The 257,498-nt window shown below is 52.5% G+C and overlaps 15 protein-coding genes and 1 long non-coding RNA gene across 47 annotated transcripts; 9 read left to right on the top strand and 7 right to left on the bottom strand.

Moving 5' to 3' along the window:
• Window positions 1-24,502: 24,502 nt before the first annotated feature.
• Window positions 24,503-26,634, bottom strand: FGF21 (fibroblast growth factor 21). Its single transcript, XM_054463091.1, has 3 exons — window positions 26,235-26,634; window positions 25,694-25,797; window positions 24,503-24,897 (listed from the first exon to the last, which is right to left on the bottom strand). Exons 1-3 carry the CDS (start codon window positions 26,467-26,469, stop codon window positions 24,607-24,609), a joined length of 630 nt encoding a protein of 209 aa, XP_054319066.1. The 5' UTR covers window positions 26,470-26,634; the 3' UTR covers window positions 24,503-24,606.
• A 2,559-nt stretch (window positions 26,635-29,193) lies between these two features.
• Window positions 29,194-34,815, top strand: FUT1 (fucosyltransferase 1 (H blood group)). 2 transcript variants are annotated; one of them, XM_054463068.2, is made up of 3 exons: window positions 29,194-29,522; window positions 29,729-29,959; window positions 31,569-34,815. In XM_054463068.2, exon 3 carries the CDS (start codon window positions 31,571-31,573, stop codon window positions 32,669-32,671), a length of 1,101 nt encoding a protein of 366 aa, XP_054319043.1. In that variant the 5' UTR covers window positions 29,194-29,522; window positions 29,729-29,959; window positions 31,569-31,570; the 3' UTR covers window positions 32,672-34,815. The 2 variants fall into 2 exon arrangements, with proteins under 2 accessions (XP_054319043.1, XP_054319042.1); XM_054463067.2 differs by having other exon boundaries at window positions 29,729-30,361.
• A 1,045-nt stretch (window positions 34,816-35,860) lies between these two features.
• Window positions 35,861-42,081, top strand: IZUMO1 (izumo sperm-oocyte fusion 1). Of its 14 annotated transcripts, none has more exons than XM_054463082.2 (10): window positions 35,892-35,940; window positions 36,887-37,194; window positions 37,531-37,605; window positions 38,281-38,367; window positions 38,625-38,645; window positions 39,330-39,410; window positions 40,551-40,651; window positions 40,918-41,071; window positions 41,381-41,558; window positions 41,831-42,000. In XM_054463082.2, the coding sequence occupies exons 2-10, from the start codon at window positions 36,960-36,962 to the stop codon at window positions 41,949-41,951; spliced, it is 1,053 nt and encodes a 350-aa protein (XP_054319057.2). In that variant the 5' UTR covers window positions 35,892-35,940; window positions 36,887-36,959; the 3' UTR covers window positions 41,952-42,000. The 14 variants fall into 14 exon arrangements, with proteins under 14 accessions (XP_054319054.1, XP_054319053.1, XP_063513363.1 ...); XM_054463081.2 differs by having other exon boundaries at window positions 35,903-36,092; XM_054463083.2 differs by lacking the exon at window positions 35,892-35,940 and adding an exon at window positions 36,336-36,385.
• A 125-nt stretch (window positions 42,082-42,206) lies between these two features.
• RASIP1 (Ras interacting protein 1) lies at window positions 42,207-62,449 on the top strand. Of its 2 annotated transcripts, XM_054463065.2 has the most exons (12): window positions 42,208-42,338; window positions 42,573-42,713; window positions 43,216-43,901; window positions 47,319-47,674; window positions 53,589-54,242; window positions 55,737-55,774; window positions 56,009-56,160; window positions 56,279-56,382; window positions 58,206-58,449; window positions 58,657-58,829; window positions 61,158-61,305; window positions 62,170-62,449. In XM_054463065.2, exons 2-12 carry the CDS (start codon window positions 42,577-42,579, stop codon window positions 62,367-62,369), a joined length of 2,892 nt encoding a protein of 963 aa, XP_054319040.1. In that variant the 5' UTR covers window positions 42,208-42,338; window positions 42,573-42,576; the 3' UTR covers window positions 62,370-62,449. The 2 variants fall into 2 exon arrangements, with proteins under 2 accessions (XP_054319041.1, XP_054319040.1); XM_054463066.2 differs by lacking the exons at window positions 55,737-55,774; window positions 56,009-56,160; window positions 56,279-56,382 and having other exon boundaries at window positions 42,207-42,338.
• On the bottom strand, window positions 47,684-58,467 carry LOC134738789 (uncharacterized). Its single transcript, XR_010124840.1, has 3 exons — window positions 58,319-58,467; window positions 54,805-54,966; window positions 47,684-47,874 (listed from the first exon to the last, which is right to left on the bottom strand). It is a non-coding gene; the product is annotated as an uncharacterized LOC134738789 (long non-coding RNA).
• Window positions 62,450-64,117: 1,668 nt separating the features above from the next.
• On the top strand, window positions 64,118-73,290 carry MAMSTR (MEF2 activating motif and SAP domain containing transcriptional regulator). Of its 3 annotated transcripts, XM_054463090.2 has the most exons (9): window positions 64,118-64,196; window positions 66,446-66,484; window positions 67,426-67,568; window positions 67,747-67,931; window positions 68,280-68,382; window positions 68,625-68,819; window positions 69,141-69,326; window positions 69,416-69,470; window positions 69,636-73,290. In XM_054463090.2, exons 1-9 carry the CDS (start codon window positions 64,139-64,141, stop codon window positions 69,917-69,919), a joined length of 1,248 nt encoding a protein of 415 aa, XP_054319065.1. In that variant the 5' UTR covers window positions 64,118-64,138; the 3' UTR covers window positions 69,920-73,290. The 3 variants fall into 3 exon arrangements, with proteins under 3 accessions (XP_054319065.1, XP_063513357.1, XP_063513358.1); XM_063657287.1 differs by lacking the exon at window positions 64,118-64,196 and having other exon boundaries at window positions 66,433-66,484; window positions 67,396-67,568; XM_063657288.1 differs by lacking the exons at window positions 64,118-64,196; window positions 66,446-66,484; window positions 68,625-68,819 and having other exon boundaries at window positions 67,170-67,568.
• Window positions 73,291-77,466: 4,176 nt separating this feature from the next.
• On the bottom strand, window positions 77,467-86,689 carry LOC129019790 (galactoside alpha-(1,2)-fucosyltransferase 2). Of its 3 annotated transcripts, none has more exons than XM_054463089.2 (2): window positions 86,515-86,689; window positions 77,467-79,586 (listed from the first exon to the last, which is right to left on the bottom strand). In XM_054463089.2, the coding sequence occupies exon 2, from the start codon at window positions 79,582-79,584 to the stop codon at window positions 78,553-78,555; it is 1,032 nt and encodes a 343-aa protein (XP_054319064.1). In that variant the 5' UTR covers window positions 79,585-79,586; window positions 86,515-86,689; the 3' UTR covers window positions 77,467-78,552. The 3 variants fall into 3 exon arrangements, 2 of the variants coding, with proteins under 2 accessions (XP_054319064.1, XP_054319062.1); XM_054463087.2 differs by having other exon boundaries at window positions 86,525-86,689; XR_010124839.1 differs by lacking the exon at window positions 77,467-79,586 and adding an exon at window positions 86,055-86,226 and having other exon boundaries at window positions 86,525-86,689.
• A 12,202-nt stretch (window positions 86,690-98,891) lies between these two features.
• Window positions 98,892-121,554, bottom strand: LOC129019787 (galactoside 2-alpha-L-fucosyltransferase SEC1). Of its 7 annotated transcripts, XM_054463070.1 has the most exons (6): window positions 120,957-121,554; window positions 120,042-120,282; window positions 118,367-118,437; window positions 113,731-113,870; window positions 108,062-108,173; window positions 98,892-101,418 (listed from the first exon to the last, which is right to left on the bottom strand). In XM_054463070.1, the coding sequence occupies exons 3-6, from the start codon at window positions 118,416-118,418 to the stop codon at window positions 100,394-100,396; spliced, it is 1,329 nt and encodes a 442-aa protein (XP_054319045.1). In that variant the 5' UTR covers window positions 118,419-118,437; window positions 120,042-120,282; window positions 120,957-121,554; the 3' UTR covers window positions 98,892-100,393. The 7 variants fall into 7 exon arrangements, with proteins under 7 accessions (XP_054319045.1, XP_054319046.1, XP_054319047.1 ...); XM_054463071.1 differs by lacking the exon at window positions 120,957-121,554 and having other exon boundaries at window positions 119,543-120,064; XM_054463072.1 differs by lacking the exons at window positions 120,042-120,282; window positions 120,957-121,554 and adding an exon at window positions 119,563-119,621.
• On the top strand, window positions 107,772-120,064 carry NTN5 (netrin 5). Its single transcript, XM_054463069.2, has 8 exons — window positions 107,772-107,871; window positions 108,287-108,397; window positions 110,315-110,965; window positions 116,438-116,626; window positions 117,318-117,467; window positions 117,818-117,871; window positions 118,089-118,169; window positions 119,609-120,064. The coding sequence occupies exons 3-8, from the start codon at window positions 110,335-110,337 to the stop codon at window positions 119,971-119,973; spliced, it is 1,470 nt and encodes a 489-aa protein (XP_054319044.1). The 5' UTR covers window positions 107,772-107,871; window positions 108,287-108,397; window positions 110,315-110,334; the 3' UTR covers window positions 119,974-120,064.
• A 13,172-nt stretch (window positions 121,555-134,726) lies between the features above and the next one.
• Window positions 134,727-143,116, top strand: CA11 (carbonic anhydrase 11). The gene is made up of 9 exons (XM_054463034.2): window positions 134,727-135,565; window positions 135,654-135,728; window positions 136,564-136,706; window positions 140,857-141,042; window positions 141,254-141,349; window positions 141,516-141,588; window positions 141,679-141,833; window positions 142,085-142,250; window positions 142,988-143,116. Exons 1-9 carry the CDS (start codon window positions 135,499-135,501, stop codon window positions 143,011-143,013), a joined length of 987 nt encoding a protein of 328 aa, XP_054319009.1. The 5' UTR covers window positions 134,727-135,498; the 3' UTR covers window positions 143,014-143,116.
• Window positions 143,117-143,412: 296 nt separating this feature from the next.
• On the top strand, window positions 143,413-150,870 carry DBP (D-box binding PAR bZIP transcription factor). 2 transcript variants are annotated; one of them, XM_054463036.2, is made up of 4 exons: window positions 143,413-144,273; window positions 145,140-145,550; window positions 147,496-147,707; window positions 149,430-150,367. In XM_054463036.2, exons 1-4 carry the CDS (start codon window positions 144,135-144,137, stop codon window positions 149,490-149,492), a joined length of 825 nt encoding a protein of 274 aa, XP_054319011.1. In that variant the 5' UTR covers window positions 143,413-144,134; the 3' UTR covers window positions 149,493-150,367. The 2 variants fall into 2 exon arrangements, with proteins under 2 accessions (XP_054319011.1, XP_054319010.1); XM_054463035.2 differs by lacking the exon at window positions 149,430-150,367 and adding an exon at window positions 150,378-150,870 and having other exon boundaries at window positions 143,447-144,273.
• A 154-nt stretch (window positions 150,871-151,024) lies between these two features.
• On the bottom strand, window positions 151,025-161,778 carry SPHK2 (sphingosine kinase 2). Of its 5 annotated transcripts, XM_054463031.2 has the most exons (7): window positions 161,518-161,778; window positions 160,508-160,659; window positions 155,061-155,532; window positions 153,592-153,741; window positions 153,364-153,458; window positions 153,156-153,271; window positions 151,025-152,749 (listed from the first exon to the last, which is right to left on the bottom strand). In XM_054463031.2, the coding sequence occupies exons 2-7, from the start codon at window positions 160,544-160,546 to the stop codon at window positions 151,657-151,659; spliced, it is 1,965 nt and encodes a 654-aa protein (XP_054319006.1). In that variant the 5' UTR covers window positions 160,547-160,659; window positions 161,518-161,778; the 3' UTR covers window positions 151,025-151,656. The 5 variants fall into 5 exon arrangements, with proteins under 5 accessions (XP_054319006.1, XP_063513327.1, XP_054319007.1 ...); XM_063657257.1 differs by lacking the exons at window positions 160,508-160,659; window positions 161,518-161,778 and adding an exon at window positions 156,989-157,268; XM_054463032.2 differs by lacking the exons at window positions 160,508-160,659; window positions 161,518-161,778 and adding an exon at window positions 156,348-156,977.
• Window positions 161,779-161,805: 27 nt separating this feature from the next.
• On the top strand, window positions 161,806-165,734 carry RPL18 (ribosomal protein L18). Its single transcript, XM_054463038.2, has 7 exons — window positions 161,806-161,938; window positions 163,203-163,289; window positions 163,657-163,764; window positions 164,257-164,355; window positions 164,861-164,984; window positions 165,117-165,186; window positions 165,617-165,734. Exons 1-7 carry the CDS (start codon window positions 161,936-161,938, stop codon window positions 165,690-165,692), a joined length of 567 nt encoding a protein of 188 aa, XP_054319013.1. The 5' UTR covers window positions 161,806-161,935; the 3' UTR covers window positions 165,693-165,734.
• A 759-nt stretch (window positions 165,735-166,493) lies between these two features.
• FAM83E (family with sequence similarity 83 member E) lies at window positions 166,494-181,862 on the top strand. The gene is made up of 5 exons (XM_054465646.1): window positions 166,494-168,214; window positions 170,279-170,446; window positions 171,128-171,252; window positions 177,705-178,122; window positions 180,458-181,862. Exons 1-5 carry the CDS (start codon window positions 167,741-167,743, stop codon window positions 180,716-180,718), a joined length of 1,446 nt encoding a protein of 481 aa, XP_054321621.1. The 5' UTR covers window positions 166,494-167,740; the 3' UTR covers window positions 180,719-181,862.
• Window positions 173,736-174,957, bottom strand: SPACA4 (sperm acrosome associated 4). Its single transcript, XM_054465647.2, has one exon. It carries the CDS (start codon window positions 174,478-174,480, stop codon window positions 174,097-174,099), a length of 384 nt encoding a protein of 127 aa, XP_054321622.1. The 5' UTR covers window positions 174,481-174,957; the 3' UTR covers window positions 173,736-174,096.
• Window positions 181,863-182,770: 908 nt separating the features above from the next.
• On the bottom strand, window positions 182,771-233,128 carry SULT2B1 (sulfotransferase family 2B member 1). 2 transcript variants are annotated; one of them, XM_063657289.1, is made up of 8 exons: window positions 215,083-215,263; window positions 209,200-209,332; window positions 206,948-207,090; window positions 194,925-195,133; window positions 190,642-190,768; window positions 189,243-189,337; window positions 185,264-185,444; window positions 182,771-183,061 (listed from the first exon to the last, which is right to left on the bottom strand). In XM_063657289.1, exons 1-8 carry the CDS (start codon window positions 215,129-215,131, stop codon window positions 182,787-182,789), a joined length of 1,212 nt encoding a protein of 403 aa, XP_063513359.1. In that variant the 5' UTR covers window positions 215,132-215,263; the 3' UTR covers window positions 182,771-182,786. The 2 variants fall into 2 exon arrangements, with proteins under 2 accessions (XP_063513359.1, XP_054320371.1); XM_054464396.2 differs by lacking the exons at window positions 209,200-209,332; window positions 215,083-215,263 and adding an exon at window positions 232,953-233,128.
• Window positions 233,129-257,498: the final 24,370 nt, after the last annotated feature.

The raw sequence follows: 257,498 nt of genomic DNA, 5'->3' as shown, positions 1-257,498 counted from the left end.
TCTGTGACCAGGTGTGTGGCGTTTTTCCCACGCTGAAAAATTCTCCTACCCAAGCTGGGTGTCCCACAATTCAATCCAATTCTGACATTATCTACCTGGAGACAGCATCGGATCCCACAGGTGAAAGGCTCAGTCCCACGAGCCTGCCCCTTGGGAGATGCCAATCACAAGTCTACGTGATCTCAACTGATCTTCTGACTGACTGGCTAGGAATGGGGGTTCCCCTGACTCCCTCCTTAGGCTCAGGAATTTGCTACAATGCCTCACAGAACTAAGGAAAACACATTTATCAGTTTATCATATAATAAAATAAAACCTGTCAGATAAAGAGGTGCAAAGGGCAACATCTGAATGCTTCCCGAGCACGGGAGCACAGGATGGGGTTGGGGGAGCTTCCAGGTTGGGCCTCTCCATGGAGTTGGGGTGCTTCCCCACCCGGAACTATGGGCAGAAAGCCACCCAGGTGCTGAGGGAAGAGATTGAAGGCACATACTGTTTCAATATAATAAAGAAAATACTTAGAATAAAAAAAGTTATACTAACAATAGGATATAGAGATGATTATATATGGATATTATCAATTATTAGTTTTAGTATTAATCTCTGTTTTATTATTATAACCGAGGAAGAACCAGGCGATATAGAGTCAGGAGCTGAAGGGACATGGTGAGAAGTGACCAGAAGACAAGAGTGAAAGTCCTCTCTCACACCCAGATAAGGGCTTAAGGACGCCTTGGTCTAGTGGTATCGCCAGTGCCTGGGAAGGCACCTGCTACTTAGCAGACCTCGGTCTTGCCGTAGCACCAGTGCCTGGGAAGGCACCCGTTACTTAGCAGACCTCGGTCTTGCGGTAGCGCCAGTGCCTGGGAAGGCACCCGTTACTTAGCAGACTGGGAAAGGGAGTTTCCCCTTCCTTGGGGGAGTTAGAGAACGCTTTGCTCCACCAGCCTCTTGTGGGACGCCGGACATTAGCCAGGCCTGCCCACAGTCATCCGGAGGCTTAAATGTCTCCCTGTGGTGCTGTGCTTCAGCGGTCATGATCCTTGTCCACTTTCATGTTCCACCCGTAACCTAGTTCCTCTTTTAAGTTCCTAGGAGATAGCAGTAGCAGAAATAGTGAAAATATTAAAGTCTTTGATCTCTCGGATAAGTGCATAGAAAAAACGCTGACGTATGCTGTCTTCCCTCTCTGCTTCGTCTACCAAAAAGGGAAAGGCCCCCTGTCACATGGACACGTGACTTGCTTGACCTTATCAATCATTTGAGATGACTCACACTCCTTACCCTGCCCCCTTGCCTTGTATACAATAAATAGCAGCGCGTCCAGGCATTCGAGGCCACTAATGGACTCCGCGCACTGGTGGTAGTGGCCCCCTGGGCCCAGCTGTCTTTCATACTCTCTCTTAGTCTTGTGTCTTTCTTTCTACAATCTCTCGTCTCCACACACGAAGAGAAAACCCACAAGGCCCTGTAGGGCTGGACCCTACACGGAACCTCTCTCACCCCCATACTTTAGGGATTTTATGGAGACTTCAGTGCATAAGTAGGTTAGATTAGTAATTCCAGCTCCAGTTCCCTCTTCTTCTGGAAAGATGTGGAGTGGGATGGGGCTACAGGTTCCATGCTTCTAATACTGACTGAGTCTTGCTGGTGATCAGCCCCCATCAGGAGCCCACCAAGAGTCACCTCATTAGGAAAAAAGGTGGTCTCAGCTGGGTGTGGTGGCTCACGCCTGTAATCCCAGCACTTTGGGAGTCCAAGGGGGTGGATCACCTGAAGTCAGGAGTTCCGGACCAACCTTGCCAACATGGTGAAACCCCCATCTCTACTAAAAATACAAAAATTAGCCAGGCATGGTGGCAGGCGCCTGTAGTCCCAGCTACTTGGGAGGCTGAGGCAGGAGACTTGCTTGAACCCAGGAGGCAGAGGTTGCAGTGTGTGGAGATTGCACCACTGCACTCCAGCCTGGCGATAGAGCCAGACGCTGTCTCAAACGAAAAAAAAAAAAAAAAAGAAAGGAAGAAGAAAATAAAAAGAAAAAAGAAAAAATGATGCTCCCATTACTTAGGAAATTCCAAGGGATTTAGGAGCCCTTTGTCGGGAACTGGGGTCAAAGATCAAATATTAGAACAAAAGATGCTGCTGGCATCCCTAACATTTGGGAAATTATAAGAGGTTTCAGAGCTCTGTCCCAGAAACGGGGGACAGAGACCAAATATATATTTGTTATCGTGTGACAGTGTCCCTGGGGGGATTATATCTCCCAGCACTCCTTGCAAGTCACTGGGGTTATGTGAGTGGTTCTGGCCAATGAGAAGGGCCCTATCTCACTTCCAGCCACACCCATTAGGGAACTTCTAATGTACCCCCTCTCTCTTCTCCACCTGCCAGTTGGATGCAGATAGCAGTGTAGTAGTCATCTATTGCTGTCTAACAAATTACCCCTGAGTTAATTCCTCACAGCTTAAATAACAAATATTTATTGTATCACATAGTTTTTTTTTTTTTTCCTTCTCTCTCTCTTTTTTTTTTTTTTTTTTTTTTTTAGTAGCTGGGATTACAGGCACCTACCACCACACCTGCCTAATTTTTTTTTTTTTTTGAGACAGAGTCTTGCTCTGTCACCAGGCTGGAGTGCAGTGGCATGATCTCTGCTCACTGCAAGCTCCGCCTCCTGGGTTCACACCATTTTCCTGCCTCAGCCTCCCGAGTAGCTGGGACCACACGCACCCACCGCCACGCCCGGCTAATTTTTTGTATTTTTAGTAGAGATGGGGTTTCACCGTGTTAGCCAGGATGGTCTCAATCTCCTGACCTCATGATCTACCTGCCTCGGCCTCCCAATTTTTGTATTTTTAGTAGAGATGGCCCTGAACTCCTGACCTCAAGTGATCTGCCTGCCTCGGTCTCCCAAAGTTCTGGGATTACAGGTGTCAGCCATGGCGCCTGGCCTTCTCACATAGTTTCTGGAGGGTCAGGAATCCAAAGCAGCTTGGCTGGGTGTTCCTGGTTCAGGTTTCAGTCAAGCTTGTCAGCCAGGGCTGCAGTCATGTGAAGGCTCGACAGAGGCTGGAGAACCCTCTTTTTTTTCTCTCTCTCTCTCTCCAGACAGAGTCGCAGAGTCTCACTCTGTTGCCCAGGCTGGAGTGCAGTGGCGCAGTCTCCACTCACTGAAACCTTTGCCTCCCAGGTTCAAGTGATTCTTCTGCCTCAGCCTCCCGAGTAGCTGGGATTACAGGCACATGCCACCACACCCAGCTAATTTTTTGTATTTTTAAGTAGAGACGGGATTTCACCATGTTGGCCAGGCTGGTTCTTGAACACCTGGCTTCAAGTTATCCACTTGCTTTGGCCTCCCAAAATGCTGGGATTACAGGTGTGAGCCACTGAGCCTGGCCTATAGAATCCTCTTCTGAGCTCACTCACAGGGCTCTTGGCTGGAGGCCTTAGTTCCTTGATGGCTGTTGATGTCTGCATGGGCTCCTTGGGCATCCTTCGTGTCTTGGCCACTAGCTTCTCCCAGAGCAAGTGATGAAAGAGAGAGTGAGAGAGAGACCACGATGGAAGCCGCAGTCTTTGTAACCTAGTCTCAGATGTCATATCCCACCATTCCTTTTTTTTTTTTTTCTTGAGACAGGGTCCCCCTCTGTCATCAAGGCTGGAGTGCAGTGGTGCAATCATGGCTCACTGTAGCCTCAACTTCCTAGGCTCAAGTGATACTCCTGCCTCAGCCTGCCAAGTAGCTGGGACCATGGACACACGCCACCACACCCAGCCAATTAAAAATTTTTTTTTTTTATTTTTTGAGACGGAGTTTTGCTCTTATTGCCCAAGCTGGAGTGCAATGGTGCGATCTCAACTCACCACAACCTCCGCCTCCCGGGTTTAAGCGATTCTCCTGCCTCAGCCTCCAAAGTAGCTGGGATTACAGGCATGTAATCCCAGTTACTTGGGATTACATCCCACTATGCCCGGCTAATTTTGTATTTTTTTTAGCAGAGATAGAGTTTCTCTTTGTTGGTCAGGCTGGTCTCGAACTCCCGACCTCAGGTGATCCGCCCACCTCTGCCTCCCAAAGTGCTGGGATTACAGGCATAAGCCACTGTGCCTGGCCTAATTTTTAAATTTTTTGTAGAGATGGGGGCCTCAGGCTGGTCTTGACCTCTTGGGCTCAAGTGATCCTCCTGCCTCAGCCTCCTAAAGTTCTGGGATTACAGGTGTGAGCCACTGCGCCTGGCCCATCCCACCACTTCTACCCTGTGATATCCATCACAAAGGCCAACTCTACTGCAATGTGGGAAAGGAATGCGCATGGCATAGATACCAAGAGGTGGGGATCATTGTGGTTCACCTGGGAGCCTGCCTCCCACATCCAGAGAGACCTTGGAAGCCACATGTGAAAATGGCAAAGCTGGCCAGGTAATCCCAGCACTTTGGGAGGCCGAGGCGGGTGGATTACCTGAGGTCAGGAGTTCAAGATCAGTCTGAGCAACACGGTGAAACCCTGTCTCTACTAAAAATACAAAATTAGCCGGGCGTGGTGACACATGCCTGTAATCCCAGCTACCCAGGAGGCTGAGGCAGGAGAATCGTTTGAAGCTGGGAGGCGGAGGATGCGGTGAGCCGAGATCGCGCCATTGCACTCCAGCCTGGGCAACAAGAGTAAATCTCCGTCTCACCAAAAAAAAAAAAGAAGAAAATGGCAGAGCTGCTATCAGCCTGAGTCCTTGACCCTCTGTCCTTCTACTAGTTAGACTTTACATGAATAGAAACAAAAATCAATTGTAGTGCCAGGTGCAGTGGCTCACACCTGTCATCCCAGTGCTTTGGGAGGCCAAGGCAAGAGGGTTGCTTGAACCCAGGAGTTCGAGACTACTGGGCAACATAGTGAGACCCCATCTCTCTGTAAAAAAAAAAAAAAAAAAAAAAAAAAATCAATTAGGCCAGGCATGGCGGCTCACGGCTGTAATCCCAGCACTCTGGGAGGCTGAGGCTGGCGAATCACGAGATCAGGAGTTCCAGACCAGCCTGGCCAACATGGAGAAACCCTGTGTCTACTAAAAATACAACAAATTAGCTGGGCGTAGTGGCAGGTGCCTGTAATCCCACCTACTCCGGAGACTGAGGCAGGAGAATCGCTTGAACCCGGGAGGCAGAGGTTGCAGTGATCGCACCACTGCACTCCAGCCTGGATGAAAGAGTGAGACTCCGTCTCAAAAAAAAAAAAAAAAAAAATTGTTCAAACCACTGATATTTTAGCATGGGTCCATCCCAGTGGTTCACATTGCTATAACTAATTCAGAGATCAATTACCAATGGGACAGCATGCAGAAGGTTGAACTGAACACGTAGCACTGTGTGACTTTACTGTGTACATATATAACTTTGATTAAAAAAGTAAATATGAAAAAGCAGGAATACAGAAAACCCATTCAATCCAAGTGAAGAAAGAAAAAAAAACCCCACTGAATAAACTCCAGATGGATCAAAGCCTTCAGTATCAAATAGGAAACCATAATGAGTGAGAAGTAAGCATTGGAAAATTATTTTATAGCATGGGTGTGACTATGACTCAAACTTCAGAGGCCAGAAAAGAAAACATTGATATGGTCAAATACATGAAATAGAAATCAGCATTCTTCCCCTTCCCTAAATTTGTGTTCCTGAACGATAAAGTTCTAAGGTTTGAGGTGGGGCAGGCAAGGCCAGCTTGGGGTGTTGGGGCACAGTGGCCCAGAAGTGGGGTGTCAGGGCCTTAGTGGGGTGAAGGAGGCATTTACTGATGTGAGCAGCTCAGCACAGTGGGGGGCACCCAAGTAGGAAACATAAGTCCCTCAGGCTAATAGGATGGGGGGCTGCAGCTGGGGGAGTCAGCCCAAGCTGGGTGCAGAGGGCGAAGGGGAGGTGGAAGGAGGGGACAGCTGTGGAGATGAGAGATGGCTAACATAGAGGAGAATTGACCGATAAGGAAATTAAGAAAATGAAGTCATATTTCTCACTGTCAGAAAAGGCAGATATAAATACGGAAAGGGAGAGAAATACAGGTACTGAATTTGTCTTTATTTATTTTTTTGAGACAGAGTTGTCCAGGCTGGAGTGAAGTGGCACAATCTTGGCTCACTGCAACCTCCACCTCCTGGATTCAAGCGATTCTCCTGCCTCAGCCACCCGAGTAGCTAGGATTAGAGGCCTCTAGCACCACGCCCGGCTAATTTTTGTATTTTTAGTGGAGATGGGGTTTCACCATGTTGGCCAGGTTGGTCTCAAACTCCTGACCTCTAGTGATCTGCCCGCCTTGGCCTCCCAAAGTGCTGGGATTACAGGTGTAAGCCACGGCACCCAGTCTAGGTGTTGGATTTCTTTTTTTTTTTTTTTGAGATGGAGTCTCACTCTGTCTGCCAGGCTGAAGTGCAGTGGCACCATCTCGGCTCACTGCAGCCTCTGCCTCCCAGGTTCAAGTGATTCTCCCACCTCAGCCTCCTGAGTAGCTGGGATTATGGGCGCCTGCCACCACACTCAGCTAATTTTTGTATTTTTAGTAGAGATGGGGTTTTGCCATGTTGGCCAGGCTGGTCTCGATCTCCTGACCTCAAGTGATCCACCCACCTCGGCCTTCCAAAGTGTTGGTATTATAGGCATCAGCCAGCACGCCTGGCCAGGTATTGGATTTGAATTGGATGTGTCATTCTCAGTATGCAGAAATAGATATGGAAATATACAAATGTATACATACCTAATATATGTGTGTATATGTATACATACCTCCTATGTAGATATATATACACATATATACATAACATGCACACAATAGATATAATAGATATATTACATGGTGGATATATAATGTACAATGTGATATCTGTAGTATATAATGTAATATATGATGTACAATGTGATATATACAATGTACTACACACATACATGTATATATTTGTTCGTTGAGACAGAGTGTCTCTCTGTTGCTCAGGCTGGAATGCAGTGGCACGATCATGCGTCACTGCAGGCTCTGCCTCATGGGCTCAAGCGATCCTCCAGCCTCAGCCTTCTGAGTAGCTGGGACCACAGGTGTGCACCACCATGCCCGGCTAATTTTTTAATTATTCGTAGAGACTGGGCCTCACTATGTTGCCTAGGCTGGTCTCGAACTCTTGGGCTCAAGCAATCCTCCTGCCTCAGCCTCCCAAAGTGCTGAGATTACAGGTGTGAGCCACTGTGCCTGGCTGCGCATATGTGCGTGGTGTGTGTGTGTGTGTATGTGTATGTATATATATATATGTAATCCGTCCACTGAGAGGATCCATTAGCAGACAAAATTCAAAAACGAAAGCAACGAGCCCTGTTAGTGTTTGGATCTTGGCTTCCCATTCTAAAAAGAAGCAGGGCTCCCTGGAGAAACGGCTGATTCTAGAGCTGGTTTAGAGAAAGAAAAAAAATGAGCTTAGAACATTTTGCTGTACCAGAAATCAGGAAAGACTCAAGCGTGACTAATGGAGGCATGTCAAAAACGCATAGTTTCCAAGCCCTTGAGAGCTGATTAAAACAAACAAACAGGCTGGGCATGGTAGGTCACATCTGCAATCCCAGCACTTTGCGAGGCTGAGGTGGGCAGATCACTTGAGGCCAGGAGTTCAAGACCAGCCTGGGGAATATGGTGAAATCCCGTCTCTACTAAAAATACAAAAATTAGCCAGGCGTGGTGGCGCATGCCTGGTAATCCCAGCTACTTGGGGGGCTGAAGTGGGAGGAAGGCTTGAGGCTGGGAGGCAGAAGTAGCAGTGAGCCGAATCGCACCATTGCACTCCAGCCTGGGTGACAGAGCAAGACCCTGTCTCAAAAACAAACAAACAAACAAAGCACATAGCCACCAGCTTGAGGGAGCTCCCATTGGGAAAATAGAGGACTAAATACAGAGTACCCCAAAAAGTAAATAAAGAGCTGGGTACGGTGGCTCACGCCTATAATCCCAGCACTTTGGGAGGCTGAGGCAGGCAGATCACGAGGTCAGGAATTTGAGACCAACCTGACGAACATGGTGAAACCTCGTCTCTACTAAAAATACAAAAAAATCAGCCAAATGTGGTGGTGCAAGCCTGTAGTCCCAGCTACTCAGGAGGCTGAGGCATGAGAATCGCTTGAACCCAGGAGGTGGAGGTTGCAGTGAGCCGAGATCGCACCACTGCACTCTAGGCTGGGTGACAGATGGAGACTCTGTCTTGAAAGAAAAAAAAAGTAAATAAAAAGAGCATCAAAATAAATAAGTTTGAACACCAAAAATAGAGAATGATATAACTGATTATAATTCACGGAATAAAATAGGAAACCATGAGTCTACACAGACATAAATAAATCCATTAATAACTGGAAGGGCCGGCATGGCATCCTGCAGTGATGGCATTCTGTTCCCAGCTACTCAGGAGGCTGAGGTGGGAGGATCACTGAGTCCAGTGAGCTCAAGGCTGCAGTGAGCTATGGTTGCACCACTGCATTCCAGCCTGGGCAATAGAGCAAGACCCTGTCTCTAAAAAATATAATTAAAAAAATAATAACTTGGGCCAGGCACGGTGGTTCACACCTGTAATCCCAGCACTTTGGGAGGCCGAGGTGGTGGGTCACTTGAGGTCAGGAGTTCGAGACCAGCCTGGGCAACATGATGAAACCCCGTCTCTACCAAAAATACAAACAATTAGCTGGGTGTCATAGCGTGTGCCTGTGGTCCTAGCTACTTGGGAGGCTGAGGTGGGAGTCGCTTGAGGCTGGGAGACTGAAGTTGTAGTGAGCCAAATTGTACCACTGCACTCCAGCCTGGGCGACAGAGCGAGACTCCAGCTCAAAAAAAAAAAAAAAAAAAAAAAAAAAAGGGCCAGGCGCGGTGGGTCACACCTGTAATCCCAGCACTTTGAGAGGCCAAGGCAGGCAGATCACGAGGTCAGGAGTTCGAGACCAGCCTGACCAACATGGTGAAACCCCGTCTTTACTAAAAATACAAAAATTAGCCGGGCATGGTGGCGGGCGCCTGTAATCCCAGCTACTCAGAAGCCTGAGGCAGGAGAATTGCTTGAACCCGGGAGGCAGAGGTTGCATGCAGTGAGCCGAGATCGCGCCATTGCACTCCAGCCTGGGCGACAGAGTGAGACTCTGTCTCAAAAAAAAGAAAAAAGAAAAAAGAAAAAAAAATCCTGAAGATTTCCTGAGGAATGTGATATTAATATAGTTTCAAAGCTCTCATTGCTTGGCGAGGATAAGTCCGGCTGATGCCACTTGCGTCATGTGACTGAAGCAAATGTCATCAGAAACTGGAGAGGTGGACGCCGCAAGTGACCTGACTTCCAGTGAGAAACACATAACATGATCTCAGTCGTTGTGCTGCCAAAGAATCCGATCACGAGGAAACATCAAATAAATCCACACGGAGGGAGAGACGACTCGATAACCGGCCTATAATGTTCCAAATGCCAAGGTCATGAACACCAGGGAAGACTGAGGAACTGTCCTTCCTGACTTTCAAAGAGACCTGCCCTCAGAAGCAGTGCATGACCCTGAACTGCATTCTTTTTATTTTTGGCGGTGGGGAGAGCAGAGCCTCGCTTTGTTGCCCAGGCTGGAGTGCAGTGGTGCAATCATGGCTCACTACAACCTCCATCTCCCGGGTTCAAGAGATTCTCCTGCCTCAGCCTCCTAAGTAGCTGGGATTACAGGTGCCCACCACCACGCCCGGCTATTTTATTATTATTATTATTATTTTGAGACAGAGTTTCACTCTTGTCGTCTGGGCTGGAGTGCAGTGGCACGATCTCGGCTCACTGCAACCTCCTCCTCCAGGGTTCAAGTGACTCTCCTGCCTCAGCCTTCCGAGTAGCTGGGGTTACAGGAATCCATTTTTGGTAATTTTTGCATTTTTAGTAGAGACAGGGTTTTGCCATGTTGGCCACACTGGTCTCGAACTCCTGGCCTCAGGTGATCCGCCCGCCTTGGCCTCCCAAAGTGTTGGGATTACAGGTATGAGCCACGGTGCCCGGCTCTGAACTGCATTCTTTTGCCATAAAAAGCATCACTGGGACATGTGGCAAACATGAAGGAGGTCTGATGATTCCAGAGGAGTCGTAGGTCAAGGCTACTTTCCTGATTTTGATGGCTGTGCTGTGGTTGTGTAGGAGAATGTCCTTGTTTGCAGAAAGTACACACTGGAGTATGTGTTAAGGTAGTGATAGGGTTTCAAGGGCACATATGACTTTCAAATGGTTCTGGAAAATAAGAATTGCTTGTACTGTACTTCCAAATTTTTAAATGTTTGTGACTGTTTCCAAGTTAAGAAAATTTATTTATTTATTTTTAGAGACAGGGTCTTGCTCTGTCACCTAGGCTGGAGTGCAATGGTGCAATCATAGCTCACTGCAGCCTCGAACTCCTGGATTCAGGCGACCCACCCACTTCAGCCTCCCAAGTAGCTGGGACTGTAGGTGTGTGCCACCATGCCCGGCAAACTTTTGTATGTTTTTTTAGAGACGGTGTTTCACCATGTTACCCAGGCTGGTCTCGAACTCCTGGGCTCAAGGAATCGATCCTCCTGCCTCGGTCTCCCAAAGTGCTCGGATCACAGGGGTGTGCCACAGCGCCTGGCCTACTCTTGAAATTTTAACATGCATCCTTAAAGTGACAAAATCTAAATATAATCATTCTGTCATATTCCAGAATAACAAAAGATTTCAAAGCATTCTAATTCTGATCACCTGTCACCTGTTTTACAGGTTTTAATTGGTCTTTTTTTGTTTTTTTTAAGTTTTATTATGAAAAAACGGCGACTATGCAAACGAAATAGACCTCTAGGGAGGGGGCTGCAGGCAGCGGGTCTCCGAATCTCCAAGAGGGCGTGGCCTCATGGAGGCTGGGACCTCTGTCTGAGGGGCCTGGAAATCTACTTCCGGAAGAGCAGAAAGTAACAGGAAGCTGAAGCCATTGCTGTCCCTGGCTCCCGGCAAGATGCAGTGTGGAACTAGGGGCTGGTGAGAAATCCCTACACCCCTCCTCCTGCCAGCCAGCGCCCTGCCAGGGCCTCCGTGCTGCTGGTGCCAGCTGCCAAGGGGGTCACAGACAGAGCTGGAGGGTCAGCTTTGTGGCAGAAACAGCGGCGAAGCTTCACCCAAACAAGTGGAGGAAAAACGGGCTCACCCTGAGTGTGTAACAAAGAGGAAATGCCCCACACGTTTCCCGGAGAAGGTCCTGGAAGAAACAGCCGTGAAATAATCTCATGTCCCAACCTATTACAATACTATAACTTAGAACAAGTTTTTCAGGCTGTATTATAAAAATAAGACACTCTGAGTCGACTGGGCGCGGTGGCTCACGCCTGAAATCCCAACATTTTGGGACGCCGAGGCGGACAGATCACCTGAGGTCAGGAGTTTGAGACCAGCCAGGCCAACATGGTGAAACCCCGTCTCTACTAAAAATACAAAAAAATTAGCTGGGCGTGGTGGCAGGTGCCTGTAATCCCAGCTACTCGGGAGCCTGAGGCGGGAGAATCATTTGAATCTAGGAGGCGGAGGTTGCAGTGAACCGAGATCTTGCCATTGCACTCCAGCCTGGGCGACAAGAGCAAAACTGCGTCTCATAAATAAATAAATAAATAAATAACCCAATTCATGTGGTTATGACAAACTCTAAGATAACACGGGCTTTGCCCTGGAATGTCGGCTTGTGAGAATTGACTTGGAAGAGGGCATTCAGGCTGTTGTAACAAAAATACCACAGACTATGTAGCTTAAGGAACAAATATGTATCTCTCATAGTTCTGGAGGGTGTGGAGTCCAACAGCAAGGCACCAGCAGATTCTGTGTGTGGTGTGGGCCAGTTTCCTGGTTCATTGCTGGCACCTTCTTGCTGTGTTTCCACTTGGTGAAAGGGTAAAGGAGCTCTCTGGGTATGGGAGGGTCGTTTTTTTTTTTTTTTTTGAGACGGAGTTTCGCTCTTGTCGCCCAGACTGGAGTGCAATGGCGTGATCTCAGCTCATTGCAACCTCCGCCTCCCAGGTTCAAGTGATTCTCCTGCCTCAGCCACTTAATTAGCTGGGATTACAGGCATGCGCCACCATACTCGGCTACTTTCGGCTAATTTTTGTATTTTTAGCAGGGACGGGGTTTCACCATGACTTCAGGTGATCTGCCCACCTCGGCCTCCCAAAGTGCTGGGATTACAGGCGTGAACCACCACACCGGCCATATTTATTTATTTTTGAGACAGGGTCTCTCTCTATCACCCAGGTTGCAGTGCAGTGGTGTGATCACAGCTCACTGTGGCCTTGACCTCCCCAGCTCAAGTGATCCTCCCACCTCAGCCTCTTAACTAGCTGGGACTACAGGTATGCTTCACCACACTTGGCTAATTTTTTTTTTTTTTTTTTTTTTTTTTTTTTTAGTAGAGATGGGCTTTTGCTATGTTGCCCAGTCTGGTTTAGAACTCCTGGGCTCAGGTGATCCTTCTACCTCGGCCTCTCAAAGTGCTGGGATTACAGGTGTAAGCCACCTTGCCCAGCCGTCTCAAAAATATTTAAAGCATTTGTAAGAATCTGATATATCAGACTTGTGAAAAGTATGACAGAGTGTATTACTGTTTTTCTCCTATTCATGGTATTTAAGGGAAACCACAATATCAGATTTGTGAAAAGTTCACTGATTAAATGTGCAATCACTGTTCAAATATTTAGGGGAAATCTACAATTGTGAAATTTGTGGCTTGTTATTTTTAGCTGTAGAAGTAGTCTGTGAATGTTTAAAGGAAAGATAATTGTTTAAAAATTCATTGATCATTAACAAAAAAACAAATTGTTGTGAATTTTCCTGTCCATGTACAAAAGCTTCTCAGTCATTGAAGGAGCTCACCACCATGTTTTCAACAAATAGGGCTGGAAAAAGTGGCCAGGAGCTGAGGGGAGGAGAATTGGGGAATTGGGGTTTAATTGCGGTAGAGAGTTTCAATTTTATAAGATGAAAAAATTCTGAAGATTGGTTGTGCAACAATGTGACTATACTTAACACAACTTAACTGTACACTTAGAAATGATTCAGGTGCCGTGGGGTTATGATACAGATTGGTTTTCGGCCAGGTGCAATGGCTTACGCTTGTAATCCAACACTTTGGGTGGCCGAGGCAGGCAGATCACTTGAGGTCAGGAGTTCGAGAGCCGCCTGGCCAACATGGTGAAACCCTGTCTCTACCAAAAATACAAAAATTAGCCAGGCATGGTAGCGCAAACCTGAAGTCCCAGCTACTTGGGAGGTGAAGTACGAGAATCTCTTGAACCCGGGAGGCGGAGGTTCCAGTGAGCCCACTGCACTCCAGCCCGGGCAACAGAGCGAGATTCTTTCTCTCAAAAAAAAAAAAAACACGCCAAAAAATTAGCCAGGTGGGGGCACCTGTAATCTGAGCTACTTAGGAGGCTGAGGCAGGAGAATTGCTTGAACCTGGGAGGCAGAGGTTGCAGAGAGCTGAGATTGTGCCACTGCACTCCAGCCTGGGCGACAGTGACCCTGTCCCCCTCCCCATCTCCGAAAAAAAAGAAAAGAAAAGAAAACAAGAACAGTAGTCAAATCTCTAGGGGCTCCAGTGAGTAGGTGAGGATAGGGTGCGGTGGAGATGCTGAAAGATGCTAAATAGCCTGGCTCCCCAGGGATCTGGGAAATGCTCACTCAGTAGAACCTCCCTCTTGGAAGGACAATGCTCCACACTGGTGAAAACTAATAGAGAAACAAAACCCAAACTGATCTTGGCAGTCGCTCAGAGTAAAGCAGAGGGAAGATTCTGATAATGGTGGGGGCAAGAACCAAGAAGATAAGAGTTTGCTCCTGAACATTGGAGAGGTGGCTGTGCTGAGTGGTTATATATTGCATACAGTACTGTGGGGAAACAGCAAAGAGTCAGCCTATTTATTTATTTATTATTTATATATTTAATTTTTTGAGACAGGGGCTCGCTCTGTCACCCAGGCTGGAGTGCAGTGGTGTGATCTTGGCCCACTGCAACCTCCGTCTCCTGGGTTCAAGCGATTCTCCTGCCTCAGCCTCCCGAGTAGCTGAGAGTACAGGTGCCCACCATCATGCCCGGATAGTTTTTTTGTTTTGTTTTGTTTTGAGACGGAGTCTTGCTCTGTTGCCCAGGTTGGAGTGCAGTGGCATGATCTCAGCTCACTGCAGCCTCTGCCTCCTGGGTTCAAGAGATTCCTGTGCCTCAGCACTTTGGGAGGCCGAGGCAGGCGGATCATGAAGTCAGGAGAACGAGACCATCCTGGCTAACACGATGAAACCCCGTCTCTACTAAAAATATAAAAACAAAATTAGCTGGGCGTGGTGGCAGACGCCTGTAATCCCAGCTACTCGAGAGGCTGAGGCAGGAGAATGGCGTGAACGCGGGAGGTGGAGCTTGCAGTGAGCTGAGATCGTTCCACTGCACTCCAGCCTGGGCAACAGAGCGACACTCCATATCAAAAAAAAATAAGAGATTCCTGTGCCTCAACCTCCCGAGTAGCTGGGATCGCAGGTGTGCACCACCACGCCCAGCTAATGTTTGTAATTTTAGTAGAGACAGGGTTTCACCTTGTTGGGCAGACTGGTCTGGAACTCCTGACCTCAGGGGATTCACTCACCTCGGCCTCCCAAAGTGCTGGGATTACAGGCGTGAGCCACTGCGACCGGCAAAACTTTTAAGATTTTTAAGGCTCAGAAAGCTATCCTGGCCCACCCTAATGCCAACTGCGCAACTTCCTCCTAAGGGTACGGCTCACTTAAATGCAAGAAAAAGAAGAGGAGTGTGAGGCCAGGCGCGGTGGCTCACGCCTGTAATCCCAGCACTGTGGGAGGCCAAGGCAGGCGGATCACCTGAGGTCGGGAGTTCGAGACCAGCCTGACCAACATGGAGAAACCCTGGCTCTACTAAAAATACAAAATTACCCAGACGTGGTGGCACATGCCTGTAATCACAGCTACTTGGGAGGCTGAGGCAGGAGAATTGCTTGAACCCGAGAGGCGGAGGTTGCAGTGAGCCGAAATCATGCCATTGCACTCCAGCCTGGGCAACAAGAGAGAAACTGTCTTAAAAAAAAAAAAAAGAAGAAGAAGAAGAGGAGTGTAGAGGTGTGCACTGGGTAAATAGTGTCCTGGAAGCTTCATGTCTACCTAGTACCTCTGAATGTGTCCTTACTTGGAAATATGGCCTTTGTAGATGAAATCGAGTTCAGGTGAGGTTATACCGGGTTGGGGTGTGTGCTAAGTCCTATATGATTGGCATCCTTATAGGAAGAGGGAAATTAAGACAAAGAGCCAAGCGTGGTAGCTCACACCTATAACCCCAGCACTTTGAGAGGCCGAGTTGGGAGGATTGCTTGAGTCCAGGAGGTTAAGACCAGCCTGGCCAACATAGTGTCTGTACCAAAGTAAAACTTAAAAAAACTAGCCAGGGCCAGGTGCAGTGGCTCACGCTTGTAATCCCAGCACTTTGGGAGGCCAAGGCAGGCAGTTCACTTGAGGTCAGGAGTTGGAGAGCAGTCTGGCCAACATGGCGAAACACTGTCTCTACTAAAAATGCAAAAATTAGCCGGGCATGGTGGCACAAACCTGAAGTCCCAGCTACTTGGGAGGCTGAAGCATGAGAATCTCTTGAACCCAGGAGGCAGAGGTTCCAGTGAGCCCACTGCACTCCAGCCCGGGCAAGAGAGCGAGATCTCTCAAAAAAAAGCAAAACAAAAACCCCCAAAAATTAACGACGGGGGGGTGGGCACCTGTAATCCCAGCTACTTAGGAGGCTGAGGCAGGAGAATTGCTTGAACCTGGGAGGCAGAGGTTGCAGTGAGCCAAAATCCTGCCACTGCACTCCAGCCTGGGCGACAGTGACCCTGTCCCCCTCCCCCCACGGAAAAGAAAAGAAAACAAAAACAGTAGTCAAATCTCTAGGGGCTCCAGTGAGTAGGTGAGGATAGGGTGCAGTGGAGAAGCTGAAAGATGCTAAATAGCCTGGCTCCCCAGGGATCTGGGAAATGCTCACTCAGTAGAACCTCCCTCTTGGAAGGACAAAGCTCCACACTGGTGAAAACTAATAGAGAAACAAAACCCAAACTGATCTTGGCAGGCGCTCAGAGAGTAAAGCAGAGGGAAGGTTCTGATAATGGTGGGGGCAAGAACCAAGGAGATAGAGTTTGCTCCTGAACATTGGAGAGGTGGCTGTGCTGAGTGGTTATATATTGAATACAGTACTGTGGGGAAACAGCAAAGAGCCAACCTATTTATTTATTGTGTGTATATGTGTATATATATGTATATATACATATATGTATATACGTATATACATATACATGCATATACATGTATATGCATATATACATGCATATATACATATACATATATACATATATATGCATATATACATATACATATATACATATATATGCATATATACATATACATATATACATATATATGCATATATACATATACATATATACATATATATGCATATATACATATACATATATACATATATATGCATATATATACATATACATATATACATATATGTATACACATAGGTACACACATATGTATATATGTATGTATATATGTATATATGTATATACATATATACACATATGTGTATATATGTGTGTATATATATATAGAGAGAGAGACGGGCTTACTCTGTCCCCCAGGCTGAAGTGCAGTGGCATGATCTTGGCTCACTGCAACCTCTGCCTCCTGGGTTCAAGTGATTCTCGTGCCTCAGCCTCCTGAGTAGGGACCTCAGGTGCCCACCACCATGCCCGGATAGTTTTTTTTCTTTTCTTTTCTTTTCTTTTTAGACAAATTGTTGCTCTGTCGCCCAGGCTGGAGTGCAGTGGTGCGATCTCGGCTCCCTACAGCCTCTGCCTCCTGGGTTCAAGAGATTCCTGTGTCTCAACCTCCCGAGTAGCTGGGACCTCAGGTGCACACCACTGTGCCCGGCTAATTTTTTTAAATTTAGTAGAGGCAGGGTTTCACCATGTTGGCCAGATTGGTCTTGAACTCCTAACCTCAGGGGATTCACCTGCCTCGGCCTCCCAAAGTGCTGGGATTACAGGCGTGAGCCATCGTGCCCGGCCAAACTTTAAATTTTTGTTTTTTAATTTTGTGAGATGGAGTTTCCCTCTTGTTGCCCAGGCTGGAGTGCAATGGCGCAATCTTGGCTCACCACAACCTCTGCCTCCCAGGTTCAAGCGATTCTACTGCCCCAGCCTCCCGAGTAGCTGGGATTACAGGCATGTACCACCACACCCAGCTACTTTTGTATTTTTAGTAGAGATGGGGTTTCTCCATGTTGGTCAGGCTGGTCTCAGCCAAACTTTAAGATTTTTAAGGCTCAGAAAGCTATCCGGGCCCACCCTAGTGCTAACTTTCTCCTAAGGGTACAGCTCACTTACATGTGAGAAAAAAAAGAGGAGTGTGAGGCCGGCGTGCGTGGTGGTTCACACCTGTAATCCCAACACTGGGAGGCCGAGGTGGGCAGATCTCTTGAGGTCGGGAGTTTGAGACCAGCCTGACCAACATGGTGAAACCCCATCTCTACTAAAAATACAAAATTAGCCGGGCTTGGTGGCGCACGCCTGTAATCCCAGCCACTCGGGAGGCTGAGGCAGGGGAATCGCTTGAACCTGGGAGGTGGAGGTTGCAGTGAACCGAAATTGTGTCATTGCACCCCAGCCTGGGCAACAAGAGTGAAACTCTATCTCCAAAAAAGAAGAAGAAGAAGAAGAGGAGTGTGACCAAATTTATGTAGAGCTGTGCACTGAGGGAAAATAGTGTCCTGGAAGCTTCATGTCTAGCTGCCTGGAACCTCTGAATATGGTCTTCCTGTGAAATAGGGTCTTTGTAGATGGAATCAAGTTAAGGTGAGCTCATACTGGGTTGGGGTGTGTGCTAAATCCTATATGACTGGCGTCCTTCTAGGAAGAGGGAAATTAAGACAGAGTCAGGTGCAGTAGCTCACACCTATAATCCCAGCACTGTGGGAGGCCGAGGTGGAAGGATGGCTTGAGCCCAGGAGTTCAAGACCAGCCTGGCCAACATAGTGAGACCCTGTCTGTACAAAAGTAAAAGTTAAACTAGTCAGGGCCAAGCACAGTGGCTCACGCTTGTAATCCCAGCACTTTGGGAGGCTGAGATAGATGGATCACCTGAGGTCAGGAGTTGAAGAACAACCTGGTCAACAAGAAAAACCCCATCACTACTAAAAATACAAAAATGAGCTGGGTGTGGTGGTGCGCGCTTGTAGTCCCAGCTACCTGGGAGGCTGAGGCAGGAGAATTGCTTGATCCTGGGAGGTAGTGGTTGCAGTGAGCCGAGAGCATGCCAGTGCACTCCAGCCTGGGAGACAGAGTGAGACTCCGTCTCAAAAAAAAAAAGAAAAAAAAATCGTAAGTGAAGGCTCTATTAGAAAGAGCACGAGAGGAAATAGACACAACAGAGGAAAACAATTTTTTTTTTTAGATGGAGTCTTCCTCTGTAGCCTACTTGTTCTGGAGTGCAATGGAGCCATAATACCTCACTGCAGCCTTGACCTCCTGGGCTCAAGTGAGCCTCCCACCTCAGCCCCACGAGTAGCTGGGATTACACCTGGCTAATTTTTCTATTTTTTGTAGTGACAGGAATCTCGCTATGTTACCCAGGCTGGTCTCAAACTCCTGGTCTCAAACAATCCTCCCCACTCAGCCTCCCAAAGTGCTGGGATTACAGGTGTAAGCCACCATGCCTGGTCTAATTTTTTATTTTTTAGAGACCAGATCTCACTGTGCCACACAGGCTGGAGTGCTGTGGCACAGCCACCATCAATCTTCCAGGCTCAGGTGATCCTCACACCTCAGGCTCCAGGGTAGTTGAATTTCTTTTTTTTTTTTTTTTTTTTAAAATAGACGGAGTCTCGCTGTGTTGCCAGGCTGGAGTGCAGTGGCATGATCTCGGCTCACTGCAACCTTTGCCTCCTGGGTTCAAGCAATTCTCCTGCCTCAGCCTCCCGAGTAGCTGGGATTACAAGCACACACGACCACACCCAGCTAAGTTTTGTATTTTTAGTAGAGACGGGGTTTCACCATGTTGACCAGGATGGTCTCCATCTCCTGACCTTGTGATCTGCCCACCTTGGCCTTACAAAGTGCTGGGATTACAGGCGTGAACCACCGTGCCTGGCCCGAAATTTTAATTTTTGTAGAGATGGTGTCTCGTTATGTTGCCCAGGCTGGTCTCAAATTCCTGGCCTTAAGTTGTCGTCCTGCCTCGGCCTCCCAAAATGCTGGGATTACAAGTGTGAGCCACTGCACCTGGCCAACCTTTACAAAGGATCTGGGATCCCGATTTCACTCAACCAAAGAGCGAACTAGAGTCACTCCCAGCCCCTATAGCCAATGCTTGAGTGTGGAATCTCTGTCAACAAATTCATCCCAATTCAACATTCAATTGCTTCCATCATGCCTCATCATTCCCCAGCGATCCCGTCCCAGACCAGCTTCTCAGTGTGGGTTCTGTCAATATCAGTGGGCAAGGTCTTGCAATTCTCGGGGTACATAAGGTAGCCCCTCACCACACACACCCTGCAGCGCATCCTGTGCAACCTGCCAGGAGCTGAGTCTGGATGCAGGTCTAGAAGCATCAAGAGCTGGTGGGCTGGACCCTGCGGAGGATCAGTGGTTCCCTGCGAGACAGCAGCCTAGGACAGGCTTTGCAGACAGGGGACCCCAGACTGTCCAGATGAGGAAAGGGGCTCCTTCTACAGGAAGTGGGTACAACAGGGTTGGGAGTTCAAGGTCCTCAGGTACAGTGAAGTGTCCCCATTTGAACACAACATTTCTCAGCTTCCCTGCCTGCCTTTCCTCTCTCTGGGTCTCTGTCCCCCTCTGTCTGTGGGTCTCTATTCCTCTCTCTTTCAGTCTCTGTCCTACTCTCTCTCTGGGTCTCTGTCTCCCTTTTCCCTGGGTCTTCCCATCCCTCTGGATCTCTGTCCTCTCTCTGGGTCTCTGTGCCCCTCTCTCTCTGGGTCTCTGTTCTCTCTCTCTGGGTCTCTGTCCCTCTCTCTCTGGGTCTCTGTCCCCCTCTCTCTCTGGGTCTCTGTCCCCCTCTCTCTGGGTCTCTGTTCTCTCTCTCTCTCTGGGTCTCTGTCCCTCTCTCTCTGGGTCTCTGTCCCCCTCTCTCTCTGGGTCTCTGTCTCCCTCTCTCTCTGGGCCTCTGTTCCCCCCTCTCTCTCTGAGTCTCTGTCCCCCTCTCTCTCTGGGTCTCTGTCCCTCTCTCTCTCTGGGTCTCTGTCCCCCTCTCTCTCTGGGTTTCTGTTCCTCTCTCTCTCTGGGTCTCTGTCCCTCTCTCTCTGGGTCTCTGTCCCTCTCTCTCTGGGTCTCTGTCCCCCTCTCTCTCTGGGTCTCTGTCCCTCTGTCTCTCTGGGTCTCTGTCCCCCTCTCTCTCTGAGTCTCTGTCCCCCTCTCTCTCTGGGTCTCTGTCCCTCTCTCTCTCTGGGTCTCTGTCCCTCTCTCTCTGAGTCTCTGTCCCCCTCTCTCTCTGGGTCTCTGTCCCCCTCTCTCTCTGGGTCTCTGTCCCCCCCTCTCTCTGGGTCTCTGTCCCCCTCTCTCTCTGGGTCTCTGTCCCTCTCTCTCTCTCTGGGTCTCTGTCTCTCTCTCTCTGGGTCTCTGTCCCCCTCTCTCTGGGTCTCTGTCCCCCTCTCTCTCTGGGTCTCTGTCTCTCTCTCTCTGGGTCTCTGTCCCCCTCCCTCTCTGGGTCTCTGTCCCCCTCTCTCTCTGGGTCTCTGTCCCCCTCTCTCTCTGGGTCTCTGTCCCCCTCTCTCTCTGAGTCTCTGTCCCCCTCTCTCTGGGTCTCTGTCTCTCTCTCTGGGTCTCTGTCTCTCTCTCTCTGGGTCTCTGTCCCCCTCTCTCTCTGGGTCTCTGTCCCCCTCTCTCTCTGGGTCTCTGTTCTCTCTCTCTGGGTCTCTGTCTCCCTATCTCTGGGTCTCTGACCCCCCCCAACAGGTCCCTGTCCCCCCTTCTCTCTGGATGTTGGTCTCTTCCCTTCCCTCTGGGTCTGTGTCTCCTGGTCTCTGGCCTGGCATGGCGGACGGGTGGGAACCGGGTCAGGATGGTGCCCAGTGCTCCCTCCTCCTTTCCACACTGGCCACCTCGCCTTTCCTTGACAGCAGTAGGTGGTCTCTTCTGACAAGGAACTTACGTCTCACCTGAGTCACCCCCAGGACCTAAACCACTGCTCGGGAGCTTTGGGAAATTTCAAATTCTATTTCCTTCCCTTGACTGAGCCAGGCTTGTGTGATCAGAGTTGAAAATTGCACTTTCTACAAATGGTGACTTTCATTTTTTCTGGGCATCGAGTCCCTCCAGTGACCCTCGGCCACCCACAGTTAGGTCCTTTTGACTGTGATATTTTTCTCACTTGAACTTTGGACTTAAAATAAGGGTCCAGGATGACAACTCCCACTGGGCTGCAGCAGCCAGGGCTGGCCCAGGCCAGCTTCCTTCCTACCAGGAAGTGGCTTGAAGAACAATATGGAAATCTCGGTTGTGTGAGGGGAGCGAGACCAGGCAACTTGCTTGCCAGGACTGGAATCTATGACACTCATTACATAAGGACCCCCATGGAAGGAGTCCCAGCTGAAGTCCAGGTCAGGAGGGGTGGCACACACGTGTAATCCCAGCTACTCGGGAGGCTGAGACAGGAGAATCACTTGAACCCAGGAGTTGGAGGTTGCAGTGAGCCAAGATCGCACCACTGCACTCCAGCCTGGGCGGCAGAGAGAGACTCTGTCTCAAAAATAAATAAACAAACAAACGAACAAACAAATAAATAAATAAAAGTAAACGCCGGGTGCAGTGTCTCACGCCTGTAATCCCAGCACTTTAGGAGGCCGAGGTGGGCAGATCACTTGAGGTCAGGAGTTTGAGACCAGCCTGACCAACATGGTGAAACCCCATCTCTACTAAAAACACAAAAACTAGCTGGGCGTAGTGGTGGTGCCTGTAATCCCAGCTACTCCAGAACTGAGAATTGCTTAAGCCCAGGAGACAGAGGTGGCAGTGAACCAAGATTGTGCCACTGCACTCCAGCCTGGGCAACGGAGCGAGACTCTGTCTCAAAAAACAAGCAGCCAGGCGTGGTGGCTCACGCCTATAACCCCAGCACTTTGGGAGGCTGAGGCGGGCGGATCACCTGAGGTGGGGAGTTCGAGACCAGCCTGACCAACATGGAGACACCCCATCTCTACTAAAAATACAAAATTATCCGGGCATGGTGGCGCATGCCCGTAATCCCTGCTACTCGGGAGGCTGAGGCAGGAGAATCACTTGAACCCGGGAGGCAGAGATTGCGGTGAGCCGAGATCATGCCATTGCACTCTAGCCTTGGCAACAAGAGTGAAACTCTGTCTCAAAACAAACAAACAAGCAATCAAACAAACAAACGGGCATGATGGCGCTTGTCTGTAGTCCCAGCTACTCGGGAGGCTGAGGCAGGAGAATCGCTTGAACCCAGGAGACGGAGGTTGCAGGGAGCCAAGATTGCGCCACTGTACTCGGGCCTGGTGACAGAGCGAGACTCCATCTCAGAAAAAATAAATAAATAAATAAATAAATAAATATTAAAAAGTTCATAAGGACCCAGATGGAAGAATTCCAGGTTTCAGCTCCTTTTCCTGAGAACCCAAACTCCCACCCTCCAGCCCCTTTTTTCTCAGACCAGGATGCCTAAGTCTGCAGTCCCCAGTTCTCCTGTGATCCAGGTGTCCGGATGTCCAGCCCACTGATTCCCCAGAACTTGGGTGTTACACTAGCACCAAACCTACTCCAGGACCCAGGAGTCCTTGTCCCAGATTTGAGGCCCAACAGATCTCATTCCTGCTGCTAAATAATGCCAGAAAACTACATCGCCCATGAGGATGTGAGTGTGCTGTGTCACCTCGTAAAAGCTCCCCTGTTATTGCAGTAGCTCTGAGAAATAGTTACACAATGCTCAGACAAGTTGAGGGATTGTAGAAAGAAGTCCTGCTCTTTCATTTTATTTTTATATTTATTTTTTATTTTTATTTTTTTTGAGACGAAATCTCGCTCTGTTGCCCAGGCTGGAGTGCAGTGGCGTGATCTCGGCTCACTGCAAGCTCCGCCTCCCGATTCACGCCATTCTGCCTCAGCCTCCGGAGTAGCTGGGACTACAGGCGCCCGCCACCACGCCCGGCTAATTTTGTTTTTGTATTTTTAGTAGAGACGGGGTTTCATCGTGTTAGCCGGGATAGTCTATCTCCTGACCTCGTGATCCACCTGCCTCAGCCTCCCAAAGTGCTGGGATTACAGGCGTGAGCCCCCGAGCCTGGCTATTTTAATTTTTTTAATTAATTTATTTTTTTTTTGAGACAGAGTCTCACTGTACTACTCAGGCTGGAGGACAGTGGCGTGATCTCGGCTCACTGCAACCTCCACCTCCCAGGTTCAAGTGATTCTCCTGCCTCAGGCCCCCGAGTAGCTGGGACTACAGACGCCCGCCACCACGTCTGGCTAGTTTTTGTATTTTTAGTGGAGACGGGGTTTCACCATGTTGGCCAGGCTAGTCTAACTCCTGACCTTAGGCGATCCACCTGCCTCAGCTTCCCAAAGTGCTGGGATTACCGGCGTAAGCCATGGTGCCTGGGCTTATTTATTTGTTTATTTATTTATTTATTTTGAGACTTTTTGAGTCTTGCTCTGTCGCACAGGCTGGAGTGCAATGGCTTGATCTCAGCTCACTGCAACCTCCGCCTCCTGGGTTCAAGTGATTCTCCTGCCTCAGCCTCCCGAGTATCTGGGATTACAGGCGTGCACCACCACACCTGGCTAATTTTTGTATTTTTGGTAGAGATGGGGTTTCACCATGTTGGCCAGGCTGGTCTCGAACTCCTGACATCAAGTGATCCGCCCGCCTCAGCATCCCAAAGTGCTGGGATTACAGGCGTGAGCCACCACTCCCGGCCAGTCTTGTCCTTTCAAAGAGCAGGGATAGTCCAGAGTCCCTGAGGACACTTTAGCAGAGTAGAAAAGTGAGGCTCGGCTGGGCATGGTGGCTCAAGCCTGTAATCCCAGCACTTTGGGAGGCCAAGGCAGGCAGGTCACGAGGTCAAGAGATGGAGACCATCCTGGCCAACATGGTGAAACCCTATCTCTACTAAAATTACAAAATTAGCTGGGTGTGGTGGCACACAACTGTAATCACAGCTACTCGGGAGGCTGAGGCAGGAGAATTGCTTGAACCTGGGAGGCAGAGGTTGGATTGAGCCAAGATCACGCCACTGCACTCCAGCCTGGGTGACAGAGCGAGACTCCATCTGAAATTAAAAAAAGAAAGAAAAGTGAGGCCCAGCGGGAAGCCAGGACCCTAGGACCACGTGAGGGGAGGTGTAAAGGAGGTTGTCCAGGGCAAGGGAGATGAAACAGATGCCATGTCTTCCCTCAAACACTCACACATGCTCATTCTCATCCTCCTCTGGAACTCTTTATTATCTCAAGTAAGAAAAATAAAAAAATAAATAAGATAAATAACCTAATAAATAAAGAGGAGATTTCATAGTAAACAGCCTCTGGCTTCAGGAAGCATAGCTGGGGCTTCGGCCCTGGGAAGGTCCCACCATGCTCAGAGGGTCCGAGGAGCCCACATCGGGGGGCTGGGGGGCCAGGATTCCGGGCGGCTCTGGGGGTGCGGGGGGCAGGCCTGGTAGTGGCAGGAAGCGAGCTGGTCCTCGGGGTGCAGGGTCCCGGTGTGGGGACTTGTTTCCCGGCAGATGCAGCGGGAGGCCATGGGCCTCGGACTGATAAACATTGTATCCGTCCTCAAGAAGCAGCTCCCGGAAGCTGCAGGCCTCAGGGTCAAAGTGGAGCTAGGGTACAAAAACAGGATCAGAGACAGGGTTCCTCTATGTTTTCCTAATGTAAGACCCAGGATCCAGGCCCCAGCCCTGCCTCCCTCAGACCCAGGGGTCCAGACCCTAGTCTCTCCTCCATCTGACCCAGGAGTCCAGGCCCCCAGCGCCTCCTTCCTTAGACCCGGGGTTCCAGGCCCCAGCCTCTCCTCCCTCAGACCCAGGGGTCCAGGCCCCAGCCCCTCCTCCCTCAGACCCAGGGGTCCAGGCCCCAGCCTCTCCTCTAGGAAACAAAACAGCAAAGGCAGGTTTTGTTTTTACCCCAGCGCTCTCCTGCAGGGACCTGCCTCCCAGTTCAGACTTCACAGAGAACATTCCAGCCCTCAGAGCCATCAATGCTCTCTAAGGCCAGGCGGGGGGTCTCCCTAGCACTCAACGTCCTGGTCACTTTACTGGCCATGGCTTCCCCGAGTGTCCCTGTGCCCAGCATGAGCCATGCACACAGGGGCCGTGTGGGCAGGAGCAGGGGTTACTGAATCACGAGACTCCCAATAACCTGAGCCTCAGGCCACTCCGGCATCCACACATCACATGATTGAGGTCAGTGGTGCCCCGGCCTGGGCCTCAGTTTCCTGATCTTGCAAACGTTGATGACAACAACTTCAACCTCCAAAGGCTGCAGCTGGGGGCGTGCAGAGCAAATAGAATCAAGTCTGGCTCTTGGTGGGGGATGAGCAAGACACGGCACCCCAGGCTGTGAGGATGACAGATAGGAGGAGCACGGTGGGTGGTGAGGAGGGTCCTGGAAACTCACCGATCCATACAGGGCCCCATCTGGCCTCTGGCACAGGAACCTGGATGTCTTGACTCCCAAGATTTGAATAACTCCCGGCTTCAAGGCTTTCAGCTGCAGGAGACCTAAGGGGAGAAAGCGACAAGGTGCTTAGAGGACCTCTCCCACCCGGCTCTGTCCCACCACCCAGCTGTGTCCCAGCCCTGGGAGTCCAAGCCCACAGCCCCCTCCTCCCTCAGACCCAGGAGGAGTCCAGGCCAAAGCCCCCTCCTCACTCAGACCCAAGAGTCCAGGCCCCCAGCCCCTCCTCCCTCGGACCCAGGGGTCCAGATCCCCAGCCCCTCCTCCCTCAGACCCAGGAGTCCAGACCCCCAGCCCCTCCTCTCTCAGACCCAGGGGTCCAGATCCCCAGCCCCTCCTCCCTCAGACCCAGGAGTCCAGATCCCCAGCCCCTCCTCCCTCAGACCCAGGAATCCAGACCCACAGCCCCTCCTCCCTCAGACCCAGGAATCCAGACCCACAGCCCCTCCTCCCTCAGACCCATGCTCTGGCCCGCACTCACTTTCGGGGCTCTGGTCAGCAGCGCCCCCCACCGTCCCATCCTCCCTGATCTCCAGGTGGGCTTCTGTCTGCTGGGCATCATCTGTGTAGAGGTACCGCTGCCGGACTTGGCCCCCGAATTGCAGGAGAGGACTGGAGTCAGGGATGGGGTGTGCCTGGCAGGCTCCCAGCAGAAGACCAGCCAGCACAGGAACCCACAGTCCTGAGTGCTCGAACCCGGTCTCGTCCGAGTCCATCAATGGCTCAGGTCCTCAGGTGATCTCCGGGGTGTGAGCTCGGAGAAGCTGAGTGGTTTAGAATTGGTGCCAGATTCCAGTTGTCCAGGTGAGCAGATTCACAGATTGCTGCTCAGATGGCCTGAGTGCCTGGGTCCTCTTTCGGCTGGATCCTCAGCTGACAGAACACCCTTGTTTTTTGGGGATAGATGCAGAAGCTCCAGAATTTATACCCAGACAGGCCCGCCCAATCACCCTCCCTGCGCCTGAACCATGATATTTGACCCACTTGGCAGGAGCTACAGAATTCCATCGTGGCAAGGGCAGCCTGAATGGATGATGTAACCTGGGGTCCTTTCAATGGGGGGCCGGACTCCTGGGTCTAGGGGACGAGGGAGGGGAGGATCGGGTTAGCTGGGACCCAGGTGAAAGGGGCTGGGGGCCCACATTCCTGAGTCTCAGAGAGAAGGATCTGGGGTCTCGAGCCCCTGAGTCGGAGGGAGGAGGGGTGCTGGGCTCCTGGAAAAACCACCTCTTGGACCATTTATGCAGATCACGCAGAAGAAGAGAAATTTCTGCGCCCCATCAGAATTTCTAAGTTTGGGGGGAGGGTGTGATCTGACACCGAGGTTCCTTGATCCTCAGCAAGGTGGCAACTGCTGTATGAAAGAAGCGACCGCAGCAGAGACACAAGTGTCCTGCCTTGGAAGCCTCTCACCTGGCTGTGGGCCAACCTCAACCTCATCTGTCCCTGCGCAGACACTCAGACCCTGGACATCCCAGCCTCCTCCTCCCTGATGCAATCCTGGTGTTTCTTTCACCAGAGAAGCCATCCCAGGCCCAGGCAGGTGCTCCTGAAATAACCTGGGGGGAGGGGTGGCTGAGAGTCCCTGACTGGAGGTGGCAGCCAAGCCAGGCCCTGGAGTGGGCACCCAGAGGGAAGACAGGTTGGCTAATTTCCTGGAGCCCCTAAGGGTGCAAGGGTAGGACTTCTATGTCTGAGGGAGGAGGGCTGGGGGTCTGGACTCCTGGGTCTGAGGAAGGAGGGGCTGAGGTCTGGATTCCTAGGTCTGAGGGAGGAGGGGCTGGGGGCCTGGACCCCTGGGTCTGAGGGAGGAGGGGCTGGGGGCCTGGACTCCTGGGTCTGAGGGAGGAGGGGCTGGGGGTCTGGACTCCTGGGTCTGAGGGAGGAGGGTCTGGGCCTGTACTTCTGGATCTGAGGGAGGAGGGGCTGGGGAACCTGGGCTCCTGGGTCTGAGGGAGGAGGGGACTTTGGTCTGGACTCCTGGGTCTGAGGGAGTAGGGGCTAGAGATCTGGACTTGTGGGTGTGAGGGAGGAGGGGCTGGAGGCCTGGACTCCTGGGTCTGAGGGAGGAGGGGCTGAAGTCTGGACTTCTGGGTCTGAGGGAAGAGGGGCTTGGGGTCTGGACTCCTGAATCTGAGGGAGGAGAGGCTGGGGGCCTGGATTCCTGGGTCTGAGGGAGGAGGGTCTGGGGGCCTGGACTGCTGGGTGTGAGCAGAAGGGTCTGGGTGCTGGGAGTCCTGAGCCTGGGGAGATGATGGTTCAACTTCTGGGAATCAAGTCAAACTCCTGAGTCCTTGACATTGATGTATCTTGAATGCAAGGGTCAGTCTGTGGGGAAGGATTACCCAGGTGCTGAGGCAAGAGACTGAAGGCACAAACTGTTTCAGTATAATAAAGAAAATAGTTAGAATAAGAATAGTTATAATACGAATTGGATATAGATGATCATCGACAGTATCAATCATTAGTGTAAACATTATTAATCATTAGCTGTTATTTTTACTCTTTGTTGTATTACTAATATAACCAGGAAACAACCAGCGGGTGTAGGGTCAGGTACTGAAGGGACATTGTGAGAAGTGACCTAGAAGGCAAGAGGTGAGCCTTCTGTCACGCCAGCATAAGGGCCGCTTGAGGGCTCCGTGGGCAAGCGGGAACGCCAGTGTCTGGGAAGGCACCCGTTACTCAGCAGTCGGCGAAAGGGAATCTCCTTTTCTTGGAGGAGTCAGGGAACACTGTGCTCCACCAGCTTCTTGTGGGAGGCTGGGTATTATCTAGGCCCGCCTGCAGTCACCCTGTGGTGCTGTGCTTCAACGCTCATGCTCCTTGTCCTCTTTCATTTTCCTCCCGTACTCCTGGTTCCTCTTTGAAGTTCGTAGTAGATAGAGGTAGAAGAAATAGTGAAAGTCTTTTCTTTTTTTTTTTGAGACGGAGTCTCGCTCTGTCGCCCAGGCTGGATGGAGTGCAGTGGCGTGATCTCGGCTCACTGCAATCTCAGCCTCCTGGGTTTACACCATTCTCCTGCCTCAGCCTCCCAAATAGCTAGGACTACAGGCGCCCACCACCACGCGCCCGGATACTTTTTTGTACTTTTAGTAGAGACAGGGTTTCACCGTGTTAGCCAGGATGGTCTCGACCTCCTGACCTTGTGATCCTCCCGCCTCAGCCTCCCAAAGTGCTGGGATTACAGGCGTGAGCCACCGCGCCCGCCTGAAATAGTGAAAGTCTTAAAGTCTTTGATCTTTCTTATAAGTGCAGAGAAGAAAACGCTGACGTATGCTGCCTTCTCTCTCTGCTTCGGCTGCCTAAAACGGAAGGGCCCCTTGTCCCATGATCAGGTGACTTGCTTGACCTTATCAGTCACTTGGACGACTCACACTCCTTACCCTGACCTCCTTGTCTTGTATACAATAAATACCAGCGTGCCCAGCCGGTCTCTGCGTCTTGGTGGTAGTTGTCCCCGGGGCCCAGCTGTTTTCTCTTTATCTCTTTGTCTTGTGTCTTTATTTCTTACAATCTCTCCTCTCTGCACAGGGGAAGAACACCCACCCGCAAAGCCCCGTAGGGCTGGACCCTACATCAGCCTGCCCTGCTCGGGGTTGGCGATGCTGGAGGTGGGCCTTGGACCAGAGAAAATGCTTTAATTAGGTGACAAGCGGGCAGAGGCCTTTGTCTCTGGCGCCGGCAGCCACGGTCCCCGCTGACGGCATGGGAAACAGACCCTGTTCCACTCCGGTCTCCAGCCTTGGAATGGTTGCCTCGGTGCAATGTAGGTCTGGAAAGTAGCAGTTTGGCACGGGACCCTAGAATTCCCCAAAAGGAGTGACTAGGGGCTGGGATTCTGGAATTTGAGTGTCGACGGTGAGGCGGGGGGTGTGGGAGATCGGAGACCCTGGTGGGCGCGGGGGCACCTGCAGGCTGGAGGCCCTCGCGCGCTCCGGCGGCAGCCTGGCAAACAGGTTCTCTATCCCCCAGGAGGACGCGGCAGAGGGCGGACGATCGCTCCACTCGCCTGGACCAGGTGCGGGGGCCCTGCCCAGCCCCTGGGGCGTGGCCAGGCTCGAAGCACCCAGGTGTCGGGGGCCGACTCTAAGCCCTGGCACCGGAAGGGAGAGGGCGGCGGATTGGACCTCCCGGCTCCAGCATTGCAACTGGGCGCTCCGTCTCCTGGTCCACGCAATGATGCCGCGGCTGCTCAGAAGCCAGGTAGGCTGCCCCGGGTGAAGCCTTCGCGCGGGTCAATGCCGGGGCGGAGGGACAGGGCGCGGTCCCCTGCATCCCCGATCTGGGGAGCGGTGGGCCCGGGGGCCATCGCCCTAGCCCCGGGCGCTGGGGCTCGGCGCCAAGTTACGGGCGGGGCTCCACCTTCCAGCCATCCGCCCGGCCCGGGAGGACGGACGCTGCGAAACTCCGGGCCGCGCCCTCTCCTTCCTCTCCTCCCCAAGCCCTCGCTGCCAGTCCGGACAGGCTGCGCGGAGGGGAGGGCTGCCGGGCCGGATAGCCGGACGCCTGGCGTTCCAGGGGCGGCCGGATGCGGCCTGCCTTTGCGCAGGGTGCGCTCCGGCCACGCAGAGCGGACTGTGGATCTGCCACCTGCAAGCAGCTCGGGTAAGTGGGGACTGCCGGTGCCTGGGACCCAGGAACAACTCCTTCAGAGCCAGGAGGTGCACCCCCAACCTCTTCCCCAGGTCTTCCTAAGGCCCTAGAAGTCTCCGCCACCTCCCCAGCCATTACTCCTCCAGGAACCAAGATGCTCCTTCCGCTCCTAACCCTCCAGCCTCTCTTGTTTTACTTGAACTATCGTTTCCCATCACCACTTCTGTGGTCGATTTTGCGCCTCACAGACAGGTACTCCTGAGAAACAGGCTGGTGGAAGAGTCCAGTATCAGCGGACCTTACAGGAGGGGAGACTCGAGATTCCTTCAGAAAAGGTGCAGGAACCTGGACCACTTTTTTTTTTTTTTTTTTTTTTTTTTTTAAAGACAGCGTCCCTCTCTGTAGCCCAAGCTGGAGTGCAGTCAGTGGGGCTATCGCGGCTCATTGTGAGCTCCGGGGATCCTCCCGCTTTAGCATCCGGTGTAGCTGAGACCACAGACATGTGCCACCATGCCAAGCTAATTTTTTTTTCTTTGGAGACGGAGTTTCACTCTTGTTGCCCAGGCTGGAGGGTAATGGCGTGATCTCGGCTTACCGCAACCCCCGCCCCCCGGGTTCAAGCGATTCTCCTGCCTCAGCCTCCCGAGTAGCTGGGATTACAGGCATGCGCCACCATGCCCGGCTAATTTTGTATTTTAAGTAGAGACAGGGTTTCTCCATGTTGGTCAGGCTGGTCTCGAACTCCCGACCTCAGGTGATCCGCCCGCCTTGGCCTCCCAAAGTGCTGGGATTACAGGTGTGAGCCACTGCGCCCGGCCCAAGCCAAGCTAATTTTAAAATTTTTTTGTAAAAGTGCTCTGTTGCCCAGGCTGATTTTGAACTCCTAGGCTCAAGGGATCCTCCCATCTCAGCCTCCCAATATGCTGGGATTACAGGTGTGAGCCACAGTGCCCAGCCAAACCATGGCTATCTTGAAAACCACTTGTCTTCCAATCCCCATGCCCTGAAATTCCAAGGCTCTCATCCCTGAAACCTAGGACTCAGGCTCTCCCTACCTCAGCCCCAGGAGTCTAAACCTTTAACTTCCTCTTTCCCGGGGACTAAGGAGTGCTGCACCCCAGGCACCTCCCTTCCCCCACATCCCTCCTCAGCCCCCCCTTCCTCAGTCTCCCCTCCTCAGCCTCTGTGCATTTGCTAATTCGCCTTTTCTCCCCTGCAGCCATGTGGCCCCCGAGCCATCGTCAGCTCTGCCTGGCCTTCCTGCTAGTCTGTGTCCTCTCTGTAATCTCCTTCTTCCTCCATATCTACCAAGACAGCTTTCCACATGGCCTAGGCCTGTCGATCCTGTGTCCAGACCGCCGCCTGGTGACACCCCCAGTGGCCATCTTCTGCCTGCCGGGTACTGCGATGGGCCCCAACGCCTCCTCTTCCTGTCCCCAGCACCCTGCCTCCCTTTCCGGCACCTGGACTGTCTACCCCAATGGCCGGTTTGGTAACCAGATGGGACAGTATGCCACGCTGCTGGCTCTGGCCCAGCTCAACGGCCGCCGGGCCTTTATTCTGCCCGCCATGCATGCAGCCCTGGCCCCGGTATTCCGCATCACCCTGCCCGTGCTGGCCCCAGAGGTGGACAGCCGCACGCCGTGGCGGGAGCTGCAGCTTCACGACTGGATGTCGGAGGAGTACGCGGACTTGAGAGATCCTTTCCTGAAGCTCTCTGGCTTCCCCTGCTCTTGGACTTTCTTCCACCATCTCCGGGAACAGATCCGCAGAGAGTTCACCCTGCACGACCACCTTCGGGAAGAGGCGCAGAGTGTGCTGGGTCAGCTCCGCCTGGGCCGCACGGGGGACCCCCCGCGCACCTTTGTCGGCGTCCACGTGCGCCGTGGGGACTACCTGCAGGTTATGCCTCAGCGCTGGAAGGGTGTGGTGGGCGACAGCGCCTACCTCCGGCAGGCCATGGACTGGTTCCGGGCACGGCACGAAGCCCCCGTTTTTGTGGTCACCAGCAATGGCATGGAGTGGTGTAAAGAAAACATCGACACCTCCCAGGGTGATGTGACGTTTGCTGGCGATGGACAGGAGGCTACACCGTGGAAAGACTTTGCCCTGCTCACACAGTGCAACCACACCATTATGACCATTGGCACCTTCGGCTTCTGGGCTGCCTACCTGGCTGGCGGAGACACTGTGTACCTGGCCAACTTCACCCTGCCAGACTCTGAGTTCCTGAAGATCTTTAAGCCGGAGGCCGCCTTCCTGCCCGAGTGGGTGGGCATTAATGCAGACTTGTCTCCACTCTGGACATTGGCTAAGCCTTGAGAGCCAGGGAGACTTTCTGAAATCGCTTGATCTTTCTAGAGCTAGCAGTACATTGCTCCAGAGGCCTGGCATCTTCTGGAGAAGCTTGTGGTGTTCCTGAAGCAAATGGGTGCCTGTATCCAGAGCAATTCCAGTTGGGAGAGTTGGAGAGAAGGGGGACCTTTCTGGAACTGTCAGAACATTCTAGAACTAGCAAAACATCTTTTCATGATGGCTGGCAGGCAGTTCTAGAAGCCACAGTGCCCACCTGCTCTTCCCAGCCCATATCTACAGTACTTCCAGATGGCTGCTCTCAGGAATGGGGAACTCTCCCTCTGGTCTATTCTGGAAGAGGGGTTACTTCTCCCCTGGGTCCTCCAAAGACTGAAGGAACATATGATTGGTCCAGAGCAAGCATTCACCAAGTCCCCTTCTGTGTTTCTGGAGTGATTCTAGAGGGAGACTTGTTCTAGAGAGGACCAGGTTTGATGCCTGTGAAGAACCCTGCAGGGCCCTTATGGACAGGATGGTGTTCTGGAAATCCAGATAACTAAGGTGAAGAATCTTTGTAGTTTTTGCTTTTGGAGACAGGGTCTCGCTCTGTTACCCAGGCTGGAGTGCAGTGGCGTGATCTTGGCTCACTGCAACTTCCGCCCCCTGAGTTCAAGCGATTCTCCTATCTCAGCCTCCTGAGTAGCTGGGACTACAGGCACACGTCATTATGCCCGGCTAATTTTTGTATTTTTAGTAGAGATGGGGTTTCACCATGTTGGCCAGGATGGTCTCAATCTCCTGACCTTGTGATCCACCTGCCTCGGCCTCCCAAAGCGCTGGGATTACTGGCGTGAGCCACTGTGCCCGGCCCGGATAATTTTTTTAAAATTATTTATTTATTTATTTATTTTTTGAGATGGAGTCTTGCTCTGTAGCACAGGCCAGAGTGCAGTGGCACGATCTCAGCTCACTGCAAGCTCCGCCTCCCGGGTTCATGCCATTCTGCCTCAGCCTCCTGAGTAGCTGGGACTACAGGCGTCCACCACCATGCCCGGCTAGTTTTTTTTGTATTTTTAGTAAAGACGGGGTTTCACCACGTTAGCCAGGATGGTCTCGATCTCCTGACCTCGTGATCCACCCACCTCGGCCTCCCACAGTGCTGGGATTACCGGCTTGAGCCACCATGCCTGGCCCAGATAATTTTTTAAAATTTTTGTGATATTGCCCAGGCTGTTCTTGAACTCCTGGGCTCAAGCAATCCTCCCACCTCGGCCTCCCAGAATGCTGGGATTATAGACGTGAGCCAGCACACCTGGCCAAGTGAAGAATCTAATGAATGTGCAACCTAATTGTAGCATCTAATGAATGTCCCACCATTGCTGGAAAAATTGAGATGGAAAACAAACCTCTAGTTGGCCAGCGTCTTGCTCTGTTCAGTCTCTGGAAAAGCTGGGGTAGTTGGTGAGCAGAGCGGGACTCTGTCCAACCAGCCCCACAGCCCCTCAAAGAATTTGTTTTGTTTGTTTTGAGCAGACAGGCTAAAATGTGAACGTGGGGTGAGGGATCACTGCCAAAATGGTGCAGCTTCTGGAGCAGAACTGTCCAGGGATCCAGAGCCACTTTTTTTTAAGCTCATAAACTGCCAAGAGTTCCATATATTGGGTTTGAGTTCAGGTTGCCTCTCACAACGAAGGAAGTTGGTCTTTGTCTGCAGGTGGGCCGCTGAGGGTCTGGGATCTGTTTTCTGGAAGTGTGCAGGTATAAACACACCCTCTGTGCTTGTGACAAGCTGGCAGGTACTGTGCTCATTGCTAACCACTGTCTGTCCCTGAACTCCCAGAACCACTACATCTGGCTTTGGGCAGGTCTGAGATAAAAGGATCTAAAAGTATGCAGACCCTGGACCCAGCCTCAGTTCCAGGCAGGAGCACGAAGCCTGGCCAAGGTGGACAGGGTTGTCGCGATCTCAGGAGCCCCTTGCTGTTGTTTGGAGGGTGAAAGAAGAAACCTTAAACATAGTCAGCTCTGATCACACCCCCTATCTACTCATCCAGACCCCATGCCTGTAGGCTTATCAGGGAGTTACAGTTACAATTGTTACAGTACTGTTCCCAACTCAGCTGCCACGGGTGAGAGAGCAGGAGGTATGAATTAAAAGTCTACAACACCAACCCGTGTCTCTGTAGCTTTTTTGGAGCCAGAGCCACCGTGTATGTGTGTGTGTGTGTGTGTGTGTGTGTGTGTGTAAGAGAGTGGAGGAAAAGGTGGGGCACTTCTGAAGACTTCTATTTTTTTTAATTAATTTTGTTTTTTCGGAGATCGAGTCTTGCTCTGTGGCCCAGGCTGGAGTGCAGTAGCGTGATCTCGGCTCACTGCAACCTCCACCTCTCGGGTACAAGTGATTCTCATGCCTCAGCCTCCCGAGTAGCTGGGACTACAGACGTGCACCACCATGCCCAGCTAATTTTTGTATTTTTAGTAGAGACGGGGTTTCACCATGTTAGCCAGGCTGGCCTCGAACTCCTGACCTCAGACAATCTGCCCGCCTCGGCCTCCCAAAGTGCTGAGATTACAAGCGTGAGCCACCGCGCCCGGCCCTGAGGATTTTTATTACTCCTGATTGGGAGTACTGTTCCTACTTAGATCTGACAGCCGCCTGTTGCTGGACTTGTGTGAGTTGTGGTCCCTGTTTTTCTGGTGCCCTGTTTCAATCACACAGGAGAGACAGACCTTCCAGGACCCAAACGTCTGAGCCCCCAGTTGCTCACTCCTGGACCCTCAGTATTGGGCCCCAGTCCTCTCCTCCCACTGGGACCTCCGCGTAGGGAGAAGAGGCGGAGGGAGCGGATTATCATTGAACTACATTTCCCGGAAAGCTATGAGGTTGGCAGCGCTAGTCAGCTGCAGAGAAAGAGGCCCCAAGGCATTTTGGGAGTCGTAGTCTTAGGGCCAAAACGTCCACTTCGTGGCTCGACAGCCGTTTCCAAGGACCGCGGTGGGGGCGGCAGCGGCCTGGAGGTCCGGATCTAGCCCAAAGCCTGGGTCCTTGGGCAAGGAGAGGGGAGGAAGCTGAAGGCCTGAGTCCGCTCCTTGACTCTGGAAGCCAGAGCAGTCAGGAGGCTTCCTCTTCGGTAGATGCTGGGAAAGTTCTAGTCCAAAAAGGCGGCAGCCTCTGTGACGTCATGGAGCGATAGGCGGGGCCTCCCTTTGTTGCAGTCCAATCAGACAGAGTTGGGTTTCTGGGTGGGGCCGAGGAATACCCCAAGGAATATCTATAAAGGAATTCGGGCTCCTACGTGAGAAGCTCGGAGAGGGTGGTTCCAGGAGTTCCTTGTGGAGAGGGGATCGTCCGTGACTCAGACCCCCGTCGAAAAGCTCTCGATTTCATGCAACCAACCTTACCCTCGTCCCCAACAAAATCCTTGGTTTTAGCCCTGGGAAAATTAGCGTAGGTGGTCATGACCCCGGCTTCCTCTTTAAAAGCCCTCAGAACCTGGACCGGGCTCGTCAATGAACCCTAGTGTTAGAAGCCACAAATCAGGAACCGAGGTCGGGGAGCGGCTGTTTAGGGTGCATCACTGTTTAGGATGCATCGGGGTTCCATTTTCTGAGCAGAAGGGTGCGCCCTGCAAATTGGGAGCCCGTTAGTTTTGGGGAAGGGTGAACAAGGGCCCCCTGGGTCTGAAGGACCGCATGGAGTCTTGCTTAAGTGTTAGTAGGGTCCTCAGGTCTAGGAATCTGGTATGTGTTTTGGTTTTGAAGGAGTTCCGAGTTCGATAATATCCTGGTTGGGTCTGTGTTAGATGATTTATTGGTTTGGGCATTGAATCTTCAGCTTGAGGTTCAACAGGTTTTGAGGGGCTGGCGGGGGAGTGCCTCAGTGTTGCACTTAAGGGTTGGAGTTCAGGATCACGTCAATCTGGGGACTTGGAAAATTTCATAGTTTGGGATTTTGGGAAGGGGCGCATGGGGTTGGGAGATTCCAGGTCCTGAGTTTGGGGACTTACGAGTGATTCCTGTTTAATAGTTTTTCTGATCTCTCAGTTGGGATTCCGTGAGAACCCTAAATTTGGGGTCTCCTGGATTGGGGCTCAGTTTCACACTTCGGAGGCATTTGATGAAGGACATAGGTTCTCTTTATTTGGAGATTTCCTGAAGATCCTCTTTTCGAGGTTTGCGGACCCCATGGATAGGCGGCCCAGTGGGATTTCTTAAGATGGATTTTGGCTTTTCTCCGTTTAGCGTTCTCCTGCTCTCGGTTTGGGGTGAGAGCACCCTTCCTAACGGTCTTCGGGAACTGTGCGCGCCGGCTGCAATGGGGCCGCATTTTACCTTCCTGTGTGCGGCGCTGGCCCGTTGCTTGCTTCCTGCCGAGGGGTGTGTTATATGTGACCCGTCTGTCGTGCTGGCGCTAAAGTCCCTGGAGAAAGATTACCTGCCTGGCCACCTGGATGCGAAGCATCACAAAGCCATGATGGACAGAGTAGAGAACGCCGTGAAGGATTTCCAGGAGCTGCCGCTTAATGAGGATGCCTATATGGGGGTCGTTGGTGAGGGCAGGGGGGACCACGGACCCCTGGGTCCTGGGAAAGGAGGGAGATAAGACCAGGGGGAGGAAGAGGCTGTCAGCAGGGTCTCCGGGATTCGGGAATGGAGAAGGCTGAGATGCAGATTCCGAGGTTCCCCGGGGCTAGTAAATACTGTTTTCCCTATCCTTAGTAGGCAATTTTATGTAATAAAACTACAACTCCCACAAGGCAACGGGCGGCTGAGTCCTTAACCAGGCTTATCCTTGCCCAATGGCCTTATGGGTATTGTAGTTTCTAAGATTAGGCGCGCCAATGAAACAGTAAGGCTGGAATCTGGGGTTATATCTCCTCTGACAGATGAGGCCACACTGCAAAAGGGGTCCTGGAGTTTGCTGAAGGATCTGAAACGCATCACAGACAGTGATGTAAAAGGTAAATGCACCAAGGGGATGGGAGTCCAGAATCTCTCAGAGAAGCCAGCATTAGGGATGCTTGGTCTCTTGGTCAGATACTAGGCTGTGGAGCCAGACTGCCTAGATTCAAATGCCTGCTCTGCCACTTCCTAGCTGTATGGCCTCGAGCAAAGGACTTTGAAGCTCCCTTGGCTCTAAAATGCTTTCTCAGTTGTTCAGTTTAAATGTGTATTGCTGGCCAGGCACGGTAGCTCAGGCCTGTAATCCTGGCACTTTGGGAGGCTGAGGCAGGCAGATTGCTTGAGCTCAGTAGTTCAAGACCAGCCTGGCCAACATGGTGAAACCTTGTCTCTACAAAAAATACACATACATATACATATTAGCTGGGCATGGTGGTGTGTGCCTGTAGTCCTAGCTACTTGGGGGGTTGAGGCGGGAGGATTGCTTGAGGCCAGGAGTTTGAGGCTGCAGTGAGCCACGATTGCACCACTGCACTCCAGCCTGGGTGGCAGGGTAAGACCCTCCCCCATCCCCCAAAATATGCATTGCTTAGCCCAGCGGCTGGCATTATGTTAGATGGTCAATTTTAGTGCCCTTTCCTGAGAAAGCCAGGAAGTAGACTGCCAGACTCTGCAGGCAGAAGTAAACTTCCAACACCTCACACATGGGATTGGGGGTTCCTGTGTCTTCCCAGGCGATCTCTTCGTGAAGGAGCTATTTTGGATGTTGCACTTGCAAAAGGAAACCTTTGCCACCTATGTTGCTCGATTCCAAAAAGAAGGTGAGAGAAGATGGGAGTCTGTGTCCCCCAGCTCCTCTTTCCACTATCCAAGAGTCCTTGTCTCCAGACCTTTACTTCTCCAAGCCCAGTTCCTCAGCTTCTCCAACTGCCTCCTCCTTCAGACCCAAGTCTTTTCTCCCTCGAACCCAAGAGCCCAAAGCCCAGCTCTTCCCCAAACCCCCTCTTCCATCGTCTTTCATTTAGAAATCTGACTCTGTCATCTCTTTCTCGCTCTCTTTTTTTCTCTTTTGACACAGCTTACTGTCCCAACAAATGTGGTGAGTCCAGATTACAGAAGTTAACCCTCATCTTACCCTCTGAATAGTCAACCTCCCCATTCGCCTTTTTGGATCCTGGTGGTTTTGTCATTCTTTGCCTTGGAGAGGTTCCTGGGTCTCCAGTATTCTTTCTCCAACGTGGATTTCTTGGGGAGCAGGTCATATTCTACTTACATTCTTTTTTTTTTTTTTTTTTTTTTGAGACAGTCTCACCCTGTCGCCCAGGCTGGAGTGCAGTGGCACGATCACGGCTCACTGCAACCTCTGCCTCCCAGGTTCAAACTATTCTCCTGCCTCAGCCCCCTGAGTAGCTGGGATTACAGGTGTCCGCCATCACACCCAGCTAATTTTTGTATTTTTAGCAGAGATGGGGTTTCACCATGTTGGTCAGGCTAGTCTTGAACTCCTGACCTTGTGATCCGCCCGCCTCGGCCTCCCAAAGTGCTGGGATTACAAGAGTAAGCCACCACAGTGGCTTTACAGTGTAAGTAAAGAGTCTACTTACACTCTTTACTGAGCCTTGTTGGAGCCCACTTCCTACTTACCTGCGTCCTGGTCCTGTCCCTTTGTCTGAACATCTAGGAATGTCATAGATGACCTGGCCCCAGCCCTTAGCCCTGACCTCTCCTTTTAGCCATGCCCCTTAGTGGGCAAGTACAAGCCTTGACGACCCTGCCCCTCCAGGTGTGATGTTGCAAACTCTGATCTGGTGCAAGAACTGCAAAAAGGAGGTTCACGCTTGTCGAAAGTCCTACGATTGCGGGGGTGAGAGAACTGGACCCAGCAGGAGGAATTGGTGCAGGTGGGGTGGGGCGAGAGAAGAGGCAGTCTAGAGAGAGCCTAGATGGGGGTGTGGGGGCAGTAGACAAGAAAAGGTAGGGTTTAGGCCAGGTACAGTGGCTCACACCTATAATCCCAGCACTTTGAGAGGCTGAGACGGGAGGATCAGGAAGCCAGGAGTTTGAGACCAGCCTGGGCAACATAGCCAGACTCCACCTCTACAAAAAAATTTAAAAATTAGCCAGGTGTGGTGTTGCGTTCCTGTAGTCCCAGCTACTTGGAAGGCTGAGGCAGGAGGATTGCTTGGACCCAGGAGTTGGAGACTGCAGTGAGCTATGATCATACCACTGCACTCCACCCCAGGCAAAAGAGTGAGACCTTGTCTAAAAAAGAAAAAAAAGAGGCCGGGCATGCTGGCTCACGCCTGTAATCCCAGCACTTTGGGAGGCCGAGGCAGGTGGATCACAAGGTCAGGAGTTCAAGACCAGCCTGGCCAAGATGGTGAAACCAGTTTTTGTACTAAAAATACAAAAAAATTAGCCAGATATGGTGGTGGGCACCTGTAATCCCAGCTACTCAGGAGGCTGAGGCAGAGAATTGCTTGAACTCGGGAGGCAAAGGCTGTAGTGAGCCAAGATCGTGCCACTGCACTCCAGCCTAGGTGACAGAGTGAGACTTCGTTTAAAAAAAAAAAAGAGAGAGAGAAAGAAAAGAAGAGAAAAGACGGGGTTACAACAAATGTAAGAGGATTAGGGGAGGGTAAAGAACCGTGAAGGAGGCCGGGCACAGTAGCTCATGCCTGTGATCCCAGCACTTTGGGATGCTGAGGCAGGCAGATCACCTGAGGTCAGGAGTTCGAGACCAGCCTGTCCAATATGGTGAAACCCTGTCTCCACTAAAAATACAAAAATTAGCCAGGCATGGTGGCAGGCGCCTGCAGTCCCAGATACTCAGGAGGCTGAGGCAAAAGAATCACTTGAACCCAGGAAGCGGAGGTTGCAGTGAGCCGAGATCGCGCCAATGCACTCCAGCCTGGGCGACAGAGCGAGACTCCATCTCAAAAACAGAAACAAAAACAAAAACAGAATCATGAAAGAGTGTCCCGTGGTCATCCCCCACCCCCAGAGCGGAATGTGGAGGTTCCTCAAATGGAAGACATGATCCTGGACTGTGAGTTAAACTGGCATCAGGCTTCCAAAGGCCTCACTGATTACAGCTTTTACAGGGTGAGGGCCTCAACTTCTGTAACCCTTGAATTCCCTAGACTACAATACTTGTGTTCTGGATCTATGGGCCTGCACCCACGATTCTCATGATCCAGGAGGGTGGTCTATTAGCTGTGGTCTCTACAGACCTCTGGGGACCCCGTGCCCTGACCAGTGACACCCTGGACACTCACCTCCCACACTGAGGCCCTGTGATCTTCTCACCCCTGTACTCCCCCAACCCCTGAATTCCTCAGGCCTCAGTGACCCCTTGAGCTTGGGTCTAGGTTTGGGGGAACAATACGGAGACCTTGGTGTCCAAGGGGAAAGAGGCCACCCTGACCAAGCCCATGGTGGGTCCAGAGGATGCAGGCAGCTATCGCTGCGAGCTGGGCTCTGTGAATTCCAGCCCAGCCACAATCATCAATTTTCACGTCACAGGTCAGTGCTGTGGGGCTGAGAGAAGTGTAGGATTCAGGGCCCAGGAAAGCTGGGGTCCGCGGCGGGGCGTGGCCTTGGCGATGGGGGCATGACTTCCTGTTGGGTGTGGTTTCGGGGCACGGGGTGTGGCTTCCTGCCGGGGGCGTGGCCTCTGGCCCCGAGGACAGGGGTTCCCTTGGGTGTGTTCAGGCTTGACACTGTTGAAGGCGTGATTATCTCTGGGATGGCCGGCTACTGGGACGGGCTTGCCTTTGCCAGGGCAGGAACTCCACGCCCTGCCAGGACTGCTCTTTACGCTTTCTCTAACAGTGTTGCCCGAAAGGATCAAGGAGGAAAAACCTTCTCCAAATATCGTAACCCCGGGGGAGGCGACCACGGAGTCGTCCATAACCCTCCAGCCTCTGAAGCCCGAGAAAATGCTGAAAAGCCGCCTTCTGGGGCTGCTGATCTGCGGCTCCCTAGCACTGATAACCGGCCTTACCTTTGCGTGAGCAACCCATTGCAGAAGGCAGGCTTGGCTTGGAGTAAGGGGCGGGGCTTCCAGGAACCCAACGCAGAAGCTGGTCTGGGGGCTACTGAGGCCTGAGAGCAGGACTTTCCTGGGGATGGACTCCGGGGGGCTTGAATAGGAGGACTTCGAAGGGCGAGGCTTAGATAATTGCTAGAATAAGGTCACAAAGGGGGAGGTTGGGAGGGGTGTCCCCCACACAATTAGTACCCAAACCGGTTCCATGATCTGCACCCCACTCCCACTCCTAGGATATTTCGTCGAAGGAAGGTGATCGATTTCATCAAGTCCTCACTGTTTGGCCTTGGCAGCGGAGCGGCCGAGCAAACCCAGGTCTCAAAAGAAAAGGCCACAGATTCGAAGCACCAATAAAGATTTATCTTATTGTCTAAGCATCTGACTCACTCCCCGGGACGGGACTGATTCTAGCCTTTGGTTCCCCGAGAGGAGAGGTCTGGGTATGGGCTCCGGCCTGAGGGAGGAAGGGCGGGAAACCGGGACTCTTGGTTCCTGGAGGGGACCAACTGACTGAGATATAATTCCAGAATCAAGGAATGGGGCAGGGCCAACCCTACCCAGATCTCCTCCCCCAGGCCTGGTCTCCTCACAGGACGCCCCCTCCCCGCTCTTCCTGCCGGGTTTCCTCTTGCCTTTTCCTGTCCCCCACCCAGTGCTGGGAGCCGTGGCAGAGGCAAGAGCAGTGGAACTGACCCAGGCCAGTGGAGCCAGGGCCTCCGGGTGTGCCGGACCCGAAGCAGGGTAAGAGCCAGGGACCCAGCAGCCCAAACCCCTCCTTCCTGGGACCCAAGACTCAGTCCCCCAGCCATCTTCCATCCCAGGACCCAGGAATCCAGGGTACCATCCCTCTCCTCCCCCTGGACTCGCAAGTCTGAGCCCCAGCCCCCTCCTCCCTCTGAGTCGGAGTCCAGATTCCCTCCACCCCATCCCCACAAGAATGCCTTAGGAATTGGGGCCTTACCCGCCTTCCCTTAGGGCCATGCTATCTGGTGAACGGAAGGAGGGCGGAAGCCCCCGCTTCGGGAAGCTTCATCTCCCCGTGGGCCTGTGGATCAATTCCCCCAGGAAGCAGCTGGCGAAGCTGGGGCGGCGCTGGCCCAGCGCAGCCTCTGTCAAGTGAGTGCCATCTCTGCAGGACTCCTGCCCCTACACACCTGCTTCCCATCTGTCCCTGTTCACGGCCCAGTCCCTGCAAAGGGTTGGCTCCGGTCCTCATCCTGAATTGGGCAAGCGAGCTGGTGGGCAGGGGGAGACGGTGGGGCACAGTGATACCAGGGCGCGGTGGGAGTAAGAGCTAGGCCAGGAGGTGGAGTGAGGCCGGATGGGCACGGGGATGGGGACAGAAGGAGCAGGGGGATTGATTCACCTTCCTTGCTCCCCTCTCTGCTCACCTCTTGGAATTTCCTTCTGTGGGACTTGCCTTTATTTATTTATTTTTTCTCTCTCTCTTTGCCTCGCGTCTCTGTCCCCACCCTCACCCCCGCCCCGTCCATCCACCCTGGGTCCCTGTCCTCTCTCTGGGTCTCTGCCCACTTCCCTCCTAATCTGCCCCCACCCCCGTCTTGGCGTGTCATCCTGGGTCTCTCTCCCGCGACTCTGTTCCCCGGCGGACTCCCAGGTCTTCTTCGTCGGACACGGGGAGCCGCAGCAGCGAGCCGCTACCTCCGCCCCCGCCGCACGTGGAGCTGCGGCGAGTGGGCGCTGTCAAGGCGGCCGGGGGAGCCTCCGGTAGCCGCGCCAAGCGCATCTCCCAGCTCTTCCGGGGCTCGGGGACCGGGACCACGGGGTCCGGCGGCGCAGGAGGCCCTGGGACCCCGGGGGGCGCGCAGCGCTGGGCCAGCGAGAAGAAGCTGCCGGAGCTGGCGGCGGGCGTGGCCCCCGAGCCCCCGCTGGCTACCCGCGCCACGGCGCCCCCGGGGGTCCTCAAGATCTTCGGCGCCGGACTGGCATCGGGCGCCAACTACAAGAGCGTGCTGGCCACGGCGCGCTCCACGGCGCGCGAGCTCGTGGCCGAGGCGCTAGAGCGCTACGGCCTGGCCGGCAGCCCCGGCGGTGGCCCCGGCGAGAGCAGCTGCGTGGACGCCTTCGCTTTGTGCGACGCGCTGGGCCGGCCCGCGGCGGCTGGCGTGGGAAGCGGCGAGTGGCGGGCGGAGCACCTGCGCGTGCTGGGCGACTCCGAACGCCCGCTGCTGGTGCAGGAGCTGTGGCGGGCGCGGCCCGGCTGGGCGCGGCGCTTCGAGTTGCGCGGCCGTGAGGAGGCGCGGCGCCTGGAGCAGGAGGCCTTCGGGGCCGCGGACAGCGAAGGTGAGCGGCGGGCGGGGCTCTGGGGCCTGGACTCGGTGCCAAAGAGGCGGGGTCCGTGGGGCGGGGCCTGGGCGGGGCTTGTGTGACTCGCGGGCTGGCTGGGGGTGGGGCCCGCGGGAGGGGACTGGACAGTGCGTGTAAGACTCTAGCAGGTGGAAGGCAGAACTAGAGCAGGGCCGGGGGCGGCCAGATGGGCGGGCCTGAGAGTTGGGTGGGGCTTGTTGATTGAACCGGAGTTTTACTGGGGCCGAGCTTGGGGCTTAGGCGGGGCGGGGGCTGGTTGCTGGTGGTAGCCTGGAGTGGCCTGAAGTGGCTCCGAATTGGGGTTAGAGCCTTCTGCAGGCATTTCAGACTGCCTTGGAGGAGGTGGGGTGTGTAGCGGGTTCTGCGGAGTAGTAGATCCTGAGGAGCGTTTGTGGAGTCCAGTGGAATGGGCAGGAGTCCGCAGGGGCCTAAAGGATTCGCCCTGTGTGGTAGGGTAGAGGACACTAGCAATTTGCTGATCTTTGAAAGTTTCTTTCTCTAACCAATCCCCACTTTCTGGTAGGGTTTCTGCGAGGTCTGTTAGGTGTACATCCTGCAGCTTAATGGCTTAAAATGTACTCTCCTTTGATGTGGTCTCTTGGGGCCAATTAGGAGAAAGAAATCAACAGTGCAACTGTTTTGATACTGAATATTGACAAGGGTCTTTTTGAATTAAAGAACTAGTCCTGGCCGGGCGTGGTGGCTCACGCCTGTAATCCTAGCACTTTGAGAGGCTGAGGCGGGAGGATCACCTGAGGTTGGGAGTTCGAGACCACCCTGGCCAACATGGTGAAACCCTGTCTCTTCTAAAAATACAAAAATTAGCCGAGCGTGGTGGCGCATGCCTGTAATCCCAGCTACTCGGGAGGCCGAGACATGAGAATAATTTGAACCCAGGAGGCAGAGGCTGCAGTGAGCCGAGATCGCGCCACTGCACTCCAGCCTGGGGGACAGAGCGAGACCTCGTCTCGAAAAAACAAAAAAACAAAAAAACCTGTCCTCCAGAAAAAGAAAAAGGAATTGGAGAGGCCTAGGAGCCGGAAGAGCAAGCACGGACGATGTTCTTGGGAGCAATGCAGAGCACATGGACTGGGCCTATGGTGGGGCGGGGCTTGTGGAAAAGCGTGGTCTGGCGCAAAAACTGTTGGGTCCCGCGAGGAGTGGTGGCATGTAGTGCGCATGGGTCTGTGGCAGGAGGCAGCTCTGCCAAGTAGGTTGAGGTGGTTATTGAGCAGGGCCTATATGGGTGGAGCATAGAAGGGGGCGACACCTGCAGAGTGAGTAAATACAGGTTCCTAGATCGGGCCTGCTGGGGCTAAGATGGGCGGAGCCTCTGAGGGAAAGGCCTTGGATAAGACGGCCTTAGGCTGGGTTGGCTGCCAAGTGGGATCACATGGGAAAGGAAGGGGCTGAAGGAAGATATCACTGTAGAGGCGAAGGAAGACCTGGAACAGAAGGTAGAGTCAATGGTCAAATAGCTGGTGCTGGACCGTGCCTGGCAGGGGTGGGGGCCTGGCGCATTGAGAGCACGGGTCTGCCCCGGGAACCTTCTAAACGCTTTTCTGTATCTGAGCCTCCCTTTGGGAGATAGAATGTTATAGCAATTCAACTGATGGGCTTTGAACTGGGGTTTGGATTCCAACCCATTCTATGCCAGTTAATCTCAGTAAAATCCTAGGTAAGGATTCGATGGGATAATATATTCAATGTATATAAATGGCCTAGCACAGGGCTTGGCACAGAGTAGGTGTTCAATAAAGAATGACGATTATAATCATTGTCTCCGCCACCCCCTCGACAAAGTATCCATTGAGCACCTGGTGTAGGCCACACATTTTCCTTTTTTTGTTGTTGTTGTCATTGTTGTTGTTGTTTGAGATGGAGTCTTGCTCTGTTGCCCAGGCTGGAGTGCAGTGGCACGATCGTGGCTCACCGCGACCTCCACCTCTCGGTTCAAGCAATTCTCCTGCCTCAGCCTCTCGAATAGCTGGGATTACAGGTGCCCACTACCACGTCTGGCTGATTTTTTGTATTTTGAGTAGAGATGGGGGTTTCACCATGTTGGTCAGGCTGGTCTCGAACTCCTGACCTCAAGTGATCCACCCACCTCAGCCTCTCAAAGTACTAGGATTACAGGCGTGAGCCACCGAGCCCGGCCTGGCCACACAGTTTTCAGGGCACTGGGGAATACAGTGGGGACGTTGACAGATGAGGTTTCCACCCTCCCATATCTCACAAGCCTAGTGGGAAACACATCAGTCCATTCATTCAGCTCATTTCCACTCGGTGCCTACTGTGTGCCAGGGTTCCAGCTGGGTCCAGAAAAAGCCCAGAGTACCCGGTGGTGCAGTCACCTGCTTCAACTTGGACTGTCAGGGAAGAGTGTTTAGGAAGAGGTGGTTTCAATCTCCTGGAGGGCAGGGTCTTCTCTGTTATCCAGTGACTTGAACAGTCCTAAGCATGTAGTAGGTAATCAATAAATACTTGTTTTGTTTTGTTTTTTGAGATGGAGTCTTGCTCTGTCACCCTGGCTGGAGTGCAGTGGCACAATCTCGGCTCACTGCAAGCTCCGCCTCCCGGGTTTACGGCATTCTCCTGCCTCAGCCTCCCGAGTAGCTGGGACTACAGGCGCCCGCCACATTTTTTGTATTTTTAGTAGTGACGGGGTTTCACCGTGTTAGCCATGATGGTCTCGATCTCCTGACCTTGTGATCCGCCCGTCTCAGCCTCCCAAAGTGCTGGGATTACACGCGTGAGCCACCGCGCCCGGCCTAAATACTTGTTAAAAGAACAAATGGGCTGGGCGCTGTGGAAATACTTGTTAAAAGAACAAATGGGCTGGGCGCTGGGGCTCATGCCTGTAATCCCAGCACTTTGGGAGGCTGAGACGGGCGGATCACAAGGTCAGGAGTTCGAGACTGACCAGTTCGAGACCAGCCTGGCCAACATGGTGAAAACCCATCTATACTAAAAATACAAAAATTAACCGGGCGTTGTGGTGCGCGCCTGTAATCCCAGCTACTTGGGAGGCTGAGGCAGGAGAATTGCTTGAACCTGGGAGGCAGAGGTTGCAGTGAGCTGAGATCGTGCCACTGCACTCCAGCCTGGGAGACAGAGTGAGACTCTGTATTGAAATAAAAAAAAAAAAAAAGAAGAACAAATGATTCAATGGAAAATAATGAACGAAATTCCTGAGCTGAAAACTGCAAGATGGGTATTAATCAGGAGAGAAAGGTGTTCCAGGTACAGGGAACAGAATATGCAAAAGCCTAAATCCTAAATGTGGGAAGCAGCCTCACCTCTCTGCAACCAGTTCTTTGTCTCATAATCTGCAACTCTGTGTCTATCCCTGTCTTTCCAGGCTCAGCCTCACTGTTCTCCATCTCTCCGCAGGCACGGGCGCCCCTTCGTGGCGGCCACAGAAGAACCGCTCCCGGGCGGCGTCGGGTGGGGCGGCGCTGGCCAGTCCTGGCCCGGGGACGGGATCAGGGGCCCCAGCTGGGTCTGGAGGCAAGGAGCGCTCAGAAAACTTGTCCTTGCGGCGCAGCGTGTCAGAGCTTAGCCTTCAGGGGCGGCGGCGGCGGCAGCAGGAGCGGAGACAGCAGGCACTTAGTATGGCCCCAGGGGCAGCCGACGCCCAAATCGGACCTGCAGACCCCGGGGACTTCGATCAGTTGACTCAGTGCCTCATCCAGGCCCCCAGCAACCGCCCCTACTTCCTGCTGCTCCAGGGCTACCAGGACGCCCAGGTAAGCGCCGCCCCAGCCCCGCACGCCCAGAGCCCTATACCCTACCTGTTGGTGGGTGAGCAACACAACTACAACTCCCAGAAGGCCCAGGGGCGCGCTAGCCTCAGGTACTCTACTGGGGCGTGGTCCCTCAAGGTTCCAGAGTAGAGATTCACAGGTGAGATTCACAGGAGAGGGAGAGTAGATGGCTAAGGAGTCCACTGGAGGAAGAAATAGGGAATAGTTCACTTTATTCAAAGTTGGAGGAAAGCACTGTCTTCATTAAGGAGATTCCATTGCAGAAAGAAGATCCCCGCCAGGCGTGCGGCTCACTCTCATAATCCCAGCACATTGGGAGGCCAAGGTGGAAGAACTGCTTGAGGCCAGAAGTTCGAGACCAGCCCGGACAACATAGTGAGATCCTGTCTCCACCAAAAATTAGGCCAGGCGCAGTGGCTCACGCCTGTAATCCCAGCACTTTGGGAGGCCTTGGTGGGTGGATCACCTGAGGTTGGGAGCTCAAGACCAGCCTGACCAACATGGAGAAACCCCATCTCTACTAAAAATACAAAATTAGCTGGGTGTGGTGGCACACGCCTGTAATCCCAGCTACTCAGGAGGCTGAGGCAGGGGAATCGTTTGAACCCGGGAGGCAGAGGTTGCGGTGAGCCGAGATCATTCCATTGCACTCCAGCCGGGGAGACAGAGCAAGACTCCGTCTCAAAAAAAAAAAAAGCCGGGTGTGGTGGTGTGCGCCTGTGGTCCCAGCTACTCGGGAGGCTGAAGCAGGAGGATCTCTTTAGCTCAGGAGGTCGAGGCTTCAGTGGGCTATGATGGCACCACTGTACCATCACCAGCCTGGGTGACACACAAAGGTCCTGTCTCCAAAATAAATTTTTTTTAACAAACTTTTTTTTTTTTTTGGTTGGTGTCTCTCTCTGTCGCCCAGGTTGGACTCCAGTGGCACGATCTCGGCTCACTGCAAGCTCTGCTTCCTGGGTTCACGCCATTCTCCTGCCTCAGCCTCCCGAGTAGCTGGGACTACAGGTACCTGCCACCATGCCTGGCTAATTTTTTTGTACTTTTAGTAGAGACGAGGTTTCACCGTTTAGCCAGGATGGTCTCGATCTCCTGACCTCGTGATCCGCCCACCTCGGCCTCCCAACGTGCTGGGATTACTGGTGTAAGCCACTGCGCCCGGCCTAAATTTTTTTTTAAATAAAAAATTTTTTAAAAGAAAGATCCCCTTGGAAATATCTATTTCTTGAATCTATTTCTTGAAAAGGAGTAACAGGGGAGTCCACCTTCTAGGGCAGGGAAGTCATTTGGTGCCTGGAATCATGTTCTGGATAAGCCTGTGTTTTCTTCGTAGGAGTGCACTGCCCCCCCCCCTCCTTTTTTTTTTTGAGACGGATTTTCACTCTGTCACCCAGCCGGACTGCAGTGGTGCGATCTTGGCTCACTACAACCTCTGCCTCTCAGGTTCAAGCAATTCTCCTGCCCTGGCCTCCTGAGTAGCTGGGATTATAGGTGCCTGCCACGATGCCCAGCTAAATTTTGCATTTTTAGTAGAGACAGGGTGTCACCATGTTGGCCAGGCTGGTCTCTGAACTCCTGACCTCAAGTGATCCACCTGCCTTGGCCTCCCAAAGTGCTGGGATTACAGGCGTGAGCCACCGCGCCCGGCCAGCACTGACCCATTTTTAGAAGGTGATGCTTTACATTGGAACAATTTGACCACTATTGATGGAGGCAGGTGGTATTGATCCTTCTATCTATTTTACATAGCTGGGTACCAATAGAACTTGATTGGTACAAAAGAGGAAGAAAGGATTGGTGGTTGAGGATCAGTAGGAAGTTACTGCATTAATAGAAATGTAACATGTTGTCTGGGCACAGTGGCTCACTCCTGTAATCCCAGCACTTTGGGAAGCCGAAGCAGGAGGATCACTTGAGACCAGAAGTTTGGGACCAGCCTGGGCAACAGTGAAATCTCGTCTCTACAAAAAAGGACAAAAAATTACCCAGATGGAGTGGCACCTATCTGTAGTCTCAGCTACTCAGGAGGCTGAGGCAGGAGGATCCCCTGAGCCCAGGGAGGTCTAGGCTGCAGTAAGCTGTGATCACACCATTGCACTCCAGCAAGGAGAGTGAGTAATGTGTTATTGGAAATATTCATTTATGTGCAGTGATCAGGTGAATTATCCTTATGGTGTGGCCAACTGATGGTTAACAATGCTACAGCCAAGCTAAACAAGTACAGCTGGGACCAATGGCAAAACCTTGTCTCTATAAAAAATGAAAAACAAAAAGAAGGTGGTGTAGCTTATTTGACAGTTCCATTTTTACGGTTACAGAAAGATCCAATTGGGTTAGGCAGCTTGACTGTGTATACGGGTGAGAAGGTAAGACTTTCTTCAGGAAAGAGCTTGTATGGAAGAATTCATTCCTCCTTGTGGGGGCAAGGAGATGGGGAGAGCTCACTGTAGTAAGAGGATTGCATATATCATAACAGCCATTCCTCTGGACAAGGCTGGAGAACACGAGGGTCTCTTTTGGGAAGGTGGTCAAATTGGAAGGACATGTTCTTCCAAGTGGCAGTTCAAAGTAAGCCTGGGCAACATAGTGAGACCTCATCTGTATAAAAAACGGAAAACAGGCCGGGCGCGGTGGCTCATGCCTGTAATCTCAGCACTTTGGGAGGCTGAGGCAGGCAGATCATGAGGTCATGAGATCGAGACCATCCTGGCTAACACAGTAAAACCCCATCTCTACTAAAAATATAAAAATTAGCTGGGCGTGGTGGCGGGCACCTGTAGTCCCAGCTACTCAAGAGGCTAAGGCAGGAGAATAACGTGAACCCAGGAGGCGGAGCTTGCAGTGAGCCAAGATTATGCTACTGCACTCCAGCCTGGGTGACAGAGCGAGACTCCGTCTTAAAAAAAAAAAAAAAACAAAAAAAAACGAAAAGCAAAAATTAGCCAGGTGTGGTGGTGTATGCCTGTAATTCTAGCTACTTGAGAGGCTGAGGTAGGAGGATCACTTGAGCCCAGGAGGTGGAGTCTGCAAGTCTGCAGTGAACCAAGATAATGCCACTGCACTCCAGTCTGATGACAGAGTGAGAGACCCTGTCTCAAAAAAAGAAAAAAGAAAAAAAAAAAGAGAAAAAAAAAGGTTTCATTTGAATTGTTCATTCCTTGCAGGCAGGAATACCAGGTGAACCCATTGTAGGAATTCATTTGGGTTTGTCGATTCATGGAGTTGCTGTGATGTGAAAGTTCATTGTAGGTGCCGAGAAGGCATCCCTTCCTGGCTTAGGGAGCAGGAGAGCGCATTGTAGAAAGGGGGCTTTTATTTTGGGTCATCCCATTCTTTCAGACAGGAATGAAGAACAGGAGATTCTACCTTCAGAAGGTGGTAAGACTGGAAAGGCCCATTTTTCTACAAGGGTAGACGAGCAAATCTTTTGGAGGTAGGAGTCTTTTTGGAAACATCCATTCATGGGGTAGGGGTAACGGTAGAATTTAGTGTAGAAGGGGGATCTATGCATATCAAGATGCCTGTTGTCTCAGACATGGTTGGCGAACGGAAGGGGGTCAGATTGAGTGGTTCTGCATTTATGGAATGGAGATAAGAGTCCATTTTTTAGGATGAGGTCTTCTGGAATGCCTGTCTTTATTTGATAAATGAAATGGAACACTCCATGGTAAGAAGAGGTTGTCCGTGAAGGCATTTATTTATACATGGCGTGACCAGAAGAGCCCACTGTATGGAGATCTTTTTGGAGATGCCCTTTTTGGGGACTGGAATATTGAGAACGTCCATTGATGGAAGGGGGATTATCTCTTTGAAGTCCTCCGTTAGGGGAGTGGGAGTAATAGGTGAGTCCACTGTACGAGTGTGTCTCTTTGGAAATGAGATCATGGTGCGGGAAATGACCAAGTTCACTGTAGAAAGGGGGTCTCCTTGAAGTGCACATTCAGGGGGAGAAGAAATTGGAGGAAACTTTTGTTCCAAGGGAACCTCTCTCTCTCTCTCTTTTTTTTTTTTTTTGAGACAGAATTTTGCTCTTGTTGCCCAGGCTGGAGTGCAATGGCACAATCTTGGCTCACCACAATCTCTACCTCCCAGGTTCAAGCAATTCTCCTGCCTCAGCCTCCCGAGTAGCTGGGATTATAGGCATGAGCCACCTCACCTGGCTAATTTTGTATTTTTAGTAGAGAGAGGGTTTCTCCATGTCGGTCAGGCTGGTCTCAAACTCCCTACCTCAGGTGATCTGCTGGCCTTGGTCTCCACTGCACCCGGCCTCTTTTTTTTTGAGTCTCACTCTGTTGCCCAGGCTGGAGTGCAGTAGCGTGATCTTGGCTCATTGCAACCTCTGCCTCCTGGGTTCAAGCGATTTTTGTGCCTCAGCCTCCCAAGTAGCTGGGACTACAGTCACGCACCACCATGCCTGGCTAATTTTTTTATTTTTAGTAGAGACAGGTTTCACCATGTCTGATCTTGAACTCTTGACCTCAGGTGATTCGCCTGCTTCGGCCTCCCAAAGTGCTGGGATTGCAGGTGTCAGCCACTATGCCTGGTCCAAGGGAATCTCTTTAAAAGTACCCATTCATTGCTTTAGGAATATTGAGAAAAACTATTATTGGAAGGGGAAATATATCTGGAAGGCTTTATCATGGTGGGGTGGGGGTGAAATAATGGACAGGTGGGACCAGGGATGGGGAAAAGGAGATTTCCTTGGAAAGGTCCATTCTTTGAGGGTGAGGGTAGTTGGACAGTTCATTTTAGAAATGGGGATCTCCTCATTAGGAGATATACCTAATGCTAAATGATGAGTTAATGGGTACAGCACACCAGCATGGCACATGTATACATATGTAACTAACATGCACATTGTGCACATGTACCCTAAAACTTAAAGTATAATAATAATAAAAAAAAGGAAAAAAAAAGAAAAGAAAATGAGTTTTAAAATAAAAAAAAAAAAAAAGAAATGGGGATCTCCTTGAAAGCATCTAATGCTTGAGGGAAAGAAATGGTAGAGCCCACGTTAAGAAATGGGTCTCCGGCCGGGTGTGGTGGCTCACGCCTGTAATCCCAGCACTTTAGGAGGCCAAGGCAGGCGGATCACAAGGTCAAGAGATCGAGACCATCCTGGCCAACATGGTGACCCTGTCCCTACTAAAAATACAAAAATTAGCTGGGCGTGGTGGTGCACGCCTGTAGTCTCAACTACTCGGGAGGCTGAGGCAGGGGAATTGCTTGAACCCGGGAGGCGGAGGTTGGAGTGAGCCGAGATCGTGCCACTGCACTCCAGCCCGGCAACAGAGCGTGACTCCATCTCAAAAAAAAAAAGGGGGGGGTCTCCTTGTACATAGCCGGTCTTCGGGATGGGTGTTATGGGACCATCCACCATACAAAGTGCCTTGGAAGAGTCCATCAGTGGCGGTGGGGGTGCTTAGAGAGTCCTTTGAGATCCCAGATCTCCTTGGAGTGTCTATTCAAAGTCGGTGGGGGGCCGGGCACGATAGTTCACGCCTATAATCCCAGCACTTTGGGAGGCCGAGGTAGGTGGATCACCTGAGATCAGTTTAAGACCAGCCTGGCCAACATGGTGAAACCCTTTCTCTACTAAAAATACAAAAATTAGCCGGGTGTGGTGGCGGGTGCCTGTAATCCCAGCTACTCAACAGACTGAGGCAGGAGAATTGCTTGAACTCAGGAGGCAGAGGTTGCAGTGAGCTGAGATCGTGCCACTGGACTCCAGCCTGGAGGAAAGAGCGAGACTCCATCTCAAAAAAAAAAAAAAAAAAAAGAAAGAAAGAAAAAAAAAGTTGGTGGGAATAGGAAAGTTGTTGTAGAAAAGAGAGAAAACAGATCTGAAGATCTGTATTGAAGTGATGTCCTTAGTGCATCCTCGTTTCCCCTCCAGGACTTTGTGGTGTATGTGATGACGCGAGAGCAGCACGTGTTTGGTCGAGGTGGGAACTCGTCGGGCCGCGGCGGGTCCCCGGCTCCCTATGTGGACACCTTCCTCAACGCCCCGGACATCCTGCCGCGTCACTGCACAGTGCGCGCGGGCCCTGAGCACCCGGCCATGGTGCGCCCGTCCCGGGGCGCCCCAGTCACGCACAATGGGTGCCTCCTGCTGCGGGAGGCTGAGCTGCACCCGGGCGACCTCCTGGGGCTGGGCGAGCACTTCCTGTTCATGTACAAGGACCCCCGCACTGGGGGCTCGGGGCCTGCGAGGCCGCCGTGGCTGCCCGCGCGCCCCGGGGCCACGCCGCCGGGCCCTGGCTGGGCCTTCTCCTGTCGCCTGTGCGGCCGCGGCCTGCAGGAGCGCGGCGAGGCACTGGCCGCCTACCTGGACGGCCGTGAGCCAGTCCTGCGCTTCCGGCCGCGCGAGGAGGAGGCGCTGCTGGGCGAGATCGTGCGCACCGCAGCCGCCGGCGCGGGAGACCTGCCGCCCCTCGGGCCCGCCACGCTGCTGGCGCTGTGCGTGCAGCATTCCGCCCGTGAGCTGGAGCTGGGCCACCTGCCACGACTGCTGGGCCGCCTGGCCCGGCTCATCAAGGAGGCCGTCTGGGTGAGCGCCCCCCAATCGCCATCCAGCCCCGCCAGCGCCCCAAGTCCCTTCTCCAGCCTCCCTTCCCCACCTTCAACCCTTTTCACAGCTGGGCTGGATGAAACTACTGTTCCCATGACGCCTCGGGAAGGATTTGGGGTTTGGGGGTTTTGTTTGTTTGTTTGTTTTTGAGACGGAGTCTTGCTCTGTTACCCAGGCTGGAGTGCAGTGGCGGTCTTGGTTCACTGCAACCTCTGCCTCCGGGGTTCAAATGATTCTTCTGCCTCAGTCTCCCGAGTAGCTGGGATTGCAGGCGCCTGCCAGCACGCCCGGCTAATTTTTTGTATGTTTAGTAAGAAGGGGTTTCACCATATTGGCCAGGCTTGTCTCGAACTCCTGACCTCGTGGTTTGCCCGCCTCGGCCTCCCAAAGCGCTGGGATTACAGGTGTGAGCCACCACACCCGGCGTTTTGGGGTTATTAAGCAAGGGGCCCCCCCGTAGAGTGCTGGGAGATGTAGATCCACTGCACTTAAAGGGAAGCCCAAAGTCACCTTAGGAGAGCTCACCTAAGCACGAACTCACCGTAGGAAGAAATCGTTATGGGAGATGGTGGGGGAGAGATCCCATTGGATGAGAAGTTCAGAGAGATCAGTGTGAGAATTCACCGCAGCCCATTGGGCTTGGAGCTTGGATAGCAGTGAGCGAGTTCATTCTTGGAGGCGAGGAAGCACAAAGCCACTGGACCTACAGATGGAAGTTCCAGAAAGAAACCATTCAGAGTGGGGGAAACGTTCCATCCTATTGAGCTAGGGCCTAACCAGAGAGGTTTAAGGAGTTTCTTGGGGGTAAAAATTGGAGAAGAGGACCTGAAGGAGCTAGACCACTCATAATCATAGGGTATGTTTTAAAAAGTAAGGAGAGACCATTCTAAAGCTTGTGGGATTAGAATTTGTCTCAAGAGCCAGGCGTGGTGGCTCATGCCTGTAATCCCAGCACTTTGGGAGGCCGAGGCGGGCAGATCACCTGAAGTCGGGAGATCGAGACCATCCTGGCTAACATGGTGAAACCCCATCTCTACTAAAAATGCAAAAAATTAGCCAGGCGTGGTGGCACATGCCTGTAATCCCAGCTACTTGGGAGGCTGAGGCAGGAGAATCACTTGAACCTGGGAGGCAGAGGTTGCAGTGAGCCAAAATTGAGCCATTGCACCCCAGCCTGGGCAACAACAGGGAAACTCCATGTCAAAAAAAAAAAAAAAAAAAGAATCCGTATGAAGAGTGAAGGCCGGTTGCAGTGGCTCATGGCTGTAATCCTAGTTCTTTGGGAGGCCAAGGTGGGAGGATCATTTGAGCTCAGGAGTCGGAGACCACCGGTGGCAACATAGTGAGACCCCGTCTCTAAGAAAAGTAGGACCAGTCTCTATGAGAGTTGTGCTTCTATAAAAACCAGGGTATTAACTCTTAAGCCCCTCAGTGGATCCCCCTCACCTTGATTCTGATCTTACTGTTCCACAGGAAAAGATTAAGGAAATTGGAGACCGTCAGCCAGAAAAGTAAGAGAAATTCTGAGCAGAGTGGTCTGGAGGGATGCAGGGGTTGGGTTTTGCGTCTAGTTCTGTGTTCACCCCATGCATGTCCCAGTGCAAGTTTCTGCTTCTCCTTGCACTCAACTTTTCCAGCTGCGCAATGGGGGTTGGTCTTGCTCTCCCACTTAGACTTAGATCTTGGGGTTTGTAAACTATGATGAGAGTTGGGAAGGGATCACAAATTCCTTCCTCTTTTTCAAGCCACCCTGAGGGGGTCCCCGAGGTGCCCCTGACTCCTGAAGCTGTGTCTGTGGAGCTGCGGCCACTCATGCTGTGGATGGCCAACACCACGGAGCTGCTTAGCTTTGTGCAGGAGAAGGTGCTGGAAATGGAGAAGGAGGCTGACCAAGAGGGTGAGCTCTGACTCAGGCTCAGGCTTGTCCAAGTCTCCCATCATGCCCTGCACCTGGGGACCTGGGCTCCTGGCTGCCGACTTCTGGTTCTCCCTCTTAACCCCAAGCCTGTCCTCAGACCCACAGCTCTGCAATGACTTGGAATTATGTGATGAGGCCATGGCCCTCCTGGATGAGGTCATCATGTGTACCTTCCAGCAGTCTGTCTACTACCTCACCAAGGTTGGCCCTTGCCTCTTACTTCCTGTTTGACATAGCATCACTTCCTGTTTCACGTAATATCACTTCCTGCTTGTGGTAGCATCACTTCTTGTTTGAACTACACTGTGTGGCTCTGATGTCACTATTTGACTCAAGATTTTCTGCTTCTCTGACATGACATCCCATCTCACCCAAGGACTTTGCTGTTCTGACACCACTTGTTTGAGCTTACATCACTTCCTGCCTTTCTGGCTTCTTTTCCTTTGTAATCATCACCTGGGCAAACGCGGCGGCTCACATCTGTAATCCCGGCACTTTGGGAGGTCAAGGCGGGTGGATCACTTGAGGTCAGGGGTTTGAGACCAGCCTGGCCAACATGGTGAAACCCCATCTCTTCTAAAAATACAAAATTAGCCAGGCATGGTGGCCTGCGCCTATAATCCCAGCTATTGGAGAGGCTGAGGCACAAGAATCACTTAAACCTGGGAGGCGGATGTTGCAGTGAACCAAGATTACTTCATGCCACTGCACTCCAGCCCGGGAGATGGAGCGAGACTCTGTCTCAAAAAAATAAAATAAAGCCGGATGCAGTGGCTCACGCCTGTAATCCCAGCACTTTGGGAGGCCAAGGTGGGCAGACTGCGAGGTCAGGAGTTTGAGACCAGACTGACCAACATGGTGAAACCCCGTCTCTACTAAAAATACAAAAATTAGCTGGGTATGGTAGCACGTGCCTGTAATCCCAGCTACTCAGGAGGCTGAGGCAGGAGAATCGCTTGAACCTGGGAAGCGGAGGTTGCAGTGAGCTGAAATCGCACCACTGCACTCCAGGGCGACAGAGACAGACTCCACCTCAAAAAAGTAAAATAAAATAAAACAAAATAAAGAAAAAAAGTAATCATCACCACTTTTGACAGGCTGACCTCACTACTTGGTAACATCACCATTAACACCTTCTGAATCTCCCACTCTCTAAGTCTACTCTTCAGTCACTGTTAAGTTTCATATATAATAGATAGACAAATGATTGATGGATAGCTAGAGATCAAATAGTGCCAGGAACTGTGATTTAAACTGAAGATCCTCTTTCATCAGGCCCCACTTCCTTCGCTTGCTGACCTCACTTCCTACAGCTCTGAATTCACTTCCCTTTCAGAACGACAGATCTTTTTCTCTGAGTGCCCTTCCTGGAAGGGCCTGCATTCTGCCCCAGTTTCCCCACCACTACTCTTGATCTTAACACTGCTTCTTGGCATTCTCAGGGTTTCTGGCTTAGGGTGGGCCTGATGCCCTATGTGCAAGAATGAGAGAGTATCTTTTGGGACAGATGACTATCAGTCTCTAAGTTCCTCTAGCAGCCTGGATTATGAAACCCTTTCCTCCTTCACTTCCTGTACATTCCTGCCAAGTGTGCGTTTATTTCTTCTGTTTCTGACCTCATTTCCTGTCCTTGGCCTGATCTCATTTTCCACTGGCAAACTGCCATCCCACTCCGACTTCCTGACTCTCCATTCTTTTTCTTTCCTTCGGGAATTCGGGATGAATAATTCTTTGACTGAAAGGGAACTCTTTGTCCAGTATCCTTTGTCCTCCTTGAGCTGTCTCTGCTGAGAACTACAGGTCCCACAATGCACAAGAGGTGATCTTAAAACACTTAAGAAACTTATATACCTTTCTACCAAGTAGGGATTTGCTCATGGAGACCCTTTGGATGTTGACTGTAGAATGGACTACAGCTCCCAGAAGACTTTGGTTGAGCTCCCCACTATCTTCATGCTCTATTACCCTGAAGCTTCCTGGGAGTTGTAGTCCAATCACTTGTTTCCACTTCTGTATTTCCTCAGACTCTGTATTCAACGCTGCCTGCTCTCCTGGATAGTAACCCTTTCACAGCTGGTGCAGAGCTGCCGGGGCCTGGCGCGGAGCTGGGGGCCATGCCTCCAGGATTGAGACCTACCCTGGGCGTGTTCCAGGCAGCCTTGGAGCTGACCAGCCAGTGCGAGCTGCACCCTGACCTCGTGTCTCAGACTTTTGGCTACTTGTTCTTCTTCTCCAACGCATCCCTTCTCAACTCGCTGATGGAACGAGGTGAAGGTTGGCTGGGAGCTGTCAGGGAGGCAAAGACAGGGGCTACTGAGACTCAGGTCATATTAGACACACCACGGGCTCAAGCCTCACCTTTGCGTACCCTGGAGAAGAAGCTCCAGATCCCAGGCTGAAGGATAGGAACAGTCTGGGAGGCAGGAGCACAGAGTCCAGCCAACCAACTGCCTCTCATACCTTTAATGCCCACAGGTCAAGGCCGGCCTTTCTATCAATGGTCCCGAGCTGTTCAAATCCGAACCAACCTGGACCTCGTCTTGGACTGGCTACAGGGAGCTGGGCTGGGCGACATTGCCACTGAGTTCTTCCGGAAACTCTCCATGGCTGTGAACCTGCTCTGTGTGCCCCGCACTTCCCTGCTCAAGGTGACTCCTGGTCAGCTGTACCTGACCCCTGACCTCTGACTCCTCAACCCCCCTCAGACACCTTCTATATTCAGCTTACCGTTGGAGCATCCCTTGAACCCCATGCCATCCCCAGCCCCAGCTCAGACACTGTGGGTAACACATTGGCAGGTAGAAGGAAGCCAGCACCAACAATGACTAAACTCGGCTGTGTCTGAATCCTGGTGGAATTTATTAAAAATAGTTTCCAGGCCAGGAGCAGTGGCTCACACCTATAATCCCAACACTTTGGGAGGCCTAAGTAGGTGGATCACTTGAGGCCAGGAGTTTGAGACCAGCCTGGCCAACATGTCGAAACCCTCTCTCTACTAAAAATACAAAAATTAGCCAGGCTTGGTGGCGCATGCCTGTAATCCCAGTTACTCTGGAGGCTGAGGGAGGAGAATCGCTGGAACCTGGGAGACAGAAGCTGCAGTGAGCCAAGATTGTACCATTGCACTCCAGCCGGGGCGACAGAGCGAGACCCTGTCTCCAGAAAAAAAAAAAAAAAAAGTTTCCAGGGTCCCTCACTCAGACATGCTGAGTCAGAAAGTGTGGTATGAGAGCAAGGAACATGACGATTAAAACATTCATTGAACATTAACTACCTGCCAGGCACACTGTTTAGCACTTCTAGTTTAATGCTGACAAAGCCCCATCGAAGTAGGTGACTGACTATTTTTCGGATGAGGAAACAGAATCAGGTAGGACAGGTCGCTTGATTTCACTTATTTTTCCTTTTTTTTTTTTTTTTTTTGAGACGGAGTCTCACTCTGTCACCCAGGCTGGAATGCAATGGCATGATCTCGGCTCACTCCAACCTCCGCCTCCCGAGTTCAAGCGATTCTCCTGCCACAGCCTCCTGAGTAGCTGGGATAACAGGCATGCGCCACCACGCCTGGCTAATTTTTGTAATTTTAGTAGAGACAGGGTTTCACCTTGTTGGGCAGACTGGTCTTAAACTCCTGACCTCAGGGGATTCGCCTGCCTTGGCCTCCCAAAGTGCTGGGATTACAGGCGTGAGCCACCATGCCCGGCCAATTTCAATCATTTTTATTTTCCTTTCTTCTTAAATATCTTAAAAAACTGTTCCCCATAGACATTTATTTATTTATATCAAATGTTTATAATGGGCTGGCCGTAGTGGCTCATGCCTGTAATGCCAGCATTTTGGGAAGCTGAGGTGGGAGGACCGCTTGACCCCAGGAGTTTGACACCAGTTGGCAACATAGGGGAGACACCATTTCTACCAAAAATTTTAAAAATTAGCCAGGTGTGGTGGCACACATCTGTGGTCCCAGCCACTCCAGAAGCAGAGGTGGAAGGACTGCTTGAGCCCAGGAGGTTGAGGCTGCAGTGAGCCATAGTCATGCCACTGCACTCCAGCATGGGTGACAAAGCAAGACCTTGTCTCAAAACAATAAGAAAGAAAGTTTACCATGCATTTAATAAGCCCCAGGCAGTGTTCCAAGTACTTTACAATTTTGCCATATTGCATCCTCATACCAACTCTATTAGATAGTTCCTGTTCTCCAAATTTATGGATGAGGAGACTAGGGGACGGTGACCTGCCGGAAGGTAATAAGTGACCCACCTGGGATTTTTGAACTCAGGCAGTCTAGGTGGGGTCTCTGATGTTAAGCACATTGATGGTTCTGACGTCAGCTACATCAGGTGAGGTGTAGACATTGTCAAACAGATATAAAGATTGGCTACCATAGAATAATGAATCCCAACTGGGCACAGTGGCTCATGCCTGTAATCCTAGCACTTTGAGAAGCTTGAGACCAGCCTGGGAAGCATAGTGAGATCCCGTCTCTACAAAAAATTAACCAGGTGTGGTGGCGTGTGCCTGTAGTCCCAGCTACTCTGGAGGCTGGGGCCAAGGATCACTTGAGCCCAGGATCACTTGAGCCCGGAGTCTGAGGCTGCAGCAAGCCACAATCGCGCCACTGCACTCCGGCCTGGGCGACAGAGTGAGACCCTGTCTCTTTAAGGACAAAAAAAAAAATCCCCAAGTACCATCGCGAGATTCAATAATATAAACGAATGGCCAATCTTATTTATTTCCACCCCACTCATTTCCTGTATCCTCAATTATCCTGAGGCAAATCACATTTTTACAAATTGCTGGGAGCACACCCTTCCCCACCATCACTTTGGTGATAAACAGACTTCACAGTGCCCGGAAGACACTGCAGAGATGCCATTATCTTCCCGCCACACCCACTCCCCTTATGGAAGCCCTTCCATTTCATTTCTCAACTGCACCATAATGATCATCAACCTCTCACCTGGTCTTCTCACCAGGCTTCATGGAGCAGCCTAAGAACCGACCACCCCACCTTGACTCCCGCCCAGCTGCACCATCTTCTCAGCCACTACCAGCTGGGCCCTGGCCGCGGGCCGCCGTCCGCATGGGACCCTCCCCCTGCAGAGCGAGAGGCTGTGGACACAGGTGAGGAGCAATGGGATATAGCACTGGGGCTGTCAGCTTCTTCTTCTTTTTTTGAGACGGAGTCTCGCCCTGTCACTCAGGCTGGAGCGCAGTGGCGCGATCTTGGCTCACTGCAACCTCTGCCTCCCGGGTTCAAGCGATTCTCCTGCCTCAGCCTCCCGAGTAGCTGGGATTACAGGCATGCGCCACCACGCCTGGCTAATTTTTTGTATCTTTAGTAGAGACGGGGGTTTCACCGTGTTGGCCAGGCTGGTCTCGAACTCCTGACCTCGTGATCCGCCCGCCTCGGCCTCCCAAAGTGCTAGGATTACAGGCGTGAACCACCGCACCTTTCTTCTTTTCTCAGGATCTTGGAGTCCAGATCCCCAGTCTCCTTCTAACCCCAGATTCTGGACCCCTGTCCCTCTCCACCAGGACATAAGTGCAGTGCAGGACCCAGCCCCTTCCCCCGTCAAGATACAGGAGTTCAAGCCCCCAGCTCCCTTTATTCTCTGGGGTTCGCATCCCTAGTCCATTCCCTCCACCAGCCACCCACCCACCACCCCTAGGAGTCCAGGTCTCGGGACTTTCACTCCCCTGAACTTGACTCCTCCACCTTTAGGAATCTGTAAGGCAAGTTCCCAGCCCTTTCTCAGGGATTTGGGAAGCCGTTTCCCAGGCAACGGTGGCCTTCCATCGTCTGAACTACAACTTCCATCATGCCCAGGGGCTCCTAGAGTAGCGTGTGAACGGACCCCGCCCCAGGAGTTGCTGGGGTTTGTAGTTTTTTTCTTCCTTTGGGTGTGACGCAGCCTCCGCTCTCCCCGATGCAACTACCTCACTCCCACTTTCAGACTCTAACCGCGCCCGCCTTCGGCCTCACAGGGGACATCTTCGAAAGCTTCTCCTCGCACCCGCCCCTCATCCTCCCCCTGGGGAGCTCGCGCCTGCGCCTCACTGGTCCAGTGGCGGACGACGCCTTGCACCGTGAACTCCGTAGGCTCCGCCGCCTCCTCTGGGATCTTGAGCAGCAGGAGCTGCCAGCCAATTATCGCCACGGGCCTCCCGTGGCCACGTCTCCTTGAGAACCAATACTAAACGAGCGCGCGAACCTTGAAATGTCACGGGCTTCTACTGACAGGAGCCCGCCTGAGCGCAGAGCTTTCTGGGAGTTGTAGTTCTTATCCCGCGTGGAATGTTGGGAGATTGAGTTTTCGGCAAGTAGCGGATGGGACGGTGGGAGCGTGGGCTTAGGATGTGAAGGCCAGGGAGCAATAAAGGTGTCTGTGGTATCGGCAGCGCCTCGATTGTTAAGACTCCGGGGCGCTAATGATGATTTTCTGCAGAACAAGGTTGCAGGGCCCTTGTCTGGGCCCCTGCCGAGTCTGAGGAGGTATTTATAGCCACGGCCTTGGCTCGCCCTTTTGCATGTAATCCAACCCAAGAGCACAGGAGCCTCCCACACCCCTCAGAACACGGCCCTAAGCTTGCTCTGCCGATTATAAGGCCCTCAGTCCTGCCAGTGGGAACCAGCGATGTCTCTCTTCGACACCCCCCCAAATCCATACTCCAGCCCCCTCCTCCCTCAGACCCAGGAATCTGAGTCCCCAGCCCCCTCTGGACCCTTCTGCCTGCCGGGCACACCGCCGAATCCCAACACCTCTGTCCCTGTTCCCAACACCCCAGAGTCCCCTGCCTCTTTTTCTTCAAACCCAGGACTCCAGGTCCCCATCCCTCTCCTTTCTTGGATCCAGGAATCTGGGCCCCCAGTTTGAACTTTTCACTCCCCTGAACTTGACTCCAGTTGCTGCGTCAGGGAAAAAGTAGGCGACAGGTGGCACCTGCCGGTAGGGCCGGGACACGACCACCTGCCGCTGCTGCTCACCCGGCGCCCCTCTCCGGGCACCTGCTTCTGTCAGTCTGCCTGCCACCGCTCCCCCCCGACCCCACAGCCCCAGGACGTGCAGGAGGACCGAGCCGGGGAACCCTGACGTCCCCCTCCTACCCCCCAGCATCCCCCCAGGCCCGCTCAGGCCCTCCCAGCGGGTGCTCCTGTCCCTTCTCAGGGTCCCCGGCGGGGCTCCCGTCACACCCCAGGAAGGTGGGCTGGAGGCGGTCCCAGGCTGGTGGGGCGGAGCCTGTGGTGTCCAGCCTCGGCCTCTAGACTCAACCCGCCCCAGAGCACAGCTTCGCCGAGCCCACCTGGTGAGAAGCCCCTGGGGTGGATGGGCGGGGGCCCACTCCTCAACGGTTCTATCCCCTCTCTGGTCCCAGTCCCTTCCCCAGAGACCCTGGTGGCTGACACCCTACTCACTCCTTTTCAGATGCAGGTCACAGGGACCCTTCTATTCCTCAGAAACCTGTCAGGGCCCCGTTCCCCTCTCCACCCAGGATCTTGGATTCTCATCTCCTTAGAGTATTGAGTTCCAGCCCTTAACCTCCTTCTCCTTCAAGATTCTAGACTCCAGGCCCCACTGCTTCCTCCCTTTCCTAGACGCAGGGGTCCCAACCCACAATCCCTTCCTCCTCAGGACCCAGGAGTCCCAGATTCCAGGTCCCTCCCCTCCCAGGATCCCAGAGTTGAGGCCCTCAGCCCCTGTCTTTCAGACCAGGGGTCTGGGTCCCCAGCTTTCTCCTCCCTCGGAGCAAGGTGTCCGGGTCTGCAGTCCCCTCCTCTACAGCCCCTGGGATCCGGAAGTTATGGCCCAAGGCTGCTCCTTTTCCCACCTCCCTCGGGCCCTTTCCCTGCTGAATTCACTCTCAGGGGCAGCCTCCTGACCTCTACTCTGAGCCAGCCCTCTATGGGGCCCCTGCCCTGCCCCCTTCCGTCCAGGTCCCCATCCTGGCCTTGGCAATGACCCTGGCGGCTTCCTCCCAGCGTTCCCAAATCATTCGCTCCAAGTTCCGATCTGGTGAGAGAGGGCTCTCTTCATGTGTGGGGGATGGGATCCTGAGAATGCTGTACTCTGGGGTGGGAAGGGAGGGGTGGTAGGTCCCATGAGGCCTGTGTTTTTTGTGCAAAAGGTCATGTTGCATAAAGGAGGCCCAAGCACAGGGGTCCAGCTGTGGTGGATCAACAAGTGTGCAAATGGCTAGTATCACGCTCAAGGGGGAGCAATGGGGATTGGAGGCCAGGGGTAGGCGTGCAGAGGGTTCAAGCACTGAAGAGAAACAAAGGCTTACACTGGCGCCCATGCAGGGGCAGAAGAGCAGAGGAGGGACTTCAGAGGACCAGTGTGGGAGTTTGGGTGAGGGGACAATGAGCTGTCAAGCTGTGAAAGTGTCAAAGGTCTTGTTTTAGGTCCCAGGGCAGGCAAAAATTCTGCAAATATAGCCGGGCATGGTGGTGCATGCCTGTAATCCCAGCTACTTGGGAGGTTGAGGCAGGAGAATAGCTTGAACCCAGGAGGAGGAGGTTGTGGTGAGCCGAGATCACGCCATTGCACTCCAGCCTGGGCAACAAGAGCCAAACTCCATCTCAAAAAAAAAAAAAAAAAAAAAGTGTGCAAGTGTTTCGAACTACAGATCAGTTCCTGAGAAGGCAAAGGGTGCTTGAGTGTGCACGTGAGCGTGCCTATGTGGTTGAATGGGTACAAAGACACCAGAAATCAAAGAGCAAGGAGTGTACAAAAAGGCGCATATGTCCAGAGAAGAGCAGAAATGTGCAGAGAGATCCTTGCTCCCAAATTGGGGGACAAACCCTGACTGTGCACATAAGATAGTTAACATTCATCCAGGTGGGGCGCTGTGGCTCTTGCCTGTAATCCCAGCACTTTGGGAGGCCAAGGCAGGTGGATTACCTGAGGTCAGGAGTTCAAGACCAGCCTGGCCAACATGGCGAAACCCTGTCTCTAATAAAAATACAAAAAAATGACGCCAGGCAAGGTGGCTGATGCCTGTAGTCCTAGTACTTTGGGAGGCTGAGGTGGGCAGATTGCCTGAGCTCAGGAGTTCGAGACCAGCCTGGACAACACGGTGAAACCCCATCTCTACTAAAATACAGAAAATTAGCCGGGCGTGGCGGCGTGCGCCTGTAGTCCCAGCTACTGGGGAGGCTGAGGCAGGAGAATTGCTTGAACCTGGGAGGTGGAGGTTGCAGTGAGCCGAGATCGCGCCACTGCACTCCAGCCTGGGTGACAGAGTGATACTCTGTCTCAAAAAAAAAAAAAAAAAAAAAAAATTAGCTGGGTGTGGTGGTGAGCACCTGTAATCCCAGCTACTTGGGAGGCTAAGGCAGGAGAATCGCTTGAACCTGGGAGGCAGAGGTTGCAGTGAGCTGAGATCGTGACATTGTCCTCAAGCCTGGGTGACAGAGCGAGACTCTGTCTCAAAAAAAAAAAAAAAAAAACGATAGTTAACATTCATCCTGGGCAACACAGCAAGACCCTCTCTCTACAAAAAATTAAAAAACGAAACAAAAAAATTTAGCTAGGTGTGGTGGTGCATACTTGTAGTTCCAGGTACTCAGGAGACTGAGGTGGGGGGATGGGTTGAGCCCAGGAGTTCAAAGCTGCAGTGAGCTATGATAGCACCCCTGCACTCCAGCCTGGGCTACAGAGCGAGACCTTGTCTCTAAAAAAATAAAACAAATTTAAAAAAAGAAAAAAACAGTGTTAACATGGATGCTGAGGCAGAGTGAGTCAAGGATGAAGAGTGTGCAAAAACATGCCAAGTGCACAAAAATGGCATGTGTGCAAAACTAGAGCCCAGAGAGATGCATACTGAAAATGTGGATATGTGGAGAGTGTTGACTGTGGGAAGGCCCCGAGATAGCACAGAAAGTAGCAGGAGTGCATGGATAAAGGGAGGCGAGGTGCAAAGGGGCCAGGCTGCCAAGATGGCGATTGCGCAGGGGGTGGGGTGGGCACACGCTTGCTCATGGAGGGGGCAGGTGGAGCCGGGGGCAGGGCTGCCTCCAGCCTACACGCTGGCTGGCTCGTAGCCCCAGAATGGCGCTGGCCCGCGACGCTGTGCTGGCAGGGAGCAGGCGGGAGGCCCGAGGAAGGGAGCCTGCTGCCCGCCCACCCGCCTGCACAGGCTGTGTAAAGGGGCTGGGCACGCATATCCCGCCAACAACTGCAGCTCCCACCCGCCTGCCAGGCCAGGCTCCTGGACACTCCCTTCCCGCCTTCCTCCTCCCACCGCCCTCCTCCCTCCACAGTCCTCCAGCTTCGGATCCACAGACGGAATCAGGAGCAGAGTAAGTGTGGGCCCCAAAAGGGAGGGGATGTTGACCCCCCCACCACCACCACTGGGATATCCTGGAATACAGCTGCCAGATAGCCCTCATTGGTTCCTGCAGCTCAGTCTCCATCCCCTGGGACAGACCAAAATCCCATCCTGTCCTTTCCCAAGGATCCAGGGGTCCAGGTCTCTGGCCACCCCACCCCTAGGAGCTCTGCTTCCTGCTTCTCCACCCTAATGAGATGCTTGAGTTTGGATCCTGCTTCTTTGGAGAAGACAGGCATCCCAGTCTCCACATTTGGTATACATGAGAAGCTCTGGATGTAGCTTTTTTTTTTTTTTTTCTTGAGATGGAGTCTTGCTCTGTCGCCAGGCTGGAGTGTCATGGCTCAGTCTAAGTTCACTGAAACCTCTACCTCCCAGGTTCAAGCGATTCTCCTGCCTCAGCCTCCTGAGTAGCTGAGATTACAGGCACGCGCCACCACGCCTGGCTAATTTTTGTATTGTTAGTAGAGACGGGGTTTCACCATGTTGGCCAGGCTGGTCTCGAACTCCTGACCTCAAGTGATCTGCCCGCCTCAGTCTCCCAAAGTGCTGGGATTACGGGCATGAGCCACCGCGACCGGCCTGGATGTAGCTTTCAGCCTCTCCCTCTCCCCAAGAACCAGGAGTGCAGGCCCCACTCCTGTCCTAGCAAAACCTCAGACATCTGTGATCCTCAGCTACCACACCCCTTTGTGATAGAAAATTCCTGCTTTACTTGAGAATGTAACAACCAGAGCCCCCCCACACCTCCGCCCTCAGATCCAGGAGTTCAGGCGCCCATCTCCCAGCACTCAAGTCTTGCTCCCTGGCCTGCCCTCTCGCACCCTGGGGCCCCGATTTCCACACAGCCTTGCTCCTCCCGGCCTGGCTTCCTGCCTGCAGGCCTCTCAGGGTCCTTCACCGTCTCTTCAGTCTCGGATCCGGACCCGTGGATCTCAGCCTCAGGCCCTCCTCTGGCCCCGGCCTTGCCCTCTGGCACGGCCCCTTTCCTCTTCAGCCCTGGGGTCCTGCTCCCCGAGCCAGAATATTGTCCTCCTTGGAGGTCCCCAAAGAAGGTGAGTCTCAACCGGAGGGAGAGGTCCCTCTGAGAGCCTAGCCTTTGTCTCCCTTGCTGCTGCTGCCATTTTTGCTCCTCTTCGGTGGTACCGAGCTGACTGCATACTTTGCATGTAGCCCTGGGGCAGGAAGGTGGGAGCCGCGCTGAAGCCTAGCACATCACACCTGCTCTTTCAGGAGTCTCCCAAGATCTCCCAACGTTGGAGGGAGTCCAAGCCCAGGGGGAACTTGACATACCACCAGTACATGCCCCCAGAGCCGAGACAGGGATCCAGGGCGGACCCCCAAGCTGAGGGGTCCGCCCTGGGTCCTCCCGGGCCATCTCTGTGGGAAGGGACAGACTCGCAGCAGCCACATCCTAGGTATGACACCCGCTTCTGTTCTCCCGGGACCCAGAAATTCAGGTCCCAGCATCCTCCTCCCTCAAACCTCGAGTCCAAGATTAGGGAATTCGGGCCCCCAACCCTCTCCCAGGGTTTAAGAGTCCAGGATCCCAGCCCCTCCCTTCGCCCTTCAGACCCGAGTCTGAACCCCTAGTTCCTCCTCCCCCATGCACAGAAATCTAGCCTCATGTTTGCGCCCTCGGAGACCCAGAATTCTGGGCCTTCACTTTTCTGCATCTTCCCCAGCCCCCCGCCTTTGAGGACCCCAGAACGCCTTTTCCCCCTCTACCTCTCTAACCTATGTTCACCCCTCACGATTATCACCAGGATGAAGCCCTCTCCCCTCAATCCCTGCCCACCGGGAGTCCCTAGCCCCTCGCCCCCTCCACACAAGTTGGAACTTCAGACCCTTAAACTGGAGGAGCTGACGGTGAGTTTGGGGTGTAACTTTCCAGGCTGGCTCTCTCCTTCGGTGGGGTCCCAGAATTCCAACCCCGCAGCCTCTGCCCTCTGGAAATCCAGGAGATCGGGTACCCAGTCCCATCCTGTTTTAGGGTCCCAGGAGTCCGGACCCCAGTGCCTCCTTTCTCGGTTTCCAAATATCCTGTCTAGCTCCTGCCTGCGCCCCGGAGCCCGCCCAGCACTGCCTCTTCCCACCCCCCGCCTCCCCAGGTCTCAGAGCTCCGGCAGCAGCTGCGCCTGCGGGGCCTCCCAGTGTCGGGGACCAAGTCTATGCTCCTGGAGCGCATGCGCGGCGGCGCGCCGCCCCGCGAGCGGCCGAAGCCGCGGCGCGAGGACAGTCCCGCGGGTGCTCCCTGGCCGCGCCTCAGGCCCAAGGCCCTGGCAGCCACCCGGCGTCAGGGCTCGGTGAGGGCGGGGCTATGCGCGTGTGGACCAATGAAGAGAAAGCAAAGTGGGCCGGGGCGGGGTGTCGAAAAAACTAGCCAATGAAGTGTGGGGGCGAGGACCAGCGGTGGGAAGCCTTGAAGGCGAGGGGGCGTGGTTCAGAGCAACAGGGGGGCGGATCTTTAGAGAAGAGGAGCCAATGAAAGAATAGGGGGCGAGGCCAAAGGGGTTGACGAGCGAGGGGTCGCGACAGGATCAAGGGGTGGAGCCACACGTTGCGAGTGGGTGGGGTTGCGCCCTGTGGGCGTGGCTTATGGGAGCTCGCCCTCTTGGCTGCTCTAGGTCAAGCCCAGCGCAGCATCTCACAGGCCACCTCTTCCACGTGCCGCGGATACCCCGGGGACTGCTCCGGCTCCAACTCCCACTCCGGCTCCTGCTGCAGCTCCAGCCCTGACCCCTTCCTCAGCGCCGGGCTCAGCGGCTCTGACTCTGGAGGAGGAGCTGCAGGAAGCGATCCGGAGGGCGCAGGTAAGAAGGTGTGGGTTGAATCCGGCTAGGGTTCTCCAGTCAGGTCCAGGTCGCAGTCCCGAGTTCACGCCAAATTTCTCCATCCGCAGTTGCTTCCTAACCGGGGCATCGATGACATCCTGGAGGATCAGGTGGAGCCTGACGGTAGGATCCAAACTGCTAGATTCAGGGGAGGTGGGGGATGAGGTTCCAGACTCCTGCGTCCAAGGGAGGAATGAGCTGGGGAGCTGGATCCTGGAAATGGGGTATGGGGGGCTGGCGCCCGGACCCCTGACTTTCCAAGCTCACGTACCATTCTTTATCCCGCAGACCCCCTGCCCCCTATTCCCCTGGACTTCCCTGGCTCCTTCGACGTGCTGTCCCCCTCCCCGGACTCTGAAGGCCTCTCATCTGTTTTCTCCTCTTCACTCCCGTCTCCCACGAACTCCTCCTCCCCTTCTCCCAGGGACCCCACGGACTCCCTGGATTGGCTGGAGGCCCTGAGCGGGGGTCCTCCTCTGGGTTCTGGTCCCCCACCCCCCAGCATCTTCTCCGCTGACTTATCTGACTCCAGCAGCAGCCGGCTGTGGGACCTGCTGGAGGATCCGTGGTGATGGATTCTGGGATTTACAGAGACAGAGAACTGGTGGGGGTGGAGAGAAGCTCCTTGGGGGAGGAGAGGGAACTACCAGCAGAGCCCCTCCTACCACAGACACAGGATCGGAGACAACCTCCAACCCCACCTGCCTCCTGAAGTGCTGCTGACATGCAACTGCCTTAACTTTGCCTACCTGGCCTCCTTATGATCCCCCTCCGGGGTGGTATGGTTGGGGGGCTTCTTTTGCTGCTGGCCACGGCAAACAAGCTGCTTGCTGCTTCCCTCAGAGACCTCATGGATGTTTTTACATGCCCCCGATCCCAGTAGATGGCTCCCTGTTGTTTGGGGAGTCTGGAAGGTGGTTATGCCTTTTGGATGCAGTAGAGGACCAAGAAAGAGTGGAGAGGGAGAATGGGGGAGCCAGACCCTGACCTCCCAGGGTTCTGGTTGGAGATGAAAAAATTAGAAGCATCAGGTCTAAGATCAGCTTCTCTTGGAAGCAGAGCCTGAGGCAAGATATAAATGCCAGTGATTTATTAAAGAAGTGTTCTGGCCGGGCGTGGTGGCTCACGCCTGCAATCCCAGCACTTTGGGAGGCTGAGGCAGGTGGATCACCTGAGGTCAGGAGTTCGAGACCAGCCTGGCCAGCATGGTGAAACCCTGTCTCTACCAAAAACACACACACACACACACAAATTAGCTGGGCATGGTGGCACATGCCTGGAATCCCAGCTACTTGGGAGGCTGAGGCAGGAGAATCGCTTGAACCCAGGAGGCGGAGGTTATGGTGAGCTAAGATCGCTCCATTGCACTCCAGCCTGGGCAACAGGAGTGAAACTCCATCTTTAAAAAAAAAAAAAAGAGGGAGAAAGAAAGAAATGTTCCCGGGAGAAACCAGTAGAAGAGTGGGGAAAACAGGACAGCAAAGGGGAAGAGGAGCAAGAGGTGACTTCAGGTGAAGTTCCAACCTCAGCCTAATCCTGCGGGGAGCTCCAGAGCACAAATTTAAGTTGTGGAGTCTTTCCCATCTTGGGACACATGGAACTGGGCCTTTGTATCTCCCTGTTTGAGCTTATTATAGCCAAACAACAAGTCACCCCCAAACCAGGCTCAGTGGCAAACGCCTGTAATCCCAGCACTTTGGGAAGCCGAGGCAGGCAGATCACTTGAGGCCAAGAATTCAAGACCAGCCTGGCCAACATGGTGAAACCCATCTCTACTAAAAATACAAAAATACTGGGCTGGGCACAGTGGCTCACGCCTGTAATCCCAGCACTTTGGGAGGCCGAGGTGGGCAGATCACAAGGTCAGGAGATCGAGACCATCCTGGCTAACATGGTGAAACCCCGTCTCTACTAAAAATACAAAAAAATTAGCTGGGCATGGTGGTGGGTGCCTGTAGTCCCAGCTACTCGGGAGGCTGAGGCAGGAGAATGGCGTGAACCCGGGAGGCGGAGCTTGCAGTGAGCTGAGATTGCGCCACCACACTCCAGCCTGAGTGACAGAGTGAGACTCCGTCTCAAAAAAAAACAAAAACAAAAACAAAAAAACTAGCCAGGTGTGGTGGTGGGAGCCTGTAATCCCAGCTACTTGAGAGGCCAAGGCAGGAGAATCGCTTGAAACAAGGAGGTGGAGGTTGCAGTGAGCTGAGATCATGCCACTTCACTCCAGCCTGGGCAACAGAGTGATACTCCATCTCAAAACAAACAAAAAACAAACAAACAACAAAAACCCACACCACCCCAAAACTTAGAGTTGTAAAACAATAACTATCCATGATTGCTCACAAATGCATGGGTTGACTGGGCTCAGCAGGGCAGTTCTTCAGTTCCATGTGATGTTGGCTAGAGCTGCAGTCATCTCAGGGCCCACCTGGGCTAGCACATACAAGATGGCACATCAGATGTGTGTGGCACCATGGTGGGGATAGCGTGAAGGCTGGGCCCAGCTGGGTTGTGCAGTGTGACACTCCATGCAGTGTCGGCACTGTCCCTCTGTGGCCTCTCCACCAGGGTAACTAGATTTCTTGCATGATAGCTCAGGGCTCCCAAGAGTGAGTATTCCAAGAGGGGGGAGCAGAAGCTACCAGTCTCTTAAAGACTAGGCTTGAAACTGGCACAATTTCTCTTCCACTGTATTTTATAATTAATGCAAGTCAGGCAAGCCCACGTTAAATATGGGAGGGCACTATACAAATCTGTGAATATCAGAGACATGCTCACCAGGGGCTACATCTGGAGACTTGCCACTATACCACCCCTAGTCAGTCATGAGCCATGGGTCACCGAGGGAGGGAGGAATGACATAAACTCCCAGGAACCTCCAGCCCAAGGGCAGTCCTGGGAAGAATGTAATAGGGTAAGTTGTTAGCAGCAAAATGTTTTAAAATGTAGGTTTTGGCTGGGCACGGTGGCTAACGCCTGTAATGCCAGCACTTTGGGAGGCCGAGGCGGGTGGATCATGATGTCAGGAGTTCGAGACTAGCCTGACCAATATGGTGAAACCCAGTCTCCAGTAAAAATGCAAAAATTAGCTGGGCATGGTGGCATGTGCCTTTAATCCCAGCTACTCAGGAGGCTGAGACAGGAGAATCACTTGCAGTGAGACGAGATCATGCCTGCACTCCAGCCTGGGCAACACAGTGGGACTCCATCTAAAAAAAACAAAAGTAGTCTCAGCACTTTGGGAGGCCGAGGCAGGCGGATCACAAGGTCAGGAGATCAAGACCACGGTAAAACCCCATTTCTACTAAAAATACAAAAAATTAGCCGGGCGCAGTGGTGGGCGCCTGTAGTCCCAGCTACTCGGGAGGCTGAGGCAGAAGAATGGCCTGATCCCGGGAGGTGGAGCTTGCATTGAGCCGAGATCATGCCACTGCACTCCAGCCTGGGTGAAAGAGCGAGACTCTGTCTCAAAGAAATAATAATAAAAATAAACAAAACAAAAAGACCAGAAGAGGCAAGGTAAGTGGGTTTGAGATTACCTAGTTTGAATTTCAGCAGGCTCTGGAGCATAGAGGCTGTCCTGAGTTTTTGGTACCTGGCTCAGGGAGCCTGTGCTCATAAAGGTGTGGATGGGGTATGGGCTCTGGATTGGCTGATTTATATAGGAAAGGTGAGTAGTTAACTATCTCTAGCATTTGGCTATCCCTGGGAGGGTCAGTCCCTCCAGAGTCATCGAGGCCCCCACTTGTCAAAGCAGCAGAAGTTCAGAAAAGACAAAGGCATGATTAATACGCCAAGCACACAAGCTGGGGGCTGGGTGCACAGACCTAGTAAGAGGAATCTGAAGGCACGTGGGTGGGCCGCCAGCAATGTCCACTGCAGATGGAAAAGAACAGTAGACCAGGCTGGGCGCAGTGACTCACGCCTGTAATCTCAGCATTTTGGGAGGCTGAGGTGGGCAGATCACCTAAGGTTGGGAGTTCGAGACCAGCCTGACCAACACGGAGAAACCCCGTCTCTACTAAAAATACAAAATTAGCCGGGTATGGTGGTGCATACCTGTAATCCCAGCTACTTGGGAGGCTGAGGCAGGAGAATCGCTTGAATCCGGGAGGCGGAGGTTGTGGTTAGCTGAGATCACGCCGCTGCACTCCAGCCTCGGCCTCCCAAAGTGCTGGGATTACAGGCGTGCGCCACCGTGCCCAGCCATTTTTGCATTTTTTATAGAGACAGGGTTTCACTATGTTGCTCAGGCTGGTCTTGAACTCCTGACCCCAAGTGCTCCTCCCACCTCAGCCTCCCAAAGTGCAGGGATTACAGGCGTGAGCCACCACACCTGGCCCGGAGACTTTTCTGACTGTATCACTCTCTATATCAATGTGTCCCCATCTCTGCCTGACTCAGGTCACTCTGTCCCGGTTGTGTCTTCATATCTCTTCTCTGTTCTCTGTCTGATTTGCCCTCTGGCTGTTCTCTCCTCCCTATCTCTGTCTCCAACTCCCTCCTGCCCTTTATCTCTGATGCATCCGTCATCCCTTTCAGTCTCCGCACTCATCTTTCTGTGTCTCAGGCACTCGTCTTTCAGCTTCTGCCAGGCCCCTCACCTGCCTCCATTGCACCTTCCCCATCTCGCCTGCGTCCAGAGTGGGCACTGTTGAGCTGAGGGTGCACTTGGTCCCTGCGCTGCCCCAAGGAGTCAGGGCCAGGAAGCCGGCTTGGTGGGGTGCCTGTCTGAACCTTAAGCCTAACTGAAAGGCTTGCATCCTGCACTGCCAAGCACCCAACACCCAACTCTTCTCCAAAGACTTCATCCCTCCCTCCTGCCTCAGGAAAACCAGGGCTGGACCAAGGGGGATCAGATGGGGAACCCCAAGCAGCACCTTCCTGCTCTCCTCCGATCTCAACAGAAGGTGGATATTTACATCATGAGGCCTGAAAAAGACCACCAACATCAAAATACTAAAAATTACTAATTTATCTTATAAACATACTCCCTCCCCAAAAGGATATAGTCATATTCATTGTGTAGACTGGAAAAAATATTTCTCCTCCTCCTTCCTCTCTTTTTCCTTCCTTCCTTCCTTTTTTTTTAGACGGAGTTCATTCTTGTTGCACAGGCTGGAGTGCAGTGGCATGATCTTGGCTCACCGCAACCTCTGCCTCCCGGGTTCAAGCCATTCTCCTGCCTCAGCCTCCCAAGTAGCTGGGATTACAGGCATGCGCCACTACACCTGGCTAATTTTGTATTTTTAGTAGAGACAGGGTTTCTCCATGTTGGTCAGGCTGGTCTTGAACTCCCAACCTTAGGTGATCCACACTGGTCTTGACCTCCCACAGTGCTAGGATTACAGGCGTGAGTCACCGCACCTGGCCTCCTTCCCCTCCCCTCCCTTCCCCTTCCTCTTTCTTTCTTTCTTTCCTTCCTTCCTTCCTTTCTTTTTTCTTTCTCTCTTTTCTCTCTCTCTCTCTGTCTCGAGTTTCGCTCTTTTGCCCAGGCTGGAGTACAGTGGCGATACCTCAGCTCATTGCAACCTTCACCTCCTGGGTTTAAGTGATTCTACTGACTCAGCCTCCCAAGTAGCTGGGATTACAGGTGCATGCCACCACGCCTGGCTAATTTTTGTATTTTTAGTACAGACAGAGTTTCACCATGTTGGCCAGGCTGGTCTCGAACTCCTGACCTGAAGTGATCCATCCACCTCGGCCTCCCAAAGTGCTGGGATTACAGGTGTGAGCCATAGCACCTGCTTGCCTCAGGATCTAATTGTATCTTTTCAATTATCTTTTTTTTTTTAGACGGAGTCTCGCAATATTGGCAGGCTGGAGTGCAGTGGCACAATCTCGGCTCACTGCAACCTCCACCTCCCAGATTCAAGCAGTTCTCCTGCCTCAGCCTCCCGAGTAGCTGGGACTACAGGTGCCCACCACACCCGGCTAATTTTTGTATTTTTAGTAGAGACGGAGTTTCACCATGTTGGCCAGGATGGTCTTGATCTCTTGACCTTGTGATCCCCCTGCCTCGGCCTCCCAAAGTGCTGGGATTACAGGCGTGAGCCACCACGCCTGGCCTGTATCTTTTCGATTTTTAAAAATTTTGTTAGTGATGGTGTCTTGCTATGTTGCGACTTTGGAGTGCAGAGGCTATGCACAGGTGTGATTGTGGCTAACTGAAGCCCCAAACTCCTGGGCTCAATTGATCCTCCCACTTCAGCCTTCCGAGTAGCTGGTCCTACAGTTGTATTCCACGATACCCAGTTAGTTTTTTATTTTTTGTAAAGACAGGATCTCCCTATGTTGCCCAAGCTGGTCTTGAACTCTTGATCTCAAGTGACCCTCCCATCTTGGCCTCTCAAAGTGTTGGGATTACAGGCGTGAGCCACTGTACCTGGCCTGTACCAATTATATTTTGAAGTGACTTGTAAATGCCGTCTTGAGAGCAGGGATCGTATCTCCTAGACTGCTTTCTGATACATGATAGGTTCACAGTACGTATTTGTGGGTAGTCTGGAGAAAATACTGTAATATTGAGATCTCAAAATCATTGTAAAAGTTGCCTTGTTCTTTTCTTTTTTTTTTTTTTTTGACCAAGTTTTGCTCTTGTTGCCCAGGCTGCAGTGCAATGGCGTGATCTCAGCTCACTGCAACCTCCATCTCCCAGGTTCAAGTGATTCTTCTGCCTCAGCCTCCCTAGTAGCTGGGATTACAGGCATGCACCACCACGCCTAGCTAATTTTGTATTTTTAGTAGAGACAGGGTTTCACTATGTTGGCCAGGCTGGTCTCGAACTCCTAACCTCAAGTGATCCATCTGCCTCAGCCTCCCAAAGTGCTGGGATTACAGGTGTGAGCCACTGCACCCAGCCAAAGCTGCCTTTTTGATCCAGACTTGTAACAGGATTCCATCTACTCCTAAGATTTTTTTTTTTTCGAGATGGAGTCTCACTCTGTTGTCCAGGCTACAGTGCAATGGTGTGATCTTGGCTCACTGCAACCTCTGCCTCCCTGGTTCAAACGATTCTCCTGCTTAAGCCTTCCAAGTAGCTGGGACTACAGTTGTGCGCCACCACCCCTGGCTAATGTTTTGTATGTTTAGTAGAGACAGGGTTTCACTATGTTGCCCAGGCTAGTCTCGAACTCCTGACCTCAGGTGATCCGCCCACCTTACCCTCCCAAAGTGCTGGGATTACAGCCACATGCCTGGCCTAACATGTATTTTGGAGTTCATGTGATACTCATGTAATAAGCTCTCAGAGAACCTTTTCTCCCATCCCCAAAGTCATAATTGTGTTTATTCATTTATTTGTTTATAAGAGTCAGGGTATCACTACGTTGTCCAGGCCGCAGTGCAGTGGCTATTCGCAAGTCCAATCACGGTGCACTATAGTCCCTAACTCCCGGCATCAAGCAATCCTCCTACCTCAGCCTCCCTGGTAGCTGGGAATACCCCACTCTATGACTGTGTTCACACTGGTGATTAAAATAGATTATTCCTTTGATGACTGTGTAATGGTTACAAATGTATCCTCTAAGAGGGAAGGCTGCTGTGGGGTGTTTCACTGCCTGACATGTAACAGATGTGCTGCAAACATTTACTGAAAGAATGAATGGAACGCCCTGAAGTTCACTGAGCCAGGCTGGTCTCTGAGTTCTCAGCAATGATCATCCCAGGCCCTAGAAAGCCAGGATTGAAGAGGCAGGACCTATGAACTTGGATGCACGCCAGCTACAAGCCAATATGGCACATTTGTGCAAGCTGGAAAAAGGCTCCACTTCCAGATGGACTAACTAGAAAACAGTGAGCTCTAGGGCCAGGCGCAGTGGCTCACACCTGTAATCCCAGCACTTTGGGAGGCCAAGGAAGGCAGATCATGAGGTCAGGAGTTTGAGACCAGCCTGACCAACATGGTGAAACTCCATTTCCACTAAACATACAAAAATTAGCTGGGCGTGGTGGCACGCACCTGTAATCCCAGCTACTTGGGAGGCTGAGGCAGGAGAATTGCTTGAACCTGGGAGGCGGAGGTTGCAGTGAGCCAAGATCATGCCACTGCACTCCAGCCTGGGGGACACAGCAAGACTCTGTCTCAAAAAAAAAAAAAAAAAAAAAGAAAAGAAAACTGTGAGCTCTCTGGGTGGACACAATGCCAAGGACACCTTGTTTGATGAGTAGACTGTGGGTCTGTTTAAACCCCACTTGCCTTCTTGACCAGGGGACTTCATGCAGTGAACAACCTACACAACCCCTCAGGGCATCCCTGTTGTCTACCCTAAAGCCATTTCCCCTTTTCTCTAATTTTCTGCCAGCTGCATGTCCTTCAGAGGCAGCTGATCAACTTCCCAGCTGCACAATCTGAGGCTAAACTAATCCCAGAAGTCTCATTTCTTTTGCCTCCTATCGGGTCACATGGGTATGTGACAATTCCTACCCATCGGAGTTGGGGGGAAATTGCTGGAAGGCTTAGGAAGGTTTCATTCATTCTTCAAAAGGGACCAAGACAAGAACCAGCCTCTTTCTGCTGTTTTTGAAAGGAATTATTTGTATGTGATGGCTGGATGTGTAGCAGCCCTTTTGGGACCGTGGGATGATACAGCTAAGAAATGGTAGCACAGCATATGAAGATGGATGGAGCTCAGGTGACTGATGACTTTGTGGAGCTGCTAAATTAACTGACCCTGAAGCTGGGCCACTTCTTATCTTGTGTGATATGTATGATTATGGTCTTTGAACCCGTTCATTTCTTTTTCTTTTCTTTTCTTTTTTTTTTTTTTTTTTGAGACGTAGTCTTGCTCTGTCACCCAGACTGGAGTGCAGTGGCACCATCTCGGCTTACTGCAACCTCCGCCTCTTGGGTTCAAGCAATTCTCTTGCCTCAGCCTCCCGAGTAGCTGGGATTACAAGTGTGCACCACCACGCCTGGCTAATTTTTGTATTTTTAGTCGAGACAGGGTTTCACCATGTTGGCCAGGCTAGTCTTGAACTCCTGACCTCAAGTGATTCACCCGCCTCGGCCTCCCAAAGTGCTGAGATTACAGGCATGAGCCACCACGCCAGGCCACTGTTCATTGAGATTTCTGTTACTTGCAGCCCAACGCATCTTCACAGAAGAGATATGGGTCCTGCTCATAGAACCACATGCCTCTCATGCCCGGGCACTCATCTTGAGGGAGCCAGAGAAGGAGAAAAGTTCTCAAAGGACGGGCCAGCATTAGTGCTTGAGTAAGGGGGACAGGTCTGCGGCAATCCCCGTCCACTCCGGCAGGAAGGCTGCCTCTGGCTTAAAGATTTTGAGGAAAGGGGAGTCGGGGAGGGTGTAATTGGCCAGGTAGATGGTGTCCCCACCCGCAAGGTATGCGGCCCAGATCCCGAATGTCCCGATGGTCATGATGGTGTGGTTACACTGTGTGAGTAGAGCAAAATCTTTGGCAGGTGAGCCCTCAATGCCATCGCCAGCAAACACCACATCACTGTGGGAGGTGTCAATGTTCTCCTGACACCAGGCCATGCCATTACTGGTGACCACGAAGATGGGGGAGCTGTAGCGAGCTCGGAACCAGTCCAGGGCCTGCTGTAGGTATCGCCGGTCGGCCACCACCCCCTTCCACACTTTTGGCATGACATGGACATAGTCCCCTCGGCGAACATGGACCCCTACAAAGGTGCCCGGCTGGCTCCCATTTACCTGCAGGCCCCGCAGGAACTTCTGGGCCTCCTCCCGCACGTGGTCGTGCAGGGTGAACTCCTGGAGGATCTCGTGGCGGAGGTGGTGGTAGAAGGTCCAGGAGCAGGGGTAGCCCGTGAGGCGGACGTACTCCCCTGGGATGTGGCGGTACTTCTCCTCCATCCAGTCGTTCAGGTGGTAGTTCTGCCAGGGGATCCTGCTGGCCGTGGTGCTGTGCAGCACCGGCAGGGTGATTCTGAAGATGGGGGCCAGGGTGCTGTGCATCTGGGCCGGGATGAAGGCGGGCCGCCCGTTCATCTTGGCCAGGGCGTACAGCGTGGCGTACTCACCCATCTGGTTCCCCAGGCGGCCTATCGCATTGATTGTCCATATCCCCCTGAGCTGGCTGGGTCCCAGTGCCTTTGATGTTGAGGCTAGCACTGGTATCTGCTCCGGTAACTCCCACATGGCTTGAATCTTCGCTAGCCGCTGCTGAATGTGAAATATAGTGGACACCGTAAAGACAAACAGGATGAAGTGGGCCACGGGAAAGGAGAAAGGCATCTGAACGACCAGCATGGCTGTCAGGGGAGGAAAACGGGACATGTTAGCTGGGAGATGGAGGCCCGGGGCGCTGGTGAACGTGGCCATGCGCTGGTGCGCAGGCATAGTGTGGGTGCATGTGAGTGTGCTTTTACTTCGGGTGTGTAAATACTTGGCACATACTTGCCTATATGCATAGGCATGTATCTCGAGTGTGTTTATACAGATGTGTCTACATTGTGTTCATAGGTGGGTGTGTGTACACAGGTGGATGCGTACACATTGTGTGTAATGTGGATATGGGGGATCCATACATTGTATACATATACAGGTGTGTGCAAAATTGTGCGTGTACATATACAGCTGTGTACAAATGGACATGTGTACATGGTAGTGTATGGGTAGAGATACATCGTGTACATGTAAGGGTATATGTGTAAGTATGTATACACATACATATGTCATCTAGGTGGTTGTGAACACAGCATGTGTGTATATGTGAATGTGTATACATAGCAGTATATATATATATACTTTGTGTATCTATACATTGTATGCATTTTTTGTTTTATTTATTAATTTTTTATTTATTTTTTGAGACAAGATCTTGCTCTGTCACCTGGGCTGGAGTGCAGTGGTGAGAACGTGGCTCACTGTAGCCTCGACCTCCTAGGCTCAAGCAATCCTCCTGCCTTAGCCTCCCGAGTAGTTGGGACTACAGGTGCCCATCACCACGCCCAGCTAACTAAAAACAAATTTTCTTTTGTAGAGATAAGATCTCAGTATGTTGGTCGGGCTGGTCTCAAACTCCTAGGCCAAGTGATCTTCCCACCTTGGCCTCCCAAAGTGCTGGGATTATAGGCGTGAGCTACTGCACCTGGCCCACATTGTATGTTTAAATGTGGGTGTTTATCGTCTGAGTGTACATATGTGGGTGTCTACATATGGTGAGTACAAGTATATGTAGTTATTATTTACTGGCGATCCAGTTTGTAGAGATGTTCTTTTTTTTTTTTTGAAATGGAGTCTCTGTCACCCAGGCTGGAGTGCAATGGCACGATCTCTGCTCACTGCAACCTCTGCCTCCCGGGTTCAAGCTATTCTCCTGTCTCAGCCTCCTGAGTAGCTGGGATTACAGGCACCCACCACCACGCCTGGCTAACTTTTGTATTTTTAGTAGAGACAGGGTTTCACCATGTTGGTCAGGCTAGTCTCGAACTCCTGACCTTGTGATCTGCCTGCCTCAGCCTCGCAAAGTGCTGGGATTACAGGCGTGAGCCACCGCGCCTGGCCCGAGATGTTCATCTTTTGTTTTTATTTTCCTACTTGCCAGAGTCCAGTGCCAGAGATATTAATCTTTGCATGTCCTGCCTGTATCCACTTTGAAGGGAAATTGTCCACCTGGCCTGCCTGCCCTCCTGGCCACAGCCTGTTGAACTTGAGAGGAACACCCAGCTCCACCGTGGACTTTCCATTCATCGGCCACGGCCTATGACAAATGTAGGCTGGCTCTAAAAGATGAGTTGTGGCCAGGCGCAGTGGCTCATGCCTGTAATCCCAGCACTTTGGGAGGACGAGGTGGGCAGATCACCTGAGGTCAGGAGCTGGAGACCAACCTGGCCAACATGATAAGGCCCCGTCTCTATTAAAAATACAAAAATTAGCCAGGTGTGGTGGCGGACGCCCGTAATCCCAGCTACTCGGGAGGCTGAGGCAGGAGAATTGCTTGAACTAGGGAGGCTGAGGCAGGAGAATTGCTTGAACCGGGGAACCCGGGAGGCGGAGGCTGCAGTGAGCCAAGATCATGCCACTGCACTCCAGCCTGGGGGACACAGCAAGACTCCCTCTCAAAAAAAAAAAAAAAAAAAAAGAAAAGAAAAGAAAAAAAAATAGTGAGCTCTCTGGGTGGACACAATGCCAAGGACACCTGGTTTGATGAGTAGACTGTGGGGCTGTTTAAACCCCACTTACTTTCTTGACCAGGGGACTTCCTGCAGTGAACAACCTACACAACCCCTCAGGGCATCCCTGTTGTCTACTCTAAAGCCATTTCCCCTTTTCTCCTTGTTAACACCACCTTAATTTTCTGCAAGCTGCATGTCCTTCAGAGATGGCTGATCAACTTCTCAGCTGCACAATCTGAGGCTAAACTAATTCCAGAAGTCTCATTTCTTTTGCCTCCTATCGGGTCACATGAGTATGTGACAATTCCTACCCATCGGAGTTGAGGGGAAATTGCTGGAAGGCTTAGGAAGGTTTCATTCATTCTTCAAAAGGGACCAAGACAAGAACCAGCCTCTTTCTGCTATTTTTGAAAGGCATTATCTGTATGTGATGGCTGGATGTGTAGCAGCCCTTTTGGGACCGTGAGATGATACAGTTAAGAAATGGTAGCTGGCTGGGCGTGGTGGCTCACGCCTGTAATCCCAGCACTTTGGGAGGCCGAGGCGGGCAGATCACGAGGTCAGGAGATCGAGACCATCCTGGCTAACACGGTGAAACCCCGTCTCTACTAAAAATATATTTTAAAAAATTAGCTGGGTGTGGTGGTGGGCACCTGTTGTCCCAGCTACTCGGGAGGTTGAGGCAGGAGAATGGCGTGAACCCGGGAGGCACAACTTGCAGAAGCCGAGATCACGCCACTGCACTCCAGCCTGGGAGACAGAGCGAGACTCCGTCTCAAAAAAATAAAAAGAAAAAAAAGAAATGGTAGCACAGCATATGAAGATGGATGGAGCTCAGGTGACTGATGACTTTGTGGAGCTGCTAAATTAACTGAGCCTGGTCCGCTTCCAGTCTTGTGTGATATGTATGATTATGGTCTTTGAACCAGTTCACTTCTTTTTCTTTTCTTCTTTTTTTTTTTTTTGAGATGGAGTCTTGCTCTGTAACCCAGGCTGGAGTGCAGTGGCACCATCTTGGCTTACTGCAAACTCTGCCTCCTGGGTTCAAGCGATTCTCTTGCCTCAGCCTCCTGAGTAGCTGGGATTACAGGCGTGCACCACCACACCTGGATAATTTTTGTATTTTTAGTCGGATGGGGTTTTACCATGTTGACCAGGCTGGTCTCGAACTCCTGACCTCAAGTGATGCACCCGCCTCAGCCTCCCAAAGTGCTGGGATTACAGGCGTGAGCCACCGTGCCTAGCCACACAAATTCTAGATAAAGTTCCTTTCTCATCACTACAAAAGTATATCCTTTCACTAAGTCCAAAACAGAATGCTGGACTTGATGACTCAAAGACACATCACCACCAGTGGCTAGGTGCACAAGCTCTGGCCAATTTCAGACTCTCACAGTCACGAGCTGTGTGATTTTGGGCAAGTGACATCACCTCTCTGAGGACTAAAACAGTGTCTGGCACATATACACAGGTGGTAAGTGTTTGCTATTGTCACCCACAAGGCAAAGAATGCTGTTCGTTATAGCCTCTGGGTGAAGAACCTAGGTTTCCCACTTTTGATACTGGGAGTATTGATAGTGGTCAAATGTAGCATTTAAACCATAGATCATAGAACGGGAGGGTAGCCGGGCACAGTGGCTCACGCCTGTAATCCCAGAACTTTCAGAAGCCAAAGTGGGTGGATCACCTGAAGTTAGCAGTTCGAGACCAGTCTGGCCAACATAGCGAAACCCCGTCTCTACTAAAAATACAAAAATTAGCTGGGCGTGGTGGCGTGCACCTGTAATCCCAGCTACTGGGGAGGTTGAGGCAGGAGAATCACTTGATCATGGAGGCAGAGATTGCAGTCAGTAAGCCAAGATCGCGCCACTGCACTCCAGCCTGGGCGACAGAGTAAAATTCCATCTAAAAACAAAACAAAACAAAAAACCCACCCAGGTTTCCCTGTTTCTTTAGGCCTTCATTTTTGAAGGCTCCCATGTCATGTAACACTTGCCTTAAATTCATTTGTTATGCTTGTGTCTGTTAACCTTTTACTGTAGGTGCCCCAGTTGCAAACTTTGTGATAGGTGAGGAAAAGATGCTACTTTTTCTCACCTAAGGAAGGAAGGAAGGAAGGAAGGAAGGGAGGGAGGGAGAAAGGGAGGGAAGGGACAGAGATGATAAAAGGGACAGAGGAAGAGACAAATAGAGAAAAAGACAAGAAGACACAGAGAGAGGCAGGACTAGAGAGACAGAGAGAATGAAACAGACAGGGACCAGGCACGATGGCTCACACATGTAATGCTAGCACTTTGGGAGGCCGAGCTGGGAGGATTGCTTGAGTTCAGGAGTTCGAGATCAGTCTGGACCACATAGTGAGAACTTGTCTCTATTTTAGAGAAAATTAGGCCAGGCGCAGTGGCTCACGCCTGTAATTCCGGCACTTTGGGAGGCCAAGGTGGGGCAGATCACCTGAGGTCAGGAGTTCGAAAGCAGCCTGACCAACAGGGAGAAACCCCGTCTCTACTAAAAATACAAAAATTAGCCAGGCGTGGTGGCACATGCCTGTAATCCCAGCTACTTGGGAGGCTAAGGCAGGAGAACCGCTTGAACCTGGGAGATGGAGGTTGTGGTGAGCTGCGATTGTACCATTACACTACAGCTGCACTCCAGCCTGGGCGACAGAGTCAGGCTCTATCTCAAAAAAAAAAAAAAAAGAAAAAAGAAAAACAGAATGTTCTAGACGGATGTCCCTGCCTCCTTGGTAGCTCCCTACCTCCTTACCCAGGAAGGAGGAAGGTGGCTGCTGAGCGGCCCAGAGCAGGAAGCTGGGCAGTGACCTTGACTTGAACCTGCAGGGAGAGAAGGAAGAGGTGGGGGGGGCCTCACAGAGCGAGCTGCGCTATGAGATTGTGAATTTTTGAGGTTTGGTGAGATGCCCTGCACGGCATGATAAGGAACCTCTTATGTGCTGTGTGACTTTAACCCAGGGCTTTTACCTCTCTGTGTTTCATTGTCCTTGTCTGTCCATCAACAGGGGGTTGTGGGGAGGGATAAAAACAACACCTCCCCGGAGGTTGCAGTGAGCTGAGATCGCACCATTGCACTCCAGTCTGCGCGATGTCTCAAAAAAAAAAAAAAAAAAAAAAAAAAAAAAAAAAAAAAAAAGCCAGTGCAGTGGCTCATGCCTGTAATCCCAGCACTTTGGGAGGCTGAGGCGGGTGGATCGCCTGAGGTCAGGAGTTCGAGACCAGCCTGACTAATATGGTGAAACCCCATTTCTACTAAATACAAAAAAATTAGCCAGGCATGGTGGCTCATGGCTGTAATCTCAGCTACTTGGGAGGCTGAGGAAGGAGAATCGCTTGAACCTGGGAGGCGGAGGTTGCAGTGAGCTGAGATTGTACCATTGCCTTCCAGCCTGGGCAACAAGAGCAAAAGTCCATCTCAAAAAGATACAACAACAAAAACAAACCACACCTCCCTTAGGGCTGTGTGGGCACAAAGGGAAATGCTGTATTACATGGGCTGTCCCTGGTGTTCAGAGCAGAATTGGTGCCCCAAACTCACACTTATGTCAGGCTTGAACCAAGCACCACTCCCATTCTGCCTGAAGGCATTATTTTTTTTGAGTTGCTTTTTTTGTAGGGATGATGGGGAGGGGGGTCTTGCTATGTGGCCCACACTGATCTCAAACTCCTGGCCTCAGGAGGTCCTCTGTTCTCCTTCGTCAGCCTCCCAAAGTGCTGGCATTACAGGCATGAGCCACCACACCTGGTCTATCTTACTGAGATTTTTTTTTTTTTTTTTTTTTTTTTTTTTTTGAGACAGAGTTTTGCTCTTGTTCCCCAGGCTGGAGTGCAATGGCATAATCTTGGCTCACCACAACCTCCACCTCCCAGGTTCAAACAATTCTCCTGCCTCAGCCTCCCGAGTAGCTGGGATTACAGGCATGCACCATCATGCCTGGCTAATTTTGTACTTTTAGTACAGACAGGGTTTCTCCATGTTGGCCAGACTGGTCTCGAACTCCTGACCTCACGTGATCCGCCTGTCTCGGCCTCCCAAAGTGCTGGGATTACAAGCGTCAGCCACCACGCCCAGCCCCATCCACGTCTTTCTATTGCAGCCCGGCTTCCTCCTCTCCCCTCTGTCCCCTACACCCAGCGCCGGCCCTGCCCCTTCGCAGCTCACAGCCCCTTCAGGGCTCCCTATGCCTCTTAAGACAGAATCCCAGTCTCTCGCCTGGCCCCGCACACCCCTCCGGCTTTGTCACCAGCTGTTCCCGTGAAATAACCCAGCTCTCCGCTCACCCGGGGCCCCGTCCTGTCCCCCAGCTCTGAAAGCCTTTCTCTACCCCAACCGCCCCGTGCCCCGGCCAGCTCAGCACGTCCGGCTCAGTCGCACCCCACTGCCTCGAGCCCGCTGTCTTCCTGCACCTCCCCGGGATTCCCGGATTCCCGGCATTATCACTTCCACTCTGGGGAGGAGAACGGAGCTTCAGGCAATAACGTAGGGCCATCACTTGCAAACCCCACCTTTATTCTCCGACCCAGAACAGAAGCGGTGATTCAGAGCGGGTTTAGGGAGTGCAGGAGGGACGGAGCCGCCCTCCCTGGGCAAGGGCAGGGTTCGGAGGTGAGACCAGCAGTTTGGGTTCCATGAAGCCTCTGAGGAGCCTCAGGGTGGAGACGGGAAAGTCGGGTCACCACCAGCTGTGCATAAGCCATCTGCACCATTACTGCCAGGGTGGTTCCTGCAAACTGCTGAGGGGAAGGAGACAAGGAAGGACCTGGTGGCCCGGGGTGGAGAAGGGGAGGGAGGTGGTGGTTGGAGCTCTAGAAACAGATCCACCTGGAAGGAAGTGGGGAGGGAGCTAAGGAGGGCGGCTGGCTGGGGAGGGGGTCCTGGCTGCCGAGGGAGGGACCCTCCTCTCCTGGAGGTCCTGAGTTGGGGGTGCATCCCCGAGGGCACCAGAGACCCACGAGGGCACGCGGGTCCACGTCCCAAATCCCTGCTCTCCGCCTGGGCGTGTGTGCACAGGTGTGCGTGTTGTAGGGTGGGAGAGGAGCCCCCTCACCTTCTCTCACCTGGTCCTGCTGAAGGAAACCGGGACAGAGTGGTTGGGCAGGCACCTCAGCGTTCCCTGTGGGTCTCTCTTCACTCAGGGCCAAAGAAACCCTTCCAGCATCGGTGACTGGCAAACCCCGCCCAGGAGCTACAGGGCTTTCCAGAGCAGGTGTGGCTGGGCTGCGGGAGGGAGGTGAGCCCGTAGCCCCTCCTCCCTCCCCAGTGCCTGCCACAAAGTCCATCTTGTTATCTACCCTTAGCTCCTCCACCTGCACCAGGCACCCCAAGCCTGGCCATAAGGGTGGGGGAGAGAGGCAGGTCAAGGTCGCATCCCCCATCCGGGTCCCCTGGGGGTCTTCCTTGGGGAACTGTTGTGATGCCCCAACAGAAAGGGGCCCCCACTCTGCTCCCCTCCTCCAGGCAGCCAGGAAGGCCTCCAGAAAGGCAGCATGGAGGCGGGGGACAGAGTCCTGCTAGGCCAGGCTCTCGCTGACTCTGAGTCCCCTCAGAGTCTTATATTTATTTATTTAATTATTAATTATTAGTAGTATTACTTTTTGAGAGAGTTTTGCTCTTGTTGCCCAGGCTGGAGTGCAATGGCATGATCTCAGCTCACTGCAACCGCCGCCTCACAAGTTCAAGGGATTCTCCTGTCTCAGCTTCCCAAAGTGCTGGGATTACAGACGTGAGCCACCTCGCCCTGCCTATTTAAAAAAAATTTTTAAATAGAAATGGTCCCGGTGTGGTGACTCACACCTGTAATTCCAGCATTTTGGGAGGCCGAGGCAGGTGGATCACTTGAGGTCAGGAGTTTGAGACCAGTCTGGCCAACATGGTGAAACCCTGTCTCTACTAAAAATGCAAAAATTAGTGTGGCGTGGTGGCGTGCACCTGTAATCCCAGCTACTTGGGAGGCTGAGGCAGGAGAATCACTTGAACTTGAGAGGCAGAGGTTGCAGTAAGCTGAGATTACGCCATTGCACTCCAGCCTGGGAAACAACAGCAAAACTCTGTCTCAAAAAAAAAAAAAAAAAAAAGATGGATGAGGAATTTTACTGAGAGAAGAGGCAGGCACCACCAGAGCTCCCAGCAGCCCTAACAGGAGGAAAGGGAAACCAGCAGCCACTCCCCAGCTTCAGCTAAGCAGCAGGGGGCTAACTACCAGCTACAGAGCTCCCTTAAAACAAACAAAAAAATCAGATCAAGCTTCCCACTCTAACCACCAGTTTGCAGAAAACAGGAGGATAAAGTTGCCAGTGAAACGACACCATGAGGCAGCAATCAGCCCAGTCAAGAATGTGAGCCCGGCAGCAATCAGCCGAGTCCAGAATGTGAGTCCGTCTACAGGACAAACAACCAGTTTCCCTGTGATTCAGCGACAAGGAAAAAAGAAACAGGGTGGGGTGGGGGAGTGGGGAGGTGAGCTGTCATAAAATACCCAAAACCGGTAGGGTGTGGTGGCTCACTCCTGTAATCCCAGCACTCTGGGAGGCCGAGGCGGGCGGATCACGAGGTCAGGAGATCAAGACCATCCTGGCTAACACGGTGAAACCCCGTCTCTACTAAAAATACAAAAAAAAAAAAAAAAAAAAAAAAAAAATTAGCCAGGTGTGGTGGCAGGCGCCTGCAGTCCCAGCTACTCGGGAAGCTGAGGCAGGAGAATGGCATGAACCCCGGGGGCGGAGCCTGCAGTGAGCCGAGATCACGCCACTGCACTCCAGCCTGGGTGACAGAGCAAGACTCCGTCTCAAAAAAAAAAAAAAAAAAATACATAAAACAGATTTGGGGCTCAGAGGCTTAGCAACAGACTTTCCAACTCCATGACTGTCCCACAGATGTTCCAAAGTCATGGGAATGAGCTGGGCGTAGTGGCTCATGCCTGCAATCCCAGCACTTTGGGAGGTCGAGGCAGGAGGATCACCTGAGGTCAGGAGTTTGAGACCAGCCTAGCCAACATTTTTTTAAGTGAAACTCCATCTCTACTAAAAATACAAAATTAGCTGGGCATGGTGGTACACACCTGTAATCCCAGCTACTCAGGAGGCTAGGGGAGGAGAATTCCTTGAACCTGGGAGGCAGAAGTTGCAGTGAGCCGAGATGGTACCACTGCACTCCAGCCTGGGTGACAGAGCAAGACTCTGTCTCAAAAATAAAACAAAGTCCTGAGAATGCAGGACAAACCTTAATTGCGTAACTTTTATTGTCGCTGACCCCAGCTGCATAAATGCTGTGGTAGCATCCTAGGACCTCCACTGTGACAACTAAAAACAACCCCCACAGATTCCCATAACTCCCCCAGGGGGACAGCACCCCGGAATTCAGGACTGCTGCCCTAAACCCTCTGTTTTCCATTTCAGCTTTTCCTTACTGGTGCACGCCCCCATGCTTGGCCACCACGGCCAATTTCAAGCTACCAATAAGAGATCATTGAACATGGAATTGGAAAGAAATGCACAGTAATACATTGTTCTATAGTAAGTCTTCTTACTATGGCAAACACTTACCAGCCAGTTCTCTGGAGAAAAAAACACACTGTATGGTAGTATCTGCCAATTTGTGTGCCAATGTATGTGCTCACTGCAACCTCCGCCTCCTGGGCTCAAATGATTCTCCTGCCTTGGCCTCCTGAGTAGCTGGGACTACAGGTGTCTGTCACCACACTCAGTTAATTTTGTGTTTTTTTGTAGAGATGGGGTCTCACTATGTTACCCAGGCTGGCCTCGAACTCCTGAGCTCAAAGCGATCCTCCTGCCTCAGCCTCCCAAAGTGCTGGGATTACAGGTGTGAACCATCTTGCCTGGCCTATTTACATTTATTATGTCTGTGTAATAGGCTTGCTATAGAACAATGTAATACTGTGCATTTCTTTCCAATTGCATGTTCAATGATCTCATATTGGTAGCTTGAAATTGGCCGTGGTGGCCAGGCATGGGGGCGTGCACCTGTAATCCCAGCTACTCGGGAGGCTGAGGCAGGAGCATAGTTTGAAGCCAGAAGTTAAAGACCAGCCTGGGCAACATAGCAAGACCTTGTCTCTAAAAAAATAAAGAAAATTAGCCAGACATGGTGGCACATGTCTGTAGTCCCAGCTACTTGAGAGGCTGAGGCAAGAGAAGCCCAGGAGGTCCAGAGTCAGCTATGATCCTGACACAGCACTCCAGTCTGAGTGACAGAGAAAGATCCTGCGTCTGAAAAATTAAAAAATAAATCTGGGCACAGTTGTTCATGCCTGTAATCCCAGCACTTTGGGAAGCTGAGGCAAGCGGACTGCTTGAGACCAGGAGTTTGAGACCAGCCTGGTTAACATGCTGTAACGAGTCTCTACTAAAAATACAAAAATTACCTGGGTGTGGTGGTGCACACCTGTAGTCCCAGCTACTCGGGAAGCTGAGGCACGAGAATTGCTTGAACCTGGGAGGTGGAGGTTGCAGTGAGCCGAGATCACGCCACTGCACTCCAGCCTGGGTGACAGAATGAGACTCCATCTCAAGAAAAAAATTTAAAAAGTTTTTTTAAACACAAGTGTGTGAGGGTGGCTGTCCAGGGACACAAGGACACCGAAGAATTGTGATCAGTGCTTCCAGTACGGGGAAAAGTGGAACTCATTTATACAGGTAAAAATGGAGAGGTCAAACACGGTGGCTAATGCCTGTAATCCCAGCACTTTGGGAGGCCAAGGCAGGTGGATCATTTGAGGTCATGAGTTTGAGACCAGCCTGGTCAACATAGTGAAGCCCTGTCTCTACTAAAAAAAAAAAAAAAAAAAATACAAAAATTAGCTGGCTGTGTGGTGGTGAGCACCTGTAATCTCAGCTACCTGGGAGGCTGAGGCAGAAGAATTGCTTGAACCTGGGAGGCAGAGGCGGGGCAGGGTGGAGGTTTCAGTGTTCTGAGATCGCACCACTGCACTCCAGCCTGGGCAAAAGAGCAAGACTCTGTCTAAAACAAACAAACAAAACAAACGAAAAACCAACAACAACAACAACAACAAATGGAGATCGTGAGCAGAATCACAGCATTTTGCATACATAAGATTAGATTGACAGTTATAAGATTAGATTAGGTGCAGTGGCTCACTTTGAGAGGGTGGCGGGCTGATCATGAGGTCAGGAGTTTGAGAACAGCCTGGCCAACCCTGGTGAAACCCCATCTCTACTAGATACAAAAAATTAGCCGGGCATGGTGGCTGTGCCTGTGATCCCAGCTACTCGGGAGGCTGAAGCAGGAGAATTGCTTGAACCTGGGAGTCAGAGGTTGCATTGAGCCAATATCGTGCCATTGCTCTCCAGCCTGGGTGACAGGGTGAGACTCCGTCTCAAAAAAAAAAAAAAAAAAAAAAAAAAAAAGCCGGGTGCGGTGGCTCACGCCTGTCATCCCAGCACTTTGGGAGGCTGAGGCGGGCGGATCATGAGGTCAAGAGATCGAGACCATCCTGGCTAACATGGTGAAACCCCATCTCTACTAAAAATTTTTTAAAAATTTTAAAAATTAGCTGGGCATGGTGGCGGGCACCTGTAGTCCCAGCTACTCCGGAGGCTGAGGCAGGAGAATGGCGTGAACCCAGGAGGCAGAGCTTGCAGTGAGCTGAGATCACGCCACTGCACTCCAGCCTGGGCGACAGAGCGAGACTCCGTCTCGAAAAAAAAAAAATTGTAGGCCGGGCACGGTGGCTCATGCCTGTAATCCCAGCACTTTGGGGGGCTGAGGCAGGCAGATCACGAAGTCAGGAGATCGAGACCATCCTGGCTAACATGGTAAAACCCCGTCTCTACTAAAGCTACAAAAAGTAGCCAGGCATGGTGGTGGGCGCCTGTAGTCCCAGCTACTCAGGAGGCTGAGGCAGAAGAATGGTGTGAACCCGGGAGGCAGAGCTTGCAGTGAGCAGAGATCACGCCACTGCACTCCAGCCTGGGCTACAGAGCAAGACTTATCTCAAAAAAAAAAGAAAGAAAGAAAGAAATTTACTCTTTCTGGACGGGCGGGGTGAGGTGGCTCACGCCTATAATCCCAGCACTTTGGGAGGCCAAGGCAGGTGAATCATTTCAGGACTGAAGTTTGAGAGCAGCCTGGGCAACATAGTGAAACCCTGTGTCTACAAAAAATGCAAAAATTAGCCGGGCATGGTGGTGCACATCTGTAATCCCATCTATTCAGAAGGCTGAGGAATGAGAATCACTTGAGCCCAGGAGACAGAGGTTGCAGTGAGCTGAGATCGCACCACTGCACTCCAGCCTGGGTGACAGGGCAAGACTCTGTCTCAAAAAAAATGTTTTTAAAGGCCTGGCGTGGTGGCTCATGCCTGTAATCCCAGCACTTTGGGAGGCCGAGGCAGGCAGATCACCTGAGGTCAGGAGTTCAAGACCAGCCTGGCTAACGTGGTGAAACTGTCTTCCACTAAAAATACAAAAAATTAACCGGGCTTGGTGGCATGCGCCTGTAATCCCAGCTGCTTGGTAGGGTGAGGCAGGAGAATCGCTTGAACTCAGGAGGGGTGGCTGCAGTGAGCTGAAATCATGCCACTGTATTTCAGCTTGGGCAACAAGAGGGAAACTCCATCTCAAAAAAAAAAGAAAATTAAATTTATTCTTTCTGAGAGCCCCTACCCATGAGGGTTTCATCTGCATTAAAAGACTGCCCTCTGTAGCCAGGCTTTTCTTCTCTCTTCCATAACCTGTCTCACCAGTCTCCAAGCCCTGATTCTTCTTTAACCTCAGAGTGACATAAAAACTTCGTCGGGCACGGTGGCTCAGCCAGGCGTGGTGGTTCACGCCTGTAATCCCAGCACTTTGGGAGGCTGAGGCGGGCAGATCACTTGAGGTCGGCAGTTCGAAACCGGCCTGACCAACATGGAGAAATCCCGTCTCTACTAAAAATACAAAATTAGCCGGGCATGGTGGCGCATGTCTGTAATCTCAGCTATTCAGGAGGCTGAGGAGGGAGAATCGCTTGAACCCGGGAGGCAGAGGTTGCGGTGAGCCGAGATCGCACCATTGCACTCCAGCCTGGGGAACAAGAGCGAAACTCTGTCTCAAAAAACAGCTTCAGCTATCTGGCCCTTTCTCTGAGTTGGCGTATTTTCTGTGAGTCTTGTGTGCACATAATAAAACGTGTATTCCTTTTTCCTGCTACCTGGCTATTATTAGTTTGATTTATGTAGACTCAAATTTTTTAACCTCCAGGGGAAACATTTTAACTTCCCTACAGTTCTGGCACTGTGAGCAGGATGCAAATCAAATCACTCTGTTTCGGAGCCTACAGATGGTTTTCTGGGACAAATGATAAATAGCTGGCAGAAAAAGGTGAGATTTCTTACCAGCTCCTTGGATCTCTGCCTGTGGGACCCGGTCCAGTAAAGGTGGTAAAAGTCTTTGTTTTTTTCCCTTTCCAATATTGGATTAATGGGAAAAAACGTATGTGAACTAGTTTGCTTATAAAATAAATTGGTGGGCCGGGTGTGGTGACTCATGTCTGTAATCCCAGCACTGTGGGAGGCTGAGGCTGAAGGATCGTTTGAAGCCAGGAGTTCAAGAGCACCCTGGACAACATAGCAAGAGCTATCTCTGCCAAAATTTTATTTATTATTATTTTATTTATTTTTATTTATTTATTTATTCCAAGACAGAGTTTCACTCTTGTTGCCCAGGCTAGAGTACAATGGCACAATCTCGGCTCACCGCAACCTCTGCCACCCAGGTTCTAGCGATTCTCCTGCCTCAGCCTCCCGAGTAGCTGGGATTACAGGCGTGCGCCACCACGCCCGGCTAATTTTTGTATTTTTAGTAGAGACGGGGGTTTCACCAAGTTGGTCAGGCTGGTCTCGAACTCCTGACCTCAGGTGATCCACCTGTCCCGGCCTCCCAAAGTGCTGGGATTACAGGCATGAGCCACCACGCCAAGCCTTCTAAAAATGTGGAAAATAGCCAGGCATGGTGGTGTATGCCTGTGGTCCCAGCTACTTTGGAGGCCGAGGTGGGAAGATCACTTGAGCCCAGGAGATAGAGGCTGCAGTGAGTCACAGTGGTGCCACTGCACTCCAGCCTGAGCGACAGAGCAAGAGCTTGTCTCAAAAAAAGAAAAAAAAGACTTGTTTCCTCATCTACCTCCACTCTTTCTTCCTTTTGTCTCCTTCAATAGCACATGAAGAGATTTAAAAGAGACGAGTTAATGGGTGCAGCACACCAACATGGCACATATATACATATGTAACAAACCTGCACGTTGTGCACATGTACCCTAGAACTTAAAGTATAATAAAAAATATATATATAAAATAAAATAAAAAAGAGAGTTTTAGTGATTCTGAGACTCCTTGAGGAGCCCAGCCAAAGCACCACAGACTTCCTTTTTGGGGTCTTCTGTCTTCCTCATGGAGCCCCAAGAGTCGAGGGTGGGGTCTAATCCTCTGCTCTCTTTTGCACTAAACTCCCTGATCTCTTTGGCTTTTGAAGGGCCAAGGGTTACTTTCTTCTCTTTTTTTTGAGAGAGAGTCTTGCTCTTGTTGCCCAGGCTGGAGTGCAATGGCACGATCTCGGCTCACCACAACCTCTGCCTCCCAGGTTCAAGCGATTCTCCTGCCTTAGCCTCCTGAGTAGCTAGGATTACAGGCATGTGCCACCGTGCCCGGCTAATTTTGTATTTTTAGTAGAGATGGGGTTTCTCCATGTTGGTCAGGCTGGTCCTGAACTCCCGACCTCAGGTGATCCACCCGCCTCGGTCTCCCAAAGTGCTGGGATTACAGATGTGAGCCACCACGCCGGGCCCACAATGGTTACTTTCTCCCATCCAAGTACTAACCAGGCCCGACCCTGCTTAGCTTCCGAGATCAGACGAGATCGGGCGCGTTCAGGGTGGTATGGCCGTAGACCACAATGGTTACTTTCTAAGGTAAGAAAGCACTTGACCTTTGTTCATGAGATAACTAAGTAGTTACTGTCAATAGCTACAATTTTGAAGATAACTGACAAGGCTGGAATGAATGGTTATTACCACAGCGGGCAAATTTTATCCTCCTCATTTCTTCACGCATTTAGATAAGAAAAGACCCAGATTTCTGACTGAGCCAAGCAGAACTGACAGTAAAGTGTGCCTTGCAGCCCAGGCTGAGTGTGGGAGCTTTTGACAGCCTGTCCCTGGGGCATTTTCCTCTTGGGCTTTGCCACTGGTCTAGGGGATCAGGGATTCAGCCTAGGAATGGGATGCTTGATTTCTGGGATCCAGGAGCTCTGCCTTCCAGCTGTGCCTGCTTTTTATATAGGTGAGGCTTAGGCCATTCCTGGAAACTCCACGTGCTTTCTCGGCTTTATCTGTAAATGGACTCAGTAATCCAGATAAAAAACAGAAAGTAGGGCTGCCCGTGGTGGCTCACACCCGTAATTGCAGCACTTTGGGAGGCCAGGCGGGCAGATCACCTGAGATCGGGAGTTTCAGACCAGCCTGATGAACATGGAGAAACACCCCCTGCCCCCCCACCACCCCGTCTCCACTAAAAATGCAAAATTAGCTGGGCGTGGTGGTGGGCTACTGTAATCCCAGCTACTCAGGAGGCTGAGGCAGGAGAATCACTTGAACCCAGGAGGCGGAGGTGGTGGTGAGCCGAGATCGTGCCATTGCACTCCAGCCTGGGCAAAAAGAGCGAAACTCCGTCTCAAAAAAAAAAAGGAAAAAAGAAAAGAAAAGAAAAGAAAGAGAACCAGAACAGAAAGTAGGCCAGCACGCCTATAATCGCAACACTTTGGGGGCTGAAGGTGGGAGGATCTCTTGAGGTCAGGTGTTTGAGATCAGACTAGGCAACAGAGGGAGAACCAATCTCAAAAACAACAAAAGAACTTACATTCTTTCCTTTGCCTTGAGATATAAATTGATATCCTGTTTTCTTTAAAATTTGGCTGGGCCCGGTGGCTTACGCCTGTCATCCCAGCACTTTGGGAGGCCAAGGAGGGCGGATCACTTCAGGCCAGGAATTTGAGACTAGCCTGGGAAACATGGCGAACCCCATCTCTACTAAAAATACAAAAATTAGCCAGGCATGGTGGAGCACGCCTGTAAATCCCAGCTACTCAGATGGCTGAGGCACAAGAATTTCTTGAGCCCAGGATGCAGAGGTTGCAGTGAGCTGAGATCGAGCCACTGCACTCCAGCTTAGGTGACAGAGCAAGACTCTGTCTCAAAAATAAATAAATAGGCTGGGTGCGGTGGCTCACGCCTATAACCTAGCACTTTGGGAGGCTGAGGCAAGAAGATCCCTTAAACCCAGGAGTTCAAGACCAGCCTGGGCAACATAGTGAGACCCCGTCTCTACAAAAAAATACAAAAATTAGCCAGGTGTGGTGGTGAGTGCCTGTGGTCCCAGCTACTCGGGAGGCTGAGGCGGGAGGATCACTTGAGCCCGGGAGGCAGAGGTTGCAGTGAGTTGTGTTTGCACCACTGCACGCCAACCTGGGTGACAGAGTGAGACTCTGTCTCAAAAATAAACAAATAAAATATTATAATAGAGCATATATAGAAACCTCATCTCTGGCACTTTGTATTGGCATTGCAGATGAAGTACGGGAGATGATTGATATTCAGTAATGGTGCTGGGAGATTTGGTTTTCCATATAAAAAATATGAATTTAATATATATACACACACACACACCCCATCTAGGTTTGTGTAAATATACTCTGTGATGTTCATACAACATGAAATTGCCTAATAATACATTTCTCAGAACACATCCATATTGTTAAGTGACCCATGACCATATTGTTGAATGAATGAAAGTATTTCCAGAATTTTACTTCCTGGGACAATGTCCATGAAATCATCTCCAGGACCACTGGCCCTGTGCCAAAGACACTGAAACCTTTAGTCTCTAAGCTGCTTTCCTGTTAAGCCATGGGGTTTTCTTTTCACTCTGTTTGTACAATCCATTCAATTAATATGCATTAGACGCTGTATGTGTTTCCCGGGTTGCTCTAAGAGGGTAACACACAACTGGGTCCCCTCAAAGCAAAAGAAAATCATTCTCCTTTCTTTCTTTCTTTTTTTTTTTTGAAACGGGGTCTCGCTCTGTCTCCCAGGTTGGAGTGATCTCAGCTCACTGCAGCCTCCGCCCCCTGTTCAAGCAATTCTCCCGCCTCAGCCTCCCAAGCAGCTGTGATTACAGGCATACACCATCACACCCGGCTAATTTTTGTGTTTTTAGTAGAGATGGGGTTTCGTCATGTTGGGCAGGCTGGCCTCAAACTTCTGACCTCAGGTGACCCACCTGCCTCGGCCTCCCAAAGTTTTGGGATTACAGGTGTGAGTCATCACACCCAGCCTATTCTCCCTTAGTTCTGGAGGCCCAGAGTTAATCTCTACCTTTGTCATCATGTGGCTTTCCTTTCTTGGGTGTCTAGATTAGGGGCACCACACACCCTACTCCAGTATAAGCTGGACTTAACCAGTTACACCTGCAATTATCTTACTGTAAACCACAAATAAAATTCTCAGTCTCCCAAGTAACTGAATGGACCCTCCCTCTAGACCAAGGGCATTCTAAAGTAAACCTGAAACACTAGTTCAGCCCAGGATGGGACTGGGTGGCTGGGCATGCCTCATTATACCCTCCTGCCATTGTAATTCAGGCTCAGCTGACCAGTGTTTAACATCAACACAGACCTCAAGACTGACCAGGGCCGGGCACGGTGGCTCACGCCTGTAATCCCCGCACTTTGGGAGGCCGAGGAGGGCGGATCACTTGAGGTCAGGAGTTCCAGACCAGCCTGGACAACATGGTGAAACCCCGTCTCTACTAAACATACAAAAAATTAGCCAGGCATGGTGGTGTGCTCCTGTTATCTCAGCTACTCAGGAGGCTGAGGCAGGAGAATCACTTGAACCCGGGAGGTGGAGGTTGCAGTGAACCGAGATTGTGCCACTGCACTCCAGCCTGGGTGACGGACTGACGTCCTACTTGGGGCTAGGACTTTAATATATGAACTTGGCCAAGGGAGGCTGGGTGCAGTGACTCACGCCTGTAATCCCAGCACTTTGGGAGGCTGAGGCAGGAGGATAACCTAAGGTCAGGAGTTCGAGACCAGCCTGGCCAACATGGTGAGACCCCATCTCTACTAAAAATACAAAAATTAGCAGGGAGTGGTGGCAGGCGCCTGTAGTCCAAGCTACTCAGGAAGCTGAGGCAAGAGAATCACTTGAACCCAGGAGGCGGAGGTTGCAGTGGGCTGAGATCACACCACTGCTCTCTAGCCTGGGTGACAGAGAGAGTCTCCATCTCAAAAAAATAAAACAAGGAAACTTGGCCGGGGACTTGTCACAAGTCAAACCATAAGGAACATGTGCTGTGCACTGGATACTGTCTGAGGTGCTGGGGTATGCAATCCCCTTCTTTAGGGGACTTAAGTGGGTCCTGTCCTGCTCGGCTTCCTTTTGTCCCCTTCTAGTGAGGGACAGGGCAGGCTTTTAGATGTCCGTCCACCTTCTGCTTTGGAATTTGCAAACGCAGTAAGAAGCTCAGTAAATATTTATTGATGAATTAGTGCAACTTGTTGGCAGCTTCTGCTTGGGCTTTTGTAATGTGAAAGCTGTTGGCTGGGCACAGTGGCTCATGCCTGTCATCCCAGAAGTTTGGGAGGCCGAGGTGGAAGGATCACTTGATGTCAGACCAGCCTGGCCAAAATGGCAAAACCCCATCTCTACTAAAAATACAAAAATTAGCTGGATGTGGCGGCGGGTGCCTATGATCCCACTTGGGAGGCTGAGGTGGGAGGACTGCTTGAACCCAGGAGGCGGAGGTTGCTGTGAGCTGAGATGGCGCCACTGCACTCCAGCCTGGGCGAAACAGCCATCGCACTCAGCCCTCCTCCTGCGTTTCTTTTTTTTTCTTTGAGACGGAGTCTCACTCTGTCACCAGGCTGGAGTGCAGTGGCACGATCTCAGCTCACAGCAACCTCTGCCTCCCGGGTTCAAGCGATTCTCCTGCCTCAGCCTCCCCAGTAGCTGGGATTACAGGCACCTGCCACCACGCCCAGCTAATTTTTGTATTTTTAGTAGAGACGGGGTTCACCATGTTGGCCAGGATGGTCTCGATCTCTTGACCTGGTGATCCGCCCGCCTGGGCCTCCCAAAGTGCTGGGATTACAGGCATGAGCCACTACGCCTGGCCCCTCCTGTGTTCTTTAACACCTCCCAAGCCCAAACCCTGTTACTGGCAGCAAATCCATATGGGTCTGCAGCAACCTCAATTCTTGTCTCCTAAGAAGAAAGAATTTGACTGAGGGGAATAGGCAGAAGGAAAGACCAAGGCAGCCTGGGCAATAGGCTCTCCTTTAGAGCAGGAGAGAAAGTTTATTGAAAAGCTTTAGAGCAGGGACAAAAGGAATGAAAGTACACTTGGAAGAGGGCTAAGCAGGCGACATGAAAGACAAGTGTGCAGTTTGACCTTTTGAGTTGGGATTTTATATGTTGGCACACTTCTGGGGTCTTGCGTCCCTTCTCCCCAGTTCCTCCCTTGGGGTGGGCTGTCCACTTAGGCGGTGGCCTGCCAGCATCTGGGTGGGGAGCACGTGCAGTGTGTTTACTGGAGTTGTACGCGTGCTCACTTGAGGCATTCTTCCCTTACTCACCGAATGTCCCCAGGAGGTCATGTGCCAATCAAACTCTGCTATTTTGCCTCTTAGTGCACGTGCTTGTGCCCACTCGCCGAACTCCCGGGATCTTATTGGGAAGCTGCTGATCACCAGCTTTGGGTGTTTTCTCTTCTTTCTTTTCTTTTTTTTTTTTTTTTTAGTAGAGACAGGGTTTCACCTCGTTAGCCAGGATGGTCTCGATCTCCTGAACTCGTGATCCATCAGCCTTGGCCTCCCAAAGTGCTGGGATTACAGGCATGAGCCACCGTGCCCGGCCTAATTTTGGTATTTTTAGTAGAGACAGGGTTTTGTCACGTTGGCCAGGCTGGTCTTTAACTCCTGACCTAAGGTGAGCTGCCCACCTCGGCCCCCCAAGTGCTGGGATTACAGGCGTGAGCCACCACGCCTGGCCAGCTTTGGGTGTTTTCTATCTACTGGGAGACCACCATTCCTTGGCACCAGCTGCAAGCAATTTATTTATTTATTTATTTATTTGATTTGATTGAGACAGGGTCTTGCTCTGTTGCCCAGGCTGCAGTGCAGTGGTGTGATCATGGCTCACTGCAGCCTCAACCTCCCAGGCTCAGGTGATCCTCCCACCTCAGCCTCCTGAGTATCTGGGACCATGGGTGTGTGCCACTAGGCACAGCTAATTTTTGTAGAGATGAGGTTTCAATATGTTGCTCAGGCTGGTCTCGAACTCCTGGATCAAGGGATCCCCCTCCAACTCAGCTCTCAAAGTGTTGGGATTACAGGCGTGAGCCACTGCACCCGGCCCTTCCCTCACATTCTTTCGTGATAAGGCCCACTAACTCCGAAGCCAAAATTCCTAGTTGCCTAGAAAATCGAGTTCCCCTATCCTTCAGGGCAGGGATGGCTTCTCTCCAGGACGTGAGTGCAAAATATCTGGGCCCTGTGCTACCAGTGCTGCTAGGAAGGAGAGGGCAAAACTGCATTTCCATCGTAAAGCAATGCCAATGTTCCTGGCGTGCTGCATACATGTGAGCAGCCGACGCCTCCCACACGGTCATAAGGCACTGGCTCTAAGCGAATTTGCTCAGCTCCCACCAGCTGCTACTGGTGTTTATTTCTGTGGTTTGTGCATTTTGTGGTTAACATACTAAGGCACAGAGGTTGAGTCAGTTGTCCAAACTCACTCAGCTATGAAGTAGATAAGCCTGGATCCAAACTGCGTGAGGGACCTTGAGTCCATGCCCCGCACACCCCACTCACTGCCCCTCGGGTCAGAGGATGAGGGCCAGGCACAGGCAGGGCTGGCTAGAGGCCGTTCTGTCCAGCCTGTCCAAGGTCAGCTGCAAGGCCCACCCACTCTGGCAGGAAGGCCGCTTGCGGCCTAAAGACCACGTCGAAAGGGGAGTTGGGCAGGGTGAAGTTGGCCAGGTAGACGGTGTCCCCGCCCGCGAGGTACGCGGCCCAGACCCCGAAGGTGCCCACGGTGATGATGGTGTGGTTGCACTGTGTGAGCAGCGCAAAGTCTTTGGCAGGTGAGCCCTGGAGGCCATTGCCAGCGAACACCACGTCCCCAAGAGAGCTGTTGATGCTCTGCCGGCACCAGGCCATGTCATCGCTGGTGACCACAAAGACCGGGAGGCGGCAGCGGGCCCGGAACCAGTCCAGGGCCCGCTGCAGGTAGCCCCGGTCGGCCAGCACCCCCTTCCATACGCGCGGCATGACACGGACATAGTCCCCCCGACGCACATGGACCCCCACGAAGGTTTCCTGCCCTGCCCACTTGGCCTGCAGGCCCCGCAGGAACTTCTGGGCCTCCTCGCGCACGTGGTCGTGCAGGGTGAACTCCTGGAGGATCTCGTGGCGGAGGTGGTGGTAGAAGGTCCAGGAGCAGGGGTAGCCCGTGAGGCGGACATAGCGCCCCGGGATGTGGCGGTACTCCTCCTCCATCCAGTCGTTCAGGTGATAGTTCTGCCAGGGGATCCTGCTGGCCGTGGCACTGTGCAGCACCGGCAGGGTGATTCTGAAGATGGGGGCCAGGGTGCTGTGCATCTGGGCCGGGATGAAGGCGGGCCGCCCGTTCATCTTGGCCAGGGCGTACAGCGTGGCGTACTCACCCATCTGGTTCCCCAGGCGGCCCTTGGAGTTGATAGTGAACAGGCCCTCCCGGGGGAGGTGTCTGGGGGCCAGGACCACACGGGCTGAGTATGCCCAGGGCGCAGGCACCAGAGCCAGGCGCTGGTGGCAGTGAAAGATGGTGGACACCACAAAAATGGCAAAGATGAAGTAGAAGGTGGAGAAGGAAGGGCGGGTGGCCCAGAATCCCTTGACGGCTGCGGGGAGGAGAGAGGACATGGTCAGGAGGGAGGGCTGGGGGGACAGGAGTCTTTTCACCCGCCCCCTGCCAAAGTCATTCATTCACTTACTCAATCCATCCAAACCTCTGTCCTGAGCACCACAGTGCATGGGGGAGGCCTCAGAGCACAGACCCTGGGGTCTTTCCACCTGAGGCTGAGTTCCTGTTGGAAGTCCCAGCCTTACCAGCACCTTGTGACTTCAGTCAAGTTACTGCACCTCGCTGAGCGCAGCGGCTTGTGCCTGTAATCCTGGCACTTTGGGAGGCTGAGATGGGAGGATCACTTGAGCCCAAGTTCAAGACCAGCTTGGGCAAAAAATGTGAGACCCTATCTTTACAAAAAAAAAAAAAAGTTTTTAAAAAATTAGTCAAGCATGGTGGCATGCACCTGTGGTCCCAGTTACTTGGGAAGCTGAGGTGGGAGTATTGCTTGAGCCCAGGAGATTGAGCCTGCAGTCAACTGTGATTGTGCCCCCGCACTCCAGCCTGGGCAACAGAGCAAGACCCTGTCTCAAAAACAACAAGAAGTTACTGAGTCTCTCTGAGTCTGTTTCCTCACTTGTTAAATGGAGATGAGTACATGGAACCATTCGAAAGTGCCAATATTCAACCCGATTTTACCTACACTCATGGCCATTTCTTTTCTTTTCTTTTTTTTTTTTTGGTGATGGAGTCTTGCTTTGTCACCCAGGCTGAAGTGCAGTGGCACGATCTTGGCTCACTGCAACCTCCGCCTCCCGGGTTCAAGAGATTCTCCTGCCTCAGCCTCCCAAGTAGTTGGGATTACATGCATGCACCGCCACCCCTGGCTAATTTTTGTATTTTTAGTAGAGACGGGGTTTCACCATGGTGGCCAGGCTGGTCTCGAACTCTTGACCTCGTGATCCACCCGCCTTGGCCTCCCAAAGTGGTGGGATTAGAGGCATGAGCCACCATGCCTGGCCTACTCACGGCCATTTCTATGGTTCTACCTCACAGAACTACCTCATGGGGTTGCTTGAAGATTAAATGTGATGATTTTGTAAAGCAGTGCCTCGCACACAGGAAATGCCCTGTATTTGTTGGAAAATCAATACCTGCAGTAGCCGGGCACGGTGGCTCACACCTGTAATCCCAGCACTTTGGGAGGCCGAGGTGGGCAGATCACCTGAGGTCAGGAGCTCGAGACCAGCCTGGCCAACATGGTGAAACCCCGTCTCCACTAAAAATACAAAAATTAGCCGGGCATGGTGGCGGGTGCCTGTAATCCCAGCTACTCATGAGGCTGAGGCAGGAGAATCGCTTGAACCCAGGAGGTGGAGGTTGCAGTGATCCGAGATTGCGCCACTGCACTCCAGCCTGGGTGACAGAGCAAGACTGTCTCAAAAAAATTAAAAATAACATAAATAAAATCAATACTTGCAGACTATTTATTACATGCCAGCCACGGTGCTCAGGGCCAGGAAGCCAGCAGAGGACAAAACAGATAAGAATCTTTGGTGCCCGTGCAGAGGGAAAGAGCACAGGTGGGCCCAAGTTCATGGACAGGCTCTGCCTTCTGCAGGCTGGTGACCTGGAGGTGTTATTTAACTCCTCCTCTCCTCCTCCAAGAAATGGGGCTGCCACACCCCTGCACTGATAAGTGCTAAGCGTTTCCTGATACTATTAGTGGGTGTGGTGGGTTCAAGCCAACCACAGACTCCTGGACTCCCTTTCCCTTGGATCTGGGCGGGCCCATGACTGCCTTGACCAGTTTAATATAGTGCAAGTGAAATTGTGTCCGTTTCTGGCCCAGGACTTAAAGTACTAACAGCTTTCATGTCTTGCCTTGAGAATGTTCTCTCTGCACTATCATGTCAAGCTGGAGAATTCAGCTTTTGTTTTTTAAGACAGGTGCTCACTCTGTCACCTAGGATGGAGTGCCAGTGGTCTGATCACAGCTGGGCTCAAGGGATCCTTCCACCTCAGCCTCCTCAGTAGCTGGGACCACAGGCATGTGCCACCATGCCCAGCTAATTCTTACATTTTTTGTTGAGATGGGGTCTCACTATGTTTCCCAGGCTGGTCTTGAACTCCTGGGCTCAAGCAATCCTCCTGCCTTGGCCTCCTAAAGTGCTGGGATAATAGGCATGGGCCAATTTTAGCTTTTATATGTAGGGCTATGATTATTAATTCTTTTTCTTTTCTTTCTTTTTTTTTTTGTGATGGAGTTTTTGCTCTGTTGCCCTTGCTGGAGTACAATGGCGCAATCTTGGCTCACTGCAACCTCTGCCTCCTGGGTTCAAGCGATTCTCCTGCATCAGCCTCCCAAGTAGGTGGGACTACAGGCACCCGCCACCACGCCCAGCTAATTTTTGTATTTTTAGTAGAGACAAAGTTTCACCATGTTGGCCAGGTTGGTCTGGAACACTTGACCTCAGGTGATCCACCCACCTCAGCCTCCCAAAGTGCTGAGATTACAGGCGTAAGCCACCACGTCCAGCCAGCTCTTTTTTTGGCAACCACTTTGAGATATAATTAATATACCATTCACCCACTTAGTGTGCGATTTAATGGCTTTTAGTATATTTACAGAGCTGTGAAACCAGCACAATCAATTTTGAATATTTGCATAACCCCCCCCCAAAAAAACCCCCCACCCTTTAACCATCTCCCCACAATCTTCCCTGTTCCTTGTCCTCCCACCAACTAATCTCTTTTCTGTCTTTATGGATTTGCCTATTCTCGATTTTTCATGTGACTGTAATCACACACTCCATGGCCTTCTGAGTCTGGCTTCCTCACTCAGCACCGTGTTTTCGAGGTCCATCCACACTGTAGCACGTGTCACGGCCTCACACCTTTCTTTTCTTTTTCTTTTTTTGAGACAGTGTCTCACTCTGTCGCTCAGGCTGGAGTGCAATGGCGCGATCTCGGCTCACTGCAACTTCCACCTCCTGGGTTCAAGTGATTCTCCTGCGTCAGCCTCCCGAGTAGCTGGGACTACAGGTACACCCACCATACCCAGATAATTGCCTCACTCCTTTCAATACTGAAAATCCCATTGTCCAGGTAGACCACAATTTATTCACTCATCAGGTGATAGGCACTGGAGTTGTTTCCAGTTTTCGGCTGTTGCGAATAGTGCTGCCACGAACCTGTGTGCTGGGTCACAGGGTGAACTCTACGTTGAATCGTTTTGGGAGCTGCCAGGTGGCTGCCCCAGTTTCCGTTTCCACTAGCAGTACGGGAAGGCCCCATTTCCCAGCCTCGCTCGCCGTTGTGTTTGGTTGTGGTGGGTGTGCAGGGCCATCTCACTGTGGAGCCCACACCTATTCACCTCCAGGTCCAGCCCTGACCACTGGGCCTGACTGGGCTCCAGGGACCTCGGTCCTGGTCCTCGCCATGGGATAGATGGTCCCTTCTCTGGGGGCCGCTCTTTCCGAGTCTCCTCCAGCTCTCCCCAGGCCTCCCAGAAGGTCCTCTGCTCCCAGCCTCTACCATGTCCTGATCGGCTTTCTCTTCTCCCCGTGTCCACTCCTCTGACCAATGTCCTATGGTTTCGCTGTGGCCACTGCAATGGCTACAACTCAGCAGTCATCGCTTCACCCTCCCTCCTACCCCACTCCTGCTGAAGCCCTGCTTGGCATGGGCTCACCCCTAAAACTTCTGGCTTCTGCCTCACCCCTCCCGGCTCCCCATCTCTCCCTCCACATGTCCTCTTAAACATCGGGGGCCTACAGGCCTCTTCAGCTCTCATCCTCCTCTATTCCAGGGCTCCTCGCTTGGTTCATCGGACCCTTCTGAGAAGCCTGAACACTCTGGGGCCCTCCTTGAAAGTCTCGCGTGGGTCCCCAGCAAGGCCAGCTGGCCTAAGGCCTAACAGAAATGCCTCTGGCGCTGCTTTAGTTTCCAAAAAGTGAATTAAATCTGCCCAAGCCTTTTTTCACTGAGCTGGTGAAAACTGTGTCCCAAACATGATCTTACCATCCACTCAACTCAGGGTCCTGCCCCACAGAGAAGGAGCTGAGCTCTGAGCCCAGCTGGAGCCCCTGGGCAGGTCCCAAGGCTAGGGCTGGGGTCGGTAGGGGTGCAGGGCAGGGACAGGAGCCAGGGCCACTGGCCAAGGGAAACCAGCTCAGGACAAGGGTGCCCCCATGGGGTCCACCTTCATTTTGTGTGACTCGTGCAGTTGTGTTGAGACAGGCCCCACGCTTGCTTTAATGATCTGGCGTTGCCATCTTAAAATCCTTCATAAATTCTAAACAAGGGGTCCTGTGTCTGCATTTTGCCCCAGGTCCTGCAGATCAAGCAGTGGGTACCGCGGCTGCTCTGGCTTTTCCTGGAGTCTCAGGTGCTCCCTCTTGTGGCTGTTCTCAGCCTAGACAACCAGAAAGCACCAGCCAAGGCCGAGGCTGCAAGGGTGCTGGCGGGCCAGGCCCATCTCGGGGCTGGCTGTCCTGGTCCGCGATTCCTTGTCACCCATTTTCCTCAGGGGGAACGGCAAACGCCAACCTGGACTGAACTCATCTGAGGACAACCCTGGCTTGGAGGAGGGTCATGTGGCTATTTGCAGACTTTACTTCTCTTACTGTGAACACCCATGTGCTTTGCTGCCTAAAACATAATATGTTTGACAATGTGATGCGGCCCAGACCTACCATGGGTGCCATGTCACATATGGACTACGCATCCGACAACAGGGCCAGGAAGCAGAAGGTTCTGGAACACGACTTTCCCAGAGAGCTCAGATAAGAACCTGTGGGCATGTCAGCTCATTTAGTCCTCACGACCCCCTCCGCCCACCATGAGGAAGATCCATTCTTTCTTCCTCATTTAACAGATAAGGAAACTAAGGCACAGAGAGGTTAAGAAGCTTGTTCTCAGTCACACAGCCAGGACAGAGGTGGATTTGAACCCAGGCAGTATGGCTGGGGTTACCATCCTGGCCTTTTTGAATATGTCTGGGGAGGGCAGGCCCTACCCAGCCACACAATGCCCAGTAACTCCTGCGGGTGACCTGCCCTGCCTCGTGGGGCCTCCATTATGTCTGGGTCACCAAGGCAGGGGTTAGAGGTCTGTGCAAGCCCAGCACTGAGGGTCTCTCTGGGTTGAACCCACCTCAGAGCTGTGCTTTGGCCAGGCCCGGCCTTCTGTAGAAGCTGTGAGGGTGAAGGTCTCCAGCCCTTAAAGAACTCTCCCTGACAAAAAAACAGTCTCCTTCCCAGCTTGGGGCACTATGTGCTTGGCTGTGGCAGCTCTGTCTGTTCTTCCCTGTTTGCCCCCAGGCACCCGCAGGGGGGCCGATCAACTCAGGCAGCTCAGGCTGCAAGAAACAAAAGCTTCCCTCCAGGAGCCGGAGCTTAAGAGACTTTGCCCAGGTGGGGAGGAGGACGCAGCGAGACCTAAGCCTTCTTCCTCAGTTTTCTGTGGCAGCAAGCTGGGTTCTGTGCTGGCCGTGGCCTCAGCACAAATGCCCCTCCGCATCACCCTACTTACATCTGCAACCCCTGGGCCCCCGTGGCCGCTTCCCCACTTGCTTTGCTCCAAGGCACTTGGCACCTTCCAACAATCTAGAGCACAGAAGGACCGGCGCTGCTGGGGTCTCCCCCTCCCCTCTCTGGACACGGAGCCTGATGGGGCAGGGGTCTGTGTTCCCAGCGCACACCCCCAGCAAAGTCCCATACAGGGAGAGCTCAGGCAGGGTCAGTGGAGGGACCTGCGCCTGAATCCTGAAGTTCCACTCTGACTCGCACAGCCCGGGCCCCCAGCTCCGACATGTCCCCCTCTGATAGGGGGGCGTCTCAGCCCCATTCCATCCTCCTGCAGCTGATGCCCCTCCCAGCTTTTGGAGTGACTCCCTTCTTTCAAATCCGATGTCCCCGTCCTGCTCCTGCCAAATCTGGCCCCCTCCAACGTGGTACCTAAGGGTCCAGAGTTGAGGGTCGCCTTGGCCGTGCCCTCGCACCCCCTGGGGCAGGCCTGGGGCAGTGGGTCCCAAGCCTGTCAGGATTGGGCCCACACTACACCACGATAAACGCTGGGGCCACCCAGGGCAGCAGGTGCCGCGCCCCAACTCCATGAGGCCCTTGCTTTTCTCAGCGGGAAGTGACAGAAAAGATTATTTTTCTAGTCAACCCATTCGGAGATGGAATAGAACAGACAGCAACATTTGCATGAAAATGTCACGATGAAAGCACTGAGGCTTCGCAGGACACCGGCACTAGGGAGGTGCTTTTGAGCTTGGTCCCCCGCACCCCGGGGGTCCCCGCCTTCTCCCTCTGCCACAGGAGAAACACTGGGGCCAGGTGTTCTCGGCTCCTTTGTCGCCTTCCCCACCATCTTACAAAGCTACTGAGGCCTTTCGAATTCCAGGGGCTGGTCTGAACCTTCCAAGAGCACAGATTTTTACGACTTGAAAATGACTGACCTTAAGGCTCGGTGAACCCCCAGCTGACAGAAGGTTCCAGAGGTGAGGAGGAGGGGCTGGCTTGGGGTCACGCAGCCAGAGGGGGGCTGAGCAAAGTTTCCAACAGCGATTGTCTCCCAAAGGTCAGCCCCTGCCCAATCGCGATCGCGGCCACCACAAGGCGGGGCTGAGCCAGTGGGCAGGGGTGGAGTGGGATGGAGCGGGACCCCCGACTGACAGCCTCCCGTCCTACCTGCGGTGAGCCTCCTAGGCCAGGCTGCTGGGGGCTGTCCTGCTGCTGGACCGCCGGGGGCAACGGCACTCACGTCCCACACCGTTGCGGGTGGCCTGGCTGGCAGGGGTCCCTGTGGGGATAGCATGGCTGTGGTTGGTGAGGGATTGGGGTGGGAGGGGGGTGGCGGTGTTAGATTCTGCGGGCTCTGCTCTGAGCCCCCGCCCAGCCCAGAAACCCCACTAGCCTAGGGCCTGAGAACAGCCACGCCACTCCCTCCTGAGAGCCCACCGCGCCACAGCTTGGAGGAAGAGCCTGCGGGGAACTGGCTGCAGGACGCTCTCTTCTTGAGTGCAGGTTTGGCCAATGTCAGGGCCTCAGGGCTCGGGTTGGGGGGTGCATGCCAAGAGCCAGTGAAAGGAAGCCTGGGTCCCAGATGGACCCCAGGCCGCCCAGGCAGGCCTCCTATGAGTCTGCTGGGAGCACGGCTGGACTCTTTCTTAAAGAGGGGTATGGGCTCTCTGTGGGCCACGACTGGTTTCTGGATCCCCCAGGAACACTAGGGAACTCACAGCCTGGTTCCTCAAGGTGCTAAGGGCCAGAGGGTGCCACCCCCTGAACTATCCAGCAAGAGAAAAAGGGGACATGGGGGGCTGGTCCTTAACAGGATGCTGCTGAGGGCCAGGCAGGCAGCTGCCACCCGAGTGGATGTAAAATGGCGCCAGGCTCCTTGGGAGGGCGGAGGGCGAGGCCTGTCATCTGGGCCAGGGGAGGCAGCGTCTGCATGTGGCCAACAGCAGTGGGGACGTGGGCTGTGAGGCCAGGCTGGGGCAGGTGTGGCCCACCCCAACCCCCAGGGTGCCCCAGAGATGCCCAGCCCAGGGGCATGCCTGGGCGCAGATTCAGAGCCAAGGGCCTGGAAAGGCTCCGAGGCCCCCAGTCCACAGTGAGCTCCTCACCAGAGGCTGCTGGCCCTGGAAGGGGAAAGTGGGGGCATTTCAGAGTCCAGTCCTTCCCGGCTCCTGCCATTCTTAGAGTCTGGGCTTCTGCCCCCACGGGCTCCCTGGCATCTGGCACCCCACCCTGTCCCAGCTCCTGCCTTCCTGCCTCTCTCCTCCTCATTACCCACCACCCCCAACATCTGTTCCTCCATCTGCTCTGGGGAACTCTGGTTGGGTGGAGAATGTGGGGACTCTGGTCTCCGGGCCCTGAGGCCCAGGATAGAGGGCAGGGTTGAGGTGAGCAGAAAGTCCCAGAACGCTAACTTCTGGTCCCCACACCCTGACTTCTGAAGGGAACCCAGGTGTCTGCTTCCCCTGACCCCATGGGGATCCCACTGTCCCGCTCCCAAGCCCCAGAGCCACCCAGGTTCCAGCTCCCAGCATCCCTTTCCTCAGCTCAGCTCTCTGGGCTTTGCACTCGGGTGGGAAAGGGTTAAGGGTGGGGCACTGGGGGTGGGTGGGTGGGTGGCAGGGAGGCTGGGTTGTTTGATGATAATCCCTTTCCGTGCCCAGGGTGTGGAGAACAAGGTTAGGGCCCCATGTGGGAAAGGCCATGGCTCTGATCCCTACAGGCCTGGGCCTCGGTCTCTCACTTCTGATCCCCCGCCAGGCACCCCTAGCCTGTCCCCTTCCCTCCTCTCCCCAGGGCCTGCCGAGCTGGGTGTCTCTGAGCCCACCTGCCCACCTATCCCAGCCCCCAGGCAGTCCGAGCCTCAGTCTCCCGGCTCCCTGTGGCCTCTGGGTGCCTGGCCTCTGTCTCAGCCTCTCGGCCTCCTGTCTGTTCCTCTGTCTTTGCAGCAACTTCTCTGTGCCGAGCCCCTCCCCTAGGCTGACTGTCCTCTCTCTGCCTCTGTCCTGTCCTCTATTTCTTTGCGACTGAGTCTTCATCTGTCCCTAAGCCCCCTCTCCTGCCCAGCCCTGCTTGTCTCTGTGTCCCTCTCTAGGTTTCCACGTCTGCTGGCCTTGGCCAGCCCCTCTGCTCCAGCCGCTCACCGCTCCCCAGGGCCCCCTGCCCCTCGACACTGACGGATAACTCTGGGGTGTTAAGCTACGGATTAGTTCAGGCAAAATTCTCGATTTTGTCTGCGTTCTTTCCCCTTTGGGTTATGTAAACAGTAATTCTCCCCAGATGGAACTATTTTCCTCGCTTCCATGCAGCCGGGGAGGGGCCTGGACGGGTTGGGGGTGGAATGCTCCAGTTCCACAGGACACCTCCAGGAGGGGTAGAGGCTGCGGCTGAGGTCCCCAGCCCAGCCACCTCTCTTCCCTCCAGGTGCTGGCTCTGCTGTGACCATGCCTGTGACCTTTGCCCTCCTGCTCCTCCTGGGCCAGGCCACTGCGGACCCATGCTACGATCCACAGGGCCGCCCCCAATTCTGCCTCCCGCCAGTGACACAGCTGGCTGCCGTGGCGGCCTCCTGCCCTCAGGCCTGTACCCTGTCCCCAGGAAACCACCTTGGCGCCGGGGAAACCTGCAATGGCAGCCTGACCTTGGCCCTGGGTGGCCCCTTCCTCCTGACATCTGTCAGCTTGCGCTTCTGCACCCCAGGACCCCCAGCCCTCATCCTGTCTGCTGCCTGGGCCTCAGGGGGTCCCTGGAGGCTGCTGTGGCACAGACCCGCCTGGCCTGGGGCCTTGGGGGGCCCTGAAAGGGTGACCTTCCACTCCACACCAGGTCCTAAGGCCACTGTGGCGGCCAGCCACCTCCGTGTGGAGTTCGGGGGCCAGGCCGGGCTAGCGGCAGCTGGGCTGAGAGGCCGCTGCCAGTGTCATGGCCACGCTGCCCGCTGTGCCGCCCGTGCCCGGCCCCCCCGCTGCCACTGCCGCCACCATACCACTGGCCCAGGGTGCGAGAGTTGCCGCCCATCCCATCGAGATTGGCCCTGGCGGCCTGCCACGCCCCGGCACCCCCACCCTTGCCTGCGTGAGTCCTGCGCCCCTCACTCTGCCTGCTTTTGCCTGCCTGCCACTGGGTCCTTTGTCCCTACAGGAGCAGGATGTTCCCTTCCCTCCCTGGAACTGGGTGCTCCTTGCCTCTCACCCCAGTCTCAGACTCGGTCCCCTCTGTACCTCCTCCCTGCAGCCAGTCCTGTATCTCAGCCACACATGGGCCTGTCTGCTCATGAGGGGCTCACCCTCTCCCCAACACTCATCAGCCTGTGATGATGGTGATGATGATGATGATGGTGGTGATGGTGGTAATGGTGATGATGATGGTGATGACAGTGGTGGTGATAATGGTGACGATTGTGGTGGTGGTGATAATGGTGATTGTGGCGGTGATGGTGACGATGGTGGTGGTGATGATGGTGATGATGATGGTGATGATGGTGATGATGATGATGGTGATGATGGTGATGATGGTGGTGGTAATGTGATGATGGTGATGGTAGTGGTGATGATGATGATGATGGTGATGGTAGTGGTGATGATGATGATGATGGTGATGGTAGTGGTGATGATGATGATGATGGTGGTGGTGGTGATGATGATGATGGTGATGGTAATGTGGTGATGATGATGGTGGTGGTGATGATGGTGATGGTGGTGGTGATGGGATGATGGTGATGATGGTAATGACGGTGGTGGTGGTGACGTGATGATGATGATGGTGATGGTAGTGGCGATGACAATGGTGGTGGTGATGGTGATGATGATGGTGATGACGGTGGTGGTGATGTGATGATGATGGTGATAGTGGTGATGGTGATGGTGATGGTGATGGTAATGGTGGTGGTGACAGTGGTGGTGATGATGACAGTGGTGATGGTGGCGGTGATGGTGACGATGGTGGTGATGGTGGTGGTGGTGGTGATGGTGGTGATGATGATGATGATGATGGTGGTGGTAATGTGATGATGGTGATGGTAGTGGTGATGATGATGGTGGTGATGATGATGGTGGTGGTGATGGTGACGATGGTGGTGATGGTGGTGATGATGGTGATGGTGGTGATGATGATGATGGTGGTGATGATGATGATGATGGTGATGGTAGTGGTGATGATGATGATGGTGGTGGTGGTGGTGGTGATGGTGGTGATGATGATGATGATGGTGGTGGTAATGTGATGATGGTGATGGTAGTGGTGATGATGATGGTGGTGATGATGATGGTGGTGGTGATGATGGTGATGGTGGTGGTGATGGGATGATGGTGATGATGGTAATGACGGTGGTGGTGGTGATGTGATGATGATGATGGTGGTGATGATGATGATGTAATAACAGTTTCCGAGCACCCATCCCAGGGCCTGGCTGGATGCAGGTACTTGGGTAATATTTATTGAACAGTTGTAGGGGAACAGGACAGCTGGATGGCACCTGACTCCTCAAACCAACCACAGGGGGAAAGTATTCGGTCACTAAACACATATTTATCAATCACCTACTGTGTGCCAGGCAGGGATTGTCAACAGGCCCATTTTACAGATGAGAAGACTCAGGGCTAGAGTTCAGAAGTCCCCTGCACAAGGACACACAGTGGCTGCGTGTGGCAGGGCCAGGATCTGAGCTCAGGAAGCCAAGTTCTGGGGTCTCAGCCTGTCCCTGCCAAACTCCTGCTGGGTACTGTCACACCAGGTGGCAGACAAGAGGCAGACAAGGAGCACGGCCTTGGTGGCCTGGCAGCCAGACTATCTGAGCTTGAATCCTAGCTCCTCTGCTTACCCGCTGTGAGACCTGGGCAAGTGACCTAACCTTTTGGCGCCTCAGTTTCCTCCACCATAGAGTGGGGATAGTAACAGCACATCCTTTACAGGCTATAGTGAAAATTAAATGCATTAATACACATAAAGCCTTTAAATAAAGCCCAATGTGGTACCTGGCACAAAGGAACGGCTTCCTGAGCACCTGCCAAAGTCGCCACTCCCCAGCTGAGGAAAGTGAGGCTCAAAGAGAGGTCACTTGCCCTAAGTCTCATTGCCAGCAAGGGATTGAACCCAGAGAGCCCTGAGTTCCTAGATGCCGTGACAATCCACTGCTCCATCCAGCTGGACAGGGGCCCCCCAGGAATGTCCCATGTGATGCCCTCTTTCCCACAGGTGCTTCCATACCAGGCCTTCCCTACCTCCCTCCAACAGTCCCTCCTCAGAGACAGCCAGTGTCAGCTCCTTCTGGCCCTGACCCCCTCCCTCCTCCAGCCTGAGACACTTGGTAGAGGGTCTGAGGTCCTGGGAGGTAACTCTACCAACAGACACAGACACATACACACATGTGCAAGTGTACCCTGGCCTTCCCTCTCCACCTCCCATGCTCTTTGCCTCCCAGCCCTCTATTTCTTTTCTTTTTTTTTTTTTGAGATGGAGTCTTGCTCTGTCACCCAGGCTGTAGTGCAGTGGCGCCATCTTGGCTCACTGTAACCTCCGCCTCTGGGGTTCAAGCCATTCTCCTGCCTCAGCCTCACGAGTAGCTGGGATTACAGGTGTGCGCCACCACGCCCGGCTAATTTTATATTTCTAGTAGAGATGAGGTTTCGCCATGTTGGCCAGGCTGGTCTCGAACTCCTGACCTCAGGTGATCCGCCAGCCTCAGCCTCCCAAAATGCTGGGATTACAGGCGTGAGCCACCACGCCCGGCCTCTGCCCCTCTATTTCTTCATACATGAAGATCACATGGGCTAACTTACAGACCACCCCCATTCTTTGGCCAAATCTTTTACCTAAGCAGGGGAGTGAGGGGTGAGACTCACCTGGCCTGAGGATGAGGCAGCCTTCATCCTGGGCCTGGACAGGGCCTGGGCGCTGGGGAGGCTGTCCTCCTGAGGGTCACCACATCCCCCCAGACTGAGCAGGGCAGTGCCCTCCAAACCCGGGTAAGAGACTGACAATGCTGCGGTGGAGAAAGGTCAGGGTGACCAGGTGAGACTAATGCCTGCGGCAGAACTATGGGCTTCACAGACATCCTGGTCTGCATCTCCCCTCCGTCATCTGAGTTTTCCACAGGGGAAGTGAGGTAAAACGATTACCCTTGGGTCAGAAAGAATCCAAAGCCTGACTCAACTCACTGATCATCTGAATAGCTTTGCCACTTTGAATGTCCACAAAAACCCTGGGAGAGAGGGATCTGGATTCTCTCTAGACAGGGAGAAAACAGAGGCTGGGAGAGGGGGAGTTCTTTTTCCAAGAACATGCAGCCGTCTGAGCTCCCTGATTATCCCACGACTCTTCTGGGCTCTCAGGGACCTGCCAGTCCAGGGCTCTCAGACCTCTTAGAGTCAAAACACCCTGCAGTTCAAGTCTCTTCAAAGAGTGTCCATGAGCCTGGGAGACATAATGAGTCCCCGTCTTTACAAAAAAAAATTTTAAAGTAGCCTGGTGTGGTGGTGCACGCCTGTGGACCCAGCTACCGAGGAGGCTGAGGTGTGAAGATCCCTTGAGCCCAGGAGTTAGAGGCTGCGGTGAGTTATGATTGTGCTACTGCACTCCAGCCTGGGCGAGAGTGAGACCCTGTCTCAAAAAAAAAAAAAAAAAAAAAAAAAAAAAAGAGTGGTCTGTGAACCCCCTGTATCAGCATCTCACTCTGCAGTGCTTGCTGGAAATACAGATCCCTGGGCCCATCAGAAAGCCTAGGGAGGAGTCCTGCAATCTGGCTTTTGTTGTTGTTTTGGGTTTTTGCTTCTTTTTTAAAGACAAGGTCTCACTCTGTTGCCCAGGCTGGAATGCAGTGGTACAATCATAACTCACTGCAGCCTCCAACTCCCAGGCTCAAGTGATCCTCCCACCTCGGCCTCTAGAGTAGCTGGGACTTACAGGTGTGGGCCACTATGCCCTGTTAATGCATTTTTAATAAAAACAACAACAAAACATTTCCCTGGTAATTCTGATGGGTAGTAAGGTTTGAGAGCCACCTTAAAAAACCTGACAAACGCTCCCAGGATAATGCACATGCTAAATAATCCTCACGTGAGCTGTGTATTACTGGAGTGAGCTAAGAGCTCAGACTGTCAAGCTAGAAGACCTGTGTTTAAGTCCTGCCTCCAACTACCCGCTAGCTGTACCTCTCTGTGCCTCAGCTTTCTCCCTCTGTAAAATGGGGATGATAATAGTGCCAGCCTCACAGAGCCCTTGTGGAGATGAAATACATCAAACACTTAGCTCAGGGCGCCCTGCACGTACGAATGCTAGACATCCAAGTACTTGCTCTCCGCCAGGCCTCGGCTATGCACTTTTTATCCACTTTATCTCATTTAAGCCTCAAGAAGTAAACATTATAAATGCCATTTCACAGCCAATCAAACTACAGAAGGGAGAAATCACCTGTCCAGGGAATAGAGTCAGAGAGACACACAAGGCTAAAAGGGTCTGATTCCACAGGCCATAGCCCACTCTTTTTGTTTTTTGTTTTTTCTGAGATGGAGTCTTGCTCTGTCGCCAGGTTGGAGTGCAGTGGCGCGATCTCGGCTCACTGCAACCTCCACCTCCTGGGTTCAAGCAATTCTCCTGCCTCAGCCTCCCGAGTATCTGGGATTACAGGCGCGTGCCACCACGCCCAGCTAATTTTTGTATTTTTGGTAGAGACAGGGTTTCACCACGCTGGCCAGGCTGGTTTTAAACTCCTAACCTCAGGTGATCTGCCCACCTTTGCCTCCCAAAGTGCTAGGATTACAGGCATGAGCCATCGCGCCCGGATGCAGCCTACTCTTTAGAGGCCCAGTTTCACAGATGTTCAGGAGGTTCATGAGTCCCCTCGGCCTTACCAGCTCCAGTCCAATGTACCTTTTTTTTTTTTTTTGAGATGGAGTCTTGCTCCATTGCCCAGGCTGGAGTGCAGTGGTGCGATCTTGGCTCACTGCAACCTCCACCTCCCGAGTTCAGGAGATTCTCCTGCCTCAGCCTCCCGAGTAGCTGGGACTACAGGCACAAGCCACCACGGCCAGCTAATTTTTTTATTTTTAATAGATGGGTTTTCGCCATTTTGGCCATGTGGGTCTCGAACTCCTGACCTCAGGTGATCCACCTACCTTGGCCTCCCAAAGTGCTGGGATTACAGGCATGAGCCCGGCCTACCCATTTAAAAGATGAGAGACCATCCTGGCTAACACGGTGAAACCCCATCTCTACTAAAAACACACACAAAAAAATTAGCTGGGTGTGGTGGCACGCGCCTGTAGTTCCAGCTACTTGGGAGGCTGAGGCAGGAGAATCGCTTGAACCTGGGAAGTGGAGGTTGCAGTGAGCTGAGGTCGCGCCACTGCACTCCAGCCTGGGTGACAGAGCGAGTCTCCGTCTCAAAAAAAAAAAAAAGATACTAATAGAGATGTCCTGGGACCCAGGCATTCTCTTCTACCTTGGACACTCACGGCTTCCCTTCATGAGGGCAGCACCATGGGAAGAAAGCTGAGGACTGGCGAGCAGCACACTCGGCCCTGATGTGCCCCCACCCCATTTTGCTCCTAGCCTGCTCCTGCAACCAGCACGCCCGACGCTGCCGGTTCAACTCTGAGCTGTTCAGACTGTCGGGCGGCCGGAGTGGGGGTGTTTGTGAGCGGTGCCGCCACCACACAGCCGGGCGGCACTGCCACTACTGCCAACCTGGGTTCTGGAGGGACCCTAGCCAGCCTATCTCCAGCCGCAGGGCCTGCAGGGGTGAGTGTGGCCTGCAGACAGGCCTGGGGGGAACAGAGGCGGGGCTGGGCTCCTGGGGCTGAGGGAGGAGGGGCTGGGGGCCTGGATTCCTGGATCTGAGGGAGGAGGGGCTGGGGTCCTGGACTCCTGGGGCTGAAGGAAGAGGGGCTAGGGGCTAGGACTCCTGGGACTGAGGGAGCAGGGGCTGGGGGCCTGGACTCCTGGGACTGAGGGAGCAGGGGCTGGGGGCCTGGACTCTGGGTCTGAGGGAGGAAGGGCTGGGGGCCTGGACTCCTGGGTCTGAGGGAGGAGGGGCTGGCATCCTGGACTTCTAGGTTTGAGGGAGGAGGGGCTGCGGTCCTGGACTTCTGGGCCTGAGGGAGGCGAGGCTGGGGGCCTGGACTCCTGGATCTGAGGGAGGAGGGGCTGGGGGCCTGGACTCTGGGCCTGAGGGAGGAGGGGCTGGGGGCCTGGACTCCTGGGTCTGAGGGAAGAGGGGCTGGGGGCCTGGACTCCCCAGGCTGAGGGAGGAGGGGCTGGGGGCCTGGACTCTGGGCCTGAGGGAGCAGGGGCTGGGGGCCTGGACTCCTGGGTCTGAGGGAAGAGGGGCTGGGGGCCTGGACTCCCCAGGCTGAGGGAGGAGGCACTGTGGAATTGGGAGGGGCATCTGGGGCCCCGATACCCCATGCCCCCAGCTCCTCTGCTCATGTAGCCTGCCAGTGCCACCCTATTGGGGCAACAGGAGGAACCTGCAACCAGACCAGTGGGCAGTGCACCTGCAAGTTAGGGGTCACAGGCCTGACCTGCAACCGCTGTGGCCCTGGCTACCAGCAGAGCCGCTCCCCCAGGATGCCCTGCCAGCGTGAGTCTTGAGGGGCCAGGCGACAAGCCTGAGTAGAGCGGGAAGGAGACATCCCAGGTCTCCAGTGAGCAGGTGCAGTGAGGGCTGGGGCCTTGGGAATTGGGAGCCCAAGGCTGGAGGCTGGACTCTGGGCCCTTGGATAAGCAGGGACTAAAATTCTGGACTCTTGAGGAAAAGAAGGCTTGGGGCCTGGACGCCTGCGTCCCGGGAGAGGAAGGCAAGGGATGCTTGCACTCTTGAGTCCTAAAGGAATAAACACTTAAGAGTTTGGGTGCCTGGATTCCCGGGGCAGGGGCGAGGGGATCCTGGGGGAAATGACTAAGAGGTTAATTTCTCCTTTGGTCTCACAGGAATTCCAGAGGCAACAACCACCCTTGCCACTACTCCTGGTGCTTATAGCTCTGGTAAGACAGTCTGGCATGGAGGTCCCTGAGTGGCAAGTGGGACTGGGGATGGGCTGACTGGGTCCCCAGATGGGGATACATGGGTCACCCATTGAGCCCAGTCCCAAAGGCTTGGGTGCCCCAGCTGGCCATCAAGATAGAATAGAGGGATGGGCAGGGGTAGAAGGCTGTGGTCTAGGCCCCAGAAGCCCACTGCAGACAGCCTGACCCTCCCCAGACCCTCAATGTCAAAACTACTGCAATATGTCGGACACCAGGGTACACATGAGCCTTCGGAGGTACTGCCAGCAGGACCATGGTGAGTGCTGGGGAGACAGACAGCTGAAGGCTACACAACTGGTTCTGATAACTGCTTCTAAGCCACCCCCTTTCTGGCCTTCCACTTTCTCATCTTAAATGGGAAGGAGTGTTGGATTCCAAAGCCCCTTCCTGAACTAGAAATTGATGGGGCAGAAGACAAATGGGGAGGGGGAGTGGGGAGGGGGCATTCACTACCTTCCTGTGTCTCCTCTTTCCCCATGTTCTTGGGCTTGCAGAGTTTCATCATCTCCTTCAGCCTGACATCTCTGAGGGATGGAAGAGATAGGGGAACTGGTTGAGTGGAATGAACTCTTGCCCTGTCCTCCCTATCTCAGAGACCCTTTCTGCTTCCCTTCATGGTCCCAGATATTTGAGCCTTAGCCCTACTCCCCATAAAGACTTGTCCCACGGTTCCCTAATCCCCAGCCCACACCTGCTCCATGACCTTGGGGTCTATGACCTCAGGCTATTCAGCTCTCTTAAGACACTCAGGAGTTCGGCCCAGCCAACAAATCTAGACCAACCCCAGCTATTTCTCTCAATTTATAGGACAGCAGACTTCTCCCTCAGGATCCTCATCTGGTCACTAGTGTTCTAGGCCTTCAAAGGTGGAAAGCTTTTCCCCACCTTCCGCAGGGATCTCCTGCCCCGCAGACCCAGCTGGCTAGTCAGAGTCCCACCCAACCTCTCAGAAAGTGCATTTTTCTGGCTGGGCGCAGTGGCTCATGCCAATAATCCCAGCACTTTGTGGGGGCCGAGGTGGGCAGATCACTTGAGGTCAGGAGTTCGAGACCAGCCTGGCCAACATGGTGAAACTCCATCTCTACTAAAAATACAAAAATTAGCCAGGTGTGGTGGCAGGATCCTGTAAACCCAGCTACTCAGGAAGCTGAGGCACCAGAATCACTTCAACCTGGGAGGCAGAGGCTGCAGTGAGTTGAGATCACACCACTGCACTCCAGACTGGGCAACAGAGTAAGATTCCATCTCAAAAAAAAAAAAAAATTATGTTTTTCTGAATCACTATCAGTATGACCTCAGCCCTCACATTCCAGGGACCAATCTCTTCCTTCTTCTGGTCCTCCAAATTTATCCCAGAGCCCCTCCCCTGGCAATGTGACCCCTCCTTCCCAAGAATTCCACCATTGATACCTTCTGACTCCACTGTATTAGAGACCCTGGACCTGCCTCTTCTGCCCTGTCCCCAGCCCCACCTACTGTAGTTTAACTCCTTATCTCAAAGATGTTTCCTCCAGCGGGCTCTACCACTCACGATTTAGGGTCAAACTCTCAAAAGTTCAAGGTTTCTCTCCCCACTGCGATACCAGAAGCCCACCCACCGGTCTCGGGCTCCTGCCCACTGTGACTGACCCCACGGGACCCAGAGGTACCCTGGAAGCTCCCCACGACCCGGGCTGACATCTCCCCTCCCCACAGTTCTCCGCGCGCAGGTGCTAGCGTCCGACGCGGCGGGCCCAGCATGGCAGCGGCTGGCCGTGCGCGTGCTGACCGTTTACAAGCAGCGGGCGCAGCCCGTGCGACGCGGCGACCAGGACGCCTGGGTGCCCCGCGCCGACCTGGCCTGCGGCTGCCTGCGCCTGCAGCCAGGTACCGACTACCTGCTGCTGGGCAGCGCAGTGGGCGACCCCGACCCCACGCGCCTCATCCTCGACCGCCACGGCCTCGCGCTGCCATGGAGGCCGCGCTGGGCCCGGCCCCTGAGGCGGCTGCAGCAGGAGGAGCGCGCCGGAGGCTGCCGCGGCGTGCGGGCATCCACACCCAGCCCCAGGCCGGAGCACTAGTTGTGAGATGGGGCTGCCTCGAACGCCAACAAAATAATTTGGGAGCGACTAGGAGCTGAGCCTTCTACCTCGATGGTGCGCCGTAGAGAGCCAATCAGACGTCGCAGAGCCCCGACGACACTATGCATGCGCCCACGCCGCGCAGGCGTGCGGAACTTTTAGCAAAAGGCGGCAAGACGGACATCTGGTTCCAACAGTTCCTCCTTTGCCCTGTGGCTCATTCCCCGCCAGTGATCTATTTCCCCCAATAAAGTCTCAAATCTTGGGGAATTTTTGTCTACAGACCCCTGATCGATGCTGGCACAGTCTCTAGAGGGAAGCGAACAAGGCCTTGAATCAATACACGGAACTGAAGTTAGGACCACAGCACCACAGGACCCTGACAAAGTGGCCAATCCAATGAGAGCGCTCTTATGACGTCATTGGATGCTAGTCAGACTGGTGTTGCCAGATGATAGGCCAAAGGCCAATGGGCGGGGCTTGGTTGGAAAAGGCGGGAAATCCCACATAGGGAGGGACAGCAGTTCCAGATTTCTAGAAAATTCCAGACGTAGGAACTTTTGGTTTCTGATGGGCCTCAGGATAGGCTCTGAGAAAGGAATTAAGATACTTTGGGTGACTCATTTTTGAAAGAATAGCCAATCGGAAGCCACAGAGTGGTATGACATAACTTGGTGCTAAGCGGAATTGTATTCCCACTCAACAATTGGCCTGCACGCCAGAGGGGAGGGGCTCAAAAGGCAGGAAGCGGTAAGTACCACGGAATGGAAGGTTGCCACAGCCTGGGACCTAACTTGCCACCCTGACCTCTGCACCTGCACCCACGGCAAACAAAATAATCTCAAATTTGGGTGATCTTTTTAGGATAGTCACTGAGGGGGTACTCAGGGAGTCTTAGAGGAAGGGATGTGATTTAAGGTCCATTTGTTTGTTTCTTCCTCTTTTTTAAAAAAATTATTGTATTTATAGGTATATTTACTTACTTATTTTTTTGAGATGGAGTTTTGCTCTTGTTGCCCAGGCTGGAGTACAATGGCACGATCTCAGCTCACTGCAACCTCCACCTCCCCGGTTCAAGCAATTCTCCTGCCTCAGCCTCCCAAATAGCTGGGACTACAGGTGAGCGCCACCACGCCTGGCTAATTTTGTATTTTTAGTAGAGATGGGGTTTCACCACGTTGCCCAGGCTGGTCTCGAACCCCTGACCTCAGGTGATCCGCCCACCTAGACCTCCCAAAGTGCTGGGATTACAGGCATAAGCCACTGTGCCCAGCCAAATATTTTTATTTTATTTTATTTTAATTATTTAGTTTTTTGAGACTGGGTCTCACTCTGTTGCCCAAGCTGGAGTGCAGTGGCTCTATGGTAGGTAGCTCACTGCAACCTTGACCTACTGGGCTCAAGCAATCCTCCCACCTCAGCCTCCCAAGTAGCCAGGACCACAGGCACAGGCCACCATGCCTGGCTAATTTTGTTGTTGGTAGAGACGAGGTCTCTCTATGTTGCCCAGGCTGGTCTCGAACTCCTGGGCTCAAGTGATCCTTCCACCTTGGCCTGCCAAAGTGCTGGGTTTATAGGCATGAGCCACCGCGCTGGCCTAAGGTCCATTTGGACCTGGAACAAAGTGGCCAATACAATAAGCACACTCCTATGATGTAACTGGGTGCTAGTCAGATTTGTGTTGCCTAATAATTTCCTTCCCTGAGAGAAAGCTGGGGCTCTCAGCCAATGGGGAGTCAGGATATGCCATGATGTCACAGGATACCAGGCAGGGAGAAAGGTGCCTTCTAGCAAACGTTCTGGGTTTGCTCTTGGTTAGATGGAAAAAGGCAAGAAATTGCCTCCAGGGAGACCATTTGACCCCCATGCCACCAATAAAATGTTACATGATCTGGGAGAACCTGCCCTTAGCCTCCCGATGAACCCAGGGTGGGGGCATCTCTGAAGTAGGAGTCTTTTATGAGATTTTCTTTTCTTTTCTTTTTTAGTAGAGATGGGGTCTCACTATGATGCCCAGGCTGGTCTCGACACCCGAGCTCAAGCAATCCTCCTGCCTCAGCCTCCCAAAGTGTTGGGATTACAGGCGTGAGCAACCGTGACCAGTCTTAAGGGATTTTCCTTCCTTCCTTCCTTTCTCTCTGAGATGGAGTCTCACTGTGTCACCCAGGCTGGAGTGCAGTGGAGCGATCTTGGCTCACAGCAACCTCCGCCTCCCAGGTTCAAGCGATTCTCCTGCCTCAGTCTCCTGAGTAGCTGGGATCACAGGCACGCACCACCACGCCCAGCTGATTTTTGTATTTTTAGTAGAGACGGGTTTCCCCATGTTGGCCAGGCTGGTCTCGAACTCCTGACCTCAGGTGATCCACCCACCTCAGCCTCCCAAAGTGCTGGGATTACAGGCATAAGCCACCGCGCCCAGCCAAGGGATTTTCTAAGAAGTGTCCTCTGTTCCAGAAAAAGTATATTCCTTATCTTTGTTATTTTCATCCTCTCTCGAAGCCAATTCAGTTGGGCATTCACTGCCCCCATACTCCACCTTCATATCCAATCCATGAGCAAATCCTGTCCACATCTACAAAATATCTCCCATAATTCAACCATTTTTACCACTCTATTGCTACCACCTTTGTCCAAGCCACCATCACTGCTCGTCCGGATTATTACAATAGTCCCCACACTGCTCTCATCACTACCCCCTGAAAGTCTTCACATGGAAGCCAGGATGATCACTTTAAATCATGTCAGGACAGACATGGTGGCTCATGCTGGTAACCCCAGCACTTTGGGAGGCTGAGGTGGGAATCACTTGAAGCCAGGAGTTCAAGACCAGCAAACTTGGTAACATAGCAAAACCCAATCTCTACAAAAAAAAAAAAAAAAAAAAAAAAAGCTGGGCATGGTGGTGCACACCTATAGTCCCAGCTACTTGAGAGGCTGAGGCAGAGGATTGCTCAAGTCCAGGAGTTGGAGGCTGCAGTGAGCTATGATCGCAGCACTGCACTCCAGCCTGGGCAACAGAGTGAGACCCCATCGCTAAAAATAAACTCTTTTTTTCCTTCTGCATTTTTTAATGCACACTCTGCCCCAGGACCTTTGCTCTTGCTGTTCTCTTCCTGCAACACACCTTTTCATGTAATGGCAAGCCAGTTTCCCTACTTCACTGAGACCTTCCATTAGGCAGGTTAGGCTAGCTCTGTTGGCTCTACAGAGTTTATTTAGTTCTGGCTGAGTGTGGTGGCTCACGCCTGTAATCTCAGCACTTTAGGAGGCCGAGGCTGGTAATCACTTGAGCCCAGGTCTAGACCAGCGTGGGCACCATGGTGATACTCCATCTCTACAAAAAAAATACAAAAATTAGCCGGGCATCGTGGTGTGTGCCTGCCTGTAGTCCTCATACTTGGGAGGCTGAGGCAGGAGGACTGTTTGAGTCCAGGAGGTATCGTGGTGTGTGCCTGCCTGTAGTCCTCATACTTGGGAGGCTGAGGCAGGAGGATTGTTTGAGTCCAGGAGGTCCAGCCTGCAGGGAACTATGATTGGGCCATGATACTCCAGCCTGGTTGACAGAGCAAGACCCTGTCTCAAAAAAAAAAAAAAAAAAAAAAAAAAAAAAAAAGAAAAAAGAAAGAAAGAAAGAAAAGAAAAAAAAAGGAAAAAGAAAACAAAGTTTCTTTCTTGTTCATATACATGTTCCATTGTATAACCAACATGTGGTTGGTTTTCCACACAGTCAAGGACCCAGGCTGAGAGATGTTCACTACCTTGTAGCACCAGCTGTAACCCAGGGCATCCTTGATCACTGAGACAAGGAAAGAGGAAAAGCACTGAATGGTCTTATGCAAGCAAAACAGCTTTGGTCCAGGAACGACTCCCGGCCCTTCCAATCACAGCTCATTCATCGGGATTACTCATGTGGTTCCACTCAATTGTATGAAGGTGGGGACGTAGAATTCCCTCACGTGCTCAGTAACACAGAAGAACTGTCGAATTCCTTTCCTGTTACTGCCATAACAAATTACCATACACTCAGCAGCTGAAACAACACAAATTTATCATCTTACAGCTCTACAGATCAAAAAAGCCTCACATGGGTTTCACTGGGCTAAAATCAAGGTGCTAACGAGGCTGCATTCCATCTGGAGCCTCTAAGAGAGAATCTGTTTCCTTTCTATTCCCAGTTTCTAGAGGCCACCCACACTGCCTGATTCATGACCCTTTTTTCCATCTTTACAGCCAACCACGACAGGTCGAGTCCCTTTCACATTTCAGATTTTTCCTGCCTCTTCTATCCTCACATCTCTTTCTGACCATGGCTGGGAAAGGTTCTCTGCCTTTAAGGACTCCTGTAATTAGACGAGGGGCACCCAGTCTACCACCATACCACCCTGAATGAACCCGATCTTGTCTGATCTCAGAAGCTAAGCAGAGTCAGACCCTGTTAGTTCTTGGATGGGAGATGGGGCCACCCAGATAATCCAGAATAATCTCTCCCCATCTCAAGGTCCCTTTTGTTTGTTTGTTTTGAGACATTCTCGCTCTGTTGCCCAGGCTGGAGTATAGTGGCATGATCTCGGCTCACTGCAACCTCCGCTAGACAGCGAAAAACAAACAAAAAGCCAAAACAAACAAACAAAAAACAGAAAAAAACAAAACGAAACAAAAACAAAAAAATCCCCCCCAAATTAGCAAGGCCCGGTGGTGCACACCTGTGATCCCAGCTACTCGGGAGGCTGAGGCAGGAGAATCGCTTGGATCGAGGAGGTGGAGGTTGCAGTGAGCCGAGATCATGCCACTGCACTCCAGCTTGGGCAACACAGCGAGACTGCATCTCAAAAAAAAAAAAACAAAAAACAAAACAACAAATCCCAGCCCTGCTGATCCGTGTCCCTCAGTTTTCTCATCTATAATATGAAGATGATAATAATGATAGAAAATAATCTACAGGGTACGTTTTGAGGATTAAATGAGTTAATATATATAATGGGCTTAGAACAGTGCCTAGCGCAGACTGAGAGCTGTATGAGTTATTTATTTATTTATTTATTTATTTATTTATTTTGAGATAGGGTCTCACTCTGTCTTCCAGGCAGGAGTGCAGTGACACAATCACAGCCCAATGTAGCCTTGACCTCCCAGCCTCAAGGCATCCTCCTGCCTCAGCCTCCCAAGTAGCTAGGACTACAGGCGCAAGCCACCAAGCTAGGTTTTTTTTGTTTTTGTTTTTGTTTTTTTTAGAGGTTAGGTTTTGCTGTTGCCCAGGCTGGCTTTGAACTCCTGGGCTCAAGCAATCCTCCGGCATCAGCCTCCCAAAGTGCTGGGTAATCCCATCACCAGGCGTGAGCCACTGCTCAGGGCGTTGAGTTTGTTATTAACATTATTTAGGCCGGGCACGGTCTTTCACGCCTGTAATCCCAGCACTTTGGGAGGCCAAGGCAGGTGGATCACTTGAGGTCAGGAGTTCGAGACCATCCTTCCAACATGGTGAAACCCCGTCTCTACTAAAAACAGAAAAATTAGGCTGGGCATGGTGGTTCATGCCTGTAATGCCAACACTTTGAGGGGCCGAGGTGGGCAGATCACCTGAAGTCAGGAGTTCAAGACCAGTCTTACCAACATGGTGAAACCCCATCTCTACTAAAAATACAAAAAGTAGCTGGGTGTGGTGGCATGCGCCTGTAGTCCCAGCTCCTCGGGAGGCTGAAACAGGAGAATTGCTTGAACCCGGGAGGTGGGTTGCAGTGAGCCGAGATCACACCACTGCACTCCAGCCTGGGCGACAAAACAAGACTTCTTCTCAACAAAAAAAAGAAAAAAAAGAAAAAGAAGCTAGGCATGGTGGTACACAGCTGTAGTCCTAGCTACTCTAGAGGCTGAGGCAGGAGAATCGCTTGAACCCGGGAGATTGAGGTTGCAGTGAGCCAAAACTGCGCCACTGCACTCCAGCCTGGCAACAGAGCAAGACTCTTGTCTCAAAAAAAAAAAAAAAAAAAATATATATATATATATATATATAAAATTTAAACACCCAGAGTCCACAGTCCACACCTCCTCCAGGAGACTGGAACTCAGAAGGCGAGAATATAGATCAGGGAGGACTTTTCTAGGCTCCCAAGGGCAGTGGGAGTTAAAGGCAGGGAGAGCGTGTTGAGGAGGCCAAGAGGGGCTGTGGGAACCACCCAGGCCCGTAGAGGCCTGGCGCTGCCGCCTCCCACTCAGGGCCTAGGGAGATAGGAGATGAAAGCATGGTGCAGAGCAGGCCCCATATGTTCCTCATGACCCAAACTTTGTTCCCAGCGCCCGAGACGAACAGGCATGAAATCCACATCTGGGACCCACCTCCGGCCTGGTCGTTCCCCCCCCGTCTGGGCACCGAGCCCAGTCTGTCTTTGCGCTATAATGGAGGCAGCACAGGTGGCTTCCAGAGCTCTGAGGAGGCCCCTGCTCACCTCGTGGCATTGCCAGATGGCTTCTTGGAGGAGGGGACTCCTGAAGTGTGCAGAAGTCTGAGTAGGAATTTGCCCAGCAGAGAAGGGAGAAAGGGAGCCCGGTTAGAGGAAACAGTTTGGCAAAGATCCCAGGGCAGGAGGTCTGTGTGGTGAGAGAAGAGATGAGGCTGGGGACTGGGGGTGGCCAGGGCCTGTGGGGTCTCTCAGGCCAGGCTGAGGACCTGGGCTTTTTTCCCCCCAGGGCACTGGGGAGCCGTGGGAGGTCTGTGAGCAGGGGAGGGGCAGAATCAGCTTTGCGTGAGAGACAAACCATGTTAAAACAGAGTGATATGGGCAATCGTCGTCATCATTGAGGTGGCTCAGCTCACTGGGGGAGCCCAGAGAGTACCCCAAACCCAGCCTGCAGGTCAGAAAACTTCTCTCAGAGGTGGATCTTCAAGGACATTAGAAGAATCTGGTCACGACAAGAAAGGCTGAGGAGGGGGACTTTGTCCAGAGGTGCAGGGGAGCTGTGGGAGAGGCAGGGTCCACTATGAATGTAACACAACCACTCAGGGGCCGGGCATGGTGGCTCTCGCCTGTAATCCCAGCACTTTGGGAGGCCAAGGTGGAAGGATTGCTTGAGGCCAGGAGTTCAAGACCAGCCCAGCCAGCATAGTGAGACCTCTATCACTACAAAAAAATAAAAAATGACTAGTGTGTTGGCCTGGCACGGTGGCTCACGCCTATAATCCTAGCACTTTGGGAGGCCAAGGCAGGCGGATCCTGAGGTTGGGAGTTCGAGACCAGCCTGACCAACATGGAGAAATCCTGTCTCTACTAAAAATACGAAATCAGCCGGGCGTGGTGGCGCATGGTCTGTAATCCCAGCTACTTGGGAGGCTGAGGCCGGAGAATTGCTTGAACCCTGAAGGCGGAGGTTGCAGCAAGCCGATATCGCGCCATTGCACTCCAGCCTGGGCAACAAGATCGAAACTCCGTCTCAAAAAAAAAAAAAAAAAAAAGTACTAGTGTGGGCAATATGGTGAAACCTTGTCTCTACAAAAAAAAAAAAAAAAAATACAGAAATTAGCTGGGTGTATGACATGCACCTGTGGCCCCAGCTACTTGGGAGGCTGAGGCAAGAGGATCCCTGGAGCCTGGGAGTGAGCTATGATCACACCACTGCACTCCAGCCTGGGTGACAGAGCAAGACCCTGTTTTAAATAAATAAATAAATAAGTAAATACAGTTTAAAAAGAAAAATTAAAAAATAGCTGGGTGTGGTGGCACACAACTGTAGTCCCAGCTACTTGGGAGGTTGAGATGAGAGGATCAGTTGAACCCAGGAAGTTGAGGTTGCTGTGAGCTGTGATCATGCCATTGCATTCCAGCCTGGGTGACAAAGCAAAACCCTGTCTCAAAAAAAAAAAAAAATAAAACCCTCTGGGATCCGTGGGGCATGGATTGCAAGGGGAGGGAAACTGGAGGGGGAGAAGCTGAGAAGGAGGCTGCGGGGAGGACTCGAGGGGAAAAGATGCATCCTGAGCACTGGTTAGGATTATGGAGACAGTCAGAAAGTTAAATGTTGGCCAGGCAGTGACTCACACCTGTAATCCCAGCACTTTGGGAGGCCAAGGTGGGCAGATAACCTGAGGTCAGGAGTTCAAGACCAGCGATCAGCCTGGCCAACATGGTGAAACCCCGTCTCTACTAAAAATACAAAGATTAGCTGGGCGTGGTGGTGGGCGCCTGTAATCCCAGCTACTTGGGAGACTGAGGCAGGAGAATCGCTTGAACCCGTAGGTGGGGGTTACAGTGAGCCGAGATCATGAGACTCTGCCACCACTGTGCTCCAGCCTGGGCGATAGAATGACTCTGTCTCACAAAAAATAAAAAAAAAAAAATAAAATAAATAAATAAATAAATCAAAGTTAAATGTTATATCACACCAGGAAGCCTTCCTCTTTTTCTTTTCTTTTTCTTTTTAGACGAAATCTCGCTCTGTCACCCAGGCTGGAGTGCAGTGGCGCTATCTCGGCTCACCCAGGCTGGAGTGCAGTGGTGCTATCTCGGCTCACTGCAAGCTCTGCCTCACAGGTTCACAGGTCATTCTCCTGCCTCAGCCTCCTGAGTAGCTGGAACCACAGCAGGCGCCCACCACAATGCCCGGCTAATTTTTTATAGTTTTAGTAGAGACGGGGTTTCACCGTGTTAGCCAGGATGGTCTCGATCTCCTGACCTCGTGATCTGCCCGCCTCAGCCTCCCAAAGTGCTGGGATTACAGGCATGAGCCACCGCACCCGGCCGAAGCCTTCCTCTTAAACCCTATACAAAAACATTATTTTCTCGCCTGTCTTTCAGTGCCACAGTCCCTATGTTTTTATTTCATTCACTCATTTATTTATTCATTCAACATATTCTCCTGTGGTCTCCTTGGAAAATTCTGACACCCTGACCTGAGTCGGACTAGGGACTTGCCTAGTCTGGGAGGGTGGGGTAGGAGAGCGACCTTGGTATAATGAGATTTGGTATGATATTCAACAATGGAGGCAGCGCAGGGCACTGTGGGAGCCTAGAAGAGGCACCTGGCCATGGCTTGGAGTTCAGGGAAGACGTCCTGGAGGAGGCAAGGCCCTCCATGGGCACTGCAGAAAATCCAAGTGTCACCCAGGCACATGGGAAATGGCAGACTCTCCAGGGAAAGATATCATGAGCATGGTTTCATTCAATAATGCCTGAGTCCTCTCTTGAGGACCCCTGTACTCCAGGCTCTGGGTGCAGTGAGGCTGCGGACTCAGAGACGGGTTAGGCTTGGGCCCTCTGGTGGAACAAATGGGGACACAGTCTCTTTCTAATGAGATGTGTGCTCTCATGGAGGTAGCACAAGGCATTGTGAATGTTCACAGGAAGCACTGACCCAGTCTGCGGGGGCGGGGGGGGGGCGTTGATCAGGGAAGGCTTCCTGGAGGAGGAAAGCCCTACATTTTAGGTAGAGTCTGCTCTTCCTGCAGTATCAGTCAGCCTTTCACTTTCTGTATAGCTCTAGTTCCTTCATCGCCACTGCCTCTGTCGGATTCCATATCTTTCTTTCTTTTTAAATTTTACTAAATACAAATAGAGATGGAGTTTCGCCATATTGCCCAGGCTGGTCTCGAGCCCAAGCAGTCCGCCTGCCTCAGCCTCCCAAAGTGCTGGGATTGCAGGTGTGAGCCACCGCACCCAGCCAGCTTCCATGTCTTAATTTCTCCCCAGCCCCAGGCTGGCTGTCACAAAAAATGACCACAAACATGTATCACAACAGAAATGTATTGTCTCACAGCTCTAGAGGTCAGAAGTCCAGAATGAAGGTGCTGGCAAGGCCACACTCCCTCCACAGACTCCAGGCGGCGAATGTTTCATGCCTCTTCCAGCTCCTGGTGGCTCTTGGCATTCCTTGGCTTGCGGCTGCCTCATTCCAACCTCTGGCTCGATCTTCACACAGCCTTCTCCCAATCTCCCTATGGCTTTTTTTCTCTTATAAGGACACTTGTCATTGGATTTAGAGTCTACCAGATAATGCAGGATGATTGCGTCTCAAGATCCTTAACTTTTTTTTTTTTTTTTTTGGAGATAGTGTCTTGCTCTGTTGCCCAGGCTGGAGTACAATGCTGTGATCTTGGCTCACTGCAGCCTCGACCTTCTGCACTCAAGCCGTCCTTTCATCTCAGCCTCCCAAGTAGCTGGGACTACAAGTGGGCATTGCCATGCCTGACTAGGTTTTTAAAATTTTTCGAAGAGGCCAGGCACGGTGGCTCACACCTGTAATGCCAGCATTTTGGGAGACCGAGGCGGAATGATCATGAGGTCAGGAGTTCAAGACCAGCCTGGCCAACATAGTAAAACCCTGTCTCTACTAAAAATACAAAATACTAGCCAGGCTTGGTGGCGGGCTCCTATAATCCTAGCTACTTGGGAGGCTGGGGCAGGAGAATTGCTTGAACCCGGGAGGCAGAGGTTGCAGTGAGCTGAGATCACACCACTGCACTCCAGTCTGGGTAATGGTGCGAGACTGTCTCAAAAAAAAATTTTTTTTTTTTTTTGCAGAGATGGGGTCTCATTGTGTTGTCCAAGCTGGTCTCAAACTCCTGGGCTCAAGTGATCCTCCTGCCTCGGCTTCCCAAAGCACTGGAATTACAGATACACGCCACTGCACCCGGCCCCTCCCAAGTCTTTAAGGGTCCATCTCTCTCCACAACTCTGCGTCTCTCTTCCTCTCCCTACCTGTGGTGGTTTGAAAATTAGTCCCCAAATTCTCTGATACTTTTCCTTTCAAGAGCAAAGGATTTTTTTTTTTTTTTTTTTTTTTTTTTGAGACAGGGTCTTGTTCTGCTGCCCAGGCTGGAGTGCAATGGCTCGATATCTGCTCACTGCAACCTCCACCTCCCAGCTTCAAGCGATTCTCCTGCCTCAGCCTCCTGAGTAGCTGGGATTACAGGCACGCGCCACCATACCCGGCTAATTTTTGTTTTGTTTTTTTGAGACAGAGTCTTGCTCTGTCACCCAGGCTGGAGTGCAGTGGCACGATCTCAGCTCACTGCAAGCTCCGCCTCCCAGGTTCACGCCATTCTTCTGCCTCAGCCTCCCGCGTAGCTAGGACTACAGGCGCCCGCCACCACACCTGGCTAATTTTTTGTATTTTTAGTAGAGACGGGGTTTCACCATGGTCTCGATCTCCTGACCTCATGATCCGCCCGCCTCAGCCTCCCAAAGTGCTGGGATTACAGGCATGAGCCAACGCACCCAGCCAATTTTTGTATTTTTAATAGAGACGAGGTTTCACCGTGTTGGCCAGGCTGCTCTTGAACTCCTGACCTCAAGTGATCTGCCTGCCTCGGCCTCCCAAAGTGCTGGGATTACACGCGTGAGCCACCGCTCCCGGCCCAAGAGCAGAGGATCCTAACGTCTTTCCTTTTGAGTGTAGGCTAGATCTAGTGACTCATTTCGGATGCATGGAATAAAAGGTGTGTGACTTTGGGAGACTAGGTCATAAAAGACTTGAGATGACTGCTGCCCTGTCCAACAGCTTCACTGCACCCTCAAGAGGGATCCAGAGACACCCAATGAAGCCATTCCCACATTCCTGGCCCTCAGGAACTGTGAACACAATAAATGTTTGTTGTTTTAAGCCACTGAGTTTTAGGGTAATTTGTCACACAACAACAGATTTTTTGTTGTTGTTTTGTTTTGTTTTGTTGTTGTTTTTGAGACAGTCTCACTCTTTCGCCCAGGCTGGAGGGCAGTGGTGTGATCTCGGCTCACTGCAACCTCCACTTCCTGAGTTCAAGTGATTCTCATGCCTCATCCTCCCGAGCAGCTGGGACTAAAGGCATGAGTCACCACACCCGGCTAATTTTTGTTTTTTTTTTTTTTTTTTTGAGACAGAGTCTCGCTCTGTCGCCCAGGCTGGAGTGCAGTGGCGCAATCGCGGCGTGTGCTACCATGCCCAGCTAATTTTTGTATTTTTAGTAGAGACGCGGTTTCACCATGCTGGTGAGGCCAGTCTTGAAATCCTGACCTTGTGATCTGCCCGCCTCGGCCTCCCAAAGTGCTGGGATTACAGGCGTGAGCCACTGCGCCCAGCCTAATTTTTGTATTTTTGGTAAAGACGGGGTTTCACCATGTTGGCCAGGCTGGTCTCGAACTCCTGACCTCAAGTGATCTGCCTTCCTCGGCCTCCCAAAGTGCTGGAATTACAGGCGTGAGCTGCCGTTCCCCAACTATTTTTTTCTTTTTCTTTTCTTTCTTTCTTTTTTTTTTTTTTTGAGATGGAGTCTCGCTCTGTCGCCCAGGCTGGAGTGCAGTGGTGTGATCTCAGCTCACTGCAAGCTCCGCCTCCTGGGTTCACGCCATTCTCCTGCCTCAGCCTCCCGAGTAGCTGGGACTACAGGTGCCCGCCACTGCGCCCAGCTAATTTTTTGTATTTTTAGTAGAGATGGGGTTTCACTGTGGTCTCAATCTCCTGACCTCGTGATCCGCCCGCTTCGGCTTCCCAAAGTGCTAGGATTACAGGTGTGAGCCACTGTGCCCGGCCTGTTTTTTTCTTTTTCATAAAAAATAGAGACAAGGTCTTACTGTGTTGCCCAGGCTGGTCTCAAACTCCTGATCTCAAGTGATCCTCCCTCCTCAGCCTCCCAAAGTGCTGGGATTACAGGCATGAACCACTAAGCCCCACCAGCAACAAATTATTAGTATGTACCTTTCCTTCTTGTGTTCTTTCTTTGTGTTTCTCTCCACCCCTGACTCTCTCTGGATTTCTTTCTGGGTGTCTCTCTCCATCTCTAGGTCTTTGAATGTCCATCCCAATTTGCTATCTCTGAATACCTCTGTCTTTCTGATTCCTTTGTAGTCTCTCCCATCATGTCAGTTGGTCTGTTTCTGGTCCTCTCTCCCTCTATCTGGGTCTCTCTATCTCTGTCCATCTGTTCCTCTCTGTTGATGTCTCTTTCTCTGCACGAGTGTCTCTATTTATAGATGTGTGTGTGCCTGTTCCCAGGTCTCTGTCTCTAGCTCTGTGTGTGTGTTTCTTTCTTTCTTTCTTTTTTTTTGAGATGGAGTCTCACTCTGTTGCCCAGGCTGGAGTGCACTGTTGGGATCTTGGCTCACTATAGCCTCCACCTACCCGGTTCAAGCGATTCTCCTGTCTCAGCCTCCTGAGTAGCCAGGATTATAGGTGTGTGCCACCACGCTCAGCTAATTTTTGCATTTTTTAGTAGAAACGGGGTTGCACCATTTTGGTCAGGCTGGTCTCGAACTCCTGACCTCAGGTGATCCACCCGCCTTGACCACCCTAAGTGCTGGGATTACAGGCGTGAGCCACCGTGCCTGGCTAATTTTTTATGTATTTAGTAGAGATGGCATTTGGCCATGTTGGCCAGGCTGGTTTCAGTCTCCTAGCCTCAAGTGATCCACCCACCTTGACCTCCCAGAGTTCTGGGATTACAGGTGTGAGCTACCATGCTCAGTCTGTGTGTGTGTTTCTATGTCTCTCCCTCTCTTTGTGTCTCTCTCCACCTGTACTGATGTATGTGTGTCTCTTTCTATGTCTCTCTGTCTCGTTAATGTTTGGTGTCAGGCTGGACAAGGTGGCTCACACCTGTAATCCCAGCACTTTGGGAGGCCAAGGCAGGAGGATCCCTTGAGCCCAGGGGTTCCGGACCAGCCTGGGCATCAGAGCAAGACTACGTCTCTACAAAAAATAATTTTTAAAAATTAGCCTGGCATGGTGGCATGTGCCTGTAGTCCCAGCTATTTGGGAGGCTGAGGTGGAAGGAGTGTTTAAGCCCAGGAGGTCGAGGCTGGATCAAGCCATGATCGCACCACTGCTCTCCAGCAAGACCTGTCTCAAAAAAGAAAATAAAAGAAGACAATAAGCAGTTTCACTACCATTAGACTGGGTGAAAAATAATAATAACAACAACAATATGTGGTCTCTCTGAAGCTGGGTATGGTTGTTCATGCCTGTAATCTCAATGCTTTGGGAGGCCGAGGTGGGAGGATCCCTTGAGAATAGGAGTTTGAGACTAGCCTGAGCAACACAGCATGACCCCATCTCTTCTCCCCAAATACAAAAATTTGGTGTCTCTCTCTGTCTTTGGATCGCTCTTTCTCTCTGTTTTTGTCTCTCCCCACCCCATCTGCTGCCTGGTCTCTGAGTTTCTGAGTCTGTCTATCTCTAAGTGTGTGTCTCTATGTCTGTCTCGCTGCGTCTCTGTATCTCCTTTTCTGCCTCTATCTGTAGCTCTCTCATTCATTCCTTCCTCTCTCTCCCCCCCCTCCCCCTCCTCCCTCACCTCCTCCTCCTCCTCCTTCCCCTCCTCCCCACTCCTGCCTGGCGGTTTGTTCTTGCCTCTCTAACCCTCTGCCCCTCCGCCCTTCCTCTCCGTATCCATCTCAGGCTCCCCTCCCCTCCCCAGCCTCTGCAGATGTGGGTCCTCACCTCCCGCTCTCCGCCTCTGCCCTCCCGGCTCCTCCTCCCCACCTCTCTCTCCCTCGCCAGGTCTCTGCCTCCTCCTCCCGGCGAGCAGCCCTCACTGCACTCTAGGCTCCCAGGGGATACCCCGGCCCCGTTAAGGCAGCCCCAGGCAGAGCACCCAGTGGAGCCCTGGGGCGGGGAAGGGGGGCTGCGGGCGCTGGGGCAGCTCCAACCTGGGTCCCAGCGAGCAGGGGGACCCTGCATCCGCCAAGGCCGGCGGCCCCCAGCATGGAGACTTCCGAAGCCACTCCCAGCTCCACCTTAAGCGCCCCCCTTCCCCTTCCTGCGGAGGATGGGAACAGCCTGCTCCCGGCCCCAGGTGTCCCGGCCACCCCCGCCCGCGTGGCCCCAACGCTGCTGGGAGCCCAGGACCAGCCCCCTACCTCCTCCCGAATCCTGCCCCTTTCGCACCCCCCACCCCCAGCCAACCCGAGGAGTGTTTGCTGTTATGAGATCACCTGCTCCCCCAGCCCAACAACAAAATTAAATAACACCACGGGAGAGGAGAGAGGGAGGGGGAGGAGGGAGGAAGGGACGAGAGAGAAGAGAGACTGAAACAGGGAGAAGAGGCAGGAGAGGAGGAGGTGGGGAGAGCACGAAGCTGGAGGCCGACACAGAGGGAGGGCGGGAGGAGGTGAAGAAGGAGAGAGGGTAGAAGAGGCAGGAGCTGGAAAGGAGAGAGGGAGGAGGAGGAGGAGATGCGGGATGGAGACCTGGAGTTAGGTGGCTTGGGAGAGCTTAATGAAAAGAGAACGGAGAGGGGGTGTGGGTTAGGAACCAAGAGGTAGCCCTGGGGGCAGCAGAAGTCTGAGAGGAGTAGGAAGATCAGGAGCTAGAGGGAGACTGGAGGGTTCCGGAAAAAGAGGAGAGGAAAGAGGAAAGATACAGAGAGACGGGAGAGAAGAAGAGTGGGTTTGAAGGGGGGATCTCAGTCCCTGGCTGCTTTGGCATTTGGGGAACTGGGACTCCCTGTGGGGAGGAGAGAAAAGCTGGAAGTCCTGGAGGGACAGGGTCCCAGAAGGAGGGGACGGAGGAGCTGAGAGAGGGGGGCAGGGCGTTGGGCAGGGGTCCCTCGGAGGCCTCCTGGGGATGGGGGCTGCAGCTCGTCTGAGCGCCCCTCGAGCGCTGGTACTCTGGGCTGCACTGGGGGCAGCAGGTAAGACCTGGGGTTCCCGGCAGGAGCCGCCGAGGGAGGGTGGAGGTGGGGATGCCAAGGAGAGGGATTCAGGCTGCTCTCTTCCCAGCTCACATCGGACCAGCACCTGACCCCGAGGACTGGTGGAGCTACAAGGATAATCTCCAGGGAAACTTCGTGCCAGGTGCCGCCAAGGCGGGGACCCAGGAGTCCGGCCTTCCCGGCTTCTTCTTCTTCAGACTCAGGAACCTGGGTTCCCAGCTCCCTCCTCCCCCGAGGACCAGGAGTCCCAGCCCCCTCCTCTGTCCCTCAGGAGTCGGGCCAGCCTCTGAACCCCAGGGGCTCACCATGGGACATTATACATGCGCATTTCAAGTAGTGAGTGGGAGTGAGTGGAAGGAAGTGTGGGGGTGGAGATTATGTGCGTGTTTGCCGGGAGAGGAAGGTCCTGGCTCCTGCTAGGAACCAGAGGCTGGGTGGCCCCATCCCCCACCTTGTCCAGCCCTGTCTTGCAGCTCCTCTCCCCAACACATTAATAATAATACAGCTGTGGGATAAGAGAGATTAAAAAAAAAAAAGAACTACAACTCCCACGGGGCTCTGGGGCAGGTAGGCAGCAGAGGGGTAGGCTGGTAGCACTGGGGCCTGCTGGGAGTTGTAGTTCCATCTACAATGGCTTAAGATGGGTTTGATCGGCTGGGCGCGGTGGCTCACGCCTGAAATCCCAGCACTTTAGGAGGCCGAGGTGGGTGGATTACCTGTGGTCAGGAGTTCAAGACCAGCCTGGCCAACTTGGTGAAACCCGTCTCTGCTAAACTTGGAAACTATTCCAAGATTCTTCTAGGACCCAGAATTCTGGATCTGAGCCCAGTCCTCCCTCAGACCCAGGAGTCTAGGTCCCTAGCCCCTCCTCCCCTGGGATCTGGGAGTCCAGACCACAGCCCACTCAGCACATACCAGCCCTGGGATCCAGTCTCTATTTCTGACTCCTTGTCTTCCTACTCCGACCCCACCCCCAGGGCCTCCTTTCTGGGGCCTGGTGAATGCAGCGTGGAGTCTGTGTGCTGTGGGGAAGCGGCAGAGCCCCGTGGATGTGGAGCTGAAGAGGGTTCTTTATGACCCCTTTCTGCCCCCATTAAGGCTCAGCACTGGAGGAGAGAAGGTAAGGGGCTTGGAGGGAGGATCTATTGAACCCACTGGGGATGGGCATGAGTAGAGGCTGGGGAATGGGGTGCTAAGGTAGGAGAGCAGCCTTGGGGGAGGAGGGGACACCCCATGGGTGGAGAGAAGGCTGCTTACACTGTAAAATGGATCACCCATTCTTCCCTTCCCAAGCATGGTCCCCTAGTCTCCCCATCTCTGCAGAAGCAATGAAAAGCAGAACATTTCCTGTGCCAGGCAGATTTAAAAGCTTGATAAGCCTCTCATCTCATAACCACCCCACGAAATGGGTACTATTATTATTATTATTATTATTATTATTATTATTATTATTATTATTTTGAGATGGAGTTTTGCTCTTGTTGCCCAGGCTGGAGTGCAATGGTGTGATCTCAGCTCACTGCAACCTCCACCTCCCGGGTTCAAGTGATTCTCCTGCCCCAGCCTCCCGAGTAGCTGGGATTACAGGCATGCACCACCACGCCCAGCTAATTTTTTGTATTTTTAGTAGAGATGGGGTTTCTCCATTTTGGTCAGGCTGGTCTTGAACTCCTGACCTCAGGTGATCCACCTGCCTTGGCCTCCCAAAGTGCTAGGATTACAGGCATGAGCCACCGTGTCCAGCCAAAATGGGTACAATTATTAACCTTATTATATACATGCAGAAACTGACACACAGAGGTTAAGTTACTTGCCTAGGATCACACAGAGAGCCAGCACTGGCATTCAAACCAAGCAGCGTAGCATGAATGCTGGGACCTGCTTTACAATACCATGCTGGGAACCATACTTTTTTTTTTTTTTTTGGAATTGGGATCTCACTCTGTGACCCAGGCTGGAGTGCAGTGGCCCAGTCATAGCTCACTGTAACCTCAAATTCCTGGGCCCAAGTGATCTTCCTACCTCAGCCTCAAAAATAGCTAGGACATGCCTGGGTGTGGTGGCTCACACCTGTAACCCCAGCACTTCGGGAGGCCGAGGTGGGTGGATCACGAGGTTAGGAGTTCGAGATCAGCCTGGCCAACATGGTGAAACCCCATCTCTACTAAAAATACAAAAATTAGCCGGGTGTGGTGGCATGTGCCTGTAATCCCAGCTACTCGAGAGGCTGAGGGAGGAGAATCGCTTGAACCCAGGAGGCGGAGGCTGCAGTGAGCTGACATCACGCCACTGGACTCCAGCCTGGGTGACAGAACAAGACTCCGTCTCAGAAAGAAATAAATACAGAGAGAGAGGGAGAGAAAAGAAAGAGAGAGAAAGAAAGAAATAAAGAGAGGAAGAAAAAAGGAAGGAAGGAAGGAAAGGGAAGGGAAGGAAGGAAAGGAAGGAAGAAACCAGGATTGCAGGCACATGCCAGTATGCTTGGCTAACTTTTGAAGTTTTTTGTAGAGGTGGGGTCTCACTATGTTGTCCAGGCTGATCTCGAACTCCTGGGTTCAAGTGATCCTCCTTGCCTTGGCTTCCCAAGGTGCTGGAATTACAGCTGTGATCCACCGCGGCCAGCCAATACCATTTCTTATAAGAGCCGGCACTACCTTTCATTTAGCTGCCCCAGCCAAAAGCCTCAAAGCCATTCCCCATCCTATCCTATCTCCCTCACGTCCATTTCCAATCCATGTTCTTTCTAGCCTTGCTGCTAAATATTATTCAAATCCTTTCACCTGTCACGCCCTCTGCTGCCCCCAGTCTCATGTAGGCACCATCATCTCCCACCTGGACTGGTGGTGTACCCTCCTTACTGGCCTGCCTCTCAACCTCCTGCAATCTATTCACCCCACAGCTGAGAGATGTTTAAAACACAAATAAGATCATATCACTCCTGCTCAAAATCCTCCTATTAGGATATGTAATAACAGCAAATATTTACATAGCACTTACTATATGTTTGGCACTCTGGCAAATGTGTTATATATATGCAGTTTATTTATTTGTTTATTTTTATTTTATTTTTTGAGTCAAAGTCTCGCTCTGTCGCCCAGGCTGGAGTGTAATGGAACGATCTCAGCTCACTGAAACCTCTGCCTCCTGGGTTCAAGCGATTCTCCTGCCTCAGCCTCCCAAGTAGCTGGGATTACAGGTGCCCACCACCACACCCGGCTGATTTTTGTATTTTTAGTTGAGATGGGGTTTCACCATGTTGGCCAGGCTTGTCTCAAACTCCTGACCTCTGGTGATCTGCCCACCTCAGCCTCCCAAAGTGCTGGGATTACAGGCGTCAGCCACCACATCCAGCCTATATATGCAGTTTATTTAAATAAAAATACAAAACTCTCTACTGTTTTCCACAAGGTCCTGCACCATTCAGCCCCCATAACCTCTCTCTCCTCTGTTTACTGGACTTTGATGAAGTCTCTTTGCTGTTACTCAAACAGGCCACCTCAGGGCCTTTGCACTTGCTGTTCTCTCTTCTTGGAATGCCCTTCTCTCTGTTCTTTTGCAAGTCACCCCTGCTTATCCTTCAGGTCCCCATTAAAATGTCACCTTTGGCCAGGTGCAGTGCTTCATGCCTGTAATTCCAGTATTTTTCAGAGGCTAAGGCAGGATGATGACTTGAGCCCAGGAATTTAAGACCAGCCTGGGCAACATAGGGAGAACCCTCTCTACCAAAAAAAAAAAAAAAAGAAAAAAAAGAAAATTGAAAATTAGTTGGGCATGGTGGTCTGTGACTGTGGTCCCAGTTACTTGAGAGGCTGAGGCAGGAGGATCATTTGAGCCCAGGAGTTTGAGGCTGCAGTGAGCTGTGATGGCACCACTGCAATCCAGCCTGGGTGACAGAGTGAGACTTTGTCTCAAAATAATAAATAAATAAAAATAAAATGTCACCTTTGCAGGGAAGCTATTCCTGACACCCCCCATCTAAGCTGAGCTCCCCATGACACCTCAGAGCTCCCAGTTCCCCAAAACATGAGCTCAGGATGTAATTAATTAAGCAGTTAACTTATGTGATTCACAATTGTCTGTCTTGCCTTCATTAGAACATAAACTCCATAAGGCTCAGGACTTTTGTCTACTTGTTTATTGCTCTATTCTTGCATCCACGGCACATAGCACCAGCTCAGTCAATATTTGTTAATCAAACAAATTCACCAATATTGGGCACCAACTTACAGACTGGCACACAGCCTGGAAAGTGGTCAGTGTTCAAATTATGTTGAATGATTAAATTACTGTTGGAGGCCAGGCACAGTGGCTCACGCCTGTAACCCCAGCACTTTGGGAGGCCAAGGGGGGCAGAACACCTGAGGTCAGGAGTTCAAGACCAGCCTGGCCAACACGGTGAAACCCCGTCTCTACTAAAAATACAAAAATTAGCTGGGTGTGGTGGCACACGCCTGTAGTCCCAGCTACTCGGGAGCCTGAGGGAGGAGAATCGCTTGAACCCAGGAGTCAGAGGTTGCAGTGAGGCAAGATCTCACCACTGCACTCCAGCCTCAGCAGCAGAGTGAGATTCTATTAAAAAAAAAAAAAAAAAAGCCGGGCGCGGTGGCTCACGCCTGTAATCCCAGCACTTTGGGAGGCTGAGGCGGGCGGATCACGAGGTCAGGAGATCGAGACCATCCTGGCTAACACGGTGAAACCCCGTCTCTATTAAAAATACAAAAAATTAGCCGGGCGTGGTGGGCGGCGCCTGTAGTCCCAGCTACTCTGGAGGCTGAGGCAGGAGAATGGTGTGAACCCAGGAGGCGGAGTTGCTGTGAGCGGAGATCGCGCCACTGCACTCCAACCCCGGGCGACAGAGCGAGACTCCGTCTCCCCCCAGGAAAAAAAAAGACCGGGCGCGGTGGCTCACGCCTGTAATCCCAGCACTTTGGGAGGCTGAGGCGGGTGGATCACCAGAGGTCAGGAGTTTGAGACCAGCCTGACCAACGTGGAGAAACCCTGTCCCTACTAAAAACACAAAATTAGCCGGGCATGGTGGCGCATGCCTGTAATCCCAGCTACTCGGGAGGCTGAGTCAGGAGAATCGCTTGAACCCAGGAGGCGGAGGTTGCCGTGAGCCGAGATCACACCATTACACTCCAGCCTGGGCAACAAGAGCGAGACTCCGTTTCAAAAAAAAAAAAGACTGTTGGAATCAGAAAATGTAGGCATGGGAAACGGGAGATAAAAGATCTCTCCCTGCCCCCTGACAGCTCCCGCCTCTCCCACAGCTCCGGGGAACCTTGTACAACACCGGCCGACATGTCTCCTTCCTGCCTGCACCCCGACCTGTGGTCAATGTGTCTGGGGGTCCCCTCCTTTATAGCCACCGACTCAGTGAACTGCGGCTGCTGTTTGGAGCTCGCGACGGAGCCGGCTCGGAACATCAGATCAACCACCAGGGCTTCTCTGCTGAGGTAGTGGCCACTGACTGTTTACCTGCGACCCTCCGCCCTGAGTCACCCCAGTTCCTCCCACCTCACCCTCTTAGTGTCTCACCTCATCCTCCTCCACAGAACTGGCCTCCCACCCTAAGCACTAATCCTCAGCCTGATTCGGGCCCCCAAAGCTGGGGTCATGCTCTCCTCCCCTTCTGCTGGGGGACCCCATGCTCTGTGCTATCCCCAGGTGCAGCTCATTCACTTCAACCAGGAACTCTACGGGAATTTCAGCGCCGCCTCCCGCGGCCCCAATGGCCTGGCCATTCTCAGCCTCTTTGTCAACGTGAGCGGAGGCGAGATTCGGAGGGAGGGAGCAGTTGGGTGCCTGGAACCGGGGGTCTGAGGGAAGCGGGGTGCTGGGAGGCCCAGACTCCTGGGTCCTGGGGGAGGAGAAGGTTGAGGGCTTGGAATTCTGGGCTCCTGTATCCTCACCTCGTACCCCCACACAGGTGGCCAGTACCTCTAACCCATTCCTCAGTCGCCTCCTTAACCGCGACACCATCACTCGCATCTCCTACAAGAGTAAGTCCCTGGCGTGCTGGGGACAGTGGTCACACACGAGGGGGGTTCAAAAGTGCCACCCCTCTTTACTCTGGCCTGATATTCCCGCAGATGATGCCTACTTTCTTCAAGACCTGAGCCTGGAGCTCCTGTTCCCTGAATCCTTCGGCTTCATCACCTATCAGGGCTCTCTCAGCACCCCGCCCTGCTCCGAGACTGTCACCTGGATCCTCATTGACCGGGCCCTCAATATCACCTCCCTTCAGGTGACCCTCTGTCTGCACCGCCCTTCCTAGGCCTGGGTACTCCACTCACTGGCCTGGGTATCCCCTTGCTCACCTGCCCTCCCTCTCCTCATAGACTGAACTCAAGGAGTTAAGAGGGTCAGAGCACCTTGGGGGTGGGTGGGGCTGAGAACAGACCCCGCCCACCTGCTCCCAGGGGCGGGATTTCCTGCGTGACGTCACCAAGACCATTCACTGTTCACTCCGAGTTTCCCACCCTCCTTCCACGGCAGATGCACTCCCTGAGACTCCTGAGCCAGAATCCTCCATCCCAGATCTTCCAGAGCCTCAGCGGTAACAGCCGGCCCCTGCAGCCCTTGGCCCACAGGGCACTGAGGGGCAACAGGGACCCCCGGCACCCCGAGAGGCGCTGCCGAGGCCCCAACTACCGCCTGCATGGTATGGTCCAGTCTGCACCCCCTCTAAGTCTTGGGCTAACCCGCTTATATGTGTCTCCCCTTGGTGTCTCAGTGTGATTCAGTCCCATCCTCCTTCCTGGGTCTATATGGTCTAGCCTCGTGAGCTGTCTCTTTTTCTCTCTTTCCCTACATGTCTACGTGGTACAGTCCACCTGCCAGCCCTAGGCCATTGCTAGCCCACGATTTGTCTTTCCTCTTCACTGCTTTGTAACTTGGTCTATAACCCTCGACCCCTGCCTTCCTATGGTCCAATTACCTACTGTTCTGTGCTTCCTATTACTGTGAATTTCCAAAATGGTACAATTTGGATCCTCTCTCCCTTTCCAAGTCGTACTACCTTACGCTGTTCCACAATCTGATGCTCCCTTCCCCCTTACTGAGAATCTACAAGGTACAACCCCTTCCCTCCACCTCTGCCTCCCTGTGGTTCAGCCCAGGAATCTCACACCCCCCCGGCTTCGCAACATGGTACAGTCCACACCCCCCCATGAAGACCTTCAAATAGTTCAGCCTAATGCTGAATCTGGACGTCCCGATTCCCCCCTCCTATTGCCTTCTTGTGGTTCATCCCAGTGCTTCTCGACCTGGTACATTCCGGTTCCCCGCTCGCAGACTTCCGACGGTAGAGCCCAGCGCGGCGCCGCCCACGCCCCCTGCACACCCCCCGCCCCTTCCATCCTAAACTGACGCCCCCCGCCGTTGTCCTCTGTCTTACAGTGGATGGTGCCCCCCATGGTCGCTGAGACTCCCCTTCGAGGATTGCACCCGCCCGTCCTAAGTCTCCCCACAAGGCGAGGGGAGTTACCCCTAAAACAAAGCTATTAAAGGGACAGAATACTTCCTGTTTCTCAGTGGTCTGATTCTAGGCGCGGTGGGGAAACATTTGGGTATTAAAGAACAGACTTCTTCCGGAAACCAATCTTCCTCTTTCTAAACCTCCGCTCTCGGTTTTTTGGCTTCCTGCTTCTCAAAACCATCTTTAGGACCGCGGCCCCTTTAAGCGGCACCCCTTTTCCCCCATCACCCCCCTCACCATCAGGCAGCACGAGCAGAGCCATGTGCTTCCCCCTGCCGCCTGCCTCATTGGCCCAAACTGGGTCACGGTTCCGCCCCCAGTACCTCCTCCCATTGGGCAAATGTAGGTCAGTGTCCCGCCTCCCACCGAAAGGCAAGGCAACTTCACGCGCTGAGCCCCTCACGCGCCCTCCTGGGCCCTGGCGGATCCAGAGGCCGCATTGGCTGTGCGTCTCAAGGGGTCGGAGACGATTGGCCCGTGTTTGCAGCCGGAGGGAGGCACGCGGCTGGGGTGCATGCCCATAGAGGCGGGCGGGGCTGGACGCGCCGGGCGGGGACCCGGAGGAGGGGCGCGCGCTGTGGCGTCGGGTGTTTTGGTTTGGATTTTTTTTTCCGCGAAAGAAGTTTGCTTTGGCCACGCCTCAAGGCGGCCGCCTCCTCCTGCCCCCTCCTCCGCCCCTCCGCGCACACCTCTCGATGCAGATTGCAAAGCGCCTTCCGTTGCGAGAGCTGCAGATTTTGCAAGAGCCAGGCTCGCCCACCTTGTAGAAGGAGCGCCTTGAGTCCCCTCTCACCCTCGGTTGCAAAGAGCCGGCCGCTTGATCTGGACACCCCCTCACCCAGACTGCATGATCTCCCGGGACCTTCTTGAGTTGCACGTTTCTGCACCAAGGACCTCAAATCCCCGTCGCTTCTAGGATTTGCAGCGTTCTGGATACTGGAGGGTTGCAGGCTACACTCGCCCGCCCCTGGGCAGACACCCGTCCAAACCACTGGAGTGTGCTGGTGACTGGCAGGCTAGCCCTTCGCCTCTCCATGAACCCGTGAGCCTGGGGGCAGGTGCCAGGCGATGGCGCGGCCTGTGAGCGACAGGACCCCGGCCCCTCTGCTGCTGGGTGGCCCGGCCGGGACACCCCCTGGCGGGGGAGCGCTGCTTGGGCTGCGGAGCCTTCTGCAGGGGACCAGCAAGCCCAAAGAGCCGGCCAGCTGTGAGTTCTAACCCCCATCTCACCCACTTCGGACACCCTACCCCCCTAGGGACTCAGGTGCCGTGGGGTGGGGGCCCATAGAAACCTCCTGTGTGCGGAGAGTCCATCTTCCCAACCGTAATCTACTCAATTACTCAGGTGTTTAAGCCCCTAGATCCCTCAGCGCCCAGGACCCAAAAGCGCCGGCTCTGAAGCCCGTCCACCCTAAGGACCCAGGCACCAACGTCCCCAACGTCCTCCCCGCTTAGTTCACAGGAGTGTAGGCCCTAGCCTCCTCTTCCTTTTGGTCCGGGAGGCTGGACCCCTGAGGTCCCAGGGAGGGGGTGTGTCGGGTGCTCACACGGTGGTGACACGGGCTTGGGCGGGGCGTCGTGGGGTCACATGGAGTCTAGGGATGAGGAATGTGCCCCAGGAATAGAGCCCCTTCCTGCCCCTTACAGATGGTGGGGGAGGGGAAGGGGGTACAGCGCGCAGGGGATGGGGGTTGGGTAATTACAGTGAAATTACAGAGCTGTCATTTTTTCTCTTACCTGCCCAACCCTCCACCTACCCTGTCCCTGCCCCCCTATTCCTGAACTTCCGTCCCTCTTTTTCTGGTTCGCTGTCTTTCTGTGTCTCTATCCCTTCCCGGCATTCTGTCCCCATCTCTGTGAATCTGTCCACCTGTCTCTGCCACCCCCGTCTCCATTCTTTCTGGGTCTCTCCCACTCTGCGTCTCTGTCCCTTCATCTCCCGTCTCTCCTCTCCGACACCCCGTCCCCTCTTTCTCTGGATCTCTGCCCTGTGTCTCTCGGACTCGGGGTCTCTTCTCCATCTCTATCTCCCCCACCTCACCCTCATCCCAACCCGTCTTTCCCGGCCCGCAGGTCTCCTGAAGGAAAAGGAGCGCAAGGCGGCCCTGCCTGCAGCCACAACCCCTGGGCCAGGCCTGGAGACTGCGGGCCCGGCGGATGCCCCGGCTGGGGCAGTGGTGGGCGGCGGGTCCCCGCGGGGGCGCCCGGGGCCGGTGCCCGCCCCGGGTCTGTTGGCGCCACTGCTGTGGGAGCGCACGCTGCCGTTCGGCGATGTGGAGTACGTGGACCTGGACGCCTTCCTGCTGGAGCACGGGCTCCCGCCCAGCCCGCCGCCCCCCGGTGGCCCGTCGCCGGAGCCGTCGCCCGCGCGGACGCCCGCACCCTCCCCAGGGCCGGGTTCGTGCGGCTCCGCTTCCCCCCGCTCCTCTCCTGGGCACGCCCCCGCCCGGGCTGCCCTGGGGTCCGCCAGCGGCCACCGCGCAGGTGCGGCGAAGGGGGCGGGGCGGGTCCTGACGGGGCGGGGCTTCGAGTCAGGGGGCGGGGCTGTGTGACGCTGGGGGCTGGGACCGTGGGACCCGGCTGCGGCCTCGAATTCCGTGTACAGTTGTCGAGAGGTGTCGTGGGAGGGGCCAGATTCGGTGTCTCTTAATGGGTCAGGGACTTGGTCTTCTGGATCCGTAGGGGAAGAGAGACTTGGAACCCTAAATTCCAGGAAGCCTGCCCAATGAGATTTTGTGGGTTTTTCTGTGGGACGTGGGGACAAAGGATGTGGATACTCGTGAAGCCAGAACTGGAAGTCCGGAACACCAGAGTTATTTACTGGGGAGTGGACTGACCCAGAATCTGGGCCCATAATCGGTGGAACTGGGATAGGACTAGAGCCCCTAGGTCCTTTACAGGGGCAAAGGCAAAGGAGAGGCACAGAATTCTGTTTACCCAGGACATAAGAGACTGGCAGCCCAGGTCCCTGGGTCCCCCAGTGGGGCCTGCTGCAGCTCCGGGTCCCAGAGTTCTTCAGAAGGGAAAACGTTAGGGATCTTGTTTCTGGATCCTCCAATTGGGGCTAGGGCCAAGCTTCTTATATTCCTAGGAGAGGCCTGGGATCCCAGAATCGTGGGTACCCCAGTGGCGGGGGTTCTGGGAAGGTCCAGGAGGCCGATGCTCCCCGGAGAGCAGGGGGTTGGGAACCTTTGGAGGTTGAGAAGTTGGAGCTAAGTGACTGGAAGAGCAAGAGGAAAGATGTTTCCCTTTGGGCACATTGAGGTGTCCAGGGACGGACTGCAGGTCGAGGATTCCTGGGCACACCTGCCCCAGGTCCGACCTCCGGGCCAAACCAGGGCCCTACCCTTCCCAGCCGCACATTCCTGCGCCACGTGAGTCCTCCCATCCTTCCTCCGCGCTTCGCGCAGGCGCCTTCACGCGCGAGGGGGCGGGGCCGGGGGAACGTGAGGGCGCCAATGGCAGGGGGGCCTGGGAGGAAGGGAGGAGGAGGGAAGCAGGCGTCAGCACGTGACTCGGCCCTGAACCTGTGTCCTTAGCTGGCCCCGGCTGGCTGGTGCTTAAAGGTACAGGCGCCTCCTTTCGAACCAATCTTCTGGAACCTTAGAGCAGCTTCTCCTCCTCTTCCCTTCCTCTTCCCAGCGAGTAGCTCGTAGATTCTAACTTGAGGGCTTTTCAGTGCAGTAGATTCTTTTTCTCTGGACAGTCTGGGGTCTAAGCTTAGGTCGTGGATTCGGTAAGTAGGATTCAGGCTAGACTGTGCATCTGAAGTCCTGAGGTTTTAGAAGCAATAGCCCCATCGCTTCTCGGCCTTTTGGCTAAGATCAAGTGTAGAAGCAATAGCCCTGATTCATGTGTTACCTAGGGCAAGTTAGTTATGACTGGGACTCAGTTTCCTTGTTTGTAAAGGTGGATATGGTTCCATGATCTCTAAGCATCTTTATGGCTTAGGGGAACCTTCATTTTTCTCGTTATTTTGGAGACGGAGTCTCGCTCTGTTGTCCAGGCTGGAGTGCAGTGGTATGATCTCAGCTCACTGCAACCTCCACCTCCAGGGTCCGGGTTCAAGCAATTCTCCAGGCCCAGCCTCCCTAGTAGCTGGGCTTACAGGCGCCCGCCACTACACCCGGCCAATTTTCGTACTTTTAGTAAAGATGAGGTTTTGCAATGTTGGCCATGCTGGTCTCGAACTCCTGACTTCAGGTGATTCGCCGCCTCGGCTTCCCAAAGTGCTGGGGTTACAGGCGTGAGCCACTGCGCCTGGCCAAGGGAACCTTCATATTTTATATTAGGGAGATTAATCCCTGGCCGAATTTATGCTAGATCCCAGAAGGACTTTCCATGTGGCTATGATACCAGAGCAAGAGGTAGCTTCAGGAAACCACCTCCCTAAAATACACACTCAGCTGACACGTGCTGTTTCCCCAAGGCCTGACCTCTCGGGACACACCCAGCCCTGTGGACCCAGACACCGTGGAGGTGCTGATGACCTTTGAACCCGACCCAGCTGATCTTGCCCTATCAAGCATTCCTGGCCACGAGACCTTTGACCCTCGAAGACATCGCTTCTCAGAAGAGGAACTTAAGCCCCAGCCAATCATGAAGAAGGCAAGGAAAATCCAGGTGCCAGAGGAGCAGAAGGTGAGCAGAGCTGGATGTGGGACATAGACTTGGCTGGAGACATGCCCCACAGCCAGGGAGGGGCCTTTTCTCACAGTCAGGCCTGGGCTTCTCATTGGGATTAGTGCTCAGCCTCTCCTGGCCTGCAGCCACGGATTAGTCCTCCTTGGCCACAGGGCACAAGGAGGCAGGGGCCTAAGGTTTATGAAGACAGTGTCAACTGGGCGAGGGGCCTCACTCGTGTAATCCCAGCACTTTAGGGGGCTGAGGCAGGAGGATCTCTTGAGCTCAGGAGTTCAAGACCAGCCTGGGCAACATGGCAAAACCCCATTTCTGCAAGCTACATGGGAGGCTGAGGTGAGAGGACTGCTTGTGCCTGGAAGGTTGAGGCTGCAGTGAGCCAAGATTACACCACTGCACTCCAGCCTGGGCAACAGAGGGAGACCTTGTCTTAAAACAAAAGACAGTGTCACTGTGGGGTGCTGACTCAGCCAGCTCTGCTAGGTCTACTTGTAGAGACTTGGAGCTTCTCCTATTGGGTCCAGAGCTCCACCAGGCACAATTGCGAAGGACAGTCTTCCTTGGCAATGGGATATCAGCCTGTGGCCTGTCTCTCCTTACTCAGCAGGCCTTTGATCTCTGATGTGGGACTTCCTTTGGAGTGATTGCATTTGGCTAGGATGCAGACTCTGCCAGCCCCTTTAGGCCTTGTTTCCTGGGCCTGGACTTCTCACTGGTGGGAGACTTCAAGCTTCTATTAGCAGCCAGTGCCACTTTCTGATTTGGTGTGATTTGAGCAGTCATTGCATCTTTGCATCATTTTGTTTTTTGCCATTACTGGAGTCTTCCCTAGCAAGAATTGCTTGGGCTTCTGTTACAAGACTTTGTCATTCCGGGCTAGGCGCGTTGGCTCACGCCTGTAATCCCAGCCCTTTGGGAGGCTGAGGTGGGCGGATCACTTGAGGTCAGGAGTTTGAGGCCAGCCTGGCCAACATGGTGAAACCTCGCCTCTACTAAAAGTACAAAAATGTTCCGGGTGCGGTGTCTCACACCTGTAATCACAGCACTTTGGGAGGCCGAGGCGGACGGATCACGAGATCAGGAGACCATCCTGGCCAACATGGTGAAACACCGTCTCTACAAAAAATACAAAAATTAGCTGGGCGTGGTGGCATGCGTCTGTAGTCCCAGATACTTGGGAGGCTAATGTAGGAAAATCGCTTGAACCCAGGAGACGGAGGTTGCAGTGAGCCGAGATTGTGCCACTGCACTCCAGCCTGGTGACAAAGCAAGACTCCATCTCAAAAACAAAAACAAAGAACAGGCCAGTTGTGGTGGCTCACGCCTGCCCAGCACTTTGGGAGGCCAAGGCGGGCGGATCACCAGGTCAGGAGATTGAGACCATCCTGGCTAACACAGTGAAACCCTGTCTGTACTAAAAATACAAAAAGTTAGCTGGGCATGGTGGCGGGCGCCTGTAGTCCCAGCTATTTGGGAGGCTGAGGCAGGAGAATGGCGTGAACCCGGGAGGCGGAGCTTGCAATGAACCGAGATCGCACCACTGCACTCCAGCCTGGGCGACAGAATGAGAACTCTATCTCAAAAAAAAAACCCAACAAAAATTAGCTGGACACGGTAGCGGGCACCTATAATCCCAGCTACTTGGGAGGCTGAGGCAGGAGAATTGCTTGCACCTGGGAGGTGGAGGTTGCAATGAGCCGAGATCATGCCACTGCATTCCAGCCTGAGCGACAGAGCGAGACTCCATCTCAAAAACAAACAAGACTTTGCCATACCCTTCTGTAAGACACAGCTACTTGAAGCACCTAGGACTGGCCTGTAAGTCAGATCTACACCAGTGGTTTCTCCTTCTAGAGGGCCCTGTTGCTAGGGACTGGATTTACCCTCACAAGCAGGAACTGGGCTTTAATTAAATGGTGGAGCGGAGAGCATCTTACTGAGCCCAGTGGTCCTTGGTTACTAAGGAGGAGTCCTCCTTAGGAACCAACTTCCAGGATGGGAGGACTTTAGGTATAATCCTCTGGGGAGGTCTCAGGATAGTCCCCTTTCCTAAGAGACAGCTCTTCTCTCAGTCAGGTCCTGCTGGGGAGGAGGCTATTCTCTGGCCTCAGTTCAAGGCCAGCAGGTCAGAGACTGGCCACAGTCATTGAAACCACTTAGATCTCACTTTTGTTTGCCAAGGATGGATGAGGTTGCCTTGGCAACCAGGTCAGAAGGCCCCAGCTCTGCGAGGATTTTATGGGACACCACACCCCATCCCCAGGGCACCAAGCTTTCCTTAGCAACCAGGATCTGGAAAGGCAATATGCAGGGCAGTGCTCTTCATTGGGAGAAGCCCTCAGACCATGAAGGTCTTGTTGCTAGGGAACAAGCATCCTTAGCAAGCAGGAGCTAACTGCAGGCCTTTATCATGTGGGGAGGGCTGGGGTCCGCTTTGCAGAGTGGAGACTTGAAGCGAGTTGCTTGAGGGTGTGGGGGTCTATCTCATGCCTTTACTGTTGCTAGGGGCCCAATCTCCTTAGCAACCAGGGCCCTAGAAAGGCAGACCCTTGGGTACCTATCCCAGCAGAGACCTGGTGTGGTTTAGGCCCTGCTGCTGGGGCTCCCTTCCTCTTTAGCTGGGACCTGGGTCCCTCTGGACCTCAGTGCCCTCCCCGTCTTCTCCTGCAGGATGAGAAATATTGGAGCCGGCGGTACAAGAACAACGAGGCAGCCAAGCGGTCCCGGGACGCCCGGCGGCTCAAGGAGAATCAGATATCGGTGCGGGCGGCCTTCCTGGAGAAGGAGAACGCCCTGCTGCGGCAGGAAGTGGTGGCCGTGCGCCAGGAGCTGTCCCACTACCGCGCCGTGCTGTCCCGATACCAAGCCCAGCACGGGGCCCTGTGAGGCTGCCCCACATCCCCACCTGGCGGAGCTCTCCTCCGCCTTGCTGAGACTTACGCCCTGTTCCCTTCCTGCCCTGTGGCCCACGGGCCGGCCAGCTGGGTGCCCCAGGGACGTGATAATGCAGATAAATACATTTATATTTTTAAGAAAAAGCGAGCCTCCCCCCTCCCTTGCGGGGGCGGGGAGGGTCCTCTGTGTGTGTCCCCGGCACGTCAGGGACCCTATCCTCCCACCGCCTCCGTTAACACGATCCTGAATAAATCTTGAGAACCCCAGAGCCAGCTGTTGTGGAAGAAGAGGGCAGCTCCCTGGCATACTGGCTACAGCCCGTGGGCAGCTCCGTGCTGCCGTCCATAGAGGGCAGGCGCTGCTGGAAGTGCTGGAATCTGAGTCCTCCCGCGGGCTGTCGGATGGAGGAAGGGCAGAAGGTCTGAGAGGAATGAAGCGACTGCCTTTATTGCATAGACCTTTTCAATTGCTTTTTAGATTGGGGACGGAGGACGCGCACGAGACGAACAGGGGATATGAATTTCCCCGCCCCCACCCGCGGGGAGAGGAACATTAGTGCAAATCCTAGCGCCGGCCCCGGGGAACCTGCCCCTCCTGGGCTGATTGGCCAGCTAAATGGAGGCACCGGAGTGGATGGGGCGAGGCTGCGGGCCATGACCGGCCGACTCACTGAGGCCTACCCCAGCCAGTATATTCCAGGTCCTGTCATTGGGCGACGCGTAAAACAGGCTCCGCCCTCAGCCATCCTGGCCGGGTAGGAGCAGGTGGCGAGCGTCAGGACTGAGCCCTACCCCGTAAGGGCGGCCCCAGATCAGACGCCAGGCCCCGCCCTCATTGTTCAGGCACTACCCTCGGGACGAGCCCATTTCTCTTTAAACGTGACGACGCCCACCCTCCAGCATCACGTCTGGTCCCATGAAAGCGAGCGCAATCCTGAGACGGGGCCAGGGCCCTTGCCACCACCACTCTAGCAGCCAGGCCACACCCCCTAACTCAGGCTCCGCCCCAGTGGAATGTAGGCCCCGCCCCCGGCGGGTTCCAAGCTTGTTTAGTTTCAGGGCTCCCGCCCCGGGCAGCCAGGAGGCCCAGTGAGCAGTGTACCGAGGCCAGGGTGTATCTGTGCCTGTAGCGGCCCATACTCTACCTGCTCCCCGTCCACTGTGAGCACGCCGCGCGGCGTGAGCGGCTCTAGACGGAAGGCACGGGCCGCGGCGTAGCCCAGCTGCGGACAGCCCAGGCTGAAGTGGCTACCACGCTCCATGGCCAAGAAAAGGCGCAGCAGCGCAGCCCGCGAGATGCCGCTACGCACCCAGCACAGGTGCACCAGGCCGTCGTCGAAGCGCGCGTGCGGAGCTGCCACCAGGTCAGCGCCTAGGTGGCTAGGCGAGATGGCCAACATGAGCACAAAGTCCCCCTCCAGCGTCACCCAGTCTGGGGGCAGTGGGGTGCCCAGCGGAGGCAGCAGGTGGTCGGGCGGGCCGCAGGTGGAGGCCGCTACCCGGGCATCAGGGGTGGGAAGTGGGAGCCCAGAGGATGGGGGAATTACGGGGGCGCCCTCGGAGACGGGTGAGTGTACAGCTGCCTTGGGAGAGCCAGGAGGTGAAGACAGCAGTGGGTCCGGGGACAGCGGAGCATCCCCAGCCCCACCCCAGTCCCCAGCCAGCTCAGGGCCCCCACCGTTGAGGGACAGGATGGGCAGGGGTTCTGGCGAGCCAGGGGAGGCCAGGGCAGGCTGGGGCAGGGGAAGGGGCAGGTCAGACACAGAACGATGCAGGGGTGAGTGGGCCGTGGGCGGGGCTGGGTCTGGGGTTAGGGTCAGCTCCGACTTGGCACGGGGCAGGCTATGGGCAGGGGTGGGCGAGGCGGGTTCCACAGTGGCGGGGAGGTAGGAGAGGCGTCCGCGGTAGGTGTGCAGTGTGGCGAGGCCCAGCACCGTGCCCAGTGTGAAGCGGGCACTGCCCAAGGCCCTGAAGCGCTCACTCTGGATATCCACATCTGACACAAAGCCCCAGGCCACAGATAGGAAGGAGAAACAGCGGGAGCCCGAGGCCAGCGTCACGGAGAGCAGGTCCAGTGGGTGGCCACCACCCCGGCACAGCAACAGTGAGCAGTTGAGCAACAGGTCGAGGCCCAGGGCTGGCTCAAATCTTCACAGCCAGAGATGGACAGACACACAGAAGGAAGGAGCAAACAGGGGTGGGGGAAAGAGACAGGTAGGGAAGCAGGTGGCAATGAGACCAGGAAGGCCATGGCCCAGGCCCACCACAGCTGTGGGGCCACCTCCAGGCGACTCCTTACGGGGCCAGGTTCCCGGTCATCTCTTTCATTTGCTCCCTACAATTCACTGAGTGCCTCCCATGCCAGGCAGAGTTCTGGGCACTAGGGATACAGCTGGGAACCAGGCAGGCAAAAATGTCCAGGAGCTGGGGGTAAGGCATCCCACAGGCAGGATGATTTACTTGACTGACTGTGGGTTTGGCTGAGTGGGAGATATAGGGGTCCCTATCACCCCAGGAGGGGCTCATCCCTCCCTTCGTGGTATGCTCAACCTACCCCCCGTGCTGGTTCACTGCTCCGGCCAGCGCGTTGCCCGAGCCGCAGGGGAGGATGCCCACAGGCATCTTCACAGCTTCCTCCCAGTCAGGGCGATCTAGGAGCCCGTTCAGCACCTGGAGGGTGGGAGACCAGAAGCCTGGGTCCTGGTGGCAGCCTCTGCAGTCCCCCAGGGCCCAGGGCTAGGGGCGGGGTGCTCCTGCTCTACCTCATGGAGCAGCCCGTCTCCCGAGACCGTGACGATGCCATCCCACTCACTCAGGCTCAGCCCCTGGACCAGCTCCCGGGCGTGGTTCTGTCGTTCTGAAGTGGGATACCGGGCTGTTAGGCAGGCTGTCCCACCCCAGCCCCATAGACCCAGGAGTCCCACCCACCACTTTGCTCCCTTAGGACTCAGCTGTCCCAGCCCCCAGCTCCCATTCTCACTGGCCCTTACCTGTCTGGATGAGGTTGAAGGACAGCCCAGCTTCAGAGATCATGGGAAGCACGTGGTTCTTACACCACTGCCAGGCCAGGCCCCGCCCCCCAAAGGGATTGACCAATAGGAGCAACCGGGGAGGCCGAGGTAGCAGGTCAGGGGTGATCTCTGTGGAGAGAGGTTAAGGTCTGCAGAGGCCAGTGACCCAGGCCCCCCCACCTTGGAAACAGTCCCTTCAAACAGCCCCCAACAGAATTGGTGGAGGGCTGGCCCCTGGAACCTGCTGGCTCTCATGTGGCCAGGCCTAGGTATGCAGCCCTGCCCCAACTCCTAGGTGCTGAGACAAAGGCAGGGCTTAGGTGTGAAACCAAATGCCCTTTGTCCCCATGTGTGGGAGGACCTGTAGTTCGGAGCTGTGGTTCCCACTTTCCTCACCCCAAACACCTATTACCCAGGATCAGGTTACTTCCAGCCCTTAGGGGCCCCAGGCAGGATTAGATGCCACCTCTGAACTCCAGGGAAGCCCTAGACCTCTGTTGGCACCCATCACTCTGGGTGGTACCTGGTCCTGTCTCAGGCTGCTGCTCTCACCAGCCTGGGTGACTCACCTGTGGTCAAGACCCATGCAAAGGGGAAGAGGATAGGAGACAAAAACATAAATCTAGCAAGAGAACAGCAGATGTAAATCACTTTTCTCTGCCTGCGTTTTTGTTTTGTTTTGCTTTTTGTGATGGACTAGCAGTCTTGTCGCCCAGGCTGGAGTGCAGTGGTGTGATCTCGGCTCACTGCAATCTCTGCCTCCTGGGTTCAAGTGATTCTCCTGCCTCAGCCTCCCGAGTAGCTGGAATTACAGGCATCCGTCACCATGCCCGGCTAATTTTTGTATTTTTAATAGAGACGGGGTTTCACCGTGTTGGCCAGGCTGGTCTCGAACTCCCGACCTCAGGTGATCTGCCTGCCTTGGCTTCCCAAAGTGCTGGGATTATAGGCATGAGCCACTGCACACGACCTCTGCCTGTGCTTTTTTTTTTTTTTTTTTTTTTTTTTTGAGACAGAGTTTTGCTCTTGTTGCCCAAGCTGGAGTGCAATGGCGCGATCTCGGCTCTCTGCAACCTCTGCCTCCTGGGTTCAAGCGATTCTCCTGCCTCACCCTCCTGTAGCTGGGATTACAGGTGCGTGGCACCACACCTGGCTAATTTTTTGTATTTTTAGTAGACATGGGGTTAGCCAGGCTGGTCTCGAACTCCTGACCTCAGGTGATCCGCCCACCTCAGCCTCCAAAGTGCTAGGATTACAGACATGAGCCACCACATCCGGCCCTCTTGTCTTTGTGTTTCTTCTGTAGCCCATCCCTGTGTATCACTCCTAACGGATCCAGACAGATACATCACCCCGACACAGAAAAATAAAGACACAGCTGCCTATGGAGGAAATTCTGCAGAGACACCAAGGTGGCCCCAGGACAGAGCAGCTGCCCAGCGCCTCACCCCCATCCCCGGGCAGTGGCAGTCCTCGGAGCAGACAGGTGAGGGCGGTGGCCCAGCGCTGGGCCTCGGCACGGTTTTCTTCGTAGGTGGCGGCCCCATCTGCCCGGAAGGTGCGAGTGGCTCTGCGCCGGGCCCCGCGCCGGCCCCGAGGGTAGGTGTAGATGCAGAAGTAGGCCGCTGAGTCTGAGGGGCTGCGGCTTCGCAGGGTGCAGCAGCCTGAGACCTCGGCCAACGGGACCAGGCCACCCCGGGGCCTGGCTTCGGGTTTGGGGCGCAGCCGCTGTATGTGCAGGGCCTGCGATGTGAGGGTGAGGGCAAAGCGTGGGCCTCGGGCTGGGTAGGAGCCAAACTCGCCATGGAGGAGCGGGGTGCTGGCAGCCAGTGGCGGTGGGGGCGGGGCCATGGCCTTAGCCCTGACCAGGGTGCTCCTAGGCCTGTGGCCCCAGCTCCCGGTCAGCTCCTGGTCCAACCTCTGTGGGAAGGGAGGAGAGAAGGGGTGAGAGTTCACGACCCCATGGCAGGGGCAGGGAGGGGCAGGGGCTGTGGACAGGAGGAGACAATGAGGGGCAGTGGCAGGTGAGACAGGAGCACCAGAGACAGACAGGCTCAGACAGGTGTGGGCAGACCTTGAGGATGCGGGACAGAGGCCAGCATCCCGGAGGGGGCTGGAAACCCGGGCATGCAAACATCCAATCATTTATTCCCCAGTAAGTATTCAGTACCCTCTATGTGCCAATCACGGTGCTAGGCCTAACAAACACAGCAGGAGACAAAATAGCCCCAAATCCTTGCCTTCACAGGAATAGGTAAACAAGAGAAAGGACTGAAATACACAGGGGGTTGGGTGATGATAACGGGCTTTGGGGGAAAAGAAGGCACAGGAAGGGGAATGGATAGTGGGATTGGATATGCAGAAACAGACATGCAAAGACTGAAAGACACACCCCCCTGCCCCCCACCACCATACGGTGCAGTGGGTAACAACAGCAAAACAATCACAAACGCAATAGAGATACGGTCTGAGAGCCAGAGAAACACTGAGAGGAGACAAACAGGGTCAATGAGGTGAAACCCAGAGTGATGAAAGATGCTTAAGAGAATAAGACTTTTTCACCCCAGCGAGAAAGGCAAGACAGAGTGGAAGGGAGAGCAAATAGGAGGGGTAGGAGGCAGGCATGGGGACAGCTGGAGAGAAGGGATATGACAGAGGGACTACGGGGTCCGAGAGGAGCCACATGCGAGCGCCTGCAAGAGGCAGGGGCCAAGAGCTGGTCCCTGAGCACTGACCTGGGTGTCTGGCCGCCTGCTCTCCAGGGAGCGGGTGGGAGCAGGACTGAGGTCCCTTCCCCACAGGCCCTCTCCCTGCCCTCTGCCCGGATTCTGCCTCCTCCTTTCGCTCACCTTTGTTCCCCACTGCCCCGCCCAGCCACCTGCCAGTCCTGCCCCTCACATTCCCCAGGCCCAGAGCGCCAAGACACCCCCCCACCCCCCACCGCCTGTGGACTCACCCTTAGGAACTACATCTGCCCCCCTATCCCCAGCGGCTCTCTCGGGTCCAGGACGTCTGCCTCACCCCCAAACCTGCCCTGGCCCCATTATGGGAACCTCAAATCAGGTTTAAGCACAGAGGCCTAGATGTCCTCCTGTCTTGGGCCTGGGTCTCTGTCCCTGGGTCCCCGAGACCTGGACCTGGGTCTCCATCCATTGGTCCCCAATCCATAAGCCTGCGTGTCTGGCCCTGGGTCCCCAAGCCGCCATCCGCACTCTATTTCCAGAACTCAGTCCCAGGCCTGGGTTCAGTCCTGGCCCAGGTTTTCCATTTCCATCTCCCACCCCGGTGCCCCAGTCCCGGGCCTGCGTCTCTGTTTCTCTTGGTCCCTCAGTCCCCTAAACTCCGGTCCCTGCCCCGACCCCCGCACCCTCCTCACACGCCGGGTCCTCCTCCAGGCGGTCCCGCAAGTCAGCACCAACAGCCCCCATCAGACCTAGGGGTGGGGGGAGGGTGTGCATCTGCTCAGCCAATGGTCGTGCAGCCGGCCTGGGCCGCACCAATACGAGGGCGCGGGGGGTGGAGCCAGTCAGCTCGCGAGCTTGGTGCAGGGACCGGCCGCGGGAGAGGCCGAGAACTGGGCGGGGCCTCGCGCTTCGGGAGACTGGCCGCTATCGTAGGTGAGGGCCGACGCGCAGCGGAGACGACGTCGCGGCCCCATAGACACCGCCGTTGTCGCCATCTTTGTTAAGGGAGAGTGGGCCTGACTCATCCATTGAATTCACAAAAGAAAAGGGGCGTGAGGGAGGAGGTCTTTAGCTGCAAAGACAGAGACTCTAACACGCGTAACAAAGGCCCAGAGATCCAGACACAGAGCAAGGCAGATACCCAGAGAGGCTGGATGGGGCAATAAGAGAGCTGGGAGGAGAGGAAGAGTGGGAAAAATGAAGGATACTTTTTTTTCGGACAGTTACAGAGTCAGAGAGACCCAGAGAAAAGCAGAGATTTAAACAAGAGACCAAAACAATGGGATTGAGAATGTGCAAGGTAAGGATACAAGAAAACCCTGAAAATGACAGACACGGAGACAGATGGAGACAGACATTTCTGGAATGGAAGCCGGGAAGGAGAGGCTCATTAATTCAGACTTATTTACCTCAGGCTCAAACCAGAATGGAAGCGGCATGAGATAAACATCTGCCCCGTGAATGAACCAGTCACATGGCAAGACAGAGACAGAGAGAGATGGGGACAGTATCTCTAGGTCAAAGGTGAGGGAGGGAGAGAATATTGGAAGCCCAGGGGCTGGGAGGAACTGGGACAGAAAGTGAAGATGTTGACAGACGCACCGAGGCAAAGACATGGTGAAACTGAAAGAAAGGCAAGTATATATTAGGAGACCTAGAAACAGAATTGCATAGAGAGAAAGAGATATGCATTAGGAGACAAGGACAGAGCTCACTAGAAAGTGCCAAATGTAGGCTGTAGGCCGGGCGCGGTGGCTTAAGCCTGTAATCCCAGCACTCTGGGAGGCTGAGGCGGGTGGATCGCGAGGTCAGGAGTCCGAGACCAGCCTGACCAACATGGTGAAACCCCCGTCTCTCTTTTTTTTTTTTTTTTTTTTTTTTGAGATGGAGTCTGGCTCTGTCACTCAGGCTGGAGTCCAGCGGCACCATCTCGGCTCACTGAACTGCCTGCCTGGTTCAAGTGATTCTCCTGCCTCAGCCTCCTGAGTAGCTGGGACTAGAGGCACGTGCCACCACGTCTGGCTAATTTTTTACATTTTTAGTAGAGACAGGGTTTCACCGTGTTAGCCAGGATGGTCTCGATCTCCTGACCTGGAGATCCGCCCGCCTCGGCCTCCCAAAGTGCTGGGATTACAGGCATGAGCCACCTCACTGGGCCAAAACCCCCGTCTCTACTAAAAATACAAAAGTTAGCCAGGTGTGGTAGCATGCACCTGTAATCCCAGCTACTCAGGAGGCTGAGGTAGGAGAATCGCTTGAACCCAAGAGGCGGAGGTTACAGTGAGCCGAGATCATGCCACTGCACTCCAGCCTGGGCAACAGACCAAGACTCTGTCTCAAAAAAAAAAGACAAATGTAGGAAGAAGTTTGCTTATTGCCAAATCACGTACCTAGCATCCAACCCACAGTAGCAACAGCACCAGATAGTATGTGCCAAGGAACGACATGGAGAGAAAGGGGGACAGAAACCTAGTAAGACTGAGATGGGGGCACAGCAACTGAGCTTGGGGCCCTGGGAGAAGGAAAGGCAGAGACACTGAGCAAAGAAGCTGAGATTCAAACACAGAGCCTAAGTCACACAGACGAGAGGACAGGGAGGAGGAAAAGGAGAAAGGACCCTGCAGCTCACACACACTTGCTGTGTGACTGCTGGGAAGCCCCTGAATTCTTGGCCTCAGCTGTCCTGTCTGGGAAGTAGGGAGAAAGCTATTCACAGTGAAACAGGAATTAAAAGAAATTAAAGAATGTGTAAGCAAAAACCCAGTTCCCCCTGAGGAAGACAAAGAGATTGAGTCCTTTAAAAATTAACTGCCTGTTTTTCTGTTTGTGGCTAGTGAGCCTTCTCTAACTCCCTTTCCCAGGACTTGTGAAGACCCTGTTTCTCTAGCTGTGCAGCTGCAAGGTCACTAGACAGGATAAACTCAAGTCGTAAAACATGTTTTTCCTTGAAAAGTAAGAAATAATGTAATGCATGTCTCAATTGAATAACTGTCTTTGTTTCTCGCTTCTATAATATGCTTCCCCCTGCACAGATCTCCCCCTGCCCCACGAAATACTTAAAAGGTAACTTGACTCTTTGTTCGGTGCTCAGTCTTTTTCGATGTTAGTCTGACTGGGCCGGTGCACCTAAATAATAAATAATAAGTATCCTCCTCAACCCCTCAGTTTCTCTGATTCCTAAATTATCCCGCTGGAACACCTGCCTGGAGAGAAGGTCTGAAATCACTTATAGAAGGGCTTCCAGGCTGGGTGCGGTGGCTCATGTCTGTAAGCTCAACACTTTGAGAGACTGAGGTGGGAGAATCCCTTGAGCTCAGGAGTTCAAGACCAGCCTGGGCAACAGAGGGAGACCCAGTCTCTAGAAAAAATAAAAAAATTGGCCGGGTGCAGTGGCTCATGCCTGTAATTGGGATTACAGGCCGAGGCGGGCATATCACCTGAGGTCGGGAGTTTGAGACCAGCCTGACCGACATGGAGAAACCTCGTCTCTACAAAAAATACAAAAGTAGCTGGGTGTGGTGGCGCATGCCTGTAATCCCAGCTACTTGGGAGGTTGAGGCAGGAGAATTGCTTGAACCCGGGAGGCGGAGATTGCAGTGAGCCAAGATCGTGCCATTGCACTCCAGCCTGGGCAACAAGAGCGAAACTCCACCTCAAAATAAATAAATAAATAAATAAATAAAAATAAAAAAATTAGCCAGGCATGGTGGAGGCTACTTGGGAAGCTGAGGTGGGAAGATCACTTTAGCCCAGGAGGTTGCAGCTGCAGTAGGCTGTGATTGCGCCACTGCATTCCAGCCTGGGCAAGAGTGAGACCCTGTTTTTTCTTTTTTTTTTTTGAGACGGAGTCTCACTCTGTCACCCAGGCTGGAGTGCAGCGCGATCTCGGCTCACTGCAACCTCTGCCTCCCGGGTTCAAACGATTCTCCTTCCTCAGTCTCCCGAGTAGCTGGGATTATAGGTGCGCACCACCATGCCCGGCTAATTTTTGTATTTTTAGTAGAGATGGGGTTTCACCATGTTGGCCAGGCTGATCTCGAACTCCTGGCCTCAGGTGATCCACAGGCCTCAGCCTCCCAGAGTGCTGGGATTACAAGCTTGAGCTACCACGCCTGGCCTCCAATCTTTTTTTTTTTTTAAAAAAAGAAAGAAAAGCTTTGGATTTTGTCTTTCCACAGTATGAGGATCTTGGCTTTTAGATGGTCCCTTACCTGGTCCTGCTGCTCCTCTGCTTCAAGGTGTCCATTCATCTGCTGGTCCTCTGCTCTGTTACATCAAGGGGACCCTGGCCCTGGGTCTTAAGCCATAGTAGGCTGGTAGGAGCAAGGAGTCAGGTCTCACTGTCCTGGCCTGACCTTCAGCTCTGTGGAGGAGAGGTGAGTGAGGAGCAGCATTGAGAGCCGACTGCAGGAGGCCCTTCCAGGCTCAATGTGCCTCAGAACCAAGAGGCAGGGGCCTCCCTGGGGGCGGGGGGGAAAGAGTAGATAAGTCATTTTAATCACTGCCCCGGCCAGTCCATCTGGTTGCACACAATATGTATGCTATAATAGGAGTGAAGGCTAATTTTTATTGAGCACTTATTATGTGCAAAATATTGACCTCAGCAGTTTTATTAACTTTCATAATCCTGAAAAACACCCTGTGTGCCAGGCCTGTTGTTATCCCCTTTTTGTCCATAAGGAGAGTAAGGCCCAAAGAAGTTAAGTGATTTTCCCAAGATCACAGAGAGGTTAAATGACTTGCCCAATCACCCCATTAGTAACTAGCAGAGCCAGGATTTGAATTTGGTTATAGCCTTGCAAGGCCCCATCTCACCATCTTTCTTTGCCTCTACTTCTCCCTGGGTCTCCATCTCACCCCTCTTTCTAGGTCTCCTTCCTACCCTTTGGGCCTCCATTCCCCCCACCCCCAAGCCACGGGGTCTCCACTTTTCCTCCCCTCTGAAACTCTGTCTCCCTCTTTCTAGGTCAGGGCAGGGCCATCTATGGGCCGGGGGAGAAGGAGAAGCGGAACTCAAAGGATGGGAATACAGGATGCTATAGATTGAGGTGCAGCAAGATCATCTCGGGTTAGACCTTAAGTAGGACTTCCCAAGCAGCGGCTGCGCCTACGAAGTGCAGCGCGAGATTAGGCAGCGGTGAACCTGATAAGCAAACGCCCGAAGCGTGGGGTCAGAGGTTTCCAGATGCCCCGACTAGCCGTGCCAGCCCCGCCTCCTCACCTCCAACACTCTCCGGGAGCCACTGAGAGGGACCGCCGGGTCCTCCGGGAGCCACTGAGAGGCCGTCGGCGTCGGGCCAGAGCGTCACCGCGCGACGCGTCGTGCTAGCTCCACGCATCTCCCTCCCAGATCCCTTTCTTCCGGAAAGCTATCGAGAACACAGCCCGGGTAGGGCCAGAGAGGCCCCGACGTGCTGGCCCTTCCCTCTCGGACGTTGCGCTTGTTCCTCCGCTCTATGCTCTCTGCCGTTATCGCCCGACTAGTCAGTCGTCCAACTCACCACAGAGAAGTCCGGATCGTGGTAGAGCGCCGCGTCGCACCCATGTGACGTCACGACGGCGCCACTCGCTGGAGGCTTTCCCCGCCCACCCCGGCACAGTTCTCTCTTTCCGGACCTGGCCGAGCAGGAGGCGCCATCATGGTGAGCTCGGTTTGCGGCTGTCGGGGCTGGATAATCCGCTGCCATCCGCTGTGGTTTTGGGCTAGGGGCACGCTGGAGGGCGGCAGGGGGCCTGCGGCTGCCCGGAGGGAGCAACTCCCGATACTGGGGGCCTACTCTGGGGGCCAGGAGAGCAGGGATGGGTCAGAGTCATAACCTACCGCCCCCACTGAGTAGATGACCAAGTTGAGGCACTCGGAGGCTGATATGACTGGGTTTACAAAGCCAGGAAGTGGCAGAGCCAGGATTCCGACCCAGGGGGCTGGCCCCGCAGCCACTCTTAGTTACTTGGCTTTGCTGCCTCTATCCGGATCTGTCACTTTCTAGTATGAAAAGTCGGGTTCAATGGGGGCCGCGGCGGGCGAGAGGATCGAGAGTCGAATAACTGGATTTGGGGACCAGGCAGGTCTCTGAGTCTCAGGCCCCTTCCTACCTTGTGATGGTTTTTGAGCCTTTGCCCCAGTGTATGGCTGTTCGTTGGGTACACAGTAATCTCATCTGACAAGTTTGTGAATTTGGGAAGAAATAATTCACAGGAAATTCTCATCACGGGGTTTTGCACACAGTAAGTGCTGCATAAGTGGAGCTATTAAATAGTTCTTGTAATTGTCAACACAGTCTGAAAAACTTCAGTTACTCAGATAGGCAGCAGGGCGGTAGGAGCCTGGCGAGGCGACTCACGCTTGTTATCCTAGCACTTTGGGAGGCCGAGGCGGGAGGATTCCTTGCCCAGGAGATCAAGACCAGCCTGGCCAATATTGTGAGACCCTGTCTCCACTTTTAAAACAATGTTTTTAAAAGACACTGTTTGGTAAGAGTTGTTGGATTGACTGATACTGTAGGAGAGGTAGTTCTAGTAGTATTGCTACGTTCTGAATAAGGATTCGTTTTCATCATTACTGCCATTGGTTTGATATTTTTGATTATCCTCCGGGTATGGGAGCCAGTTTTGATAACATTGTTGCAGAATACAAGTTGTAAAGAATTGACCTTTTTGTATTAAGTTAATATGATTGCTGTGTTAGGATGTTTCGGGGTTCTGTGTGCCATGGGCTGAAGGCTTTGTAAACAGCCCCTTTTTACAGAGGGATCAGTGGCAGCCCAGAGGTCTCCTGGTGGCGGGCCTGGGATTTGAGCTGGTGTGTTCAGAGCTGGGCTTGTGTCCCAGCTCTCAGTTTCAGAAATAAGTAATAATTGGCTATGGTTGCGGGTAATTGGGTCCATGGTTGCCTCTTCACCCCCACAGGGAGTGGACATCCGCCACAACAAGGACCGAAAGGTTCGGCGCAAGGAGCCCAAGAGCCAGGATATCTACCTGAGGCTGTTGGTCAAGGTGAGGCTGGGCCCTGAGGTCTTTGGGAAGGGTCACCCCAGGTCTGACTTGCAGATCCTCCATTCTAGTGCTGGCACCAAGCTCCTCCCAGGGGCCTGCAGGGCAGTCTCGGGTCTCTGGTTCTGTTCCAGGGCCTCCTGCATTTGTATTTTCAGCCTCTAGGCTGTGTACAGCTCGGGAGTGGAGGCAGGATTTTCTAGGTCCTTGGCCAGGAAGGACCTGGGCCAGCTTTCTCCCTCTAGGTCGGTGGGTTGGGGGAAAGGGATAAAGATTCTTTTAGTCCAGATCATCATGTGTTTGCCTCTTCACTGGAAGGCTGCGGGGGAGCGGGCTGTTCCAGCTTCTCACTCTCTTCCCGTCCCTCCAGTTATACAGGTTTCTGGCCAGAAGAACCAACTCCACATTCAATCAGGTTGTGTTGAAGAGGTTGTTTATGAGTCGCACCAACCGGCCGCCTCTGTCCCTTTCCCGGATGGTGAGTGGCTGGTCCAGAGAGCACAGTAGACCTGGGAGCCACTGGGTCTTGTCTGTCTGGAAGGGAGGCAGGACTTGGAGCTCTGGGAGCAACCGGGGCATCAAGGGTTTGTCTCAGCCAGTCGCGAGCTTAGAGCTTGGACTGTTGGTTGGAACTGAGTGTCCATGGGCAGTGGGCAAGGCTCCTGGTCCTCCTCTCCTTCTCTTTGTGAGGTGGAGGTGTCCTGGTGGCTTCAGGAGATTGCCCCAAGTCATAACTGAGGTTTATGTCAAAGGCCCTGCCGAGGGAGGCCCTATTGAACAGTCTGCATTTTTTTTTTAATCTGGAGCTTTCCCCAGCTGGACCTGAGGAGAGGCCTGTGGGGTTTAAGGGGTGTGGTGTGAGTGGGGGGGTCCCGTTAGAGGGCACAGCTGCCCTGGTCTGGGGATGCCTCAAGTGGGGCTGAATGTAAACACCAGAACGACTTACGATGTACATCCTCCCCGCCCTAAGATCCGGAAGATGAAGCTTCCTGGCCGGGAAAACAAAACGGCCGTGGTTGTGGGGACCATAACGGATGACGTGCGGGTTCAGGAGGTGCCCAAACTGAAGGTGAGCTGGCGGGGGCTAGGCAGACCCATCAGATCCTTGCTGTGCTGTGCTGTGCTGGTCCATCCTCAGTCTTGCGACCGCTGGTGAGGCAAGCATCCTGCCTGTCTGAGTGGCTTTGAGGATTGGTGTGGGTCGTCTCTGGCATTGTTGATGGTGGGGTCCCCTGGGCAAGCTTCTTCTGGAGCAAGTTGTAAACTGTTAGTGCTGGCCCCTAGAGCCAGACAGCCTGGGCTCAAGTCTAGACTCCTTTGTCACCTCTGAACAAGTCATTTTTTTGGCCCAGCCTACTTGCTGTTGTTTCTAGCATAACACTAGGGATGTGGTGTTAAAAGTTCCTAGAGATAAAGTGTTGAGAACAGCTGCTGTCAGCCCAGGGTGCTCCGGGTAATAAATGATAGTGTTGGTTACCAGGGCTCTGCTGTGCCAAGGCAGTGGAGGGTGAGTCCTGTCAGCCCCTGAGTGACCACGCAGGGGTCTGACCCGCCAGCTTTGTCCTCTCCACCAGGTATGTGCACTGCGCGTGACCAGCCGGGCCCGCAGCCGCATCCTCAGGGCAGGGGGCAAGATCCTCACTTTCGACCAGCTGGCCCTGGACTCCCCTAAGGGCTGCGGCACTGTCTTGCTCTCCGGTGAGTGATGCGAAGTCGACGGGGTTGGAGTGAGCTGTGTGGCTACTGGCAGCCCTCACCCTTCTGGATCTGGGAGGCCAGAAGCTGGGCGCCAGATCCCTGTCTCACCTGGTTCTCCTTCCCCTTCCCTAGGTCCTCGCAAGGGCCGAGAGGTGTACCGGCATTTCGGCAAGGCCCCAGGAACCCCGCACAGCCACACCAAGTGAGTATCAGGCCCCCAGCCCTGCCCTCTCCCCAGACTCAGCCTGCAGGGCCAGGCCTGGCCACGCTTGGGCTGCTTCTCCTGTCCCTCGTACCAGCCAGCCCCAGGCCTTCTGGAACTCTCAGCTGCCTCATCTTGCCTGCTTTTCCCTTCAACACTGCTTGGAGCTGTGTTTTCCAGGGCCTGAGCAGGCATCTCCTGGGGAGCATGCGGTTCACCGGCCTCTGCAAGCCCAGGCTGGGACCCTCCAGGTGGTGGGGCAGGTGCTTCCGTAGCCCCTCCTGGCTCCTTGGCTTCCCACTCTGCCAAGCTTTTCCAGCAGCCATGGACTCTCCTGGGGCTGAATGTGACAGGCTTGTGGTGTTCCTGTGCCACTCCACAATGGCCTCCTGTAAGAGGGCCCCCCTCTCACTCCTTCCTCTCCCCACAGACCCTACGTCCGCTCCAAGGGCCGGAAGTTCGAGCGTGCCAGAGGCCGACGGGCCAGCCGAGGCTACAAAAACTAACCCTGGATCCTGCTCTCTTATTAAAACGATTTTGAATGCTGACAGTTCTCTGCGTGTTATTGGGGGACGGGTTGGGGAATGGGTGCCTGCGGGTGAGAATGCATTTGGTTTGGGGACAGGGACGTCAAGCCAGTGAAGACCAGCCCTCCTCCTGCCCCCACTGCCCCCAGTGAAGACCAGCCCTCCTCCTGCCCCCACTGCCCCGGAAGCTCCCTGCCCTCTAGGGTCTGAGCCCTGCCCCCTTCCCAACAGCCAGGTGGCAGGTGTTTCCACACCTGCTTCCTTGGGTCAGCCACGCCCGCCCCTCTTAAAGGATCCTGTGCCCCTCCCTGGTGCTGGGATGGGGGGTGGGGCGTGGACCGGGAAGTGCGGGGTGCAGGCTGGCAGGGCTGTGGGGAGGGAGAGGCTGCCTGGGAACAGGTGAGGCAATCTCAACCCCCCGGGACCGGGAAGCCTGAGTCTAGAGGGGCGTTCACCCCCTGGGAGAGCACAGGTAAAGAAAGCGTGTGAGCCGCACCCCCGGACCTCCTCCAAGGGCCTGTGGGGGCCCTCCTGTGTTTACACAAGGGGCCGGGCTCCCTGGATTCCAGGTCAAGGCCTGATGACTGAGGCCAGAAGCCGGGAAGCACCGCAGAAGTAGAAGCCGGGGAGCCACAGCCTGTGTGCTCGGAAAAGGCAGGCACTGGAAGGGAGGCCATTGAGCCCGGCACTAGCCGGTGTGGGTGAGCCCCGGTGGGGGGGGGATAGGTGGGGGTGGGGCGGGGAGACTGGCCTGGCTTGACTCCTTCCTTCTCTTTGCAGCTCCCTGCTGTGGTCTGGAGGAAGCAGCTGCCTGGGTTGGTGGGATTGGAATGAAGGGCTTCTGGTTTGCAGGGATCAAGGGTCCAGGGTCCCTGAGGTTGGGTCAGGACCCTCAAGGGGGTAACTGGGGCTTGGGAGGGAGACAGGGCGAGATATAGAGTGGCCCCTGTCCGGGAAGGAGTGTCCGGGCAGCTGGCAGGAGATAGGATTTAGGCAGAAACCAGGCTGGGAGCAGCTTGGTTAGGGCTCCCCGCAGATTAGAGGACGGCCTGGAACAGGCCCCAGGCAGGGGCAGCCAGCCTGAGGAGGGTGGCTGGTTAGGTGGCACTCACACCTAGATGGGCTACGAAGATCATAGACCTGTCCCATAGTAATGGAGACACCTGTAGCGCATGTCACCCTCCACTGCAGCAGCCGGAAGGAGTGTGAGGGTCCAGGGAGCAGGGTCCCCCATTGACAGGGTAGGGAAGGGTTTGCCAAACCTTCGGCCTTTCTCTAAGGCTGGGCGAGCAGGCCCAGTGGAGAGGCATCCTGGTTGGTCTGCTGGTGAGAGCTGGTGAGCAGGAGAAACTCGTGGGGGCTGTCAGATTTGGCCAGAGACAGATGCTCCAACAGGCAGATACTGCGACTGTCAGTGGGAAGCCACTGGCGTTTGCCAGACAGTGGAAGGAGAGGGTCAGTTCGTTGTGCTCTTGGCCAGGGGCAGGCAGGCAGCCTGTCGTGCCTTTATTTAAGGACCTTTGGGTGATTGGAGACAGGCAGACAGCCTGTCGCCTGGAAATGATCAAGTGGTCAGCCTGACCAAATTCAGGATAGCTGAAGGGTCTGACTGGGCACTGTGTGACCGGTGGGTTGGAGGCTGTCGTGTGGCTGAGCAGAGATGGCCAGCTGATGGGTCACACAGTTGGGGATGGTGTCAGGAGGTCAGCCTGACCAGCAGAGACAGCTGGCAGGAAGGTCACGGAAGGCCAGCCAGGCATGGTGCCACTGGGTGCAGGCAGGTGGCAGATCTGAGTGGCCTGGCACATTGGATGGTCGCTTATTTGGGCAGCGTGATTGTCAGAACAGTGTGGCAGGGGCTGCTGCAGGGAGCCATTTGGACATCTGCAGGGCCCCCCTGGAGGCCTCGGATGGCCACATAGGGTCTGCCTATCAGGAGAACCCCCAGATGGTCACAGTCCCCAGAGACAGCCAGACCCCCGGGGACCCAGCCTCTCACAGTCAGCCCTCCCAGCCGAGTGACCCCGATGGCGGCCTCCCAGCTGGCGGCGCTGGAAGGAGTGGACTCCGGTCCCAGGCTGCCCGGGGCCAGCCCCGGCTTCCTGTATTCTGAGGGCCAGCGGCTGGCGCTGGAGGCTCTGTTGAGCAAGGGCGCGGAGGCGTTCCAGGCCTGTGTGCAGCGCGAGGAGCTGCGGCCCTTCCTCAGTGCAGATGAGGTCCAGGGCTTGGCAGCGGCAGCTGAAGACTGGACAGTGGCCAAGCAGGAGCCCGGCGGGATGGCAGAGGAAGCCACCACCGCCGACACCGCCGATGTGGACGCGGGCAGCCTGAGCTACTGGCCTGGGCAGTCGGAGCAGCCGGCGCCCATCCTGCGGCTGGGCTGGCCAGTGGACTCTGCGTGGAAAGGCATCACCCGGGCGCAGCTGTACACTCAGCCTCCTGGAGAGGGCCAGCCGCCCCTCAAGGAGCTGGTGCGTCTGGAGATCCAGGCTGCCCACAAGGTGGGTGTCGTGGGGGCCCTCTGTCCATTCCCCAGACTAGGACGGGGACCCAGGCATTCTGTCCTTTGTGCTCCTGGGACTTGCAAGCCCACACCCCTACCCTAAAGGACCTATACTCCTGAGACCCAGCAGTCCACACCTTCCAGCCCCAGGACTCAGGTGCCTACAACCCCAGACCTCATCCTTACTCTCAGAAAGGGGGGCCCGGCCGGGTGCAGTGGCTCACGCCTGTAATCCCAGCACTTTGGGAGGCCGAGGTGGACGGATCACGAGGTTAGGAGTTTGAGACCAGCTTGGCCAACATAGTGAAACCCCGTCTCTACTAAAAATACAAAAATTAGCTGAGCATGGTGTGGGCGCCTGTAGTCCCAGCTACTCGGGAGGCTGAGGAAGCAGAATTGCTTGAACCCGGGAGGTGGAGGTTGCGGTGAGCCAAGATCGAGCCACTGCACTCCAGCCTGGGCGACAGAGCGAGACTCCATCTCAAAAAAAAAAAAAAAAAAGAAAGAAAGAAATGGGGGCTCCTACCTCCCCCCCAAAGACCTGGATGCCCTTAGGCATTGATGCCCCTTGAACCTAATTATGACACCCCCAGTCTCAGTCATTCCCCCATCCCTTCATCACCAAGCCAGGGATCTCCACTCTCCCTCCAAGGAAGGCCCAGATGTCCCCACTGCAGCCCTTGGAAAGCCCGCTGTGTACTTCACAGCCTTAGTGTCCGCCAGCTCCCATGTGAAGGGCTTCCCAGGGGCTAATGTGCATCATCGTCCCGGAACCCGGTACCGCCAGAGGGACTATTGTGCCCACGGAGGCACGGGGGCGGTTAGGTCTCTTCCCTGTAAGTGGCCGAGTGGGGATTTGAACCCAGGCTGTCTGGCTGCTGAGTCAGGGTTTCCACTACTTTATGCTGCCTCAAGATCCAGGCCTTCAGCACCTCCGTGTCCCCCAAGTTTGCCATGGTGGCCTAGCAGGTCAGCCGTCCTGCACCCAGCACCCAGAAAATTCCGCAGGACCCAGAAATGCAGTTGCCCACAGTGCCCTACGGGACATCCACCACTGATCCTAGAGCCAAACTGCCATGGATATTTGGGCACCGCAGTGTCGCAGCTCAGGGGACGCTGTTCTGTGTTATAAACATGTTATTTGTAGGCCAGCCACGGTGGCTCATGGCCTGTAATCCCAGCACTTTGGGAGGCTGAGGCTGGGGGATCACCTGAGGTCAGGGGTTCAAGACCAGGCTGGCCAAGATGGCAAACCCTGTCTCTACTAAAAATACAAAAATTAGCCAGGTGTGGTGGCGGGTGCCTGTAATCCCAGCTACTCTGGAGGCTGAGGCAGGAGAATTGCTTGAGCCCCGGAGCCCAAAGTTGCAGTGAGCTGATATTGCACCCTGCACTCCAGCCTGGGCAACAGAGCAAGACTTCATCTTTAAAAAAAGAAAAAAAAGCCGGGCGTGGTGGCTCACTCTTGTACTCCTAGCACTTTGGGAGGCTGAAGCAGGTGGATCACGAGGTCAGGAGATCGAGACCATACTGGCTAACGCGGTGAAAGCCCATCTCTACTAAAAATACAAAAAATTAGCCGGGCGTGGTGGCGGGTGCCTGTAGTCCCAGCTACTTGGGAGGCTGAGGCAGGAGAATTGCTTGAACCCGGGAGGTGGAGTTTGCAGTGAGCCGAGATTGCACCCCTGCACTGCAGCCTGGGAGACAGAGCGAGACTCTGTCTCAAAAAAAAAACAAAAAACAAAAAAAAAACAACAAAAAAAAACAAGCAAACATGTGATTTGTGATGACAGTTTTTCAGCATTTAGGGGCCGGGAATCTTGAGGAGGGTCTGGGGATCTCACGGAGGGGCAGCGTTTTACTCATTCACACATAGGTGCTGTTTGAGCAGCAGTGTATGTCTGGGGGTCTCCCCTTTAGCCCCTCTGAACATTAAACTCCCAGCCCCCAGAGCACTTTACTCCCAGATTCCGGATGTCAGATTTCCCATACCCTCTGAGTGTCCCCCGAGCCAGCTTCCGTTCACACATCTACCTCCCCTCTCCCCTCTCCCCACGCCCAGCTGGTGGCTGTGGTCATGGACGTCTTCACTGACCCAGACCTGCTTTTGGACTTGGTGGATGCTGCCACGCGCCGCTGGGTACCTGTCTACCTGCTCCTGGACCGCCAGCAGCTGCCTGCCTTCCTGGAGCTGGCCCAGCAGCTGGGGGTGAACCCCTGGAACACGGAGGTAGGGGCCGGGCCAGGGGGACCTGTGAGTCCCCATTCTCCTGGCATGGGGATAGTGGGGGCAGACCCTTCCGTGGAGCTCCGGGTCATTGAGATGGATGCTAGCAGGGATGGTCCCCTGGGATCTGATGCCCACGGCACTGGGGAGGTGGGGGTGGGCATTCCCAAGGAATCTTGAATCACTGAGTCTGGGTATCCCCAAGAAATGCCTGCGGGTTGACATCAGTGGCTCTGAGGAAGCTGAGACAGATACTTCTTCTTCTTCTTCTTTTTTTTTTTTTTTTGAGATGGAGTCTTGCTCTGTCGCCCAGGCTGTAGTGCAGTGGCGCGATCTCGGCTCACTGCAACCTCCGCCTCCTGGGTTCAAACAATTCTCCTGCCTCAGACTCCCCAGTAGCTGGGATTACAGGCACGTGTCACCATGCCTGGTTAACTTTTGTATTTTTAGTAGAGACGGGGTTTTGCCATGTTGGCCAGGCTGGTCTCGAACTCCTGACCTCAGGTGATCCACCCGCCTCAGCCTCCCAAAGTGCTGGGATTACAAGTGTGAGCCACCACGCCTGGCCTTGAACAGATACTTCTATGGAGTCATGGGTCACCCAGTTAGAACCAGTCTGGAGGGAGCCTGAATCCATGCAGTGGGCCTCAGCAAGGGTGTGCCCTCCACTCCCCACACCAACAGAATGTGGATGTCCGCGTCGTGCGGGGCTGCAGCTTCCAGAGCCGCTGGCGACGGCAGGTGAGCGGCACCGTGCGGGAGAAGTTTGTGCTGCTGGACGGCGAGAGAGTCATCTCAGGATCCTACAGGTGTAGCCCCCGCCCCGCCCCCCACCTCCCGGCGTCCTATACCCCACTTTCCCTCAGTGTGCTCAGAGAACAGCTGGCATCCCCTTGCCCAGGCCTCTCTTTTCTCATCTGTGTAATGGGGGCAAAACACTCTTCCCTGGGGAGGAGGTGGGTGCCATCGCCGGACCTGGTGCTGGCCTGTTTAGTGGTCTTGTGTAACTCTGCTTCTCTTTGACCTGGTGTTTTCTCATCTGGAAAACTGGGCAAACAGTTTGGGGGTGGGGTTTGTTCAAAATCAGGAGCACCTGGATTGGGATCTAAGCTCTGCCTCGGGTAAATAACTCCACCTCTCTGAGCATCTAAGAAAATGCCCGAGAATGGTGGCTCATGCCTGTAATCCCAGCACTTTGAGAGGCTGAGGCGGGCAGATCGGCTGAGGTCAGGAGTTCAAGACCAGTCTGGCCAACATGGTGAAACCCCATCTTCCCAGCTACTTGGGAGGTTGAGGCAGGAGAATTGCTTGAACCCAGGAGAGACGTTGCAGTGAGCCGAGATCGCGCTGTTGCACTCTAGCCTGGGAGACAGAGCAAGACTCTATTTCAAAAAAGCAAAAAAAAAAAAAAAAAAAAAAAAAACTGCAAATAATAAAGCACCTACCTCACAGGGTCACAGCACAGCCAGGGAGGAGAGGGGTGTGGCCTCTGGGACCAGATGGCCTGGATTCAAATTCTAGCTCTGTCAGTTCCTCATTGTGTGACTTCAGGCAACTTACTTCACCTCTCTGTGCCTCAGTTTCCCCCTCTATGTCACGGGCTGATAGGATTAGAGCCTCTAGAACCAGGTCCCTCAACAGGGGTGGCACCCACGTTTGGGCTGGCTGAGTCTTTGTTGCAGGAGCTGTTGGGTGCATTGTGGGAGGCTCCTCAGCATCTTCAGCCTCCACCCAGCAGAGGTCAGTAGCATCACACGCCCCATACCCCCGACTTTCCCTGCCAATTAGAGAACTGAAAACCTCTCCAGACAGCGCAGATGCCCACTGGGGAGCACAGGTGCCCAGCTGACAACACTGCTCAGGAACAGTGGCTTTCAACCCTGTGCGTGCACCAGAATCCCTGGGAGCACTTGTTAAAACACAGCTTTTGGGCTGGGCGCGGTGGCTCACACCTGTAATCCCAGCACTTTGGGAGGCTGAGGCAGGTGGATCACCTAAGGTCAGGAGTTCAAGACCAGCCTGGCCAACAATGATGAAACCCTGTCTCTACAAAAATACAAAAATTAGCCGGAATGATGGTGAGTGCCTATAATCCCAGCTGCTCAGGAGGCTGAGGCAAGAGAATCGCTTGAACGTGGGAGGCAGAGGTTGCAGTGAGCCAAGATCACAGCACTCCAGCCTGGGAGACAGAGCAAGACTCTGTCTCACAGAAAACAAAACAAAACAAAACAAAAACAGTTTTTGTAGCAGATAATTCAGGAAAAGGAAAAAGAAAAAGGGCCGGGTGTGGTGGCTCACACCTGTAATCCCAGCACTTTGGGAGGCCAAGGCAGGTGGATCACCTGAGGTCAGGAGTTTCAGACCAGCCTGATTAACATGGTGAAACCCCGTCTCTACTAAAAATACAAAAAATCAGCCGGGCATGGTGGCATGCACCTCTAGTCCCAGCTACTCGGGAGGCTGAGGCAGGAGAATCGCTTGAACCTGGGAGGTGGAGGTTGCAGTGAGCCAAGATCGCGCCACTGCACTCCAGCCGGGGTGACCGAGCGAGAGACTGTCTCAAAAAAAAAAAAAAAGGAAAAGAAAAAGAAAACGGAAAAAGGCCGGGCATGGTGGTTCATGTCTGTAGTCCCAGCACTTTGGGAGGCTGAGGCAGGAGGATCGCTTGAGCCCAGGACTTCAAGACCAGCCTGGGCAACATAGCAGGACCCCATCTCTACAAAAATTGAAAAAAATAAAAATTAGTCAGGCATGATGGAGCATGCTGGTAGTCCCAGCTACTCAGGAGGCTGAGGTGGGAGGATCACTTGAGCCCGGGAGGTAGAGGCTGCAATGAGCCAAGATTGCACCACTGCACTCCAGCCTGGGCAGCAGAGCAAAACCGTTTCAAAAAGAAAAAGAGAAAACAATACACAGCTTTTGGACCCCACTCCCATTCATCGTGCCTGGAACAGGGCCTGAGAATCTGCATTTTCAGGAAGTTCCCACTTGCTGCTCCTGCTGTTCCTGGTCCAGGGACCACGCTTTGAGAACGACTAGAGTTGGGACCAGGATGTTTGAAATGTTTGAAAGAGTGTTTACCTTCCCAGCTTGGTGTGAGGATTCAGTGGCACGTAACATAAGACAGGCTTGGCCAGGTGTCGTGGCTCATACCTGTAATCCCAGCACTTTGGGAGGCTGAGGTGGGAGGATCACTTGAGCCCAGGAATCCGAGACCACCCTGGGCAACATAGCTGGACCTTATCTCTACAAAAAGAAAAAAAAAAGGAAAAGAAAAGAAAACAAATAATGCTCCATGAACATCAGCTGTCATTTATTATGATATATATATATTTTTTACCATATTTCATGGACTCTAAAGTGCCACCAATGGAGAGAAGCATCCTGATTGAAACATGAGAAGCTCTGCGTCTTAGAACCGGTGGAATAGAGTAGTACAATCAAACCCACAGGCCGTGCTCCCCTGCCGCTCAGTCAGGCCTGGAGGTGGTTCCCCGAGCACCGGGCTCCTGGTGGACAGCCTTAGAAGGGATGAAGCCAGGGCTGCAAGAGGTTGTCCAGGGCCTCTCTGGCCATTTAGTGGGGGAAGGAGATGGGGACATGGGGAGTGGCGGATCTGGGAGAACAGTCCCAGGCCTTGTCCTCCCAGCTGGTCACAGCAAACGTGGAGGAAGCAGCATACCCAGCCCCAGTGCCAGGCTGGTGGTAGCCCCCACCATCTGGCTGCTTGAGGAGGCCGGGGCTCTGTTACACAGGCGGCCGGTGCAGCAGGTGGTGGTGAGGCTGTAGGTGACGCCCCTGTAGCTGACGGGTTCCTCACGGCCGCAGCTGGTGGCTCGCAGGCAGCCTTTGTTGATGACCGGACCGGTGCCTGGGGCGACCCCGTGGCCTGTGAAGCAGTCCTCGTCATCGCCACAGTGCATGTAGGTGCCGGGACACTGCGTGGAGTCGGTGAGCTCACAGAAGACGCATTCCTTGACGCCCGTCGTGCCTGGGGGCAGAACCATCACCAGAAGCAGCAGCCAGCTCAGGACCATGGCGGCCTGGTGGCGTTGACGCTGCCCCAGCCAGGCCGTGGGCTTCCCAGACCTCCTGGAACCGCTGAATGAAGGACCTCCGAGGACTCCTCTTGCCCACGGGACTTTGGCCCTGGTCCTGGCCTCCCAGGGTCAGCGCCTGGAGTGTCCTCTGTTCCCAATGCCCTGTGTCCCTCTAAGTCCTGGGGATGGAGGTAAGGGGGTGGCTGCTGCCCGACAAGAGTCTGTGAATGGAATGAGTGATCTCACAGATCCCTCAGGGTTCCCACTGGCCGCTCTGGGGATGAGGTCATAGGTGAGAGGAGTGGGTGTCACAATCCAAGGGGTGGCCTGCCCCGCCAACCTGCCGGGGCACAAGAGGGCTCTGCCACCCCCACCAAGGTGAAGACGCCCTGAACCCAGAGGACACTGGCCGCAAGCTTGTCCACATTCTCTGTGCTGTACACCCGCCAAGGGCTTGACTTCAGCCTCACATCTCCCATGGTAACCCCATATTCCAGATGGGCAAACCGAGGCCAGGGAAAGGAAAGTGATGCATCCAGGGTCCCCGAGCCAGGATGAGAGCCAGGTTCATTGAATTCCAAAGAGGCTGCGAAAGAAGAGGGTGTATTAACTGAGCACTTGCTGTGTGCCAGAATTCATGCTCAGTGCTTGCTTGCTTTTATTTTTTTGAGACGGAGTCTCACTCTCACCCAGGCTGGAGTGCAGTGGCGTGATCTCAGCTCACTGCAGCTTCTGCTTCCCAGCTTCAAGCAATTCTTGTAACTCAGCCTCCCGAGTGGCTGGGACTACAGGCGCATGCAACCACATCTGGCTAATTTTTATATTTTTAGTAGAGACAGGGTTTCACCACATAGGCCAGGCTGGTCGCGAACTCTTGAGCTCAAGTGATCTGCCCACCTCGACCTCCCAAAGTGCTGGGATTACAGACATGAGCCACTACACCACACCTGGTGCTTGGTGCTTTCAATAACAACTACTGTAATGACAGGAATTGTTAGGGCACTGGCCCCCACAGCTCACAGGCTCTCAGGGGCAGCTACGTGCAGCGGGCTTGACCCATGTTCAGTCATTTGAATCTTCTTATGTTGTATTTATTTCTTAATTTTATTTTTTATTTTAAAAAATTGGCCGGGCGCAGTGGCTCACACCTGTAATCCCAGCACTTTGGGAGGCTGAGGCGGGTGGATCACCTGAGCTCAGGAGTTCAAGACCAGCATGGCCAACGTGGTGAAACCCTGTCTCTACTAAAAATACAAAAATTAGCTGAGCGTGGTGGCGAGCACCTGTAATCCCAGCTACTTGGGAGGCTGAGGCAGGGAGAATTGCTTGAACCTGGGCGGGGGGAGGGATAGCATTAGGAGATATACCTAATGCTAAATGACAAGTTAATGGGTGCAGCACACCAGCATGGCACATGTATACATATGTAACTAACCTGCACATTGTGCACATGTACCCTAAAACTTAAAGCATAATAAAAAAAAAAATTGCTTGAACCTGGGAGGTGGAGGTTGCGGTGAGCCAATATCGTGCCACTGCACTTGAGTCTAGGCAACAGAGCAAGACTCCGTCTCAAAAAAAAAAAAAAAAAAAAGGATCTTGCTCTGTTGCCTAGACTGGAGTGCAGTGGCACAATCTTGGCTCACTGCAGCCTCAACTTCCCAGGCTCAAGTGATTCTCCTCCCTGAGCCTCCAGAGTAGCTGGGACTATAGGCGTGCACCACCATGCCCGGCTAATTTTGTAATATTTTTTGTAGAGACAGGGTCTTGCTACGTTGCCCAGGCTGGTCTCAAACTCCTACCCTCAAGTGATTCTCCTGCCTCGGCCTCCCAAAGTGCTGGGATTACGGCATAAGCCGCCACACACGGCCTTCCTAGGTTTTGGCTCCATATTGCAGATGAGCACTGCAGGGAGCAGCAACGTGGAGAGCTTGGTGCACAGCCAGGGCTGACTAAATGGCAGTCATTCTAGGAAGCAGCTGGGTCTTAAAACAATCCCTGTTAGTGTCCGGAAGTGAATTCTTCTCTTTCCAAAGGGGAAAATTGAGGCATTGAGGTGTTCCTAAGTGGGGACCAGGTAGAGCCTGGGTTTAAACTCCAGTCTGATTCCAGATAAGTTTTTTTTTTTTGAGTCAGAGTCTCGCTCTGTCGCCCAGGTTGGAGTGCAGTGGTGTGATTTCGGCTCACTGCAACCTCCACCTCCTGGGTTCAAGCAATTCTCCTGCCTCAGCCTCCTGAGTAGCTGGAATTACAGGCATGCACCACCATACCCAGCTAATTTCTGTATTTTTAGTAGAGATAGGGTTTCACCATGTTGGTCAGGCTGGTCTCAAACTCCTGACCTCATGATCTGCCCGCCTCAGCCTCCCAAAGTGCTGGGATTACAGGTGAGAGCCACCGCATCCGGCTTTTTTTTTTTTGGGGACAGGGTCTTGCTCTGCTGCCCAGGCTGGAATGCAGTGGCATTATTACAGCTCACTACAGCCTCAATTTCCCAGGCTCAGCCGGGCGCAGTGGCTCACACCCATAATCCCAGCACTTTGGGAGGCCAAGGCGGGTGGATCACCTGAGGTCAGGGGTTCAAGACCAGCCTGGCCAATGTGGTGAAACCCCATCTCTACTAAAAATACAAAAAATTAGCCGGGCATGGTGACAGGTGCCTGTAATCCCAACTACTCAGGAGGCTGAGGCAGGAGAATTGCTTGAAGCCAGGAGGCAGAGGTTGCAGTGAGCCGAGATCATGCCACTGCACTTCAGCCTGGGCAACAAGAGCGAAACTCCGTCTCAAAAAAAAAAAAAAAAAAAAAATTCCCAGGCTCAAGGGATCCTCCCACCTCAGCCTCCCAAGTGGCTGGGAGTACAGGTGTGTGCCACCACACCTGGCTAGTTTTTTTGATTTTTTGTAGAGACAGGGTCTCGCTATGTTGCCCAGGCTTGTCTCAAACTCCTGGGCTCAGGCAACCCTCCTGCCTCAGCCTCCCAAAGCGTGAGTCACCACACCTGGCCCTGATTATATAAGTGTCTTAACTCGGGCTGTCTTCACCCCACCTCTCCCAAGTAGGGACTTCAGTTGTGCCCCATTCTACAGACGGGGAAGCTAAGGCTGGAGAGGTCAGGACTCGCCTGAGGTCCTACGGTCTCCCCTGGGACTTGGCTGAGGATGGGTGCCGGGCTGGGCCCTCAGGGTTGGAGACTCTGACCCCCTACTCCCCGACCCCCAGCTTCACGTGGAGTGACGCACGCCTGCACCGAGGCCTGGTGACCCTGCTGACTGGTGAAATTGTCGACGCCTTCAGCCTTGAGTTCCGGACGCTGTACGCGGCCTCCTGTCCGCTCCCACCTGCGCCCCCCCAGGAACCCTCGGTCATAGGTGGCCTGCAGCGGGGCCGCAGCCCGCACCGCGTGTCCCGCCGCCGCTCCGTGGCCCCCGCGTCGCCTCCGCCGCCTGACGGCCCGCTGGCCCACCGCCTGGCCGCCTGCCGCGTCTCCCCTGCCGCCCCGGGGCCGGCACTCAGTGACATTCTAAGGAGTGTGCAGCGCGCCCGGACCCCCAGCGGCCCCCCGGCCCGGCCCAGCCGCTCCCTGTGGGACCTAAGCCGCCTGTCCCAGCTGTCTGGCTCCAGTGATGGGGACAACGAGGTGAGACCTTGTGGCTGGTGCCAGAAGAGCATGGAGCCCAGGAAGGGGAAGGCGTTTGCCCAGGGTGGTGCAAGCCAGGCTCCAGGAGCCCTTCTCCCAGCCACAGAGCAGGAGGCGTTTCCTGAGGGCCTGTACCCCTAAATTCATAATGGCATCGTTTGTTCATTTCCTGCACGCCTGCTGCATTTTGGGCATGTGGGCGCTGGGTGGCATGGGGCAGAGACAGGAGAGCCCTGGGTGCAAATCCTGGCATGACAGACTAGGTGGGGGGAAGCCGAGGACTTGACTTCTCTGAACCTCAGTATCCTCATCTAGGAACCGGCGGAGGAAGGGCACTCATTCTGAGTTTGGTTGGGGGAGGAATCCACGTGGCTAAATGAAATAGAGTAGTAATGATAACAACAATACATTCCTGAAACAGGGAGATCGAGACCAGCCTGGCCAGCATGGTGAATCCCTACCTCTACTAAAAATAAAAATACAAAAAAATTAGCTGGGTGTGGTGGTGCACACCTGTAGTCCCAGCTACTCCAGAAGCTTAGGCAGGAGAATCGTTTGAGCCAGGGAGGCGGCGGTTGCGGTGAGCTGAGATCGTTCCACTGCACTCTAGCCTGGGTGACAGAGCGAGACTGTCTCAAAATAATAATAATAATAATAATAATAATAATCAACAATAAATAAATACATTCCTGAAGTGGAATTTATTTATTTTGTGACATCCTCATCCCAGGATGTGTATATATATGTGTATATATATATGTGTATATATATATATACACATATACATATATATATATATACACACACATACACATATATATACACACACACGTATATACACATATATACACGTATATATAACATGTATATACATATATACACGTATATATAACATGTATATACATATATACACGTATATATAACATGTATATACATATATACGTATATATATAAATATATATACACATACATATATACATATATACATATATACATATATATACATATATATATATATTTTTTTTTTTTTTGAGATAGGGTCTTGCTCTGCAATGTCTTGGGAATCAGGAATCGTCTCCCTCCGTCCCAGGCAAGGAACGCTCCTAGCTGGAGAGGAGACGGGGGATGGGCAGGGGCAAGGTCCTCACCTTCACCTGGTCCTGAGCACCCTCACCCAGCATCCCCTCCCTTAGCAAATATTTGCTCCCGGCTGGCAGATGCCAGCGCTTCTGGTTCCTCCCCAGCTGCAGAGGTGGGGACCCAGCTCCTTGTCCCTCTGTAAGTTAGGGGGTCCCAGGCTTGCCCTCTTACTTCGCCCCTTCCCTCTCCGGTTCCCCACACTGTCCTCCTTGCCTGCCTCCTCCTCTGCATCCCTCTCCTTTCTGTCCCTCCTCCTCCTGCTGCCTTCCTGCTTCTTCCTCACCTCATCCTTCCCCTTTCACCCCCTCTGTCTCCTCTCTCTGCTTCCTGGCTCCCCTCTTCCCTCCTCTCCTTCTTTTTCCTCCCTCACTTTCTCCCTTACCCCTTCCTCTTCTTTTGCCTCCTCCACCCATTATTTTTTTTTTTTTGAGACAGTGTCTCGCTCTGTCTCCCAGGCTGGAGTACAGTGGCGTGATCTTGGCTCACTGCAGCCTCAACCTCCTGAGCTCAAGTGATCCTCCCACCTCAGCCTTCCAAGTAGCTAGGATTACAGACCCATGCCACCATGCCCAGCTAATTTTTGTATTTTTTGGAGAGATGAGGTCTCACTGTGTTGCCTAGGTTGGTCTCGAACTCCTGAGCTCAAGCAATCCTCCCACCTCCCAAAGTGCTGGGATTACAGGTGTGAGCCACCGCGTCCCGCCTCCATCTCTCTCCTCCCTCTCTCCTCTCTTCTCTCCCTTCCCTCCTCCATCATCTCCTTCCACCTCCCTCAAATCCTCTATCACTTCCTTTTTTTTTGAGACTGAGTCTTGTTCTGATGCCCAGGCTGGAGTACGGTGGCGCTATCTCAGCTCACTGCAATCTCTCCCTTCCGGGTTCAAGCGATTCTCCTGCCTCAGCCTCCCGAGTAGCTAGGATTACAGGCACCCACCACCACCTCAGGCTAATTTTTGTATTTTTAGTAGAGACGGGGTTTCACCATGTTGGCCAGGCTGGTCTTGAACTCCTGACCTCAGGTGATCCACCCGCATCAGCCTCCCAAAGTGCTGGGATTACAGGCGTGAGCCACCGCGCCTGACCCTCTATCACTTTCGCTGCTTCTCTTGCCTCACCGCCTGCCTTCCCCGGCTCTGGGATGCCCCCAGGGCCCCACCCCGCCCCTCCTCTCAACTCCATCTCTTTCCCTCCACAGCTCAAGAAATCCTGGGGCTCCAAGGACACTCCAGCCAAGGCTCTGATGAGGCAGCGGGGCACTGGAGGAGGCCCCTGGGGGGAAGTGGACTCTCGACCTCCCTGGGGCGGTGCCCTGCCCCTGCCCCCCACCCACCGCCTCCGCTATCTGTCCCCAGCCCGAAGGCGGTTCGGTGGGGATGCTACATTCAAACTTCAAGAGCCCAGAGGCGTCAGGCCATCAGACTGGGCCCCCCGGGCAGGACTTGGGGGGCAACCCTGAACAGGAGCCCAAGCCAAATCTGCTGGCCCACCCAAGGAGCAGTGCCGGACAACTGTCGGCTCAGAGCCCCCTGCCTCGATGCCCTGCCTTGGACAAGGCTTCTGGCCTCAGCGTCTGTCAAGCAGAAGGGATGTTTGTCACTTGTTCTGCAACTTGGGCCGGGAGTGGTGGCTCATGCCTGTAATCCCTGCACTTTGGGAGGCTAAGGTAGGAGGGTTGCTTAAGGCCAGGAGTTGGAGACCAGCCTGGGCAACATAGTGAGACCCCATCTCTACAATAAAAAAACAAATTGGTTGGGCGTGGTGGTGCACGCCTGTGGTCCCAGCTACGCAGGAGGCTGAGGTGGGAGGATCGCTTGAGCTCAGGAGGTGGAGGCAGCAGTGAGCCAAGATCATGCCCTTGCACTCCAGCCTGGGCAACACAGTGAGAGGCCATCTCTTAAAAAAAAAAAAAGAAAAGAAAAAAGAAAAAGAAAGGCTGAGCGAGGTGGCTCACTCCTGTAATCCCAGCACTTTGGGAGGCTGAGGCATGTGGATCACCTGAGGTCAGGAGTTCAAGACCAACCTGACCAACATGGTGAAACCCCATCTCTACTAAATACAAAAATTAGCAGGGTGTGGTGGCGGGCGCCTGTAATCCCAGCTACTTAGGAGGCTGAGACGGGAGAATCGCTTGAACCCAGGAGGCGGAGGTTGCAGTGAGCTGAGATCACGCCACTGCACTCCAGCCTGGGTGACAGAGCGAGACTCCATCTCAAAAAAAAAAAAAGGACTTGGGCAAGCCCATTGCCTGCACCAGACCTCAGTGTCACAACCCAGAAAATGGGCTGGCAGCGTCCCCAGGCTGCTGATCCTAAAGAAGACACACATAGCTCCCGAGGGTCAGGCCTTCCTGATGAGGGGCCTGGCTGAGGCTCCGAGCTAGAGCTGTGAAGGGGAAGATGGGGAGTCGCTGCCAGGTACACTGTGTTCAGGAGCTGTGGGGAAACTGAGGCAAGGAGCTGAATACTGAGGGAGTGGAATGTGGTGCAGCCACAGCCACAGGGGAACAGGGTGGGTGGTGGGACTTTGTGGGTGCTGAGAGGGCAGGTCTGCCGGAGCTCCCCTTTACCTCTGCTCAGAATAAAACCACTTCATGCCAAAAACGTGCGTTACTACAGCCTGGCTCTGAATCCAAGAGTCCACAACCCAGCCCCCTCCTCCCTCAGACCCAGGAGTCCAGGCCCCCAACCCCTCCTCCCTCAGACTGAGGGGTCCAGGCCCCCAGACCCTCCTCCCTCAGACCCAGGAGTGCAGCCTCCCAGCCCCTCCTTCCTCAAACCCGGGAGTCCAGACCCCCAGCCCTCTCCTCCCTCAGACCCAGCAGTCCAGACTCCCAGCCCCTCCTCCCTCAGACCTAGGAGTCCAAACCCCAGCCCCTCCTCCATCAGACCCAGGAGTCCCAACCCCCAGCTCCCTCCTCCCTCAGACCCAGGAGTCCAGGCCCCCAGCCCCTCCTCCCTCAGACCCAGGAGTCCCGACCCCCAGCTCCCTCCTCCCTCACACCCAGGAGTCCAAACCCCAGCCCCTCCTCCCTCAGACCCAGGAGTCCAGGCCCCCAGCCCCTCCTCCCTCAGACCCAGGAGTCCAGGCCCCCAGCTCCCTCCTCCCTCAGACCCAGGAGTCCAGGCCCCCAGCCCCTCCTCCCTCAGACCCAGGAGTCCAGGCCCCCAGCTCCCTCCTCCCTCAGACCCAGGAGTCCAAACCCCAGCCCCTCCTCCCTCAGACCCAGAAGTCCAGGCCCCCGGCCCCTCCTCCCTCACACCCAGGAGTCCAAACCCCAGCCCCTCCTCCCTCAGACCCAGGAGTCCAGGCCCCCAGTCCCCTCCTCCCTCAGACTGGGGAGTCAGGCCCCCACCCTGGGAAGTGAGATGCCCAGCGCTGAGTTCCTGCAGCACCTTTGCCTCTGGGCGGGACTCTGAGTGGGGGACCCCGGCCTCTGGAAGCCTTGGTGTGGTGAGAATTCACGCCCCGCTGCGCACCCTTTCACAGCGCATCAAGGAACCTGGGCAGAAGCGAGGTGTTTATTCTCAGGGTCGCGGGTGCGGGGGCTCAGAGGCCTGGCCGGGGCTGGGGCTGGGGCTGGGGCTGGAGTTGGGTCTGGGCTCAGGCTCCAGGCTGGTGTTGGGCTCAAGGCTGGGCTTGGGCTCAGGCTCAGGGCTGGGCTCCGGGTCTGGGCTGGCGTCCTCCTCCGGGTCTTCATCCCAGGGGAAGGTCGGCATCCCCCACATCTGCTTGCGGTAGACACGATCGAAGGCTTCGCTCTGGGCCACCGTGAAGTGGTTCTTCCAGTCACCGCAGACCCCTGGAGAAGAGGGGGCACCGGGGGGTGAGGAGCCTCTGGGGAGCACTGCGCCCCCACCTCCAACATTCCAGCAACCTCTTTCCCCTTCCTGGCCTTTGGCGAGGTGTTCCCTTTGCCAGAAACACCGTCCTCGCTACCCTCCACATTGCCCCCTTTGTGTCCTATGGTGGCAGTCTTGGCCTGTCACCTGGCGCTGTTCTCACCTCCGCCCTCACTGCCTCTGCTACTGCAGGCTTCCTGCCAGTCGTCCCCTTTATCCAGGACCCTTTAAGTCTCTGCCCAGAACCTCTGTCTCCAACCCTGAATTCCTACCCACCTTACAGCTTGTGTCACCTCCTCTGCCACCAGTCCCAAACCTCCCCTGCTAGAACAAGGCCTCCTGTCTCATGCCCCCACAATGCTCCATGCTGCAGCCATTACTGCTTGGACATGGAAGGGGCCCCCTTCTGCAGGCTCTGTGCTCAGGGCTTGCAACCAATTCGCTGATTGGCGCAGCAAGCGAGCCTCAGGAACCCTCCAAGCCTCAGTTTTCCATTTTTTTTCTTTTTGAGATGGAGTCTCGCTCTGCCGCCCAGGCTGGAGTGCAGTGGTGTGATCACGGCTCACTGCAACCTCCAATTCAAGCGATTCTCCTGCCTCAGCCTCCCGAGTAACTGGGATTACAGGCGTGCACCACCACGCCCGGCTAATTTTTATATTTTTAGTAGAGATGGCGTTTAACCATGTTGGCCAGGCTGGTCTCAAACTCCTGACCTCAGGTGGTCCACCTGCCTCAGCCTCCGAAAGTGCTGGGATTACAGGTGTAAGCCACTGCACCCAGCCCAAGCCTGTTTTCTCATTGTGGGGCTATCACAGGGGCATCACCCCTCACCTGGAAACCTGGGGCTTATGGCATTCAGAGGACCGTAGTTTGCTTTTTAGCAAGTGCACGTGCCCCATGTTACCCAGCACCCTTAATGAGGTTGTGGGGAGGGGTTCCCTGGGGTGGGCTGAATAAGGACTCCCTCCATATCCACGTTCTAATCCTTGGAACCTGTGAATATGTGACCTTATATGGCAAAAGGGATTTTGCAGATAGGATTAAGCTAAAGATCTGGAGATGGGGAGAGGACCCTGAAGTATCTGGGCGGGCTCAGTGTCATCACCTGGGTCCCTATAGAAGGGAGGAGGGTCAGAGACTAGAAGATGCTTCACTTGGCTGGGCACGGTGGCTCACACCTATAATCTCAGCACTTTGGGAGGAAGAGGCGGGTGGACAGGAGATCGAGAACATCCTGGCTAACACGGTGAAAACCTGTCTCTACTAAAAATACAAAAAATTAGCCAGGTGTGGTGGTGGGCGCCTATAGTCACAGCTACTTGGGAGGCTGAGGCAGGAGAATTGCTTGAACCTGGGAGGCGGAGGTTGCAGTGAGCTGAGATCGCGCCATTGCACTCCAGCCTGGGCAACAAGAGTGAAACTCCGTCTCAAAAAAGAAAAAAGAAAAGGCCGGGTGCGGTGGCTCACGCCTGTAATCCCAGCACTTCGGGAGGCCGAGGCAGGTGGGTCACAAGGTCAGGAGATTGAGACCATCCTGACCAACATGGTGAAACCCCATTTCTACTAAAAATACAAAAATTAACCTGACATGGTTTCAGGTGCCATAGTCTCAGCTACTTAAGGATGCTGAGGAAGAAGAATCGCTTGAACCTGGGAGGTGGAGGTCGCAGTGAGCCGAGATCGCGCCACTGCAACCTCCAGCCAGCCTGGGCGACAGAGCGAGACTGTTTCAAAAAAAAAAAAAAAGAGTAAACGTGTTGTTTTGAGTCATGGAGTTTGCGGTGTTTGTTACAGCAGGAAGAGGAAAGAACTACACTGCTGCCTGCGCCCCGTAACCCAGCGCTTGAGTATTTCTGCCGTGAACACGGCCGTGGAGGATTCATGAAGACTCTAAATCTCTGTCGGGTAAACCTAGCGTTGGCAGTACTCCTGGATGTTTTGCTGTCGTTGGGAGTTCTCTGGATGGGGACACCTCAGGTGGCTGGCACGTGTGCTGAGCCAGTGCTAAACCCTGTGTGTGATCAACCCTGGGGCCACAGTGACCCTGTTCACCCAATGTTACAGCTGGGTGAGAAACTGAGGCCCAGAGAGGTTAAGTAACTCTCCCAGGTCACACAGCCAGGCAGTGGACTGGTGGGCTCCGAACCCCAGAGCCCCCGCACCTTTCCGGAGGAAGGCCCCGCGACGGTGGTCCAGCAGGCTGGGAGGCAGCAGCGTGTAGTTGGACATGGTGTTGGCCTTCATGGCACCGAAGGTCGAGTGTGCCACGACGGAGCCCAGTGCCTCCTTGCCCAGCGGACGGCCCAGGAACCCGCAGATGCGCTCCACGGAGCCCTGTAAGTCCTGCAGGCAGGGGAGAGGGGTCAGCGGAGGGAGGGCACTCGGCCAAGGCAGGAGCTGGAACCTGCGGTCTGCATGTCTGGGTCCTAACCTGGGGCTGCCTGAGGGACGCTGCCTTTTTGCCTCAGTTTCCCCAACTCCAAACTGAGGGGTTGGGCTATATCGCCTCTAAGGGTTTTTGCAGTTTCTGTCTTTGGAGGGCTCTCTAGGTGGGAGGGAATAGGTGGGCTTGGGGCAGAGGTCACAGCCGGGGGCAGAGGTCGGTGCATCACCTTACCTGGAATCACCCTCCTTCGGGTTAGAGACAGGCATTGGCTGGTCTACATCTCAAACCTGGTGCTCCCCCAGGCCCCCATTGCAGGATGGCCCTACCATCCACCCAGGAGCCTGGCCTCCCTCTCTGGGTACCCCTCACCCCCAAACCCTGTCCGTCATGAGCCCTGTCCCTCCCCACCTGCCTCCCCTTGCCATATGCTCTCCTCTGTGTCCCTGTAGCCTAGAACTGCTCAGGCCTCATCCTCCTCTTCCTGGACCCCTGCCCCAGCCGGCTGCTCCACAGCCTCCCTGCCTCCAGTCTCCATCCCTCTCCAGCTCATCCCCCACACCCTAGCTGACCCTGCTCCTCACGGGCTCCCAACTCTTCCGTTGCTTCCGAGTGCCCTGGGACAGAGTCCCAGACCCAGACCCGGCTTTCAAGCACAGATGTGGGGCAGGTGCCGTGGCTCATGCCTGTAATCCCAGCACTTTGGGAGGCTGAGACGGGTGTCGGGAATTCGACACCAGTCTGGCCAACTTGGTGAAACCCTGTCTCTACTAACAATACAAAAATTAGCTGGGCGTGGTGGCGGACACCTGTAATCCCAGGTGCTTGGGAGGCTGAGGCAGGAGAATCATTTGAACTGGGAGGTGGAGGTTGCAGTGAGCCGAGATCTCACCACTATACTACAGCCTGGGTGGCAGAGTGAGACTCCATCTCAAAAAAAAAAAAAACACAGATGTGGTCTGGTCTCAGCTTTTCCAATACCTTTCCCACCCTCTCCTTCTGACTCACCATTCCCTACACATTCCTCCCTCTAGGCCTTGGCATGGGGCTTCCAGAAGGGCCCATTGCCACGGCTGCAGCTCAAATATCACCTTCCTTACTGAGTGTCTACTATGTACCAAGCTCTGATCCAAGCCCCCTATACATTTGTGCCGATCCCACCATCAGCTTTGCAAGGGAGGTGTCATTATCTCAACTGGTAAACAGAGGCCCAGAGAGGGAGAGACACTTGTCCAAGGCCACACAGCCAGAGAAGAGCTCAGGTCCCTGGAGCCCTTAGTCCTCCCCTGTGCCCCTCTGCTTTTTTTTTTTTTTTAGACGGAGTTTTGCTCTTTTTGTCCAGGCTGGAGTGCAATGGCGTGATCTCGCCTCACCGCAACCTCTGCCTCGCGGGTTCAAGCGATTCTCCTGCCTCAGCCTCCCGAGTAGCTGGGATTACAGGCATGTGCCACCACGCCTGGCTAATTTTGTATTTTTAGTAAAGACAGGGTTTCTCCATGTTGGTCAGGGTAGTCTCGAACTCCCACCCTCAGGTGATCTGCTCACTTTGGCTTCCCAAAGTGCTGGGATTACAGTGAGACTGAGCCTCACTCTGTCACGCAGGCTGGAGTGCAGTGGTGCTATCTCGGCTCACTGCAACCTCCACCTCCTGGGTTCCAGTGATTCTCCTGCCTCAGCCTCCAAAGTAGCTGGGATTATAGGCATGCGCCACCATGCCTGGCTAATTTTTTTATTTTTAATAGAGACAGGATTTCACCACATTGGCCAGGCTGATCTCGAACTCCTGACCTCAAGTGATCTGCCTGCCTCGGCCTCCCAAAGTGCTGGGATTACAGGCGTGAGTCACCATGCCCAGCCATCGCTACCTTCTGATATGCAGCGCCCAGCATGGTCAGCCCTCTGGTCAGCTCCGCCAACCCCATGGCTCCGATTTTCCAGGTCATTCCTGGTTTCATAACCTTCCATCTCTTTATCTTCATAAACCACTGACGTGTCCCAGAAATTCTTACATGTGGGCAGCGCCTCACACCCAGGGGCAGCCCAGAAGCTGTTAGGCTCTGTGGCCCAGTTCTGGGTTTGGAGAAGAAAGCTTGCTGGAAAAGAGGAGGAGGAGTAGTACCAACACCTTCTCTGGAGCTTTCCATTAAAAGAAAGTTACCAGGGTGGGAACAAATAAACATGGAGTCTACAGGCAAGAGCCATGTGCCTTGGGCAAATTATCAACCCTCTCTTAAGTTACAAACCTCCAGTTTCCTCGTCGATAAAATAGGGATAATAACAACATTTGGGAAAACCATATAAAATTACCTTGTTTTTGTTTTTCTGGAGACAGAGTCTTGCTCTATAACCCAGCTGGAGTGCAATGGTGCGATCTTGGCTCACCGCAACCACCAGCTCCTAGGTTCAAGCGATTCTCCTGCCTCAGCCTCCCGAGTAGCTGGGACTACAGGCTCCTGCCACCATGGCTGGCTAATTTTTTTGTATTTTTAGTAGAGACAGGGTTTCACCGTGTTGGCACGGCTGGTCTGGAACTCCTGAGCTCAGGTGATCTGCCCACCTCCACCTTCCGAAGTGCTGGGATTACAGGCGTAAGCCACTGTGCCCAGCCAACATTACCATCCTAAAATAAAAACTAGTTGGCAGGGCTGACCAGTTATATAAATATATAACTGGTCCAAATATAAAAACTTTGGGAGGCCGAGGTGGGTGGATCACCTGAGGTCAGGAGTTCAAGACCAGGCTGACCAACATGGAGAAACCCCGTCTCTACTAAAAATACAAAATTAGCCGGGCATGGTGGCGCATGCCTGTAATCCCAGCTGCTTGGGAGGCTGAGGCAGGAGAATTGCTTGAACCCGGGAGGTGGAGGTTGCGGTGAGCCGAGATCATGCCATTGCACTCCGTCCTGGGCAACAAGAGCGAAACTTTGTCTCAAAATAAATAAATTAATTAAATAAAAATAAATAAAAACTGGTTGAATACAGGCATTTCATGTGGTTCAATCTTTTTTCTTTCTATTTTTTGGAACAAGGTCTTGCTCTGTCGCCCAGGCTGGAGTGCAGTGGTACGATCTCAGCCCACTGCAACCTCCGCCTCCCAGGTTCAAGCCATTCTCCTGCCTTAGCCTCCTGAGCAGCTGGGACTACAGGCATGTGTCACTGTGCCCGGCTAATTTTTGTATTTTTAGTAGAGATGGGGTTTCACCATGTTGGCCAGGCTGGTCTCCAACTCCTGACCTAAAGTGATCCACCTGCCTTGGGTTCCCAAAGTGCTGGGATTACAGGTGTGAACCACTACGCCTGGCCTTCTCTCTCTCTTTTGAGACAGGGTTTTGCTCTGTTGCCCAGGCCGGAGTACAGTGGCACCATCATAGCTCATTGTGGCCTTGACCTCTTGGGCTCAAGGGGTCCTTCCGCCTCAGCTTCCCAAAGCATTAGGATTACAGGTGTGAGCCACTGCCACTGTGTCCAGCCAACCCTCCTGTGTTAAATCTTGCCCCTGCCCATTCCTTATCTTCCTTCCCACTCGCCTTTGCTCCTTAGCTCCTCTGCCCTGCCAGCCCACTGTGTGGTTTAGGGATTTTGTCTGTGGTCTTGCTCACAGGCTCAGGGCCTCTGTTCTGTTCCTGCAGTATCCCCAGGGGCTGGCGCATTGCATGGGGAAGCGGAGGGGTCCTGAGACCCTCGGGAAGAGGAGAGTGTGGGGTGTGAGCAGAGGGTATGGGGGGAACGCTGCACCTGGCGGAAGTGGGGACTTACCTGCTGCAGCTCCTCATAGGTGATAAATAGGAAGTTGTCTTTGCCCTGCATCCGAAGCCAGCCCTTAATGTGGTCGAACCAGGAGCCAAACTGCACTGTGGGCAGAGGGACAAGTCGGGTGAGGGCTTAGTGGCAGGGTCCCCCCAGCCCCACTGGGGCTCATGGGTCTAACTAGCTGTGTCCCACAAACCCCCAGGTCCAGCCCCCAGAGCTGGACGCCCTCCCCCAGAGCCCCCACATTTTCACCAAGTTCTGGGGCTTTTCCAACCTGCTTCTCTCCTGGTTGCCCGTCTTGGGGGGCCCTTGTCTATTTGTCCATCCAGACCCCTCCACACACCATGATTTCCCTCCAAAGCCAGGGTCTCTGACAGCAGCAGAGAAAGGAACACGTGGCCAAAGGGCGCTGCCTTTCTTAGTACCAGGGGCCCGTGTCCTCCTGTTTCCTTGTCTCTCCCTGTCTGTCTCTGACTCCATCTCTCTTTCTGCATTTATTTCCTTATCTCTTTTTATTTTTTATTTTTTTTGAGACGGAGTCTCGCTCTGTTGCCCAGGCTGGAGTGCACGATCTTGGCTCACTGCAAGCTCCGCATCCCAAGTTCAAGCCATTCTCCTGCCTTAGCCTCCCGAGTAGCTGGGACTACAGGCGCCCGCCACCACACCCGGCTAATTTTTTGTATTTTTAGTAGAGATGGGGTTTCACTGTGTTAGCCAGGATGGTCTCGATCTCCTGACCTTGTGATCCGCCCGCCTCGGCCTCCCGAAGTGCTAGGAATAAAGGCGTGAGCCACCGCACCTGGCCTATTTTTTAATTTTATTTATTTATTTATTTAATTTTTTTGAGACAGGGTCTCACTCTGTTGCCCAAGCTGAAGTGCAACAGCGCAATCTCTGCTCACTGCCACCTCCCCCGTGGGCTCAAGTGATCCTCCCAATTCAGCCTCCTGAGTAGCTGGGATTACAGGCGTGTGCCACGACACTTGGCTAATTTTTGTATTTTTAGTAGACATGTGATTTCACTATGTTGGCCAGGCTGGTCTTGAACTCCTGACCGCAAGTGATCTGCCTGCCTCGGTCTCCCAAAGTGCTGGGATTACAGGCGTGAGCCACCGTGCCGGGCCCCTGTCTCTTTTTCGTTGCCCTCTCTCTCAGTCTTTCTGTATCTGTGTGTCTCCCTGTCTCTGTCTCCTCTGTCCCTTGCCTGTCCTGCATCTCTCAGTCTCTCGGCCTCTCTCCCTCTATCTCTTCTTCTCCCAGCCACCTGCTCTCTGTCTCCATTGCCCCTTTTGCTGCCCTGTGTCTCTGTCTCTCTCCCTTTCTTACCCCTCCTCTGTCCCTCTGCCCATCAGCATCCTGTGGGGCTCCTCCCCACCCCTCCTGCCTCGCTTTGCCCTGTCCTCACCTTCGCCTTTGAGGAAGTCCCTCAGGAACTGGTCGGGTGTGCCCGGGTCCTTTAACTGCCCGGCAATCTTGGAGTAATGATAGAGGGAGACCACAACGTCCCGGGGGTTACGGCCCATGTAGATCACCTGTGTGCGGATGATGAGTGGGGAGAAGGCATCAGACACAGGCAGGACCCCAGCCCCTGAGGCCTCCTGCCCTGGAGACCCCTCTCTTCTGACCCTGAAGCAGGAAGGACTCAGGGCAGACTTTTTTTTTTTTTTTTTTTTTTTTTTGAGATGGAGTCTGACTCTGTTTTGCCCAGGGTGGAGTACAGTGGCGCCATCTCAGCTCATTGCAACCTCTGCCTCCTGGGTTCAGGCAATTCTCCTGCCTCAGCCTCATGAGTAGCTGGGATTACAGGAGTGTGCCACCACATTCGGATAATTTTTGTTTTTGTTTTTTTTTTTTTTTTTTTAGTAGAGATGGGGTTTTGCTATGTTGGTTACAGGGTGAGGAACCCCTTGAGGACAGGAGAGGTCTTACTCGTTCCTAGAGCCTTAGCCCGGAGCCCCACACACAGGAGGCTCTGGAAATTGCTTGAGGGAATGACAAAGGCATAAAGGGAGGGAGGCTGAGAAAGAACACTTGGCCAGCTGCAGTGGCTCATATCTGTAATCCCAGCACTTTGGGAGGCTGAGACAGGAGGATCACTTGAACCCAGGAGTTCAAGACCAGCCTGGACTACATAATGAGACCCCCATTCTACAAAGAGTACAAAAATTAGCTGAGTGTGGTGGTGCGTGCCCGTGGTCCCAGCTACTCGGGAGGCTAAGGCAGGAGGATCACTTGCGCCGGGGAGGTTGAGGCTGCAGTGAGCTGTGATCACGCCACTGCACTCCGGCCTACGTGACAGAACGAGACCCTGCCTCAAAAACAAACGAACCAAAAAAAAAAAAAAAAAACACCACCAGATCCACCAAAAACTAAATGAAAACAGACTTTAGAGAAACGTGGCTGCTGGTGTGAGGTCTTGTAATAACGCTGGTGCTTTCCAGGGCTCCCTCCTGATTCCTGTGCTGTAGAGGATTCCTTTCTGCCCAGAGAAAGGCCTGGCCCTTGCCCCTAGGTCCTGAGAGGTACTTCCTAATCCCTTGGATTTTTTTGTTTCGTTTTGTTTTTTTAGACGAAGTCTCGTTGTGTCTCCCAGGCTGGAGTGCAGTGGCACGATCTCAGCTCACTGCAACCTCTGCCTCCTAGGTTCAAGCAATTATCCTGCCTCAGCCTCCCGAGTAGCTGGGACTACAGGTGGGTGCCACCATGCCTGGCTAATTTTTGTATTTTTAGTAGAGACAGGTTTTCGCCATGTTGGCCAGGCTGGTCTCAAACTCCTGACCTCAAGTGATCTGTCCGCTTCGGCCTCCCAAAGTGCTGGGATTACAGGCATGAGCCACTGTGCCCAGCCTAGTCTTATTTTTTAGAAACAAGGTCTTGTCGGCCAGGTGCTGTGGCTCACACCTGTAATCCCAACACTTTGGGAGGCTGAGGTGGGTGGATCACCTGAGGTCAGGTGTTCGAGACCAGCCTGGCCAACATGGTGAAACCCCGTCTCTACTAAAAATACAAAAAATTAGCTGGGCATGGTGGTGGGTGCCTGTAATCCCAGCTATTTGGGAGGCTGAGGCAGGAGAATCGCTTGAACCCTGGAGGCAGAGGTTGCAGTGAGCCGAGATTGTGCCATTGCACTCCAGCCTGGGCAAGAAGAGGGAAACTCTGTCTCAAAAAAAAAAAAAAGAAAAAGAAACAAGGTCTTGTTCTGTACTTGAGGCTGGAGTGCCTGTGGCACAATCATGGCTCACTGCAGCCTCAAACTCCCAGGCTCAAGTGATCCTCCTACCTCAGGCCCCCAAGTAGCTGGGACTACAGGTGCATGCCACTACACGTGACTAATTTTTAAACTTTTTTGTAGAGATGGGTGTTACTAAGTTGCCCAGCTGGTCTTGAACTCCTGGGCTCAAGCAACTGCCCACCTTGGCCTCTGAAAGTGCTGGGATTTCAGGCGTGAGCCACTGCGCCCGGCCCCCTTGCCTGATTTTCATGTTTGCTTTCATTGTAATTGACTATAACCCGGGAGTCCAGCAGCTTTGCTGAACACTATGAGTTTTGCTAAGTCGTTGAGCCCGAGGGTGGTCTTGGGGACTTCCAGATTGCAGTCCCCCTCACTGCTGTGTCCACGCTCAATTCCTTGGCGATATCACCCAGTCCTGGAACTTCGATTAATTATAGGATATATGTGCCAAGGAATTGCAAATGGACGTGTCAGCCCGTCTCTCCCCTCAGATCCCGATGGGTGCATTTCTGTGCCCACCGGCAGCCTCTGCTGGACGTGGGATGGGCCGCAGCAGAGCCCGTGTCTTTCTCCCCCACCTGCTCCCCTCCCTCCTCCCCTTCCCAGTTGCCCGATCCTGACAGTTGCTTCCGCCGAAACCTTGGAGTCACCCTTGACTCATCCCTTTCTCTCACACCCACATCCAGTCTGTCAGCAAATCCTCCCGGTCTCACCTTCAAAATACCTCCGTGACCACTACCCTGGTCCAGCCACCGTCCCCTCCCCTGGACCCCCGCCAGCGCCGCCTCTCGGGCTTCCCGGCTTCTGCTCTCTCGACAGTCGGTCCCCATCTGGCCGCCAGAGGGCGCCGGTGAAGCCTAAGCCCGCTCGGGCTCCTCTGCTGCGATCCCTGCCGCGCTGCCGCGTCACTCGGTCAGAGCTCAAGTCCTCGCTGGGCCCACGCGGCCCTGCACATTTTGGCCCCTGTTGCCTCCCCACCCGGACCTCATCTCCACTCCTTTCCCCACTTGCTCACTTGGCTCCGGCCACACTGACCTCCTTCTTGCACCTCAAATACACCCACCTCAGGGCCTTTGCACCTGCTTTTCCCTCTTGCCTGAAATGCTCTTCCTCTAGAAAGCTCCCACTATCACCTCCCGGGTTTTTACTCACTGGGGGACCCCTTGACCTCCTCATTTATAATTGCAGCCCCACGCCCACCCCTAACTCTATCTCCAGCCCTCTCCCTCCAATGTAAATTTATCCCATCAGACATTTTATATATTATATATAATATTATATTATATTGTATTATGTTATTATATATTAAATATATAAATATTAAATATAATTAAAGTATATTGTAATACCATTAAATTATTATATGTAATATAATATATACATATATTTTTGAGATGGAGTTTCACTCTTGTTGCCCAGGCTGGAGTGCAATGGCACGATCTCGGCTCACCGCAACCTCCACCTCCCGGGTTCAAGCGATTCTCCTGCCTCAGCCTCCTGAGTAGCTAGGATTGCAGGCATGCGCCACCATGCCCGGTTAATTTTGTATTTTTAGTAGAGACAGGGTTTCTCCATGTTGGTCAGGATGGTCTCAAACTCCTGACCTCAGGTGATCTGCCCACCTCGGCCTCCCAAAGTGCTGGGATTACAAACGTGCGCCTGGCTGTACTTTTTTTTTTTTTTTTTTGAGATGAAGTCTCAGTCTGTCTCCCAGGCTGGAGTGCAGTGGTGCCATCTCAGCTCACTGCAACCTCCACCTGCTGGGTTCTAGCAGTTTTCCTGCCTTACCTTCCTGAGTAGCTTGGATAACAGGCACCCACCACCAGATCCGACTAATTTTTGTATTTTTAGTAGAGACCGGGTTTCACCATGTTGGCCAGGCTGGTATTGAACTCCTGGCCTCAAACGATCTGCCTGCCTCTGCCTCCCAAAGTGCTGGGATTATAGGCGTAAACCACTGCGCCGGCACCGGCTTTTTTTTTTTTTTTTTTTTTTTTGAGACTGAGTCTTGCTCTGTTGCCTAGGCTGGAGTGCAGTAACTTGATCTCAGCTCAGTGCAGCCTTGACCTCCTGGGCTCAAGTGATCCTCCCACCTCAGCATTCCAAGTAGCTGGGACTACAAGGGTGTGCCACCACGCCTGACTGATTTTTTAAATTTCTTGTAGTGACGTGGTCTCACTATGTTGCCCAAGCTGGTCTCAAACTCCTGGCCCAAAGTGATCCTCCCACCTCAGCCTCCCAAAGTGCTGGGACTACAGGTGTGAGCCATCACTCCCTGCCAAAGGGCAGGCAGGCATTTCTGTGTGTATATTGACCACTGTGTTAGATCAGAGTCAGGCACATAGTAGGTGCTTAACAAATAGGTGCTGAATGAATCAATGAGTTATGTTCCGTCTCCCCATTACCCCACACACCCATGCAGCCCCTCCCAACTGACACACACCCCTCCTCCCAACCTTGGCCTTAGAGCTGAAGAAGGCCTTGGTGAAGATCTGGATGGGAAGATGGGAGCTCATGAGGCGGGGGCTGTACTGGTCCGGGAGGCTGAAGGCACCCACGATGGTCTCACACCAAGGTGCCCGCTCCCAGATGGGCACAGAGCGGATCCAGGATGGATCCCCTTCCTTCAGGATTAAGCAGATGATCTCGATCATCCAGGTCGTGCCTGTTGGGAGAAATCGAGCAGATTAATTGGGTGCGGGAGGGCTGAAGAGGGAGGATATCATCAGAATAATCACAACAGCATTCATTGAGCAATTTGCCACCCTTTTTTTTTTTTTTTTTAAGACAGAATCTTACTCTGTCTCCCAGGCTGGAGTGCAATGGCACGATCTCGGCTCACTGCAACCTCCGCTTCCCAGGCTCAAGTGATTCTCCTGCCTCAGCCTCCCGAGTAGCTAGCATTACAAGCGCCCACCACCACGCCCAGCTAATTTTGTATTTTTAGTAGAGACGAGGGCTCCCCATGTTGGCCAGGCTGGTCTCGAACTCCTGACCTCAGGTGATCTGCCCACCATGGCCTCCCAAAGTGCTGAGATTACAGCCGTGAGCCACCATGCCCAGCCTGACAGCATTTATTGAGCAATTTACCACCTATTTTATCACACTGATTCCTTACAGCTGGCGGAGAAAGCAAGGTTGCTTAACCTCATTTTTGGAGCCAGAAACTGAGCCTCACAGAAACCATGTCGCTCGTCCAAGGGGACAAAGCTAGGAAAGTGGTGCAGGGCAGAGACTGGCGAGCTGTCCACCCAACCCCATTTCATTTTTCTGCTGGGAATATGGCGTGATGACCTTTTCTCTTCTCCCCTGCTGCTATGTGTGGGGCCAAGAGACTGGGTCTGGCCAAGGAAGTGTAGGTGGCGGCGATGTGATGTGCAGCTATTTCCAGGCCTGGCCCATAAATGCACGCCACGTGACTCTCCACTCCCTCTCTGCTCCTGGATACAGAGACTCCAGGGGAGAATCTGGGACTCCCGGGGATGGCAGAGCTGTAAGATGGAAGGAACCAAATGTCTGGGAAGGCATGGATTTCCCCCCCCGACTTCCTTCCACCCTTCCTGCACCAACTACAGTTTATAGGAACAAGAAACAAACTTGGCTTCAGTCGCTGAAATTCTGAGGCTGATCTATTAGTACAGCCAGAATTGCTTTACTTATTTATTTTGGGACAGAATCTTGCTCTGTCGCTCAGGCTGGAGGGCAGTGGTGTGATCACAGCTCACTGTAGCCTTGAAATCCCAGGCTTAGGAGATCCTCCCACCTCAGCCTCCCAAGTAGCTAAGACCACAGGTGCACACAACCACACCTGGCTAATTTCTTATTTTTATTTTTAGTAGACATACGGTCCCGCTATGTTGCCCAGGCTGGTCTTGAACTCCTGGGCTCAAGCAATCCTGCCTCAGCCTCCCAAGGTGCTGGGATCACAGGCATCATGCCCAGCAGGCACTCCTTTAATACATGGAGAAAGCTGGAATTGAACCCAGGTGTCTGGACATAAAAATCTCTGGTCTTTTCACTTTTCACTGCCCACTTTTGAGGGTCACCTCTTTTTTTTTTATATAGTTTAAGTTTTAGGGTACATGTGCACAACATGCAGGTTTATTACATATGTATACATGTGCCATGTTGGTGTGCTGCACCCATTAACTCGTCATTTAACATTAGGTATATCTCCTAATGCTATCCCTCCCCCTTCCCCCAACTTTTTTTTTTTTTTTTTTTTTGAAACGGAGTTTCGCTCTTGTTGCCCAAGCTGGAGTGCAATGGCGTGATCTTGGCTCACTGCAACCTCCGCCTCCCGGTTTCAAGTGATTCTCCTGCCTCAGCCTCCCTAGTAGCTGGGGTTACAGGCATGCACCACCACGCCTGGCTAATTTTTGGTATTTTTAATAGAGACGGGATTTCACCATGTTAGCCAGGCTGGTCTCGAACTCTTGACCTCCAGTGATCCACCTGCCTTGGCCTCCCAAAGTGCTGGGATTACAGGAGTGAGCCACTGCGCCTGGCTGAGGTTCTTTATTTCTGTGGGGAGCCACAGCATGTTACCTAGTGGAAAGGGACCTCATCAAGGACCCAATTCACAGTTTTGAATTTCAGGAGACCACAGGCTGTTCAGAAGAGAAACAATTACGTTCAAAATTACTTTCTGTTAGTATTCATTGCATTTAATTCTTTTTGAGACAGGATTCTGCTCTGTGACCTGGGCTGCAGTACACTGTTACAATCACAGCTTACTTCAGCTTCAGCCTCCAACTCCCAGGCTCAAGTGGTCCTCCCACCTCAGCCTCTGGAGTAGCTAGACCACATGCCCCCAGCCTTTTTTTTTTTTTTTGAGACGGAGTCTCACTGTGTTGCCCAGGCTGGAGTGCAGTGGCTCTGTCTCGGCTCACTGAAACCTCTGCCTCCTGGATTCAAGCAATTCTCCTGCCTCAGCCTTCCAAGTAGCTGGGACTAGAAGTGTGCCACCACGCCTGGCTAGTTTTTGTATTTTTAGTAGAGATGGGGTTTTGCCATGTTGGCCAGGTTGGTCTCAAACTCCTGACCTCAGGTGATCCACCTGCCTTGGCCTCCCAAAGTGCTGGGATTATAGGCGTGAGCCACCACGCCCGGCCTGCGCCCACCTAATTTTTAAAATTTTTGTAGAGATGGGGTCTCACTGTGTTGCCCAGGCTGGTCTGGAGCTCCTGGCCTCTAGCGATCCTCCTGCCTTGGCCTCCCAAAGTGCTGGGATTACAGGCGTAAGCCACCACATCCAATCCATTCACTGGATTTCATTCTAACAACCACCTTGTACCGGTTATCAGTTTTACAGGCTGGTGGCTCCAACATCATGCCTCTCTCCCATTTTGTGATATTGGAGCTGGACCCTGTAAACATTTCTCCTCTGCCAGCTAGCTCAGTGTTAAACCTTGTCAGCAGAGGGCGCTGGAGGAACACCGAATGAGGATGGGGCTCTTCCTGATTCTCAGGGGCTCCTCTCAGCAGGATCTTGTGATGGACAGGGGCCAGCCCTGCAGTAGACACCCAGTGACGTTTACCCCTCCCCCTGGCAAATTTCAGTGGCCTGTTGCACCTCAGTGAACTTCTCAGTCACCCAGTGGGTCATGACCATACCCTCTGCAGAGAAACTCTAATCTTGTGTAGGGAGCCAGTTGGGCAGGCAAGTCGTCCTTCCCAATTTCTTTCTTCCTTGGGAGTTTGGCTTCAGCCCTAGAGGAAGTGGCTGCACCCTATTTTAGCTATTCCTATGTGTGGGGTTTTTTGTTTGTTTGTTTGAGACAGAGTCTTGCTGTGTTTCCAGGCTGGAGTGCAATGGTGCGATCTCAGCTCACTGCAACCTCCACCTCCCAGGTTCAAGTGATTCTCCTGCCTCAGCTTCCCGAGTAGCTGTGACTACAGGTGCACGCCAGCACATCCAGCTAATTTTTGTATTTTTAGTAGAGACGGGGTTTCACCATGTTGGTCAGGATGATCTCAATCTCTTCACCTCGTGATCTGCCTGCCTTAGCCTCCCAAAGTGCTGGGATTACAGGCGTGAGCCACTGTGCCTGGCCTTTTGTTTGTTTGTTTGAGACAGTCTGGCTCTGTCGCCTAGGCTGGAGTGCAGTGGCGCAATCTCCGCTCACTGCAACCTCCGCCTCCTGGGTTCCAGCGATTCTAATGCCTCAGCTTCCTGAGCAGCTGGGACTACAGGCGTGCACCACCAGGCCTGGCTAATTTTTGTATTTTTAGTAGAGATGGGGTTTGGCCATGTTGGCCAGGCCAGTCTTGAACTCCTGACCTCAGGCGATCCACCTGCCTTGGCCTCCCAGAGTGCTGGGATTACGGGCATGAGCCACTGCACCCGGCCGAATTTCCTTCCTTTTTACAGCTGAATAATATTCCATTGTATGAATATAGCATAATTTGTTTATCCATTCATTCATCAACGGCAGATATTTGGATAGTTTCAGCTTTTGGTCATTGCAAATAATGTGGCTATGAACATTGGTGTACAAATATCTGTTAGAGTCCCCCCACCTAGTATTTAGTTCTTTTGGGCATATTCCTGGAAGTGGAACTGCTGAGTTAATATGGTAATTCTATCTTTAATTTTTTGGGGAACTGCCAAACTGTTTTCCATAGCAGCTGTACCATTCTACATGCTCACCAACAGTGCACAAGGGCCCCATTTTCTCAACATCCTTGCCACAGTTGGTATTTTCTTCTATCCTGTTTTTTTCTTTTATTTTTTATTTTTGAGACAGAGTTTTGCTCTTGTTGCCCAGGCTGGAGTGCAATGGTGTGATCTCGGCTCACTGCAACCTCCACCTCCAAGGTTTAAGCGATTCTCCTGCCTCAGCCTCCCGAGTAGCTGGGATTACAGGCAGGCGCCACCAGGCCCAGCTAACTTTGTATTTTTAGTAGAGATGGGGTTTCTCCATGTTAGTCAGGCTGGTCTCAAACTCCTGACCTCAGGTGACCCGCCTGCCTCGGCCTCCCAAAGTGCTGGGATTACAGGCATGAGCCACTGCGCCTGGCCTATTCTGTTTTTTCTTACAAAAAAATTTTTTTAATAGAGATGGGGTCTTGCTATGTTGCCCAGGCTGGTCTTGAAATCCTGGGCTCAAGCAATCCTCCCACTTCGGCCTCCCAAAGTGTTGGGATTATAGGTATGAGCCACTGCACCTGGCCACATGTTATTTTCTAAATAATAGCCATCTAATGTGTGCAAATAATTCTTTCTCTCTCTCTCTCTCTCTCTCTCTCTTTCTCTGAGACATACTCTCGCTCTGTCATCCAGGCTGGAGTTCAGTGGCGCAATCTCGGCTCACTGCAACCTCCACCTCCCGGGTTCAAGTGATTATTGAGCCTCAACCTCCTGAGTAGCTGGGATTCCAGGTGCATGCCACCATGCCCGGCTGTTTTTTGTTGTTGTTGTTGTTTTTTTTTTCCTGAGTCAGGGTCTCACTCTCTTCCCCAGGCTGGAGTGTTATGGCACAATCATGGCTCACTGCAGCCTCAACCTTCTAGGCTCAGGTGATTCTTCCACCTCAGCCTTCCGAGTAGCTGGGACTACAGGCACGCACCACCACGTCTGGCTAATTTTGTTTTTGTTTTTGTTTTGTAGAGATAGGATTTTGCCATGTTGCCCAGGCTGGTCTTGAACTCCTGGGCTTAAGCTATCCACTTGCCTTGGCCTCCCAAAGTGCTGGGATTACAGGCATGAGCCACTGTGCCTGACTGCAAATAATTCTTTTTTCATTTTATTTTGAGACAGGGTCTCGCTCTGTTGCCCAGACTGGAGTGCATTGGTACGATCTTGGTTCACTGCAACCTCTGCCTCCCCAGTTCAAGCAATTCTCATGCCTCAGCCTTCCGAGTAGTTGGGACCACAGGCGTGCGCCACCATGCCCAGCTAATTTTTGTATTTTTAGTAGATATGGGGTCATGTAGGCCAGGCTGGTCTCCTACTCCTGGCCTCAAGTGATCCGCCTGCCTCGACCTCCCAAAGTGCTGGGATTACAGGTGTGAACCACCCCGCCTGGCTCAGAGAACAAGCTTCCACAATTTCTATAGAGGGAAATGTAGCCATTATATATCAAAATTACAAATGTACCGACTCTGACCAAGCAATTCTATGTCCAAATATTTGTCCTAGAGATAAATGTGTTCAATGCTGAGTACTGTATGTACAAGGCATTGTGTATAAAGTTTACCTTGTATACACAGGCAGAAGATTGAACGTGAATATCAGTCACTAGGAAACTGGTTAAGCAAGAATTATTGTATATTCTATGTTATGAAATACTATGGAACTATTAAAAAAAGAAAACAGAAACTTATTTGTTTAAAGTTCCAAGATGGGACAATGTCAAAGTATAAGGAGAAAGAAAAACATAAGCAAAATCAAGTCTGGGCACAGTGGCTCACACCTGTAATCCCCGCACTTTGGGAGGCCGAGGCGGGTGGATCACCTGAGGTCAGGAGTTCGAAACCAGCCTGGCCCACATTGCAAAACCCCATCTCTACTAAAAATACAAAAATTAGCCAGGCGTGGTGGCGCGCACCTGTAATCCCAGCTACTCGGGAGGTTGAGGCAGGAGAATCGCTTGAACCCAGGAGGCGGAGGTTGCAGTGAGCCAAGATGGCACCACTACACTCCAGCCTGGGCGACAGAGCAAGACTTCATCTCAAATAATAATAATAATAATAATAATAAAACATACTCTGAGAAGACGCTGATAAGAAAATGAAAAGACAAGCCATAGATTGGGAGAAAATATTTGCAAAACAAGTGTCTGATCAAGAATCTGTACTCACATCATATAAAGAACTCTCGGCCGGGCACGGTGGCTCACGCCTGTAATCCCAACACTTTGGGAGGCCGAGGTGGGTGGATCACAAGGTCAGGAGATCGAGACCATCCTGGCTAACACGGTGAAATCCCGTCTCTACTAAAAATACAAAAAATTAGCTGGGCGTGGTGGTGGGCGCCTATAGTCCCAGCTACTTGGGAGGCTGAAGGAGGAGAATGGCGTGAACCTGGGAGGCAGCTGAGATTGTACCACTGCACTGCAGCCTAGGCGACAGAGTGAGACTCTGTCTCAAAAAAAAAAAAAAAGAACTCTCAAATCTCAATGATAAGAAAACAATCCAATTCAAAAGAGGAAAAATATTTCAACACTTTACCAAATAATTGTGAGCTTCAAGTCAGTGGCAAGTAATAGAACAAACAAACAAAAAGGAATATATGGCCGGGCGCGGTGGCTCATGCCTGTAATCCCAGCACTTTGGGAGGCCAAGTCGGGCGGATCACCTGAGGTCGGGAGTTCAAGACCAGCCTGACCAACATGGAGAAACCCCTTCTCTACTAAAAAAAAAAAAAAAATGCAAAAACTGGGCGTGGTGGCACATGCCTGTAATCCCAGCTACTAGGGAGGCTGAGGCAGGAGAATCGCTTGAACCCAGGAGGTGGAGGTTGCAGTGAGCTGAGATCGCACCATTGTACTCCAGCCTGGGAAATAAGAGCGAAACTCCATTCCCCACCCCCCCAAAAAAAGGAATATATATGATGACTAATGAGCACAAACACCATTAGCTGTTAGGGAAATGCAAATTAATACCACAGTGAAATACCAGTATGCACCTATCAAAATAGCTTTAGAAAAAAACTGGCCAGGCCCAGTGGCTCATGCCTGTAATCCCAGCACTTCGGGAGGCTGAGGCAGGAAGATCGCTTGAGCCCAGGCATTCGAGACCAACCAGAGACCCTTATCGCTACAAAAATTAGCTGGGTGCGGTGGCTATTAGGGAGGCTGGGGTGGGAGCATCACTTATGCCCAGGAGGTTGAGGTTGCAGTGAGCCATGATCTTCCCACTACACTTCAGCCTGGGCAACCGAGCAAGATCTTGTCTCCAGTAAATAAATCCCTGTTGATGCTAATCACTGGAGAAGATGTGGGGCAATAGAGGATCACCTATTGCTGGGAAGAATGGAAAAAGATAAAGCCACTCCGGGCCGGCACGGTGGCTCACGCCTATAATCCCAGCACTTTGGGAGGCTGAGGTGGGTAGATTGACAGAGGTCAGGAGTTTGAAACCAGCCTGGCCAACATGGTGAAACCCCGTCTCTACTAAAAATACAAAAATTAGCTGGGCGTGGTGATGGGCGGCTATAATCCCAGCTACTCAGGAGGCTGACGCAGGAGAATCACTTAAACCTGCGGAGGCAGAGGTTGCAGTGAACCAAGATGTCGCCACTGCACTCCAGCCTGGGCAACAGTGAGACCCTGTCTCCATAAAAAACAAAGAAAACATGTCCACATAAGAACTTGTGTGCAGGGCCCGGTGCGGAGGCTCACTCCTGTCATCCTAACACTTTAGGAGGCCAAGGAGGGAGCATTGCTTGAGCCCAGGAGTTTCAGGCCAGTCTGGGCAACACAGTGAGATCTTGTCTGTGAAAAAAAAATTTTTTTTTAATTAGCTGGGCGTGGTGGTGTGCACCTGTCGTCCCAGCTACTCAGGAGGCTCAGGTGGGAGGATAGCTTGAGCCCAGGAGGTCAAGGCTGCAGTGAGCCGAGACTGCACCACTGCACTCCAGCCTGGGCGAAAGATCGAGAACATACCTCAAAAAATAAAAATAGAAACAAGAACTTGTGTGCAAGGCCGAGCGCGGTGGCTCACGCCTGTAATCCCAGCAGTTTGGGAGGCTGAGGCAGGCGGATCACCTGAGGTCAGGAGTTCGAGACCGGCCTGGCCAACATGGTGAAACCCCGTCTCTACTAAAAATACAAAAATTAGCTGGGCATGGTGGCAGGTTCCTATAATTCCAACTACTCAGGATGCTGAGGCAGGAGAATCACTTGAACCTGGGAGGGAGAGGTTGCAGTGAGCTGAGATTGCACCATTGCATTCCAGCCTGGGGGACAAGAGCGAGACTTCATCTCAAAAAAAAAAAAAAGCCGGGTGCGGTGGCTCATGCCTGTAATCCCAGCACTTTGGGAGGCCAAGACGGGCAGATGATGGGGTCAGGAGACTGAGAGCATCCTGGCTAACATGGTGAAACTCCGTCTCTACTAAAAATACAAAAAATTAGCTGGGTATGGTGGTGGGTGCCTGTAGTCCCAGCTACTTGGGAGGCTGAGGCAGGAGAATGGCGTGAGCCTGGGAGGTGGAGTTTGCAGTGAGTCAAGATCACACCACTGCACTCCAGCCTGGGCGACACAGCGAGACTCCGTCTCAAAAAAAAAAAAAAAGAACTTGTATGCAATGTTCATAGCAGCTTCATTCATAATAAGCCCCAGAGTGGAAATAATCCAAATGCTTATCAACTGATGAATAAATAAAATATAGTTTATACATAACATAAAATATTATTGGACCATAAAAAAGAATGAGACTCTGACACATGCTACAATGTGGTTGAACCTTGACAACGTGATGCTCAGGAAGAAACCAGACACAAGAGGCCACATAGTGTAGATTCCATTTCCATGAAATGCCCAAAATAGAAAAATCCATAGAAACAGAACGGAGATTGGTGGTTACCAGGGCCTGGGGGGAGGGGATATGAGGATTGGGAGGTGATGGCTTATAGGTCTAGAGTTTCTTGTTGGATGATGATAATGTTCTTTATTTTTATTTTTATTTTTTGTTTTTTGAGACAGAGTCTCGCCCTATCGCCAAGGCTGGAGTTCAGTGGTGCACTCTTTGCTCACTGCAACCTCCACCCCGCGGTTCCAAGCAATTCTCCTGCCTCAGCCTGCTGAGTACTGGGATTACAGGCATGCGCCACCGTGCCTGGATAGTTTTTGCATTTTTAATAGAGACGGGGTTTCACCATGTTGGCCAGACTGGTCTTGAACTCCTGACCTCAAAAGATCCACCCGCCTCAGCCTCCCAAACTGCTGGGATTGAAGGCATGAGCCACCGTGCCTGGCCCACTCAGTTTTTTGTTTTTGAGACAGTCTCTGCCACCCAAGCTGGAGTGCAGTGGGGTGAATGCGTCTCACTGCAACCTCCACCTCCCAGACTCAAACAATCCTCGCATCTCAGCCTCCCAAGTAGCTGGGACTACAGGCATACACTATCGTGCCTGGCTAATTTCTGTATGTTTTGTAGAGATGAGGTCTCGCCATGTTGGCCAGGCTGCTCTCGAACACCTAGGCTCAAGATATCCTCCTGCCTCGGCCTCCCAAAATTTTGGGATTATGGGTGTGAGACACTGTGCTCGGCTGAAAATATTCTAAAATTGATTGTGAGGATGGATGACTAGCTCCATGCACATGGCAAAGTCATTGAATTGTACCTTTTTCTTTTTGTTGAGACAGGGTTTCACTCTGTTGCCTAGGCTGAAGTGCAGTGGTGTGATCACAGCTCACTGCAGCCTCAACCTCTCCAGTAAAGTGATCCTCCTGCCTCAGCCTCCCAAGTAGCTGGGACTGCAGGCGCACACCACCATGCCTGGCTAATTTTTTTTTTTAGAGATGGGGACTTGCTATGTTGCCCAGGCTGGCCTTGAACTCTTGGCCTCAAGTGATGTTCCTACTTCAGCCTCCCAAAGTGCTGATATTACAGGCATGAGCCACTATGCCCTGCCTACCCTCTACTTTTCTTCACAGCATTTATTGCCACCAGTCATAGTGTCATATTTTTATTTGTCAATTTATTTTCTGGGTTGCCCCAATACAATGTGAGCTCCATAAAGGCAGACATTTCAGTCTGTCTGGAGAGTTGCAGCCTTCTTTGTTCTTAGAACAGTGCCTGGCACATAATATGTGTTTAATAAATACTTGTTGGAGGAGGTGGGGAAGAGAGGAGAAAAAAGGGAAGGAAGAGTTTTTGTTATTTCCCTTTGGTCATTTAAATGCTACTTATTGACTGGGCTCACACCTGTAATTGCAGCACTTTGGGAGGCTGAGGTGGGCACATCACGAGGTCAAGAGATCAAGACCATCCTGGCCAACATGGTGAAACCTCATCTCTACCAAAAATACAAAAATTAGCTGGGCATGGTGGCGCACGCCTGTAATCCCAGCTACTCAGGAGGCTGAGGCAGGAGAATCGCTTGAGGCCGGGAGGCAGAGGTTGCAGTGAGCCAAGATCACGCCACTGCACTCCAGCCTGGGCAACAGAGCAAGACTCTGTCTCAAAAAAAAAAAAAAAAAAAAAAAAAAGACAGCTCAGTGGCTCACACGTGTAATCCCAACACTTTGGGAGTCCGAGGCTGGTGGATCACGAGGTCAGGAGTTCAAGACCAGCCTGGCCAAGATGGTGAAACCCTGTCTTTACTAAAAATACAAAAAAATAAAAAGAAGTAGCTGCGTGTGGTGGCGGGCACCTGTGATCCCAGCTACTCAGGAGGCTGAGGCAGAGAATTGCTTGAACCCGGGAGGCGGAGGTTACAGTGAGCCAAGATCGCGCCACTACACTCCAGCCTGGGCGACAGAGAGAAACTCCGTCACACAAAAAAAAAAAAAAAAAAAAATGCAGGAGGGTTTGACATTTTGCCTAGGTTGGTCTCAAACTCAAACACTCAAATTTTATATAATTCACCACTTTAAAGTATGCAATTTAGCCAGGCGCGGTGGCTCATGCCTGTAATCCCAGCACTTTGGGTGGCTGAGGCAGGAAGATCGCTTGAGCCCAGGAGTTCAAGACCAGCCTGGGCAACATGATGAAACCCTGTCCCTACAAAAAACACAAAAGTTAGCCAGGCATGGTGGTGCACACCTGTGGTTTCAGCTACTCAGGAGGCTGAGGTGGGCGGATCACATGAGTCCAGGAGGTCGAGGCTGAAATGAGCCGAGATTGTACCATCACACTGAAGCCTGGGCGGCAGAGCAAGACCTCCAAAAAAGTATACAATTTGGTGGTGACCAGCACCTGTAGTCCCAGCACTTTGGGAGGCCAAGATGGGGGGTTTGATGAGCTGATATTGCACCACTGCACCCCAGCCTGAGTGACAGAGCAAGACCTTGTCTCAAAAAATAAAAATAAAAATGGTCAGGTGTGGTGGTTCACGCCTGTAATCCCAGCACTTTGGGAGGTCAAAGCAGAAGGATTACTTGAGATCAGGAGTTCAAGACCAGCCAGGGCAATGTAGTGAGACCCCATCTCTACAAGAAAGAAAGAAAGAGAGAGAGAGAGAAAGAAAGAAAGAGAAAGAGAGAGAGAAGGAAAGAAAGGAAAGAAGGAAAGAAAGAAGAAAAGGAAAAGAGAAAAGTAGAGGGTAAAGGGGACAGGGAGGGACAGAATGAGGACGCTATTTCAGCCAGGGAGGTCAGGGAAGGCGAAGTGTTGAGAACTGACCTGGAGGGGAGAGGCTAGGCACCGGGTGGGTATCCCTGGGAGGCTACTTCTGGCAGGGGCACCGCTCTGAACAGACCTAGCCCCACTTTTCCTCCTCCCCTCCTTCTCCATGTGCCTTTCCTGTCCTCTGCCACACCCCCTCCCCACTCTCCCCAGCCCCCGACGCCCGCAGCCCGGCAGGTACCTGACTTGGGGTAGGTGACAATAAAGATGTCATCGTCCCGCACATCTTGGGTGTTCTCCGCCAAGCTGATGCTCTCGGGCGAGTACAGGCCGACGGGGAAGGGGACGCCCTTGTACCGGAAGTATTCACCTGGCAACTTCTGGCTGTGGAAAGGTTGGGGAGATGCCATGAGGGAGAGTAGGGAGGTGGGTGTGGAGTTCTCAGGGCGGCGACACTCGGACCCTGGCAAGGAACTTCCTCCTCAGAGCCTCAGTCCCTCTTCTGTAAAGTGGTGACACTGTCCCTATAAACTTTATAAAGCTGGTCGGGCGCAGTGGCACACTCCTGTAATCCCAGCACTTTGGGAGACGGAGGCGGGTGGATCACCTGAGGTCAGGAGTTTGAGACCAGCCTGGCCAACATGGTGAAACCCCGCCTCTACTAAAAAGACAAAAATCAGCCAGGCGTGGTGGCAGATGCCTGTAATCCCAGTTACTCCGGAGGCTGAGGCAGGAGAATCGCTTGAACCCAGGAGGCGGAGGTTGCAGTGAGCCGAGATCACGGCACCATTGCACTCCAGTTTGGGCGACAAGAGCGAAACTCCATCTTATATATTGAATATATATTAATATTAATATATATAAATATATTAATATTTATATAATATATATTTATATTAATATATATAATATATATTTATATATTATATATATTTATATTAATATATAATATATATTTATATATTATATATATTTATATATAATATATATTTATATATTATATATATTTATATTAATATATAATATATATTTATATATTATATATATTTATATATAATATATATTTATATATTATATATATTTATATATAATATATATTTATATATTATATATTTATATATTATATATATTTATATATAATATATATTTATATATTATATATTTATATATTATATATATTTATATATATTATATATATTTATATTTATATATATTTATATATTATATATATTTATATATTATATATATTTATATATATTATATATATTTATATATTATATATATTTATATATTATATATATTTATATATTATATATATTTTTATATATTTATATATTTATATATTTATATCTTATATATATTTATATATTATATATTTATATTAATATATAATATTTATATTAATATATAATATTTATATTAATATTAATATTTATATTAATATATAATATATTTATATCAATATTTATATTAATATATAATATATTTATATTAATATTTATATTAATATATAATATATTTATATTAATATATAATATTTATATTAATATATAATATATTTATATTAATATATAATATTTATATTAATATATAATATATATTTATATTTACATATATAATATATATTTATATTTACATATATAATATATATTTATATTTACATATATAATATATCTATATTAATATATATCTATATTAATATATAATATATCTATATTAATATATATCTATATTAATATATTTATATTAATATATAGAATATATTAATATATTTATATTAATATATAGAATATATTAATATATTTATATTAATATATAGAATATATTAATATATTTATATTAATATATAGAATATATTTATATTAATATATAGAATATATTTATATTAATATATAATATAGAATATATTTATTACATATAATATAGAATATATTTATTATATATCACATATTATATAATATATAAATATTATATATCACATTATATATACTATATAAATATATTTATTATATAACATATTATATTTATTATAACATATTAATATATTTATTGTATATAACATAAATATATTTATTGTATATAACATATATTAATATATTTATTGTATATAACATATATTAATATATTATATATTATATATTAATATATTTATTGTATATAACATATATTAATATATTATATATTAATATATTTATTGTATATATAATATATTTATATTTATATATAAATATATATTAATATATTAATATATGATATATTAATATATTAATCATATATAAATATATATTAATATATTATATATAAATATATTTTAATATATTTATTATATAAATATAAATTGTATTATATATAAATATAAATTTTATTATATATAAATATAAATATAATTATATATAAATATAAATATAAATATAATTATATATAAATATAAATATATTTATTATATATAAAAATATGTATTTTTTTAATTTTAAAAAGTTAATAAAAAGATACCGGGCACGGTGGCTCACACCTGTTGTCCCAACACTTTGGGAGGTCAAGGCGGGAGGATCACGAGGTCGGGAGGTGGAGGTTTCAGTGAGCTGAGATCGCGCCACTGCACTCCAGCTTGGGCAACAGAGTGAGACTTCATCTCAAAAAAACAAAAACAAAAATTAGCCGGGTGTGGTGGTGGGCACCTGCAATCCCAGCTACTCGGGAGGCTGAGGCAGGATAATTGCTTGAATCCAAGAGGTGGAGGTTGCAGTGAGCCGAGACTGCGCCATTGCACTCCAGCCCAGGGGACAGAGCGAGACTCTGGCTCAAAAAAAAAAAAAAAAAAAAAAGGTTAAAACAGAGCGTAGCTCATAGTCTGCATTCCATAACTTTGAGCTAAAATTATTATGACTATTTCATGCAGTAGCAGGCACCACGGGGCCTTATGTGAACTCAGAGGAGGCCTGCCTAGCACAGCCTTGCGCACACAGTAGGCCTTCAATAAACTGCAGTTACTTTGTTTGTTCAGTGATGTCATCAGTTATCCCATAGGTTGAGCGTGGGCGTGGAATTAGTGATGATGTCATCGGTTACCAGGCAAATTTAGTCTGGTGGGCAGACGCAGTGAGGTAATCAGTTTTCAGGAGGATTAGCCACTGAGCGCCTGCTGGGCCTTGGCTGGGCTTCCATAGGTCCTACTTGCCCTTTCTGTGCCTTGGGCAGCGGACCTCACTTCTTTGATCCTCAGTTTCCTCATCTGTCATGTGAGGATAAGAGCAATCTCTGCTTTGAGGTTTTAATCCTACTTGGGGATTCAATGGGATAATATATTTTAAGTGCTTGGCTCCTGATACATTTATCAGGAAACGGAAGCTCTATTTAGCATTATTTTAGTCTTTGATCTGGCCAACAGCTCCTTGAGGGAGAAATCTCTTTCCCAGCTTACAGGAGAGGAAAACCCAGATGCCAACAAGAAAAGACCCTGTGCCCTTGGAGAGGCCCTGAAGGAATAAATGAATGAATAGGAGGGCATCTTGCCCATTCCTCTTGGCACCTACAATCTCCAAATCGGGGGTCCCACCCCCACTCCTTGGAGGCCAGGGTGGAGCCCACAGTGCTGGGACTTGTTGGTGTTCAACCAGTGTTTGATTGAATGAGTGTAGGAAGGAAGGAAGGAATGAAGGGGTTTACCAGGACAAAAGGAAAGTCAAAGACACTTATGGCTTTCAGCTGCTGTAGCAGTTCTCAGCCCTGGGTGCTGTGGACACTTTGAAAACTCCTCAAGGGCTGGGCGCAGTGGCTCGCACCTGTAGTCCCAGCACTTTGGGAGGCCAAGACAGGAGGATCACTTAAGGCCAGAAGTTCGAGACCAGCATGAGCAACATAGAACACTGTCTCTGTATAAAAATAAAAAATTAGCCAAGTGTAGTAGCATACACGTGTAGTCCCAGCTACTTGGGGGTCTGAGGCAGGAGGATCAATTGAGCCAGGAGTTTGAGGTTGCAGTGAGCTGAGATTGCGCCACTGCACTCCAGCCTGGGTGACAGAGTGAGACCCTGCCTCTAGTAACAAACATACAAACAAACCAATCGTCGTGCAGTGGCTGGGGTAGAATTGGGCTCTCGCTGTAGGTTCCATTGCTACAGAGAGGACACGGAGCTTCAAGGAGGTAAGCGATTTGGCTGTGGCCACACAAGAACTGAAAAGAGCTGGGATTTGAACCCAAGCTGCGGTGGCCTCTCAGCCCTGTAGACTCAGTCCCTCCTTCCCCATGAACCACACAGTCCAGCCAAGACCTCCAAATGCACCGAGCAGTAGTCCTACCTCTGGGCCCCTGGAGCTGCTGTTCCAGCTCCTGGAAATGCCCCCCGACCCTGCCATTCTCTGGGCCTGAGTGCAGAGCCAGGAGTCCCCCCGCCCCCCACCCACGCACCTACGTGGCTGCATTCTCACATTCCTAAAACAGGTACCCTGAGCCTGCTGTCCACCTTGTAAAACAAATCTGGCCCCGGGACGAACTTCTCTATGCCTGGGTCACAGGCCTGTTTGTTCCCACAAAACACGTCCAGCACCTGGCATGCTGGTATCGCTCGATTTGAGTGGAGGAATGAAAGGGACAATTAAGCCAGCGAGAGGCCGGGGGCAGGGACAGCAGATAGAGCTCCGGGTGGGTGGCCACAGCAGGCAGGTGATCACCGGGAATGACTCAGCCTCCTGGAGGGCAAATGGCTCTGCCTGCGAGCCCACTGGACATGTGAATTTTTTTTTTTTTTTTTTTTTTTTTTTTTTTGAGATGGAGTCCTGCTCTGTCACCAGGCTGGAGTGCAGTGACACGATCTCGGCTCACTGCAACCTCCACCTTCCAGGATCAAGCGATTCTCCTGCCTCAGACTCCCGATTAGCTGGGACTACAGGTGCCTGTCATCATGCCAGGCTGATTTTTGTATTTTTAGTAGAGATAGGATTTCACCATGTTGGCCAGGCTGGTCTCAAACTCCTGACCTAAGGTGATCTGCCCGCCCCAGCCTCCCAAAGTGCTGGAATTCCAGGCATGAGCCACCGTGCCGGCAGACATGCAACTCTTAAAGGCCCAACTTCCCAGCCCTCCCGCCTCCCTCCTCCACAGCCTACTGGGTCTTGGTTCCCTCTCTGTCCCTACATTCCTGCCCCCTCAGGTCTTCTCTCCCTGTGGGCCCTCGACTCAGCCTCCTCCAGGTCTCCACTGCTCCTCCTCTGCTCCCAGCCCTCCTGTGACACCTCAGTGCCCTCAGGTCAAAGTCTGGGCCACTGCCTCCTCCTCTGGTCTCCTTCCTGCAGACACCAGCTCTAGGCACGTCCATTTTCCGCTCTCTGAGTGCATTTCCCACCTCCTCCTTCCTCCTCGACACAGGTCAGATATCACCCTCTTTTTTTTTTTTTTTTGAGACGGAGTCTTGCTCTGTTCCCCAGGCTATAGTGTAGTGATGTGATCTCAGCTCACTGCAACCTCCGCCTTCCTGGGTTCAAGCTATTCTCCTGCCTCAGCCTCCCTAGTAGCTAGCACTACAGGTGCGTGCCACCATGCCTGGCTAATTTTTGTATTTTTAGTACAGACAAGGTTTTACCCTGTTAGCCCGGATGATCTCAGTCTCCTGACCTCATGATCCGCCCACCTCAGCCTCCCAAAGTGCTGGGATTACAGGCATGAACCACCACTCCCAGCACAGATGTCACCCTCTAAATGCAGACCTTTTAGACCAATAGCCTCCTTGCCCCAGGAGATAGGACCACAGCCTCCTTAAACCTCTGAATTCCCTCTGCCCATCCGCCTCCAATCCCAAGAAAGGGCCTGGCACCAGGAGGGGAGCCACCTGTACAAAAACTCTATGCCAAGAACACGCATGATCCTAGACTTCTCCCAGAACCTCAGGAAGTGGGTAGTGAGAGGACTGCTTCATGCTCCAAGAAATGGAGGCCCAGAGAGGTTAATATAGTCCCCTAAGGTCACACAGCAGCCATCATAGTTTTCATTAAACACAAGTGTGGCCGGGCACGGTGCCTCATACCTCTTGTCCTCACCTTTTTCAAGTCTTTGTTCCAAATGTCACCCCTTATCATGAAGGCTACCCCAGAGCATCCTGTTTACAGCTAGACCCCCTGCACCCTCTTCCCCTGCTCTGCCTACCACACACCTGTCACTCCTGAGCTACTCCACAGTTGGCATATGACATTGATGGTTTATTGACCATCTTCTCTGCTTGCATGTAAGCTCCAAGATCCTGGAATTTAAAAAATCTGGGTTTTTTTTTGTTGTTGTTGTTCTGTCTTGTTTGCCAATGTACCTAAAGTACTCTCAGCAGAGCCTGGCACCAGGGAGGTGCTTGTCAATATTTATTGAAGGACCCAGGCAGGAGGATCACTTGAAGCCAGGAATTCAAGACCAGCCTGGGCAGGCTGGGCACAGTGGCTCACGCCTGTAATCCCAGCACTTTGGGAGGCAGAGGTGGGCGGATCACCTGAGGTCAGGAGTTCGAGACCAGCCTGGCCAACATGACGAAACCCCGTCTCTAATAAAATACAAAAATTAGCTGGGTATGGTGGTGCACGCCTGTAATCCCAGCTTTCTGGGAGGCTGAGGCAGGAGAATCACTTGAACCTGGGAGGTGGAGGTTGCAGTGAGCCCAGATCGCGCCATTGCACTCCAGCCTGGGCAACAAGAGTGAAACTCCGCCTCAGAAAAAGAAAAAAAAAAAAAAAAAAAAAAAGAACAAACCAGAAGTTCCCACAGCCACAGGGAAGGTTCTCCCAGGCATTGCGCTGAGTGAAAGAGCCAGACTTGGAAGGTAAACTCTATGTAGTTCCATCTCTGTGACTGGTTGGCCGAATCACAGCCTCCAATGATGTTCTCGTCCTAATCCTTAAAATCTGAGACTGTGTTCCACAAATGGCCAAACGGACTTTGCAGATGTGATTAACAATCTTGACAAGGTGGCTCATGCCTCTAATCCCAGCACTTTAGGAAGCCGAGACGGGTGGATCACTTGACATCAGGAGTTTGAGACCAGCCTTGGCAACATGGCGAAACCCCATCTCTACTAAAAATACAAAATTAGCCAGGCGTGGTGGTGCATGCCTGTAATCCCAGCTACTCAGGAGCCTGAGGCAGGAGAATCACTTTAACCTGGGAGGCAGAGGTCATAGTGAGCTGGGATCGTGTCACTGCACTCCAGCCTGGGTGACAGAGTGAGTCTGTGTCTCAGAAAAAAAAAAAAAAAAAAATCTTGAGGCCAGGCATGGTGGCTCATGCCTGTAATCCCAACACTTTGGGAGGCCGAGATGGGAGGATTGCTTGAGGCCAGGAGTTCAAGACCAGCCTGGTCTACACAGAGCGAGACCCCAATCTCTTAAAAAAATAAGAAAAAAAAGAAAGAAAACTCCTGGGCTCAAGTGATCCTCCCACCTCAGCCTCCTAAAGTGCTGGGATTACAGGTGTCACTGAGTCCAGTGGGTTGCAATTTTAGATAAAAGTTTATCTAAAATTTATCATATGTATATATATATATATATATATATTTTTTTTTTTTTGAGATGGAGTCTCGCTCTGTCGCCCAGGCTGGAGTGCAGTGGCGCGATCTCGGCTCACTGCAAGCTTCGCCTCCCGGGTTCACGCCATTCTCCTGCCTCAGCCTCCTGAGTAGCTGGGACTACAGGCGCCCGCCACCACGCCCGGCTAATTTTTTGTATTTTTAGTAGAGACGGGGTTTCACCATGTTAGCCAGGATGGTCTCGATCTCCTGACCTCGTGATCTGCCTGCCTCGGCCTCCCAAAGTGCTGGGATTACAGGCGTGAGCCACCGCGCCCGGCCTAAAATTTATCTAATATTTAATCTAAAATTTGTCATTTATCTAAATGCTAAACGCTGCTAGAACGGCGGCGTCAGGGAGGCCCCTCTGGGAACTCGACATCTGAGCAAAGACTGAAGGTAGCGAGAGAGGGAGCGGGGTGTGGGGACCAGAAGGAAGAGTGCGCGCAAAGGAAGTGAGCGGTGGGCTGCTGGGATTCTGGGGTCTGAGTGGGGCTGGAGCTGGGGGGCACTGAGCGGCCCACCCTTCCAGGAATGCGATCCGACAGCAGGAGGGATTTCTCAGCAGCCCTGGCGGTGCCGCTGACTCACTGCCGGCGTCTGTGATCAACTCGCCTTTGGAGAGAGAGCATTGCCAAGACTCCCCCACCACCAGCCTGAGCTGGGTTCAATGCACTTCCCTCCCAGGACGCGCTGAGCAGTGTCCCGGCGCCCTGCCCTGCGTCTGTCCGGGCTGTTCTCCCCGCCAGGCTCTCCCTCACTCATCTCCGGACAGGCTTGCACTTGGATCCCATCTGGGCAGGCGTCCCCAGCTCAACCTCTCAGCAGGATGACTCACCCTGGGCCGTGGCGCAGAGATACTCTCTCGGCAGGAGTGTGACTGGCATAACCTCTTAGGGAGATCGTTTGGGAACATTTACAGGATTCAAGGCCAGCTCCTTCTCTGTCTTCAGGGCTTGGGTCTTCCCTGGCCACATTGGTTAAAGCAAGAGACCTCCCACCCCGAGCACATTACTACTGCCCATCTCCGCCTCCTGCTGGCCTCTTTTGCGGCCCTTTTTAATACTTTTTTTTTTTTTTTTTTTTTTTTTTTTTTTTTTTGAGACAGAGTCTCACTCTGTTGCACAGGCTGGAGTGCAGTGGTTTGATCTTGGCTCACTGCACCCTTGACCTCCACCCTCGAGCTCCTGGGCTCAAGCGATCCTCCCACCTCAGTTTCCCCAGTAGCTGGGACTACAGATGTGTGCCACCACACTCAGCTAATTTTTTAATTTTTTTGTAGAGACAGGGGTCTCGCTATGTTGCCCAGACTGGTTTTGAACTCCTGGGCTTGTGGGATTCTCCTGCCTTGGCCTCCGAAAGTGCTGGGATTACAGGCATAAGCCACCGTGCCCTGCTTGTTTTTATTTTTTGGATACAGGGCCTTGCTCTGTTGCTCAGGCTGGAGTGCAGTGATGCGGTCACAGCTTACTGCAGCCTCAGTCTCCCAGGCTCAAGTGATTTTCCTGCCTCAGCCTAGCCTCCTGAGTAGCTGGGACTACAGGCATACATCACCACACCTGGCTAATGTTTACATTTTTTGTAGAGATAGAGTCTCACCACATTGCTCAGGTTGGTCTTGAACTCCTGGGCTCAAGGGACCCTCCCACCTCAGCCTCCCAGAGTGCTGGGGTTACAGGCGTGAGCCACCGCACCTGGTCTGTTGCCTTCTTTAAATCTGCCTTCCTCACTAGCAGGAGAGCTGGGAAGTGGCAGAATTTTTCCCTGTGCCATGTCCTACCTTAAAAGCCAATGTCCGACACACAGGTAACACTGTGTTCTTTTGTTGTTGTTGTTGAGACGGAGTCTCACTCTGTTGCCCAGGCATGATCTTGGCTCACTGCAACCTCTGCCTTCTCGGTTCAAGTGATTCTCCTGCCTCAGACTCCTGAGTAGCTGAGATTACAGGCGTGCACCACCACGCCTGGCTAATTTTTGTATTTTTCGTAGAGACGGGATTTCTCCATGTTGGTCAGGCTGGTCTCAAACTCCTGACCTCGTGATCTGCCCGCCTCAGCCTCCCAAAGTGCTGGGATTACAAGCGTGAGCCACCGTGCCTGGTTAAATACTGTGTTCTATTTGCCAGATCCCCAAATGAACCTGACTCCCTAGAAACATAAGGAATAGACAGATGCCCTTGAGGAAGCGCGCAGTGAAACATATCCCAGGACGATCATGGCAATGATGTTCCGAGAGGGGCCAGAAACAATAGGGGACGGGGTAAATGAGTCTGGACCTGGAAAAACGCTGGAATTCAGCCACTCAAAAGGAGTTTATACCTTGACAGGGACTTGGGTTATACATACATCTCTCCCTCTCTCTCTTTTTTTTTTGAAACAGAGTCTTGCTCTATCGCCCAGGTTGGAGTGCAGTGACACAATCACAGCTCACTGCAACTAGCACCTCCTAGGTTCAAGCGATTCTCATGTCTCAACTTCCCAAGTAGCTGAGATTACAGGTGTGTGCCAACACGTCCCTCTAATTTTTTTTTTTTTTGACAGAGTCTCACTGTGTCACCAAAGCTGGAGTGCAGTGGCACAATTTCGGCTCACTGCAACCTCTGCCTCCCGGGTTCAAGTGATTCTCCCATCTCAGCCTCCTGACTAGCTGGGATTACAGGAACACACCGCCACGCCCAGCTAATTTTTTATATTTTAGTAGAGATGGGGTTTTACCATGTTGCCCAGGCTGGTCTGGAACTCCTGAGCTCAGGCAATCTACCCGTCTCAGCCTCCCAAAATGCTAGAATTACAGGTGTGAGCCACCATGCCTGGCACATCCCTCGAATTTTTGTATTTTTAGTAATGATGGGGTTTCGCCATGTTGGCCAGGATGGTCTCGAACTCCTGGCCTCAAGCAAACCACCAGCCTTGGCTGGGTTTACAGGCATGAGCCATTGCTCCTAGCCATACATATATTTCTCAAAATGAACACACTTTAGGCTGGGTGCAGTGGCTCGTGCCTGTGATCCCAGCATTTTGGGAGCCCAAATGCTCCCAAAATGGGAAGCAAAGTGGGAAGATCGCTTGAGCCTAGGAGTTTGAGACCAGCCTAGACAATATAGTGAGACTCCGTCTCTACAAATAACAATAAAAAAATTAGGCCAGGTGCGGTGGCTCACACCTGTAATCCCAGCACTTTGGGAGGCCAAGGCAGGCAGATCACGAGGTCAGGAGTTTGACACCAGGAGTTTGAGAACAGCCTGGCCAACAGAGTGAAACCTCATCTCTACTAAAAATACGAAAATAGCTGGGTTTGGTGGTGTGAGCCTGTAATCCCAGCTACTTGGGAGGCTGAGGTGGAAGAATCGCTTGAACCCAGGAGGCGGAGGTTGCAGTGAGCCAAGACCACGCCATTGCACTACAGCCTGGGTAACAGAGTGAGACTCCGTCTAAAAAAAAAAAATTAGCCTGGGGTGGTGGCATGTGCCTGTTTTCTCAGCTACTTGGGAGGCTGAGGTGGAAGGATTGCCTGAGCTGGGGAGGTCGAGGCTTCAATGAACTGTGGTTGTACCACTTAGGTGACAGGACAAGATCCTGTCTCAAAAACAAACAAAAAATTAGCACACTTTAGATTTGTGTGGTTTACTGTAGGTAAACTTCTATTCAAACAAACAAACAAACCAAAAAACCACTAGCTAGGTGCAGTGGCTCACATCTGTAATCTCAGCACTTTGGAAGGCCGAGGCAGGCAGATCATCAGAGCTCAGGAGTTTGAGACTAGCCTGGCCAACATGGCGAAACCCCATCTCTACTGAAAATACAAAAATTAGCTGAGCGTGGTGGTGCACACCTGTAATCCCAGCTACTCGGGAGGCTGAGGCAGGAGAATCGCTTGAATCTGGGAGGTGGAGGTTGCAGTGAGCCAAGATCTAGCCATCGCACTTCAGCCTAGGTGACAGAGGAAGATTCCATCTCTCTCTCTCCATCTCTCTGTCTCTCTCTCTCTCTCATACACACACACACACACACACACACACACACACACACACAAACCCATAAACAAATACTGAAGTAGTTAATAATATGCAGCCTGGAATGTTTAGGGTGAAACATTCAGATGTCTGTAACTTACTTTGAAATGCATCAAAAGTAAGGATTAGGCCGGGCACCGTGACTCATGCCTGTAATCCCAGCTCTTTGGGAGGCCTACAGAGGCGGATCATCTGAGGTCAGGTGTTTGAGACCAGCCCGTCTAACATGGCGAAACTCTGTCTCTACTAAAAAAAAAAACAAAAATTAGGCTGAGCGCAGTGGCTTATTCCTGTAATCCCAGCACTTTGGGAGGCTGAGGCAGGTGTATCATCAGTCCAGGCATTCAAGACCAGCCTGACCAATATGGTGAAACACAATCGCTACTAAAAATACAAAAATTAGCTGGGCATGGTGGCGCACACCTGTAGTCCCAGCTACTCAGGAGGCTGAGGCAGGAGAATCGCTTGAACCTGGCAGAGGTTGCAGTGAGCCGAGATCACGCCATTGCACTGTAGCCTGGGCAACAGAGTGAAACCCCATCTCAAAACAACAACAACAACAACAACAACAAACCCAGAAGGATTGATAGATGGCTAGAGGGATGCAAAGATCTGTGATAAAACAAGTACTATACAATAAAATTTGGCCAGGCACGTTGGCTCACGCCTGTAATCCCAACACTTTGGGAGGCCAAGGTGGGCGGATCACGAGGTCAGGAGATCGAGACCATCCTGGCTAACACGGTGAAACCCCATCTCTACTAAAAATACAAAAAATTAGCCAGGCGTGGTGGTGGGTGCCTGTAGTCCCAGCTACTCGGGAGGCTGAGGCAGGAGAATGGTGCGAACCAGGAGGCGGAGCTTGCAGTGAGCCGAGATCGCACCACTGCACTCCAGCCTGGGCGACAGAGTGAGGCTCCGTCTCAAAAAAAATAAATAAATAAAATTTAAGTGTATCCTGAGAGGGACACTGTGAAAAAGAAAAAAATTTAAAAAATTTAAAAACCCCAAATTTTAGTGGTGGTGGGTATAGGGGTGTTCATGGGGTAATCCTTCCATTGTTCTTGTAAGTTTCTCTTTTTTCTTTTTCTTTTTTTTTTTTTTTTTTTTGAGACAGAGTCTCACTCTGTCCTCCAGGCTGGAGTGCTGTGGCGCAATCTCGGCTCACTGCAAACTCCGCCTCCCGGGTTCACACCATTCTCCTGCCTCAGCCTCCCAAGTAGCTGGGACTACAGGTGCCCGCCACCATGCCCAGCTAATTTTTTGTATATTTAGTAGAGACAGGGTTTCACCGTGTTAGCCAGGATGGTCTCGATCTCCTGGGATTACAGGCGTGAGCCACCGTGCCCGGCCATGTTCTTGTAAGTTTCGAAAAATTTCATAATAACAGGTTGGGAGGAGGAGGTGGCATTTATTTGGCAAGATGTCTGAGATATTACAAAGAACGGAAAAGCAAGGGTGGAGCCAGATAGAAAGTCGTATCTTAGTTATGTAAAAAAATAATCTGGGCACAGTGGCTCACATCTGTAATTGCAGCACTTTGGGAGGCTGAGGTGGGAGGATTGCTTGAGCCTAGGAGTTCTAAACTGCGGTGATCTATGATGGGGCCACTGCACCTTTTGAGATGGAGTCTCACTCTGTTGCTCAGGCTGGAGTGCAGTGGTGCCATCTTGGCTCACTGCAACCTCCACCTCCCAGGTTCAAGCGACTCTCCTGCCTCAGTCTCCCGAGAAGCTGGGATTACAGGTGCCTACCACCACATCTGGCTAATTTTTGTATGTTTTCTTTTTTTTTTTTTTTTTTAGATGGAGTTTCGCTCTTGTTGCCCAGGCTGGAGTGCAATGGCATGATCTCAGCTCACCGCAACCTCCACCTCCCGGGTTCAAGCGATTCTCCTGCCTCAGCCTCCCAAGTAGCTGGGACTACAGGCATGCGCCACCACGCCCGGCTAATTTTTGTATTTTTAGTAGAGACGGTTTCACCATCTTGGCCAGGCTGGTCTCGAACTCCTGACCTCATGATCTACCCGCCTTGGCCTACCAAAGTGCTGGGATTACAGGCATGAGCCACTGCGCCCAGCCAATTTTTGTATGTTTAGTAGAAATGGGGTTTCACCATGTTGGCCAGGCTGGTCTCGAACTCCTGACCTCGGGTGTCCCACCCACCTTGGCCTCCCAAAGTACTGGGGTTACAGGCGTGAGCCACTGCGCCCAACCAGACTCTGTCTCTAAAAAGATAAAAAATAAAAAATAAATTATTTTCCTTTTGAGGAAAGGCACACATAGCTAGTGAATCTTGACACACACATACTCTGTGCTATCCAACCCCTATTAAGATACAGGACAGTCCAGCCCCCAGACGCTTTCCTTGCACCTGGTCTCTTATTTATTTAATTTTTGAGACGGAGTCTCACTCTGTCGCCCAGGCTGGAGTGCAGTGGTGCGATCTCGGCTCACTGCAACCTTGCCTCCTGGGTTTAAGCGATTCTCCTTCCTCAGCCTCCCAAGTAGCTGGGACTACAGGTGTGTGCCACCACGCCCGGCTAATTTTTTGTATTTTTAGTAGAGACAGGGTTTCACCGTGTTAGCCAGGATGGTCTCGATCTCTGGACCTCGTGATCCGCCCGCCTCGGCCTCCCAAAGTGCTGGGGTTACAGGCGTGAGCCACTGCACCCGACCTACTTTTTTATTTTTATTTTTATTTTTTGAGACAGAGTCTTGCTCTGTCGCCAGGCTGGAGTGCAGTGGTGCTATCTCGGATCACTGCAACCTCCACCTCCCGGGTTCAAGCGATTCCCCTGCCTCAGCCTCTCAAGTAGCTGGGACTTCAGGCACCCGCCACCACGCCTGGCACATCTTTTGTGTGTATTTTAGTAGAGATGGGGATTCACCATGTTGGCCAGGATGGTCTCGATCTCCTGACTTCGTGATCAACCCACCTTGGCCCAGTCTTCTTCTTCTTCTTTTCTTTTTTTTTTTTTTTTTTTTTTTGAGAGGAAGTCTCTGTTGCCCAGGCTGGAGTTCAATGGCATCAACTTGGCATCAACTTGGCTCACTGCAACCTTGCCTCCCATGTTCAAACAATTCTCCTGCCTCAGCCTCCCGAGTAGCTGGGATTACAGGCATGTGCGAACATGCCCAGCTAATTTTTGTATTTTTAGTAGAGACGCGGTTTCGCCATGTTGGTCAGGCTGGTCTTGAACTCCTGGCCTCAAGTGATCCACCCACCTCGGCCTCCCAAAGTGCTGGGATTACAAGCGTGAGCCACAGCGCCCGTGTCCCGGCCTACATCTTGTCTCAATCAGTCCCTGCCCTGTCCCCAGAGGCCATCCCTCCACGTCCCCCACCGTACAGATTGCATCAGCCCCATCTGGCATGTTCTGGAACTGTCATCTTATAGAAGAGGTTCTTTGGTGTTTTGGTTGGTTTTGCCTAGCATAATGTTTCTGACATTTTCCGTGTCTGTGTGTACATTAGAGCTTGTTCCCGTTTGCGGCTGAGTAGAATTCCACTGCATAAATAAATCACAATGTGTTGATCCAGTCCTCTGTTAATGGACACCTGGGCGGTTTCCAGGTCAGGCTATTACTCCCAAAGCTGCCACAGTTGTTCCTGTCTTTGTGGGAACCGGTGTTCTCATTTCTCTTGGGCAAATAACTAGGAACAGAATTGCTAGGTCACAGAGTGGATATCATATGATTTGCATTGTAGTAGCTGTAAAGTAGGTTTTAAGATCCGATAGGAGGCTGGGTGTAGTGGCTCAGGCCCCTGTAATCCTAGCACTTTGGGAAACCAAGGCGGGAGAATGGCTTGAGCCCGGGAGTTCAAAATCAGTTTGGGCAACATAGCAAGACCCTGTCTCCACAAAAAATCTATTTTAATAAAATTTTATATTTTAAAAAAAGATCTGATAGGGAAAGTTACCCCTTAACTTTTTTTTTCTTGCCAATTCCTGCACACTTTAAGTCTATATAAATATCGGCTGGTCATGGTGGCTCACGCCTGTAATCCCAGCACTTTGGGAGGCCGAGGCAGGCGGATCACTTGAGGTTGGGAGTTCAAGACAAGCCTGACCAACATGGTGAAACCCCATCTCTACTAAAAATACAAAAATTAGCTGGGTATGGTGGTACATGCCTGTAATCCCAGCTACTTGGGAGGCTGAGGCAAGAGAATTGCTTGAACCTGGGAGGCAGTGGTTGCAACGAGCTGAGATCGTGCCACTTCACTCTGGACTGGGTGAGGAAGTGAGACTCTGTCTCAAATAATAAATAAATAAATAAATAAGTCTATATAAATATCGTATATATCCTCAAAACAAGTAAAACTGTGATCTATAAATAATAAAATAATAACAATCTATATAAACATTCATATGATTTTTTATTTCTATTTATGTATTTATTTTGAGACAGAGTCTCACTCCTTCACCCAGGCTGCAGTGCAATGGTGTGATCTCAGCTCACTGCAACCTCTACCTCCCAGGGTTCAAGCAATTCTCCTGCCTCAGCCTCCCCAGTAGCTGGGATTACAGGTGTGCACCACCACGCTTTGCTAATTTTTTTTTTTTTTTTTTTGAGACAGAGTTTCGCTCTTGTTGCCCAGGCTGGAGTGCAATGGTGCCATCTCAGCTCACTGTAACCCCCGCCTCCCGGGTTCAAGTGATTCTCCTGCCTCAGCCACCCGAGTAGCTGGGATTACAGGCACGTGCCACCACGCCTGGCTAATTTTTTGTATTTTTAGTAGAAACGGGGTTTCACCATGTTAGCCAGGCTGGTCTTGAACTCCTAACCTCAGGTGATCCGCCTGCCTCAGCCTCCCAAAGTGTTGGGATTACAGGCATGAGCCACTGCACCTGACCTAATTTTTCTATTTTTAGTAGAGACAGGGTTTCGCCATGTTGGTCAGACCGATCTCAAACTCCTGACCTCAAGTGATCCTCCTGCCTTGGCCTCCCAAAGTTCTGGGATTACAGGTGTGAGCACTGAGCCCGGCTAATTTTTGTGTTTTTAGTAGACATGGGGTTTTGCCATGTTGACCAGGCTGGTCTTGAACTCCCGACCTCAGGTGATCCGCCTGCCTCAGCCTCCCAAAGTGCTATGATTACAGGCATGAGCCACTGCACCCAGCCAAGGCCCATTTTGGAGAAGAGGGGAGTGGGGCTCTGGGATGTAGAGCATCTTACTCACATCTGCCTGATGGGGAACACACCTTAGGTTCCAGGTCCCTGGCTCTGTCCCTTGAAGCCTGACAGTCTCACCGCAGGCCCTGCCCGTCCGAGTCCTGCTGTAGCTGGGCTGCCAGTGTTGTTCTGTTCTCACTGTCCAGTTTGGCTTGTTCCCTGAATGTCGCATGCTCCACCACACCGCGGAACCGCACCCTGCGCGACGCCTGTTGCCTGGGGCTCTTCACTTTTTCCTCTCCTCCTTTCTCTCAAACGCCTCCTCTCTCTCTCCCTTCCAGCATACCTTTATTATTTATTTATTTTATCTTAATTAATTTATGTATTTTGTCTATCTATTTATTTATTTATTTTGAGACTGTGTTTTGCTCTTGTTGCCCAGGCTGGAGTGCAATGGCACCATCTCGGCTCACTGCAACCTCTGCCTCCCGGGTACAAGCGAGTCTCCTGCCTCAGCCTCCCAAAGTAGCTGGGATTACAGGCATGTGCCATCACGACCGGCCACTTTTCTATTTTTAGTAGGACAGGGTTTCTCCATGTTGGTCAGGCTGGTCTGGAACTCCCAACCTCAGGTGATCCGCCTGTCTCGGCCTTCCAAAATGCTGGGATTACAGGCGTGAGCCACCGCACCGGGCCCAAATTTATTTTTTTGAGACAAGGTCTTGCTCTGTCTCCCAGGCTGGAGTGCAGTGGTGCGATGTCAGCCCCACTGCAACCTCCACCTCCTGGGTTCAAACAATCCTCCTGCCTCAGCGTCCCGAGTAGCTGGGATTACAGGCGCCCACCACCACACCTGGCTAATTTTTTTTTTTTTTTTTGAGACGGAGTTTTGCTCTTGTTGCCCAGGCTGGAGTGCAATGGCAGGATCTCAGCTCACTGCAACCTCTGCCTCCCGGGTTCAAATGATAGGCCCATCTTGGCCTCCCAAAGTGCTGGGATTACAGACTTGAGCCACCGTGGCTGACCTAGTTTCTGTATTTTTACTAGAGATATGGGTTTCACCATGTTGGCCAGGCTGGTCTCAAACTCCTGACCTCAAGGGATCCACCCGTCTTGGCTTCCCAAAGTGCTGGGATTATAGGCATGAGCCACCACACCCAGCCTCATTGACAATTTTTGAAATTGACTATATGTGGAAATGATATTTCAGATAGATTAGATATGTGATTAAAATTAATTTCACTTGTTTCTTTTGTTTTTTTAAAAAACGTGGCTACGAGAAAATGTTTTCCTATGGGCTCACGGTAATATCTATGGAGGGTGGCCAGAGTCGTGGAAACCACAGGGAGTGACAAGTCCCCCAGAGAAGAAATGGCCACTGAGGGGCAGCCTCTGACTGCAGTTCCAAGCCCCTGTTGGATTCCTTTCTCTGGCATGAGGGTTATGAGTGGGACCTCAGTTTTCCCATCTGTAAAATGGGCATCATAACACTGGGACCACACAGGGCTGTTGTGAAGACTCAATGAGCTCATCCCCACACGGCCTTCAGCACAGGGCCTGGCTCAGGGCAGATGCTCAGGAAGCTCATCATTCTTATCATTCCTCACCCGTCCCCTCCCTTCCTAGCATTCAAGTTTCTGGCTCAGCAGCGGTCTCAGAACTGGGGAAGGAGGAAAGAGAGAAACAGCACAAATGCTGAGTCAGCCACCAAATGCTGAGTCAGCCACGAGCCCGGGTCAGGCCCTTCCCTGGTCATTGCCCGTTTCACAGACGCTCAACCCTGAGGGCAGTCCTGTCTACCAGGAGGGTCCCAGCTCCTGAGCCACGGGAGTGGCATTCGAACCCAGGACTGCCGTCCTGTGGGCATTCTTCTTTTCTTTTTTAACTTTTTTTGTTTGTTTGTTTTTTAAAGAGAGAGGAGGGTTTGCTATGTTGCCCAGGCTGGTCTTGAACTCCTGGCCTCAAGCAATCCTCCCGCCTCGCCCTCCCAAAGTGTTGGGATTACAGGCGTGAGCTGTGGCACCTGGCCCCTGCAGGCTTTCTTGCCTGCGGTGTCATGGTCCCCACTTTCCCAGATCCTTGGGGCTCTGATCCCCATGTAAGTAACCGGCCACACCTCTCTTAGGGCCTCCACTTCAGGCCTCCGGGCAAGGTGAGGGTCTCCCTTCTCAGCCTGGCATTTATTCCATGTTATGGGCGACCCACTGGGTCCCACAGTTCCTCCTCCAGACCCTCTGGGTGGCAAACTGGGCTGCTCAGTTCTTTCCAAATGAGTCCTGAACTCAGCTGGCCAGTGTGGCGAAACCCTGTTTTTATCAAAAATACAAAAATTAGCTGGGCATGGTGTCAAAGCCTGTAATCCCAGCTACTTGGAAAGCTGAGGCAGGAGAATCGCTTGAACCCAGGAGGCGGAGGTTGCAGTGAGCTAAAATCACGCCACTGCTCTCCAGCCTGGGCGACAGAACAAGACTCTGTCTCCAAAACAAAACAAAACAAAAAACAAAACCAAATGGGTTCTGAACTCTGAATGTCCCCACTTCTCAGCCTTTCCTCTGCCGGTCCGTGCGCAGGCCCACCAGGCACAACTGCCTCCCCCAACCCCAAAGAACGAGTGGAAAGGAAAATGCATCCTGTCCCTCACTCCTCAAGGCTGAGTCCCTCGTCAGGGGCTGAGGGGAGAAGGAAGGGAACCGTGAGCATCTTTTTCCACTTCTCCCCAAGTCCCCGCATCCGCTAATGCTGGCCCCGAAGCCCCTCTCCCTAGTCTGCCTGTCCAAATCTCACCCAGCGGGGAGGCAATGCCTTATTAGTTCTTAATTGTTTGAAACCTATTGATCAGCCCCTGTCTCAGAAAAAGCAGCTTCAGGCCAGGCGCGGTGGCTCACACCTGTAATCCCAGCACTTTGGGAGGACGAGGTGGGTGGATCACCCGAGGTCAGGAGTTCGAGACCAGCCTGACCTATATGGTGAAACCCCGTCCCTACTAAAAATAAAAAAATTTAGCCAGGCGCGGTGGCTCACACCTGTAATCCCAGCACTTTGGGAGGACGAGGTGGGTGGATCACCCGAGGTCAGGAGTTCGAGACCAGCCTGACCTATATGGTGAAACCCCGTCCCTACTAAAAATAAAAAAATTTAGCCAGGCGTGGTGGCGCACGCCTGTAGTCCCAGCTACTAAGGAGGCTGAGGCAGGAGAATCGCTTGAACCCGGGAGGCGGTGGTTGCAGTCAGCTGAGATGGCGCCACTGCACTCCAGCCTGGGCAACCAGAGTGAAACTCTGTCTCAAAAAAAAAAAAAGAAAAAAGAAAAAGCAGCCTCATGACTGGCAGGGCTTTGGCAATAAAATCATTCATGTGGCTCAGCCCTCCCTAAGGAAGGCGGGGCCAGGGTTGTAAAACCAGAGCTGGCCCCTCCTCGCCCTGCCCTCCCCGCCAATAAGAGGCAGAGATCAGAAGGTGCCGGCGCCAGGGACTCCCGAGATCAGAGGGAGGCGGGGAGCGGCCATCGCAGCTCTCCTTGGCTACCCGAGGAGCCCCAGGTCCAAAGGCCGGCGTGGCTTCTCTGGCCTTGACACTCTCCGTAGCCCAGCACGCAGGGATTGCAAGGAAATGCCTGGAACCGCAGAGCGCCCGCTACGCCTCCTGTCTGGGCAGAGTCTCCCTCCCGGATCTCGCTCCTTCCGGGTCTTGCTCATCCCCAAGTTCCCCATCCAGGGCGTGATACAGTCAGGCTTCCCTGGTTCAAATCTTGGCTACGCCCTGCTTGGCAGCTGTGTGACCCTGGGCAAGTCACTCAACCTCTCTGGGCCTCACCTCTTACAGGGGATGATAGTAGTTAAAGTGGGTTAATCTCAGACGGCTGTAAGGATTAGATGAGGTAACATAGACAGCACTCAACAGGTTGAGAACAACTTCAAGGATGTTACAGGGATTATAACATCCTGGGCTTGTCAGCCTACTGGGTCAGCAGCCCATCCTGCCTACCGCCTGTGCCAAATGTTTTCCTCTTACGATTTTATTTTTTTAATTTTAATTATTTTTTGAGACAGAGTTTCACTCTTGTTGCCCAGGCTGGAGTGTAATGACACGATCTCGACTCACCACAACCTCCGCCTCCTGGGTTCAAGCGATTCTCCTGCCTCAACCTCCCGAGTAGCTGGGATTATAGGCATGCGCCACCATGCCCGGCTGATTTTTTTCTATTTTTAGTAGAGACGGGGTTTCTCCATGTTGGTCAGCCTGGTCTCGAACTATCGACCTCAGGTGATCTGCCCACCTCAGCCTCCCAAAGTTCTGGGATTACAGGCGTGAGCCACCGCGCCCAGCCTCTTACGATTTTAATTTAGCCTTTATTATCCTTTTTAGTCCTTTTTACATACAAGACCACATGGAACACAAATTAAATTTCTTTTTTTTTTTTTTTTTGAGACGGAGTTTCAATCTTGTCACCCAAGCTGGCGTGCAGTATGTGATCTCAGCTCAATGCAACCTCCGCCTCCCGGGTTCAAGCAACTCTCCTGCCTCAGCCTCTCGAGTAGCTGGGACTACAGGCAGGTGCCACCACGCCTGGCAAATTTTTGTATTTTTAGTAGAGACGGGGTTTCACCATGTTGGCCAGGCTGGTCTTGAACTCCTGACCTCAAGTGATCCACCCACTTCAGCCTCCCAAAGTGCTGGGATTACAGGCATGAGCCACGGAGCCCGATCTCACATATTAAATTTCTAAAGCATAATTCATAACGAACCCCATAAACTAGAACATTCTGAACAATGCATCTTGCTGATATCTCTGGGACCCTCCCTGTGGCATCTACCTGTCCCTTGAGCTGCTATCCTGAATTAAATTCTGGTCAATTCCTTGTTTGGTTTTTATTTTATTTTTTTAGAGACAGGGGTCTTGCTGTGTTGTCCAGGCTGTTCTTGAACTCCTGGCCTCAAATGATACTCCCGCCTTGGCATCCCAAAGTGCTGGGATTATGGACAGGAGCCACCATGCCTGGCCCAGGATAACTTTTTTTTTTTTTTTTTTTTTTTTTTGAGACAGAGTCTTGCTCTGTTGTCCAGGCTGGAGTGCAGTGGCACGATCTCAGGTGACTGCAACCTCCGCCTCCTGGGTTCAAGCGATTCTCCTGCCATAGCATCCTGAGTAGCTGGGATTACAGGTGTGTGGCACGACTCTGGCTAATTTTTTAATTTTTAGTAGAGACAGGGTGTCACCATGTTGGCCAGGCTGGTCTCAAATTCCTGACCTCAAGTGATCCACCTGCCTCGGCCTCCCAAAGTGCTGGGATTACAGGTGTGAGCCACTGAGCTGGCAACTTTTTTTTTTTTTTTTTAAATCACATATGCGTGTATTCTGAAAACAGTAGTTTCTCTCCCTGGGGGTGCTTAAACAACGAACCATTTGAGAGCCAGTCAGGTCTGCTGCAGGATGGCCCACCACGGGGAGTTTCCACTGCAGCTGGCCCTCTTCTGACCCAGCTGCCCCTTACTCTCCTGAAGCCACCTCTGTCCCTGTGCTCCAACCATTCCCTTTCCCAGCACTCCCTGCCGCTTCTCCCTGTCTGCTAACCCTGACTTATCCTGGAAGCTCCGGCTCAGAGGTTGCTTAATGGAACCTCCATTCATTCATTCATTCTTGACATCCTTTTCACAAATTTCCTACATTCATTTCCTATCCACGAACAGGCCAATATTTTGGTGCCACAGGGCAGATTTGAAGCTAGACCAGTGTGATCAGGGACCTGGGACCTGGAGTGGGTGTCTGCCTGCATTATCTCATTCCCCTGGCCAAAAATCCTCAATTGCCTGTGTTGAATCTTAACGCCTGAGAAGTTTGGCAAAGAAAGGAAAGAGGGCAGAGGTCAGCCCAGGCAAAGGACACTGCGCTGGTGCGTGCAAAGGCCCGAAATTGGTGAAACCCTTTCTCTACTAAAGATACAAAAATTAGGCTGGGCGCGGTGGCTTACACCTGTAATCCCAGCAATTTGGGAGGCCAAGGTGGGCGGATCACCTGAGGTCAGGAGTTCGAGACCAGCCTGGCCAACAGGGTGAAACCCCGTTTCCACTAAAATACAAAAAATTAGCCGGGCATGATAGAGTGTGCCTGTAATCCCAGCTACTCAGGAGGCTGAGGCAGAAGAATCGCTTGAACCTGGGAGGCGGAGGTTGCAATGAGCCAAGTTCGCATCACTGCACTCCAGCCTGGGTGACAGAGGAAGACGCCATCTCCAAAAAAAAAAAAAAAAAAAAAAAAAATTAGCTGGGTGTGGTGGCGCATGCCTGTAATCTCAGCTACTCTGGAGGCTGAGGCAAGAGAATCACTTGAACCTAGAAGGCAGAAATTGCAGTGAGCCGAGATTGTGCCACTGCACTCCAGTGTGAGCCACAGAGCGAGGCTCTGTCTCAAACAAAAGAGAGAGAGAGAAAAGATGTCTCTGGGATCCCTATGGAAGGAGCCAGATAAGCAAAGGCACTGTGGCAGGGAACAAGCGTGGCCAGGGAATTCCAAGTAATAGAGTAGATAGGCCGGGCGCGGTGGCTCACGCCTGTAATCCCTGCACTTTGGGAGACCAAGGCGGGTGGATCACCTGAGGTCAGGAGTTCGAGACCAGCCTGGCCAACATGGTGAAATCCTGTCTCAACTAAAAATATAAAAATTAGCCAGGCATGGTGGCGGGTGCCTGTAATCCCAGCTACTTGGGAGGCTGAAGCAGGAGAATCGCTTGAACCTGGGAGGCCAAGGTTGCAGTGAGCCGAGATTGTGCCACTGCACTCCAGCCTGGGTGACAGAGCGAGACTCCGTCTCAAAAAAATAATAGTAATAATATTAACTGGGCACAGTGGCACGTGCCTGTCATCCCAGCTACTCAGGAGGCTAGAACCTCAGAGTACCCGCTTCGCCTCCCATCTGGGCTGAGTTTACCTCCTGGATCTCGCTCCTTCCTGGTCTTGCTCATCATCCCTAAATTTCATGTCCAGGGCGTGATAACAGTCAGGCTTCCCTGGTTTAAATCCTGGCTGTGCCCTGCTTGGCAGCTGTGTGACCCTAGGCAAGTCACTCAACCTCTCTGGGCCTCATCTCTGACACACGATGACAGTAGTCAAAGTGGGTTCATCTCAGGTGGCTGTGAGGATTAGATGAGGTAATATACCTGAACCTAGGAGGCGGAGGTTGCAGTGAGCCGAAATCGTGCCACTGCACTCCAGCCTGGGTGACAGAGCCGGATTCAGTCTCAAAAAAAAAAAAAAAAGTAGTAGAGTAGCTGGAATGTAGGTGAGGAGGCTGGGGGGGCGGGGTGGGTGAGGGCTGGGCGCTGAGGAATTCACTGGGTGGCTGGGAGGAGGGGAGGAGCAGCCTGGGACAGCCAAGGCTGGAGTGGTGGGGTTGCGGGGAGATGAGGAGGCCTGAGCTGGGGCTGTGGCAACTGAGAGGAAGAACCAGGGCAGACAGTCAGGGGACAGGGGTGGGGGTTGGGGACTGACAGGCTGGGGGCGAGCAGAGGGAGAAGTCGGGGCCAGGAGAAGCCCTGTGGATCTCAGCCAATGATGGGGAGGGGCGTCCCTGAGATGGGCAACCCAGGAGGAGGTGCGAATTTGGGGGGGGTTTGTGGCGAATCTGAGGGAGCCTGGGAGGGGGACATCCAGAAGGAAGCGGGCCCCAGGGGGATGCTCCAGCGGGCTCGCTGGGGAGAGGCATGTTTCCAGGCCTAGGGGATTCCAGAAGTGCCTAGAAGTTTGAGGTCCTAAGGGCACCCCCCAGGGCGCTGCAGCCATTCAGGGCTGGAGGAGTCTTGCAGGGGAGGGCTATTTCCCACGATGACGAAACTGAGCTTCTCAGAGGGTCAATGACTGAACCAAGGTCACCCACTTAGCGAGGTCACTCAGGGCGTTTTATGACCAGCTGGCAGGGCCGTTGCAGAGATAAAAAAGGCTCCCAGGAGCCTGGCTGGGGTGGGGGTGAGGCCTTCCCAGAGGCGGGAACCCTGGGGGTGAGCTGGCTTATCTGTTTATCTCTGGAGGGAAGAATTGCAGAACCCAGAAGGCCTGGATTAGACAATGTTGAGTAGAGAATGCTGGGGCCTCCCTCAAGCAGAACTGGGCCAGCCTGGTCACCGCTCTCAGCCCAGGAGGCCCAGAGACACCAGGAAGCTTGTCTAGGTCACACAGCAATCAGGATTGAACTGCTCCTGTCTCTGGAGTCCCAGGCACCCAGGAAGGCCTCTTCATGCCCCAGCTTCTGGCTGAGGGAGGGGAGGGGAGGGCCTAAAACAGTGGAATGAAATGAGGCGGCCAGGCCTGGTGGCCCACGCCTGTAATCCCAGCACTTTGGGAGGCTAGGCAGGTGGATCACCTGAGGCAAGGAGTTCAAGAACAGCCTGGCCAACATGGCGAAACCTTTTCTCTACTAAAAATACAAAAATAAAATTAGCCAGGCATGGTGGCGGGCTCCTGTAATCCCAGTTACTTGGGAAGCTGAGGCTGGGGAATCACTTGAACCCGGGAGGCGGATGCTGCAGTGAGCTGATATCGTGCCATTGCACTCCAGCCTGGGCAACAAGAGCGAAACTCCATTTCAAAAAAAATAAAATAAGAAAGGAATGAGGCAACTGGGCTGAGAACAGGTCTTGGTTGTTCCCCTTCTCACAGCCTACGGTGGCTGGAGGGGCCCAGGCTGCCAGGAAGGTCTCACTTGGCAAGAGTGCAAGATACGAGGGGTTGGAGATTGTCTCAGCAGTTTGCTGTGTGATCTGGGGCAGGCTGCCTGCCCTCTCTGGGCCTCTGTACGCTCACCTAAAAAATGGATCCACGGGGAGGGGTGTAAAGGGGACATCACCAAGGCTGTGAGGAGCAGAAGAAACCACAGGCTCTGGGGTGAGACAGACCGGGGTCAGATTTGCTTCTAGCTGCAAATTGCGGTCATGTCCCGTTCCCTCCCAGCCTCAGTTTCCCCATCTGGAAAGCAGGTACTATCAAAGTGTCTGACTCATCCCCAGGAACAGGGAGTCACGCTGAGCTCGTGGAGGTGGGCAGTGCTCTGCCCTAACCACTCTTAGGAGACCTGAAGAGTCCAGAGCCTGCCCTCTCCACCCCAAGCGCCCTAGAACACAGCTTCTCCCTCTGGAGGTTTCAGCAGCATCCCAGTCTCTCCCATTTCACCCCCAAGCACCCCCGTTATTTCAGAGCTTGCATGGGGTGTCCTGGGTACTACAGGCTATTGTGTTTCCTGAGTAACTACTATGCACCAAGCTGCCTGCTCTCTTCCACTCCTCTATCAGGGAGACACAGGGCTTGTGGGCCCCTTTGACAGACAGAAAAACTGAGGCCCGGAGAGGGACAGGGACACCCCAGGCATCCCCAGTGGTGACTCAGCATGGTCGGGTCCTCACTCCCTTCTCAGGAGGGACCTATACACCACCCTGGATGCCCCAGCCCAGCCCAGCCCCTCCAGCTAAGTCTGGGCCAGGCCTGCGGCTGCGGGAGGCTGGAGGCCACCCTTGCCACAGCCCCCGGCTCCCCCAAACAGCCACCTCCTCCCTGGGATCTCCTGGCTCCTGCCCAGGTCTGGGCCTCACCTGATTTCCGAGATGTCATCTTCATAGGTGTCCCACAAGCCCGGGATCTGGGGCTCGGCGGACCCGTCCATGGCAGGTGGGCGAGGGTGGGGAGGGGAGGACGAGCAGGGAGCAGGCGGCACAGAGGCCAGGTGTGCGCAGCGACAGCGTCTGCCACCTGGGGAGCCCGCCAGGTGCCTACTCCGTGCCCGGCCCAAGGGGAGGGGCAGCACCCAGCCGGTTCTCCCAGCTGCTACCCACGCCTCCAACAGCGGGGAGAGGCCAGAGGGAGCCACCCTGCTCTGAGGGCGGGGAGGAGCAGTGATGGGCATGTCCTGGCGTCTGGTGCTCAGCTGGGGGCAGAGTCCAGGGGGTCAGTGCCAAGCCCATGCCAGAACCTTCCTGGCTGGCAGTTCTGGGCCTGTGGGCACCCACCTGGAGCCCACGTTGCTCATTTGGGAAATGGCACTGATCTCACCCATCTCAGCGAGTTCATTCATTCATTCACTCACTCATTCATTCCTTTATTCATTTGAGAAATATTTACTGAGCATCTCCTGCCTGCCAGGCGCTGTTCCAAGCACTAGGCCACCGCTGGGGATGGGGCAGACAGAAACTCGCCCTCACAGGCTGACGCTTAAGGGGCACCCTGGAAACAGACACAGGGACACAGGCACAGCCAGGACCACAGCAGCACAGGCAGGGCAGGAGCCAGGGAGACAGGGCATGGGAGACAGAGACCAAGAGGGGACTGAGATGCACAGGGGCCAGAGACCTTGAGAGATGCAACAGAGATACACAGAGGGCGGAGACAGAGACACACAGAGACCCAGAGGAGACAGAGACACACAGGGGTCAGAGACCCAACAGCGATATACAGAGGCGGAGACAGAGACACACAGAGACCCAGAGGAGACAGACACACACAGGGGTCAGAGACCCAACAGCGATATACAGAGGCGGAGACAGAGACACACAGAGACCCAGAGGAGACAGAGACACACAGGGGCCAGAGACCCTGAGAGACCCAACAGCGATATACAGAGGTGGAGACAGAGATACATAGAAAGGTCAGGGACAGGGAGAGACACAGATATGAGAGACAACTGCCAGATATGGTTGGGCGTGAGAGTTTGAAGGTCAGAGCCCTGGTTCAAATCCCAGCTCCAGTGCCTCCCAGCTGTGGAGCCTGGAACCAGGCTCATAGGCTCATCTTGCCTTAGATTCGCTATCTGTGAATGGCACCCATCGGGCTGTTGTGAGGACTGAGGGAGACACTCTCAGCTGCTGGTGGAGGATCTGGTACACAGTGGGCTCAGGATAGACAATGTTCTCTTCTCTTCTGCCCCCACCCCAAACCCTGGCCCTCCCCAGCTGTTGGTCCCTGACCCCTCAGAGTCCTGGAGTCTGGCCATGAAGCCAGTCTCCCCACCAGTGGTGGCAGGTGCCTGTAATCCCAGCTACTTGGGAGGCTAAGACACGAGAATCGCTTGAACCTGGGAGGTGGAGGTTGCAGTTAGCTGAGATCACGTCACTGCACTGCAGCCTGGGCGACAGAGAGAGACTCCATCTCAAAAAAAAAAAAAAAAAAAAAAAAAAGCCAAAAGCAAGCTTGCGCAATGGCTCACGCCTGTAATCCCAGCACTGTGGGAGGCCAAGGCGGGTGGATCGCCTGAGGTCAGGAGTTCGAGACCAGCCTGGCCAACATAGTGAAACCCCAGCTCTACTAAAAATACAAAAAGTTAGCTGGGCATGGTGGCAGGTGCCTGTAATCCCGGCTATTCGGGAAGCTGAGGCAGGAGAATCACTTGAACCCTGGAGGCAGAGGTTGCAGTGAGCCAAGATCGTGCCGTTGCACTCCAGCCTGGGCAACAAGAGTGAAACTCCATCTCAAAAAGAAAAAGAAAAAAAAAAAAAGCCAAAACAAATAAAATTGTATATACTGACCAATTATTGTTGCATAGGTGAGGGGAATGGAAGACGGCAGACTCACCTAACAGATGCAGAAAGGGGGCCCAGAGAGGTAATGTGGCTTCCCCCAGGGCACACAGCACTGCCCGCCTTCACTGTGAGGGTGAGCAGAAGAGGAGGGTTCTGGGGTATCCCATCTCTCAGTTCACCACCCCAAGACCGGTCTCCAGGAGGCTGAGCTGTGGGAGCACCCGCCCCTGCCCCCAGCCACTACCAAGTCCACATCCTCAATATTCTGCCTTGGTACTTTCAGTGTTAAGCCTTGATGTTCCCTGCTGTGAAAAGGGCTCTCTTGCAGGGCGGGTGGAAGGGTGAGAGGGACAGGCACCCCCCTCTGAGGCTGAGTGAACCCCTCTGATGTCGGAGGTGGGAGACTGAACCATGACACCCCACCTGGCCTCCGGCTGGGCTGTCTTCACCTTTGTTTTCTATTCCATGACCCTTTGTCCCTGGCTCTGGGTGCTGCTGGGGCAGGGAGGTAGGGAGAGTCTGGGGAAGGGAATGCCCAGGTCCTTAGGGATCCTGAGAGGGAAACTCACAGGCGGGCAGGGAGGTAGCCCTGGGGCACAGGAAGGTCAGGGAAGGCAGCAGTAGGGCCTGAGGTTGTGCCTGAGTGGGCAATGGAAAGAAATTGGCCAAACTAGGAGGCCTAAGACCCAGCGGAGGCTCCTACTGCAGGGCCTTTGCCCTTGCTATTCCCGCATGTTCCCGATACCTGCGAGCTTCGTGGGCTCCCATGGTCCAAGTCTGCCCAGTGTCACCTCCCCCAGGCTCGTCCACCAACTTCTCCATTCCTCTTTCCTGTTTTACTTTTTCCCATAGCACTCCTCACCATCTGACCTCCTAAATGTTTCGCTTCTTTGTCTTGTTTACCATCTATCTCCCCACGAGACTGTCAACCCCATGAAAGAAGGGCTTGTTCTATGTCAAATCTGCAGTTGTTTCCCAAGGGAAGAGCCTGGAATACAGTAAATGCTCAATAAGTGCCTGTTGATGGAATGAAGGAATCGTCACGGGAAGACGTGATGGAATGAGTGAAGGTCATGGTGGTGCAAGGGGAAGTCCGTTGAATCTCTGTGGAAAATGAGGAGAGAGCTGAGGAGATGCAAAAGCCTGATTCTGGAAGGCGAGGGGTCCAGACTCCTACAGAGGTGGCAAGGAGGAACCAGAAGACACCAGAGTGACATTTTAGCCAATCGTGGGAGTGCAGGGATACTAGTGGAGACCATCAACCCCCAGAAATGAATCTGAGGGGCTTGGACATCTGGGAGACAAGGATGAGACTAGAAGGATGAAGGAGTGGGCTGGGCTTGGTGGCTCATGCCTGTAACCCCTGCACTTTGGGAGGCCCAGGCGGGTGGATCACGAGGTCAGGAGTTCAAGACCAGCCTGGCCAACATGGTAAAACCCCGTCTCTACTAAAAATACAAAAATTAGCTGGGAGTGGTGGTGTGTGCCTGTAATCTCAGCTCCTCAGGAGGCGGAGGCAAAGAATTGCTTGAACCCAGGAGGTGGAGTTTGCAGTGAGCCGAGATTGTGCCACTGTGCTCCAGCCTGGGCGACAGAGCAAGACTCAGTCTCAATTAAAAAAAAAAAAAAAAAAGGATGAAGAGAGTGGGAAAATGCAAGTGGAAAACCCAGAGCCACTTGGTCATGGGTAGTGAGAGGAGCAAGGATTATACACCTATTTATCCCTCCAGCTGTTCATCCCTCTATCTATGCATCCACCTGTCCCTCTATTCATCCATCATCCATCCACCCGATCATCCACCCAACCATTCATCCAGCCACCCAACCAATCATCCATTCAACATCCAATCTATCCACCCATCCAACATCCATCTATCCACCCATCCAACATCTATCTATCCACCCATCCAACCATCCATCCCTCCATCCATTCATCAGCCATCAAACCATCCACCTCTTCATCCATTCATCATCCATCCACCCATTCATCCATCTAACCATCTACTCAACCATCCATCCATTTTCCATCCATTCATCTAGCCACCCAACCATCCAACCATCCATCTGTCCATCCATCCTCCATTCATTCAGCCATTTATTCATCCATCACCCAACCATTCCTTCATCTATCCATCCATCCATCCATCCATCCTGTCATCCATTCATCACTGTCTATCCATTCATCCATCCAAGCATCTACTCAACCATCCTCTATCCATCAATCCATCCCCCTATTCATCCACTCAGCCAGGTATCCATTCAACCAGCCATCTATACATCCTCCATCCATTCATCCATCCATCCAACCATCTACCCATCCATCCATCCATCCATCCATCCATCCATCCATCCATCCATCCATGCATCCATGCATCCACTCATCCATTCATCCAGGCATCCAATAGTCTATTTCTCCAACTAATATCTGAAGAGACCTCCTCTGGGTCAGTCTCTGGTATTGTGTCCACAAACAAGACATGTAAGTAAATAGCTTAGACCTATGCTGTCCATCCCAGAAGCCACTGGCCATAGGTGGCTATTTAGCACTAGAAATGTGGTAATGTGACTGAGAAAGTGAAAATTTTCCATTTTATTTCATTTTAATTAATTTAAATTTAACTTTAAAAACAGAAACAGCATAAAATACTTTCTCCTTAAACATGACATTAATGCTTTGGTAAGTCTCCATTTTAATGTACCTTTTAGAAATTGAGCATCAAAATTGAGATACAAAGCATATAAAACATCTCATGGGTAATTTTTATATTGATTACATGCTGAAGTGGTGATATTTTAGATACATCAAATTGAATAAAATCTATTCCTACAATTAATTATTTTCTTTTCTTTTTTCCTTCTAGTCTTTTTTTTTTTTTTTTTTTTTTTTTTGAGACGAAGTCTTGCTCTGTCACCCAGGCTGGAGTGCAGTGGCATAATCTTGGCTCACTGCAACCTCCGCCTCCCGGGTTCAAGCAATTCTCCTGCCTCAGCCTCCTGAGTAGCTGGGATTACAGGCGCCCACCACCATGCCCGGCTAATTTTTTTTTTTTTTTTATTTTTAGTAGAGATGAAGTTTCACCATGTTGGCCAGGCTGGTCTCGAACTCCTGACCTCATGATCCTCCTGCCTCAGCCTCTCAAAGTTCTGGGATTACAGGCGTGAGCCACCACACCTGGCCCTTCCAGTCTTAAAGCTGGAGAAAACTACAATTAATTTTACCTGTTTCTTCTTTGTTTTTGAGACAGAGTCTCACTCTGTCACGATCTGTGCAATCTTGGCTTACTGCAACCTCTGCCTTCCAGGTTCAAGTTATTCTCCTGCCTCAGCCTCCCGAGTAACTGGGGTTACAGGGGCGCACCACCATGCCCAGCTAATTATTTTGTATTTTTAGTAAAGACGGAGTTTCACCACGTTGGTCAGGCTGGTCTTGAACTCCTGACCTCAAATGATCTGCTCACCTCAGCCTCCCAAAGTGCTGGGATTACAGGCATGAGCCACCGTGCCTGGCCACCTATTTCTTTTTGCTTTTTTTTAAAAAATGTGGCAACTTGTGGTGTGTGGCTTGGAGGCTATTTGTATTGACTGCTGGCTTGGGCTAAGTTCCATGTGCTTGGTACCCTGGCTGTAGAGGCCAGGACCTTCTTGGGAGGCCAGGAATGACTTCCCAGGAAAAGGATGCCCCAGTAGGCGAAACCAAGGACAGAGAAACTCACCAGGTGGGTAAGTGGGACTTGAGTAGTGGAAAAGGCATCTTGGTAGAGGGCCTGGCAGGGACAAAGGCCTAGAGGCTGGAAAGACATTGGGAGGTGTTTCCTCCAGGCCAAAGAGGGGGCCTCTGGGGGCCAGGCTCAGGGCCTCACCTCTGTAATCCCAGCACTTTGGGAGGCTGAGGCAGGAGGATTGCTGAAGCTCAGGAGTTTGACATTAGCCTGGGCTACAAGGCCTCATCTCTACAAAAAATTTAAAAATTATCTGGGCATGGTGTCATGCACTTGTGGTCTCAGCTACTCGGGAGGCTGAGGTGGGAGGATCACTTGAGCCCAGGAGGTTGAGGCTGCAGTGAGCTATGATTGCACCACCGTGCTCCAGCCTGGGTGACGAAAACAAAACAGGCCAGATGCGGTGGCTCATGCCTGTAATCTCAGCACTTTGGGCGGCCAAGGAGGGCAGATCACCTGAGGTCGGGAGTTCGAGACCATCCTGACTAACACGGAGAAACCCTGTCTCTACTGAAAATACAAAATTAGCCGGGCGTGGTGGCGCATGCCTGTAATCCCAACTACTTGGGAGGCTGAGGCAGGAGAATTGCTTGAACCCGGGAAGCGGCAGTTGCAGTGAGCCAAGATTGTGCCATTGCACTCCAGCCTGGGCAACAAGAGTGAAACTTCATCTCAAAAAACAAAACAAACAAAACAAAACAAAAGCCCACAAAACAAAGAGTAGCACTGGGGATAGGGAGGTAGTCCTGGGTTCCTGGGTAGGGGTTGACTGTGACGGTGTCCAGGGACACTCACACCCATCCCTGGGGGCTTAAGGGTGGCAGGTGGGGATGGGCGGGGCCAGTCGGGACATGCCCTCCACCCCCATAAACCTAAAGCACAATGGACACGTCACCTGTGTGCCACCGACCACAAGGAGGCTGTCTCCTGTTCTATACCTTGGGCTGATTGCGAAGGGGGCATTGGAAGTGGCCTTGCCAATGGGCTGGGGGTGGACAGCAGGGGACTCCCACCTTGGAGCAATTCCTTGGCCTCTCTTGGGGGGCCCATCTGCCCCCCAAGCCCTGGGATGTGCCATTTTGCTCTTGGAGCTCAGACATGGGCAAAGGGAGGTCACTGGGTCATAAGGTCACGCTTCCACAGAATCGAGGCCATTGTCACCTCCAGAGCCCGACCTTTCCATTAAAAGCCAGTCATTGCCGGGAGTTCTGAGAGCCCGAGGACAGCCAGCCCTGGCTGCTTAGAGGCTGGGTTCTGGGGGCAGGGCGTCCAAATCCCAAGTCAGGAAGGATCCAAGGAGGAACCCGAATGGGGTGGGAAGGGGTCATGGTCCAGAGCTGGGGGCCCAGACTCCTGAGTTTGATGGAGGAGGGGCCTGGGCCAGACCCCAGTGACCCAGACAGACAAAAATGGGACACTTAGACACGTGGACCTGGGGAAGGGGGTTGGGGGGAGGTTACGGGTGATAGAGGACACCCCTGTCCCCAAGCCCACGCAATGTCCCCTTGAGGCTCAGGCAACCTCAGATGGGTGGGGTGAGAGATGGTGGCCGACACCTCAAAGCCATGCTGGTTCCCCCCAGCCGTCCCCTCATATCAGTGGGTCCATCTTGGGGTGCAGCGAAACCTCCTTGTCTGCTCCCCACCCCACCCTGATTACTCCATCCCCACGATGTGCCGGCACAGGCCCCCAGGGCCGATACCACCGCCCGCCCCACCCCACACACTCACACTCACACTCATGCCCCGCCTGCCCTGAGCTGGGCTGGGGCTGGGCTGGAGGCCACGTGGGGGTGGGCCCCACACCACGCCTAGGCTCCTCTCTTGGGAGGGGGCAGCTGAGAGTGGTGCTGGCTCCTGGGTCCCCAAGGTGACAGAAACTGCAGAGGGATGCTGGGGGAGTGGGGTGGGGGGACTGAAGGCCAGAACCTGGGTCCTTACTGGCTGCATGGCCACAAAAGGAGAACAGGGTGGGGAGAGAGGCAGGTGCACACAGAGCAGGGGGCCCAACAGGCCCCACGGCTATAGTGACAATGTGTCAGGGAACCAGAGCTGGAGGCTGGACTCCTGGGTCTGAGGAAAGAGGGGCTGGGGGTCTGGACTCCTGGGTCTGAGGGAGGAGGGGCTGGGGGTCTGGACTCCTGGGTCTGAGGGAAGAGGGGCTGGGGGTCTGGACTCCTGGGTCTGAGGGAGGAGGGGCTGGGGATCTGGACTCCTGGGTCTGAGGGAGGAGGGGCTGCGGTCCTGGAGTCCTGGGTCTGAGGGAGGAGACTGGGGTCCTGGACTCCTGAATCTGAGGGAGGAAGGGCTGGGGGTCTGGACTCCTGGGTCTGAGAGAGAAGGAGCTGGACTCCTGGGTCTGAGGGAGGAGGGGCTGGACTCCTGGGTCTGAGGGAGGAGGGGCTGGGGGTCTGGACTCCCGGGTCTGAGGGAGGAGGGGCTGGACTCCCGGGTCTGAGGGAGGAGGGGCTGGACTCCCGGGTCTGAGGGAGGAGGGGCTGGACTCCTGGGTCTGAGGGAGGAGGGGCTGGACTCCTGGGTCTGAGGGAGGAGGGGCTGGGGGTCTGGACTCCTGGGTCTGAGGGAGGAGGGGCTGGACTCCTGGATCTGAGGGAGGAGGGGCTGGACTCCTGGGTCTGAGAGAGGAGGGGCTGGACTCCCGGGTCTGAGGGAGGAGGGGCTGGATTCCTGGGTCTGAGGGAGGAGGGGCTGGGGCTGGGGGTCAGGGAGGTTGGGTTTCTGGTTTCCTGGGCTGGGACAGACTGAGCCAAGTGGGGGGTGTGGGGTGGGAGTGTTGTGTTGGGGGGTCTGGGATCTATAGGGGTACACCAGTGAGCACAGTAGCCACTCCTCCCCTGTGTCTTTTGGGCCTGGGGTGCTCCCAGCACCATCCTCACCTGTCCCCATGCTCTCCTCTGCCAAACGCCAGGACCAGCCAAACCAGCTGTGCCAGTCGGGCATCCCCGTGCACCACCACCCCCCCATACCCGCCTTCCCTGCAGTGGCTTTAGGGAGGCCTGGTCCCAGCCCGAGGGTGGTGCACGGGTGGGCAGGAGACCGGATTACAGGAGAACAGGATGCCCCAATCGCTGCTTCATCTTCCCGCCTCCCACCCTCATCTTGCTCATCCCTGTTCCGTTCCTCCTCCTCCTGCCTCGGGCCAGGGCACTGCCCCCACTTCCTCCAGGGGCCTGGCTTCCTCCTTGGCCCTCAGTCCCCGAAAACATGCTCCATGACACATGCATCCAGCCCTTCCTGCTGCTGGGTCCCATCCATTCATGTTCATTCATTCCCCAGCACCTGTTGCATGCCAGGCACTGTTCCAGGTGCTGGAGACACAGTGGCCAAAAAAAAAAAGTTAGAACGGATTTATGGTGGGCAGAACATTGCCCCCCCAAGAGATGTTCAGGTCCTAATCCTGGAAAGTGCGAACACGTGACCTCCCACCACAAAAGAGACTGTAGATGAATGGAGTGAGGGTTTTTTTTTTTTTTTTTTTTTTTTTTTTTTTTTCTGAGACAGTCTCGCTCTGTCGCCCAGGCTGGAGTGCAGTGGTGTGATCTTAGCTCACTGCAACCTCTGCTTCCTGGGTTCAACAGAATCTCTTGCCTCAGCCTCCTGAATAGCTGGGATTACAGGCATGTGCCCCCATGCCCAGCCAGTTTTTTATTTTATTTTATTTTATTATTATTATTATTATCATCATTATTATTATTATTATTTGAGACGGAGTTTCACTCTCATTGTGCAGGCTGAAGTGCAATGGAGCAATCTCAGCTCACTGCAACCTCTGCCTCCTGGGTTCAAGCGATTTTCTTGCCTCAGCCTCCTGAGTAGCTGGGATTAGAGGCAGGCGTGCGCCACCACACCCAGCTAATTTTTTATTTTATTATTGTTATTATTATTGAGACTGAGTTTCACTCTTGTTGCCCAGGCTGGAGTGCAATGGTGCCATCTCGGCTCACTGCAACCTCCACTTCCCGGGTTCAAGCGATTCTCCTGCTCAGCCTCCCGAGTAGCTGGGATTACGGGGATGCACCACCACGGCCAGCTAATTTTGTATTTTTAGCATAGACAGGGGTTCTCCATGTTGGTCAGGCTGGTCTCGAACTCCCGAACTCAAGTGATCGCCCGCCTCAGCCTACCAAAATGTTTTTCTTTTCCCAAAATGTTGGGATTATAGTCGTGAGCCACTGTGCCCGGCTTAATTTTGTGTTTTTTTTAGTAGAGACAGGGTTTCTCCATGTTGTCCAGGCTAGTCTCGAACTCCCAACAGACTTAGGTGATCTGCCCGCCTCAGCCTTCCAAAGTGATGGGATTACAGGCGTAAGCCATCACGCCCGGCCTTAATTTTTTATGTTTTATTTTTGTAGAGACGGGGTCTGGCTATGTTACCCATGCTGGTCTCGAACTCCTGGGCTCAAGCAATCCTCCTGCCTCAGCCTTCTGAATAGCTGGGACTTCAGGTGCTCACCACCATGCCCGGCTAAACTAAGGGATGCTTTAGGTGGGCAGTCAAGGTGGGCCTCTCAGAGGAGGTAGCCTGACGGAGGTGAGGCAGCAAGCTGGGTGCATATCTGGGGCAAGAGTATTGCAGTCAATGAGAATAGCCAGTGCAAAGGCCCTGTGGTGGAAAGGTGCCTGGCATGATAGAGGAATGTAAAGGAGGCCAGTGTGGCCAGAGCAGAGAACATGGGGGAGGAGCTGGTGGCCCACACACCTAGTGTCAGTTAGAAAATGACCTTTAAAAATATTGACCGGGTGCGGTGGGTCACGCCTGTAATCCCAGCACTTTGGGAGGCCGAGGCGGGTGGATCGCCTGAGGTTAGGAGTTCGAGACTAGCCTGGCCAACATAGTGAAACCCTGTCTCTACTAAAAATACAAAAAATCAGCTGGGAGTGGTGGCAGGTGCCTGTAATCCCAGCTACTTGGGAGGCTGAGGCAGGAGAATTGCTTGAACTCGGGAGGCAGAGGTTGCAGTGAGCCAAGATCGCACCATTGCACTCCAGCCTGGGCAACAAGAGCGAAACTCCATCTCAAAAAAAAAAAAAAAAATCAGTTGGGCACAGTGGCTCACGTCTATAATCCCAGCACTTTGGGAGGCTGAGGCGGGCAGATCATGAGATGAGGAGATGGAAACCATCCTGGCTAACACGGTAAAACCCTATCTCTACTAAAAATAAAAAAAATTAACTGCATATGGTGGCGGGTGCCTGTAGTCCCAGCTACTAGCAGGAAAATGGCGTGAACCTGGGAGGAGGAGCTTGCAGTGAGCCGAGATCGCGCCACTGCACTCAAGCCTGGGTGACAGGGCGAGACTCTGTCTCAAAAAAAAAAAAATAAAAATATATATATATAGGTAGCCCAGGTGTTGTGGTGGCTAACGCCTGTAATCCCAGCACTTTGGGAGAGTGAGGTGGGAGAATCGGTTGAGCTCAGGAGTTCAAGACCAGCCTGGACAACATAGTGAGACCTCGTCTGTGTGTGTGTGTATATATATATATATATATATATGTGTGTGTGTGTGTGTGTGTGTGTGTGTGTGTATGTAGTCACAGAGTCTTTTTTTCTTCTTTTTTCTTTTTTTTTTTTTTTGAGACGGAGTCTCGCTCTGTCACCTAGGCTGGAGTGGAGTGTTTCCATCTCGGCTCACTGCAACCTCCACCTCCCGGGTTCAAGCGATTCTCCTGCCTCAGCCTCCCGAGTACCTGGGATAACAGGCACTCACCACCACGCCAGGCTAAGTTTTGTATTTTTAGTGGAGACGGGGTTTCACCATGTTGGTCAGGCTGGTCTGGAACTCCTGGCCTCAAGTGATCCGCCCGCCTCGGCCTCCCAAAGTGCTGGGATTACAAGCATGAGCCACCGCGCCCGGCCTGTCACAGAGTCTTAATAATGGTATGCGGCTGCCTTGCAGGGAGCGCTTTCCAGGTAAACGTGTACATTTAGGGCCGTGGAGAAGAATAAAACCAATTGAGAGACAGTAGGCACCAGTGGGGAAGGGGTTAAGCTGAATTTCCACTTTAAACCGAGATGATGACATTGGAACAAGCCTTTGAAGGAGGTGAGGAAAGGAAAGAGTGTTCTGGACAGAGGAGACAGCACAGGTAAGGGTCTGGAGGTGGGACTGTGCCTCTCAGCTAGCTGAATGGCAGGACCGTGAGAGCTGAGTCCCAGCTCGGTTTTCCTCTGTTCCTGGGGACTGATCCCTCTCGCTGCCTCCTCCCATACAAACTCTCTCCCAGCTGCAGGATCGACACGCCTCGCCAATGCATAGATAGGCACATTACACAAGCGGGGACAGCTCTGTCACTCTAAGATACACAGTCAGTTATTTTTGTTAATTTTTTGCGATGGAGTCTCGCTCTTTCATCCAGGCTGGAGTGTAGTGGTGCGATCTCAGCTCGTGGCAACCTCTACCTCCCGGGTTCAAGCGATTCTCGTGCCTCAGCCTCTCGAGTAGATGGGATTACAGGTGCCCGCCATCATGCCCGGCTAATTTTTGTATTTTTAGTAGAGAGGGGGGTTTCACCATGTTGCCCAGGCTGGTCCTGAACTCCTGAGCTCAAGTGATCCACCTGCCTTGGCCTCCTAAAGTGCTGGGATTTACAGGTGCCCAGCCATCAGTTTTATTGTATTTGTCAAACACTTGTGTAGCGCATACTCAGTGCCTGGCACAGTGCCAAGAGATCTGCACAGCTACGCGTTTCAGCCTCATGATGATCCTATGAGTAGGCACTATTATTAGCTCCATCTTTCCAATGAGAAAACCAACATACAGGGCACTGACGTCACTTGTCCAAGTCGAAGCTGGTGGAAGGCGGTGCTAGAACCCAGGGGCCTGGGCTTCTGCTGGAGACATGAACTGGACTCAAGGATAAAACATTTTGCACGTTTCCTGGCTCATAATAAATGCTTAATAAGCAGTAGGTCTGGGCCACTAGTCCCCACGAAGGGCTGCGCATAAGAATTTCCTGGGCAGTTTTTTTTTTTTTTTTTTTTTTTTTTTTGAGACAAAGTCTTGCCCTGTCGCCCAGGCTGGAATGCAATGGCGCAATCTCAGCTCACTGCAACCTCTGCCTCCTGGGTTCAAGCAATTCTCCCTCCTCAGCCTCCTGAGTAGCTGGGATTACAGGCGCCCACCACCACGCCTGGCTAATTTTTGTATTTTTAGTAGGGACGGGGTTTCACCTTGTTGGCCAGCTGGTCTCTGACTCCTGACCTCATGATCCGCCCGCCTTGGCCTCCCAAAGTGCTGAGATTATAGACGTGAGCCACCACACCCGGCTCCTGGGCAGTTTTTACTTTCATTTATTTTATTTTATTTATTTTTATTTATTTTTATTTTTTATTTTTTGAGATGGAGTCTCACTCTGTTGCCCAGGCTGGAGCGTAGTGGCGTGATCTCAGCTCACTGCAACTTCTGCTTCCCAGGTTCAAGCGATTCTCCTGCCTCAGCCTCCCGAGTAGCTGGGACTACAGGCATAGGCCACCAAACGTGGCTATTTTTTGTATTTTTTAGTAGAGATGGGATTTCCCCATATTGGCTAGGCTGGTCTTGAACTCCTGACCTCGCGATCTGCCTGCCTTGGCCTCCCAAAGTGCTGGGATTACAGGCGTGAGCCACTGCACCCAGCCCTGTGCAGTTTTTAAAAGCCAGTCCCCAGGCTAAGGAAATCGGAAGCTCTGTCTGTCTCCCCCATTGGTTTGGGGTCTCAGGAGGAGGGGCTTTGTCCACTCCCCTTAGCACCATAGACCCACAGCTCGCTCAACAAACTGGGAAGAATTCACATCATACATGTTGAGCCCAAGCTTAGTAAAGCCTCATTTAGGGCAGGCGCGGTGGCTCACGCCTGTAATCTCAGCACTTTGGGAGGCCAAGGTGGGAGGATCACCTGAGGTCAGAAGTTCAAGACCAGCCTGGCCAACATGGTGAAACCCCGTCTCCACCAAAAACACAAAAATTAGCCAGGTGCGGTGGTAGTCACCTGTAATCCCAGCTACTTGGGAGCCTGAGGCAGGAGAATTGCTTGAACCCGGGAGGTGGAGGTTGCAGTGAGCCGAGAATGCACCACTGCACTCAGGCCCGGGCGACAGAGCAAAACTCTTGCCTTAAAAAAAAAAAATAAATAAACATTACAATAGCAAAGACTTGGAACCAACCCAAATGCCCATCAATGATAGACTGGATAAAGAAAATATGGCACATATACATCGTGGAATACTATGCAGGCATAAAAAAGAATGAGTTCATGTCCTTTGAAGGGAAATAGATGAAGCTGGGAGCCATCATTCTCAGCAAACTAACACAGAAACAGAAAACCAAACAGCGCATGTTCTCACTTATAAGTGGGAGTCGAACAATGAGAACACATAGACACAGGGAGGGGAACATCACACACCGGGGCCTGTCGGTGGCGGGTCGGGGGCAAGGGGAGGGAGAGCATTAGGACAAATACCTAATGCATGCAGGGCTTAAAACCTAGATGATGGGTTGATAGATGCAGCAAACCACCGTGAAACATGTATACCTATGTAACAAACCTGTGTGTTCTGCACATGTATCCCAGAACTTCAAATAAATAAATAAGAAAAATAACACAAGCTCAAAATAGAAAACCTGAGAATTGCAAAACAATGGAGGAGGAGGGACATGCAGTCTCTCTGGAGGCCATGGGACAGGTCAGTTGACATTTAGATATGGGTCCCCTTCGTTCCTGAATTTCCACATCTCCAAATCACATGAACTCAGTGATGTTCACTGCAGTGTTGTTTATGTTTGTCATGGGAAAGAAGCTGGAAACAACCCAGATGCCGTGCATAAGGGAAAAATTAAATAAACCAAGACACAGTCATTCTTGCAATGCAATGCAGCCAGTTAAAGTGATCAAACCGAGACCAGGTGCGGTGGTTCCCGCCTGAAATCCTGGCACTTTGGGAGGCCAAGATGGGAGGATCGCTTGAGGCCGGAAGTGGGAGACCAGCCTGGACAACATAGTGAGACCTCATCGCTACAAAATCAAAAACTTAGCCGGGCATAGTGGCATACATCTGTAGTCCCAGCTACTTGGAGGCTCAGGTGGGCGGATCACTTGAGGCCAGGAGTTTGAGACCAACCAGCCTGAACAACATGGCAAAATCCTGTCTCTACTAAAAATACATAAGTTAGTAGGGCGTGGTGGCCGGTGACTGTGGTCCCAGCTACTAGGGGGGGCTGAGGCATGAAAATCACTTGAACACGGAGGCAGAGATTGCAGTGAGCTAAGATCATGCCATTGCACTCCAGCCTGAGCGAGACTCTGTCTCCCCACCCAAAAATAAGTAAATAAATAAAAATTTAAAAAATAAAAATAAATAAATATGTGGGAAAAATATACAGAAAAAAACTCTGCAAGGAGACACATCCCACAGATAAGAGTATGTCCCCCAGCAAGGAGTCACATTTCTCCCACCAGTGATAGCATTCCGATACATCTATTTCCAGTATTTCCAGGTTTTATCTTTGTAAAACTGTGTGGTTAGCATCCTGTTGTTGTCCTACCAATTTCACATGTATATATGAAAACTTACATTTACACTACGTTGATATATATAAATAAAATCCCCTCTCTATATATATAGTGTGAGAGAGAGGAGGTGCTACTGCGTACCAGTTCCGTGGGTTTGTGCATCCGTGGATTCAACCAACAGTGAATCAAAAATATTCGGGAAAAAAATTGTCTGTACTGAATGTGTATAGACTTTTTTTTCTTGTCATTATTCCCTATGCAATACAGTATAACAACTATTTACTTAGTATTTGCACTGTGTTAGGCATTCCAAGTAATGTGGAGATGATTTAAAATATAGGGAGGAGGCTGGGCACGGTGGCTCACGCCTGTAATCCCAGCACTTTGGGAGGCCAAGGTGGGTGAATCACTTGAGGTCAGGAGTTCAAGACCAGCCTGGCCAACATGGTGGAACCCTGTCTCTACTAAAAAATACCAAAATTAGGCCGGGCACGGTGGCTCACACCTGTAATCCCAGCACTTTGGGAGGCCGAGGCAGGCGGATCACAAGGTCAGGAGATCAAGACCATCCTGGCTAACACCATGAAATCCCGTCCCTGCTAAAAATACAAAAAAGTTAGCCAGGCATGGTGGCATGCGCCTGTAGTCCCAGCTACTCCAGAGGCTAGACAGGAGAATCGCTTGAACCCGGGAGGCGGAGGTTGCAGTGAGCCAAGATTGCGCCACTGTACTCTAGCCTGGACAACAGAGTGAGACTCCATCTCAAAAAAAAAAAAAAAAAAATTGCCGGACGTGGTGGCGTGTGCCTGTAATCCCAGATACTTGAGAGGCTGAGCCAAGAGAATTGCTTGAACCCAGGAGGTGGAGGTTGCAGTGAGCGGAGCCTGTGCCATTGCACTCCAGCCTGGGCAACAAGAGCGAAACTCCGTCTCAAAATAAATAAATAAATAAAATAAAAATACAAAAATTAGCCAGGCATGGTGGCACATGCCTGTAATCCCAACTACTCAGGAGGCTGAGGCAGGAGAATCTCTTGAACCCGGGAGGCGGAGGTTGCAGTGAGCCGAGATCGCGCCATTGCACTCCAGCTTGGGTGACAGAGACTCTGTCTCAAAAAATAAATAAATAGATAAACAGGGGGAATATGCGCAGGTTCTATGCAAACACTACGCTATTTTATATCAGGGACTTGAGCATCCTCAGGTTTTGGTGTCTGTAGGGCGAGTGGGGTCCTGGAACCAAATCCTCCATGGATTCCAATGGATGACCGTATATTATTTTATATCTTGCTGTATTACACACACACACATATATATATATATATATATATATATTTTTTTTTTTTTTTTTGAGATGGAGTCTCACTCTGTCGCCCAGGCTGGAGTGCAGTGGCACAATCTCGGCTCACTGCAACCTCTGCCTCCGAGGTTCAAGCGATTCTCCTGCCTCAGCCCCACTAGTAGCTGTGATTATAGGTGCACACCACCACACTCAGCTAATTTATGTATTTTTAGTACAGACGGGGTTTCACCATGTTGGCCATGCTGGTCTCAAACTCTTGACCTCAGGTGATCCACCCGCCTTGGCCTCCCAAAGTGCTGGGATTACAGATGTGAGCCACGATGTCCAGCCCTGCGTATTTCTACTTAATATATCATAAAACCTTTTTTTCCATTTTAATTAAAATAATTACATGGTATTCCACAATATTGCTGTTCTGTAGTTTACAAAGCCTTTCTCTAGACCTTATTGTTAGAAATATATAAAGTTTATTATACAAATATTAAAGCTATTTCTATTATTTTTACTGCTACAAATAATGCTATAGAGAAAATCTTTGTGCATAAACTTTTGTGCACATCTTATATTATTTCCTTAAAACAGAGTCCCAGAAATGGAATTACTCGGTAAGAGTACCAAGTTGGCATCTAGAAAAGTTAAAATAATCTCCACTCCTTCACACTCACGGCATCCTTGCTGGCACTGAATTTCAGCCTTTTAGAGAGCTTTGCTAATTTGGTAAGTGAAGAGTTGGCTCTCATTTTCATTTATGTATTCACTCATTGAGTCCACAAATAGTTTCTTGAGCACCTGCCGTATGGTAGCCTGTGTTGTAGGTACTAGGAGACAGCAGTGAGCAAGACTGACATAGAAGCTCTGCCCTCGAGGACCTCATTTTCTTTTCTTTTTGAGACAGAGTTTCATTCTTGTTGCCCAGGCTGGAGTGCAATGGCATGATCTCGGCTCACCACAACCTCCGCCTCCCGGGTTCAAGTGATTCTCCTGCCTCAGCCACCCGAGTATCAGGGATTACAGGCAGGTGCCAGCATACCAAGCTAATTTTGTATTTTTCAGTAGAGACGGAGTTTCTCCATGTTGGTCAGGCTGGTCTCCAACTCCCGACCTCAGGTGATCCACCTGCCTCGGCCTCCCAAAGTGCTGGGATTACAGGTGTGAGCCATTGCGCCCAGCCCAGGCTAATTTTTATATTTTTAATAGAGACCGGGTTTCACCATGTTAGCCAGGCTAGTCTCGAACTCTTGACCTCGTGGTCTGCCCACCTCGGCCTCCCATAGTGCTGGGATTACAGGCCTGAGCCACTGTGCCTGGCAGGGACCTCATTTTCTAAGGGATGAGAAGAGGGGAGATGGACAGTAAGCATACAGACAACTAAGTGGACTTGATTACTTCAGAGAGCAATCAATACACGATATGAAGACAGTTACTACTGGCCGGTGCAGTGACTCACGCCTGTGATCTCGACACACTGGGAGGCAGAGGCAGAAGGATCACTTGAGCCCAGGAGTTTAAGACCAGCCTGAGGCAACATATCCAGCCCCCACCTCTACAAAAAATGAAAAAATAACAATAATAATAAATTTTTTATCCTAGTACTTTGGGAGGCCAAAGTGGGCGGATCGCTTGAGTCCAGGAGTTCAAGACCAGCCTGGGCAACATGGTGAAACCCCGTCTCTACTAAAAATATAAAAATTACCCGGGCATGGCCAGGTGTGGTGGCTCACACCTGTAGTCCCAGCACTTTGGGAGGCCCAGGAGGGCGGATCATCAGGTCAGGAGATCGAGACCATCCTGGCTAACACGGTGAAACCCAGTCTCTACTAAAAATACAAAAAAAAAAAATTAGCGGGGCATGGTGGTGGGCGCCTGTAGTCCCAGCTACCTCGGGAGGCTGAGACAGGAGAATGGCGTGAACCCAGGAGGCGGAGCTTGCAGTGAGTCGAGATTGCGCCACTACACTCCAGCCTGGGCAACAGAGCAAGACTCCGTCTAAAAAAAAAAAAAAAAAAAAATTAGCCAGGCATGGTGGCGGTCGCCTGTAGTCTCCCAGCTTTCCAGGGGGCTGAAGTGGGAGGATCATTTGAGCCTGGAAGATGGAGGTTGCAGTGAGCTGAGATTGAGCTGTTGTACTACAGCCTGGGCAAGAGAGTGAGACTCTCTCTCTCACACACACACACACAAGGAAATTTAAAAACAGTGAGTACTGAGGATAAATACCTTCCCACCAGTTTGTAATCTACTGTCATTCTGCCTTGTGACTTGTCTGTTCATGTCCTTGTCCATTTTTTATTGGCATAACAGTTCTGCATTTCCTATTTCTTTCTTTTTTCTTTCTTTTTTTTTTTGAGATGGAGTCTTGCTCTATCACCCAGGCTGGAGTGCAGTGGCATGATCTTGTCTCACTGCAACCTCTGCTTCCCAGGTTCAAGTGATTTTCCTGCCTCAGCCTCCTGAGTAGCTGGGATTACAGGCACACACAGCCACAACTGACTAATTTTTGTATTTTTACTAGAGACAAGGTTTCACCATTTTGGCCAGGCTGGTCTTGAACTCCTAACCTCAAGTGATCTGCCCACCTCAGCCTCCCAAAGTGCTGGGATTACAGGCGTGAGCCACCACTTCCAGCCCATTTTCTATTTCTTTACCCGTTTATCACATCTACCACGAAAACGATATGAATATCATTGATTGAACATCTGCTCTGTGACAACTACCTGGCTAGATGCTTTGTTCTATTTATCTCAGATAATTCTGCCCGGTAGGTGTGAAATTAAATCATTCAAACTTAAAGCTATTGGAACATTACATTATTTTGAGCCTCAAGAGAAATCTAAGTGGCTTGAGTCATTCAGCCAGCAACTGCAACTTCTGCTTCTTCCTGTAAATGATGAGAAGTAATGGAATGGCGTCAGAGATGAGACCCCCTCAGATCACTATCCCTCTTCCTGGAATGTTAAAATAGTCTTCCTTAGTCCGGCGCGGTGGCTCACGCCTGTAATCCCAGCACTTTGGGAGGCCAAGGCAGGCAGATCACCTGACGGCAGGAGTTTGAGACCAGCCTGGCCAACATAGTGAAACCCCGTCTCTACTAAAAATACAAAATTTAGCCAGGCATGGTGGCATGTGCCTGTGCTCCCAGCTACTTGGGAAGCTGAGGCAGGAGAATCACTTGAACCCAGGAGGCGGAGGCTGCAGTGAGCCGAGATCACACCCCTGCACTCCAGCCTGGGCGACAGAGTGAGACTCAAAAACAAACCAACAAAAAAACAAAAACAAAAAAAAATCTTCATTAAAATCTAGCAAACTGCCACCAATCATATCACAGAACGTTGTGTACTGGCTTTGTATGGAACATATTAAATGCTGTTAAACTTCTCTGTTTCTGCCTACATAAGTGAAACCTTTTCTTCCCCACTTAAGAATGACCACATTCTTTCAGAGTCTGGCTATCTCAAACTTTGTGCTTGAGTAAATTCTGTTGTTTTGTTTTGGTGTTTTTTAGAGACAGGATCTCTCTGTCGCCCAGGCTGGAGTACGGTGGCACAATCATAGCTCACTGCATCCTCGACCTCCTGGGCTTAAGCGATCTTCCTGCCTCAGCCTCTCAAATAGCTGGGACCACAGGTGCATGCCACCACGCCCAGCTAATTAAAAAAAAAAATTTATAGTGATGGGAGTCTCATTATGTTGCCCAGGCTGGTCTCGAACTCTTGGACTCAAGTGATCCTCTTGCCTCGGCCTCTCAAAGTGCTGAGATTACAAGTGTAAACCACCACACCCAGTCTTAAACTCAATTCTTTTTTTTTTTTTTTTTTTGAGATGGAGTCTTGCTCTGTCACCCAGGCTGGAATGCAGTAGCGTAATCTCGGCTCACTGCAAGCTCTGCCTCCCGGGTTCACGCCATTCTCCTGCCTCAGCGTCCCAAGTAGCTGGAACTACAGGCGACTGCCACCACGCCCGGCTAATTTTTTGTATTTTTAGTAGAGATGGGGTTTCACTGTGTTAGCCAGGATGGTCTCGATCTCCTGACCTTGTGATCCGCCCACCCCGGCTTCCCAAAGTGCTGAGATTACAAGTGTGAACCACCAGGCCCAGTCCTAAACTCAATTCTTAATCATATTTCCTGCTTCTCGTTGAGGTAGACGTAGGTGTTGTCTTCATTTCACAGATATACAACTTGAGGGTCTGAGAAGTTGAGTAACTTACCCAAAGCTACACAGCCTTGGTGGCACACTGGGATTCAAATATAAACAGCCCAGGCTCTTAACCATTGGACAATCCTGTTTCTAAACAGTCTTTGACTCTGATTTGTTATCTTATTTGATCATTTGTTTCCCCAACAATAACATTTTTTATAGTTTTATTGGGTTATACTGTACAAACATAAGACAACACGGCACCTGTAATCCCAGCTACTTGGGCGGCTGAGGCAGGAGAATTGCTTGAACCGGGAGGCGGAGGCTGCAGTGAGTTGAGATTCCGCCACTGCACTCCAGCCTGGGTGACAGAGTGAGACTGTCACAAAAAAAAAAAAAAAAAAAAAAAAAGAGACAACACGTTTCAGAAGTGTACAGCTTGATGAATTAATTCCAAATGAACACATCAGTTATGCTGCAACCAGATTAGAAAAAAAAAAAAAGAAAATTTCCAGCCTCCCAAAAGCCCATCCCCATCCCTTATCCCAGGAGCCCTCATTCCCATTCCCTCCATCCCCAAGATAACCACAACTCTTACTTCTCAGATTTGGTCATCAGAATTTAACTGCCAGCTCTGAATTCCAAAGGCATACTTAGAAGATGCTTTTGTCGAGCCAACAGAGGATCGTTAGTATGCATCACGCTCTTTTCTCTTTGTAAAAAAGGTAAAATAAAACCCACAACTCTGTATTCTCTGCATTTAAAGAGAGTGAGGATTTTTGTCTCATTTAAATTAACAGTAGATGTGCAAACACACAAGCGCAAAGCCAGAGGGGAATTGGGATGACCCGCTGGACGCATCAAGGCAGCTAGGTCACCGGGAACAGAGCAACGTGGTCCCCCAGGGGCTGTCAGCAGTGTCATTGGTCAGTGGGGAACGTTTCAGCCACAGCTTTGAAAGATAAATCGGCCGGGCACGATGGTTCACACCTGTAATCCCAGCACTTTGGGAGGCTGAGGTGGGCGGATCACCTGAGGTCAGGAGTTCGAGACCAGCCTGACCAACACGGAAAAACCCTGTCTCTACTAAAAATACAAAAATTAGCCCGGCGTGGTGGCGCATGCCTGTAATCCCAGCTACTCGGGAGGCTGAGGCCGGAGAATTGCTTGAACCTGGGAGGCAGAGGTTGTGGTGAGCCGAGCTCATGCCACTGTACTCCAGCCTGGGCAACAGGAGCGACACTGTGTCAAAAAAAAGAAGGAAGGAAGGAAGGAAAGAAAGAAGGAAGGAAGGAAAGATCAGAGTGTCCCAGACAATTGGAGATGGATGAGTTTTATTTATTTATTTATTTATTTTATTTATTTATTTTTTGAGAGGGAGTCTCACTCTGTCACCCAGGTTGGAGTGCAGTGGTGCGAGCTCAGCTCGCCACAACCTTTGCCTCCTGGGTTCAAGCAATTCTCCTGCCTCAGCCTGAGTAGCTGGGATTACAGGAGCGCACCACCATGCCTGGCTAATTTTTATGGTTTTAGTAGAGATGCAGTTTCACCATGTTTGTCAGGCTGGTCTCGAACTCCTGACCTTGTGATCTGCCGGCCTCGGCCTCCCAAAGTACTGGGATTACAGGCGTGAGCCACCGTGCCTGGCCAAGTTTCAGTTATTTTAACTGCATGTGATATCAGCCCCAGATTGCAGCAGACAGACTCCAACATGGCGCCCAATGATTCCCACACCCAGTGGTCACATCTTTGTGTAGTCTCCTCCCTATTGAATCAGGTTTGGCTTATGGGATCAAAGGAATGTAACAGAAGTGACAGTAAAAGAAATCTGAGGCTAGGTCACAAAAGGCATCGCAACTTCCACCATAGATAACTTGCTCTGGGGGAAGCTGGCTGCCATGTTGTGAGGACACTCAAGCAGCTCTGTGGAGAGGAACCATCTTGCCAGCTCCAACATGCCAGCCATGTGAACAAGCCCAGCTGGCAAATCGTCCAGCCTCAGTCAAGCTTTCAGATGACCACAGCCCCAGTTGATATCTGACTGTAACCACATGAAACACCAAACTCTGGACTCACAGAAATCATGAGATAATAAACAATGATTGTTTTGAGTTTGGAGATGATTTATTTATTTATTATTTATTTTTTGCGATGAAGTTTCACTCTTGTTGCCCAGGCTGGAGTGCAATGGTGCGATCTCAGCTCACTGCAACCTCCACCTCCTGGGTTCAAGTGATTCTCCTGCCTCAGCCTCCCTAGTAGCTGGGATTACAGGTACCCGCAACCACAGCTGGCTAATTTTTTGTATTTTTGGTAGAGACGGGGTTTCTCCATGTTGGTCAGGCTGGTCTCAAACTCCCAACCTCATGTGATCCGCCCACCTCGGCCTCCCAAAGTGTGGAGATTACAGGCGTAAGCCACCGCGCCCGGCTTGGAGACGATTTTTTAATGCAGCAATAGGTAACTGAATACACAGATGTTTCCTGTTGTTCACCCATTTGTTCAGGCAACAGCTGTAGCTTTCTGAGGCTATATCCCAGGAAAAGGCAGAATGCAGATGACAAAGAAGGCCAGTTTTGGCTTTTAAATTTCAAAAGCCCTGGGCAGGGCAGAGACAATAGATTTAGAGGAAGAGATTCCAGGGAGACTGGAGGAGCTGATAGGACATTAGAAATGTGGGACTGGTAGGCCAGGTACGGTGGTTCACGCCTGTAATCCTAGCACTTTGGGAGGCTGAGGCAGGTGGATCACGAAGTCGAGAGATCGAGACCATCCTGGCTAACACAGTGAAACCCGATCTCTACTAAAAATACAAAAAATTAGCCGGGCGTGGTTGCGGGTGCCTGTAGTCCCAGCTACTCGGGAGGCTGAGCCAGGAGAATGGTGTGAACCCAGGAGGCGGAGCTTGCAGTAAACCGAGATCGCACCACTGCACTCTAGCCTGGGCGACAGAGCGAGACTCTGTCTCAAAACACAACAAAAAAAAAGTGGGACTGGTGGTGCTGGGGCAAGGAGCCCAGATCTGGAGAGACTGCCTTGGACAAGAGAAAAGTCACCAGATAGAGCCCTCCCTTCCAAATCTTGATGGAGGGAAGCCAGCCTATCACCAGGGCAGAGAGCCTGCAGCAGCTGCACTAGGACCCACACCCACCCGGTCTCCATCTGCCTGAGCACCAGGCATTACCTAGGTTGAGCTACATAGACTCAGTGGGATGTGGTGGCTGCTCAGGATGGGTGAAAGGGACTCATACAACAGGTGGAAATTCAAGGGGGGGGTCTTCAACCTGTTCTTGCACCATGGACCCTGAATGGTCTCAGTGAACCACACCTCCAGATGTTTGCACCCTGTGGAGTCCCCTCCATGGGATATTGGGCTTGGCCAGTACAACATTATCAAGCACAATGCAAGCAGAAGTTTGGTAAAGTACTTGTATGTTTGGGTTTGTCCTCTTGGAACACTCCCTTTTGGGGTCCAAGCAGCCATGTGAAGAGACTACATGGAGAGATCATTGCAACCCTCCCAGCTACCCCACCACAACACCAGATGTACAAATAAAACCATCTGGGAAGTTCCAGTCCCTGGGGACCGGGCGCGGTGGCTCGCACCTGTAATCCCAGCACTTTGGGAGGCCAAGGTGGGCAGATCATGAGGTCAGGAGTTTGAGACCAGCCTGACCAACATGGTGAAACCCCCATCTCTAAAAAAAATACAAAAATTAGCTGGGTGCAGTTGTGCATACCTGTAGTCCCAGCTACTTGGGAGGCTGAGGCAGAAGAATCGCTTGGACCCGGGAAGTGGAGGTTGCAGTGAGCCAAAATCGCGCCACTGCACTCCAGCCTGGGTGACAGAATGAGACTTCGCCTCAAAAAAAAAAAAAGTTCCAGTCTGTGCCACTACCTGACTCCAATTTGACCAGAGACTCCAAGAGAAATGAGATGAACAGAAGAACTGCCTTGCAGAGC

The sequence above is a fragment of the Pongo pygmaeus genome, chromosome 20, assembly GCF_028885625.2.
Source record: "Pongo pygmaeus isolate AG05252 chromosome 20, NHGRI_mPonPyg2-v2.0_pri, whole genome shotgun sequence".
In the NCBI taxonomy this organism is placed as follows: domain Eukaryota; kingdom Metazoa; phylum Chordata; class Mammalia; order Primates; family Hominidae; genus Pongo; species Pongo pygmaeus.
The sequence above is the reverse complement of the archived record's forward strand: the minus strand, read 5'-3'. Positions and strand labels throughout refer to the sequence as shown.

What these genes read in the sequence shown, in the direction of transcription:
- RPL18 (XM_054463038.2), top strand. An exon ending in ACCTGAGGCTGTTGGTCAAG is followed by an intron (nt 163,290 to 163,656) that starts GTGAGGCTGGGC and finishes CCGTCCCTCCAG; the next exon opens with TTATACAGGTTTCTGGCCAG. An exon ending in CTCTGTCCCTTTCCCGGATG is followed by an intron (nt 163,765 to 164,256) that starts GTGAGTGGCTGG and finishes CCCCGCCCTAAG; the next exon opens with ATCCGGAAGATGAAGCTTCC.
- LOC129019790 (XM_054463089.2), bottom strand. Translation starts at nt 79,584, where the DNA reads ATGCTGGTCGTTCAGATGCCTTTCTCCTTTCCCGTGGCCCACTTCATC.
- CA11 (XM_054463034.2), top strand. Translation starts at nt 135,499, where the DNA reads ATGGGGGCTGCAGCTCGTCTGAGCGCCCCTCGAGCGCTGGTACTCTGG. An exon ending in TCAGCACTGGAGGAGAGAAG is followed by an intron (nt 136,707 to 140,856) that starts GTAAGGGGCTTG and finishes CCTCTCCCACAG; the next exon opens with CTCCGGGGAACCTTGTACAA. An exon ending in TCAATATCACCTCCCTTCAG is followed by an intron (nt 141,834 to 142,084) that starts GTGACCCTCTGT and finishes CTTCCACGGCAG; the next exon opens with ATGCACTCCCTGAGACTCCT.
- FAM83E (XM_054465646.1), top strand. Translation starts at nt 167,741, where the DNA reads ATGGCGGCCTCCCAGCTGGCGGCGCTGGAAGGAGTGGACTCCGGTCCC. An exon ending in AGATCCAGGCTGCCCACAAG is followed by an intron (nt 168,215 to 170,278) that starts GTGGGTGTCGTG and finishes CCCCACGCCCAG; the next exon opens with CTGGTGGCTGTGGTCATGGA. An exon ending in GTCATCTCAGGATCCTACAG is followed by an intron (nt 171,253 to 177,704) that starts GTGTAGCCCCCG and finishes CCCGACCCCCAG; the next exon opens with CTTCACGTGGAGTGACGCAC.
- IZUMO1 (XM_054463081.2), top strand. Translation starts at nt 36,031, where the DNA reads ATGCAACCAACCTTACCCTCGTCCCCAACAAAATCCTTGGTTTTAGCC. An exon ending in AAAGTCCTACGATTGCGGGG is followed by an intron (nt 39,411 to 40,550) that starts GTGAGAGAACTG and finishes CCCCACCCCCAG; the next exon opens with AGCGGAATGTGGAGGTTCCT. An exon ending in ATAACCGGCCTTACCTTTGC is followed by an intron (nt 41,559 to 41,830) that starts GTGAGCAACCCA and finishes TCCCACTCCTAG; the next exon opens with GATATTTCGTCGAAGGAAGG.
- SPACA4 (XM_054465647.2), bottom strand. Translation starts at nt 174,480, where the DNA reads ATGGTCCTGAGCTGGCTGCTGCTTCTGGTGATGGTTCTGCCCCCAGGC.
- NTN5 (XM_054463069.2), top strand. Translation starts at nt 110,335, where the DNA reads ATGCCTGTGACCTTTGCCCTCCTGCTCCTCCTGGGCCAGGCCACTGCG. An exon ending in GCACCCCCACCCTTGCCTGC is followed by an intron (nt 110,966 to 116,437) that starts GTGAGTCCTGCG and finishes TTTTGCTCCTAG; the next exon opens with CCTGCTCCTGCAACCAGCAC. An exon ending in TCCTGGTGCTTATAGCTCTG is followed by an intron (nt 117,872 to 118,088) that starts GTAAGACAGTCT and finishes GACCCTCCCCAG; the next exon opens with ACCCTCAATGTCAAAACTAC.
- SPHK2 (XM_054463030.2), bottom strand. Translation starts at nt 155,757, where the DNA reads ATGATTGGATGTTTGCATGCCCGGGTTTCCAGCCCCCTCCGGGATGCT. An exon ending in GCCACTGCCCGGGGATGGGG is followed by an intron (nt 153,742 to 155,060) that starts GTGAGGCGCTGG and finishes CTCTCTCCACAG; the next exon opens with AGATCACCCCTGACCTGCTA. An exon ending in GAGACGGGCTGCTCCATGAG is followed by an intron (nt 153,272 to 153,363) that starts GTAGAGCAGGAG and finishes CCCACCCTCCAG; the next exon opens with GTGCTGAACGGGCTCCTAGA.
- SULT2B1 (XM_063657289.1), bottom strand. Translation starts at nt 215,131, where the DNA reads ATGCCAGTCACACTCCTGCCGAGAGAGTATCTCTGCGCCACGGCCCAG. An exon ending in TGTCACCTACCCCAAGTCAG is followed by an intron (nt 195,134 to 206,947) that starts GTACCTGCCGGG and finishes TTCTCCCAACAG; the next exon opens with GCACGACCTGGATGATCGAG. An exon ending in CCTATGAGGAGCTGCAGCAG is followed by an intron (nt 185,445 to 189,242) that starts GTAAGTCCCCAC and finishes CCCTGCCTGCAG; the next exon opens with GACTTACAGGGCTCCGTGGA.
- DBP (XM_054463035.2), top strand. Translation starts at nt 144,135, where the DNA reads ATGGCGCGGCCTGTGAGCGACAGGACCCCGGCCCCTCTGCTGCTGGGT. An exon ending in GCCCAAAGAGCCGGCCAGCT is followed by an intron (nt 144,274 to 145,139) that starts GTGAGTTCTAAC and finishes CCCGGCCCGCAG; the next exon opens with GTCTCCTGAAGGAAAAGGAG. An exon ending in CGCCAGCGGCCACCGCGCAG is followed by an intron (nt 145,551 to 147,495) that starts GTGCGGCGAAGG and finishes TGTTTCCCCAAG; the next exon opens with GCCTGACCTCTCGGGACACA.
- MAMSTR (XM_054463090.2), top strand. Translation starts at nt 64,139, where the DNA reads ATGACCCTGGCGGCTTCCTCCCAGCGTTCCCAAATCATTCGCTCCAAG. An exon ending in CCACCCGGCGTCAGGGCTCG is followed by an intron (nt 68,820 to 69,140) that starts GTGAGGGCGGGG and finishes TGGCTGCTCTAG; the next exon opens with GTCAAGCCCAGCGCAGCATC. An exon ending in AAGCGATCCGGAGGGCGCAG is followed by an intron (nt 69,327 to 69,415) that starts GTAAGAAGGTGT and finishes CTCCATCCGCAG; the next exon opens with TTGCTTCCTAACCGGGGCAT.
- FUT1 (XM_054463067.2), top strand. Translation starts at nt 29,995, where the DNA reads ATGCCGGGGCGGAGGGACAGGGCGCGGTCCCCTGCATCCCCGATCTGG. An exon ending in GCCACCTGCAAGCAGCTCGG is followed by an intron (nt 30,362 to 31,568) that starts GTAAGTGGGGAC and finishes TCTCCCCTGCAG; the next exon opens with CCATGTGGCCCCCGAGCCAT.
- LOC129019787 (XM_054463070.1), bottom strand. Translation starts at nt 118,418, where the DNA reads ATGATGAAACTCTGCAAGCCCAAGAACATGGGGAAAGAGGAGACACAG. An exon ending in GAAAGAGGAGACACAGGAAG is followed by an intron (nt 113,871 to 118,366) that starts GTAGTGAATGCC and finishes TCTCCACCGCAG; the next exon opens with CATTGTCAGTCTCTTACCCG. An exon ending in CTGCCTCATCCTCAGGCCAG is followed by an intron (nt 108,174 to 113,730) that starts GTGAGTCTCACC and finishes CTATCCCCACAG; the next exon opens with GGACCCCTGCCAGCCAGGCC.
- FGF21 (XM_054463091.1), bottom strand. Translation starts at nt 26,469, where the DNA reads ATGGACTCGGACGAGACCGGGTTCGAGCACTCAGGACTGTGGGTTCCT. An exon ending in TGCTGACCAGAGCCCCGAAA is followed by an intron (nt 25,798 to 26,234) that starts GTGAGTGCGGGC and finishes TTCTCCCCTTAG; the next exon opens with GTCTCCTGCAGCTGAAAGCC. An exon ending in ATGGGGCCCTGTATGGATCG is followed by an intron (nt 24,898 to 25,693) that starts GTGAGTTTCCAG and finishes TTTGTACCCTAG; the next exon opens with CTCCACTTTGACCCTGAGGC.
- RASIP1 (XM_054463065.2), top strand. Translation starts at nt 42,577, where the DNA reads ATGCTATCTGGTGAACGGAAGGAGGGCGGAAGCCCCCGCTTCGGGAAG. An exon ending in GGAGACCGTCAGCCAGAAAA is followed by an intron (nt 55,775 to 56,008) that starts GTAAGAGAAATT and finishes CTCTTTTTCAAG; the next exon opens with CCACCCTGAGGGGGTCCCCG. An exon ending in CTGTCTACTACCTCACCAAG is followed by an intron (nt 56,383 to 58,205) that starts GTTGGCCCTTGC and finishes GTATTTCCTCAG; the next exon opens with ACTCTGTATTCAACGCTGCC.